This window comes from Camelus bactrianus, chromosome 14, assembly GCF_048773025.1.
Source record: "Camelus bactrianus isolate YW-2024 breed Bactrian camel chromosome 14, ASM4877302v1, whole genome shotgun sequence".
In the NCBI taxonomy this organism is placed as follows: domain Eukaryota; kingdom Metazoa; phylum Chordata; class Mammalia; order Artiodactyla; family Camelidae; genus Camelus; species Camelus bactrianus.
The window spans coordinates 28,684,290-28,972,647 of NC_133552.1; positions in this window are offsets into that span (position 1 = coordinate 28,684,290).

Genomic DNA, 288,358 nt, shown 5'->3' on the forward strand with positions numbered 1-288,358 from the left:
TAGACATCACAGCTGGACTTTGTTACTTGGGTTTCTCTAATACTGTTTTTTTTTTCTGTTCTCTAATTTATTGAATGTAAAAGTACAAATCTACAATGAATATGGGCATATGTCCATCTACAGTCCATTTACAGTAGCTGGCTACAAGCTAGCTCTAAAATTACATACGAACTATGTGAGTTGAGTTAGCAAAATTCTGCAGAGCAGAAGGTAGTTTTATAGAGAAATATTCAAGTAGCATTGCTGAAAGGGGAAAATGAATATTATTTCAAGGCTACAAATGCCAGACCCATACCTGAAATATGCTATAATATTTATTTTCCAGGCTTATATATTTTGTTTATTTTTGAAGCCTTACATTAATGAGGTATATTTATATATTAAGTGAATAGAATTTAAGTTTATCAACTATGGGATTATATGTAGATATATCTATCCTTGAAGCTTGCTTTTTTATTATTCATATATTTATGATCAAATTAATAATGTATTACATAACAAAGTTATCAATAAAATCCATTTATGGTATCTTATGATAGAGACATTTTGATCCTCATTGGATCAAAATAAAAAGACCAAAAAAAGATATAATTTGAAGTTTAAATAGCACTTGATGTTTCAACTACTTTTTACTATATTTAATTAGCTATCTTCCTAACACCAAAAACACAAATTTTTGGTCAAAACACACATTTGAAGATTAATTATAGAAAGTTTACTTTCTTTCTTAATACAACATTAAATATATTACAAAGAATTTGTATAACACAATAAGTTAATTTGTGTAAAGTGCTTTACAAAGGACTTTTTTTCTCATTAAGTATTTATAATTACCCTGAAGGGATGCAAATGGCATTTCTAAATGCAGATTTTGAAAAGCCACATTTAGGATGCTTTAGTAATGTGGCTGAAGAAATCAACTAAATAAAGCATGAGCCTCTGACTCAGCAGACCAATTGTTCCCAAAGAATTTCAAATATCAAGTTAAAAAAAAAACCCTAATTTCAGTTATAGAATAGCATAATAGAGAAGCACTGGGGATTATACCACAAACTTTACTTATAAAAATTCAGTGTCTATTTTGAGAACTTCATGATTTGTCTCAACTTTGAACCATTTTATTAAAAATACTTGATCAACTGTCACCTGGTATGTAAATAACACTATTTTACCAAAAACAAATTGCCATAATATTTTCCTCTAAACTATGAGTACATTTTTTAAATGTATCATAATTCATAATAAATAAATACTATTTTGGAGCAATCAAAGCATACATCTTTTTTCTTTGAATCAGAGAAGATGTTATGGGATAAAAAGGAATTTATTTATGTTGATGCTAGCTTCTTACTATAGCCCAGACTATGTGGCCTTTCTGAAGACTGAGAGCAGTCTGAAGAAGTGGTCAAATGCTCCTAAACACAGGAAAGCTACCATAGTCGGTTTGGAATTGGGTAAAATTATTTTCAATAAGAAAAATATATATTTCTTCCTGTGTGAGGACATTGGGTAGACTTTGGAGAAACAATAACACATTTATGAGTGTTTTGTTCCTTAGTAATTTTAAAGAAAACGGATAACAGCTTTCATCATCTCTCCACTTCTCATTGGGTCAGTTTCCTCTCTTCCATATTGTTTTCAATGAATTCTGGGCAAAATAGCCTCTCCACTAATATCTGGCAAAGACTTGAGGTGCCAGAGTTAGAGACAGAGAACTGAGTCACTCTTTATGCGAAGCGCCATGGGGCTAATCTCTAGTAGATAACGGATTCTTAGAGCTGAGTAGTAGGAGAAAGATGCCAGGAACTGCGGAGGTGCAAAATTAGGGCAAGAGAGCTGCTCCCAGGGCACACTCCCAAGTCTGACACAGAATAGCATCCTTCCCACTGCCCTCCTACCTCTCTCCCACAGAGATACGTAATAAAATACAGAATAACAGATGGAAATAAATATAGAAATTTTTTTCTCTCTGAATCCTTTGCAAAGAAATTTGAAAAAAAAAGTTGATTACAGAGATTTGTAAAACTTTGCTTTATTTAAAAGAAAAAGGAACTTTCAATATTGGGGTATTCTGCAATTGTAAAAAAATTCTATTTTGGATATGTCAACTGAAAAAATATACTCAGCCTAAAAGTTGAGAGTTATGTTTTATTTGGCAGACTTTCTGAAGACGTGAGTCTGGGAGGCAGCCTCTCAGATCATTCTAAGAGAATCCTCTGAAGAGGCAAGAGAGGAACCAGGATATATAGGTGTTTTTGCCTCAAAAACCAGGTAGTCTGGGCATCAAAAGAATATTGCTAATTGAAGAAAAACAGTTATCTCAAGTTAAGGTATTAAGCACTTTTTTCTGTATGGAAATGTGCAAAAGTCTGGGCTCATTGAAATCATTTCTTTGATATGCACCTAGCTATCTAGGGGCCTTATCCTGTTCTTTCACATCGTGAGTTCCGTTCAGGTGCACCATTGTGGGTGGCAGCAGAGGCCAGGCTGCCTGCTTGTTTTCATCCTCTGCCCACTGTTAGGGCGGCAGTAGTGACTGATTTGACTTGATGGCCACAGCATCCTTTGTTTATGGTATGGCAGGCAATACTTTTCATTCACAGAAACAAAATAGTAGTTTACATGACTACTAAGCTTTTTAAAATGTAGTTATACTATTTTAGTACCATAAAATGTAAAAATTGCCTACCCCAGCATCCTTTATCATTTTCAGCGTACCTAAAAGCTGGATGACAATGTAGTAATTCAGACAGTTCTCTGTAAAAGAAAGAAGACATGCTCTTCTTCCTCTCACTTCTCTGCTTAGAACTGGATGTGATGTTGAAGGAGTAGCTGTCATCTTGGATCACAAGAGAAAGGGCCAATCCTTAAGTGACAGGGTGGAGAGTTGAAAGTAGTCTGTGCCTCTAATGGATGTAGACCTGTCTTAAAAGGTGTAGACTACCCAACCTCCTTAAATATAATAGTGGGAGAACTTAAAAAAGTCTTTCTCTTGTTTAAGCCAATTATTTGAGGTTTTTTATCGTATGTAGCTGAACCTAAACTTAATTAATTACCTTATCTAAAAGCTGACAACTTTTTTAAAAAAAATATATGCCTGTGTAGAGGTCCTAAGTTTAATCACTAAGTGATTCTAAGTTTAATGAGTGTTAATAATGTATCTTTATTATCTTTCCAATTACATGTTTTTGAATGTCATTGAAACTTGAGAGTGTTTTAAAAAGGTTATTTTAATTTCATTTCATTGTAAGGGACAATTATTTCCACTGCTAACTCATTTACACTATAAATTATCTCTGTAAATAAAAGAGTAACTTAAACAGACATAAGTTACAAGACATGGGGCAAACCAACTGCTACCAAATCTAAATTAGCAAAAAATAAATATCATTAAGATTTTCTGAAATAATTATTTCTCTGCCCTTTTTCTAAAGTAATTTACTGTGGGAGGTAGAGTACACAGTTGTTTTCCTGTATCATTGAATGTGGTGAAATTTCACCATTACTGAAAATCTAATCAAGTGGGAGGACCTGAATTTGAATCAATGAGTTGTCACTGAAATTCTTTTGAGAAATGTGTATATATCTCATTTATAGTAATTATACCCTTTTGTTTCTGAAAAGATTGAACACATTGAATAAGAAGTTATGCTACTGTGGGGAGAACAGAATGGAATGTTTGGTAGTATACTTCAAGAAATATGGAAACATAAAGGTGGTTTTTCTTCAGAATTCTTCTGAATACCTGGTGCCTTTAAGATATTGATTTTTTTAAACATCATTACCTTATTTTCTTCACTTAAAAAGTCAAGCAAAACTTCTATCCATTCATCTTTCAGAAATAGCAATAGCATACAAAGTATATAGGTGATTCTAGTAATATCTAAATGTTAATCATTTAAAATCATTATCTGAAAAACTTGATAAAAAGTTCCTATTTTTCATATTTAATTATACAAACTCTAGATTAATACAAGCAGTAATACACCAAACTTCTATAAAAAGTTAATGACAAAAAAGTAATTTTGTACCTTATATGTGATATTGTATAGAAACAGGAACAGAAGGAATTTCTGAAAGTCAAGAAGATAAAATCAATAATACAACTCCATATTTAATATATTTGTTATAATAATTCATGTAGGAACAACATATTGAGGTAGTAAAGCTGTTCTCTTAGTTTTCAAGTTTGCACAGAGGAAGGAAATGGAAAGAAATAACACAAGTATATTGTCTTGTATAATGTGTACAAACTTCTTCAAATACATGAGGTATTACTCTGTGCAAAAAAGGACTGCTCATATGAAGCAGGATTTCAATTTTTTCCACTATTATTATCAAATCTGTGAATAATGTTCTTTTCTAATAAATATAAATAAGCTAATAACAAGTTTACAGGCATCCATCAATGACAATAGGTTATTCCTCATACAATTGTGACCACCGATGCAGAAAAATTATGAGTAAGCAAATGATTAACATAATTGTTCTTTCAATTATCCTCTGTATAATTCATAATAATATATTTTTATTGAATCCTGAACGCCATAGAATTCAGAGATTTATTTCTCTCATTTTCTTAAAATTTTAACAGCTCTTCAAAAGAAGGGATTGACGATTTCATCAATATATTGGTTTCTTTCATAAAAGAAGAATGTTCTTCAATTTTTATTTTCATGAAATAGAAAGTTAGACCTATAATATAAGCATGATACAATTTAAAAAAAAAAAACTGCCATACAATGCTACTCAATTGAAAATGGATGGTTATTTTGCAGGGTGTTGTGTCCAGGTGTGACACTGTAATTTAGAATAAAAAGTATGTATTTGGACTTTGCTCTTTTTTTGGCATAGAGCTTCTAAAACCCTTGGAATTTCCTAAATAATAAGATTCTTAAAGGTGTCTTTTCTCAAGTTAATTCTTTGACTTTTGGATCCCACCTAAGGATGGGAGCTGATTGCCATGGAAACCAATGTGTGATTGGTGGGTTAGAACTTTCATTCCCACCTCCCCCCACCCTTGCCTCATAGAAGACTAAGGAGGTTGAATCAATCCTAATGGCCAGTAATTTAGTCAATAACTGTTATGTAATGAACCCTCTTTAAAAAAAAAAAAAAAGACAAGGTTCTGAGTGCTTCCAGGTTGAAGAACATGTGTAGATTCCTGGAGATGGAAGCGCCTAGAGATGGCATGGAAGCTTCTTATCCTTTCCTCATACCTTGACCTATGCATTTCTTTTCTAGTTGTTCCTCAGTTATTTTCTTTTATAATAAAATAGGGTTTTCTGCATTCTATGAACTGCTTTAGCAAGTTAATTAACCCAAGGAAGGGTAATGGGAACCTTTGATTTATAGCCAGATGATCAGAAACACAATCTGGGCTTATGACTGGCATTCAAAATGTGTGTGAGGGGCATGGGGCAGTCATGTAAGGTTGAACACTTAACCTGTGGAATCTCACATTCTCTCTGGATAGGTAGTGTCAGAATTGAGTTGAGTTGTAGGAAACCCAGCTGGTGTCTGGAGAATTGCTCAGTGATCTGGGGGAAACCACCCTCCCCTACTGTGAAATTGGTACAGAGCCCCTTTACTGGGTTTTAGCTTTTATGAGTAAAACTAACACAGACATTCTTGTATTAGTCTTTGGTGGACATTAGCATTTATTTCTTTTGGGTATAAAACCAGATTGTTTTAAAACAAAATATATGACATAGGAAATATTATGTTTAAAAAAATTCCTTCTTCTGCATATACATCTATGTGTAATACTTTAGGAGAGGGTTACTACTTAAAGGTAAATAGGAAAGTATAAAATTTGAGTCTATTGATATAAAGAGAGAAAAACACTTGAAACTTTAGGTTAAAGTGCATTGTAAAGCCATGCTTAAAATTTTAACAACTTGTTTTAAAATGTAGGGATAGAAAATTGTACAATTATCATAGGCAGAAACCTACAACAATAGACAGAAACTAGAATTGGGAGCCTATAGGAGAGAAAAAGCCAGGCAGAATTTGCTCAGAACTTGTGCAGAATAATGAAGGCCAAAAAATTTACATGCATGAGAGGGGCCTGAGATACACTCACTTCATCAAATTAGGGACTGGGATGGAGCTTTATCACCTGTGAAATGAGACTGAATGAAGCCTTTACTGATAACTCTAAGGAGGCACAATTGCTGTAATGTTCCATATTGGCAGTTGTGTAAGGTTAGACAAAGCTGCCTTTCAGGATCTGGTTTAAGGCTCAGTGTATCCAAACTTTGGGGTGGGGGCCCAGAATGACCACTTTAAAAACAGTTTCTGAATGATCATTTTAGGAATCTAGGCAGAGTTTCCACAAGACCACTAGGAAAAATGAGGATGAATAGCAAGATAAAAACACAAAGACATCTTACCAAGGTGAATCTAAAATCCAATAAGTCAAAGAGCATCAAGAAAACTATTACAAAGAAAGATTTTTTAAGTTATGAGGAAATAAATATACTTCCAGTAAAACTAGCATAACCACAAAATGATACAATATGAAATATATATGTATATATATATTAAAACACTCAATATATTAAAAATGCTATATGTAAAAATAAGAATTTATGAAAAATGCATATGTGTAGCAAGAACATTTGGACATGAAAATTAATTCATTACAGATTGTATGTGTCTATGTTTTATAATAATTAATTTATAAAACTTAATGACAATATATGATGTATTTTCTATACTGAACAGAATAAATAAAATAATTGGTTAGTTAGAAGTTGATTTTGAATATTTAATGAAGAAAGTAGTGCATAAATAAACATATGAAGAATATTAAAATTAAGTTTTGAGACAATGAGTGGCCCCAAGCAGTTTAAAATATATTTCTAAAAATAAGAATTTAAAAATTGTGGATAATCATATATATATATATATACATTAAAAGATTTCTAATATTAAGAAAATGCAATATTTGTGGTGAAAGCTTACCAAGTGCCAAGCAGCATAAAACAAGTCTGCTCTTAGGAACAGCTAAATTAAACAATAGAATAATGCAAATGAGAAAAAAGACAAACAAAAGAAATTTTATTTGCTACTTATTGACCTGAACAAACACAGAAGAAGGAGAGAGGTAGTTTTTCTGCTTAAGCCTAAAGTGACGAGTGAATTTGTCATAATGAAAATGAATATGTTAACAGTACCACCATGGCAATCATTGTGGATTGCGTACCTAGGAAATGAAATAAACTCTTGTTATGTCCAAGGAATTTGTTGAAAAGGACACAGAACAAAGAATAGGAGGCATGGTGGTGACTTTAGAAGCATCTGAAGTTTGCACATTGGCCTGGCATTGGTAGGCCCTGGCATGGAGGTCATGGTGGCTTTGGAGGACTTGCAGGCAGAAGATTGCTGCCAATGTCACTGGAAGGACCATAGCAAAACCAAAAGCAAATGACTCGTCCCATTGCATTTGAGAGGATTCATTTTTTTTTTATGAATTAATAAACACTTTTATTTTTTATTTATTTTTTAACATTTTTTATTGATTAATAATCATTTTACAATGTTGTGTCAAATTCCAGTGTAGAGCACAATTTTTCAGTTATACGTGAACATATATATATATTCATTGTCACATTTTTTTCTCTGTGAGCTACCATAAGATCTTGTGTGTATTTCCCTGTGCTATACAGTATAATCTTGTTTATCTATTCTACAATTTTGAAATCCCGTTTATCCCTTCTCACCCTCCACCCCCTTGGCAGCCACAAGTTTGTATTCTATGTCTATGAGTCTATTTCTGTTTTGTATTTATGCTTTGGGTTTTTTTTGTTTTTGTTTTTGTTTTTTAGATTCCACATATGAGCGATCTCATATGGTATTTTTCTTTCTCTTTCTGGCTTACTTCACTTAGAATGACATTCTCCAGGAGCATCTATGTTGCTGAAAATGGCTTTATGCTGTCAGTTTTTATGACTGAATAGTATTCCATTATATAAATGTACCACCTCTTCTTTATCCAGTCACCTGTTGATGGACATTTAGGCTTTTTCCATGTCTTGACTATTGTAAATACTGCTGCTATGAACATTGGGGTGCAGGTGTTATCCTGAAGTAGGGTTCCTTCTGGATATAAGCCCAGGAGTGGGATACCTGGGTCATATGGTAAGTCTATTCCTAGTCTTTTGAGGAATCTCCATACTGTTTTCCATAGTGGCTGCACCAAAGTGCATTCCCACCAGCAATGTAGGAGGGTTCCCCTTTCTCCACAGCCTCTCCAGCTATTGTCATTTGTGGATATTTGAATGATGGCCATTCTGACTGGTGTGAGGTGATACCTCATTGTAGTTTTGATTTGCATTTCTCTGATAATTAGTGATATTGAGCGTTTTTTTCATGTGCCTATTGATCATTTGTATTTCTTCCTTGAAAAATTGCTTGTTTAGGTCTTTTGCCCATCTTTGGATTGGGTTATTTGCTTGTTTCTTATTAAGTCATATGAGCTGCTTATATATTCTGGAGATCAAGCCTTTGTTGGTTTCATTTGCAAAAACTTTCTCCCATTCCATAGGTTGGCTTTTTGTTTTACTTATGGTAAAAGTTCTTGCTGTGCAGAAGCCTGTAAGTTTCATTAGGTCCCATTTGTTTATTCTTGCTTTTATTTCTTCTAGGAGAGTTTTTGAGATATATGTCAGATAATGTTTTGCCTATATTTTCCTATAGGAGGTTTATTGTATCTTGTCTTATGTTTAAGTCTTTGATCCATTTTGAGTTTATTTTTGTGTATGGTGTAAGGGAGTGTTCTAGTTTCATTGTTTTACATGCTGCTGTCCAGTTTTCCCAGCACCATTTGCTGAGAGACTGTCTTTATTCCATTGTATATTCTTGCATCCTTTGTCAAAGATTAGTTGACCAAAGTTTGTGGGTTCATTTCTGGGCTCTCTATTCTTTTCCATTGGTCTATATGTCAGTTTTTGTACCAATACCATGCTGTCTTGATGACTGTAGCTCTATAGTATTGTCTGAAGTCTGTGAGAGTTATTCCTCCAGCCTCTTTCTTTCTCTTCAGTAATGCTTTGGCAATTCTACGTCTTTGATGGCTCCATATAAATTTTATTATGACTTGTTCTAGTTCTGTGAAATATGTCCTGGGTAATTTGATAGGGAGTGCATTAAATCTGTAGATTGCCTTGGGCAATGTGACCGTTTTAACAATATTGATTCCTCCAATCCAAGAGCATGGGATATCTTTCCATTTTTTAAAGTCTCCTTTAATTTCCTCATCAATGGCTTATAGTTTTCTGTGTATAATTCTTTCACCTCCTTGGTTAGGTTTATTCCTAGGTATTTTATTACTTTGGGTGCTATTCTAAAGGGGATTGTTTCTTTACTTTCTTTTTCTGTTGATTCATTGTTAGTCTAAAGAAATACCACTGATTTTTGAACGTTAATCTTGTAACCTGCTACCATGCTGAATTCTTCGTTCAGCTCTAGTAGTTTTTGGGTGGACCTTTTTAGGGTTTTCTATAAATAGTAACATGTCGTCAGCATATAGTGACAGTTTCACCAATTCCTTTCCAATTTGGATCCCTTTTACTTCTTTCTCTTGCCTGATTACTGTGGCTAGGACTTCCAAGACTATGTTGACTAGGAGTGGTGATAGTGGGCATCCTTGTCTTGTCCCAGATTTTAGTGGGAAGCTTTTGAGTTTTTCACCATTGAGTACTATTCTGGCTGTAGGTTTGTCATATAGAGCTTTTATGATGTTGAGATATGTCCCCTCTATACCCACTTTGGTGAGAGTTTTTATCATAAATGGGTGTTGAATTTTATCAAATGCTTTTTCTGCTTAGATTGAGGTGATCATGTGGTTTTTGTCCTTTCTGTTGCTGATGTTATGTATTACATTGATTGATTTGCATATGTTGAACCACCCTTGTGTCCCTGGTAGGAACCCCACTTGGTCATGATGTATAATCTTTTTTAAGTGTTGTTGGATTCTATTTGCTAATATTTTGGTGAGGATTTTGGCATCTGTGTTCATCAGTGATATTGGCCTATAATTCTCTTTTTTGGTAGTGTCTCTGCCTGGTTTTGGTATCAGGGTGATGGTGGCTTCACAGAATGAGTTTGGGAGTATTCCTTCCTTTTCAGTCTTCTGGAAGAGTTTGAGAAAGACTGATATGATTTTTTCTTTGTATGTTTTCTAGAATTCCCCAGTTCAGCCATCTGGTCCAGGACTTTTATTTATAGGGAGGTTTTTTATTGCTATTTTGATTTCATTTCTAGAGATCAGTTTGTTCAAGTGGTCAGTTTCTTCTTGATTCAGTCTTGGTGGACAGTATGTTTCCAGAAACTTGTCCATCTCCTCTAGGTTATCCAGCTTGGTTCCATATAGTTTTCCATAATATTCTCATATGATATTCTATATTTCTATTTTATTTGTTGTAATTTCTCCATTATCCTTTCTTATTTTGCCAATTTGTGCTCCCTATTTTTTCTTCTTTGTGAGTTTGGCCTGCGGTTTATCGATTTTATTTACTTTTTCAAAAAACCTGCTTTTGGTTTGATTGATTTTTTCTATGGTCTTTTTAATCTGTATTTTATTTATTTCCTCCCTAATCTTTATAATTTCCTTCCTTCCTTTTGGGGTTTTTTGCTCTTCTTTTTCTAGTTCTTTTAGTTGGTGGGTTGAATTGTTTATTTGAGATTGTTCTTCATTTTTGAGGAAGGCTTGTATCACTATAAACTTCCCTCTTAGCACTGCCTTTGCTGTGTCCCATAAACTTTGTGTGGTTGTGCTTTCATTTTCATTTGTCTCAAGGTATTTTTTTTAATTTCAGCTTTGATTTCCTCATTGACCTATTGGTTTTTTAATAACATATTGTTTAATCTCCATGCTTTCCTTTTGTTCTTTGTTTCTCTGTTGTTGATTTCTAGTTTCATGGCATTGTGTTCAGTAAAGATGCTTGAGATAATTTCTATCTTCTTGAAATTGCTGAGGTTTCTTTTGTGCCCATGTACATGATCAATCCTGGAAAATGTTTCATGAGCACTTGAAAAGAATGTATATTCTATTGAGAGGATTCATTTTTTAACATAATAAGATTCTATCTTGAAACCACCAGAACTAACTGTGGGGTGACTGATATCTGTCAACACCAAGTAAGGGTGGGGTAAAACTAAAAATGTGTTCTTTTTTTCTATTCTCAATTACTTCCTTTGAATTTCTCTTCTTTCCCAAGCTGTGTGGTCTAAGTGTGTATTAAACATTTTGGGTAATATTTGGTGAAATCAGATGAAATATGATGCTTTTCTCTGTTGATAGAGGAATGGAGAATATTTTTAATACTATAAACTTTTACTTAAAGTCCTCCTGTTATTATATATTACATGCATTTTTCTGAAAATAAATCTAAACAACTATATTATATTCTAACATAATATGATGCCATAATTTATTTTACTAATTACCTGTTTGGAGGCATTAGATTTGTTTAGTTTTGTTATCATTAAGAATGCTGGGTAAATTTTACTCTCATCACATAGTTGTTATAATTTAGTAATAATAAATTCACAGAGAAACAATGAATAATTTGTGAATGATTAAGTAGAAGTTAAGAAGAAAGTGAAAGTGAAATTAGAACATGATCATGATAATAAGTTACTTCAAGCTGAATAGTGAGACCAAACAATTATGTACTTAACATGGCTGAATATATACATCAGTGCATAATATAAATGACTAAAAAATAAGAAATATCAGTTTAAGTATATTATTTACAAATATGGAAATATATACCAGGTGTATAAAGGTGTATAAAGCTAAATTAATGGTAAAAATCTGCCTCTGAAAAGCAAGAATCAGAAATGGAAAGGGTTGGAACTGAGAAGTACTATTTCTCTTGGACATCTTTCAAGCAGTTGACTTTTTAACATTATTTGTTATTTAAATTAAATATGAGATAAATATTAAAATTAAATCAAAAAGTGGAAAAATGTGTCTGGAAGCCATGTATTCTAGAGTGTCCTGCTTTCCTAGAGCATATAGAAAATGTCTTAGAAATTGACATGATGTATGGTCTTGACATACCAGAAGGGCATGAAAGTAATGTCAGTATATTCATCTTCTATTTTCCATTAGATTCTTGGGTAAGACTGAAAAATTATATTCAACTTTTCATGCTTGGTTTTTGCTTTAGAGTTTACTGAAAATAAGTTAAAACTTCATTTTGTAAATATGATTATGAGAAATGTAATTCCTTTATTATATTTTAAACAAAAAATATAGGTTTACATATGTTTATCAAGTCTTCCTTTTCAATAGAATTTGTATCTATTTGCATTTCTCTCTCTCTCTCTCTCACACACAACTCTCATAAACATATATACATGCATACTAACCACCAGGTACCTATTAGCTTTGATATTTATGTATTATGGTGTAGTATAACACCTAAAGTATTCTACATTAAAAAGAATGTTGTTCTTAGAGCATCAATCAAATGACAAAATAGATCAACACTGGTATTATTTCTACTAATTTAAGATCATATAAAAAGTTTTAAATGTTCTTCCTTTTAAATATTTATGTGTATGTGTATTAGCAATCATGATAAAAAAGATTTTGAAATTTTAAAAACCTAACTGTTGCCTTGTAACCATCTGCCCTATGATACTCTTATATGCAAGACTTTGTGTTTCCTATCACTTCTTGTCCTGAAGTCCTACTTTTATATTTCAAAGAAACCAATAAGGTTTTTCTGTGCTGCTATAATATCTGACTATCATTCAACACATATAACTAAACAACTATGTTTTAAAATGTCCACTTAAATATATAAATATATTTTGAGTTGTTTATGTTTATGTGATTAATCCAATCTCTATCTTAAGTATCGAAATGACAACAATCTTCCAAAGTGCAAAACAGTTTCAGAAAAATTTTTATTATCATTCCACTATTCAGTTGAATTTTCACTTAAAGCTACTCAGCCATAAAAAAAGAGTGAAACAATGCTATTTGCAGCAACATGGATGGACCTGGAGATTGTCATACTAAGTGAAGTAAGCGATAAAGAGAAAAAAACCTTATGATATCATTTATATGTGGAATATTAAAAAAATGACACAAATGAACTTATTTACAGAACAGAAACAGACACTCAAGCTTATGGTTACCAGGGTGGGCGAGGGGCAGGAAGAAGGTGGGGAGGGATAAATTGGGAGTTCAGAATTTGTAGATACTAACCACTGCATATGAAGTAGATAAACAAATAGATCCTACTATATAACACAGGGAACTATATTCAATACCTTGAAATAGTCTATAATGAAAAAGAACATCAAAAAGAATATATGTGCATGCATACATACATATATATGTAATTGAATCACTATGCTTTATGTCAGAAACTAACACAACATTGTAAATTGCCTATACTTCAATAAAAAAGAATGTAGCATAAGTCTATGATTTATTCAAACATTTAAACACTTAAGTTGCATTCTACATCTGTAGCAATGTATAAATTACACTGAGGAACTAGCCAAAGAATTAAAGAAAAAAAAGTTAGCAGTGGATGATGGAAACACATTCTTTTCAGAAGTATAATTTTATTCATACTGCTAAGTATTTATCACTGTTATCAAGAAATCTTCAGAGAAGTTTTTCAAATATATTTTTGATACATATTTTTGAATATAAACAATGATTTATGTGGATTTGAAATCTCTCTATGTTTATCTTTTCTAGTAGGCATCTTAATGAGAGAAAGACTTTCATGATTATTTTATTGTCAACAAATATAACATGAGAGCTCTCTATGATCCCAATCCAGTGACCTCATTCCATTTACATCCTATCTTACATTCTACAGTAATTCATCCTTCTGACTACATATTTTGCTGGAAATGATCTACTCTGCTTATTTCCAGAAATTACTTTCTTCCATTTTATTCTAATTCTCTTGACCTTTATTTAATGGATATTCTAAAATTTTCTAATTTTGTACCTATAAAATTCCTGCATGCAAAAAATTGTATCATAAGCTATTTCTTACACAATGTTAATTCCATTGAGTGCTATCTCTGTTAGTACACAAAATTAAGGATCCAACGGTAAAATAAACTTAAAGAAAACAGATTTAAGTCAATTTACATGAGATTCCCCATTGCAGGGCTTTCAAAGACTTTGACATTTAAAATCATCAAAAAATGTACTTCTAATAAAACAATAAACTGAGAAAAGTTCAATATATCTGAGATAATAATATTGTTACACCATACATTCATCCTATAAAAGAAAAATATTAAAAATTATAGTAGAAAATGGTCAAAATGTACAAATTACCCAAATAAAATAGAATAATTTAAAATATTCCATTGGCCTAGTACAACATAATTATTAAACTGGTGCTATTAAATGTCATATTTTGTCTGTCAGATGAGGAAAAAATAAAGCAAAATCCATGATATTCATATTTGGAGAGGACAGAAATACTTAGATACAATTTTTATGCAGTTTCAGAGTCTAAATTAGTACCTCGCTTCAGGTGAGCAATTTTCAAGATATATTAAATCTTAAAACATGTGTTCAATTTGGATAAATTAACTTACTATTATTAAATTGTCACAGTTACATGGTAAAATTTAATTTTGAGGCTGTTTAGAATTCTTAATAACAATGGAAACTAAACAAAGCTAATGTTCAAAATGACTACTTCATTAAATAAAATATGACATTTTACAGTGTAATATATTTAGTTATAAATTATTTGTAGAAGAAATATTTATGATATTTATAGCATCAGAGAAGTACTTTATAAAGCAAAATTTTATCTTAATTTAGTAATATTTATATGTACATAAATATACATAGAACAAAAAGCCTGTGTACAAATATTCATTAACAATTATTTTCTCCAGGAGAAGGATTAATAAGTGGTTTGCACTTTATTCTCTGTGCTTATCTATATACCTTAAATTATCTATAATGAGCATGAATTAATTGATAATATGCTAAAATATATCTATAGATACTTAGCATTTGCATTCTCATGATTTCCTTCTCATATTCTCTCCAAAGGAAAATTTGAGAAGCATTTGATTACTGCATATGTACCAGGCACTATAGTAATTGCTGATAACAGAATAATGAATAAGATATAGTTCTTATATTTATGTACTATTACTATATGTTGGTAAGTGCTAAGAGAAAACTAATCACAAATAGTATTGAAACACTGATGAATGGTCTTAGTCTAACTCAAGGGCTCAGGAAATTATTTCTGCAGGAACCATATCTGAATTAAACTGTGAAGGTTTAATCAGAGTTCACAGGGTTGTAATATAGATAAATCATTCCAGGCTGAAGGAAGAGCACAAAGGCAGACACGAAGACCTGCAACAAAGGGCATATGTAGAAATAAAGGAGGTATCATTAAACACTGAAAACGGAAAGGTAGTGACTGATGGGGAATAAGATTGGAGAGATACTTAAAGTTGGGTAATGGTGACTTACTTGACTTAACGCAAAATTTTTGAAATGTAGTCTATCATGGAAAACAACATTTTAGAAAATAAATTCTCATTTTATTGCTTTCTCAGCATATGGTCCTTCTATCTATTGGATATTATTTTATAAGGAATAACTAAAATTTTAATCTACAAGTTATATTTTTCTCCTGAAATTTAGAACTGTATTCTCCAAATAGCTAAAATATTGACCCCATAATCCATCAAACAGGTAAATTTTAAGGAACAAATGTTAGTAATTTTCTGCCTTTCACCTCTTTCATGCTGATCTCCATCTCATTTAATGGCATTTCCAGTCACCTCGTCTTGAAGCAAAACATCTTAAATTCATTGTGTCTCAATGAATTTTGCTCCTTTTCTTAATCCCAATTTATGATTGGGATCCTCCTCTGATTTCCCATAACTGTAATCTATACTTTCAGCAATTTTTTTTATTTTTTTATGGAAGTATAGTTGATTTGAAACATTTTATTAGCTTCAGGTGTACAACATAGTGATTCAATATTTGATAGATTATATTCCATTTGAAATTATTTCAAAATAATGGGTATAATTCCCTATCCTGTACAATATATCCCTGTTGTTTTTTATTTTATACATAGTAGTTTGCATCTCTTTCTCACAGCTTCCCCTTCCCTCTCCCCAGTGCTAATTTGTTCTCTATATCTGTGAGTCTGTATCTGTTTTGTTACATATATTTGTTTGCTTTAATTTTTAGGTTCCACACAGCAGTGATAACATGGAGTTTTTGTCTTTCTTTCTTTAACTTATTTCATTAAACATAATATTCTCTAGATCTATTCACATTGCTGCAAATGACAGAATTTCATTCATTTCTGATTAATATTCCATTGTATACATATACTGCATCTTTAGTCATCTGTTGATGAGCACATCAGTTGCTTCAATATCTTGGTTATTATAAATAATGCTGCCATGAACATTGGAGTGGATGTATCTTTCTGAATTAGTGTTTTAGTTTTCTTTGGATATACCCTGCAGTGGAATTGCTGGATCATACGTTAGTTCAATTTCTAGTTTTTTGAGAAATTTCCATACTGTTTCCCATAGTGGCTGTACAAATGTACAGTCCCACCAACAGTGTACTAATGTTCCCTTTTCTCTATGTTCTCACTGACATTTGTTAATTGTAGACTTTTTGAAGACAGCTATTTTGACAGATGTGAGGTGATACTTACAATGTTTTTGATTTGCATTTCTCTGATGATTAGTGATGTTGAGTGTGGTTTGTTTTTTTGTTTTGTTTTGTTTTGTTTGTTTGTTTTTGTCATGTGCCTGTTTGCCAACTGTATATCTTCTTTGGAAATATGTCTATTCAGGTCTTCTGCTTATTTTTTTAATTGTTTTTTGTTTGTTTGTTTTTTGATGTTGAATTGTGTGAGCTGTTTATAAATTTTGGATATTCACCCCTTATTGGTCATATAATTTGCAAAAATTTTCTCCTTTTCAGTAGGTTGTCTTTTCATTTTGTCAGTGGTTTCCTTTGCTGTAAAAATCTTTAAAGTTTAATTAGATACCATTTGTTTATTTTTGCTTTTACTTCTTTTGCCTTAAAAATATTTCTATGATTTATGTCAAAGAGAATTCTTCCTATGCTCTTTTCTAGGAGTTTTATGGTTTTAGGTCTTTAAACTGTTTTTGGATTATTTTTGTGTGCTGTAAGGAAATGTTCTAAGCTCAAACATTTACCTGAAGCTGTGCAATATTCCCAGAATCACTTATTGAAGAGATTATTTTCTCTCCATTGTATATTCTTGCCTCTTTCTTTGTCATAGATTAATTGACCAAAGGTGTATGGATTTATTACTGGGCACTGTATTCTGTTCTGTTGATCTGTGTCTCTTGTTTTTATGCCAATACCAAACTGGTTTGATTACTGTAGTTTCGTAATACAGTCTATAGTTTGGAAGGGTGATATCTCCAAGTTTTTTCATTTTTTCTTTTTTTTTTTTTAAGATGGCTTTGACAATTTAGGGTCTTTTGTGATTCAATATGAATTTTAGGATTGTTTGTTCTAGTTCTGTAAAACATGCCATGGATTTTTTTTGATAAGGATTGTGTTAAATGTATAGATTGCTTTGACAAATATGGACATTTTAATAATAGTAATTTTTTGAGTCCAAGAACAGAATATCTTTCCATTTCTTTGTATCATTTTCAAATTCCTTCATTAAAATTTTATAGTTTTCAGAGTATAGGTCACTCATCTCTTTGATTAAATTTTTTCCTTAGTATTTTATTATTTTTTGATGTGATTTTAAACCAGATTGTTTTCTTGCTTTTTCTTTCTGATAGTTCACTTTTAATGTATAGAAAGACAACAGATTTCTGTATATTAATCTTGTATTCTGTGACTTTAATGACTGGATTCATTTATACTTCTAATAGTTTTCTGGTGTACACTTTATGGTTTTTCCTATATAGTATCAGGTCATCTGAAAATAGTGATATTTTTACTACTCCCCTTGCAATTTGGATGTGTTTTCTTTTTTCTTCTTTGTTTGCTGTGGCTAAAACTTTGATTACTATGGTAAATAGGATAATATGGTGAGAATGGACAACATTATTTCTTATTTTAGAGGAAAAACTTTCAGCTTTTCACCATTAAGTATGATGTTAGCTCTGGGCTAACATCAAGACATAGAGTGGCTAGTTATGTTGAGATATGTACCCTTATACTAATTTTGATGAGAGTTTTTATCATAAATGGATGTTAAATTTTGTCAAATGCTTCTGCTGTGTCTATTGAGATGATCATGTGACTTTGATCTTTTCTTTCACTAATGTGGTATATGACATTGATTTGCAAATACTGAAATGTCTTTGCATCCCTGGAATAAATTCCATTAGATAATGGTCTAAGATCCTTTTCATATATTCAAGAACTAATTATGCTAATATTTTGTTGAGAATATTCACATATATATTCCTCAGAGATATTATTCTCTAATTTTCTTTTTATGTAATGTCTTTGTCTGGTTTTGGTATAAAGGTAATGGTGGCTCCATATAATTAATTTGGGAGTGTTTCATCCTTTTCAATTTTATAAAATACTTTCAGAAGAACAGGTATTCAGTCTTTTTTAAATGTTTGGTAGTATTTGTCTGTGAGCCATTCAATCCTGGACTTTTGCTGCTGGGAATTTTTCTTTATCACAAATTCAATGTCACTACAAGCAATCAGTTTATTCAGATTGTCTTCTTCTTCCCGAAGGAGTCTTGGTAGGTTGTATGTTTTTAGAAATTTGTCTATTTCTTCTAGGCTATCCAATTTGTTGGTATGTAACTCTTTATAATATTCCCTTATGATTTTTTGTATCTCTGTGGTATCAGTTATTATTTCTCCTCTTTCATTTATTTTGTTTATTTGGATCCTCTTTTTTTCTTCTTCTTTGTCAGCCTGGTTAAAGGTTTGTCAATTTTGTTTATCTTCCACAGAACCACTAGCTTCAATCATCTTTTCTAGTTTTTTGTTCGTTTGTTTGTTTGTTTGTTTCCATTTAATTTGTTTACTCTCTGATCTTTATCATTTCCTTCCTTCTACTGACTTTGGACTTTGTGTATTCTTCTTATTCTAATTCTTTAGATGGAAGTTTTGGTTGTTTCTTTGATATTTTTTCTTATTTCTTGAGATAGGCTTATATTACTGTAAATTGCCCTATTAGGACTGCTTTTTCTGCATCCCATAGATCTTGAAAAGTTGTATTTCTATTTTTCATTTGTCTTGGGATATTTTCTGATTTCTCTTTGATTTCTTTAGTAGCATGTTGTTTAGTCTCCAGGTGTTTTTTCTTTTCTCATTTTCCTTACTGTAATTGATTTCTAGTTTCATAGCACTGTCATTGGAAAACTGCTTGTTACAATTTCCATCTTTTTAAATTCGTTGAGATTTGTTCTGTGGCCTAGCATGCAATCTATCCTGGAGAATGTCCCATGTGCACTTGAAAAGAATTTGTATTCTGCTGTTTTGGGATATAATGTCTTATAGTTACCTATTAAGTCCAACTGTCCCATCATGTCATTTAAGGCCATTCTTGCCTTATTGATTTCCTGTCTGGATGATCTATCCATTTATGTAAGTGGGGTGCTAAGGTCTCTCACTATTATTGTACTGTTCTCAACTTCTCCCTTTATGACTGTTAATAATTGCTTTATGTATCTAGGTATTCTTTTTTGAGTGCATATATGTTATAACATATAATATCCTCTTCTTGTATTGATTTCTTTATCACTATGTAGTGCCCTTCTTTGACTTTTTTCATAGACTTTGTTTTAAATTCTGATTAGGTCTCATATGGATATTGTTACCCCCTTGTCATTTCCATTTGCATGAAATAGCTTTTTCCATCCTCTCACTTTCAGTCTATGTGCGTAGTTGTATAGTGAGTCTCTAATAAGCAACATACAGAGAGGTCTTGTTCTTTTTTTTTTTTTATTCAACTAGCCACTCTATGTCTTGATTGGCATTTAGTCCATTGACATTTAAAGTAATTATTGATAAGTGTGTGCTTATTACCATTTTATTACTTGTTTTTTCATTGTCTCTGTAGGTCTTTCCTGTTTTTCTTTTTAAATTTCTTTCCTTGGAGTTTGATGGTTTTCTTTAGTGCTATTCTTATGTTCCTTTCTCCTTTGTTTTTGTATAGCTATTGTAGATTTTTGATTTGTGGTTATCATGGGGTTTATAAATGACCTATAATTCTATTACTACTTTTTAAACAAGTAGTCCTTTAATTTCAAAAACAATAAAAAAAGATCTATAGTTTTTACTCCCTTTCTCCACACTTTGTGCTTTTGATGTCATATTTTACATATTCATGTTTATCCCTTTACTGATTATTGTGCTCATACTCGATTTTACCGTTTTTGTCTTTTAATTTTTACACTAGTTTATGTAAGTGGTTGATCCTCAGCCTCTACTATATATGCACCTTTACTAGTGGGATTTTTTTCCTTTTCTATAAATACTTAGCCTTTTCCTTTTCATTTAAAGAATGCCCTTAAACATTTATTTTAGGGTTGTTTTAGTATTGGTGAATGCTTAGCTTTTGCTTGTCTGGGAAGCTCTTTATCTCTCCTTTAGTTCTGAGTGACAACCTTCCTGGGTAGATTATCTTAAGTTGTAGGGTTTTTTTTATAAATTTTTGTTTGTTTGTTTGTTTTTTCCTTTCAGTACTTTAAATGTATCATGCTACTCACTTCTGACCTGCAAAATTTCTCCAGAAAAATCAGCTGATAGCTTTACATGGTTCATTTGTACATTATTTTCTGTTCTTCTCTTTGTGTCTTTAGAATTCTCTCTTTATCTTTAATTTTTGCATTTTAATTATGATATATCTTGGTACAGGTCTATTTGGGTTCATCTTATTTGGAACTCTCTTTGTTTCCTGTAACTGGATATCGATTTCCTTCTTTAGGTTTGGGAAATTGTCAACTATAACTTTATTAAATGTATATTCAACCCCTCTTCTTCTCCTGGGACCTCTATAATGTTACTGTTGGTATGTTTGATGGTATCCCAAAGATCCCTTAAACTGTTATTTTTGAACTTGTCTTTATTTTGCTGTTTTAATAGGGTGGTTTCCATTATTCCAATTTTTGTATCATTTATGCCTTTTTCTGTATCACCTAGTCTGCTGTTCATTTCTTCTCATATGTTTTTCATTTCAGTTATTGTATTCTTCAGTTCTGATCAGTTTTTTTTTTATATTTTCTAGTTCCTTGTTAAAATTCTCACTGTATTCATCTATTCTTTCCCATAATTCATTTAGCAGTCTTATTACTAATGCTTTGAACACTTTGCCTTGTAAGTTGTTTATTTCTGTTTCATTTTTCCCCCAGGGGTTTTCTCTTCCTCTTTCAATTGAGACGAATTACTGTCTTCTCGTTTTGCTTATCTTTCTCTGACCCTAAGAAATTGGGTAAAATGAGTGTCTATTGCAATATTGAAGTTATGCACTTATGTGGGAGCTTCCATATGCAGTCTGCATGTGCCCAGTGCCTTTTGTGGAAGGACTAGATATGACATGAACAGAAATCACATCTTTCCTCAGGGTGTGCTGACAGCTATCACTTTGGTAGAAGGTGGGACTGGAGAAGGAGGGGCCAAGGCCAGCTGTGAAACAGGGCTTCCCCTTTGCTCAGTGGCCATCAAGCCTTATCAGGGGTAGAGTCAGGTTCCAAGTAGCTGGAACTAAAGCCCTGTGGGTTGAATCTGTCTTCCCTCAGTTCCCTTTAAGTGTGAGTACTTCTTCCTCCCAGCACCAGCACCCGCACCCATACCCAAAAAGGGAGCAGCACTGGAGCAAAATGGGCCGATGTGGGTATTCCTTGAGGGTACAGTATGGAATGTGACAATCTGGCCACTGTCAGAAATCTCATGTCCCTGGGATGGGTCACTTGTTTAACTATGAAAAACTATGGTGTCTCACTGCTGAGCTTTTTCCTTGGTCATGGCAGCCCTTGCTTCAGTGTGATGCTACAATGTGAGGCAAGTGGAGCTGGAGCTTTCACTCAGCTCAGGCAGGGACATACGCCAGGTAGGTCAGGAGAAACAAGTCAGTCTGCTGTATGGTTTCAAACTGACCTTTCAACCCTGATTTGTGAGCAAGCAAATATTCACATGCTTCCTATAACAGGGTCCAGGCTTACACAGCCCTCCTGTTTGTCCCACGAGCCCTCCATCCAGCTGAGGGGGCTCATCTTCCCTTTGCTGGACCCCAGGGATGGGGTACCCAATATGTAGCTCAAGCCACTCACTCCCCAGCGAGGATCTCCACCCATATAATCTCCCTTTTTCCTTTGCCTTCTCTTCTAGGGACACAGGTCTAACCTGATTCTTTCTCTTCCCTTCCTACTCAAATGCACTTTTATCTTTCTTATAGCCTTGCTTGTCTTTCTGCTAGTCTCCGGTTAGTTTTCCCTGAGAATGATTCCACATATAAATTTATTTTTGATATGTTTATTGGGGGAGGTGAGCTCCATATCCTCCTACTGAACCATCTTGATCCACTATACCTTCACTTCATTAATTCTTGCCTAGGTGCTACAAATGACACTTAACTGGTCTCCACAACTTGAATCTCTTCAATTTTATTTTATTATCCATATTGATGTTTCCTTACATCTACAGTTCCTAGCCTTACTGTCCTTAAATTTCTGTCCAGTTTTTTTTATTATTATTATATTATTATTATCATTATTATTATTATTTTGCTTCTTTTTTTCTGTTTCACCATAATATACTACCTTTACATTTCCTGATTAGTTTTGCTATTTTTATTAAAAGCATTTGTTCACATCTTGTTATGAGGTAATTTTTCATAAAACACTTACTGCTTTTTAAAATTAATTAGAGCAAAGAACATGTATTCTTTGTTTACCTTTGCTTTCTAAATGCATAAAATGGTGCCTAACACATAGTAGATGGTAATCGAATATTTGTTGCATGTATGAAATATTTTTTTTCTACATTATCATCCTTAAATGAATAGAAATGTCTCCAGTCTAAGTTGGTTTTATTTCAGAGGTAGAACTTGTGGATTGATCTTGGTACCATTTTTGTGTGGGCAACTTCTTATTCAGAAATAGAATATAGAGTAATTAGGTGGAAATTTTCTAGCTGATTCTCCATGTTTCACAGGCTTTAATTAATGCTAAACTTAATTTTTTTTCATAAAAGGAAATCTAGATTCCTAAACATCTGAAGATACACAGCATATAAGAAAATTAAAACCCAGTGTCTCTACCCCTCTAATAACGTGACCACTTTCCCTTTTGTATATTTGCTTTTGTGATTTTTGGGTGGGGGTTTAGTGTATAGGATGAGAAATACTTCTGAGAGTAAAGATAGAAGCAGGATAAAAGAATCCCATTTGTCTCAAAAATAAATAGAGACTAAAAACTAAAAAAATGAATAGGCAATGTTGCATTTTGTTTAAAAAAATCCATTTATTGACAAGTGAAGAGGAAGAGTATAGCTGGGAGAGGGAAAGTAATCATTCTAGCTAGCTTCAAGAAGGGAAAGTTAGGTCAGTTTTCATAGAACACTTTAATCATGAGTTTTTTTCCAGTTTCTATCAGCCTACAATTTAGTGAAAAATCCTTCTTAGATGCTGGCATAATAATAATTTTATCATTCATTTGTTCACTGAATACACACACACACACACACACACACACACACACACACACATAGAATGCACACAAGCCACTATATGAATGCAATCCATTGAGTAAGATGCTGTATTACAATGGTGAAAAAGACAGAGATCATGATGACACAAACAATAAATGGATAAACCAGGGGTGAGAGGTGTAAGTCTTTATTCAGATAAAGAGGCCGCAGAGGAGTGACAACAACAATTTCAGAAATAAAAGGGAGAGTAGAGGTTCTGTCATGGATTGTAACCTGCTCCTTTATATAGATACAGCTGCTGCTCTAGGAGAAATGCCAACCCAGTGGTATGAGATTTTCTGGGGTTTGAGTCTGGAATCAGGATTATTATTGGAAATTTCCTAACTTTAGAATATTGCCAGTAAATGTGATTTTAAAAAATAATAAATGCTGTGCTACCTAACATTGATAGTGGCCTAAGAAAACTCATGACTATATTGTCCCCAAAATCCACACCAAATCAAGATAAATGTCTTTGAATGGAGAAACAGAATTCAGTATCAAGTATACCAAATTAAAGGAGAGGGATTATAGAATTCCTCTTGAGAAGTTGACTATTAGAAATCTGAGACTCAAAATGAAAGAAAATAAAAGAGTCAAACATGTAAAGGAATAGGAAATCAGCTTCTTAAGCAGAGGTGAAAAGGGCTGGGGGATGAGAAAGAGCTTATTCGTGGGTAAAGGAGAGAATTTCATGAGATAAGAATCAAGCATAGAATGGGAACTAGATTTTAAATGACACTGCCAGTTTATTTGAAGTTGGGATTTATTTTCAGTGGAAAGTCACTAGAAGTCTATAAACTGAAAAATGTCTCCACTTGACTTTTAATTGTCTCTGTTAATGCATGCTTTAATCTTTATTTATGCATTATAAACATTTTAAAGGAATGGTGGGAGAGGCTACAAAAAGACTTTATAGCCAGATACATTTTAAATTGAAGCCTCTGAGAAGTTAAAACAAAATTTATTCTTCAAAGACAGATAAAATATCTAGAATTAAGAGTTGTGAGGTATCTTTTTGTGTTGCTCAAAATGTGTTTTCAGTCTATTTCTTTGTCTTTACAATATTTATGAAATTCTCTTCTCTCCAAGTAATGCACTGTCCTAAGGATTTTTTTCCCTCCACCTTTTAAAAGCCAATTAGAAATTCTGAGGAGAGTGGGATACTACTGAACCTTGGCAGAAAGAAATTATATGAACATTTGGAATTATTTCAACCGTGCTTTTGTATTTTTGTGTTGTCTTTGTGCATGGTAAGAGAATGCAACTTTTTTTTATGTTTAGTGGAAAAATGATAACATGTCTCATGAAAAATGCCTCTGTTTGTAAGTGGGGTGTGTTTTCTTTACATTTTTGTGGATGTGATAGAGTTAAACTGAAATTATCTAAAACTTGTTTAGATAAGTTCTTTTCAAGTATTAATAGCATATATCAGTTTGTGAGGCAGAATCAAGTAAAAATGTACTGAAAAGGAAAAATACCAGTGACACTTACGGAAGGAGATGTGTGTAAGCCCATTATACTAAAGTTTATTTATATTCTGCCTTTGACTCTGAATCTACTCTGTTTCCATTACTTCACCTATTTAGATAAATGTTCCAGATATTTAAAAAGTGCCTATTTTAAATGCCAGTATCTATGTTAGCATATTTCCACTCTACTTCTCAATGCAGTCTATATAGTCAATTATCTAATTTGATTTCTGAATACCTCATGCTTTCCATTAGCTTATACTTATGACTAGTTTTCTAATTTTAGATCATGGCTCCTAATTTAGCATTCTTTTTAAGTTTTCTGTGTATTTTATTTGAGTCAGTTTTTTAGTCCTCTTGATCATTTTCAAAGCTTTAAATATGTCACCAAAAACACAAGATGATTTTATTTACAAAAGCTTTCAATGATGCCTATTCAGAAATATTTACGCATCATAGTGAAAGAAATGTCCTGATTGAAGTGACAAATTGCATTTTTTGGAAACACTGTCTAAGTGAAAGCACAGCTGTGAAGTATTATATTACTGTCAAGAGAGTTTAATATTTTTAGCAATCCTCAAAAAGTTCTTGAAGATAAAATAAGCTTATGATTTGATAATCTGAATATCACTGATCCTCTGGAAGCAAATTTGATGTTATCTCTGTTACATATTTGTTTAAAATATGAGGGAGTAATATTAAATAGAGATATTTGCCATATGATAAATATTTCAATTGAGATGATAGTGTCATTGAAGAAAATTCTTTGATGGATCCAATGCCAACTACCCTGTCATTCTCTAATTCTGTACTCTCTCAATTTTAGATAGCTTCAGAAATTGCAGAGATACTAAATTTTTGCTTGAACTGCTCTGGGCATATGGTCTACTGTGACTTAAAAAAAAAACTTAGGCAGCACCTCAGGGAGTCCTTGCATGGGAGTGGTTTAGAGAGACACTTACCCAACTTCAGCCTGAGTAGAGTTTGGGCTTCCATGTTTTGAAGACAAGTTTCTCACAGCACATACAAAATAAAAAACACTGCCCTAGAAGGTTTTTTGCAATAAAGGAAATTTGGATGTCAAATAGTCATGTATAATAAGAGATCACACATTTGACTCCATCTTCTCTTCTTTTGTTTATGGGGGAATATTATCCTTTATAGACAATCTCTTTCAGTTAGAATTTTTCTTATTATAATTACAAAAAAATTTTGATAATATGGCATACACATATTAAGTGAACATGTGTCAAATATTTTATTAAACTCATATTTAATGAGGGAAATAGTAAGGTGTTAAAATCAATTCCAATGAAGATTTGGCCTTCAGATGTTGGTTTTCTCTACTGGAAAAACTTCATTTGCATTGCTACAGGTGAAAACATTTGCATTACAAGTAGTTTCTATAAATTAATTTCTATTCCTACAGAGTTGTAAAATGGACTAGTCAAAGTCAATCAAAAATACACACCAATCAAAGATTAGAAAATACCCAGAGAATGCACTGGATGATCTTTTAAGTGATATTGCAGTAAAAGATGCAATAATTTCTTTTGCTCATTTACAGTTCTTTGACATATATTTCTTATAGGGAGTATAAGTAAACCTCCCATCAATCATGTGATATAAATACCTAAACATATATTAGACTAATACCTTATTTTAAAAATTTTTATATAATACATTGATATATAATGCACAAAGTTGGTTTCCTTTATGTTTATTTATCCTTCTTTCTTAATATAAAGAAAAATAATATTTTCTTATTGTTTTAAGATTTTAGTTTATTTTTCTAACACATTTATATTATGTCATGTTAGTTGATCTTAAAAAAGGAATTAAGGAACTAAGAAAAACACTTTTTTTAAAGCCTTTGTATTTCTATAATTTACTGCTCCTGTAGTGAACATTCAAGCAGAGAGGAAGCAAACAAGAGGCAGAGAAGAAAGAGCCTGAGATGCAAGAGAGAGAAAAAGACAGGACTGTAAAATCATTCTTTTAATAAAGTATTCAATATTAAAATTTGGTTTGAGATTTTCAGATACTAACCACTATACATAAAATAAATAAAAAACAAGTTTATACTATACAGCACAGATAACTCTATTTAATATCTTGTAGCATCCTATAATAAAAAATATGAAAAATAATATATATGTATACATATGACTGAAAGATTATGCGGTACACTGGAAATTGACACACCATTGTAAACTGACTATACTTCAATTAAAAATAAATAAATAAGGGAACCAAAGGGAATAATATATATACAAGATTAATCAGTACAATAATAACATTATAGATATTTGCAAAATGAAGAATTTCATGGATTTTAATAATTTAAAAATAGGAAAAGCAAATTCAGAAGCTCATACAACAATTTCTTTTTTGAAATGAAACTATGGAATCATTTATTCTAGGCTATCCTCTGATATATTTTTTTCATTTAATGGAATAATGATTAACCACAGTAATATTGTAAAAATGAAATACTGAAACTGAGCCATTTAACTATTTAAGTGAGAGATGGAAATCAAAGGAGAAAAAATTATTAGACACAATTTTCCAAGAAATAACCTGAATATTTTAAGTAAAATGTTTATTCATGCAGAATGAATTAGTTCAGTCTACTATATGAAATGAAACCTCGAGGCCCTGAAATTTTATCCAGCATTCACATGGTAACTGAGAATAATTTACTTGCTACATAAGTTCTTGTTTTTACAACAATGTAAATTATTTTAATAGGAGTACACAAAGAATTAATGTATTTACACTATAAGAGAATTTATTTAAACAGGATTATTCACTCTTGTAATTTATAATTATGTACACTATGTTATTTCCATACATTATAAAGGTGTCCAAATTAAAAAAATACATTTTTCAATTGGTTGACATCATAAAATATTAACTCCTAGAAAACTGGTGAGATCCATTAGACTTACTCAACAGATTATCATTCCTCATCAAAAAGAGGTTCATGCATTCCTTATGAAGAATAGGTTAAAACAAATACAAGGAAATATTACTACATTTATTCTAGGAAATTATAAGGGATTAAAAATATAATTTGTCCTAACAATACAGTGACATTTTTTGAATATGGCAAAGAATTTAGTCTTGATACATAAATGAGAAAATCTAATATTGTCAAGAAATACCTAGTGTAAAGGGCAGTCAGCAACTCCCAAAAGGGAAGTTACTTTCTAAATGTTAATTTTAACAATTAATTCTTTTGAACATTGGGTTAATTTTCTCATAGAACCATTCCTAGACATAGCAGTGTAGTTCTCAGTTTAGTCAAGGAAAGCTGTGTATGCCAGAAACAGAACCCAAAATAGTTCAACTACCAGTAGTCAATGTATGCATCACTTTGCCTCATATTGTTGCTGGTAGATACAACCAGTGTTCCAGGTTCTTGTCCCATCCCCTAAAGAATTCAGAGACAAGATGTAGTGGTTAAAAAAGTAAAGTGAGAATTTATTAAAGGATGGATAGTATACTCTCAAGAGGATAGTGAGCAGGCTCAGGTGAGTGGCTGTCCTGTGTTTCTTTGGCAGGTTAGTTACATAGGGTGTAAAAATGATTGGGCTGAATATTCATTGGGGAGGGAAGTGTTTGTGGTCATGTTCCCTGATTATCATCCCACCTCCACCTTCCCAAAGGGAGGAGGGATTTTTGTCCTTATTTAGTCTGGATCATAAATGTCATGGCATCAGTGCCTGATGGGTACTTCTAACCTGCAAGGCTAATTTTATTGAAATGAGGGCATAACGAGCAAAAGTTTACATTGGACACTGGGAATTCCTGCCTTTTCTCACCTTTCTTTGTCAGTCTCCAGGCCACTTATCACCCCAAAAGGTGTGATCCCTTATCAGCCCAAAGGTTCCTGCTTTTCTTTCTCTGCCCAGGGACCCCTGCTGCTTACATGATGTATGTTTTCCTGCATTTGGCTTGTGACCCTCCTTGCTGCTCAATTCCTGCCATTTGGTCTGTGTCCCCTTTCTCTGCTCATATCTAGCTATCTGCCTGCTCTAACAATATGAAATAAAAATGCACTACCAATTAAAATTTAAATGCTAGCAATCCATTTCTCATCCTGGGTAAGATGGTCTCATGGTATCATTAAAGTACAAGCTTTCATTTTTAAATATTATGAATAGACTGTATTTTTAGAAGATTTTTAACTATATAGGAAAACTGAGAAGATTGTGTAGAATACACGTGTGTTCTCATATACCCAGCACTCACTGTTCCCCCATTATTAATGTCTTATACAAGTATGATACCTTTATTGCAATTAATGAGACAATACTGATACATGATTATTAAGTAAAGTCCACAGTTTATTTATATTTCCTTGTTTTCTAATTAATGTTTTATTTATTTGTTTTTTTTGTTTCTTTCCTGCTCCAGGATTCCATTCAGAATGTCACATTATATTTGTTGTCATGTTCCTTTAGGCTTCTCTTGGCTGTGATCATTTCTCAGACTTTTGTGTTTTGGATGATTGATCTTGAGAGTTTTGAGGAATACTGGTCAGATATCTTATAGTTATATAAGATATAACTTATATATAGCCCCTCAGTTAGGTTTTTTCAGATGTTTATGGTTTTTTTGAAGGAAGAACACAGGCATAAAGCACCATCATATCACATCACGCTATCACCATGATCTGTGACAACTGATGTTGACTTTAATCACTCGCCAGGGTTCTCCACTCTAAACTTACACATCCTCCCTCCTCACATTACATACTTTACTCTTTGGAAGGATGTCCAGACTTAAAGGTGGAGTATCTCTATACATTTATTTGGAATTCTCTAAATATATTTATTTTGTTAAACATTTATTTTATAATTTCAGTTATAATACTACTTTGCTATTTTCTTGCTCAGATCGTTCCAGCTTTGTTCTTGGATGCTCTCTCAGTGCCTCCTTTGTTCCTCTGACATTGATAGCATAACGATGAAGATTTACAATTTCTGTTTTTTTTTTTTTTTTAGTACTTTCTTACTTTTTGACACTGTAAGAATACAAGATGCTTCCAGCTCATCTTGTATATGTCCTCCCCCCAGTCTTAGAATCAGATATTTCTCCGAAGGAACTCTGGCTCCTTTTACAGGAGAATGATCTCAGAAACCAAGTTCAGAATGCCAGGTGTGCTTATTGCTACTGGATGTTGTTTCTTTTAGTGTATCTCAACTGATAGAATAAATACATGTATGTGTTTATATTAGTCCATGTACACATAAAATCATTCCTATGTATAACCACCTATGTCTATTTTAAGTTAATCGAGTACTGATGGCTTCAAGTGTATTCCATGGCCACACGAATCACTTTATCTTCCTCTCCTTGCTTATCTGTAAATTCTCACTCCAACTGTGAGAAGCCTGGTTCCCACTCTTCCCCATTCATTTAGCTAATCATTCAATCCTGGTATATATACTTAAAGCATAATCATTCAATCCTGGTATATATACTTAAAGCAGTGGCAGAATTGTTAACCCAGGCCCCTGTGGGCAACAACTTTAACAACAAGAATACCATGCATGTAAAGTTTCTTTTACTTATGTCAGCACCTTTCTCCCAGTAGGGACTCTTTTAAAGATAGTTGTTATTTCTGGTGTAGCAGTAAAGAAATAAGCAATTAGAACAAACATTTTTATGTTTCTGTTACTGAGCATTGAAAAAGCAAAATATATTGATACTAATTAGTTCAAATTTCATGAACACCATGAGAGTCAGAAAATACATTTGCTCCACAATTAAAATATATATATATATATATATATGGAAATCTACCTTCTACTGTGCACTAATTTCCAGGTCTTTTGTAAAAGTTTGTGAGATTTTTGAGATTTTGATGCCCAAATCATCCATTCTGTATTTCTACACAGTAAAAATCATCAGGAAACCCCGTCAATGATATTAGAGAGTCAGTCTAAGAAATTTTTGCATGTTAAAAATTTGAACACATTTCTTCATATAAATAAGATAATAATGAAGATATATTTTAAAGTAATGTTATAAAATTGTTCTTTTATCAGCATAGAAATAATCAAAATCGGAATATTAAAAAGGGCATTTCATTAGTCTAGTTTGAAGCAAATGAAGCACAAAGCACAAATAACTGTATAGGATACATAAACACACACCCACAGTTTGTACAAATTTTTAAAGCTAGCCTTTAAATTAAATTAAATCTATACTCTTAATATAATTCTATTTACAGTGTGTTGAAAAAGCCAATCAACTAACATGTAAATTAATTTTTGACCCAAAATCTTCTAATAAGATGTAGTGCCCTGTAGGTAGATGTTATGGGGGAAAAAAATAGTTAATTCCAACTAAATTTTCATTGTGGTAACTTTTTCAGTATCGAGAAAAGTAGCAATAACCAAAAATCTTGGTGATGGTATAATGGCCATTTGGTAAGAAATACACAGAAAGACTAATTTTTATCTACACTCTGGTTTTTGTTTCTCTAGATGAAGACTCCCCCTTTTCCCCTCTGTCTTTTCTGCCTAAATAGTATCAATCAAATGGGTAAACTCACTGATGTTCTAAAAAGAAAGAGACTGTTTTGACTAGTAATGAGCAGTGGTCACTCCAGGATTACTTAGGATTAAGGAGAAGAGATTTACAATGTGGATATCATTACTAACATGAAGTAACATCTTTTTTCCTTCCTAAATTTGTTTGGGGTATGCTATTATTGTTATCTCCGACTAAGAGATGTATCATGATTTATGTCCATGGACATTTTTAGAAATCAGAATACAAAGTTCATTAGAAACAGGGTTTACTGTCATTGCTGTTGCTTTAGAACACAGATTCAAAGTTAATTTTGGAAAAATTGCCTATTGTAATTATTATAAAATTCATTCCAGATTTATCAATAGTAAAATCCTCCTTACAGTTTTATGACCAAGTTTTTGCATAATAAATGTTTATTTCTCTGACACACCGTGGTGTTTTGAGACTGTGTCATTCAGGATAGACTGAGTTAGGCTGCTGTAACAAACAAATCCTAAATATCAGAGATTTATTAGAATATACTTTTGTTTCTCACCATGCTATATGTTCTATGGATATTGTCAGGTGGGCTCAGTTCCTTGTATCTTTCTGGGACCCAGACCAATGGAGACTTAATTTTGACACATGCTTCTGTGATTAGCATTACAGAGAGAAGGAAACTTGGCTAATTGTACATTGGCTCTTCCATGAAGAAGTTTACATGTTGGTTTGGCTGTTATTGCATGTCACTTCAAAGGTACAGGGGAGTACACTCTGCTATGTTCAGAACAGAACCAGAAAATATGTGGTTTATGACACCTACACTACTTGTAGTGATCAGATAGTTTACATCTTGGAGGAAAGAAAATGGTGGGGACCAAAAATGAGAACTCTATTCCCTTCTAATTTAATGAAGCTAAATTTTGAGTTCTCTAAAATTCATGACTCATCTTAGAAAAAACAGAAAATACATATAATCTGTATGATGAATTCCAAATCCTACATTTCCACTTTTAAAATTTTCCCCTTTCCTCTATCTCCCTATGGCACATTTACCCATTGTGAGTGATTCCTTTCCTCAAACTGGTTTTCATCTAATAAAGCTGATGAATTAATTCATGTTAACTGTAAAACAACTGCAAAGGCACTAATAATTTCTGTTAAGAGGCAGTATATTACTGTAAAGACCAGTGTGGTCTCTTGGGTTAGACTTCCTGACTTCTGTTCCCTGTCCTGCTACTTGCAGTGTGAATTTGCAGTGTGAATTTGAACACATTGCTAAACTTTTCTATGTTTCAGTATTTATTTTTCTGTGAAATGAGAAGACTTCCTGCAAGTTAAAACACATAAAGTACTTGAAACATTCACAGTATGCCTTCAATTAATGTCAGCCTTGGTGGTCTATTAAATTTCCTTATTTATAAAGAAGTCAGACTCCTATTTTTATATGATACACACTTTTATTAGATTAAAATATTTATATTAATTTCAATATTTATCTAGCAATGTAATGAATATTTCCCCAATTAACATATATAATGCAAAAAGACAGATTTTATATTTCTTTTGTAAACTATGAAAATCATAATTTTATAAACTTAAAACAGATCTTTTTATGACTTTTATAGGATCATGCATCCTCAATAATTGAATATGATATCGCTGAATTGAGTGAATAGGAATAAGAAACCACATTAAAAACAGTATATTTTATTAAGTAAGTATCTCATCTTATTTTATCTCATAAAATAAAAATATTTTATTTTTCATATAAAAGAAACTACTTTATTTCACTTTTTGAATTATAAGAATTCTAAATTATGCATGTGTAATATTTTAGTTAAAACATGACTATAATTATTAAATATAGGTGGATTAAAGGAGACAATAATTGATATTTTGTGACTTTTGACAATTACAGTATTTTAGAAATCTTAAGATTATTCCATCAACAGTACAACTTAATATGCATATCTTTCAAATTTTCAAAAAGGCTGCTTAAATCTGCCAAGAGTTAAAATTATATTGAGTATCAAAAACCAAATCCAAATACTTGTTCATCTATTGAGGATAAATAGCACTTCAGTAAACAGTTGGGGTGTAAGTTGTCCATAGAAAGAGAAGCCGCTGATGTTATTTATATATGAATGAATATGCATTTTATTGCATCATATCCATAAATCAAAGAGCTTTTGTATTTTCACTTGTGATCATCACTTGTTTTGTGAGCCGCAAATAGCTAAACTAAGTTTTCTGTGTTAAAAGATTAAACACTGTTTAATGGTTACTTAATTTGAAAATCAAAATAATAAGGCTTTTCATTCAAATATAAATTTAAATGCAGTAAATTTGGAGCATTGTTAAGAACGAGCCACATGTGGATATTTTAAAAATTACAAATAGTTATATTTACAAATGAAAGAAAGATCTGTTGAGTAACCAAAATTTTAAGTAGAAGAGATGCTGTTGTTTGGAAAGTGTCTTGAAGAGTGATGAAATTGGTTAACTTACAAAGTAAATGACAATATATCATATTCTTTCATAATTGGCACTGTGGGGTTTTCACAAATTTATTTTCATATATTGGCTGGTATAAAGAAGTATATTTAATGAAAATTATTTCTATCCACATTGATTTTCAATTATATATTATACTTCATTTCCTCTATTACTTATACTCATCATTATTCATATGCATAATTAAAATTGTTAGAAATAATGCAAGTTTCATTACTTTAAATAATATTAATCACATTAATTTAAAATAAAACACATTTTTAATGTTATTAAAGAATAATACTACATTTTGAAAATACCAGCAAGAATATTGTTTCTATAAATGTGTTGTAATTTACATGATTTGTAATATTTAGTTTTACTCAAGATGTAATGACATATGATCTTTAGATAATTAAGACTAGAAGAAGATAAAACTAAAAAACAAAAACAAAAAACCAAGAAAGAAATCAACCTACAACTTCTGAAAAATTTCATTACCAACAGAAAGGGAAATTATCTGCTTAGAAGGAATGAAAATTTATGTATTTTAACAATTTTTATTAATTTTTCATGAATATATGGTTTAGAGCACAAAACTCAGTCCCATACCCTATTTAATAATTTTAAATTATAATAGTTTACCAAATGTGTATGTACACAAATACATGTGTATAATGATATTGTAGAAATTTTTTTTGCTTTATTGTTGAGAATGATAGAGTGTTCCAGTAGTTCAGTCTAAATGTTCTCTTTTTTAAGGTTTATATTAAATTTGCTTCTGATAGACACCTTGCTCTATTCTATTTCTTGTGGTTTATAAGTTATTTTCTGTAGGCTTTAAATTTTTAAATTTTAATTGGTAAATTTTAATCTCTGAAAAATAGATGGGATTTCAAATACTTGTCTCAAAATTTAAGTGTGGATTTGCATTTCTAAAAAAAGAAATATAAAACCAAAAAGTACAACTTTTTAATCTTTCTATTTCTGCAGAGAACTGTATCATAACAAAGTAATTATACACTTCTAGTGGTTATGAAAAATATTTAGTATATGGATATACCAATTTGAAATTGGCCTTTCATTTGTTATTTTTTCCTTCATGTTTTTTAAAAGGAAAGAGAAAATTCACAACTTACAATTTTGGAGATAGGAATTTTTGCAGATGTGCCCTGGGAGCAGTAATTTGTCATTGTTAAATTACATATTACATAAAAGCAGAAGTGTATTTGTGCAAAATTAGCTGACTTGGTTACATGTTTATCTTGATTAATCTAATCATTATCTTTTGTCCTCTATCACTCAAAGGCATTCATGCTGGCTTCCAAATTTGGGGGAAAATATATAACCAAGATGTTTCTGTGCATTTTAAAGGTAGAAAATTGTTTTCCAACATGAAGTAAAATTAATGTTAGAATATAATTCTCTATCCTTTAGTAGCACTGCCCAATATAACCTTCTATGATGATGGAAAAGCATGTGTCTGTTGAATACTTGAAATATGGCTAATGCAACCAAAGAACTGATTTTTAAATTTTATTTGATTTTTAATTAGTTTCAGTTTTATATTTAAATAGTGACATGTGAAAAGTTCCTATCATATCAGACGATATACCTTTAGAGTGTTATTATTACTCTGGTTTTCATTGATTACACTTAACATTTACATTAAATTAGTATGGTCAAGAGCTTGCTTTATTTTTAATTTTTACACAATTTAATTTACCATACAGGAATGGTAAAGAGGTACAAGAAATGGAAAATTTCTAAGTGAGATATTTCAGTTTATTATTTTCTTGGTGTCTTCAGACTTTCATATCAATTAGCCACAAGTGCCAGTCATGGCTCTGTGTAAGGCATTAAAAGGTACTTCTTGTCTAGATCATTCCTTAACATAGGCCCAAGTCCAGAGAGAAACAATGTGGTGATCTCCTGTACAAGAATTCTCTGGGGAATTCTGAACTAGTTAGGAATTCTGGGGGACTGAAGTGTCATAATTTAGTATTTAGAGTATGAAAAATCCATCCTAGGGGCAGATGTGAAGGCAAGGGCAAGCTTTTATCCAAAAAATTTAAACAAGTTGAATAAGGGCAATCTTATAATCATGACTATTGGTCCTACTTGTATTTGAATTTAGTATAGAAGGAAATACGGTATATAAGAATATGTGATGACCTTGACTTTAGTTCTTTAGTATAGTTTGAATTAAAATATAGGTGTAGATACAATGAAGAAATAAGGTATAATTAAAGTATTGTAGTTTTGTAAATGCAGGGCAATGAAGAAATCAGACAGATTCTAGGGTATTAAGGAGCAGTGGCTCCAATAGAAATGAGACTATAAATTAAAAGTATATTGAATTGGGTGAGGCAAAACTGGAACATAAATAAAAGACTGAGGAATCAAAATTATCTTCAGTGTACTTCCTAATCAGGAGGGAAAATTAGTCTCAGAGCAGGATTTTCGGAAAAGTTTGACCTTAAAACTTGATCTTTTCAACCTCAAGTGGCTGCATGACACTAAGGGGAATAGAATAAAAAGCAATCACCCTTAGTGTGGAAAATATTTTTTAAAAATTCTTGTCAGATGTTTTTGATTTAAGTATAAATTTGGTGTATATGAAAATAGAAAAAAAAATAGGAAAGGAAAGTAGAATCATGTGGTTGAGGTGGCCATGTTTTGGAAACCAAGCCTAGGCAGATATATTTCAACTATACAGCATAGAATATGATATTTCATAGTACAATCATGATAAAGTTAATTTAAGTTAATTTAATTAATTTAAAATTTAAGAATAAATTTTAAAATAATTGAAAAAATTTAAAGGATAAATAGAAAAGTAAATTTGTATTTACCTTAGCATCATGGTTTTGAATTCCAAAATAGGCAGTTATAATGGAAGACTGAGTATGAAGGTAAAGAGTGAGTGGCAATTATTTAAAGTAAACCAAGGGCTCAGACTCCAAACATGGAGGATTTGTATTTTGAAATATAAGCAGAAAGATTTAGTAATAAAATAAAAGGGAGAAAAAAATTTGATACCATATCACTTTTGGCCAATTACATTCTTTACTAGCAGTTATGAAATATAATTAAGTTTCAAATTAAGTATTTGTTTGTTATTAAAACATTTCAAGAAGTCCCCAAGATTAGATTATCAGGTTAGAATAAAGTAAAAGTTGAATAATGCACAAAATTAATAAAACTGTGAGGAAACAGTTTCTTATATGCATCGCTCTTAAATATGCAAAGTAGTACATGGCAATTTTTTTCCCATTAATTCATTGCTTTTAAAAAAATATTTTTACCTTTTTTTATATATTATTAAAATATAACATGTTTTAAGTTTAATAAGTTTAAGGTGTACAAAGTGATTTGATACATGTATATATTGTGAAATGATTGTCACAATAAGTTAACCTCTAATCCTCACATAATTACCATTTTTTAAAATTTTATTTTATTGAATTACAGTCAGTTTACAGTGGTGTGTCAATTTCCAGTGTAGAGCACAATTTTTACTTATAAATGAACATACATATATTCACTGCCACATTCTTTTTCACCGTGAGCTACCACAAGATCTTGTATATAATTCCCTGTGCTATATAGTATAATCTTATTTATCTATTCTACATATGCCTGTCAGTATCTATAAATTTCAAACTCCCAGTCTGTCCCTTCCCACCCACTTCCCCCTGGCAACCACAAGTTTGTATGCTATGTCTATGAATCCGTTTCTGTTTTGTATTTATGTTTGTTTGTCTTTGTCTTTTTCTTTTTTTTAGATTCCACATATGAGTGATCTCATATGATATTTTTATATCACTTTCTGGCTTAATTCACTTAGAATGACATTTTCCAGAGACATCCATGTTGGTGCAAATGGCTTATGTTGTTATTTTTATGGCAGAATGGTATTCCATTGTATAAATATACCACTTCTTTATCCAATCATCTGTCGATGGACATTTAGGCTGTTTCCATGTCTTGGCTATTGTAAATAGTGCTGCTATGAACATTGGGATGCAGGTGTCTTTTTGAGGTAGGGTTCCTTCTGGATATATGCGCAGGAAAGGGATTACTGGGTCATATGGTAAGTCTATTCTTGGTCTTTTGAGGACTCTCCATATTGTTTTCCATAGTGGCTGCACCAAACTGCATTCCCACTAGCAGTGTAGGAGGGTTTCCTTTTCTCCACAGCCTCTTCAGCATTTATCATTTGTGGACTGAGTGATGGCCTTTCTCACTGGTGTGAGGTGATACCTCATTGTAGTTTTGATTTTCATTTCTCTGATAATTAGTGACATTGAGCATTTTTCATGTGCTTATTGATCCTCATATGTCTTCACTGGAGAATTGTTGTCTAGGTCTTCTGCCCATTTTTGGATTGGGCTGTTTGTTTTTTCTTATTAAGTTGTATGAACTGCTTATATATTCTGGAGACCAAGCCTTTGTCAGTTTCATATTTGGCAAAAATTTTCTACCATTCTAATAGGCTGTTGTTTTGTTTTGCTTATGCTTTCATTTGCTATGCAGAATCTTGTAAGTTTAATTAGGTCCCATTTGTTTATTCTTGCTTTTATTTCTATTGCTTGGGTAGACTGTCCTAGGAGAACATTTTTGAGATGTTATGTAAGATAATGTTTTGCCTACATTTTCTTCTAGGAGGTTTATTGTATCTTGTCTTATGTTTAAGTCTTTGATCCATTTTGGGTTTATTTTGTACTTGGTATAAGGGAGTGTTCTAGCTTCATTGATTTACATGTTGCTGTCCAGTTTTCCCAATACCATTTGCTGAAGAGACTGTCTTTATTCTATTGTATATTCTTGCCTCCTTTGTCAAAGATTAGTTGAGCAAAAGTTTGTGGGTTTATTTCAGGACTCTCTATTCTGTTCCATTGGTCTATATGTCTGTTTTTGTACCAATACCATGCAGTTTTAATTACAGTAGCTCCAGCCTCTTTCTTTTTCTTCAGTAATGCTTTGGTAATTCTAGGTCTTCTGTGATTCCATATAAATTTTATTACATTTTGTTCTAGTAGTTTTTGTGTGGACCTTTTAGGTTTTCTATATATAGAAAAATCTTGCTTGATTACTGTGGCTAGGACTTCCAAGACTATGTTGAATAGGAATGGTGAGAGTGGACAGCCTTGTCCCAGATTTTCCCAGATTTCAGTGGGAAAGTTTTGAGCTTTTCACCGTTGAGTACTATGCTGGCTGTAGGTTTTTCATATATAGCTTCTGTTATATTGAGACATGTTTCCTCTATACCAACTTTGGTGAGAGTTTTTATCATAAATGGGTGTTGAATTTTATCAAATGCTTTTTCTGCATCCATTGAGATGATCGTGTGGTTTCTGTCCTTTCTCTTGTTGATGTGATATATTACATTGATTGATTTGCATATGTTGAAGCACTCTTGTGTCCCTGGGAAGACCCCATCTTGGTCATGATGTATAATCTTTTTTATATGTTGTTGGATTTTATTTGCTAATATTTTGGTGAGGATTTTTGCATCTGTGTTCATCAGTGATATTTGTCTGTAATTCTTTTTTTGTTAGTGTCTTTCTCTGGTTTTGGTATCAGGGTGATGGTGGCTTCATAGAATGAGTTTGGGAGTATTCCCTCCTTTGCAATCATCTGGAAGAGTTTGAGAAGGACTGGTTTGAGTTCTTTGTATGTTTGATAGAATTCCCTAGTGAAGCCATCCGGTCCTGGACTTTTATTTGTAGGGAAGTTTTTTATTGCTATTTCGATTTCATTTCTAGTGATTGGTTTGTTCAAGTGTTCAGTTTCTGTTTGATTCAGTCTTGGTGGACTATATGTTTCCAGAAACTTGTCCATCTCCTCTAGGTTATCCATTTTGTTTCCATAATGTTGTTCATAATATTCTTGTATAATATTCTATATTTCTATGTTATTTGTTGTAATTGCTCCATTTTTCTTTCATATTTTGCTTATTTGTGATCTCTCTTTTCTCTTCTTTGTGAGTTTGGCCAGAGGTTTGTCGATATTATTTACTCTTTCAAAAAAAACCAGCTTTTGGTTTGATTGATTTTTTTCCTATTGTTTTTTAAATCTCTATTTTATATATTTCTTCCCTAATATTTATTATTTCCTTCCTTCTGCTGGCTTTGGTTTTTTTTGTTTTTGTTTTTGTTTTTGCTATTCTTTTTCTAATTCTTTTAGTTGGTAGGTTAGATTGTATATTTGAGATTTTTCTTCTTTTTTGAGGAGCACCTGTATCACTATAAACTTCCCTCTTAGCACGGCCTTTGCTACGTCCCATAAATTCTGTTGTGTTTTCATTGTCATTTGTCTCAAAGTATTTTTTTGCTTTTGACTTTGATTACTTCATTGACCCATTGGATTTTTTAGTAGCGTGTTGTTTAATCTCCTTGTTGTCATTGTTTTCTCCTTTGTTTTTCTGTAGTTGATTTCTAGTTTCATAGCATTGTGGTCAGAAAAGATGCTCGAGATAATTTCTATCTTCTTAAAATTGTGGTGGCTTCTTTTGTGCCCAAGTACATGATCAATCCTAGAAAATGTTCCATTTGCACTTGAGAACTTGTAATGTTCTGAAAATATCCACCAGGTTTAATTTTTCTATTGTATCATTCAATTTCTCTATTTTCTGTCTTGAAGATCTGTCCAGTGATGTTAATGCTGTGTGAAAGTCTCCAACAATGATTGTATTCCCATCAGTTTCCCCCTTTATTTCTGTTAGTTTTTGCTTTATGTACTTAGGTGCTTCTATACTGGGTGCATATATATTAATGAGTGTAATATCTTCATCTTATATTAGTCCTTTAATCATTACAAAATGTTTTTCTTTATCTTTATTTATAGCCTTTGTTTTAAAGTCTATTTTGTCTGAAATCATTACTGCTACTCCTGCTTTCTTCTCATTTCCATTTGCATGGAATATCCTTTCTATCCTCTCACTCTGAATCTATATGTGTCCTTCTCCCTAAAGTGGGTCTCTTGTATGCAGCATATTGAACGTTCTTGCTTTATTATCCAGTCTGACACTCTATGTCTTTTAATTGAAGTATTAGGTCCATTGACATTTACAGTAATTAATGATAAGTGTGTGTTTATTGCCATTTTGAACTTAGTTTTGCAGTTAGTTTTGATATTTCCTATTTGTTCCTTTCTTCTTCTTTTTGTTATTTGATAATTTTCCTTTGTACTATCTTGGATTTATTTAGTTTTTGTGACTCACTTGTAAGTTTTTAACTTGTGGTTACACTTCATTATAAGTATATTAACCTATTACTCTAACTGTTTATAGTAAACAGATAGTAATATAATCTCAAACCCATCCTACTGAGAACAAAAAATTTAAAAAAGAAGAAAAAAAAACTTTATGTTTTCTTGCCTCTCTCTCCCACTCTTAATGATTTAGATGTCTTCTTTTACCATTTCATGTTTATTCTATTTGTAATTCATGGTAGTTATCACCTTTCCAATTATGGTTTTCTCATTTCTGTAGCATCCATATTCTTTTCTGTTTAGAGTAGATTTTTCAATAATTATTTAACATGGGTTTAGTGTTACTAAAGTCTTCTAGCTTTTGTTTGTCTGTGAAGTTCTTTATCTCTCTGTCTATTCTAAAAGATAACCTTGCTGGATAAAGTATCCTAGGCTTTTTTTTTTTTTTTTTTTTTTTTTTTTTTCATTCAGGACTTTGAATATATCTTGTCACTCCCTTCTGGCCTGTAGGGTTTGTGTAGAGAAATCAGCTGAAAGCCTTATGCGGGTTCCCTTGTAACTCACTCTTTGTTTTTCTCTCACTGCCTTTAGGATCATTTCTTTATCCTTAACCCTGGCAATCCTGATAATTATATGTCTTGGTGTGGGTCTGTTTGGGTTCTTCTTGTTTGGGACCTTCTGAGCTTCCTGCACTTGGATATCTGATTCCTTCTTTAGGTTTGGGAACTTTTCAGTCATGTTTTCTTCAAATACCTTTTCAATTCTCTTTGCTCTTTCTCCCCCTTCTGGAACCCCTATTATGCATAGATTGGTATGCTTTATATTATCCCATATTATATTGTTTTTATTGTTTTTTATTTGTTTTTCTCTCAGCTGTTCTGATTGGGTGGATTCTGTTGTCCTGTCTTCTAGGCCACTTATTTATTCCTCTGCATTATCTAGTCTGCTTTGTACAGCCTTTAGATCAGCTCTCATCTCAGCCATGAGTTTTCCAATTTTAATTGGCTTCTCTTTATAGTTTCAATTTCCTTTTTGACATATTCTCTCTCTCTAAACACAATCTCTTTTAGTTCCTTCAGTACTTTGATCACTCCTTTTTTTGAAATATTGATTTAGTAGGCTATCAATGTCTATTTCATTGATTGTTCTTTCAGGGGATTTCTTTTTCTTTTGGGAGTGATTCCTCTACTTCTTCATCTTGCTTGTATCTCTCTGGCACTGGTGCTTATGGAGTATCAGTTATCTATTGTAGTCCTTAAGGAGTTTATTTATTTACCTATCTAAAGTGTATGCAGAAACAAAATTTTTAAAAAAGAGAGAATTTTAAAAGAAGAAAAAATGGTTTGAAAACAGAGTGTAATCAATAACAGAAGAACAAGTTGAGGCAAAATATAAATCAAGTTTATACGTATTTTAAAAACCTTAAAAGAGGAGAAAAGAGCAAAAAAAATTGAAAACTGAGTGTAATCAATAACAAGAGAACAAAACAAGATAAATAAAATGAAATTGAGGTGAATTTCAAATAATAATAGTAACACAAATATTTTAAAAGAGAAATTTAAAAGGGATTTAAAATAGAGACATATACAATTGTTTAAAAAGTAAAAATTTAAAAAGTAAAAAAATAATAGAACAGAGAAAAAGAGAAAAAAAAAAAGGAAAAGTAGAAAAAAATAGGTGGATGTGTTCCCCTGGAGACTGTGCACTCTTAATGACTGAAGTCTTCCTTAAGTATGGTTGGTTGTCATGTCTTACTTCACTTTCATTAGTGGTGTAGCCATTGACCTGATAGTCAAAGCCTGCCCTTGTTATTCAATGGGGTCTCTTTTTTTTGTTTTGTGGTTATCGCTGGTGCTGTCCTCGTGGACTGCTGTGGGAACTCAGCTCTCTGCTTCTAGAGCCCCTCCATTGATGCCCCTGGTCTGTGCTGCTCCCAGTGCAGGTTGGCAAGTAGATCGCTCCCCCTCCCAACACTGTGGTCAGGTGCTGTGCTCTTACAAGATGGGTTTGCAGGTCACACCCCCTCCCAATGTAGTGGTTAGATGCTGCGCTCCTGCACAGTAGGTGGGTGGGTCTGGGTGGGTCCTGCGGGTCCCACGCTCTCACAGTGCTGGTCACTCTCCTGCTCTGTGCACTGTCCACTCTGCCTTGGGTCCACGATCCATAGGTGAGCTCAGGGAAGATGGTGAAACAGCACTCACCCCTGCTCTGTGTTTGCACTCAGCTCCTTGTTTGTTTGTCTTGGAGGTGTGAGTTCTCAGAGGTACCAGGGTAGAATGATCCTATCTGCCTTGGGCTATAAACAAATCTCAGCCTCACCTATGAGGTTGCTAAGCCCCTAGGTACGAATTCAAGTTTAGATCCCCACCCTGCCTAGGTGCTAAGCACTGGAGGATATGGTGGCTGTAGCTGAGCCCTGCCTGTCTTCTGAGAACTGGTTAGGCAGGTTTTTAGGGGTAAGAACTGTGGCATCCTTCTCCCCAGGGCAAACCAGCCATGTTGCTTTTTTTTTTTTTTTTTTCATATTTTATGGAGGTCCCAGGTTGTTCTGCTCTGTATACACTCCCAGCCATGACACACAGCACCCTGCAGTCTCCCGGGGTTACCTCTGTTCAGCCAGCCCCAGTCCTTGGCCCTGCTTGGGCAGCCTGTCCATTCCCCACCTGCCACTTTGCCTCTAGGGCTGGGAGTTACAGAGACACTCTGTACCCATTTAACTTACTTCTGTCAATCAAGGGTTATTCATACAGATCCAAGCCTTGGAAGTTCCCCCTCCATCCCACTAACCTCTCCATTGGAGAGACCCAGCAAATAAGCACTATTCCTCCTTTGCTGCTCCCTCCCTACAGGACCTTTCCCACACTGTTTTTCCTTTTGTTCTTTCTTTATTCCTTTTCTCCTACCAGATTTGTGGCATCTTTGTCTTTTGAAGAAGGCAATGTTCTGTCAGACTTCAGCAGGTGCTCTGGTTGGCTGGGTGGGTCCCGTGGATGTGAGTCTTGGTGTATTTGTGGGAGAGGGTGAACTACGAGTGTCCTTCTACTCTGTCATCTTGGTTGGTCCCCTAATTACTTTTTTTTTGGTCATGATAATTTTAAGATCTACTATCTTAATTTTCAAGTACATAATGCAGTATTGTGAATTATAGTCACCATGCTATGCATTAGCTTCCCCCTAGTTTGTTCATCTTATAACTGAAAGTTTGTACCTTTGACCAACTTGTCTCCATTTTCTCCCTCACCCAGCCCCTGATGACCACCATTCTACTGTCTATTTCTTTGGGCTCACTGTTTTGGATTCCACATATGAGTGAGAACATAAAATATTTGTGTTTCTCTGACATGTTTCACTTAGCATAATATTCTCATGATTCATCCATGTTGCAAAAGGCAGGGTTTCATTCTTTTATGGCTGAATAATATTCCATTGTATACCACATCTTTATCCATTCATCCCTCAAGGGATAATTAGGTTGTTTCCATGTCTTGGCTATTGTAGATATGCTGCAGTGAGCACAGTGGAGGTGGTGCAGATATCTATTCGATATAGTGATTTCCTTTCCTTTGAAAAAGTGGAATATCTTGAGGGATCTCCATACTCTTTTTTGGCTGCAGCAATTTTTATTTATATTAATGTGCAAGTGTTATAGCAACTGGCAGGCACTGGGGTATAGCCAGGACTTCAGTTTGAGGATGCTCCCTGTGAACTTAATGTCTTGGAAGCTGTCTGCTGCAGGAGATGGTGAAGCCTCCAGAATTGCCTGGGGACTGGTGGAACCTAGCAGGGGGTTGACTGACAGGCCTGAATTTACAGGAGCCTGCCAGGAACCTGGTGTGGGAGGAGCCACCTGGTGTGATGGGAGCAGCCTTGAGGGTTGCAGGTATGCTGGGATCCTGATGCCACAGGATCTGCCAGAAGTGGCTGTGACTAGCAAGTCTTGGGGTGAGTCTGGGGCAAGAGGGTCCAGAAGCTTCCTAAAGCTGGTGGAGTAGGCAAGCACTGGGGTGCCAGGAGTCTGAGTTTTTGGGACTTTGCAGGGAGCTGGTGCCAAAGATGACTTGGTCCCTCTGGAGCTGGCAGGCACTGCACTAAGCTGGGAGACTGAGTTCCTGCAAGCCCACAGGAGACACCTAGGGCAAAGGCAATTAGGGTTCCATGTTGCAGTCAGTGCTAGGTGTCTGTTTCTCTCTAGAAGGGGCTGCCAGGGGCCTGGGTAGAGGTGAAGGGAGTGGTGTGAATCTATCTTTCCGTCATCCTCATAGCATCTTATCTTATTTCTGTGCTTTACCCACGTGCTGTAATTCTCACTTGTAATCTTTGGCTCTTGTGAAAGTATTTTCCTGTGCAGAGTGGTTCAAATTGATGTTGGAGGAGAGATGTGTGCAGTAAAAACTCCTGTGCCACCATTTCATTGACATCACGGGCAAAACCCAAGAAGTGTTAAATGTTGTTTTTAAAATTGTTCTAGTAAAGCTATGAAGATTTTCTGTTTTAATTTAAAGTTAATTTTTTGGAAATCAGGGTACTCAAAATCTTTTTTAAAGATTATTTAGCAACCTGTAAATCTGTGATAGAGATGAGTATAAACTCTTCAAACATATGAGCAGATTGTTTAAAGAACTACTTTTATAATAATTTGTGATGGTTTATGCATTTTTTCCAATGGGTCACAAAAATATTTTCTGTGATATGTTATGGTCTTAAATTCACCAGGTGGGAGATATGCTGTCAGTGAAATAGGAAAGGAATTGAGAACTATCTGTCTGTTTTTGTTTTGCTTTGCTTTGTTTTGTTTTTTTGTTTGCATAGCATTTTCACCTGACATCATTTTTCATGTTTTCTTTAAAAAACAACAACAATATCTCATTTATTCTTTGCTATCTTTTTTTGAACAGCCTTGGTTATGACTCTGTGTGCAAAAAAATGAATGATTAATTTAATCCATTTTTACAGAACTATTTTTGGTATTACATAAAAAAGTTTTTATATTTCCTATTGCATATTGGGCATTCCTTCTCAGGTATTAAATAGTGAGATCATACTTAACATATCTAACACAAAATTTATCTTTTATAATGATGACTTCTAATCTTGTCTGGTCTATTACAATTAATAACATTATCATCCTCCCAGTCATAAAAATTCTATATCTTATTGACTTTTTCTGTCTTTTTTTAAATTTTCTTTTTTCTTGGTAAATATATCCTTAGAACTATTCTACATAATCATATTTATTTACAGTAATAACTGTCTCTAAAAGAATGAAATAATGCCATTTGCAGAAACATGGATAGACCTAGAGATTATCATAATAAGTGAAGTAAGTCAAAGACAAATATAATATGATTATCACTTATACGTTGAATCTAAAAAAAGTAATACAAATGAACTTATTTACAAACCAAAAATAGACTCACAGACGTAGAAAACACAAACAAACCAGAGGTAAAGAGGGGGTATAAATTAGGAGTTTGGGATTAAAATATACATATTACTATATATAAAATATATAAACAAAGGACCTACTGCATGGCACAGGGAACTACATTCAACATCTTTTAATAACCTATAATGGAAAAGAATGAAAAATAATGCATACATGTACACATATGTATATAGATACCTGAATCACTTTGCTACACACCTGAAACTAACACAACTTTGTAAATCAACTATACTTCAATTAAAAAAAAAAAAAACTGTGTCTCTACATAAGACTATCCTTACCTTCCCACTCTTCTTGTTTCAATCAACCCTATGTCCCAGCACAAACTAATTTTCTAAGGCAAGACTTCGATCAAATTTTACAACAGTTGATTAATTTCTACTGACATTGGGCTTTAATCCCAATGTTTTCATTGTAAATTAAAATATTCTGTAATCTCACTTTAACCTACATTTTTTGACTTAGCAACTTCTCTACACATCAGAATTCTAGTCATTCTCCTGCCATGTTTTCAACTGAATTGTCCTCAACCCTTCTACTTACTTATCTTCTATTCTGTTTTTGAAAGTCTATGCCACATGGGTCTGATTACTTATATAAAACAGCAGTCACAAAAGGAAATATTTTCTAATTCAGACAGGTAATGTGGCCTGGATTAAGAGAATGGAAGGGTATTGCCCTTAGCAAGCATGAAAGAACAGGACCCTTCCTGAACTCCACCAAAGATGTTATAATTCAATAATAACAAACCCTACCCAACCAAAGTAGAACAAAAGTACTGCTTTGGCTAAACAAAACTCAATAGCAGGGATTGGTTTGGCTTGCAGAAGCCGTATAATGCTATTTCTTTCATATTTCTTCATGTTGAAGACCAGTTTTCATGGCATGCCCTTACTTGTCTTAAAATTGCACTGAGATTTGTATAGTGCCTGTCAAAGACATGTCTTGTCCTTAAGAACAGGAAAATGCACAAATTTTGGAAAGCAGTGTGTGACTTATGCTGTGTCTCTTACTTGGTTCTAGTAATGTCAGTGCACAGTGCAAACAATATGTGTATAAATAGAGAAACACAGTGATGCAGTTTTACAAATATTGTACTTTAAAGATACATTAGCTTGAAAATTATTTTTCATAAAACTGTATGGATGTTGTACATTTCTTCCCATACATACATGTACACATATAGATACACAAATTTTTTGAGTGAATTTTTTTATGTTCATGAATGTTTTGAATTAGTACATGGCCTGTTTTCTTTCCACTATATTTTGCATATATTAAAAGGTAAGCGTATAAATTTATATAGCAATCACTGTAATTTTAAACAGTTTATCTGTAGTAAAGATTAATATACTGATTTCATTATTTCTTGAGAATCTGAAGTTTTTGTGCCTTGGAAAGTGATTGAACTATACATTTTCCATCAAGTATAAACCAGTCTCAATGACTAGTTCCTAATATCTGGAACAGCATGAGTTACAAGTACTGAGTTCTCATCTTGGCTCTACCTTTTCATTTGCTAGTATTTGATTTTGGACCAATGACTGAGAACTTATATCAAATATTTTCCTCTTTCTATATTAAATAATACTAAAACAATTCTGCTCCCATGTTAAATAATACACAAAGCATCAAAACTTAGCTTCTTGGTCCAATAAATATTTGCTCCTGAAAAATATCTGTGAACCTATTACAGTAGCTTGTTCAACAAGAAATCATAAAGTGTGAGATTTGACTTTGCATAGAAAATCTAAAAAATAATTTGAAGTTCAGTCTTCTCTTAACTTACAAATAATTAATATAGTAGAAATATAGCTTAAAACACAAACAAATTAAGATATAATGGAAGGAGTGCATTTAACCAACTTATAAATATCAATAATTTTATCAAAAATGTGCTAGAATCTTTTAAAGAGTTCTGTTTATGGCAGGTTGTTTTGAGAGATGGAGAAAAAGAACAGATGCTAGTTTGTGTATTTCCTCAAGTTCTATTACTGTGATTTTTTTACCCTGAAAAGAAGGAAATCAGAAGTCAAATCAAGCATGTCTTAGTGAAGAATTTGTTATTATATATGAGAAATTAGACCTAATTATTTTCTGAAAATTGAGACCTGCACACAAAAAACATTTAGTTCTTTTTTTGTTTGTTTAACAGTTTCATTCTTAATCTTATATTTTTTTCTTTTTAAGTAAGATAAAGTTTTTAGTCAATATTAATGAAAAGTCCTTCATTCTGATAATTAGTTTTAAGTTTAAATAAGCTGATAGGAAGTGAACTGCATCTTAGACAAAAGCAGCGAGAAGGATCAAGCTCTTCCTTGACACAAACTAATGTGGTTGTCAACTATCTCTCTGAAAGCACCAAACCTTTGCCTGGGGATGGGGCTGCTTCTGTGCTCATTTTGCTTGTTCACATTTTGCCTTGAAATAAAACTCCACTCCATTACCTACCCCTTAAAAATAAAAGAAGTTGTAAAAGGAAGCAAGTTGGCAGTAAGCTGTGGCCCAGTTGAAGTACGTAGTATCAAGTCTACTGAGCTGTGTTTTCACCCAGGGAAAATAACCCCATGGCCTTGTGAAATACACTTAGAGAATGATTAGGCTACTTACAGTTAAGTAACTTCCCTTTAGTCTTCTGCATCCAGTTAAACTGGCTTGTCTTCATTTTTTCAATGCTGGATGCAAGTCAGAGTAGCTCAGCTTTTGATTAAACAATATGGATGGTTTAGGAAGGAGTGAAATAATTCTTCCCTTTCATTTGGATATCTCTTGCTACTCAGAGAAGTCATTTTTTAACATTTTTTATTGATTTATAATCATTTTACAATGTTGTGTCAAATTCCAGTGTTCAGCACAATTTTTCAGTCATTCATGGACATATACACACTCATTGTCACATTTTTTTCTCTGTGAGTTATCATAACATTTTGTGTATATTTCCCTGTGATATACAGTGTAATATTGTTTATCTATTCTACAATTTTGAAATCCCAGTCTATCCCTTCCCACCCTCCACCTCCCCGGCAACCACAAGTCTGTATTCTCTGTCTGCAAATTTATTTCTGTCCTGTATTTATGCTTTGTTTTTGTTTGTTTGTTTGTTTTTGTTTTTGTTTTTGTTTTTTAGATTCCACATATGAGCGATCTCATATGGTATTTTTCTTTCTCTTTCTGGCTTACTTCACTTAGAATGACATTCTCCAGGAGCATCCATGTTGCTGCAAATGGCATTATGTTGTCGGTTTTTATGGCTGAGTAGTATTCCATTGTATAAATATACCACCTCTTCTTTATCCAGTCACCTGTTGATGGACATTTAGGCTGTTTCCATGTTTTGGCTATTGTAAATAGTGCTGCTATGAACATTGGGGTGCAGGTGTCATCCTGAACTAGATTTCCTTCTGGATACAAGCCCAGGAGTGGGATTCCTGGGTCATATGGTAAGTCTATTCCTAGTCTTTTGAGGAATCTCCACACTGTTTTCCATAGTGGCTGCACCAAACTGCATTCCCACCAGCAGTGTAGGAGGGTTCCCCTTTCTCCACAGCCTCTCCAGCATTTGTCATTTAGGAGCACCTAAGTACATACAAGAATTACTAACAGAGATAAAGGGGGATATTGATGGGAATACAAGCATAGTTGGAGATTTTAACACTGCATTAACATCACTAGACAGCTCTTCCAGACAGAAAATAAACAAGGCAACAGAGAAATTAAATACTACAATAGAAAAACTAGATTTGGTAGATATTTTCAGAGCATTACACCCCCCAAAAATAGGATATACATTCTTTTCAAGTGCACATGGAACATTTTCCAGGATCGATCATGTACTTGGGCACCAAAGAAACCTCAACAATTTTAAGAAGATAGAAATTATCTCAAGCATCTTTACTGACCACAATGCCATGAAACTGGAAATCAACAACAGAGAAACAAAGGAGAAAAAAAGGAAAGCATGGAGATTAAACAATATGTTATTGAAAAAACAATGGGTCAATGAGGAAATCAAAGCTGAAATTAAAAAGTACCTTGAGACAAATGATAATGAAAGCACAACCACTCAAAACCTATGGGACACAGCAAAGGCAGTGCTAAGAGGGAAGTTTATAGCGATACAGGCCTTCCTCAAAAAAGAAGAGAAGTCATTTTAAGATGCTGCCACCTACTTACTAGCAAGTTACTAAATAAATCATGTTGACTATCCATATCCTTAATCATTAATTAATTCATTACCTTATTCATTCATATCTTTCTGATTTATTCAACTAAATTTACTAGATACCATCACTATGTCTTCACTAATCTAGGTTTTATGGTGTTACTCTCAGGGCATTTTTCTATAAAATGTTAATGTTATATTTAACCTGATTTGTGAATGTGGCTTGTTCTTGGATATTCCAGTACAGTTCTTTAGGAGACTGATTTTAAAGATCAATAGTTTGTACATTTAAAAATTCTTTTCTAAAGTCTAAATATCTAAATGGACAGTGAGCAAATTAACCCTTAAAGAAATGAATCCATTCCACAAACAAAAATGAGGCCTCCCTGTTAAGCATTGGTCTAACGTTAAGCTGGATTTCCTCCCTACTCCACATTCAGTCTGGAGTCATTTTGTGTGACAATAAGCTAAATGATGCATCAGTTATCCTATGGTATTTTTTGTGCTCTTCCTGCACAAATTACTCCCAAATCATGATGGTTCACAAAAAGGCTCCGAGGTACACATGGTATAGTGTTTCACCGACTATTTCTGGATTCGCTCCTGCAACAAAGATCAAAAATGAGAAAACAACACAAATTATGCTGCCTGACCTGACAGGAGCTCATTTTGGAATTCAAAACTTGATTTTGTTACACAAAGAGAAAAGTAGAGTTTGTGTAAGGATTATAATAATAATTTAAAAGATAGTGGAAGGCTTAGTAATGCAATGGAATAAATCTGACTGGTAGCAGTTATTATAAAACTTCTGGAAGGTTGGTTCTATAGTAAAACAAAAAAAAAAATCAAATGTATCATGCAAAGCAATATAAATCACAGTAGGGTGGTTTGATTCTATTTAGAAAATTAGACCACATATTTCATATACATTCTGGAAAAAACTTTAATGTATTGTTTTTAAAATTGGAAGTTCTTGGACCTTCCAACCTAGAAATTATCTTGGAAACTCAAATCTCCTAATATACAATCTTTCTATTGTAAGTCATGTATTGTCTTTCTCATTTTGTTATTATAAAAGTGAAGAGTAAATGTACAAAAAATACATTTTATAAGAACTGTCATTATATTCTTCTTTGTTTCAAATAAAGAAAAGAAAAAAGCTTTAATGCTTATTTATTTTATCTTGTATATTTTTCAGATATTAGAATAAATTGTAGAAAAAAGCAAAGTGGGTTTTTGAAGCATCTGGCACATTATCAACTCTGCTGTAGATACATTTCACATTATTCTAGTGGGTGTCATTCTGAAGATTTTATAGACTCACATAATCACAAAATAAAAGTCAACTCAGTCTGAGTATTGCCAATTTTGTCTATTTGAAACTGCATTTTTTAATCATTCAGTGATATTCTTTAAAACATCATTAATAGGTATTAAAACAAAATTCCAATTGGTAAAAATAATTTTATCTAGTAGAAATTTTCTTACCAGGTAAGAAACACATACATTATATGTCATTTCATATTAATGAACTTAGTTTTTTATGCAAAATTTAAACTATATGCCTTTAATAAACAAAATAAATAAAGCTTAGACTGTATTTAATAAATAATTCAATGAATTGATATATTGAGTTCAATTCGTAGTAGTCCATTTAGTAAATCATATTGTACCACTAATTAGCAGATACCTAAAGGCAAATAACATTCCCTTCTTACTGGAGAAGACCGAGATTATATTGAAACTTTCAATGTATATTATGTATTATGTATTGTGGCATCTACATATAAAGACTTGTTGTTTTTCAAACTCTTTAGAAGAGTCATAGAAATGACTAAAATTTCTGTTATGGAAATATGGAAATAAAATAAATGTATAGTTATTATATGTCATTTTATATAAGGAACTTGAGCACCTATAGATTTTGGTATCTCTGGGGTTTCTAGAGCCAGTACCCCCTGGATACTGAGGCATGACTATGTATCAAATTGGCAACCAAAATATAATTCATTGCATGTATAAAAATGTGTTATAGCATTATATATTCTATTTAGCATGTCTCCTTTTGCAATTGTTTTGCTCATGGGTTCACACTTTTGTGACTGCAGCCAACATTTTGGTAAAGGAGAGAGAGGATGAAGGAATCATGATGTTGAGAACACAACACCTAGAGAATATGAGTGAAAGTGTGAGGCTTTAGGCACTGTGTGGGCATAGTTATTAGGTGAGAGATAGGTACTGTCTAAGAGTCAGAGGTATATTTATTGTAAATGTTTTGTATTGTATTTGTATTGTATCTTTAAGCAGCTCTGATCTGGGACTGACCTGCATAGCATTTCACCCTTTAGAAAAAATGATCACCATACGAGTGCTCTCAGTCTTGTCTTGTTAAGACACTAATGTCTCCATAGGTAACAGGATCTTCTGGAGCTAAAACTTTGTCAAGGTGTGTTTGAATGTTGAGATCAAATGGAGGGAGTTTGTTAAGACAGTTATTTTTCTATATCCTGAGATTTTCTTGTGTTAGAGTAAAAACAACTATATATAAATAATCTTACAAGTTTAGAATATTCAAGCTATAAGTGCATATGTCTTATTCTTTCAACAGTTCAGTGTGGATGTTTTGGGTCAGCAGGTTGTCCTATGACATGGTTCATATCATGGGCTTCTTCTGTTTTTCAGTTTTGCCATCTCCTGTGATGTTCAAATCTTCTGCTTCTACCCAGCTGACAAGGCAGAAGGCATTGGAGAAGGACATCTGCTTTTTAGAAAATTGAACCTGGAAATGACACATCACTTCCATTCATGTTCCATTAGAGATAGTTATATGGTCCTATTGAGGTGATATAGAGACTAGGACACATAGTTTGAGGCAGTTCCCAACAACAAATGCCCACCATGGCACAGTCAGCAATTTGTTGAGGGCAGTTGTCTATATCCAAGATAGTACCATTTGCTGCTTCTATGTTTATGGGACTTTTACATGTAAATTTACTACTATGATCTAATTTCATCTGTTTTAATACATGGTCATGAAACCAGTATCAGGGTCCTGAGAAAAGCACTTGGTTTCCTTCTTAGCTGTGAAACTGATTGGTTTTGAATACACTGCACCAAGTCACAGTCCACGGTGGGAGCTCCCAAGGCTCTGAGAAATTCTGCCACAAGTACTTCTTGAACCTTATTTTCTGAATTTATCTACATGGAAATTGTATTTTATTTATTTAATTTTGCCTTCCCTGCAAACCCTAATATACTACTCAAGTGGAAATAGTTTATGAAAGAGATTTAAACTCAAATAAAAATTAGAATATTTAAGAGTTCTCTAAGATTTCCCTCATGTTTAGTGGCTCAGCACCCACGGTCTTAGTGGGCTGGTCACATAGGCATCCTCTCCCTCATCTTCAAAACTCCAGAATCCAAGAAGGAAAACAGATATTTACCATAAATCACATAGTTGTGCCAACAGTCTACACACAACAATTTACCTTTAATTAGTTAGGAAAAAGGTCAAGACAGCAGCCAAATGTCAACTTTGCAAGCTGGCCCTTCTAAAGATGGCAGCTTCATATCTGCCATGTTCACTCTTTTCTGTACACCCACCAAAATGTTAATATGTTTTATCTCATTAAAGCCCCATAGTGATCGTCTTCAACTGAGATAATTTGTGTAAAGAAAGGAACCTTGAGGTAAAGGGAGATGATGCATTTTGCATTCCAAATATATATTAGTCTTTACTAGATACTTTAAATATATTAACTCAAGGAAGTAAGAATTTTGCCTATGGTCACATGATTAATAACTGGGAAGCTGAAACTGAAAACCAGGATTGGATGATTTTTGGACTACAATTCTGAGCCTTTTTTTTTAAATACTTAGAAAAGGTCATGTGTCTGCACTGTTTGGTATAATAGCCAGAGGCCACATGTGACTCTTAAATACTTGAAGTATGGCTAGACTCAATGGAGATGTCCTGTAAGTGTATATACACACCAGACTTTGAAAACTAAGTATGGAAAAAAAGAATTTAATGTATTTCATTAATAATTTTAATAATTAAAATAATTTTAATATTGAATATACTTGGAAATATTATTTTGGCTACATTGCTTTGAATAAACTATATTATTAAATTAAGCTTATCCATTCTTACTTTTTTAATGTGGCTAGTATAAAATTTAAAATTATATGAGTGGCTCCCATTATATTTCTTTTGGATAGCACTGGTCTATACATATAAGACCTATCAGGATAGTAACCTGTGTTTGATCTTTAAGGCCTAACTATTGGCAATTATCAAGGCTATGCCTTGAGGTCCTCGTGGGGGAGCTGCTGTCCTCACACCAGATCTGATGCACAGCCAGTGCACTGCGGTCTTTGGAGGGTGTTGTACTCAAGGATTCAGCTTCTTCTTAACCCAGGGCTGGCCATGCTCTACTAGATACTTGCATTACTAGCCCAGATACCTCCATTTGGAAGTCTCTTTATTGGGGACAGGAGAGGGTGCTCTGCTGAAGCACTTTTCAAGCCTTTGAACCTAGACATTTTTATCTGGGGGCTCTGACCAACCTGAGTCAGTTCTTTCCCACTTCTCATCCTTACTCTCTCCCTCACCCGAATTTTCTGGTCCATAAAACTTCCAGAGCCTTTTGTCCAGGGTTCCCCAACACCAAGACAATTTCCCTTGTCTGCACTGAACATCACCTGATCCTCACTGATGCCAGTCTTCAGCAAGGATGTAATGGGGAGAACCAGGCAGGCATTCCACTCTTTTTGGGCCACTTGCCTAACTATTGCAGTTAGTGAATAAAGACTTGACCATTACTCACTGTCCTACTTGACCACCTAAACACCTGGCAGCTCCAATTGATCTCAATTCCTTGTAATAGCCTGTAATGAAAAGGAATATATGTACATATATACATATATATGAATCACTATGCTGTACACCAGAAATTAATATTGTAAACCGACTATACTTTAATAAAAATATTAAGTCCCCTTCCTTGTGAAAACTATAATTTTATATAAAAAATATTAGAATCAGAAAAGTTGAGTTGAAATACCTCTCTTCTGGACTTTCATGCCACAATTCTGAATAGCAACATCTAGATCATTTAACACTGTTCTATGTGTTGATTTCCTGCTCTGTCTCCAACATTGAAGCCACTTAAAGATAGCAGCTGTAACTGATTTGATTTTCTGTCTCAATACATAGCATATGCCTTTTACATAGGAAGGTCTCAAGTATTTGTCAATTTAATGAGGAAATGTACTCGTCTAAATACAGATGGTAAGTGGTAGACAAATGTCTCAAATGCTGGTTTTCTGATATCAGGTTCAGGGCTTTTGCTGCTATGTTGGTCATCTAAAATTTGTGGCATGTGAAGGTCCAGCAAAGAACAGGTAGGAATATACAATTCTGATTATAGAGTTTTTCAGTACCCGTATACATTTTCTATTATTTCTGGCTTTTAAAAGACATATGTATTATCTCAGAGCTCTCTAGGTCAGTCTAACATGAGTCTCAGTAGGCTAAACTCAAGGTGTCAGCAGGGCTGAGCTTCTTTCTGAGGCTCTATGTGAAAATCTGTTTATTTGTCTTTTTCAGTTTCTAGAGGCTGTCCATATTCCTTGGCCCATGGCACCCTTCTTTCCCTTTGCAAGTCAATATGGTTTCATCTCTCTGACCATTCTTTTGTAGTCACATCTCCTTCTCTCTACTACAGCTGGAAGACCCATGTGATTATATTGGATCCACCTTTATAACCTGGAGTTACCCTCCCTCCTCAAAATCCTTGAACTTAATCACATCTGAGCAATCTCTTCTGCCTTGTAATGTGACATATTCACAACTTCAGGAGATTAGGATGTGCACATTTTTTGGGGACTATTGTTCTGCCTACCACAATATTTAAATCAGTTGTTCTCAAAAGTAAGATTGTTAATGTATAAATTAATATTTATCAAAATCTGGTGTCCACACCAGCAGCATTTATTTTACATCACCTGGGAACCTATTGAATCAGGAACTCTGGAGATGAGTCCCAGCCAACTATGTTTACTGTCCTTCCAGATGTTCCTAATATACAATAAAGTTTGAGAGCATTCTAAACCATTCCTATACTTAGTAAGCATCCAGGAGGTAACTATATCTCAGTTTGAGGTAATCTAACAGTCCTTCAGTATGAAGCACCACAGCTCGGTAGCAATCCCAGGAATCAGAGAAGGTCAATGTGCAAGTGCTTATTAAAGCTGAATGTCTGCGTTATCCCTGTTACCATTCAATTTTCAAAGACAGTTGGAAATAAATGAAAAAGTTATCATCTCCAGTTGCAGCTTAGAGAGTTATTGAAGGTAAGCTTTCAAAGAGAAGGTAGATAAAAATAATATATTTCACAAATTGCATTTTAAGTTTATTTCTGAAGAAAATGATTTCCTGAAGCTGGTGACACCCAATATTATAAATTACAGTAGTCTGAAGAAGTCACTTCTCCTTTTACTCCATTTCCATTTTACATTTAATTATTAATTATTTAATCCGTTTCTGTGACCAGTCACTTTAGTGTTTATTGACATCCACACTAACACTATCAATGAGTAGGTGGTGTATAGTGGATAGAAAGGGGTATATGGCACATTTACTGCCCTTGAAAATACTGAATGGGAGATAAACTTAATACATAAAAAATCTAAAGATAATATTCTGCAACATAAAATTAATGTAGATGAATTATTCACTTAGTAACTTAATTAAAGTGGCTGTCACAACCTGAGGAAATCTCACAAGAAATTTCTAGAATTCAATAATAGCTTTGTGAGTTTCTTTGCTAGATAGGTGCTTTATTTAATAAGGTAAATGCTTCAAGAGAATCCAGCTGATGTGTTAGATTCCCCTCCCCAACTCAACTATCATCTCTACTTTCTATTCTACTTTTAAGATATTATAGATAAGTTTTGCACATCTACATTTCCATAGAAAAATGACCCCTAACAGCTGGGAGCTTGCCTGACACTATCAGTGTGGCTTTGGAGTTAGCAGGTGGCCCAGCCCTAGCTGCTAGGCTGTCACATTCTGTCAAACATCATTTTATGGAACACTACTATCACACAAGGCAACTCTGTGACTGACAGATCAAGACAGAACTCAGAAGAGCCTCATAAGCATATCTTAATAGAGAGAAAAGCAACAATTGTATCCACACCACAAAGTTGATTATCCATCTTCCTGTACTGTATAGCTATTTTGAGTGGTATAACTTAGTTATAAAATCTAGATTCTTTTCATTTAGGAAAAGGCAAGTCATTTTACCTTGAATAAATTTAAAATTTCCCCAATTAACATTCCCTAATCTATGGTGTCTTTTTGTCATAAAAATCCAAAATATCCCACTGGTTATTCTGAGCTTAAATAGACCTAGTCTAAAATGCCAGAGTCCACAACCAATCCATGTCACAGTCATTATTTTGTGGCACAACTCTTTAATCAACAGGGGAAATGGTCAGGCCAAAGTCCTTTTTCAACTCAACTGAAGTATGGCAGCTTGGACTGATTGTTAGATTCAACACAAGTTCTAACACATATCAGCATTTGTTACATTGCTAGAGTATAATAGTGACCTGTAGATTCAGATTAAAAACACATTTACTCATTTCTTTAGCAACCATTTACTAAACTATTGCAAATATAAATGCCATTTGATTTCCTTTTTTCCTTTAAAATGTTTTCTTTTTCTATCTATCTATCTGTCTGTCTATCTATCTACCTTGTCTGTATGTTCACACATGTGTTTAACGTCAGTTTACAAATCCTGTCTATTCTGTCTTTTGATATTGTGGGGAAATTTCCCAACTTAGTTTCCAAGATAATTTAATAATCTGGTGTAACAAAAACAGATGGCATTTAAAGTTTATAAGATTTCAAATTTGGATCATTTATTTTGCTTGGTGAATTTTCCTTAATTAATTGGATAAAACAGAGGTAACAAATGTTTACATCCTCTTTAAAGTGCTTTGCATCTTCTTCATATAAGATCATTTCCCTTGCTAAATTTAAATACAGCTACCTACATATATATGTATATCAATGTATGTATTTATACACCTATGCATAACATTTACAGTTCTGATATGTATCTTTCCATGAGCATAAATCATGTCTTCATTTGTTCAATATCATTTTCGTGATGTAGATAAAATGCTTAGACAAATGAATATTTGTCTTATCAGTAATGTATATTACTGATAATCAGTAATGTATATTATACAGTCTATCTAGTTTTTCTCTGTTACAGAGAAAAGAATATTGGGAAGAATATTCTTAATTCTGTGCCAATAACATTCTAAGAATGGGCTGTTTATTTTATTACCTTACTTGTTTGGCCCTGCTTATACTCTCCAGTGAAAAAAGTACAAATATGTTATTCTAACATATGCTGAGGACCATAGTAATGACCAAAATAGAGAAAGATAATCAGGGAGAATTAAGCCAACATACAGAGAAATAAAAACAAGCAGTGGAGACAAAATCCAAAATCCTGTGTTGGTGGTACAAATTATATTTCTCAGTATACTGAAGGTTAGGTTGTATACCTGTCCTTCCTATGGTTCACTTACAGGAAACAATATATTCTCCTCCATCCTTAGGCTGTGTTGAGCTGATTTTCCATCACGATTATTTTTGTAGAGAATTGATTATCATTTCAAAGTTATGTATAGTTTTGTGGGGATTTAAGTTAAAAAATATTAAGAAAATTCTTCTATATAGAGAGTACTCTTCTAGGTATAACAGCACATAATTTTTAAATGTAAGTTCATCAGTCATCCCTGTGTATGTATGTATGTGTATGTTTGAATGCATATATGCAAACATATTTTTAACAGTGCATAACAGGAACACACACAAATAGGAGAAAAGGTAAAATAAATTTAGGGCTAAAAGACAGATTTGAGGAAAAAGCTATGGGAATTGAAAGGAGTGGCTCATACTCAAAGAAGACACAGTAAGCCTGCTCACCATACTGGGGCAGGGAGGAAGCAGTGTGATCAGAATGTTCTGACCACAGAGGTCTTTGGCATTGACTAGCTGATTATGGTGTCCCAAGAACTGAAACACATGGGTGGACTGCTAAAATCGCACTTGATTTGTTTAACCTGGAAGTCTCTAGATCTGTTGAACAGAAATCTGACTCACCATGATAACAAGTTATAGTCTCACAAACAATTTCAGGCTAGAGCAAGTTCATAACCTAAGAGCACTTCAAGAAAAGGAATGATGGTACAGCCTAAGGCAGAATCCTGTTATATAGCCAGATGCTTTCTGCCAAATATCTCCTCAGCCTTCCACAAAGTTACATATGACCATTTACTAGGGTGACTATGCACTGGAGAAAGGGAAATAATCTGACATTTTGGATACTGCTGGATTTATTATTTTGAAATAGCAATTACAGGTGACCTAAAACACTACTGTCACAGTCACACTGGGGACTTTAGGAATGGAGTTTTGGCTTAAGCCCTTCACACAGTGGTCCCTGGAGGCCACAAGTCCTCTTTGTGATTATATCCCCAGTCCAGAATACCTAATAGGGTAGACATATTTAGTAACTTGCAGAATTCCCACATGTATCCTCTAACCTATGAAGTAAAAAACATGGTGTTAGAGTGAGTCAAATGGAGCCACCAGAACTCTGTCTCAACTACAAAAATATTGAAACAAAATAGACACACATTTCTTGGAGGGATTGCAGAGATTAATGCCACCATTAAAATCTTGAAAGATGCAAGGATAATGATTACTATCATATACCCATACAATTTACAGTTGAATTTTAGATACTAACAGTGAATTGTTATGAACTTAATTGGGTCATTCTTCTAATTGCAGTTAACTGTTTCAGATGTGATTTTATTGCTGAAACAAATCAACACATATGCTGGGATCTGGTAAGTGTCATTAATCTGGTGAATTTTTTTCTCTATACTTGTTAACGATCCTCCATAATCATTTTCTTCCAGCTGCTGGGGCCAGCAATATGACTTCTCTGTCCTCTTCAGGGCTATCTCACCTCTCCATCCTTGATTGCCTCTCTATTCTATAGGATTGCCTCTCTGTCATGCTCCTCCGTTACATTGATTATAGCACATTCTTTTGATTTTGTAGTAGAAAGTAGTAAATATTCTAGAATCCTTTATAAGATGCCTGTTTGCCAGAGTGTGTGAAATAAATTTCACAAAAGTTTAGGGTTCTGTCATCTAGGTGAAGTCACTTGGGATCTAGATGTTCAAGACATGGAAGTACATTTCTTTAATGGACACTTTTATGTTTGACAACTTGAACTACTACAAAGAGACACAATGCTTAGTGGATCTTTTTGGATGTTGAAGGCAACGTATACCCCCTATGGATGAGCATCTCTGACTCATGTACCAAGTAACCCTAAAAGTTACCAGTTTTGAACAGGACTTAGAGCAAAAGAAATCCCTGCAAAAGGTACAGTGTTCCATAAAAACAGTATTTTGTCACTTGAACCAAATAGCCTAGAAGATCCAGTTTTGCTTAAAATATCTTTGGTCAAATAGAGATGCAGTTTGGATCATTGGGCTTCTCCTTAGAAATCTGAAGTAATCCCTTACCCAAAAGATAATAATTTTCTTTTTGAGAAGCAGTTGTTAACTTTCTTCAGAGCCCTAGGAGAGACAGAACATTTGACCATACAACCTAAAATTACCATGTGACTTGAGCTGTACATCATTACTTGGGTGTTCTATGACATTTCAAACCTTAAAGGTATATGTGTACAGTAATACTCCATTATCGAACAGAAGTGGTATATACAAGATCAGGCTTCGGTAGGTCCCAGAGTCATAAGTAAGTTGCATGGCCTGTGGCCCAGATGTCCATGGCGCATTCTCCTACTATATTGCCTCTTTCCTGTCAGTCTATCCCTGTGACCTCAGTGGAGTTCAGTTGAATGTTGGGGGATAATTCTCCATGTCTCTCTTACATTTCTACATGTCTTTTAAGCAAAGGAACTGACTGGCTTTTTTCCACTCCATCTTTTGATGGTTGTTTGTAGAGCACAGAGCCTTGGAAGATAAAGATAGTACTTTCCTCTGAAACAAGTGGTGGTCTTAATTACAATCCAGTATATTACAATCTTGGGCATTCTATAAGTATAGCAAAGACAATGCCTTCCTCCAGGGCAAAGAACAGGCCAACCTACTGGCCATTATAAAAGCTTGGGTTTCCTAAACTTTGTTTTTGTTTTTGTTTTCCTACTGTAACTCAAGCTATAGTGTGTGCAGGCAATATCTAATCCCCTTTGAATCACTCTGTGGGAATTGGGGCTCAAGCACAAATACTGGTACTGGGGATACTACTATTTTTGTAGCTAATTACTCTTTTATCCTTGACTCAGTACACTCATGTTTCTCTCCAGTATGCATCAAACTGTGTCAGACTAACTTGTTAGCTTGCAAATAGAGTAAAATTTCAGATTTTTCATTGTTATTGAGAGTTTTGAAAATGAGGATGAAGTGCTGACAGAGATATGGCTTTCTGGAAGAGAAAGGATGCAAGTTTGTGAGCTGATGTAGGGAATAGGAAAATTCTCATTCAAAGATGTTACCAAATGTTCTTATGCAAGTGGTGAGTGAGTGGGAGTGGTGGTAAGAGTCCTCCACTTCTCTACCTGTTAATGAATGTTTAAAGGGTGAACAGTGAAATGAGGACTGGAAAAAGCTGCCAAAAAGATACTCATTCTCTTTCAGGCAGGAGGAAGGAAGTATGTTATCATGACAATGGGGAAGTGAGTTCTGCAGCCCTTGTTGAAGGACAAGGTGGCTATACCTGTGGAGTCAAGAAGCCCTCAAAGGTAAAATGCATGCAGTTAGGAATGATGAAGCAGAACTTTAGTGGATAGAAAATATTAGAGGTTTATTTGATTGAACTGTGTGGGCAGCTTCTCACAACAGAAATTCAATGCAATGCCTTACTTACTGGTATGAAGTGACTCTCCATACTCTCATCCTTTCTATTCATTCTACCCTGATGTCTACTATTTTGATGAGAAAGATGCTAAGGGGTGAAGTGGAAGTTTCTAATCAGAATGTTTTCAGTAATACTAGCTATAACAGTGTTATGTTATGTGGAATCAAGCTTTTGCTTTTGTCTTTATTAGGAAGTTGCATATGGATAGCTGTGTATGTACAGATGCCAATTTGGATTTGTTCTGTGTCAATATAGCTCAACTGGAACAAAATTTTCTTTCTCATATGTTGGTTGTCTAGAGCTGGTTACAAGAAAAATCCATACAATATTTAGCAAGTGAAAATTAAACAGCTGCCATTTTTACACTGGATAGTCAGAGTAAGTTTATGTATTATTGCAACTCATGCATGTAGTCATTAATCAACTGGCTCACACTGTTGGTACACCTTCCTCTAGGCCATTAATTTCTGCTTCTCTGACTCCTGGATCAGTTGAAGCAGTACCATTTTTTCCTGTATGTCACCCAGATCATTGAAGTTGGAAGCTTAGATACGGTGAGATTAACTTGGGTTTCAATTTATCTTTGTCAGTTCTAGCTTCTCTTCATGATTCCAAGTTATCCTCAGTCTTCTTTACCTCCCGTTCATCTTTCTTCCCTAACTGCTTGTACTGCTGATACAGATGCTACCTTGTGCTGCACCAGATTCCAAGTCAACAAAATTATAGGAACTATTTATTTAATTTCCACAATTATCTAATGTCAAATTCAAATAATAATCTCCTTATTTGAAATCACTTCTAGTGGCCTGCTTCTCTAATCAAATCCTGACTGATACAAAGGAAAAGAAAAAAAAATCATACTCTTAGTAAATGCCTTTTATTATTTGATAAATATAAGAAAAACATCTTGATAAACCACAAATAGTAAAGGAATATCTTAATTTATTAAAGTATACAGTTGATCCTTGAACAACATGGGAGTTAAAGGCACCAACCCTTTGAACAGTTGAAAATCTGAATATAACTTATAGTTGGTCCTCCATATCCACAGTTCTGCTTCCAGGGATTCAACCAGCCTCAGATCATGCAGTACTGTAGTGCTTACTTTTGAAAAATAATCAGTGCATATGTGAACCCTCATAGTTTGAACCCATATTGTTCAAGGGTCAATTGTATTTTTAAAATATCTCCACCAAACATCACACTTAAAAATGAAAAACTGAAAATGTTTAATCTTGAGATCAGTAATAAAACAAGGGTGCTTACTATTATCACTTATTTATCATATAACTAAAATCCTACCTTGTATAACAAAGCAAGAAAATATTAAACTATTATAATTGGTGAAAAAGAAGTGAAACTAATTATTTGGACATGATTTAAAGTATATGTAGAAAATCCAAGATAAAAGAAATAAACCATTACAGGTACAAAGATACATTTTCCAGGGAACTGTAAGAAATGTTCATTCAGTTGTACACTCATGATTTTTGTACTTTTTTGGTACTCATGTTGAAATGTATTTCACTAATTTTTTTAAGGAAAGGTAAAAATTAGGGAAAATCATTATTTTGGGAGCAATAAGTTCTATTCTCATTGGAATTCTGTTTTGAGTGATCCAATAGTAAAGTAAAATCTCTACATAAAAGCTTAAATATTGAGTGAATCAATTAAAAATGAATGAAATCAAACAACAACAATCATTTTGGTTGTGTCATCCTCTACTCTTCCATTTCAGATACTTCCCAATACATTTTTCTTATGTATGAATTTTCTTCCCTTGTTTACAACCTTGTTACAAAAAATGTTCATTGTCTCCAAACCTTACTACTACATTCTATTCCTCAAGAGATACTTTACTTCCCTACATTATGTCTTTTTAAAATTTGTTACTATTGAAAATGTTCTTTCTCCCCATCTGAGATGTTACAAAGTGTACCTAGTCATCAAAATTCTGATATATGGCTCCTTTCTCTCTAAAGCCTCTTCACATCATTTCAGCCAGAAGAAAACATTCACAGCTCTCTGTGACACTTACTGGATTTGTTTAATATATGAAGTGTTTTAAATGTGCCTAATATTTTTAATCATAGGCTATATAAAACTTATCCTGGGCACATAGTAATGTTTGAAAGAAAGAAAATAGTTTAGTAAGAGTCATTCCAATGAATTAGTTAAATTTTGAATATAAATTAACTTAGTTAAAATTGACATAGAAAACCTCCAAGGGAATAAGGCATAAAGAAGATAAATTTTAATGGAGAATTTCTATGTATTTTATTTTTTAAATATATGACAGCATTCTATGAAGGGTCTAGTAGACCCTAGAACTCTAAGAAGAATTCTCTAAAAGATAAAAATACAAAAGTAAGAAAATACTGAATATAACTTGGTCAGATAGACATACACTTATTTCTGGAAGATTTCTCTGTTTCTGATATTCAAATTTGGTACTTCTGAGTTTTTCACTTTGTATATGTACCAAAAATGGTCAAGTCAAATTTGTCTTTTGGTCTTTTAAGCCTATGTCAAGTTTATTTTATTAGAATTACCTATAGTAAAAGATGAAGTTAGTGAGGTTTTTGTAACGCTACTTTAATACAGAAAATTATTTAGTTCTACAAATTGTTTATGCTTATATATATAAAATCATTTTTTTTTTCAAATAGCACACCTACATTAAGTGAGTAAAGAGAATGTTTTTGTTTCCTCTCCTTACTAAGTAAGAAGAGACAGGATAATTCCTTAAAGATACGAGACTCAAACACATTTTAAAAACTATTTCAGAAGTTGCTTGAGAAAAAGCCTATGCACGTAATAAATATTTCCAAAATAAGAAAATTTCAAAACCTCTTTAGTACTTTGTGCTATATGGTTCTTATTGTGATGCATATTCTAGAAAGTAGTGCACTGTGATAGTGTATCTAAATGAGGGTCCCAACATTTTTTAAAATCTCATTAATCTACAGAATATTTCTAGGGTCATTTTCTCACCAAAGAAGTATTAACTATTTTTGAGGCTATTTGGAGTAGATGAAAAGCTTGTCTTTTTTTCTCATTTGTAGTTTCTCATAAAATTTACAAAATTCAAAACATTCTTATACTTACTATAATACGAGCTATCTATGAGCTCGGTTTTCCTCTCAATTGCTCATAATAATAATGCAATACTTAGATAGATGTATATTTTTTGGTTTAATAAATACAGATTCTGTATAACTGACTTGATCTTCATCAATAGAGTCATTAGTTACCTATGCTCATTTTATGTGTCTGGTTTAATAATGCTGGCTGCTTCTGTGCATATGGAGTCATGTATACAGCCATGTGTACAATAAAGCAAACAAAAACTCAGAATAATTTAATCCAAGTTGTGCAGACTTACAGAAATCAAATTTCTGTAATGTTAGAGAAAGCTTTTGAGAGAGATGTCAGAAGAAGAGCAGCTATATCTATGAAAGAAAATTTCATTTAAACTCCAATTTGAGAATGACTTAATCACTGCTTCACAAGTTCTGCACAATATTCACAAAGTAAAATATAGTTTGAATGAAAGAGATAAAGAAAGGCAGCATGTTCTCCATGGATTTCCCTCGCAAACATGCTTTAAGCTTTGATAAATAAATGGAAGATATTTTATAAGACTCTCTGGACTACAACTTGAAGGATTTACAAACAGGGACAATCAGGGGTAGAGAGGCTGGAAGAAAAAATGCAGTAGAGGAAGACTCTTTCTTTCTTCTCTCTCTGACTCAACTTCTTACTTAGGAGAGATGAGTCTTGGAGGCAAGACTATTTAGCAGATGCAGAGCAAAGGCGAATATCTGCAGAAAAATAAATATTGACCTAGAAACAAAAAGGAATATTAAAAAGTCCTGTGAATTGAGGGATTTATTTTAAACCTTACTTCTAATCAAAGTAACTTACCCAGAAGCAGTTACAAACTGGTATTTACACAGTAGATTTGGCATAAGGTGCAGAAATAAATTCACACAAACAAAAGTATTTCCAGGTTATAACTGGCCATATTCCCACTTCCTTCTATAATAACTTCAGGGAGTTGAGTTATAAAAAGAAAATAAATACTATTGAAGCCCTACCCTTTAAGAAAATTACAAGGGAATTAGTCAATTAAAGCCTGGGGAAAAAATGAGCAAGTGAATTCTACCCACATGGATTAAAATTTGTAGTAGGCCCAGAATTACCTGTAGTACAAAATTGACTCAGTGAGGTTTATGTATTAATATATATCACTACAGAAAATTGTCTAGTTCTATAAATTGATTATGTAAATATATAAAATAAATTGATTTGTCAAATAGAATACTTCTGTTAAACGCATAAAGAAAATGCTTGGTGATCTTGTTGCAGAAAGATCACTTATGAACCCTATTAAAAATACAGCTATATTACACTCACATTAGGGATCTAATTACAAAGTCAAAGTTTTAAAAATTCATATATTTTATTAAACTTTTTTTTAATTTTATGAGTTAAAAATATTTTAAGTATTAAAAACCAGGTAATTCTAAATCTGACACACAGCCAGGTGGCACAAATTGAATACTATTGTGATTGTGAAGGTGTTACCCTGTATGTGGTCATTAAACTGATTCACTGTGATGACAATCCCATAGCTTAAATTTTATACATGAATTACAATTACTTAAATCAGAGATTGTCCTAGTGAAACACAAGTGTAATCCCATTATCTCTGTCATGTGATCACCACTGTTCTGCTCTTTTTTCCTTACAGTCATCTTTGCTTCTTATCTACTTTCTCCTACCAATTATCCTCCTCTCTGCCATTTTTATTCTTCTGTATCCTTTGGTGAGTGGAAATTTTTTCTAATTTTCTCCACAATTCCCCAAAGAAATATGTGAAAATTAGAAGTGTAGTATCAAAAGTTTGAATATGAAATAATGCTAAATGTTTCTTCATGAGAAATAAAAAAGCTAAACAGATTTACTAAAGTGCTGTCTATAGGCCTGACAGAAACCTAGGAGAAGGGAATTAATTATTATTTTATAACAAATTAGTAATATCCTCCTCAGCGTCCCAGTTTCCCAAATTTTAGGTCATCAGTTGTAAATGCTATCTATTTCAAAATACATGCTCAACTTTTACACTTAAAAAGTCATGAAGAGAAGCTTCAAGATGATGGAGTAGAAAGACATTGAGCTCACCTTCTCCCACAAATACAGCAAAAATACACCTACATATAGAATAATTCCTACAGAAAATCTACTAAACTTTGGCAGAATGTCTCATACAACTAAAGCTACAAGGAAAAGCCTCACAAACCCAGGTAGGAATATAAAAAAAAAGGAAACTGGGGCAAGACTTGTCCCCTGGGAGGGAGTGGCAAAGGAGGAAAAGCACCCTTACTTAGGGAAGCCCCTTCTCCAGCAGGGAGGTCAGCTGGGATAGAAAGAGAGTCTCAGAGACTCAGAGGAGAAAGCAGCAGCCCCTTGGCAGATAGAACGGAGATAAATCAGCATATAAGAACTGTGTAAACCTTAGCCTGAGATGTGAGCCAGCAGGTACAGGCTGATACTGGGTGCTGGAGCTTGGTCTTCAGAGGATGGACCTGGGAGAAGATTAGATTGACTGCACAGAGGAGGACTCGAGGGGCTGGAGCGTGGTGCTGACTGAGATTGGCAGTATGTGCAGAACAGCCTGGGTCGACAATAGAAATTTCTACTGCTGGTGCATGCAGAAAAAGAGGTGCAAGGCAGCCCAGCCACAACAGCCTTCTCTGCTAGTCCAGGCTCAGAACCATTTTTGGAGCATGCTTTTGTGAACAGAGAGGCAGGATCTAGACATAGCAGTTTTTTCAGCTTGCTCTGGAAGGACACAATCACTGGTGTGTGGTTACCATGCCAAGGCAGCACTGACACCTGAATCTATTCCCAGGGATAAGATGACTTCACATTGGGGACTGAAATTTGAGTCCAGCCCTAGGTGATTGTGGCAGATTTGCTCCACTGGTGCCTTTGTGGAACTGGACATCTGGGACAACCAAGCAGAGTTCTGGTGCATGGGCATGGTGTTAGCAATGGGCATAGGGTCTGGGTTGACTCTGTAGCCCACTGTGGATCCCAGTGTGTGAATGCAGACACATGAGAGTGAGTCCTAGTGTCTGATGGTGGCAGATATGCATTGGCGGCTTTGTGCATGCAGAAACTCAGAGACACCAGGGTGGGTTGCTGACATTTCCACAGCTGAGGCAGTGCAAGTGTAACATCAACAGTGTAATTTGTATGCCTGCACAATGAGTGACAGGTGATACCACAGAGATCACTCTCCAGAGGACATCTGCAGAGGAATATTAAGCAAGTCCTCTTACAGCAAAAACACTCCAGTCCCCCTTACCACAGACCTCAGTTCAGAAACAGGTCTAGAAGCCTCTATTCCAACAACAAGGGAGCAGACACAGCCCCTGTCAGGGCTGCGACAACCACAGAGCAAAGAGGAGGCCCCACTCAGCAACTAGGGAAGACTCTAGTCAAAACAAAACTAGTCACACCATCAATCAAGGGGAGAACAGTCAGCATAAGTGGAGGAAAGACATGGAAACCATCCATACCAAAAATAGCCTTCATGTCAATGTTATTAGATGCATATAGTCTACACAGGAATGTTTCCACATTAAAAAAAAAAAATAAAACCTTCCAGACAACAGTAGATAACAGTTACTCCTAAATTCATAGAGTCAGGGAAATAGAAGTAAAATGAAGAAGCTGAGGAACCATTCCCAATTACATGAACAAGAGAGGTCCCATGAATGTATGAGCAATGAAATGACCTCTACAGTACCAGATCCTGAGTTCAAAAAGGAGATGATGAAAGTACTAAAGGAAATAACAGAGGCTATCAATAGAAATGCAGAATACTGTAAAAAAGAAATAAAACCTGTAAAGAGGATCAAATTAAAATCAGAAAACTCAACTGTCAAGGAAAAAGCTGAGCTAAAGGTAATCAATAGCAGACTAAATAATGTAGAAGAGCACATGAGGTATTTAGAAGATAGGATAATGGAAACCACACATAAAGCAAATAAAAAGAAATGAAAGCAATATAAGGAAAGTATGGAATAACAAATTGTGACAATCTATGCGTAACAAGGGTCCCAGAAGACGAAGAAAAAGAAAGGGGATCAAAAATGTTTTTTAAGAAATCATGATTGAAACCTTCCCAAATCTATTCAAGAAACAGTTATTATAATAAAGATTACCAAAGTTAAATAAAAAGAAAATATTCTAATGGCAACAAGAGAAAAACAAAGAGGTGGTTGCAAGGGAACCCCCAAAAGGCTATAAGCTGATTTCTCTACAGAAACTTTGGAGGCCAGAAGGGAGTGCCAAGATATATTCAAAGTTCTGAAAGAGAAAGCCTGCAACCAAGGATACTCTACCCATCAAGACAACCCTTTAGAATAGAAGAAATAAAGAATTTATCTGACAAGCAAAAACTGAAAGAATATAGCAATACTAAACCTATCCCAAAAGAAATATCAAAAGGTCTTCTTTAATTGGATAAAAAAGCAGAAATCCATAGAAAAGATAAAGACACAATTGGGAATGAGATAACTACAAAGAACAATAGAAGAATAAACATGAAGTTTTAGAAGAGGATACCAAAATCATAAAATGTGGGAGAAGGGAGCAAGAAAATGTAAGTTTTTTTCATCCTTTTTAGGATGTATTTGAACTATATGATTACCAATCTAAAGCAAATAGATATAGTGATGAGTTAATATACTTGAAAAACAGGGTAACCACAAATCAAAAGCATAAAAGAGTTACAAAACACAAAAAGAAAATAAATATAGCTAATACAAAAGAAAATTATCAAACCAAAAAGGAAAAACAAAAAGAAAAAGGAACAAAGAAGAAATACAAAAGCAACTGGAAAAACAAAGTTTAAAATGGCAATAAACACACATCTATCAATAATTACCATAAATGTCAACGGACAAAAGGCTCCAATCAAATGACACAGAGTGATAATAAAACAAGAACTTACAGTATGCTGCCTACAAGAGACCCACTTTAGGATGATGGACACACATAGGTTGAAAGTGAGAGGACAGAAAAATATATTCCAAGAAAGCAGCGGTAGTAATTCTCATACCTGACAAAATAGACTTTAAAACAAACGTCATAAAGAAAAATAAAGAAGGACACTATATTTGATAAAATGGGCAATACAAGAAGAGGCTATTATACTTGTTAACATATGTGCACCCAATATAGGAACACCTAAATATAAGAAAAAGTTACTAACAGACACAAAGGGAGAAACTGATGGGAATACAATAATAATAGGAGACTTTAACACCCCACTAACATCATTGGATGGATCTTCCAGACAGAAAATCAATAAGGCAATGGAGATACCCAATAACATAATATAACAGTTAGACTTAATTTATATTTTGAGGACATTACATTCCTCCAAATCAGAATACACATTCTTTTCAAGTGCACATTGAACATTCTCTAGGATAGACCACACAGTTGGATACAATACAAGCCTTAACAAATTTAAGAAGATAGAAATAATTTCAAGCATCTTTTCGGACCACAATGGCATGAAACTAGAAATCAACCACAGAAAAACAAATGAGAAAAAAATTACTGCATGGATACTAAAAAACATGTTACTAAAAAACCAATATGACAACTATGAAATCAAAGAGGAAATTTAAAAATACCTCGATACAAAAGATAATGAAAACACAATCACACAAAATCTATGAAATGCAGTAAAAGAAGTCCTAAGAGAGAAATTCATATCAATACAAGCTTTCCTCCAAAACCAAAAACAATCTCAAATAAACAACTTAACCTACCATCTAAAAAATTAGAAAAAGTGGAACAAACAAAACCTGAAGTTAGCAGAAGACAAGAATTAATAAAGATCAGGGAGTAAATAAATAAAATAGCAATTTAAAAACATAGAAAAATACATCAAATTGAGAGATGATTTTTTGAAAAAGTAAACAAAATTGGCAAACATTTGGCCAGGCTCACCAGGAAGAAAAGAGAGAGAACACAAATAAAGAAAATAAGAAATGAAAGGGGAGAAATTTCAACCAACACCACAGAAATATAAATAAATAAATAAATAAATAAATAAATAAATAAATAAATAAATAAATAAATAAATAAATAAATAAATAAATAAATAAAATAAGAGAATACAATTAGCAAGTCTATGGCAAAAAATTGGACAACCCAGATGAAATAAGCAAGTTTTTATAAGCATAGAGTCAAGAAGAAATAGATGATTTGAACAGACTGATCATTCAAGTGAAATAGAATCAATAATTAAAAAAAAAAAACAAACTTCCCTGCAAACAAAAGTCCAGGACCAGATGGCTTCACCAGAGAATTTTACCAAACATCCAAGAACTTTTATCAACTGATCCTCTCAAACTCTTCCAAATGATTGAAGAAGAAGGAGCACTCCCAAACTCATCCTCTGAAACCTCTGTCATCCTGATACCAAAACCTAAGACACCAGCAAAAAAAAAAAAAAAAAAAAAAAAAAAAAAAGAATTACAGGCTACTATCTCTGATGAATATAGATGCAAAAATATTAACATACAGAATCCAACAATACAAAGAAAACTATATACTATGATCAAGTTGGATTCATCCCAGGAACACAAGAATGGTTCAACATATGCAAATCAATGTGATATACCACATCAACAAAAGAAAGGACAAAAATTACATGATCATCCCAATAGATACAGGAAAAGCATTTGATAAAATTCAATATCCATTACGATAAAAATTCTTACCAAAGTGGATATGGAGGAAGCATATCTCAGCATAACAAAAGCTGTTTATGACAAACCCACCAACATAATACTTAATGGTGAAAAGTTTAAAGTTTTCTTACTAAAATAAGGAAAAAAAGAAGGATACACCCTTTGACCACTTCTATTCAACATAGTATTGGAAGTCCTAGCCATAGCAATCATAGCAAACAAATAATAAAAGGAATTCAAAGAGGTAAAATTGTCACTATACGTGGATGACATGATACTATATGTAGAAAACCCTAAAGGCTCCACATAAAAACTGTTAGAGCAGATGAAAGAATTCAGCAAGGTAGCAGGATACTTGGTTAACATACAGAAATCTGTTGCATTTCTTTACACTAATAAAGAAATATTACAAAAGGAAAGTTTTAAAAAAAACCCTTTTAAAATCATACCTTAAAATACTTAGGAATACACCTGACATAAGAAGTAGAAGATCAATATGGGGATAACTATAAAACATTGATTAAGGAAATTAAAGATGATTTGAAGAAATGGGAATACATCTTATGCTCTTGGATTGGGAGAATTAATACGTTTAAATGGCCATACTACACAAAGTATTCTCAGATTTAATGTGATCTCTATCAAATTACTGAGAGAATTTTCACAGAACTAGAATAAATAATCCTAAAATTGACATGGAACCACAAAAGACCTAGAATTGCCAATGTAATACTGAAGAAAAGGAAAGAATTTGGTGGAATAACCCTTCTAGATTTTAGATGATACTATGGAGCTACAGTAATCAAAACAGCACAGTATTGGCACAAAACAGACATAAAAGCTCAATGGAACAGAAGAGAGAGCCCAGAAATAAACCCACACACCAATGGTCAATTAATCTTCAATAAAGGAGGCAAGAATAGACAAGGGAGGAATACAGTCTCCTAAGCAAGGGGTATTGAAAAAGGTATTGTACAATCCCATGTACATCAATGGAGTTAGAACAAACCCTCACATTGTACACAAAATAAACTCAAAATAGCCTAAAAACTTAAACATAAGAAAAGACACTATAAAGACTCCTAGAAGAAAACATAAGCAAAAGATTTTCTGACATAATCCTAGCAATGTTCTCCTAGGACAATCTACCCAGGCAATAGAAAAAAATACAAAAATAAGCAAATGGGACCTAATTAAATGTATAAGCTTTTGCACAGAAAAGGAAACTATAAACAAAACAAAAAGTCAACCTAGGGAGTGGGATAAAATATTTTCAAATGATATGACTGACAAGGGCTTAATTTCCAGAATATACAAACAGCTTATAAAACTTAATAACAAAAAACCAAACAACCCAATCAAAAAAAGGGGCAGAAGACCTAAACAAGAAATTCTCTAATGAAGATACAAATGGTCAATAGGTACATGAAAAAAAGAAAAAGCTCAATGTCACTAATTATCAGGGAAATGCAAATCAAAACTACAATGAGGTATGACCTCCCACCAGTCAGAATGGTCATAATTAAAATTCCATAAATGATAAATGCTGGAGGGGGTTTGGGAAAAAGGAAACTCTCCTACACTATTGGTGGGAATGTCGTTTAGGGCAGCCATTATGGAAAACAGTTTGGATATTCCTTTAAAAATTAAAAATAGACTTACCCTATGATCCAGTAATTCCATTCCTGGGCATGTATCCAGAGGGGACCTTAATTCAAAAAGATACATGCAACTCAATTTTCATAGCAGCACTATTAACAATAGCCAAGACATGGAAGCAACCTAAATGTCCATCGACAGATGACTGGATAAAGAAGTTGTGGTATATATACATATATATAATGGAATACTACTCGACCATAAAAATAATAAAATAATGTAATTTGTATAAACATGGATGATCTGGAGATTGTGATACTAAATGAAGTAAGCCAGAAAGAAAAAGGAAAACATCATATGCTATCACTTATGTATGGATTCTAAAAATGACACAAATGAACTTATTTACAAAACAGAAACAGATAGTTTGATAGACATAGAAAACAAACTTATAGTTACCAGGGGAGAAAGGGAATGGGAAGGGATAAATTAGGAGTTCAAGATTTGCAGAAACTAACTACTGTATATAAAATAATTACACAGTAAGTTTCTACTCTTTATCTCAATATTTTGTAATATCCTATACTGAAAAAGAATATATGTATGAATATATATGATTGAAACATTATGCTGTATATCAGAAATTGGCACAATACTGTAAACCAACTATATTTCAATTAAAAAAAGTCATGCAATTAGTTAATTGGAAAATAACCAGTACACCCATTATGAAAATGTGTTTTTTTTATCCTGTGAGAGTTATCAGCAGAATAACTCTGTAAAGGCCCTCTAGTTTCTGTTATAGTCAGCCATCTTTAGGCAGTTACCTTGGTGAAAAATATATTATTTTAGGAATTTTGTGCAATTCTCATTGCAGGATGGTAATTATAGGAACAGAAGAAATTAATAATAATGTTTAAGACACTTCTTAATACTTCAGAAAGTTAAGTAACTGATGTTTGAAAAATTGTCAACTTTAAAATAAAAGATGTGGAATCTAAAGAAAAAAATCAGACTCAGATATAAAGAGCAGATTGGTGGTTGCTAGAGACGGGGAGGCCGGAGGGTGAGTGATATTGGTGAAGGTGCTAAAAGATACAATTTTTTAGTTTTAAAATAAATTATTTCTTGGGATGTAATGAATTGCATGATGATTATAGTTTAGAATGCTATTTGAAAGGTTCAAAGAGAGTAGCTCTTAAAAGTTCTCATCACAAGAAAAAATTTTGTAACTTATGTGTGGTGTTGAATGATCTTAAACTTACTATGATAATTGTTTTGCAATATATACATATATCAAATCATTATGCTGTACACTAAAACTAAAACAATATCATATATAAATTATATCTAAGTAAAAATAAATAAAAATGAAAATAAAATGACATGACCCCTATGTTTAAGTGATTGTATTGAATCCAAGAATAAAATAAGCATCACAAACAGTTGTTCCCAAGACTAGGTATAAAAATCAAAGATCAAAGTAGAATTTAAAAACTTTTTTAAAACTTAACTAAAAGCCTCCATCTTTCCCAAAATATCTAAATGTTTAATTTTTTATGTGTGTCATTCAGAAATTCCTTAGGAAAATTTTTCTCCAGAGTAATTTCAGATTTCTAGCTCTTAAATGGAAAAATATCTTTTTAAATGGAAAAATTGAAAATTTGAAAACTAAATAAAAATACAAACCTGACTAAGGAATTATAACTAACAGGGAAAATTATGACAAAAATACCCAGAAAATATTTATTATCTCTCTTCTTTTTTCGTTTTAACAGAAGAGGCTTTTTCATTTCTAGGTAAATGATATTTAGATATGAAAATATATCTTTCTCATAAAATGTTACTTGATAGCTTTTATGTTAATTGTCTACTTGTCGTGATTGAAATAAATTGAAGATTCATGTATGGATGTTAATTAGCTTACTATTTAATGAACAATAGTGAATAGGTACAAAGTTTAATGATATCTTAACACTAAAAGAATAATAGTATATTATGTGTTGTTGTGAAATTTTCCCTGTGCTATATATAAATAAATCATTAAAACATCTATAATTTGACAATTATCACAAATTATATGAAATTCTATTATACAATAATCACTCTTATTAAAAACTAAATTAAAACTGTAGCTAATAGGCAATTTCATTATTAAATTGCAATGTTTAAGTAATGAATAAGTATTTGGAATAGTTTAATAAACAATTACTGCATCCTAAACATTTAAAGGCATGGTATGTGCGGATCGGTATTTTCCTAATTACTATCAAATCATTATGTTGTACACTAAAACTAAAACAATATTATATCAATTATAATGAAATACCAGTCCTTCTCAAACTCTTCCAGAAGAATGAAAAAGAAGGAACACTCCCAAACTCATTCTATGAAGCCACCATCACCCTGATACCAAAACCAGGCAAAGACACTACCAAAAAAGAGAATTACAGACCAATATCACTGATGAACATAGATGCCAAAATCCTCACCAAATATTAGCAAATAGAAACCAACAGCACATAAAAAAGGTTACACATCATGATCAAGTGAGGTTCATCCCAGAGACACAAGGGTGGGTCAACATATGCAAATCAATCAATGTAATACATCACATCAACAAGAGAAAGGACAAAAAACCATATGATCATCTCAAAAGATGCAGAAAAAGCATTTGATAAAATTCAATACCCATTTATGATAAAAACTCTCACCAAAGTGGGTATAGAGGGAACATATCTCAACATCATAAAAGCTATATATGACAAACCTACAGCCAGCATAGTACTCAACAGTGAAAAACTCAAAAGCTTCCCACTAAAATCTGGGACAAGACAAGGCTGCCCACTCTCACCACTGCTATTCAACATAGTCTTGGAAGTCCTAGCCACAGCAATCAGGCAAGAGAGAGAAATAAAAGGAATCCAAATTGGAAAAGAAGAGGTAAAAGTGTCATTATATGGTGAGGACATGATACTATATAGATAAAATCCTAAAAGGAAGGTCCACAGAAAAACTACTATAACTAATCAAAGAATTCAGCAAGGTTACAAGATTAACATTCAAAAATCAGTTTCATTTCTTTACTCTAACAATGAATCAACAGGAAAAGAAAATAAACAATCCCTTTTAAAATAGCACCCAAAGTAATAAAATACCTAAGAATAAATCTAACAAAGGAGGTGAAAGAATTATACACAGAAAACTGTAAACCATTGATGAAGGAAATTAAAGAAGACTTTAAAAAATGAAAAGATATCCCATGCTCCTGAATTAGAAGTATCAATATTGTTAAAATGGTCACAATGCCCAAGGCAATCTACAGATTTAATGCAATCCTTATTAAGTTACCCAGGACATATTTCACAGAACTAGAACAAATCATAATAAAATTTATATGGAACCATTAAAGACCTAGAATTGCCAAAGCATTACTGAAGAAAAAGAAAGAGGCTGGAGGAATAACTCTCCCAGACTTCAGACAATACTATATAGCTACAGTCATCAAGACAGCATGGTATTGGTACAAAAACTGACATATAGACCAATGGAAAAGAATAGAGAGCCCAGAAATGAACACACAAACTTTTGGTCAACTAATCTTTGACAAAGGAGGCAAGAATATACAATGGAATAAAGACGGTCTCTTCAGCAAATGGTGTTGTGAAAACTGGACAGTAGCATGTAAATCAATGAAGATAGAACAGTCCCTTATACCATATGCAAAAATAAACTCAAAATGGATCAAAGACTTAAACATAAGACAAGATACAATAAACCTCCTATAGGAAAATATAGGCAAAACATTATCTCACATACCTCTCAAAAATGTTCTTCTAGGGCAGTCTACCCAAGCAATAGAAATAAAAGCAAGAATAAAAAAAACAAGGCCTAATGAAACTTACACGCTTCTGCACAGCAAAGGAAACCATAAATAAAACAAAATGACAACCTATGGAATGGGAGAAAGTTTTTGCAAACAATGAAACTGACAAAGGCTTGATCTCCAGAATATATAAGCAGCTCATACGACTTAATAAGAAAACAACCAAACAACCCAATCCAAAAATGGGCAAAAGACCTAAACAAACAATTCTCCAAGGAAGAAATATAAATAATCAATAGGCACATGAAAAAATGCTCAATGTCACAAATTATCAGAGAAATGCAAATCAAAACTGCAATGAGGTATCATCTCACACCAGTCAGAATGACCATCATTCAGAAGTCCACAAATGACAAATGCTGGAGAGGCTGTGGAGAAAAGGGAACCCTCCTACACTGCTAGTGGGAATGCAGTTTGGAGCAGCCACTGTGGAAAACAGTATGGAGATTCCTCAAAAGACTAGGAATAGACTTACCATATGACCCAGGAGTCCCACTCCTGGGCATATATCCAGAATAAACCCTATATGAAAGAGATACCTGTATCCCAATGTTCATAGCAGCACTATTGACAATAGCCAAAGCATGGAAACAGCCTAAATGTCCATCAACAGATGAATGGATAAAGAAAAGGTGGTATATTTATACAATGGGATACTATTCTGCCATAAAAATAACAACATAATGCCATTTGCAGCAACATGGATGTCCCTGGAGAATGTCATTCTAAGTGAAGTAAGCCAGAAAAAGAAAGAAAAATATGATATGAGATCGCTCATATGTGGAATCTTAAAAAAAAAAAAAAAAAAAAGAACATAAATACAAAACAGAAACAGACTCATAGGCATAGAATACAAACTTGTGGTTGCCAAGGGGGTGGGGGTTGGGAAGGGACAGACTGTGATTTCAAAATTTGTAGATACTGACAGGCATATGTAGAATACATAAACAATTTACAACATCTTGTGGTAGTTCATGGTAAAAAAGAATGTGACAATGAATATATATGTTCATGTATAAGTGAAAAATTGTGCTCTACACTGGAATTTTTTTAAACATCTTTTATTGATTTATAATCATTTTACAATGTTGTGTCAAATTCCAGTGTTCAGCACAATTTTTCAGTTATACATGAACATATATATATTCATTGTCACATTTTTTTTCTCTGTGAGCTACCATAAGATTTTGTGTATTTTTCCCTGTACTGTACAGTATAATCTTGTTTATCTATTCTACAATTTTGAAATCCCATCTACACTGGAATTTGACACAACATTGTAAAATGACTATAACCTCTATACAATATATTACAAATAAATAACTAAATACATACATACATACATTAAAGTAAATAAAAAAGAAAAGAAAATGACTTGACCCCTATGTTTAGGTGATTTTATTGAATCCAAGAAAAAATAAGCATCACAGTCAGTTGTTCCAAGACAATTGAGGTTTTTGAAATTGCTGAAACTTCTCAGGTTGCAATGTCATGTGTATTAGCAGTTCTATTTTATTTTATGTAAACTTAGCTGCATTGCAGTTTGAGAAGCACAATTAATCATCCTACTAATGGTATTTAAACAATGACTTGAAATCCTTGACTCTAATGCTACTTAGAAATCTTTCTCTTTGAGATGATAGCTATGTGCAGCAGCTTACCAAATGCTATGTTTACTTCTGTAAATCCATGGTAACAGATTACCTTCACTTTAATCAGGGTTTCTCACACAAAGTCCACTAAATTAAGGTTGAGCTATAGGTGATAACACAGAACCAAGCAAAATGTTTTATTTTAGGAAGTGAATTATAATTAAACAACATGCACTTTGCCTGGGGCCCAGGTAGAAATAAATATATATAACTTTAACAGAAAGGATTTAATAATGAATTAAATTGGTTCAGATCTGAATAAACCTAAATTAGAAATTTCAAGCTTTAATTTTATATAAATAACTATTTGTTGCCTAAATAGTAAATATTTATGTTTATTCAGTATATCTGAATGAGGTAGTGAAATTATTTTTCATAAGGGCTATATATAAAAAGAAAAAATCTAACAATATGATAAAATTTCTTTCTATTTAGAATTAAAATATAAGAAATGTTTCCATATGTAGACTTAACATGAACTTTTTAAAGTTGAGTTCAAAATTAATTCAAGTTTTTACAACAGTGGGAGTCAAAATCCATCTGTGAATTCAATTTTATATCAAGATAAAGCAGTATCAAGACTTCCTTATTTACACTTAATTTAATTTTGCTTTAACTTTTATTTTGTAATTACAGAGAGTTGAGGTAGTAATTTTAACTCCTGTATTTTTCATGTCATAAATGTAAGATAAAGTTGTTGTCTGTATTTGTTTTTAATCTATACATGCTATTTTATTATATACCTACATATAATTTGCTAAAGTATTTCTCTTTCTTTGGATATGTAGATTCTTTTATTCAGTATTTTTCATTTACTGACAAGATTGTGAAGGTTCTTGAAGCTTGTTATTATTTGTTACCATTGTTTTGTTATTCCAAGATATGGTATGTCAGGATCAACTAATTTGAACACTTAACATGTCATTCCAAAAGATGCTGCATTTTACATTTTCAGTGTTGAAAGGGCAAGATGTCTCACAAGTTAACAGCAAATAAGTTCACTGCAAAGTTTTTGTTCAATATGCTGAAGTCCAGTTGCTTTATCCATCTAGATGTTATACAGTGTGATGAAACAAGAAACAAATTAGATGAATTGGGCTATTACACTGCACAGGGTTTTCCTTGTGCTATCAGAATGCATACATGTATCTAACTTTGGCCATAGTTTTAGATAGTGAATGGTCTTCAAAAGGCAGAAAGCTAAGCTGGGTAGTACAATTTTAGAAAAATTAAGTCATAAATATAATAAAGCTGGAACTTCTATGACTCTTTCTAATTTTACTCTTGGCTAACCAGAAATAGATTTGAAGAACCACAGTCATTTTCCCGAGTGGACACTATTAGCATCAGAAAATGATATAAATAATGGTACTCTGAGACAATACCACCTGTGACATGAATTGGGATTTGATCTTTTACAAGCAATTGTCAGTTTTAGCCTTGTAGGGAAAAGTAATATTTAATAGCTTTAAAGAACTATATGTTATTATACCTTTTGCAGAGGGAAAAAAAGTTTGCTTTAATTTTTTTTTGAGATACTTTGGTATTACAGAGTAGTACAGAGAGATCCCATATACCCTTCATGACATCATCTAATGTTAGCACTTTACATAATCATGGTACATTTATTGAAACTAAGCTATTAACATTGGTACAATACTATTAAGGAAATTATAGACTTCACTCAAATTTTGCCAGCTTTTGCAATAATTCCCTTTTTGTACTGTAGTATCCAATCCATAATACTGTGTTGCATTTAGTTGTCATGATGCAATCTGCTACAATCTGTGATCATTTTTCAGGGTTTGAGTGTGTTTCATAACTTGAGCACTTTTTGTAAAGCACAGGTCAGATATGTTTTCAGATGTCTACAAATTTGTGTTTATTTCATGTTTTGCCATAATTAGTTGGGGGTTATATATGTTGGACAAGAACACCAAATAGCTTAAGCACTTTCTCTTTGCATCTTATCAAAGATATCAACATGATTTATTAACAATTATGTGTAACCCTGATCACTTGGTAAAGGGATCTTATTTTTAAAGATAATTTTGTTCCAATGGAACCATTTCACATTTTATAATGGAGTCATACAATTCTATGATATGAATAACGTTTTGACTAAAATCACAAAAAATCTCAGCTAGTGATAATTCTCTACTATTAATGTACTGTTACACTATAAACACTGAAAGAAAATTCAGAATTGTCTACTAAAGTTTGACAGATTTATATAACAACTTATGATATATTTTCCTGCCTTATAGTTCTATAAGTTAATGTCTCCATACCCTATTGAATAAAATATCTTCTGAAGGAAAGCACAATAGAAGTTTGTAGCTGATTAGCAGTAGCTAAATTACTAAATTAACTATTATTCTTCACAGTCTGCAAAACCTGCTGATTCCCAGAGCATGATATACACATATATGTGCTGGTGACAGTGCTGTACTATACCACACACTTCTACTTGTTGAGCTGATTGCTTACCAAGGATCTATCTTTGTTCCCAAGTGAGTTTATATAACTGAATTTGTTATAGTATGATATAAATTCATTAAATATTATGGACATCTAAGATTTGCAATGAAAGTGATCATTAGAATATAAGCAATTCGCCAAAAAATTATTTCAAATTCAATGTGGAATAAGATGATTGTAGAATAATTCTGTTATAAGAATGTTAAGAAAATGTATTCAAATTATAGATCTATCTTGAAGAAAAGAAACTGGGAACTCATAAGCAGAGTGAAAAAAAAGATATGGGATACAAATTGTTATCAACTAACAGGACTTAACCTCTATATCAAAAGATTGGCAAAGTATAAATACATTTGGGTAGTATAAGTTCAAATTTAAAAAAACTGTCAAAAATTCTTTCCCGGCTTAAACAAAAGTTAAATATTTAGACATGTTTTAAATACTGAATACTTTTATATTCTCTCATTTATTTGCCCACCTATTTTAAAAATAAGTATTACATATTATTTATTATGCCACACTGTGTTCAACATTACAAAAAAATTGTGTTAGTATGGCCAAAACATTCACATGAAACACATAGTTTAATTTACTAGAAAATATTAAATTATATAAAAATAAGCCAAAATTAAGGTTTTATAGAAATAATACAGGATTACAAGAAAGAATATAAATGGATGATGCAATTTACATTGATGGACAAAATGGTCTTTTGTAAGAAAGATCATTACACTTGAAACCAAAGAAAACTAGGAATTAGATAAAATAATGAAGGTAAGAAGCTAAGAAAAATAACAGAACATAAGGCCCTGAATGAGGAGACAATGTGGGTCATTTGTGGACAGGAAGAAGAGTTTTCTACACAAAGTGGTGCTTAGGTGAAGATTGGAAAAGTACTAGAGAAGGAATACTGTCTGTGAGGAAGAACAACAACAACAAAAACAAAAAACACTCCAGAGGACTACTGCTTGTAGTGAAAAATGGAGAAGCACTGTGGATGAAATAGTGACCAAGGAGAAAAAGAGAAGAGTGGTGGGAAAGGAGCAGAGCCTGTGATGAAGAATCCAAAAACACTAGGAATAGCAATGAAAGAAAGAGTCCTAAGGATGGAGCTCTGAACGTGGTGAAGAATGAAAGTGCACTGTGGCTGGAACAGTGCCAGTGATGAAGAATGGGAGATCATTGTAGACAGAGCTTGTGTTAATGAATGCATTAGCGAAAATGAGGTGTCTACAGAAAGAAATAGAAAATCACTATAGATGGATCGTTGCCTGTGATGAAGAATGGAAGAGTGATATGGATGGAGCAGAGCCTGTACAGAAGGATGGAAGAGTCCCAGATTTGATGCTTTGCCTTTGATGAGCACAGTGGACAAAGCACTACCTGTAGTAAGGAATCAATTATGCTAATTTTAGATCTTCTATTCAACAATATATAATTTATAAATAAAATGACTAGCCAAAAACTTAGAGTAAATATTTGCAGAATTTTCAAAAACTGAGTTTTAGTATTAGAAAAATACTTGTGGTTTCCATAATATGCTTAAAAATTATCAATCACTAATAAATACACACATAATCCAACAGAGAAGTGGGCAAGAATATATAGACATTACCAAGTAGGAAATACACATAGTCAAGAAACACATTAAAAGTCATTCAATATCATTAGTAATCAGGAAATGAAACCTCAATAGTACAAACAAAAATTACACCTATGTATAATACTAAATTATGTCAATGACGGTATGTTGAACACTGAGAAAGTGTGTTTTTAATACAGTGTGTCAGTAGGTAATAATAACTGGTCATTCTCACTCTGTATAATCTGGCTGTTGCAATTTTAGGATTATAACCTGGAGAAACTCTTGCTGTTATGCATGGAGAGACGTTTACAATAATATTCATAGAAGTATTTCTTGTCTTACAAAAACCCATCAATATTAGATTGGAGGAAAAAAAAAGATTTGTGATAGTCTCAAAATGGAATGAAGCATTTAATGAACACTTCATACCACATCTATCAGTGTAGGTGAATACAGTCATTGTTGAGGAAAGGAAGAAAGGCGTGAAACAAACCTTATATGCTAAAAGGCACTGTGAGGAGCTTCATGGGCTTTTTCCAGGGGAAAAAAACATAACTGATGAAAATTAAACAAACAAACAATTATCTAGATTCTCATACAGACCCATGGGCATACAACAAATGTAGAAACATTTATTCAAGAAAATCCCCTAAATCTCTGGAAAAACAATAACTGTGAGGCACTTCACAACTACTCTCGCTGGATCTGCTACCTCTCTGTCTTAGCACGATGGTAGTTCCACGTTGGATGGCTGTGGTAAAGAATACAGAGCTTCCTCTTCCCCAGTTCAGCATTGAGGCTGTTTCCCCAGGAGAAGCAGGTTGTCAGCATTTTTCATTTCTCCCTTCTTGCATCCTAAGAGTTCAGAGGTTTCCTTTATCCACCAAGCCTTCATGTGTAAGTTGGAAGTTTTAACCCAGGCATGGGAGACTCACAATACTGAGATCACAATCACCTTTGCCTAAGCTTGTTTGTGTGGTAGAGGCTCCACACCAGAAGAGGAAAGTTGAGAAAACCAGAGTCTACCATGTCTGCCTCCACCCAGCTCCATACTCTGAAAGCAGAGGTGTCACTCAAAGAGAAGCAGGTGACTGTCCCCATCCCCAACTCTAGGACAGTGGTGTATAAATTTAGTCCAGGGGCAAAGGCTGGCTAAAAGAAGGGGACCAATTTTATTTGTTAAGCAGTTAACAGGAAGCTGGTAGCTCCAAGAAAGCAATAAGCTAAACTTTAGGCCAGTTGATATACTGCAAAGAATCAGGGAAAGATACATCCAAGAAGGGCCCTCCTGTTGCCAGAACAAATTTCAAAGATTTACCTCAAAAAGCATCACCAAAAAGGATCCTTAATTTAATTAGGTCCTAAGGTGTACCGATTTATGCCCCAGGGCTTTGTCAAAAATTGTAGAGCAATGAATCAGCAATCAGTGGAACCTAACTGTGGGTGTGATACCAAGAAAGGCCTACAGCTTGACACAGATCAGGGAGAGGCAGCCCAAGATAGCCTGCTAAAACCTCTGTTGTCCTTGGATGTCTAACATATGCCCAAGGCTATACTTTGGCAGTGAGATGAGAGAGAGAAAAGAATTTTAAAAAATTGAAATCATAATGACTGAATATTTCCCAAATTTGAAGTAAAACCTTAATCTGCACATCCAAGAAACTCAGCCAACTCCAAGTAGGATAAAAGGAAATAAAACACACTCAGATACATCATAATAAAATTAATGAAATATAAAGATTTCAAGAATGTCTTGAAAGAAATAATTCCTTGTACTAATTATGTGCAAGGTAATTCCAATAAGGTAAACTGTCAGAAACAGGAGAAGCCAGAAGGCAGAGTTATGAAATATTCAAAGTGCTGAAAACAAACACACACACAAAGTCAATTGTGGCTCATATTTGGCAAAATTATCTTTCAAAAATGAATACGAAATACATTTTGAGATAAATAAGAACTGAGCAATTTCATAGCTAGCAGGCCAGACTTACAGGAAATACCAAAATAAATTCTTCAGTTAAAAGAAAATTACCCCAGATAGTAATTTAAACTCATGTTAGAAATTAAAACTAATTAAATTTTTTTAATTATAAAAATTTAACAGCTAGTAAAACTGCATGTTTCTTTTCTTGTCTTACCTGATTTAAAAAGCAATTGTGTAAAACAATATGGACATAATTGCATGATGGGGCTTATAATATTTAGAAATGGAATGTATTTGACAATAACAGGACCTAACATATAGGTGAGAGAAAAGCTATTGGAGTAAGGAATGACAACAGATAGTTATTCAAATTCACAGGATCCCAGAAATGGTAAATAAGAAAGATAATATAGCAAACTCTATAAATATACACTTTTTTCTCTCTCAGTTTCTTTAAAAGATATAGATAAGGCAATCTTTATAATAACGTACTGTTGGTTTTGTAACATATAGAATTAAACTATGTACAAAAATAATAGCACAAAGAAAGGAAAGAAAATAGTCCTAGATAGGACTGAACCTCACTAAAATTAAGCCAGTATAGACTGAAGTAGATTCTGGTAAGTTAAGATATATATATATAGTAAGCCCTAGAATAACACTAATAAATAAATAAACATATATATTTGAGAAAAAGTCATTAAAGGAATACTATCTTAGAAAATATTCACTTAAAAGAAAGTATAAAGGAAGGGTAGAGAAATGCACATCATAAAACACACAGAAAACAAAAAGTTAAATTGCAGATTAAATCTAACAGTAACAATAATAACATTAAATATAGATGAATTTATTAGGAACAATAATAAAAAAGCACAGATTGTCAGGCTGAATTAAAAAAAATAAGACCAACTGTATGCTATCTACAAGAAACACACTTTAGACTCAATGATGAAAATAGATTAAATGTTTTGGAAAAGATATACATCATGATAAAGCAGCTATAAGCTGGAGTGGCTATACTAATATCAGGGAAAAATTGATTTTAAAACAGAAAATGTGACTAGAGATGAAGAGGGCCATTGATTAAAACTTCAATCTATACAAAAGATATAACAATTATAAATATACATACACCTAACAATGTTGCCCCAAAGTATGTAAAGCAAAAATTACAGAATTGAAAGGGGATATAGACAATCCAACAATAATAGTTGGTACATCAACAACTCATTTTCACTAGTGGATAAAATGAGTAGGCAGAAGATTATTCAAGAAATAGAAGACTTCAACAACACTATAAACCAAGTAGACCTATTGGACATCTATATAGCACTCCACCCAACAAGAGCAGAATATGCATTCTCTTCACATGCATCTGAAACATTCTCTAAGATAAACAACATAATAAACCATAAACCAAGACTAAATAAACTTAAAGGGATTGAAATCATATAAATGATGACCTCTGACAATGAAGTAAAATTAAAAATCAATAACAGAAAGAAATTTGGAAAATTCAGATATATGTGGAAATTAAACATCACATTCCTATATAACCAGTGGGTTAAATATGAAATCACAAGACAAATTTTAAAATACCTTGAGATGAATGAAGATGAATATACAACAAATCAAAAGGTGTATGATCATATAATTCAATGGTGCTAGAATTATTTATAGCTTTAATGCTTACACTTTATTAAAAAATAAGAACTATTTCAATGCAGTAATATAATCTTCCACTTTGACAATGGAAAAAGAAGAGTAAAATAAATTTAAGTAGCAAAAAGAAAAATCATATAATAAAGACAGAAGTGTAAATTTATGAAGTTTAGAATAGAAAAACAATAGAATCAGCAAAACAAAATGTTCTTTTATAAAAAAATTAATGTTTTAATTAGACTAATCAAGAAAATGAGATAAGGCTTAAATCATTAAAATCAACTGCAAACAAGGCACATTTAAGATAAATTTTACAGAAATAAAAATGATGAGACTATTATTAACAATTGTATGACACAATTTAGATAACATTGTTGAAATGAAATAATTCCTGAAAAGCACAGATTATAGAAACTGACTCTAGAAGTAATAGAAAAGTTGAATTTAGAATGAGAACAGACTGAATTAACAATTTTTAAAGTGCCCATTAAATAAAGTTCAGGGTCACACAGATTCACTGATGGGTTCTCATAGAGCTGAAGCTAGAGTTGCCATGTGATCCAGCAGTTCCACTTTGATCATAGGTATCTAGCCAATATAAATGAAAATACATGTACAAACAAAACCTATTATTAATGTGCATAGCAGGATTATTCATAATAGCCAAAAAGTGGAATCAATCCCATGTCTATCAACAGATGAATGTTAAAACAAAATGTGGTATGTCTATTCAATGGAATATAATTTTCCATAAAAAATGAAATGTTGATATGCACTACAATACTATTGAACTTTTGAAACATCATGCTAAGTAAATTAAAGAAAGGAATAAAAACACAAATTATATGACATATTTTATATGAAATGTCCAGAATAGGCAGATTCATTGACACAAAAAAAATATTAATGGTTGCCAAGGTCTGTAGGAGGTGTACTGGAGGGAAATGGTGAATGACTATTAGTATGCATGGGTGTTTTCTTGGGAGGGTATGAAAGTCTCCTACAACTGTGGTAATGATTGCACTACTTTGTCAATATACTAAAAATAACTGAACTGTACCAATGAAATGAATGATTGTATCTCTTAAAATTTATATATTGAAGCCCTTAACTCCAGTTTGTTCCATTTGCAGATGGGTCCTCTGAAGAAGTAATTAAGCTAGGTAATTAGATTTGGTGGGGCCTTGATTCCATAGGATTAATGTCCTTGTAAGAAGAGATACTGTGGAGCTCACTCTTTCTCTCCCGACATACACACACACAAAATTCATTTGAGCCACAGGGAGACAGTGAACACTTACAAGACAAGAGGCTTCAAAATGAAACCTACTTTGCCAAGCACCTTGATCTTGGACTTCTCAGCCTGCAAAACTGTAAGAAATAAATTTTTGTTGTTAAGTCACCTAGTCTATGGTATTTTTTTATGACAACTCTTAGCAAACGAAAATACATGTGATATGCAGAATAAATACAGTTCTAAATTGGAGGGGGGTAGGGTATAGCTCACGCGGTAGACCACATGTTTAGAATGCATGAGGTCCTGGGTTCAATCCCCAGTATCTCCTCTAAGGATAAATAAATAAACCTAATTACCTCCACTCACCAAAAAGAGACTAGTAGCATCTATGGATAAAAACTGAAATCAGAAATAACATCATTGATAAATAAATATGACTTGGATTTAAAATACAGTTCTAAATTTTTTTAAGTGGGCAAAAAATTTTACATAGTCATTTTCCCAAAGAAGATATACCAGCAAACAACCAATTTGCACATGAAAAGACATTCAATATCATCAGTTATTAGGTAAATGCAAATGAAAACCGTGAGATGCAATGCACACATATTAGAAATTGTACATGATGTTCCCACAAAACTATACATGAATGCTCATAGCAGCATTGTTAATGGGAACCAAAAAGTAGAAACAGCCCAACTGTCTATCAACTAATGAATAGGTTAAAAATGTAGTGTCTCTATACAATGGCATATTACTTACTATAAAAAGAAATTGAATGCTAATGTATCTTACAACATGAATAATCTTGTTATACATTATACTAAGAGAAAGAAACCAGACCCAAAAAGACACATGTAGAATGCTCCTATTTATATGAAATGTTCAATATAGGAAAACTCATAGATATTGATAGTGGTTGCCAGGCCGGAGGGAAGGCAGGGATGGAGAATGATTGTTTATGCCTATGAGCATTCTTTTTAGAATGATAAAATATTTTAATATTCTGAAATTAGACAGAGTGGTTTCACAATTCAATGAATATACTAAAAAATACTGAGTTGTATACTTAAAACGGTGAATTTTATAAAGTTTAAATTATATTCCAATAAAGGTGTTATGAAAAACCAAACTAATAAAAGAAAATATAGAAAAATTTCCAGACTTATAAAACTAAAAATATAGGCAGCAGCGTATACATAGATGGTAAAAGTAAAAAGAAAGCAAATTAGCCGTAATGACTACTTTCAAGATGGAGGGAAGGGTATGTGATCAGGGAAGGGCACGAAGGAGGCTTCTGCAGCAGTGCTCTTGTCTAACACATCTGGATGATCATTTAAGATGCTATGCTACAGTTCTAATGAGAAATAATTTAGGCTATAAAAACAATAAGATCACATAATCGTTGCGGTCACAAAGTGACTCACCAGTTAAGGTTTTTCTCATTGCATAAGTCATTTATCTATCTATCTATCTATCTATCTATCTATCTATCTATCTATCTATCTATCTATGTTAATAAATCAGATCTTACTAGCATACTTTTAACTATTCTCTTTTCCTGTGCCCCTCTGCTCCAACTTATTTACCCTACTGTGTGTCCTGAGATTTTTTTTTTTTTTTATGGAATGCCTCCTTGGCATATTGGTTCCCAGTGCAGATTGACCAATTGGAGTTATCAACAAAAGATCACAGTGGGAAGAAAGAGGCCTTGGGATAATTAATGCTTTTGTTCCTTCCCTGTTGTCTTACAATTTTTGCAGAAATTCTGTGTATAACTTCTGTCAGGAAGCTCTTCTTCTAAGGTTCCAGCTCTGAACAAAATCCTAGTAACACCATTTCCTTTTTCTGCCCAAGGGCCCTAAATGTGATACTGTCTTCCTGCCATTGATAGTCAATGGTGCCTCAGTATTTCCTGTTGGTTCCCCCAATCCTGCTAACACTTCTGTAAACAATCTCTTTATTAAAAGTGTATTTTTTTAAATTTAAATACCAGCTGACTGTGTGATCTGATCTCTGCTTCATTCTTAATTGCTACAAGGTTAATAAGAACTTCCAAGCTGCTGTTCTAAATTTTGTTAAATTTTATAGCTATTTCTACACAATCAATCAGTGCATAAAGCTGAGAAATTATCCATGTATCCATGTAATGAAATCATACATTATAAATAATTCATATCTCCCAAGTGAAATATTGATGTTCTTTTTTTCTCCAAATTAACAATATAACTGTGTAAATCTCTGCATTTCTTTAGTTTTGAAGAAGTTTAATACTTAAATGACAGTCGTTATTTAGTAGGGATATTTTTTTGTTTATATAAATATTTTGATAAATTTTTCATCTCTAGTAATTTTTAAAACTATATTGCAGTATCTCTTGTTACACTTCTAGTTTTCAGTACATCCTTGCCATGAAAGAAAGAAGAAAGGTTAAATCTTTAAATCACATGCATTGGTTTTTCACAAAATCTGACCTGTGTTTAAACTCATTCCTTATGGCACTCTACCACAATATCAGAGTCTCTTACATTCTATGATAATTCTCAGTCCTGAATGAGCCTCTTAAAAATGTTAGTTACAGTTTAAGTAAAATTATTAGTAAGTCACAGATTTAAGAATCTATTATTTCCTCTTGGATGTTGTTACATTTGGGACAATAGACACATATTTACAATATAATATACTAAAAGCAGTCAAACGGCAAGGTAGGAAATGTTGTGTGGTACTCAGATATAAGAACTATAAAAATGGTCAACAAAATTATATGTTGTCATAGAAAATAAAATATAAATTATACACTTGTATTATAGAAAATTTCTTGGATTCCCAGGAAAATGTTTACAATCCCCATGGGCACAAAGATCATAATAGATCAATACAGACACAGAAGGAAAGATATGAGCACAAATAATCAAGTTTATGAATTTTGTGTTGTCATTTCAAGACTGCATTATTGTATTTTATACAGAATACAATATAATGTGTATACACTGATACAGTATTTGTGTTTCAATAGAATATAATTAAGTGAAATAATATTAAACACCATAGATGTCATATTCAATGCATATAATCCAACAACAAAATACTTCTTCAGATCTAATTATAAGGTGGATGGAAGAGTTGCTTTTTCTGGAGATCAGTATGTATTACTTTGGCAACTAAATAAATAAAAGATAAAGACTATTATTCTTACATTTCTGGCAACCCATCTGCTTTTTGTAAACAATCCAGTTAACTTATCTTTGGACTGTTAGGAAAGAGTTAACTAAGAAATAACATAAAAGCAGTGACATATAAAACTTTCAGATAATTGTATTTTTAAATAATGTATGTTCTAATACTTTAAGCATTCCACTTAGCTATAGTCATAGAGATCTTATAAATCTAAATGGAGTATGGAAATATTATAGTAAACACATAATTTTTTTGTTGTTGTTATTTCTAAATATGTATCAGAATTTGTCATGAATCTTAGGTCAGAAGTCCTATAATTTTGTTTTGTGCAATGTAGTGGATAATTGAGGCACTTAGAAAATAAAATATAAATTATAAACATGTATTATAGAAAATCTCTTGGATTTTCTCTTTGAGTCTGATTAGTGCAGACTCAAAGATCATGTTTTTATTATTGGTGTGTTAGATTAATATGATAAATTTGAGTTTAGTTATTAATATTTCCCTTACATACATTCCAGAAGAGATTTTATTTGTAAGTCATTTGATAGTCATAAAGACTTTTTTAAGATTCTAAAGCATATCTCTGTCAGTGTTTGATAATTAAATCTAAGCTTTCAATATTTACTATAATGTTAAGAAAAAATACTATCAGAATGTTAACTGTACCTTTTAAAGTTTAAAATGACAATTAATATTATAATTTTTTGTTTCAGTAACTTCTATCATTGGCTGGTCTTTTAGTTTGTTGTTGCACTGCTGCTACCTTGTGAACATACCCTAAAATAAATTTATGAAAGAATTTTAACAATATTTCTTACATGTCACATATAAAATGAACAGGATACTAGATATATTAAGAAAATTTAGAAGATATTTTATCAATTTTTTATAAGGACATGAACTTCATTATATACAGCTGTTATTTAATTAATTTATTTATTTAATAAACTTTCAGGTTCACAGCAGAATTGAGCAGAAAATACAGAGAGTTAGTACATAGACGTCCCCAAGCACACATATATACTACCTTACCCTCAACATCCCTCATCAGTGTGGCATATTTGGTGCAATCAATGAACCAACATGGACACATTATTATCAACCAAAGTTCATAGTTTACATTAGGGTTCACTCGATGTACATTCTGTGGGTTTTGACAAGTGCATAATGACATGAAGCCCCACTATAGTATCATACAGAATAATTTCATTGCCCTAAATCCCTTGTGCTTTGTATGTTCATTCCTCCCTCCCTTCCTCTCCCCAAACCCCTGGAAACCGTGATCTTTTTATTGTTTCTGTAGCTGTGCCTTTTCCAGAATGTCATTTCATTGGAATCATATAGTTGGTAGCCTTTTCAGACTGGCTTCTTTCATTTAGTAATATGTCTTTTAAGTTTCTTCTATGTATTTCATGGCTTGATAGCTCCTTTCTTTATTTTTTTTTAACTGCACGTATTTTTTTTTAACTTACTTATATGCACTGTTCATTGTTTCTAAGAATGTTTACAGCTTTAACTTTTTAAACTTACACAGTTATCAAAGGAATAAAGCCAACCACAAAGTAAGAATTAATGCAGAAAAATACATACACCCTGCTATTAACACCAACATTATTCACAATTGCCAAGATATGGAAGCATCCTAAGTGCACATCAGTAGTTAAATAGATAATGAAGATGCAACATACATATATACATATATATATATATATATATATATGTATATATGTGTAATGGAATACAACTCACCCAGAAAAAGAAGTGTATTTTGCCATTTGTGGCCCTTCATTCACTTCTTTTTTTCACTTCAAAAGCCAGAATTTTATAACCAGCATAAACATTTCCACTACATCAAAAACATCAAAATACCTAGAAAGAAACTTAACCAAGGTGGTTACCTATACTCCAAAACCCGAAGTGACACAAAGAAATGGAAATATTTCTTGTGCTCTTGGATTGGAAGAATCAACACTATCCAAATGGCCACACTATCCAAAGCAATCCTCAGATCCAACACAATCCCTGTCAAAATACTCAAGACATTCCTCACAGAACTAGAACAAACAATTTCTAAATTTATAAGGAACCACAAAATACCCTGAACAGCCAAAGCAATCTTTTGTAGGTCTCTTTTTTTTTTTATTCTCTTTCTTCTTTTTGATGTCTTTTCTTATGGTTTGATGACTAGAGAAGGTCCTTTAACATTTGTTGTAAAGCTGGTTTGGTGGTGCTGAAATCTTTTAGCTTTTGTTTATCTGTGAAGCTTTTGATTTCTCCATCAAGTCTGAATAAGAGCCTTGCTGGATAGAGTATTCTTGGTTGTAAGTTTTCCCCTTTCATCACTTTAAATATATCATGCCAATCCCTTCTGGCCTGTAGAGTTTCTCCTGAAAAATCAGCTGATAACCATATGGGAGTTCCCTTGTATTTTATTTGCTGCTTTTCTCTTAATAATTTTAATATTTTCTCTTTATCCTTAATTGTTGTCAATTTGATGACTATGTGTCTTGGTGTGTTCCTCTTTAGGTTGATTCTGTGTGGTACTCTCTGTGCTTCCTGGACTTGGGTGACTTCTTCTCTTTCTGGGACCCCTATAATGTGAATATTATTGCACTTCATGTTGTCCCAGAGTTTTCTTAATCGATCCTCATTTCTTTTCATCCTTTTTTTTTTTCTTTTTTCTGTTCTGCAGAAGTGATTTCCACTAGTCTGTCTTCTAGCTGATCTGTTCTTCTGCCTCATTTAGTCCATTCTTGGTTCCTTCTAATGTGTTATTCATTTCAATTATTTTATTCTTCAACCCTGGGTATCCTTTATATTTTCCAACTCTTTGCTAAAAACTTTGCTCTGTGCATCTATACTCTTGAGTCCTCTGAACATCTTCACTATAATTACTTTAAACTTTTTCTCAGATAAATTGCCTATTTCCTCATCACTTATTTCTTCTGGGATTTTAATCTTGTGCCTTGGCCTGGGACATATTCCTTTGCTGCCTCATAACAACTATCTTTCTATGTGTTTGTGGATTCCTTCCACAGGCTTTGGGATTATTGTTTTCTTATTTCTAGTATCTTCCCCTGGTGGATGAGGCTGGACTAGAGGCTTATGTAGGTTTCTTGGCAGGAGCCAGTGCCTGCCCACTGCTGGGTGAAGTTTTGTCCTGGGCCTCTGGTGGGTAGGACCATGTATAGAGGCCTCTGTGGCTTAGGAAGTCTGATGATGGATGTGGCTGTGTTCACACCTTGTATGTTGTTTGGCCTGAGGCTTCCCTACAGGCTGTTGGGTGGGGCTAATGTTCCAATTAAGATGTCAGCCTCCAGGAAATCTCATATAGATGAACACTCTTGGAAATTCCTACCATCACCTTTTATGCCCCCTGGGTGAGCTGCAGTTGTCCCCTACGTCCCCAGGAGACCCTCCAAATCCAGCAGGCAGACCTGGCCCAGGTTCCTATGAAATCACTGCCTCTGCCCTTGGACCTGGCACAGGCAAGTTTCCATGTATGCTTCCCAAGTAAATGGAGTCTCCATTTTCCCCAGTCCTGTGGGGATCATGGAGCCAAGCCCGACTGGCCTTCAAAACGAAATGTCCTGGGGTCTCCTCCTCCTCCCAAAGCTGGAACCCAGGCTAGGGAGCCTGATGTGGGGCTTAGAGCTCTCACTCTTGTGTGAGGGCCTCTGTGACTTAACTATTCTTCAACTTGTCAGTCTCCTACCTGAGGGGTATGGAGCCCAATTTTATCACAAGCATGCCCCTACTAACATCCTACTGTGGTTCCCTCTTTATGTTTCCAGCTGCAGAAGATCTTTTTTGCTAGATTCCATTCTTTTTTTAAATTTTTTTTTAGCATTCAGTTGTGGTTTTGTTGCAGTCATGAGGAGAGGCAAGCTTGTGGTCCTACCACTCTGCCATCTTGACCAGAAATCCTATATGGCTGTTATTTTAGACTCTTGAAAAATTTTTTCTTGAATTAGGTGATCCTGATGATTTTTAAGTTTTCTGATAGGGGACTTTATCTCATTTATTGATATATCTTCATTATTCTTAACAGTACCTGTCATAGAAGAGGTGCTTGAAATAGTTTTTGAATGAATTAATGCATAATACTTTTCACATTTGCTGTATAAATTTCTTAAAAGTACACTAAATTTGTTTCTGGATTTATGCAAGTAAAGCTGAAAAATGCAAAATGCCATAATAATAGATGCCATTTTATTTTTGTCCATTTCACTTCTCTCAGAGTATCAGGGAGAAGACTCAAATAGGTGTAGCAACTACCACCAGACAAATTTGCCCTCAAAATTTTTTCTATATACCTGTTGATCATCTGCATTTCCTCTTTGGAAACATGTCTATTCTGTTCTTCTGCCCATTTTTTAATGGGGTTGTTTGTTCTTTTTGGTATTGAGTTGTATGATCTGTTTATATACATTGGATATTAATCCCTGATTGGTCATACCATTTGCAAATATTTTCTTCCATACAGTAGTCTGTTTTTATTCCTTTTGCTGACAATTTCTTTTGCTGTGCAAAAGCATTTAAGTTTAATTAGGTCCCATTTGTTTATTTTTGCTTTTATTTCCTTTACTTTAGAAGATGGAACCAAAAAAAAATATTGCTGCATTTTATATCAAAGAGTGTTCTGCCTATGTTTTCTCAAGGAATTTTATAGTATCCAGTCTTATATTCAGTCTTATATTTAGGTCTTTAATCCACATGAAAATATGCTCAACATTCCTAGTCACCAGGGAAATGCAAATCAAAACCATGAAGAGATATCACCTCACACTTGTCAGAATGGTTACCATCAAAATGAACACAGATAACAAATATTGATGAGGATGTGGAGAAAAAGGAATGGTAAAATGGTGCAGTTGCTGTGAAAAACACTATGAAGTTTTATTAAAAAAACTAAAAATGGAAATACCTTATGACCCAGCAATTCCACTACCAGGTATATATTAAAATAAAAACAAAAAGCAAAACTACTAATTCAAAAAGATACATGCACCCCAATGTTCATAGTAGCATTATTTACAGTTGCCAAGATATTATGCAAACAATCTAAGTGTCTATCAACAGATGAATGAATAAAGAAGATGTGGTATGTATGTGTATATAAAATTTCATAGACAATGTCATGGAGTCTTTGTCTTGTGCTATTTATATTTCTAGAAAATGTTCACTTAAAGAATAATGAGGTGTATGAGCTAAACTGTCTGTGATTTATATATTTGTGTAATTGGGGATCAGGATTAGTTAATAATGATTTGGGGACAACCTAGTCAACATAAAGTGGAAAGAAATGACAAAAGAAAGCAAACAGTTATGGATGGTAGTAGCTTTAAATCAGCTTAACTGCTCAGTCCTATTCTCAACTTGTGATTAATAAACCATACACTATGGTTTGAATTCAAGAACCAAAGAATTGGACATGTCAGTAGAGGGAGTATTCATGAAGAAGCCAAAGGGTAAATGCAGCATGGATCATAAACCCTTTTAATTTGTTGCAGCAGACTAATCTAGCTTTTGTCATAGATATCTATTACTTGATCATTTGCTGGTGCCATATGCCTACCTAACTCTCCCTCCATTAGCTCTTCCCCTCTCTACTTGAGATAGGAGGGAAGGAGACAACACAAATGAATGTGGTGCATGAGAAGGGCCATGTCCCAGGTCTTGGTTGAGTTCTGGGGACATGCCTCACCAAGTGTAGGTCTTTGGCTTTGTGCAGGAAAGAATTCAAGAGTGAGCCAAAGTTGAGTAAATTAGATTTATTTAGAGAGATACATACTACACAGGCTGTAGGTTGTTTCAAAAAGCAAGAGAAAGGCCACAGGTGTGGGGGTTGGGTTCTCAGGTTAAAGTAAAAGTAGATACACACTCCATAGACAGAGTGTGAGCTGTCTCCAAAGATGAGGGAGCAAGAAATGTGGCCATGAGGCGTGGTATTGGCAGTTTTTATGGGCTTGGCATTTTCACACACCTACAAATGGGAGGACCATTCAAACTACCCTGGAAAAGGGTCTGGTATTCCCAGGAATTGGGCCACCACCCACTCTTTGACCTTTTGAGGTTAGCCTTGGAAGTGTCATGGTGCCTGTGGGAATGTTATTTATCATGCTAATATATTACAGTGAGTATATAATAAAGCTCAAAGTCTACTGGAAGTCAAATCTCCAGCCATCTTGAGCCTCAATGCCTACTGGGAGTTGAATCTTCCACCACTTTGGTGTTAATTGCTATGTCATTCATTGGCTATGCCCTGCCCTCTTCCTTCCTGTCTCATACTGTCTTCTGCTTTGTTTAAAAAATTTGCCCAGGGTTCCTCAGTTAATACATGAATAATGTTTCTTTGGTAATATAAGAAGAAAATACATTAATTAAAAATCAGGTAACAATAAACAACATCAAAATGTTCTATTATTCAAGTTATAGTTTATCAATTATTATTAGGTTTCGTTGGAAGAATCATAGAGTGGATAAGAGTGTTTGATGAAGTATTTTAGGAATTGGTAGGCTAGAAAATGTTAAAATACAGATTTTGGATATGTATCATTTTCTTTGCTTTTCACTCCTCCTTGCAAGTCGAAATTTCTGTTTGTGATCACTTTCATTCTGCTTAAATAAATCCTTTAGGAATGCCTTTTGTGATTGGTGTACTGATAATAAAATCTGCCACCTATCACAAAATGTTCTTTTTTCATCTCTTCACTGGGTATAGTATTTTAGTTTCTGTTTAAATGTTAACTAATCAGAGAGATTTTCCTGGACCCTACACTCACTCTCTATCCTGCCTATTTTCTTCATAAATCTCACCCACCCCTTTTATAAATGTTTAGGTGTTTCCTCTCCCATCAGGAGGGAAGGAACAGTATGTTTTGTTCACTCGTGATTTTCCAGGTACTAATACAGTCTCTTGGCTGTGATAAGCCCTTCATGAACATTTGTTTCAAGATTAAATCTTGAATTAGAAGTCTTTAGGACCCAAACATTATTCTGTAAACCAGAAACTGACACATTTTAAACTGACTATACTTCAATTAAAAGAATAAAGAAGGAAAAGAAATCTTTAACACCATAAAAGTGTTACATTTTCCAAAAATATAGAAAACTTTTCTGCCTAGTTACCTTGTATCCTCATTGTATGGACTATGTTTACAGATGACAAGTCTTTAATAAGTAATTGTACATTAATAAACAAATGAGTGAGCAAACCTCAGATATTTATTTTCTATAAATAAGGTCAAAGGAACCACAAAGAATATTGGATTTAATAAAGAATCATAAGATATTAGCCCCAGATTCTAACTTCTTACATTTTTATTCTCTAATAGTAAATATGACTAGTTTATCCAAACATTTTTGGACTCTGCCCAAAATGTAGCAGCATTAGTAAAAAGTTTCCATATAATCAACTTGCTTTTTAGAAACAAGACGTTCTGTCTTACATTTGTATCCAATCAGTTCATACCACAAGGAGATACATATCTATAGAGTAATCTACTAACAAAAAACCATGTTTTTGGTAAAAGGTAAATATGTGTAGATAAATTTTTGAGATTAATTTCATATTAAGTTGTGTGTGGTTTAGATCTTATAAATTTAATGAAATGAGGAATAATCAGCATATAATATATGGGACAAGGGAATAAAATAGTTTTAAAATTACGTAAAACATATAGACTCATCAATAACAATGACAGTCTTGAGATTTTGGATTCCAAAGTCAAGTAAAATTTTGTACACACTCTTATAAATCAGTAGGAGATAGAGAATTAGCTTAAACTTGTTTTGCCATAATAGTTATAAAAATATACCAAAGTATCACAATATTTTCATATAATAAAAATGTATAAAATTAAAAATATCAGAAAAAGAATAATATCAAAATTAAATATTCATTTAAATTGAATAAGTCTAGCCTATGGAAACTTCACTAATTTATTTTTCTCATTACCATTTTGTTTTTGTTGAGAAAAAACATCTACCACAGAATTTAGCAACCTACAGATATGTGAATATATCTGAAACCATAACAAGAATGTCCTGTGGAATGTTTTTATGAAAGAAACAAAAAAACCCCAACAATGGCATATAAATCATGAAGAGGTTATTGATGCTAAGGTTTTTATTAAAGTTCTTATATTATCTGGGAGATTGATATATGATGTATTTGAACATTTGATATTTTAACTCAACATGTTTATTATTTCTAAGATAACAACATATAAAATAAAATTGGACTTTAGAGCTTTCAAAATAGTACAGGAGAAAAAATGAGAAAAATAAAATGCTCAATCCAGGTGAGGTCAAAAATGAGAAGAAAAGAGAAGAGCACAATAACTGAGATAAATAAAAGCATAAAATAAGATGGTATAATGAAGCCATCAGTTAAGACAATAATTATAATTGGATTAAATGTTGAAATAAAACACCAAAATATTTCCACTTTATAGCCAAATTCAGCCATATACTCTTTACAAAGATCATTTTAATTAACTATACAAATAATAAGAATAAAAATTTAAAAAGGAAAATAACCAAAAGAAACACCTGTGTAATTATATATTATTAGACAAGGTAATCTCTAATGGGAAAAAGTATTATTGAAGATAAAGTATCACTGCATGATGATAAAAATTTCAGTTCATCCAGATTATATAACACTTATCTACTTATACACACTTCATAAAATAATTCCAAAAGCATATGAATCTTTGTAAAACCACAAAATGACATAGAAAATATACACCTACATTTGGTTATTTTACTTGACTATCTCAGTAACTGATTAATCAAGAAGTCAAACATCAGTAAGAATATTGGATATTTAAACATCACAGTCAATAATTAGATATAATGAGTATATTAAGACATTACACTGAATAGTACAGATTCAACATCTTTTTTCAAATGTATGTGGACATTTATGAAAATTCATTTTATCCTGAGCTGTAAAACAAGCCCCAATCAGTTTTTCGAGATAAGTATTGTACAGACAGCAATGTCTGGCAATAGTTCTGCTGTGTTTGAAATCTAGCAATAAACTAGATGAGCAGGAAACCTTCATAAGTTAAGAAATTTAAAAACATCATTCTGAGTAATTGGCAGATCAAAGCAAAAATCAAGATGGATATTAGAAAATAGGGTTGATTTTTAAAATTATTACTTATAAAAACTTGTGGAATGTAATAAAGCACAACTCAATTGGGAATATAGAGTCTTAAATTTTATATTAGGAAAAAAAGAGAAAGGCTTAAAAATAAATGTCTTAAATATCCAACTTTAAAAGTTAAAATAACAGAAGCTATAAAAATAAATGCAAAGAAAGTAGAAGGTAGGCCTTACAAAGAGGCATTGTGTCTGAAGCCAGACTGTCTATATGTGACTCTCTGCTTTCCCTCTTGCTAGTTTCTGGAACTTGGGCAGGAAACTTAAGCTCTCTGACTTCCTCATTTACAATGTATGGATGATAGTAATAGTACCTGCTCTGAAAGTGTGATAAGGATTGAATTAGTAAATATATAAAAGATACAGGACATCAGGACTTTGCTCAGTACTTTGTGGTTAAAAGGACAGAAAGTAATTAGGAAAAGCTAAAACACATCTTAAAGAAAGTCAAAGCTATTTGTTTTAACAGAATAATAAAGGGGGCATACGTCTTCCAATACTGACGGGGAAAACAGAGAAGGCCAAATTGACATCGTTCACAAAGAACAAACAGAATATGAGGAATGGGTGACCTACACAATTCTTTTGACAGCTTTACTGTGAAGGGTATCCTACAAAATGGGCAATATCTGATAGAGGCATGTTGGAGTCAAGTGGGGTTTTAAAACCAATTTTTATTTTTTAGGGTGGACTAAGTTAAGGCAAGGTTGTATGCAAGTGGCAAAGATCTGGCTGACCAAGAATGCATTGAATCCCTGAGGGATCGAGGGAAGCCAGGATTCACGGGAGAGTAGACAGAGGCCAGAAAAAATACATTATTTATGAGTGAGTCTAAGTTTCAATAAATAATGTTCTGTGGGAGTATTTCTTTTTTTAAAGAAAATGCTGCTTTTGCAAGAGAAAGCGGTGTTAATTTGGGAGCAGCTGATTAATGGTAGCCAAATCTCTGCCAGGGACCCTGCTAAGAGGAACACAATGATTAACAAGGTTGGTGTGACTGTGTTTGCTTTATTATTTATTTAGACTTTTGAGAGAAGGGAAAGGAAAACCTCAATGAGGAATGAGAGCCAGAAACACTACTGTAAATGAAACCATAATCCTTGAGCCCCACTACCCCAACACCTTTATATTTTGCCCTTCTACCTGAAATACTCAAATATGCCAACATTAGCCTGGCTCATTTTTCATGTAGTTCTCTTCTCAGATGTCACCTTCTTAGCAAAAGCCCTTCCCAACCACGTTATCTAAAGAGTACCCTCTTCATCCTCTATCTTAGTGCCCAGCACTTCCTAACATTGCATAATTTTTCTATTTTTAGTTATTATTGTTTCTATCTCCCATTGAAATGCAAGTTGTTTGAGGGCTGGGACTTTATTTTGTTCACTCTTGTATTCCAATGTCCTCGAAGAGTAGCTAGTATTCATATGGTCCTCAATAAATGCAATGGAAGGAAGGAAGATAGGAAGGAAGGAAGGAAGGAAGGAAGGAAGGAAGGAAGGAAGGAAGGAAGGAAGGAAGGAAATGAGCAAATACATTTGTATTGCCAGTAGTCTAGATATCAGTCTTACTTCTTACCTTTCACTCATCAACACCAAACCCTAATTCTGTCAATTGTACCTCTAAAGTATATTTTGATTTATTCTAATTCTCTGTATCTCCATTTCTACTAACCTCCAACACACTTTCATTTATTGTCTATGCTTAATAATAGTCCCTTAAATTATTGTCTCTACCCTATTTCTCTGATTCCACTTAACCTCTTCAAATGTATTTACTTACAAAGTCATCCAAGTCATCTTTTTAAAACAGAAATCAAATATTACTTCCCATAGCCAGTGAGTTCTCTCCCCTTAAAAACAAAAACAAGAAAACTAAAATACCAGATCGCTGGTCATGGAAGAGTGATGCAAGTCCCAGATGAGTGAAGGCTACAGTCATCTAAGCATGGATGGTGGCACACTCTCACACACCCCCAAGGATGTCTGGATGGGCATGCACCCTAAATATTTAGAAATGATGGAATTAAATATAGTAGGTGCCACCCAAGTTTATATAGCATTCTTGGTTTACCTGGGCTTCATGGAGAGTAAAAGTTGGCATGAAGTAAACTGTATGGGATTACCAGATCTCCAGCTCATCTGCCTTCTTCATACAGAGATTGAATGAGAAGAATTGCAGACCTACACACATCAATGCTTCCCTCAGTAACATGATAAGGAAAATCTTGAAGGAAGCTCAAAAGTTGCAAGGTGATCTAGATTTACCACTGTCTTTGACTTTGGTCATAGCGCAGTCTGATTCCACAACAGCCTATTATAAACTCACTGATGGATTTATGCTGCCAGATCCTCAGACTAGTTCCCTTAGAAGATGACAACTATATTTCTGGATGCTTACTTTATTCATATGAGATTGGATTGAGACCCATCAGCCTGGTTCATCTTCTATTTCAGACACAGTCAGAGGTGACTTAGCTGGTCCCATTCCATAAGTTTTCTTTTTGAAGAATAACACTTTCCCAGATAGAAGAATTTATTTTGTTCAAAAATATAGGGTAGTTGCTCTAGAACTCTCTTATCTGGAGATAGTTTAATTATAGTTGTATACAAGTTTATGCCTGGGATGTGTTCAGAAGGGCAGAGCATGTGTTTCTTCTGTCAATGCTGCCATTACTAGCTCATTGTTCGAATTGCCATCTCTTTCCCTTGCTCAACCCTTTCAGAGCCTTTTGGTCGCTACTGCTAGCCTGGAATGGCATTTCACATGCACCTTGAAATCCAGAAGATTTACTTCAGTCTGCTTTTTCATCCCCAATAGAAAGTAAAGAGTGTTCCTCTGATTGGTTTTCATGTTGCAATTACTGTTACTTCTTTGGTTGCCTTTAAATCAAAATGAAAAATGTGCTAATCCAGAGTGTAAAAAGTGCATGTCTAGATTAACAGTGACCAGGGAATTCCTACCTACAAGAGTATTGGACCTTTTATTTTTTCCATTCTTATTACAACCACCATTACTATATCATAGCTAAAATATTACAAGAGAGATAGTGGAGGACAGTGTGAACTTTAAAAACACCTTTATTAACTGGACCTAGTTAGTCCACTTTTGTTAATATCCTCCAATTGAGTTGCCAAAAGTATTAAAATTTATATGTACAAAAGATGTTTCAAGTGACATTTTAGGGCATATAATGTCCCAAATTATAAACCACTTAAAAGATTCAAGTTAAGGGTCAGCAAACTTTTTTTGGAAAGGGTCAGAAAATAAACATTAGCTTTTTCAGGCCATATAGGCTCTCTCACAACTTCTAAACTCCACTGTTTGTAGGAAAAAATAACCATAAACCGTATGTAAGTGAATGAGCATGGCTATCCTCCAATAAAACTTTATTTACAAATGCAGGGTCATAGTTTGTCAACCCCTGGTCTGGGGAAATAGTCAATAAACATACTAGCTAATGAATGATATATTATATACCCATTAAAAATTAGCAATGAATATAATGAAAAACATGAGAAAATGTTTAGTTAAAAAAAGCAAGCTACAAAAGGGTATGAGTGGGTTTGATCATGGCTGTAATAACATGCAAAATATATAACAAAAATGATAAATTACTAACTGTACTTATGATGGCAGGGTGGTAAATTGATGACTTTGTCTTTCTTCAATATTTCAGCTTTTTTATTTGCATTATTTTTATAAATTTTTAAATAAAAAAATAAAATTTCACTTAGAAAATCCAAATTAATTGCCATGTTCTTTAAGAGCTTATGGTATATTATGAACCCTACTCGTATCTCCTTCATAATTTTCAAAAAATTTCCCTTGCTCTGGCTTCATTCTAGCTATATTGATCTTCTGACACCCAACCTCATTTTCACTTTAGAACCTTTGGTTGTGATGTATTACGTACCTAGAACACTCCTCCCTCATACCTCTAGTTGAAGACTCTTCCTTATAATTTATGCCCCAGTTTAATATCACTTATTCAAATATATTTTTCACTCACTATCCCATCCTCTACATCTTCAGCTGATCTCTCCCATAGCTCCCTGTTGCCTTCTGCTATAACTTTTGTGTGGAACTGTAGCTGTAATGGTCTTTAGTATTTACATGGGTTTTTGTCTGTCTCCCTCTATAAAATACAGACTACATTAAGGTTGGGTATAATGTTCGCTCATTGTATTGATAGCACTGGAATCCAGGTGAACATATAATTATCAAGAACTGTAAATGTCGAAAACCTGCTTGAAAACCTACAAGTTGGTTTCTTCCATGTCACAGGTACTAGCAGAAGACATGAGGTTTATGAGTCAGAGACAAAGGGCTTTATAACACACAGTACAGCTGGCAGCATGTGTCACAGGCTTCCATCAGTTTTACCTGCTCCCCAAATCTCATGGGGGTGATCTGGACCAACTTAGGTGAACTGTGCACATATGGTAGGTCTATACAAAAGCTGAGGAACATTGATATTAGGAAACCACAATCCTCTAAAGGGCTTCAAGCAAACCTGCTCAACTTTGTCCAAGAGGGAAATATTTGCTTTATTATTCTGGACAGCAAACCAGTCTATTCTCTTCTCCTGGGTGAGACACTATCTCTACATATCAATGTTATTTGCTTTATAAACATCCTCAAAAAAATAATCCAGAACAAAAGCTGGTGATGCCTATTTTGGCCGTCAGAAGACCTGCAGAAATGTTAGGCACATGGGTAATTTTTTTTTCCCAGCAATAATAGGCATTCAATAATATTTCCCATTTGGCAGAAAGTCAGCCTAATTATGTAACTGTTTGGGGTAAAGGTGGTAGTAAAAGTTTAGATGAGCATCAAAATGATAAGTAGGGGAAGTCCAAATTGAAAGAATTTGTGGCTAATGTCCCTGGAAAAAGTAACCACACATGTGACGTTCCCAAGGTGATATTCCACAGGACAACAGTATGGTGCCAGTGAACAATATAGACAGGTATACCCAATGAAAATTGTTCTGCTTGTGATCTATTTCTCAGACTCCTTTTTTCCCTATACTACATTGCTCCCATACACACTTTTTGTCCATGCTAGTCTTTACCAAGCAGGTTATTTTATTATAACAGGGATAAACCCTAAATATTTAGAGGTCTCAATATTTTATTTCTCATATTTCAATCTTTGTTGCTGAATTTATTTTGCTCCCTATTTCTACTGCACATTGTTCAGAAACTAGAAGTTAATGAGATTTGGATTTCCTTCTACTTCTGTTCTGCTTATACTTACCCAGTTGCTAAGAAACTTGCCTTTCCTTGAAACCCTGGAAAAATAAATTTTGTGCATCACACAGGCCTAAAATGGACAGGAATGGTATTCAATCTAACCGCATAGTATCTATGCTACATTTTACATTATTCAACCAAAAGCTCTCCTTGTCCAGTGAAGTATGGAATTTTGTATTTAAGCCATTACACTTGGTGACACATGCTCCTCTTTCAGTCACCAAGGAGCATTTCTTATATGTCCCCTCTGTGACAGAAGCTCAGACAGGCACAAGGATAGAACAATAAATAAGTTATTGCTCCTATCCAAGTAGATGTCACAATCAGAGACAGATTTTAAAAATTTATTGCAATAAACTTATAGTTTTTTAACATTTTTTATTGAGTTATAGTCATTTTACAATGTTAAGTCAAATTCCAGGGTACAGCACAATTTTTCAGTTATACATGAACATACATATATTTATTGACACATTTTTTTTCACTGTGAGCTACCACAAGATCTTGTATATATTTCCCTGTGCTATACAGTGTAATCTCATTTATTCTGCATATGCCTGTCAGTGTCTACAAATTTTGAACTCCCAGTCTGTCCCTTCCCACCTCCTCCCCCCCTTGGCAAAGACAAGTTTGTATTCTATGTCTGAGTCTCTTTCTGTTTTGTATTTATGTTATTTTTTTTTTAGAGTGAAGCAAGCCAGAAAGAGAAAGAAAAATACCATATGGGATCGCTCATAAGTAGAATTTTAAAAATAAATAAATAAATAAATAAATAAATAAATAAATAAATAAATAGACTTACATGTTTTTATGTTAGAATTATGGGCTTATAGGTGCATGACAATGACAAATGTAATGGTAGCAATGAGTGGGAACAGGCATGGGAAAGACAAGGCTTCCCCCCAAAGTGACATTTTATTTGAATGTTGATGACAAAGAAGTCACCAGGCAGAGAAAAAACATAGGCAAAGGACAGAAGAAAATTGAGTCATTTGAGAACATGGATTCTGACTTATGCCATTAATGCACTCCCTGAATCACTGTCTCAATTTCCTTGTTTGTAGTATGAAGTTACTGAGATAGGTGATCTCTAAATTCTAGTTGCAGCTATTTCACTGTTATCAAGTCTAGACATGGTTATTTTGTGCTCTGAAATGGTCATGGCTTCATTCATTAATTATTATGACAGGAAAATAGCATTGATAGGACTCTGGCTTACTGAGAAGATTCCTTTCTTCGTATATAGGTCATGATCAATAAGAGCAGCTCTCTGACTAGAAAATCAATATGATTTCACCATATAGAAAGGTTTAATTCATCTTATTTTAATTTCCATTATGTCAAGGAGACAATGCACGTGGAATAAGTATATCATTGAAAAGGGAAGTTTAAGTTGTGACTAAGCAGAGACTCAGAGACAAACTGTTCAGTCGACATTTGTCCAGACCCTTTTTCTTACTGTGAATGCTCAATAAGAAAAAATGTATTTGCTCTCTGTTAGTTTATATACAGAACAGTTTAGAGTAATGAAATTATTGATACCTCAGGAACGCGTGAATTGCTCAGAATGGTTAGAAATAGAAATTTCTTTAGTCAGCTTATATTATTTTGATATTTTAGCAAAATAATTTTCCACTTTATCATCAATGTAATGTAGTATTAATTAAGGAAATTATAATGCAAAACACAGTGAAATCTATTGGTTCACAGATATTAGTAGTGACAATATTAAACACAAGATGGTGTGCTTTATAGTTCATTTCTGTCCTATGCATTTATTTCCCTTTTTATATCATCTTATTTCAGAAAATTTCTCATCCAAGCAGACACTTTAGAGGTAAAGAAAAATATGAGGTTGTCTAAATGTTTACTTAAGATCAGGCTTAAATAACGTTAATTTTAACAAAGTCTTATTGATTTTTCATTCCTTCTAAGCTTGTGATTCTTAGTTTCCTCATTCTGAAACAATTGATTAAAATCAACAAATTGCCTGAATATTTTGATAGGAGCATCACAGTCCCAAAGGACTTGCTTCATGAGACACCTATTTACCACTTCCCATTATGTGGACATAATTGTAACCTCACAATATTTTGATGGAAATTATTAATGGCCAGTTATCAAAAAGCAGGAAAATTAATTGAGTATGAAAACTAATGTCAAGATTAAGATGATTCAGTTCCCAGTCCCCCTTTACCTCCTACTCCCCACTCAGCTCAGGGAAGATAAATGTCATCATGGGTTTATCAAATCAAAGAATTAGACTTGCATTTTCCATCATCAAGGTAGTGAAAGTCAAAATTAAAGCAATGGCATCTAGGGAAGAAGAAATCTCAGTTACATTTAGTTTTTCCTGCCTCCTCTCTACGAAACCAAAGATAGTACTACACTGAAGTTTGGGGCAAAAACAGTACAAATTATGATCTCTTTCTCTGCCTTACCCACTAGGTGACAGATGACATGAAGCAAAGTGAGGAAGGAAGCCACCTGGTTATCTGGAGGACAAGTATTTCAGTTAGAAAAAGAACAAGAGCAAACACCTTGAGTCAGAAATCTACCTGGTCAATCTGAAGGTGATAAGAGGCCAGCCCCTGGAGCCCAGGGATCACAGGAAGGGGCTGGAGAAAAGCGTAGTTAGTGACTTGGGTCCCCTGGGGTCACACAGGCTGAGGAGCTTTACTTTATTCATCTTGATGCGCCCGCTCTAAATTCAGAATATACTGTTCACACCATTAAACTCTCTCTCCAGGCCCTCTTCACTTCTCTAAATGAGGATTTCCATCAAACCTTCTAAAACAAGACTCATGATTCAATCATTTTACTTCTTCACAAGGGTGATAGCTACTCAGATTGGCTAAACCTTGGTAAATAATTAATCCAAGTCTAAGTCTCCTTTCTTGATCTTTCACGGAGATGAGAAAAAGATCATTCTAAATTTACCTCATGTAAGCGATCACATTCTCAAATATTTGATGTGATACACTTTTCTTTATGTTATATTTATTACCTAGAAATTATCCTTCCTGGTTTGTTCCAAAATGTAAAGAATGTAATAATCAGTCAATGTTCCATCTATAATGAAAATAGAACAAATCATTATTACTTGAAGAGATATAATTTGAAGTCTATTATCTTGAATGTAATTTGTTTTCCTGAAAAAAATTGATTCCTCAAACACTATTTATTGTATAAGATTAATTTGTAGAAATATAGTACAAAACACTCAATAGGGGGGATATTAGGGATAGTTGATAAAGTTAATGAATAGTTTCTTTTTATGTTGTATATATATATTTTTTCCAAAACTTTTTGTTTTGGTTTGCAAACTTGGTAACTGATTTTATTTCAAAATCTGTTTTTTAGTAACTACTGTATTATTGACAGTGTGATAATTTTATTTACTAGTCCATTCTAAATTATAGCTCCATCTTTACTTGGAATGGAAATAAAAATATTCTAACTTAGTATGTTAAATCCATCATAAAAACATTCAGACATAAACTTCCAGATTTATCAAGTTAAAAAAAGTGTGTAATTGGGATACTGCTATTCATACTTTCATGCATTATTTTTCTTTAAATGAGCCCATATTAAAAATGCAAACCTTTATTCCAGTGTAATTATCTTATCTACAGGGACAAAACATAAATTTAAAGTATTCCATTCACAAGAGAGTCTAAAGAGAATGTATTGCTATGACTGCTTTGCTTGGTGTTATCCTATACCCTTTCAAACTTCTGTGTTTGCAAAATACTTTTTCCAGAATTTTAACATTTTTATCTTTCTTAACATACATTTTAACAAAGACAGTTTCTTTAGTTACAGTAACAGAATAATGTTACCCTGACTTTGCTCTTCATTAGAATATTGCTTAGTAGAAATGGTACATAATAATCAGATTTTCTAAATTACAGTTATAAGCCCATTTTATCCAATTTTCTTTGAAAATCTTATGCATGCTTTTTCTCTACCCATTTGTGTTCTTTCTCTCCATGAAGGCAAAGAAAAAGTCGAGGTTATTAAGTTTCACCTCTTTTAGCTGTCATTCTGGCTTCTTTTTCAACCAAACAATTTAGGTGACAGTGCCTTACTAAAATTAGATGAACAAATAAGCATCTTTATAATCCTGAGATTCCTCATGAAAGTTTTAAGTAAAAATCTTAGTGGGTTCAATACTTATAATAATCAATGGAAAGCATCTATAGAAAAATAGCACCAACCATAAATAGCTCATTAGGTAGAAAATGTATTCAGAAGGAACAGTACACTACTACTTCTCATTTCTAAAATCCAAATAATGATTTTAGTGAACACTACTCAATGTAATCTGTGTATAAATTAAGACTTTATATTTGATTGTATATTTTTCAGTTTCAGTTCATAAACTTTCAGTTGCTCATAAACAAAATGGAGATTTATTTCTTTGTAACTTTAGAGTTCCAACTGGCATGGTGGCTATTGTCTTTCTATCTTATGTATAGTTCCCCTTTGCGGAGAGTTTTTTGGTATACATGATCCTAAGAGTTCATATTCTAACAAGCCTGCAGAATGGAAGAGGAAAGAGGTCAAAGAACATTTACCCTCTGTTTAAGGGCCAGACTCAAAAATTGTTCTTGTCACATCCTTTCACATTTCTTTGGCTGCCATATATCCCCAAGGTTCTATGTAGCTAGAAGAAAGATCCTTTCTCTCTTTCCCTTTCTCCTCCTTCTTCAACTCCTCCTCCTCTTCCTATTCCTTCTACTCTTTTATTTTCAAAGATGATTGAATAAAAGTTAAAGCTTTTATTATAATGAAATATAACTGAAAATAAATAATAAAAGAACAATAAAGAAACTACTTAATTCACATCAAGTAGTCTCAGTGAAAAACACTGTATTAGTTGTTCTATTTTGAAAAGCAGTATATATTACATTTTAAGTAGTTTTAATTTCTCAGAATGAATGGATACTAACAAAAGTAAAAATATAAATTGAGACATATTAATTTTCCAATGTATATCTTTAACAGGAATCATGTACATCTTACTTTCTCAACATTTCTATCCAGTTATTTAGATGATTTTGTTATTTGAAGTGCCTACTTTATTGGATTCTTTTCTAAGAAGTATTTTCTTATCCCAAGACAATAAAAATACTATCTCATTCATTTTCCCTCTTAGATTTTTAGTTTTTACCTTTGGTATTTAGGTCCTAAATGCATCTACAATTCACTTTAGTGTATGGCATGAACTATGTAACTGACTTTATGTTTTCTACCTATATGGTGTAGCTTCCCCAGAGTCTTCTACTGATTTGTGCTTCAACCTCTTAACAGTCTTTTTTTCCTTCAACAAATGCCTAATAAGCACTGTTACAGGTTCTGGGCATATAGCGAGGATCAAAATCTCTGCCCTACTTAAACATATTTTTCAAGTAGTGAGATTAAGACAGTAATCAAATGAGAAAAAAAGATAATGAAAAGTGCAATAACAATATAAAAGAACTCTATATCTTTATAATTTGTCTATTCTTATATATATAATTATTGCTACATTTGTGCAGGGCAGAATGTAGCGTACTCTATCCTTGATTTTCTTCAAACTTGTCCTTGGTATTCATTGATTTATTCTTTTGTTTGAATTTTAGTATCAGTTTCAGGAAATTTGAAAATAAATCTTTGGAATTCTTATTTGAATTGCACTGAATTTATAGTTCAGTTTGAGGAAAATTAACATATTTTTAAAAATTAGTTTTTCCATCTATGAACTTGGCATATCTCCCTATTTATCCAGATTCTTTAAAATGTACATTTGGTAGTTTGGAAATCTTATGCAAAAAGTTCTCATATAGGGCTGGTCAATTTAGTTAGTTGCTACCTGAAATTATTTCTACATTTTCTAATTATTGTTGCAGATGCATCCAAACTATTTTATTTTATTTTCCAGAAAGAATCTCATATATGGCAAATTTTATAGCACCCTTGATAGTTTTGGTAATTTCTTAACTTAAATGGGGTTTTCTACCTATGTGAGCAATGTCCTATTGTGTTAGTGGATACTTTTGGTAATTAGCTGAGCAGTAAAAATGAGAGTGAATATGATGTTTGTATACCTTATTATGTCTCAGATGTTCTCTTATATTAGGTATTAGTATTCAGAATTTTCTAATGTTTCTTGTGTTCTTTGATAATTTGTGGTTTCAAGTTATTTGTCTACTTCACCTACTCTGTCAACTTTATAGCCAGAAATATTACCTCCATATTATCTTTTTTGATGGCTACCAGATCTTGAGGGATGGCCCCTCTTTTTGCTTGATTTTGCTATTTTGTCTTTACCTCCTTTTTAAGTTGATAAATAGAGTTAAGGGTTTGTCAACTTTATTAACTTTTTAAAATTTATCCATTCCTGTTTCATTTATTTTTCTGTATTGATTACCCACTTCCTATTTCTATGTGTCTGTGTCACATAGATTTGAAACATTTCCATCATCAATGAATGTTTTAATAGATTGCACTGCCTTAGAGAACCCATTAAAAAATAGAAAGATATAAGTAATAAACAAATATAAAATGACTATTAATAAACATTAATTCAAAAGATGGCAGGAAATGAGGAAAAATATCAAAGTAATGAGATAAAGGACAGTCTAGGCAGAAGAAAAAAACTAGAGCAAGAGCCTTTAGACAAGAGGGTGACTGGCTAGCTCAGAATGAGTGAAGAAACATTAGAAGAGGAAGTTTATTTAGAGCCCTGCAGGACTTTTTAAAACATTAGCTTTTATTCTGAGTGAAACAAGGGGCTCTTTAGACTTTTGAGCATCAGACTGACAAGAAATGACTGAAATTTTAAAAATAAATTTAAAAAAATGAACAGTTTAGGCCCAAAAATAGAAGAAGGATATCCTTAGGACAATAGATAATGGTAACTCAGACAAGGGTGATAGCAATATAGCAATAGACACAGTGAGAAATGATTACATGTTGATTGTAGACTTAAATTTTCTAGTAGATTTTATATGAGTATGGGAGAAAGAAGGAAGTGGAAGAATCGGCTATCCACCAACAGAGGTGAAATGCTAGAGAATGAGGAGTTTTGAGGGAATCAGATGTTAACTTTTAGATGTATTAAGCTTGAAAATGTCCATTGATATTTTAGAAAAGATATCAAGTAAGATGTTGATTCAAGTATTTGCAATTTGAGAGGGAGGTATGGTCTAACTGTAAATTTGAGTGTTGTCACCTTATGGATTTTATTTAAGCTCTGAGGTTGAATGAGTTGTCATGGAAATGAGCATAGATAGAAAAGAAAAAAAAACATCAAAGACTAATATCTGTGAGCACTAATGTTAAAAAGAAAAGTTGGTAACAGCAAAGGAATTTGAGGAGAAACCAGTGAGTAAGGAGTTTAACCATAAGCTACAGCTTGGTCAAATGCTGCTATTAGATCAGATAATATACATAGGTATGATTTAGATTTGCTATCAAAGAGAGTATTGTTGAGTTTGTGAAACTGATTAGAGCAATTTCAGAGAAGTGGTAAGGGTGAAACCTGGTTGGAATGGATTTAGGAGGAAATGAGAAGAAGGATGTTGTAGACTCTAAGTCATGTGAACTCCTTCTAGGACTTTTGCTGTAAAAGGGGAGAGAACTGAACTGGAAACTGGTGAAGAATATGATATTCCAATTTTTTTTAAGGTAGGAAAAATATCAGCATTTTGAATGCTTATCACAATGTTCCTACCAGGACCAAAAAAATAATGATGCAGGAAAAAGAAGAGTAATCGGAGATGTATCTTCAAGTAATTAAGCAGGAACATGATCTAATGCACAAGTGGTGTACTTTGGAAAAGGTCTAAATGCCCACACCTAGCTGCTGTTTTTAATTTGAGTTCAGTGTGTTGGTTGGGGTGGCACCTAAGAACAAAGACCTTTGAATGTTAGTAATCGCTCCCTGTTGACCTGACCTTACAAGGTATTCTTTCCACTTGGAGGAATTTTCTGGCCCTACTGATTTACAGTAGTCCTTTTTATATTTTATCATTATCTGGTTAACTAGTTAAGCTGTCTATTAGTATGAATGTGATGAGAGGACTAAGTAAAAGAATACCCCTTTTAGAGCAAAAGTCCTAGACCTTCTAACTAGACCTAGCTATTCCTCTCTGCCTGTCGCCCAGGCAAGGCTCTGGATGAAACTTGCATTATATTCACACTGTGGTTTTAGTGCTTTGTAACTTGTTCGTTTCTGATCTGCAATAGAGATAGGTTCATCTTATTCGGGACAATGTAGGGAAAAGAAAATGGGCACACTAAGAAAATTCTCCCCGTGCTCATTCTTGACCTACTAACCAGTTTTTCTTAGAATAAGTATAACTAAGTTGCAAGAAATTTACATGTCCTTATTCTAGTTGATTGGCTATTCAACATTCCTAAAAGTTCTGAGGTATCTCCAGTGCTGAGATATGGACAGATCACAGTGATTTGTGTTGTTTCATCATCTTGTTTGTATCATATACACAAAGATTTTAAACCCTGAGAGGGATCTTTAAATTCTTAGTCTTCACCCTGAGATATTAAAAATAATTTTTATTTTCCTTACTAAATATAAAATAAATAGATTAAGCAAAGTCTTGTTACATTTTTTATTTCATTTTATTTGAATGTATAATAATAAAGAATGTATAATAAAGAAGTATTGGTATACAATCATTTTACTCCATCTGATTTTATTCAAGCTTTTTATAAATTTTGTTCAGGTTCAGATAAACAGTAATAAACCTTTGGGAAGTACCCAGCCATATGTAAAATTTTTTTAATATTTGAGAAAGTGAAAATTTTTTATGAAAATGTTACATTTTTGCAGTACTGCTAATTCCATTCAACTTCCTATAAAAATCCCATATTTACTTGACAGTGCTTCTAGAGGATATGACTTTCAGATTATTTTCTTGAAACTTAAATTAGACTGGATAATAAGGAATTGAAAATTGTTGAGTGCTACTATTCAAACTAGGCTTTGGGGTTTACTGTGAGAGCAAACCAAACAAGCTGTGAAAGAATATGCCAGAGGTAAGGGGAAAGGGATGGAAGCAGCTCCACAATGCCTCGCTAACTCTGTACTCAGCACTTACAGAACAGCTACAGCAGCAGTCAAATGTTCTGGATTCCTTTTCTTATACTATGACAATCATTGCTGAAGGTGTTCCTTCACCATGGTAACTGTTACTGTGGAGGCTATCAACATCATCACCAGCTGTGCCAAACCTCATTCTGAGCCTTCACAGGGGAATTTGCTAGGTGATCATTGTAAACTGTTTTGTGGAACATTAAGTAGACTAGTACTAGGTGATCCTGGTACCTAAAATCTGGATTCACATATTTCTGTTATTCTGCATTGGTTTTTTTATTAGCAGTATTTTGGGGTTTGGTTGGTTGGTTTGTTTTGCAAATACATATGTCCAAGTTCCATACAAGAATTAGTAAATCTTGGTTTCTTGGTGTTCAGTTGAGGTTTGTTTTCATTTTTAAACAATCTATATGTTGTTCTGGAGTATGTCAAAGTATGAACAACTGAATGACACCCTTGGTTCCACTTAATAATCTTCTAGAGCTATGCTTCTTAAATTATCTCTGGTAAAGTGCCAGTTGTCCTCATTTATCACAAATCAAAATTTTTGTAAAGTACAGTAAAAAAGTATAATGTATTTATACACATATATAAATTACTTCTACAAAATACTCTAAAGTGTCTAAACACCTACTGTCAATGCATTATCAACATTTAGACTGTTAATCAACATTTCAGGGATGAAAACTGGTCCCCTGGGTTCATTTTGGGTAGTCCTGTTCTAAAATGTAGTTTACTTGTCCATCAAATAGATAAAATTTTACCTATCCCTCCCCTATTCAGATGGCTCAAGTAGATAATAAAGTAGAGAAAGACATAAAACTTTAAGATAAAATTAAAGATTCATCTTAGCATTTCTTTGGTAACTAGCACAATGCCATGCACATGGAATGAGACCAACATGTTTTTGAAAACTGAATTAAAAAATGTTCAGAAGGTGTACTGGTGCATTTTATGTGATTTTTCAGTGATTTTCACCAAACTGTCAGATATCACACTGGATTCTGCCATCAACATGTGACACTCAGCCAGCTTACAGTGACAATTCAAGATGTTAACTGCAAAGCAGCCCTGACAACCATAAAAATATTGACTTCATAGTATACTTTCTAAGAAGGACAAACAGAATTATCCTAAAGTTGCTTTGTTATATCATCCATAGTTCAGTGAAGGGAAAACAGAGAAATATATATTAAATGATTTTTCTAAAAAAAGAAAACTATAATTTATTTTTACAAAAGGTGTGAATAGAGCTTTGCTAAATGGAAAACTAATACAGGAAAATGCTAAATTCTATAATTCTGGATGAAAATTTACTTAAAAAGCTTTTAAAAATCAAGCAAACCTATAGAAAATTGAAATATAGGTAGTAATTTAATTTTTGATGTTCAAAGATGCTAACATAGAAATAATAAGGACAATTGTTTAAATAAATTTAAGTTTTTATCATTTAAAAAATTAACCTAAAAATTCAAAAGATTTCCTTCTTAGTTTGAAACTTATGGTTTTAAGAACATATGGTTGTAGTAAATCAGAATTACAAATCATAATATAGATATTTTGATGTGAAACTTAAGGTATTTTTCTAAATTAAATTAAAATAAAATTTAAACATTTATTGGTGAAATGTTTATGCAGAAATAATTTTTTAAGAAATTGAAAATTTTAAATTGATTAAACACCTGATATTTTTCATGAGAAACACATTTTGCAAACTCAATATGTGAATATTAATGAAGGAAAAGTAATCGGGATGAACGTTATACTGATTTCATTAGCATGGAATAAAGGGCAGTCACATTGCAGCAAATTTCTAATAATATATAAAATGCGGTATAAATAGACAGGATAAAGTTTTGGTAGTAATGAGAGTAAGAAAAAAATATAGAAATAAAACACAGTGAGACAAAAGAGAATATCATATAAATATGATACATATAATCCAACACTTGGGAAATTCCTTACTTCAGAATTTTATAAACCCAGCAAAAAGATTTCTAAAAAATTAACTGAGCCATTATCATGGAATTTTCATTATATCATTTTTTACCATAGAACAAACCTAAAATTAAGGTATACAGTGTAATCTTAAAGGATGTAGAGTGTGTTTCTGATATGATTTTATGTCTTCTGTCTTTAAAGAAACACTGAAAATATGCCCAACTGAAAGTATGTTTTATTTTGTGATCACTATTTTTCTTTTCCCTGTTTTGCTTAGCAGATATTTATTTTCCTTCATGTCTTTCGCACCTGTTTGGCAAAAAGATTTTGTTTTTATCAATAGCAAGTTCCACATTCTAGATTTCTGTTGACACATATGTTCATAGTTTATTTTTATCACTTTTTCTTATTGAGGTATAACTTAAAGGTCAGTTTACAATGTTCTGTCAATTTCTGGTGTACAGCAAAATGATTCAGCATAAGCTACTACAAGATATTGAATATATTTCCCAGTGCTATACAGTATAAATTTACTTATCTATTTTATATATACCTGTCAGTATCTGCAAATCTCAAACTCCCAGTTTATCTCTTCCCACCCTTCCACCCCCTGGCAACCATAAGTCTGTATTCTATGTCTATAAGTCTGTTTCTGTTTTATGTATAAGTTCATTTGTCTTTTTTTTTTTTTTTTTAGATTCCACATATGAGCGATCTCATATGGTATTTTTCTTTCTCTTTCTGGCTTACTTCACTTAGAATGACTTTCTACAGGACCATACATAGTGCTGCAAATGGCATTATTTTATCATTTTTATTTTTATCACTTTTAATACTAAATCAAGATTAATTTTCCTAACAAACCTGAGAAAATGCCACATATTTGGTCAGTGATAGAGAATGTTTTTCCCTTTGGTTCCTAGCTCTAAAGGTTTTTCCAAAAAGCTATTTTCTTCCACTAACAATGGGTTCGATTCACAGTGGAGATAATGTTAATAGTTCATTGTAGTTCATGGTTTGGTTTCATTGTCCTCATCATTACACACACAGCCACTGAAGTAAGATTGAGTCTCAAGTTCCATACTCCTAGGATTGAGGCAATAAAGCAGTTGCCCCAGTGTGTTTATTAGTTTAGTCATTTTTAGGATGCCCTACTGAGCCCTAGCACCTGTAGGTAGATGAAGCTTGGATTTTCCTATTTAAATTTTAAGTCAAGTACACTTAACTTCCTTTGCTTGTTGGCCGTTTACTTCCTGAGACATTGTCATAGAAGAAATAGCCTAAGTATCACTTTATCAAAATGAATATTGGACCCAGGAAAAGAAGTTTAATAGTTAGAATATACTTTGGCTAAGTCTTTTTAATCAATAATTATATTTTATTTATATTATGTATTAGAACAAAAGCATAAATCATTGAACATTTCAATATTAATATATTTGTTGTTTATATTTTATGTGAGAAACACATTTCAGTTTTTAGCAGTCACTTTTTTATACTTAAACTTCCAAATTGAGATAAACTTTAAGAACCTTTTCTAATACAAAATAAAGTAATGAAAAAACAATTGTTTAATACACAATAATTGTATCAAAAAAAAACTAGCAAAGATTTTCTCTCTGTTAGTCATAGGGTCAAGTCATTCTTTATTTCTAAAGATATCCCTATGCTACTGATATATGTATATATGTATGTGTTCATGTGTTTATTTTATGATAATGTACTTCAAATTTCTCTCCCAAGATCTTTATGTTTCCTTAATGATATGATTATATTTTAGATGTGAAATGCAGTTCACATTTTTATGTACATGTTTATTTATAATTATTTTCAAATGTACTCAAACCTCTGATGTCACAACCCTATGCCAATATCTTCAGAAAACAGAAATTGCACTCTATTACATGGATTCAGAAGCAGGAATCTTGAGTTTAAGTTTAAGGCTGATCAAGATGTCAATATCTCAGTGATATTTGCATCTTATCCCTTGAATGCCACAAAATCCCAATGACAACAATTCATTTTGGCTCAGTTAAATCTTACTTCAAAAGTAACAAAGCCAATGTGACAGAAAACTTTTACAATGTACTTTTATTTCTCTCAAAATTTTGATATAGTATCCCAATTTAAGAACTAAGAGTCAAACTTTGAGCTATTGGACATTTTTATAAATGGACACTCTATGAACACACAAGTATATTTTTTTCTAAGCTGTGATAAACTTTGTCTACCTAAAATCTTGAGTTTCTTTTATTTGGATGGCATTTACATGTATCTAAGGATTCTTTGGCCAAAGGAATGATTAAACTGACATTGTGAAGGATGAATATTTATTTTAGTGAAGGAAGGTGGAAAAGAATATTTTATAAAGAGACGATAGCTGTTTCAAAGAAGGTTAAAAAAAGATATAGTAGATTCAAAAAACACTTAAATACAATAAGTAAAGCTATATTGTTTAAAAAAAAAAAAGAATGGATAACTTGTAGCAAAATGAACCTGAAAATTTAGCAGAGACCAGAAAAAAATATTTTAAGCAAAGATATGGCAATTTTATTTTACTAGCCTAAGATCTATAATGATATGCTATGAAAGAATTCTGTTACATGTTAAAATGAAGTCTCAGAATGAGAGGGAAAAGTGGGCAAAGAGGAGTAAAATATTCTTAAAATAATGACAAATTTCTCTCAGATGAGATAAAAGCATTAATTACACATCTAAGAAGCTCAAGGAATCCAAGTAGGATAAACAAACACACAGAATCTATATTCTCTCTCTCTCTGTCTGTATACTGTGTGTGTGTGTGTGTGTGTGTGTGCGCGTGCATGTGTGTGTGTATGTATAACTGATGAAAGAAAAATATAAAGAGAAAGTCATGGAAGATATAGAAGAAAAGAGAAAAACAACACATCCCTTACTTAGAAACCATAGCATGATAAACATCTGAACTGTGACCAAAAAAAGAAAAAAATGGATTTAAGTTAAGAAGACAATTAAATGACAAATTGAAAGTGTTGGGAAAATGGAAAGTGAAACAAACAAAGCTGTTGTCCAAGATTTCTATATCCAGTGAAATTATCCTTCAGAAATAAAATAAAATGAACACATTTAAGATAAGTAAAAAGTTAAACAATTCAATTTCATCAGACTTGTAACAGAAAATTCTAAAGGAATACTTCAGTCTGAAGGAAAATTACAGCAGTTGATAACAATGATCTACGGGAAGACCAATGGAAGTCATAATCTGTCAGTAGAAACACACACACACATATAGACACATAAACATGTATATATTCATGTTTTTCTTTTCTTCCTTTCTTTAATTACTTTTAAAGACACATATCCATTTAAATAATGAAAATATAAAAATATTTTTGGATATACAAATAAATAAGTAAATATAATACATATGCCAAGAATGAAATTAAGGTGTTAAGGAAAAGGGAGCTATACTAGTGAAAAATTACTTTATCTATCAAAGTTCAAGCATGACTGACCTGAAATGGATTTTGATAAATTAAATTTTCATCATGTAATCCCTAGAGAAATCATTAAAACACACACAGCCACAGACTCTTAATGGTAAAAGAATACATAGAGTAGAATGATAAAGCATTTATAAATGTATGTGCACATAATTACAGTGTTCTGAAATATTCAAAGTAAATCTTTTTTTTTACATTTTTTATTGAGTTATAGTCATTTTACAATGTTGTGTCAATTTCCAGTGTAAAGCACAGTTTTTCAGTTGTACATGAACATACATATATTTATTGTTGCATTCTTTTTCACTGTGAGCTACCACAAGATCTTGTATATATTTCCCTGTGCTATACAGTATAGTCCTGTTTATCTATTCTACATATGCCTGTCAGTATCTACAAATTTTGAACTCCCAGTCTGACTCTTCCCAACCCCCACCTCCTTGGCAACCACAAGTTTGAATAATGTCTATGAATCTGTTTCTGTTTTGTATTTATGGTCTTTTTTTTTTTTTTTTTGGTTCCACATATGAGCGATCTCATATGGTATTTTTCTTTCTCTTTCTGGCTTACTTCACTTAGAATGACATTCTCCAGGGACATCTGTGTTGCTGCAAATGGTGTTTTGTTGTCGTTTTTATGGCTGAATAGTATTCCATTGTATAAATATGCCACCTCTGCTTTATCTAGTCATCTGTTGATGGACATTTAGGTTGTTTCCATGTCTTGGCTATTGTCAATAGTGCTGCTATGAACATTGGGGTGCAGGTGTGCTTTTGAAGTAGGGTTCCTTCTGGATAGATGCCCAGGAGTGGGATTTCTGGGTCATATGATAAGTGTATTCCTAGTCTTTTGAGGAATCTCCTTACTGTTTTCCACAGTAGCTGCACCAAATTGCATTCCCATCAGCAGTGTAGGAGGGTTCCCTTTTCTCCACAGCCTCTCTAGCATTTGTTATTTGTGGATTTTTGAATGACGGCCATTCTGACTAGTTTGAGGTATACCTCATTGTAATTTTGATTTGCATTTCTCTGACACTTAGTTAAATTGAGAATTTTTTCATGTGCCTATTGATCATTTGTATTTCTTCCTTGGAAAATTGCTTGTTTAGGTCTTCTTCCCATTTTTGGATTGGGTTATTTGAATTTTCCTTATTAAGTCATATGAGTTGCTTACATATTCTGGAGATCAAGCCTTTGTCAGTTTCATTGTTTGGAAAAATTTTCTCCACGTAAGTTATCATTCTGTTTTACTTTCCTTTTCTGTGCAGAAGCTTGTAAGTTTAATTAAGTCTCATTTGTTTATCCTTGCTTTTATTTCTGTTGCTTGGGTAGACCGTCCTAGGAGAATATTTTTGAGATGTATGTGAGATAATGTTTTGCCTTTGTTTTCTTCTAGGTTTATTGTATCTTGACTTATGTTTAAGTCATTGATCCATTTTGAGTTGATTTTTGTGTATGGTGTAAGGGAGTGTTCTACCTTCATTGATTTACATGCTGCTGTCCAGTTTTCCCAACACCACTTGCTGAAGAGACTGTCTTTATTCCATTGTATATTCTTGCCTCCTTTGTCGAAGATTAATTGACCAAAAGTTTGTGGGTTCATTTCTGGGCTCTCTAGTCTGTTTCATTGATCTGTATGTCTGTTTTTGTACCAATACTTTGCTGTCTTGATAACTGTAGCTCTAAAGTATTGTCTGAAGTCTGGGAGAGTTATTCCTCCAGCCTCTTTCTTTCTCTTCAGTAAGGCTTTGGCAATTCTAGGTCTTTTGTGGTTCCATATAAATTTTATTATGATTTGTTCTAGTTCTGTGAAATATGTCCTGGGTAATTTAATAGGGATTTCATTAAATCTGTAGATTGCCATGTGTAGTATGATCATTTTAACAATATTGATTCTTCCAATCCAGGAGTATGGGGTATCTTTCCATTTTTTTAAGTCTTCTTTAATTTCCTTCATCAATGGTTTATAGTTCTCCAAGTATAAGTCTTTCACCTCCTTGGTTAGATTTATTGCTAGGTATTCTATTACTTTGGGTGCTATTTTAAAGGGGATAGTTTCTTTACTTTCTTTTCTGTTGATTCATTGTTAGTGTAAAGAAATGCAACTGATTATTGTATGTTAATCTTGCAACATGCTACCTTGCTGCAATTCAATAAATTATAGTAGTTTTTGTGTGGACCTTTTAGGGTTTCTATATATAGTATCATGTCATCTGCATATAGTGACACTTTTACCTCTTCTTTTCCAATTTGGATCCATTTTGATTCTCTCTTGCCTGATTGCTGTGGCTAAGACTTCCAAGTCTTTGTTTAAACTCAATCAAACCAAAAACTGGTTTTTTGAAAGAGTAAATAAAATCAACAAACCTCTGGCCAAATTCACAAAGAAGAAAAAAGAGCACACATAAGCAAAATAAGTAAGGAAAATGGAGAAATTACAAGAAATAACATAGAAATACAGAGTATGATATGAAAATATTATGAACAACTATATGGAAACAAAGTGGATAACCTAGAGGAGATGGACAAGTTTCTGGAAAAATACAGTCCACCAAGACTGAATCAAGAAGAAACTGACTATTTGAACAAACTGATCACTAGAAATGAAATCCAATTAGCAATATAAAAACCTCCCTAAAAATAAAAATCCAGGACCAGATGGCTTCACTGGGGAATTCCACCAAACATTTAAAGAATAACTCATACCAGTCCTTCTCAAACTCTTCCAGCAGATTGAAAAGGAAGGAATATTCCCCAACTCATTCTATGAAGTCACCATCACCCTGATAACAAAACCAGGCAAAGACACTCACAAAAAGGAGGGTTACAGACCAATATCACTGATGAACATAGATATAAAAATTCTTACCAAAATATTAGCAAATAGAATCCAATAGCACATAAAAAAGATTATACATCATGATCAAGTGAGGTTTAACCCAAGGACACAAGGGTGGTTTCACAGACACAAATCAATCAATGTAATACATCACATCAACAAGAGAAAGGACAAAAACCACATGATCATCTCAATAGATGTAGAAAAAACACTTGATAAAATTCAACACCTATTTATGATAAAAAAAAAAACCTCTCACCACAGTGGATATAGAGGGAACATATTCATCATAATAAAACTATATATTACAAACCTACAGCCAGCATAGTACTCAATGGTGAAAAACTCAAAAGCTTCCCACTAAAATCTGGGACAAGACAAGGCTGCCCACTATCACTCAAAGCAAATTTTAAAGAAAAGAAAAGAGAAACAGTCAATTCAATAACAATATATGATATTTTAATAATTTTCTTCAGTAATTGAAAGACCAAGAAGATAAGTATCTCTAAGACAAATTAGAACAACATTGGCAACCAACTTTACCTAGTTAACATTTATAGAAAATTCTGTCCAACAGCTCTAGGATATATATTCATTCAAGTGCACTTGGGACATTAACAAGTATACACCACACAGTGAGTCATAAAATAAGTCACATTAAATTTAAAGCATTGAAGTTATATGATCTCTACCACAGTGAATTCAAATTACAAATTGCTAACAGAAAAAAAAGTTAAAAACCCACAGATAAGTAGAATTTAATACATTTTAAAATAAACCATAAGTTAAAGGGAAAAAATCACAGAAGAAACTAGAAAATACTTTAAATTAAATAATAAAATATATATCAAAATCTATGGGATGCAGCTAAAGCAATGTTTAAAGGGAAAATTATAGCATTTAATTAAATAACAGTGATTTAACGTCAGTGCTCTAAGTTCCACCATGAGAAGTTAGAAAAAGAAGAGCAAGTTAAACCTTAAGATAAACAAACAGAAGGAAGAAAATAAAAAAGATCAGAGTGCAAATCAATTAACTAGAGAGAGAAAAAGCAATATATAAAATCAACAACAACAACAACAATATAAAACCAAAGTTTCTTTTAGAAATATCATGAAATTGGATTAAAGTACCAATTTCAGGAATAAGAGCATGACCCTCAGTACATGATGTATAGGTATTAACATGATAATAAGGAAATATGGTAAACAACTTTGTGCTAAATATCATGCTAACTTAGATGAGATGGACACATTCCATGAAAAACTCAACTGCTTCAAGAAGAAAGAGAAAATATAAATCTGATGTCAGTTAAATAAATTTAATTATTAAATGAAATTACCTCTCAAAGTATATTTTAGTTCTAATATTTTTTAAACTTTAGGTAAAGTTTTACCAATTTTCCTCAATTTTTTTCAGGTAATAGTGGAGAAAGGAATGCTTTTCAACTTAAAGGGGAAATATTATCCTGATAATAAAGTCCAACAAGGGCACCACATAAAAAGAAAATAGGGTCCAGTATCCCTCATAAAGATACATAAATCTGAACAAAATATTAGCCTACTGAATTCATTCATGTATACAAAAGGAAAATGCATGACCGAGAGACACAAGGGAATATTTTGGGATGAAGGAAATGTTCCAAAAGTTAATTTGGTTTTGTTGTGTTACTGTAAAATTTTGCAAAATTCACCAAACTATTCCTTTAGAATGTGTAGCTTTTTAATATAAATTATTATTCAGTCAAGCTGTAATAAAAATCTTTATTAACTACATAGCCAGTAATTTAATTTAAAAATCTAAAGAATATCTAATTTTATTAAGAACTCTAGGAAATATGTAGGATTCTTAAAAACAAAGTCATAATTTTGCCCAATATTATATATTATATAACTTGATTAACATGGTAATATAAGCATGAAATAGGTACTTTAACTAAAATACATTATTTTAGGCTGGAGGGAAAACAGATATGCTGTTTATAAGAGAGATGCTTAAATATAAAGACAGAAATATTAAAAGTAAAAAAGGTGGGTAAATTATATTATTTTCCAGCAAATATTTATTCTCCTTTCCCCAAACTTTATGGGAATATTATACTTCTCACTTCAGTGATGCTGAGCTTGCAATATTACTTCCAGTGGACAATAAATTGTGCATGGATATGACTTTCGCTCCATTCAAGCAAAGGCCTTAAATATGTTTGATGGCTTTTCTTGACATTTTGCATTCCTTCCCATCACCATAAGAAGAGCACATCCCAGGCAGGTTCTGCTCCTTTAGCAAGGTCTCTGACATAAAAAGCAAGTGAAAGAGCCGTATTCCCAGCCTGGATGGAGCCTGGAGCAGTGCTAAAACAGCTGACTTACAGACTCAATAATGTATAAAATTAACTTGTGTACTAGGTCACTGAGACCTCTGGCAACCAAAGCAAATCTGATGTTATGGGTTGAATGGTGTCCCCTCAAAAATCATATGGTAAAGTCCTAAAGCCTCATACCTCACAGTACCCTTATTTGGAGATAAGATTATTTCAGATGTAAATAATTAAGATGAGGTCAAACTGGAATAGATTGGGCCACTAATCCAATGTGACTGATGTCTCTATAAAAGGGGAAATTTGGACACAGACATGTACACAGGGAGAACAACTCTTGAAGACAGACAAAAAGAAAGGACACTGCAAACTCATTTAATGACACTAGTAGAAACGTTACATCAAAACCTGACATAACCACTATAAGAAAGAGAAGATTACAGCATAATATCTCTCATGAATATAGGTTCAAAATAATCTGAACAAAATATTATTAATCAAATCCAGCCTCATATTAAAGTATAATGCATCATGATCAAGGTGGATTAATCCTTGAAGTGCAAGTTTAGTTTAAAATTTAAAAAACTATATAATTCATGCTATTATGAAAAAAAAGAGACAAATCATATGAGTATGTGGTGGCCAAAAATGTCACCCAGAAGATATCCACATAAAATCCATGGAACCAGTGAATGTTACTTGTATAATTATATGATACTTAATCATATAATTAGGATCTTGAGAGAAATTTATCCTTGATTATCTAGGTGGGCCGTAAATTCAATCACACACATTCTTATAAGATTCAGGGAAAGGGATATTCCTGAAAGATTCACAGAGGAGGAAGTCATGTGAAGATGGAGGCAGAGATTGGAGTTGTATAGCCATCTGTCAAGGAATGCCTGGAGCCACCAGGAGCTGCAAGGGGCAAGGAGTTGCAAGAGCCAAGGAGCCTTTGTACAGCTCTGTCAGTATCTTGATTTCGAAGAACTCACAGACTTCAGAACTGTCAGAGAATAAGTTTTTTATTTGTTTTAAGACACTGAGTTTGTGGGAATTTATTATGATAGCTCTAGGAAAATAATAGAGTGTCTTCATAGATGCAGAACCAACATCTAATAAAATTTAACACCTATTCATGACAGGGCTTAGAACACTAAGAAAAAAGTCAATCTCCATTTGATGAGTATCTACAAAAATTCTTCTGTGGGCAATGTATTTAATAATAAAATATTGAAAGATTTACTCCAAAATCAATACTGATTCAAATTACCTATTAAAATAATTTTTATTCAAGACTTTAACCAACATTAAAATGGTTGTTCCAGAAAGTAAAATAAAATAAGGGGGGAAGAGATAGAAGAAATAAATGATAAGAATCCACAGTCAACATAACTGTTCACAGAAAGTCTAAGATATTCAACAGATATTTGATTAAAATAGATACTTAGATTTAGCAAGGTCAATATAAAATTATCTATTATAATTTACTTAGCAGCAAATAATTCTGAGAACAAGTAACTTAAAAATAAAACTGATAAAATCAATTTGGAAAAATTTAATAGTATCCAATAAAGATGAACAAATACATAGAATCTATGGTTCAGCTATTCTACTTCTAGGTGTATAACAACAGAAATGTGTATATACATTTACCAAATGTTCAACAGTTTTATATAGAAGCACTATTTGCAGTGACCAATAACCAGAAATAAATCAAATATCCATGAACTATATAAAAATATTGTGATTAATTTATAAAATAGACTATCTGAAAGTAATCATATAGAATTATATATTACTACTTATAGTACCGTGTATAATATTGAAGAGTAGTCCCACACAGAACAGTACAAAGAAGGACATTTTTCACATGTCTTCTGCTTTTAAGAAAAAAAAGATCTCTCTCTTCCCCGTGACAATGAACTAACCATTGCTTGCAACCAGTAAGAAACTGCCACAGCCTCAAATTCTTGCTCTCTGGTGAACTTTTACTTTTTAAATAACTTTATTGTGGTGTAATTTCTGTATGATAAATTACAAATACTTCAGATGTACAATTTGATGAATTTTGATAGATGTATACACCTATGAAACCATCATCACAATCAAGATACCTAATATTTCCATCATTTCTCTATGTCTGTGAATCTGTTTCTGTTTTGTAAACAAGCAAGAAAGAGAAAGAAAAATGTCATAGATATCGCTTATATGTGGAATCTAAAAAAAAGTCACAAATAAACTTATTTCCAGTAAACTTTTATTCAAAATAACCCTCCCCATTTTCCTCCTAAAACCTACTAAAACCTGACCTTCTCTTTGTCTCTTCAGACTTGTCTATTTTTCACCATATTTATCTGTCCCAAATTGCAATTCTCTGCTATTCCCAAATAAATCTATTTTTGCTGGTAAAAATAACTGGCTATTTCATTTTTGAGGTTGACAGTACCAAAATCATTTCTGATTTCAAATCATTGAACTTCAGAACTAGTTGTCTACACTGTCTGCTATCAAATTGCATGGGGAATCAGTGTTTGGCTAGTTTATTATTTCCATTCCAGAATCTGGTTTGGAGCCTTGCATCAGACAGACAACCCAACTGATGTCTGCACCACATCTCATTAGGTCACTTGAGCTATTGAGTTTATCTGACGCTACTGACTGCACAGTCATCTGAGGCTGATGATAGCAACGGCCTACGCCTGTCTTTCTCCTCTGCCTAAGGACTTTCTCTTGCAGAGATGGGGCTTGCTGGGCTACATATAGGCACAACCAAAGGGCAAAAAATGACACAATGTTGAGGCAATCCTCACCCAGTGGGGTATGCAATCAGTACATAAATGATCGTCTTCCATTCCCGATTAGGCATATTTACCAATTATCTCGGAGTGTTGGTAATGAAATTGAGTCCCAGTTGCCTTTATTAGAAATCTGATTGCTGCCATACACTTTATGGTTTATTTCACTTTTCCAAATTCTTCACTTACATTTTTCGGCTCACTTCTCTATTAAAATACTTGGACTTAAGTCCTTGTCTCAGGATCTGTTGTGAGGAGGGATCCAACTAAGACAGTAGATACGATGGTACTCAAATAAGAAAGCTTTTTATTGCCATCATCCCATTTCTGTTGCTAGTGCTACCTTCAGGCTTCTGAAGCTAGAAGCTAACGTTTATCAGTTATGAATGGGACAGGTGGGGAGAGTGATGTGTAAAGTAACATAAAAGGGCTGCTTAACCAAGGCAGACGTTATACTTTGCCAATTATTCTGCTCAGGACTAAAGAAGATATAGTTCATAGTAAAAAAAAAACAAAAAAACAAAAAAAAACACGAAGATAAGAGAATGAATGGCAAAGAGGTTGCTCTTAAGTTCATTTTTAACAGATCTTAAAAAGTGTTTACCGATAGAATGTTTAACAATTTTCAAAAATTTTCCTTTTCTCTAAATGTTGTGTTTGGCTCTTCTTCCCCAAAGAATGAGAAAAGGAAAACAATCTGCACATTTTTGCAGTTTTCTGAATCAGTGCTTTATATTCCACTTGTAGCACCCAGTGTTAATTACATATTGAAGTTATTAGTTTTAACTTGGATAATTTTGATTGTAATATTGCCAAAGGTGACATATTAACTTAATCAGTATTGTTGGCATCCAAATATACATATTAATGTGAACATTAGCTATGATTATGATGACTTCTAACTGCTAACGAAAATTTGTTTTTTTCTTAAACCTGGCTGTGCAATCTGAAAATTGTTATTTGGGCACCTTGAAAAATTGATAAATAGTGAAGGGATTAATTTTACTACATCAGAAATTATTTTCCTTAAGAAGGCAGAAAATGTTAATGACTGTGTTATTTTATCTCGTGTTGACCAAGAGACTAGTTTTTAACGGACTTTTTTTTTTCTTTCTTTTTTTTTACCATTTAACTGGAAGACTGAAGGAAGCAAGGTACTCAAAATATTTCTTTTGAAAAATCATCAACATATTATACTTAAATCTGACATTTTTACTTGTTTCAAAATATGAACTTGCCAGCTGTTGTTTATCTCTCAGTGTAAAACAACAAAATTTTAATTATTGTTGCATTTGGATAAAATTAATTTAGTGCTTTAAATAATTGACTCAATAATTTAAAATTTGTTAATAAAATCTATCACAATTTATAATGAAATTTGTTTTAATTCAGGGATTAATTATCATTTCTTTGGTTATTACATCTCTCTTCTTCTTGCCATGGGACTGAAAGAAGATGTTGATGATTTATTTTAATCTTTGCTCTCTTGAGATTATAACTCAAATCCTTGTACATGCCACATAAAGAGTTTCTATGCCAGGCTTAGTCCTTGCTCTAACAAGTGGTTGACAGTTGAGATATTGTTTGGACTAGAGTAAAAAAAAAATAAATTGTAGAATATTTGACTCATTGACAGTGAGTAGAATTGAAGGCAAGAAGAGGGGCAAGTGTTGTAGAGTGTGGCCCTGGAGAACAGGCCCAAATGCTTTCTCCCTTCCTGACTTTATCTGTGGTCGCATCTTTTCCTTCGGTAAATCCATTATTATTTCTCAGCAGGAGCACTAAAACCACTTCAAAATTCATTTCACATAGTCAAGTCTCGAGCCTTTAACAGTACATTTTTCAGAATATTGTGGGAGGCTTTTTTATTTGTTTGTTTGTTTGTTTGTTTGTTTTAATTTAATTCTTGGTGTCTTCTTAAATGGGTCCTGGATTTAATTAATTAAATGTGTTCTTTGAAGCCATTAATACACTTTTCAGTGGCTATTTTTTCCCATTTTCCTGTGATATTTTCTGTTTCAAGTTCTGTTTTTCTTATCAAAGAACTTTTTACTTATGTTTCTTACAAAAAACCTAGATCAAGCATTTTTCTCCTTCCTTTTATTGCAGGAAAATTCATTTTATACTAATTAACAAATATATGAAGATAAGAATGTGGCAAGAGAAAAATTATGTTTATTTTATTTCTATTAAGGAAAACATTCTATAAGGTACTCACAGTTGGAAGATGCTTATGTTTCCATGTAATATAGAATTTACCTGGGCAATGATATTTCTCTGAATATTTTTCTCAGCTTTATAAATACATTAAAATACACATAATTCATATCTCCCAGGATGGAAGGACATTTTTCTCAGTTTCTAAAGGAATCATGAAATTTTTTCAACTGGAAGTAGTCAGCAAGTCTTTTTCTTATTGTGTCTGCCCAGATATCTTCAAGTTTTTCCAGGTCCTGAAGAACACATGAAATTATTTTGATTTTTCATTATTTTACAATACAATTTTACTATATATTTGTATATGGAATAGTGTTTTCTCTCTGTGTAACTTCACTTACATAAAGTTCTGGTCAATGAGACAAGAACAAAAACATAAAAAACATTAAATGAGGTATAGAAAATCTCACAGAGAAATTAAATAGTATATCATTATTCTGGAAAAATACAACAAATTTTTATTACCATATCTTTCCCACTCCACCTTATGTGTTGGGGAAATCAAATGTTGAGCTTCAATGGATGGAAGGGTATGGTTGTGTTAGGAATGATTAGAAGACTTAATGGTAGAAGAGAATTGATGCAAGGAGTTTGGATATGTCCAACTGATACTCAGCATTCACCCATGTGTTCTGTGTGTGGAAGTAAAAGAACAGCAAAACAATGTTTCTAGGCTGCTTGATAGCTAGAATTCTGGATGCCAATTAAATTGCACAAATTGATTTCTGTCATGTGATATTTGGGCAGTGAACATTAATCAGAACTCAATTTTCTGTTGCTACAGGTGATTTTTTTTTTTTCTGACAGTCAAAGTTATGATGATGTAAGATTTTCTTCAGAAATGTTTCAGTGTTTGGTCTCCAGTTTTGTGAGTGCTTTAGAGTACTAATTCTTGAACTGCTAATCATTAATTTGATGATTATGGAATCTTAACATTCATCTTTATTCATTTTATTTGGAAGGCTCACAGGATGTATTCTGGATTTTCTTATTAATCTCTTTATAATAAATAAATGCATTGATAACTTCATTGCCCTGGTTCTGATCTTTAGGATGGTACAATGAAAACCAGTGGAAATTTTTCCTACATGAGTATCCAGATATTCTACAAGTAAAAGGCAAAGAAATACAATTTTTCCCTGGTTACAGAGGGAAGGAGGACACTGTCCCACTCTTCTTCACCTGATTTAGGCCCAAGCCCTAACTCTAACTCTTCTGTATATAAATATAATTTGTCTATGTTTATGCCCTTCAGAGCTCTGGGGCTTCATTATTAGTGTCCTGGGGCTTAACCTATGGACCTAGTCTGAGTTGCATCCATTTGGACCTCTCAGAGAACTAAAATAATTTTTATTATCTTTTTAGGTCTAAACCATTAACCAAAAAAATAGCTACACATTGAATTCTTAGGGTATGTGAAGTATCTCAGGAGGCTAGAGCTTTTGAAAGGAACACTTAGACATGTCTCCACAATGGTTGATTTCATTATTTGTTTACTATTTTACTTACGATATTATGTTCACTTAATTCCAGCTTCCTTATTTTTTTTCTGTTTTTGTCAGCAGTGTTAGTTTCCTAGAATTTCATTTCTGTTGTGTTTTGGAAGTTATTTTGGAGTTCCTAATCTAGGGGCACTTTTTTCTAGCCTAAATTACAATGATATTATGATCATATAATTTCCTACACTAAATTCTGATTTAAAAAAACTTACCTAGAGAGCTTTCTGTTTTCACACTAATTTGGATAATTTGACTGGGAAGATTTTATGTCTTGAGGGCTTCCATATCTACATTTCTCTGTTTCTCTCTCTAACTCTCACTCTCATGGGGTGAGACATTTCTTTGGGGATTACATTTAAATCCAGAGAGTTGGAGGGTCCGGGTAAGGCTTAGAGGAGAGGAAACATTGAACTCACTTGCTATCAGTAGAATATTGGTTGGGAAAGCTTTAGGTTAAAAGGACAGAGAACAAGGAGAACTGAAGACCTGACTCTTTTTTCCTTAATTTTATTTATTTATTTATATTTATTTATTGAAGTATAGTTGGTTTACAATGTTGTGTTAATTTCTGATGTACAGCATAGTGATTCAGATATATATATATAAATTAATATATATATATATGATTCACATATGTATATAAATGCCTTTCCATGTTATTTTTTCACAAGTTCATTTGAGTCTTTTTTTTTTTTTTTTTTTTTTTTAGGTTTCACATATAAGTGATATCATATGGTATTTTTTTCTCTTCTAGCTTACCTCACTTAGAATGACAATCTCCAGGTCCATCCAAGTTGCTGCAAATGACATTATTTTATTCTTTTTTATGGCTGAGTAGCATTCCATTGTATATATAAAACAACTTCTTTATCCAGGCATCTTTTGATGGACATCTAGGCTGTTTCCAAGTCTTGGCTATTGTAAATAGTGCTGCTATGAATATTGAGATGTATGTATTTTTTCTAAAATTAATGTCCCCTTCAGATTTATGAACAGGAGTGGGATTGCTGGATCATATGGTAAGTTTATTTTTAGTTTTTTGAGGAATCTCCATAATGTTTTCCAAAATGGTTGCAATAAACTGCATTCCCACCAACAGTGTAACAGGGTACTTTTTTTCCCACACCTTCTTTCTCATGTCATTTTCTTCAAACATGTTTTATTATGGATAAAAAATATTGAGATTTCTGTAATGAACATTATCAATTTCATAGTTCTCACAGGGGAGAATATTTATCTTTTTCATAAAAACAGCACAGTGAATTTTATAGCACATAAAATTCTGATTTCATCTTTGCCATGTCCTTAGGTTAATTTTCCACCTTCAATTACCAGGTTAAAATGTACACATTTTAAAATATTTAATTTACATTGCTAAGTTTTCTTTAGAAATGTCATAATATTTTATACAAATATTTAACAAAAATAGTAGAGTATAAAAGCACACATTTGATAAAATTCTCCACAATAATGAGTACTATAATTGCTTTAAAATGTTGTAGTTTACTATGCAAAAATGCTTTTACATAGTTTGTTTGTTTGTTTCTTCTTTCTTTCTTTCTTTCTTTTTTTGGGGGTGTGTTGTGCACTTAAATTAATGGATATAAAGTTTCTCTCTAAGGTTTGAGTATTTAGACCATATACCCATTTTGTTGGTATCTTATACTTAATTCTTTTAAAATATGTAGTGCTCTTTGTCTAGTCAAGTTACTTAAGATGAGATTTTATTTTTTTTACATTTTTTATTCAGTAATAGTCATTTTACAATGCTGTGTCAAATTCCACTGTACAGCACAATTTTTCAGTTATACATGAACATACATATATTCATTGTCACTTTTTTTTTCGCCATGAGCTACCACAAGATCTTGTATATATTTCCCTGTGCTATACAGTACAATCTTGTTTATCTATTCTGCATTTTAAAATCCTAGTCTGTCCCTTTCCACCCCCACCCCCTTGGCAACCACAAGTTTGTATTCTATGTCTATGAATCTTTTTATGTTTTGTATTTATTTTTTATTTATTTATCTTTTTTTAGATTTCACATGTAAGTGATCTCATATGGTATTTTTCTTCCTCTTTCTGGCTTCACTTACAGTGACATTCTCCAGGAACATCCATGTTGCTGCAAATGGCATTATGTTGTCAGGTTTTGTGGCTGAATAGTATTCCATTGTATAAATATACCACTTCTTCTTTATCCAGTCATCTGTTGATGGACATTTAGGCTGTTTCCATGGCTTGGCTATTGTAAGTAGTGCTGCTATGAACACTGGGATGCAGGTGTACTTTTGACATAGGGTTCCTTCCGGATAAATGTCCAGGAGTGGGATTATTGGGTCCCATGGTAAGTCTATTCCTAGTCTTTTAAGGAATCTCCATACTGTTTTCCACAGTGGCTTTCCTTGCTTACCTCTCCCATTCTTAATGTTTAGATGCCTTCTTTTACAATTTTGTGTTTATTCTTTTTGTAATTCATGGCAGTTATCTCCTTTCCAGTTGTGAGTTTCTCATTTTTGTAGCATCCTGCTTCTTTTCTATTCAGAGTAGACCTTTCAATATTTCTTTTAGCATGGGTTTAGTGTTGCTAAACTCTTTTAGTTTTTGCTTGTCTGTGAAGTTCTTTATCTCTCCTTCTATTCTAAAGGATAGCCTTGCTGGATAGAGTATACTAGACTGCATCTTTTTTTCACTCAGGACTTTGAATATATCTTGCCACTCCCTTCTGGCCTGTAGAGTTTGTGTAGAGAAATCAGCAGAGAGCCTTGTAACTCACTCTTTGCTTTTCTCTTGCTGCCTTTAGGATCATTTCTTTATCCTTGGCTCTGGCCATCTTGATTATGATATGTCTTGGTGTGGGTATGTTTGGGTTCTTCCTGTTTGGGACCCTCTGAGCCTCCTGTACTTGGATATCTGATTCCTTCTTTAGTTTGGGAAGTTTTCAGTCATGATTTCTTCAAATACCTTTTCAATCCCCTTTAGTCTTTCTTCCCCTTCTGGAACTCCTATTATGTGTAGATTGGCACGCTTTATATTATCCCATAGGTCCCTTATATTGTTTTCATTGTTTTTTATTTGTTTTTCTCTTAGCTGTTCTGATTGGGTGCTTTCTATTCTCCTCTCTTCTAGGTCACTTATTCATTCCTCTGCATTATATAGCCTGCTTTGTACAGCTGTACAGATGAGGTCAGCACTTATCTCAGCAAATGAGCTTACTAATTCTACTTGGTTCTTCTTTATAGCTTTGATTTCATTTTTGACATATTTTATATCTCTAAACACTATTTCTTTTAGTTCCTTCAGTACTTTGATCAGTCCTTTTTTGAAATCTTGATCTAGTAGGACATCAATGTCTATTTCCTTGATTGTGCTTTCAGGGGATTTCTCTTGATCTCTTAATTGGGAGTGGTTCCTCTACTTCCTCATATTGCTCATATCTCTCTGGCACTATGGCTTAAGGAGTATCAATTATCTAGTTCTCCTGGAGACAGTGTGCTCTTAATGATTTTATTGAGAGTTCTTTGTGTCTTTGCCATGTTTTGTGAACTCAGCTTGTTGTTTCCAGACGCCCTCTGTTGGCGACCTCCTCTGTGCTGCTTCCAGTGGCTGTTGGCTAGCATATCGTGCCCCCTCCTAGCACCGTGGTCAGTTGCTGCTTTCCTGCCAGGAAGGTGGTTAGCTGCCTGCCCTCTCCTGGTGCTGGCCATTCTGCTGCTCTGTGCAGCTGCCCACTCCGCCTCAGGTTGTTGCTCTGAAGGTGGGCAATGGGAAGACCACAGAATGGCCCTGCCCCTGCTCTTTGCCAAATCTCAGCTCCTTGTTCATCTTGGTGGCACTAGTTCTCTGAGGTGCCAGGGCAGAAAGATCCTATCTGCCTCGGGCTGCAAACAAGCCTCAGTCCTGCCCAGGAGGTTGTGGAGCTCCCAGTGTGGATTCAGGTCTTGGCCCCGCCCCCACCCAGGCACTGCACACAGGAGGAAATGGTGGCTGTGGCTGCGCCCTGCCTCTCTTCTCAGGAGAAGCACCAGTAATGGTGGTGCAGGTTTGAGGAGACAAAGGCTACAGCGTCCCTCCCCCCAGGGGACACCAGCCATGTTGCTTTGCTTTTTTTCACAATTTATGGGGGACTGAGGTTGTTTTGCTCCATATCCCCTCCCAGCCATGGTACACAGCACCCTGCAGTCCCCCAGGGCTGCCTCAGTGAAGCCACCCCAGTCCTCTGCCTGGCTCGAGTGGCCTGTCCTGGCCTCCAGCTGCTGTCTTGCGTCTCTGGCTGGGTGTTGTGGGGACCCTTTGTGCCTGTTTAACTCAGTTCTGTTGGTCAAGGGGTGCTCGGGACAGATCTGAGCCTCGGAGCCCCTCCTCCATCCTTCTGGCCTCTCCATTGGAAAGGGGAGACCCAGCAAATGAGCGCCAGTCCTTCTTTGCTGCTCCCTCCATGCAGGATCAGTCCTGTACTCTTTTGCTTTTCTTCTTTCTTTTTTCCTTTTCTCCTACCAGATTTTTGGCATCTTTGTCTTTCAAAGAGTGTGATGTTCTGTCAGAGTTCGGCAGGTGCTCTTGTTGGCTGAGTAGGTCCGTAGATGTGAGTTTTGGTGTATTTATGGGAGAGGGTGATCTACAAGTGTCCTTCTACTCCACCATCTTGCTTCTGTCCCCCAAGATGAGATTTTAATGTGTGTGAAAATAGTTGTCCTGGCTCCCTCTTTAATTTTACTGCATATAATCATTGTTGACATACGAGTTATTTTAATTTTTATTGTATACAATCTAATAGTTTTTTATGGTTTCTAAAATTATCTTAATGTTAGCATTTTAAAATCTACTGTGCGATAAATATTTAATTATTCAACTATCACTTTTGAGATTTTAGTTTGTTTCTATATCCATTTGGAATTTATTTTGTTGTGTGTTGACAGGTAAAAGACTCTAACCATCATATTTTGAATTATTTTTTCCCTTGCTGAAGGTTTTAACATTTAAACTGTCTAAGATCTTTAAATACAAGGATATTAACATTCAGATTGGAATTATGTAAAAAATAAACCTAGAGAGAGAAAAAACATTTGCTAATAATATATCTGAAAAAGGATGAATATTAAAATATTTGAAGAACTCATATAACTCAATAGAAAAAAATCTGATTTAAAAATATGTAAAGAAATAGACATTTTTCCCGAGAAGAAGTGCAGATGGCAAATAGGCACATGAGGAAGGTGCTCAACATCACTTCTCATTAGATACATACACATTAAAGCCACAATGAGATATTATGATATAATGGCTATTATAAAAAGATAAGAAACAATAAATGGTGGTGAGGATGTTAAGGAAAGGAAGCACTTACACACAGTCAATAAGAATGTAAATCGGGTCAGCCACTATGGAAAATAGTATGACGGTCTCTCAAAAAATTAAAAATAGAACTTACATATGATCAAGCAATTCCTCTTGTGTTTATCTGAAGAAAACAAAAATGCTAACCCCCAAAAAATCTATGCCCCCATGTTCATTGCACAATTACTTATGAAAATTAAGACATGGAAACAACCTATGAGTTCACTAATGGGTTATTTAGCCATACTAAGAAGGAAATCCTGCCATTTGCAACAACATGGATGGACCTTGAAGACATTATGCCAAGTGAAATAAGTCAGACAGTAAAAGACAAATACTGTATGATCTCACAACATACAGTAGTGGAATCTAAAAAAAAAAAAACAAAACAAAACAGAAAAAGAAACACTTAAATATAGATAAAACAGATTGGTGGTTGTCAGAGGTAGGGTTCCAATGGTGGACAGCATGGGTAAAGGTGGTAAAAAAATACAAATTTCCAGTTATAAATAAACAAGTTGTGAGGATAAAATGTACAGTGTGTTGACTGTGGTTAACAATACTTTACTGTATATTTGAAATTTGTTAACACAGTATATCTCAAAGTTCTTATTATAAGAAAAAATATATCTCTATGTGATGATGGATGTTATCTAAATTTATTGTGGTAATCATTTCACAATATATACATATATCAGATCACAATGTTATGTATCTAAAACTAATACAATGTTATCTATCATTTTTATGTATCAATTTTAAATATCTCAATTCAAAACAATATATATCTCAATTAAAAATAAAATAAAGAACCAATCTCTGAAAGAGAAAATCAAATAGGCATCTCAATAAATTATAGCACTTCCTGATTGTTAATGCACTCTTTCCTTGTCTTCCTAGATTCAATTTTCTCCTTTCCTCTCCTTCCCCAAAAGCAGGTCCTCTAAATGTCAGACTTTCCAAGAATTCAGTCCTGGGCCTCACCTCAATTTACTCTCTCTTATTAAGTGGTCTCTCATCCACTCATATTTTAAACTAAAATATATGTGCAAAACTCCTAATGTTATATTTCTTCCCAAATCTCTCTACTGAACTATAAAATTATATGTAATGGCTTTAAAATATGTTCACAAATTATTTCATAGTTATTTTCTCAAGAGATAGAGCGTAAATCCCCTCCCCTTTAATGTAGGCTGGATTGGAGCTCACTTCTAACAAATAGAATATTGCAAAACTGATGGTGTGGAACTTCTGGGACTATGTAAAAACCATTGCAACTGTTCTTTGCATTCTTCAGTATCACGCATTCTGGGAAAATCCAGCCACCTTGTCATGAAGACACTCAAGCAAATCTGTGGAGAGAGTTATATAGCGAGGAAATACGACCTACCACAAACAGTCAGCAAGGAACTGAGGCCTTCTGCCAAAAGCCATGTGCATAACCCATCTTGGAATTAGATCTTCCAGCCTCAGTCAAGCCTTCAGATGAGTGAACCACCATGATCAACACTTTGCAACCTCATGAGAGACCCTGAAACAGAATCACCCAATAAGGCCACTCCCAAATTCCTTCCCAGGAAACTGCATGAGAAATATATATCTGTTTTTTTTTTAAGTTGATAAATGTTGAATTCATTTGTTATACAGTAATTGATTGCTAATATATATGTGCTGCTAAATTTTAGAGTAATTTTCTATGCAGCAGGAGATAAGTAACATAGCATGTGTCCAACCACCAACATGATATCCCTACCGAGATATCTCACAGACTCATTTCAACTTTAATACATCTAAAACTAAATTGTTGATCTTCTCTCAAATCTTTTCTGTCTCCAGTCTTTCCCAATTTGGTATACAGCATGTTTATTCACTCACTTGTTCATGCAAGGACCCTGAAGCCAATCCTTGGCATCCCCCCGTTTAATACCACAATCTATCACCAATTTCTGTTGGTCATAATTCCTAAATATACCTTGAATCCATCCACAACTCTTCATCTCCCAGTCATCCTTCAGTCAGAAAAGCTGTCTTATCTTGCTTGGAGTCTATTAACCTAAAGCCAATAACCTGAAACTGTCTTCTAATTTTTATTCTTGTTCCTTTCTAATGCACTCTCTAAATGATAGCCAGGTGACATGAACTGTAATAATTAAACTAATGTGGTTTACAAAGTCCTGAGTCATCTGACTGCTACATATGCCAAGCCTTATCTTACAGTATTCTTTCTTCTCAATATGTTCCGGCCACACTGGACTTTGTATTATTCATATGCACCCAGCCCAGGATATTCTTGCCCCAGGATATTTGTTCACGTTGTTATCTTCCTACAGAATTCTTCATTGCATTCTCAAATTGCTTAATTTCTATAGCTATTTTAAATTTAAGTTGAAAAATATTTTCTTCAGAGCAGACTTCTACACTTTCCCAATTTCCTAAAACATATAGTTTTCTCTCCCTAGTACTTTTCTCAATTTTATTACTTATTGATTTGTCTAAGTCAATTAGAGCAAGAAATATCTACTTTGATTGTCATAGTATATGCATCTCCCAATACATGATGTCAATTAAAAATTATTGAGTGAGTTTATTTAATGTGCTCATTGAGTTTAGAAAAATTAAGTTTGTGGTAATTTAGACCAGTGTGGTAGCAATGGAGTAAGAAGTCATCAGATTTTTAAAATATATTTTAAAGTTAGAGATGAGAAGTTATCATTGTAGATTGTTTTGGATATGAAAGAAAGAAGAGAATCATGGGTATATCTTTGTTCTGAAAAATTGGAACAATAGAGTTGCAACTAATATATATATATATTTGGTATTGGAGAAAGCTGAAAATAGAAATTTAGGAATTGCATGCATTGAATAATTGCATAAAGAGAGTAATTATAAAGAGAGAAAAGAATAGGAACAAGGATCAAAGGGCAGTCAAAAAGCATGAACAATATGTTAAACATTTAACTTTACTGTAAAAGGAAGAAGAGAAATGTTGCAGAAGCTATATGGGAAAATGAACCCAAGAAAGGGATTTTTAAAAAGGTGGATGTAATAACAGAATGTTTGAAAATAGAATGCCTTCTTTACCCACATGCAATGGAAAGTTTTCTTGGCTGCATTTAATTATACAATTGATTTTCAACAATTTTCTCCTCATGAATATATTTTTGGTATTGGTAGCAGAAATTTCATTTAGATTTTTTTTTCTCTTTGTGCTCATAGTCTCTTGTATGGATCACTTTAGTAATTTTCACACTGTATTGTGTGTGGCTATTCAGACTTTCAACATGTGCTATAAAGTTAAAAAGAAAAAATTTTTTACTTTTAATGAGAAGATATTTTAAAAATTGCATCAACAATGTCAAAGACTTACATGCTTTAAATTTATATGATATATATTTTCAATTTTATCAGTTTATTTGCAAGCTATTTACTTAATATTGATGGTGTCATTGCTTTAATAAAGGAAAAATACATGTTGTCATAGTAGCCATGGTAGCTGTTAATTTATGAAGAATGTTACACAGTTAATTTTCCATGTTCAATCTAAACTTTGTGGACATCTCTCTTTATATTTTACCCTTTAAAAAACACTAAACCAGAAAATTAACGTGTACATAGAACTATAATAAATGTAACAGATTTAAAAGTAGACTTATATGTGTTGTATTGGTGACTCAAATATCACTGGTGTTGTCAGTAATGAAGTTGTCTATAATAGTAACACTTTTTTTTATTTTGAATAAAGCAAAGTACAGTTCTCCCCTGGCTTACACTGAAGTTACATTTATAAAAAATTAAGTGGTATCAAAATAGTTTCCATATAATATCTAGTTTTCATATAGTATCCAGCATATTAAAACTATGCAAAAAAAAATACTGTAATATTATCCAACATATTGTAGTTTCTTAAAAGATGTGTTGAACAAATTACAAAATAACTAAGGGAATAAGGAAATAACAATTTAAATAACTGAGTCATTAAAAACAAAGCAAAAAGTTTCACCATTAAAAAGAAGATGGGGAAAGTCATTTCAGATACAAAGAAGATTACGTGTGTTATTCATGGACATATACTGAAAAATTGTGCTGAACACTGGAATTTGACACAACATTGTAAAATGATTATAAATCAATAAAAAATGTTAAAAAAAAAGATTACGTGTGAAGGCATATAAATCAAGACATTTTGACACAAACACAAATAATGCAATATAGCTGGAGTGCTAATGTAGAAATTTAGGGATTGAAAAGTTTACAAGATTCCTAAAAAGAATATTGATGACTTTCAATCAGGGGAATCATAGGATATTAGAAGTCAGAAGGATCACTATCGCTATAAATGAACTGAAACATGGAACGTCTAGATATAGAGAAAACGTTTATTTTTTCTGACGGACTAGCCTAAGAGAATAAATTAAGGCTGGGCTGGGACTAAAAACCTTCTACAGATCTGTGTTTGGGATGGTGTAGCTCTTAGGATGGTTATCTACAAGTTGAATTTTACTTTCAGTTCTCCTTTTATCTCTTATAAGAGACAGAAATGCTCATACTCCTTAGAAAAAGATTATATAAGAAAACCAAGTAATTCTGCATAGGGAATTATAAACTCGATTTTAGGTTTCATATTTGTATAAAAAGCTTCTAATAGGATCGTAACTGACACAAAAGAAAAGCAATCAAATTATCTTTCAACTCAAGCATATAAACTGGAAATGAAGGCTGTACCCCAGGATCTTGTTCCATGTAGCATATAAAAAGGTATTTAAGAGGAAATTAAATTGAAGTATATTCAGTATAAAGTTAATTGATACAGAAAACGTCAATTCAAGTTGCTCATAATAGTCAGAGATGAGGAAATGATTCAAAGTAATTTGGACTATGATGATATTGATCACTCAATTTTTTTTCACTCCAATTCACTTTGCACTATGTCCTTGGGAATGCAGTAAAATAATAATAATAAAAAAGTAATTTAAAACATACTTAATCAAGTCTTTATTTTAGGTGTTCTGAATTCCTTTTGATCTTACTAGAAAGAAATTTACTTATCATAACCTTTGAAAAGTTTATAGAGATACTACTATCAATTCTGCAAAAATGGATAATTATTTTTATACACTATTCTACACTTAATTTCTTTGTTAATTTCTTTGTGCTTTCTTTTGATGAAAATAATAACATGTAATGGAAAAATATAAATTAAAAAAGTATACATTATATAAGTATTCATTGTATATTAAATCAAATTATAGGCATCCAAATTTGTCTGAATGTTAATATATTCACTTAGTTCAATATTTCTTATCAAAGTCCAAAATACCATTCAAGGTGCTGGCATAAATAGACAAAACAACAAGAGCACAAAATATCTGAAAACAAGGATCTTTTTTATCAAGTTAAAGAGATAAACAATAATGATTAAACTGCCTTCCTTTTCAGTAAACTTACAACTGACTCATGATGGCAGCATTAAAATAAGTGAGAAAATTAAATTTGTTGTTAAAATTTGCATTGTTTGTTACTGCGGCACAGCTAACTAATACACCCAGTGAGAGGCTGTGTAGGAAGCAGAGATGTAGAAGAATAACAATTAGGGTAGATACAAAATAGTACAAGAGGTGCGTAGGACTATGGAGAATTTGCCTGAAGTGTTAAGATTCAAAATGATTACCTATTTTATAAAGTGTTTGAAGTAAGAAATATATTACACAAAGTTTCAAAGTAAGTAGTCAGATTTACATATGAAAATGCTACTTAAAAAATTTCTTAGAGGGAGGCCAAGCTTGATTCCAAAATGTCATTATAATAAGCTAGATGAGAGATAATGGAACCAAAGTGGAAAAGTAACAGTCAAAATAGAGAAAAAAAAATTGTAGATTCAAGAGAGTTTAGCATTTAGAAATAACATGATTTGGGATTTCAGTTGAAATGAATAAGAGAAGGAACTAATAAATGACTCCCAGATATTTTATTAGGTAGGTGATGCCATCTAATAAAAAATGGTGAGAAATTCAAGGCCAACATTGAGGACAGGAGAGCAAAAGTAATGAGTTCAGTTTTGGATGGGTAAGTTTTGTATCATATGTACATCTATAGAGAGGTAGGTAGGTAGGTAGGTAGATTAGGTAGGTAGATTAGGTAGGTAGATGATAGAGTTAGATAGATAAATAGATAGATAGATAGATAGATAGATAGATAGATAGATAGATAGATAGATAGACAGACAGATAAGATAGATAGATAGATAGATAGATTGATTTATCAGGTGTACAGCATTGTGGTTCAACATCTGTATAAACTGCACTGTGGACTAATCACCACAAGTCTAGTTACCATCCATCATCACACTGTTTACTCCTTCACCCATTTTTCCCACCTCCATCTCCCAACTCCTTTCCCTTCTGGCAACCACTAATCTGTTCTCTGTACCTAGGAGTTTGTTAGTGGGGATTTTTTTTTTTAAGGTTCCACATATAGGTGAAGTTGTACAGTATTTGTCTTTCTTAATCTGATTTATTTGACCTAGAATAATACCCTCAAGGTCCATCCGTGTTTTCTCAAATGTCAAGATTTCATTCTTTTTTATGACTGAGTGGTAATCCATTGTATATATAAACCACATCTTCTTTAGCCATTCACTCATTGATGGACACTTAGGTTGTTTCTATATGTTAACTATTGTAAACAATGCTGCAGTGAACATAGGGATACACGTATCTTTTCAAATTAATGTTTTATGTTCTTCAGATAAATGCCCAGAAGTAGAATAGCTTTGTCATGTTGTAGTTCTAGTCTTAATTTTTGAGGAGTTTTGATATTGTTTTCCATGGAAAACAGTGAATACACCAATTTATATTCCAACCAGCACTCCAGGAATGTTCCCTTTCCTCCTCCTTCTTGTCAGCAATTGTTATTTGTTTTATTTTTACAGTAACCATTCTGACAGGTATGGGTGGTTTTGATTTGCATTTCCCTGATAATTAGTGATGCTCAGCATCTTTTTATGTATCTGTTGGCTACCTGTATGTTTACTTTGGAAAAATGTCTATTAAGCCCCTCTGCCATTATACATTTTTTTTTTTTGCTGTTTTTGTTGAGTTGTATAAGTTCTTTATATATTTTGGATATTAATCCTTATCATATATATGATTTACAAATATATTATCCCATTCAGAAGGTTGCCTTTCCATTTTGATGATAGTTTTCTTAGTTGTGAATCTTTTAAGTTTGACACAGTCTAATTTGCTTATCTTTGTATTAGTTTCCCTTGTCTTTAGTCAGAATCACATAACATCACTAAGACAGATGTCAGTGAGGTTACCACTTATGTTTTCTTATAGGAATTTTATAATTTCTGGTCTTAATGTAAGTTTTTAATTCATTTTGAGTTAATTATTATTGCATATGGTGTAAGATAGTGGGTCCTGACCTCCTTATTCTGAGGATGTACTTTAGAAAACTTTAAATTATACATTCTTTCTATGTCCCTTCAAGGTGTAAATCTCAAAGCCACTTGCCAGTTTTAAAACCCAGGAGTATCTTTTTCATGACGTTGGGAGCCATTCCTTTAAAATGTAACCATCAAGAAAGAAATCATTCCTATCTCCCAGTCTCTATGAGAAAGTAAGAGGTTAACTTGCATTTCTTGCCATTTAGCAAACAGATTGCTCCAATCTCTTTTCCAACAGCCTCCAGTACTTTTCCACTAGCTCACCCCAGCACTTAAATACCCTACTGCTTTCTGTTTCAGTGAAGATAAGTTCAATCAATTCTTCTATTGCCAATAGTCTTGAATGAGTCTTCCATACCTATTTCCCACTCTCTGGTAATTGCTCAAGGTGGTGAGGTCATCTATATTTGTTGATTGATTGATGAAGTTATTGATGAAGTTAGACTCCTATCCTTCCACAGAGACTAGGAAATATGGGAACTATCTTGTTGATGAATATATTTTAAAAAGATGTCTCCAGGTCATTGAGAAAGACATTCCTGGGTTATAAAACTGGCAAGAGATTGGGAGAAGATTTACATCTCAAAAGAGCAGAGAAAGAATTTGCAATTAGAAGTTTTCTAAAGTAAAACCTCTGACAAAAATGAGGTAGGGGCCTGTCGTCAGGAAGAAAGCTGACTAAAGTTAAGTCAAACTGAGGAGAACATTAAGGCCCTCTTGGTTAGTATCTTAATAATTGTTTTCTAGGAGGATGGAAAAACAGAGCAAGGCTAAAACTGTAAATGATAAAGTAGCTGTCACTTGTGGTAACCTGGAAAGGGGACTTTTTTTTTTTTAACAGTTGTTGCTTGCACAGTGTTTGTTGTTTGTGCTCAGAGGTGATTACCGAGAGATTTTGTTTCTTTCTTTCTACCAAGATCATATAGTAATTTCATCTGATATGGTGAGTTTGTGAAATTATTTATGTTCAACAGAACACCATAGCCTAACAGTTAATGTGGTGTCAGCTATGAGTTGACAGCTGTCAGGGCTGTTTATTGCTATCTACCCCTTGATATTTTTGTGCTTACTTTTATATTGGGAGGGAGGAGTGGTGTGTTTTTGTAAATTGGTTAAAAGACTATTTTTTAAATGTTTCTATATTTTATATAGATTTTGTTTTACCTGAAGGTGTTTTGAATCTCCCCTATAATAACCAAATACAAGGTTTTATGACTCCCCCATAAAAATCATATGGTTTAAACAATTGACAACTTTTCTACTTTTTCTATTTTTATTTTTCTTAATATTTTCTCATTTGCTTATTTCTTTGAATAGCTTTGGTAATTTAGAAATATTATCAATGATGAACATTCTCCCAGAAAATAAAGTAAAACAATAATTGGGGGAAAAAGTTAAATGTACTTATAATTCTTTTTTAAATAATTATTTTAAGTAATGTGATAATATGTTTCCCTCTACTTTTTACTTAATTATGTTTGTCATGTATTCATTTTCTAATAAATAAACAAACCTATATAGTACATTTCTTAATATTTATATGATTCTATCACTTAGGGAATTGAGGAATACAACTCAGATATGTGACCAAATATGGTCATTTTCCTATAAAATATTGACAATATCATCTTTTAAGGAAAAAGAAGATATATACTGCATATATTTTAATTGATTTGAATAGCTGATGTATGTCAGAACTCTGGCAATCAACATATTTATACTCTTAAATCTAATAAACATTTCTGTCCTAACTAGGATTTCTGAAACTGTGATTAAAATTTTACACTTTATCACTTCCTTTAACAGAAATTATTAGTGTAAAATCAGGCCTCAACTCTCACTTCCTTAGATATGTCTACCCCTTTCATGGCTTTAAAAGCAATCTATTTAACTCCTAAATCTATGTCTGCAGCTTGTCCAGTCTCCTTAACACCAGAACATGCATGCACTAATTATTCAACATCTCTGCTTGGACATCTAATAGACATGACCAATTTAATATGCCCATTAATGTAATAAACTCCTGATTTTCATCAACCCCCAATCCTCAACTCTTCTAGATTTCCCTGTATAACTTAATAGCAATTCTAGTGTTCTAGTCACTTAGGCAAAGACTTGGATCATCCCTTACACCTTCTTTTAATCCCATTCTCTTCCTAATCAGTCATCACATCCAAGTGACTTTGTCTTTAAATTATACCAAGAAATTTACAAAATTGCACTGCAATTCGTGTTGTAGTCACCATCATCTTGTTCTCAGACCACAGGTAAAGCTTCCCAACAGTTCAACAGTTTAACAGTTCAACTAGTTCTACCTCCTCAGCACAGTGACAGTACAACAGCCAATGTGGGCTGCATTTCTGTTTAATCTCTCCAGTGGCTGCCAAGTTCTCTTGGTATAAAAGCCCAAATTGGAAGGCCTCACATGGTTTGGATAACATTACATTTCTGGTCTCATTTCCAATTCTGCTTTCTCTCACTTGCTCTGACTTGGACATGTTGTTTTCCTTGTTGTGATTATATTTCTGGCTCAGGATCTTTACCTGGATTCTCTCCATGATTACATTCTTTTCTCTAAGATACCTTCAAGTCTTGCTTTTCCACCTTATTTAAGTCTTTGCTAAAATGTTATCTTCTCAGGGACATCTTCCCTGAGAAATTTATTTTAAAAGTTCAATTGTCTCTTAACCACTGGACTCTCCATCAACATCCCTTGAATTATTTCTCATACAGTACTTATTGCCTTCTAATATTCTATGAAAATTAAATATTTGATTTAGTGTTCTCTTCTACTAAAATGTAAGTTCTATGAGAGGAGAGATTTTGACTTTTTTTCTTTTTAATGTCTTAATCATGATCTGAAGAAGAGAGCTGGGTGCATAATTGCTGGAGCATGTGGGTAAATCAAAGGGGTTATATATGATTCTTAAAATTCTCTATAGAATATTCCTTAGATAGAATTTTGTTAATTTGGATAAAAAGTTCTCTAGGTGGTATTTTATCATTCAGGAAAAGATAAATTGTGTGCCAGTAAAATCAATCCAAAAACTTCAGTGGTTTATAACTATAGTGGTTTGTTTCTAGTTCATGGACACAAATCCATAATGAGACAGTGTGGTTTGTTCACATCACCTTCATTCAGGGTGACAATCAGTCTTCTTTCAAGAATTTTGCCCTTCTTAGTGGAAAAAAAGAAAAAAAAAAAACCATAGCTAACTATGTGCTAACTCCTAAACTTTCTGCTTGAAAGTATCATTTTTGCTTATATTCAATAGTAAAGCAAGTCACATGATGAACCCTGAGGTCCTTAGGGCAAGGAATTATAATTCTCTCACAGAAAAAAATTAGAAATAAATATGAAACATAATAGTATGTCTTCCCAATATCATATTTAAGTCATAAAATAGGGAACACCTAAATATATTATTTGTTTCATTAAATTTACTTACTATATATTTTATTTTATATTTTCTAAATTTGGAGTGCTCTTTGTTATTTCCCTTTCTTCTACACTGTTTGGATATATGAAATATAATCTTTATGTTTTACTCTTCTCTACTGTTTTGAAAGTTAGAGACAATCTATAAATCTTTTCATAAGCATGCTTTACATTATTTTCTTCTAAATGATAAAGAAGATTCTATTCTGGGCACAATATTTTTCCCTTCCCACCCCCTCCCCCTTCGCAACCACAAGATTGTATTCTACGTCTATGTGTCTGTTTCTGTTTTCTATAAAAGTTTATTTGTCTTCTTCTTCTGCTTCTGCTTCTTCTTTTCTTAGATTCCACAAGTGAGAGATATCATATATTTTTCTTTCTCTTTCTGGCTTAATTCACTTAGAATGACATTCTCCAGGGACATCCATTTTCCTGCAAATGGCATTATGCTGTCATTTTTTATGTTTGAATAGTCTTCCATTGTATAAATATACCACCTCTTCTTTGTCCAATCATCTGTTGATGGACATTTGGTCTGTTTCCACGTCTTGGCTATTGTAAATAGTGCTGCTATGAACATTGTGGTGCAGGTATCATTTTGATATAGGGTTCCTTCTGGATATATGCCCAGGAGTGGGATTATTGGGTCCTATGGTAAGTCTATTCCTAGTCTTTTGAGGAATCTCCATACTGTTTTCCACAGTGGCTGCACCAAACTGCATTCCCACCAGCAGTGAAGGAGGGTTCCCTTTTCTCCACAGCCTCTCCAGCATTTATCATTTGTGAACTTTTAAATGATGGTCATTCTGGCTGGTGTGAGGTAATGTCTCACTGTAGTTTTGATTTGCATTTCTCTGATAATTAGTGATACTGAGCATTTTCTCATGTGCCTATTGATCATATATCTTCAATGGAGAATTGCTTGTTCAGGTCTTCTGCCCATTTTTTATTGAGCTCTTTGTATTTATTTCTAATTAAGTAATATGAGCTTATATATTCTGGAGATCAAGCCTTTGCAGTTGCAACTCTTGCAAATATTTTCTCACATTCCATAGGTTGTCTTTTTGTTTTGCTTATGGTTTCCTTTTCTGTGCAAAAGTTGGTAAGCTTAATTAGGTCCCATTTGTAGATTTTTGCTTTTATTTCTATTCCTTGGGTAGACTGCCCTAGGAGAATATTGCTGAGATGTATGTGAGATAATGTTTTGCCAATGTTTTCATCTAGGAGGTTTATTGTATCTTGTCTTATGTTTAAGTCTTGGACCCATTTTGAGTTTATTTCTGTGTATGGTATGAGGGGGTGTTCTAGCTTCATTGATTTACATGCTGGTGCTCAGTTTTCCCAACACCATTTGCTGAAGAGACTGTCTTTATTCCATTGTATATTCTTGCCTCCTTTGTCAAAGATTAAATGATGAAAACTTTGTGGGTTAATTTCTGGACTGTCTATTCTGTTCCATTGGTCCATTTGTCTGTTTTTGTACCAATACCATGCTGTTTTGATTACTGTAGCTCTGTATTATTGCCTGAAGTCTGAGAAGGTTATTCCTCCAGCCTCATTGTTTTTCTTTAGTAATGCTTTGGCAATTCTTGGTCTTCTGTGATTCCATATACATTTTATTATGGTTTATTTTAGTTCTGTGAAATATGTCCTGGGTGCTTGATAGGCATTGCATTAAATCTGTAGATTGCGTTAGGCTTTATGACCATTTCAATACTATTGATTCTTCCATTTCAGAAACATGGGATATCTTTCCATTTTTTAAAGTCTTTTTTAATTTCCTTAATCAATATTTTATAGTTTCCATGAACAAGTCTTTCACCTCCTTGGTTAGATTTATTCCTAGGAATTTTATTATTTTGGGTGCTATTTTAAAGGGGGTTGTTTCTTTAATTTCTTTTCCTGTTGATTATCATTATTGTAAAAAAATGCAACTGATTTTTGTATGTTAATATTGTAACCTGTTACCTTGCTGAATTCTTTGATTAGTTCTAGTTGTTTTTGTTTGGAAATTAGGGGTCTGTATATATAGTGTCATATCATCTGCATATAGTGAAAATTTTACCTCCTTTTTTCCAATTTGGATCCATTTTGATTCTCTCTTGACTGATTGCTGTGGCTAAGACTTCCAAGACTATGTTGAATAGGAGTGATGAGAGTGAACAGCTTTCTCTTGTCCCAGATTTCAGTGGGAAAGTTTTGAATTTTTCACCATTGAGTGCTATGCTGGCTGTAGGTTTGTCATATATAGCATTTATTATGTTGAGATATGTTCCATCAATACCCACTTTGGTGAGAGGTTTTTTTTTATCATAAATGGGTGTTGAATTTTATCAAATGTTTCTTCTACATCTATTGAAATGATCATGTGTTTTTTGTCCTTTCTCTTGTTGATGTGATATATTACATTGATTGATTTCCATGTGTTAAGCCATCTTTGTGTCCCTGGAATGAACCCAATTTAATCAAGATGTATAATCTTCTTTATGTGCTGTTGGATTCTGTTCACTAATATTTTTGTTGAGTATTTTTGCATCTATGTTCATCAATGATATTGTCTATAGTTCTCTTAGTTCATAGTGTCTTTGCCTGGTTTTTGTATCAGGGTGAAGGTGGCTTCATAGAATGAGCTTGGGAGCATTCCTTCCATTTCAGTCTTCTGGAAGAGTTTGAGGAGGATCAGTCTGAGTTTTTCTTTGTCTGTTTGGTAGAATTCCCTGGTGAAGCCATCCAGTCCAGGACTTTTATTTGTAGGGAGTTTTTTTTTTATCATTATTTTTATTTCTAGAGATTGGTTTATTCAAGTGGTCAATTTCTTCTTGATTCAGTCTTGGAGGACTGTATGTTTCCAGAAACTTTTCCATCTCCTCTAGATTATCCATTTTGTGTCCATGTATTTTTTCATATTATTCTTATATTCTGTTCTGTATTTCTATTTTTTGGTTGTAATTTTCCATTTTCTTTTCTTGTTTTGCTTATTTATGCTTTCTATTTTCTCCTCTTTGTGAGCTTGACAAGAGGTTTGTCAATTTTATTTACTCTTTCAGAAAAAACCAGTTCCCGGTTTGATTGATTTTTCTTTTTTTTTTTTTAATCTCTATTTCATTTATTTCCTCCCTGATCTTTATTATTTCTTTCCTTCTGCTGAGTTTTGAGGGTTTTTTGCTCTTTTCTAATTCTTTTAGCTGGTAGGTTAGAGTATGTATTTGACATTGTTCCTCTTTTTTGAGGAATGCCTGTATCACTATAAACTTCCCTCTTAGCACTGCCTTTGCTTCGTCCCATAAATTTTGTGTGGTTGTGTTTTCATTATCATTTGTCTCAAGGTATTTTTTAATTTAACTTTGATTTCATTATTGACCCATTAGTTTTTTATTAGTGTGTTGTTTAATCTCCATGATGTCATTCCCCCCCCCTTTTTTTTTTTTTTTTTTGTAGTTGATTTCTAGTTTCATGGCATTGTGGTCAGTAAAGATGCTTGTGATAATTTCTATCTTCTTAAAATTTTTGAGGCTTCTTTTGTTCCCAAGTACATGATCAATCCTATAAAGTGTTCTATGTACACTTGAAAAGAATGTAAATTCTATTTTTGAGGGGTATAATGTTCTAAAAATATCAACCAAGTCTAGTTGTTCTATTGTGTTATTTAATTTCTGTGTTGCCTGTCTGGAAGATCTGTCCAGTGATGTTCATGGGGTTTTAAAGTCTCTGATAATGATTGTATTCCCATCAATAGCCCCCTTTATCTCTGTTAATATTTGCTTTATGTACATAGGAGCTTCTATATTGGGTGCATATATATTAAGGAGTATAATACCCTCATCCTGTATTACTCTTTTAATCATAAAATGTCCTTCATTATATTTCTTTATGGCCTTTGTTTTAAAGTCTATTTTGTCTGAAATCAGTACTGCTACACCTGCTTTTTTTGGCTTTTCCATTTGCATGGAATATCCTTTTCCATTCTTTCACTCTCAATCTATATGTGTCCTTCTCCCTAAAGTGATTCTCTTGTATGCAGCATATTGAAGGCTTCTGTTTTATTATCCAGTCTATCACTCCATGTCTTTTGATTGGAGCATTTAGTCCATTGACATTTACAGTAATTAATGATAGATGTGTTTATTGCCATTTTGAACTTATTTTTGCAGTTGATTTGGTACATCCTCTTTGTTCCTTTTTCCTTTTGTGGTTTGATAATTTTCCTTTGTACTATCTTGGATTTTTTTTTTTTTAATTTTTGTAGTCCATCACATGTTTTTGTTTTGTGGTTACCCTTTGTTCTACATATATTTACCCATTACTATAACTGTTTTTTAAACAGATATTAATATTAGCTCAAACTGATCCTACCGAGAACAAAAAATTAAAAAAAAACAAACAACTCTATTTTGTTTTGCTTCCCTATCCCACTCTTAATGATTTAGATGTCTTCTTTTACAATTTCATGTTTATTCTATTTCAGTTCATGGTATTTATCACATTTTCTGTTATGATTTTCTCCTTTCTATAGAATAATAGACTTTACAATATTTCTTTTAGCATAGGTTTAGTGTTGCTAAACTCTTCTAGTTTTTGCTTGTCTGTGAAGTTCTTTTTCTCTCTATTCTAAAGGATAAACTTGCTGTATAAAATATCCTAGTCTGCATCTTTTTTTTTCATTCAGGACTTTGAATATATCTTGTCACTTCCTTCTGGCCTGTAGTGTTTGTGTAGAGAAATCAGCTGAAAGCTTTATGGGGGTTCCCTTGTAATTCATTCTTTATTTTTCTCTTGCTTCCTTTAGGATCATTCCTTTATCCTGGCCATCCTGCTTATAATATGTCTTGGTGTGGGTCTGTTTGGGTTCTTCCTATATAGGACCCTCTGAGCTTCCTGTACTAGGATATCTGATTCCTTCTTTAGGTTTGGGAATTTCTCAGTCATGATTTCTTCAAATACCTTTTCAATTCCCTTTGCTCTTCCTTCTCCTTCCGAGACCACTATTATACATAGATTGGCTTTATATTATCCCTTAGGTCCCTTATATTGCTTTCATTGGTTTTTATTTGTTTTTCTCTCAGCTGTTCTGATTCATTGATTTCTGTTGTCCTGTCTTCTAAGTCACTTATCCGTTCCTCTACATTATCTAGCCTACTTTTTATAGCGTTTAGGTCAGCTCTTATTTCAGCAAATGAGATTTCCAATTTTAATTGGCTCCTCTTTATAGCTTCAATTTCCTTTTTATGTATTCTCTGTCTTTAAACAGAATCTCTTTTAGTTCCTTCAGTGCTTTTATCACTCCTTTTTTTGAAAACATGATCTAATAGGCCATCAGTGCCTATTTCATTGATCGTTCTTTCAGGGGATTTCTCTTTTTCTTTAATTGGGAGTGGTTCCTCTACTTCTTCATTTTGCTCATATCTCTCTGGCACTATGGCTTATGGAGTAGCAGTTATCTACTGTAGTCCTTAAGTAGTTTATTTATCTATCTAAAGCAGATGCAGAAATAAAACTTAAAAAAATTTAAAAGAAGAGAAAAAAGTTTTGAAAACAGAGTATAGTTGATAACCAATGAACAAATTGAAGCAAAATAAAAATCGAGTTGAGACATATTTTAAAAACCTTAAAAGAGGAAAAAAAATTTGAAAAGTGAGCATAATCAATAAAAAGAGAATAAAACAAAGAGAAATAAAAATGAAATTGAAGTGAATTTGAAAAATAATAATAAAATATTTTAAAGAATATTTAAGAAAGATTAAAATAGACATACACAATTGTTTAAAAAATAAAAATTTTAAAAAGTAAAAGAAAATAGAACAGAGAAAAAAAAGTGATGTGTTCCTGTGTGACTGTGCACTCTTAGTAATTTTTCAAGAGTTCCTCCTTAGCCATTGGTGGTTGCCAAGTCTTACTTCAATTTGGTTAGTGGTGTAGCCAATGACCTGATAGTCAGAGACTGCCCTTGTTTTTTTCTGGGTGTTACCAATCCTGCCTTCACCCTGCTGGAAGAACTCAGCTCACTGGTTCCAGAGGCCCTCTGTTCATGCCCCTTGTCTCTGCTGCTCCCAGTGTTGGTTGGCAGGCAGGTCATGCCCCCTCCCAACATCGCACTTGGGTGCTGCATTCCTGTATGGTAAGCAGGTGGGTCATGCCCTCTCCTGGTGCCAAGGTCTCTCCCCTGCTCTGTGGTGCTCCCTGCTGTGTCTTGGGTCCATTCTCTATAGGCAGGATTGGGAAAAATGGAGGAACAGCACTCACCCTTGCTCTGTGCCAGAACTCTGTTCCTTGTTCATTTGTCTTAGAGGCATGAGTACACAGAGGCACCAGGGCAGAATGACCCTATCTGCCTCAGGCTGTACATAAGTCTCAGTCCCACCTCTGAGGTTGTTAAGCCCCTAGGTAAGGATTCAGGTTTCAACCCTGTTCAAGCCTGGGTGCTAAGAACCAGAAGATATGGTGGCTGTGGACGAGCCCTGACTCTCTTCTTTCAGAAGGCACCAGTACTAATTCCATGGGTTTTCAGAGACAAAGGTTATGGCACCTTTCCCCCCAGGGGTCACCAACTGTATTGCTTTTTTTTTTCCATCATATTTTATGGAAGACCCAGATTGTTCTGCTCTGTATACATACCCTCCAAGCCATGGAGCACAGCACACTGCAGTTCCCCAAGTTTACCTCTGTATAGCCTGCCTGAGTCCTCCACCTGGCTCAGGAACCTGTCCTGTCCACCACTTGCTGCTTTTCCTCTAGAGCTGGGGGTCACAGTGACCTTCTGTGCCTGTTCATCTTAGTTCTGTTGATCAGGGTCTATTCTATACAGATTTGAGCCTCTGAGGTTATCCCTCTGTCCTGCTGACCTCTCTGTTAGAGAGGAGAGACCCAGCAAGTGAGTGCTATTCCTCCTTTGCTGCTCCTTCTCTATGGGAGTGGTCCCACACTGTTTTTCTTTTTCTTCCTTCTTTTTTCCTTTTCTCCTACCAGACTCATGGTGTATTTTGTCTTTTGAAGAAGATTATGTTCTGTCAAAGTTCAGCCGGTACTCTGATTGGCTGGGTAGGTCCATGGATGTAAGTCTTGGTGTATTTGTGGGAGGGGGTGAGCTGTGAGCATCCTTCTACTCTGCCATCTTGGCTGCTGGGACACAAATTTTAACCATTATAATTCTTAATCTTTCCCTTGTGAATGAAAAAACAGTATATAATTGTCTGAGTCCATTTGGGCTGCTATTAAAAAATGCCATATACTAAGGTGGCGTATAAGTAACAAAAAACTTATTTCTCACCTTTCTAGATTCTAAGAAGCAGAAGATCAAGGTGCTGGCAGATTCAATACCTGGTTCCATAGATGGCTGCCTTTATGCTATATGGTCTCATGGCAGAAGTGGGGAGGGAGCTTTTTCATAAGAGCACTAATCCCATTCTTGAGGGCTCTACTCTTATAACTAATCAGTTCCCCAAAGCCCTGCCTCCTAATAAAATCACTGTGGGTGTTAGGATTTAAATATAGGAGTGAGAGAACACAATACAAAACATCCCATACCTAACCAACCCAAAATTGATATATTTCTCCCATGCAGAATACACTCATTCATATCAATAGCCACAAAAGTTTTAACTTATTCCAGAATCAATTTTAAAGTCTCAGTGCAAAGTGTCATTTAAAAGTTATCTGTGGTGATCAAAGGGAAAAGGGTGGGAGGGACAAATTATGGGTTGGGGATTAACAGACACACATTACTTTATATAAAATAGATAAACAACAAAGACCTACTGTATAGCACAAGGAACTATGTTCAATTTCTTATAATAACATATAATAGAAAATAATCTGAAAAGAATATATATATATATATATATATATGTATATAACTGAATCACCTTGCTGTACACATGAAACTAACATTGTAAATCAACTCCACTTCAATAAAAAATAAAAACAAAAAAATTATCTAAATTGCAAATGGGTGAAACTAAAGGTATGTTTCATTCTGAGGGAAACTGCTCTCCTTCAGCTGTGTATCTGTGAAATCAAATGTGCTATATGCTCCCAAAATACAATAATGGGAAAGGTATAGACTAGATATATGCTCCTTTTCCAGAACAGAGAACTAGGAAATGAAAGAGTAACAGATCCTGAGTAAGTCCAAAATGAATTGGCTCCACTTCATGACCTAATGTTTTCCAAAGGCCTTACTTCTAACATCATCACCTTGGTGGTTTAGTATTTCAACATATGAATTCTAGGGGGACAAAAATTCAGTATATAGTAGTAGTTATTAGAAATATTACTGCTATTCAAACAGTCTAGCTATGATTCACTTATTCCCAAGTAGATCATTGGTGCAATGGTAATAAAAAGGATATGATGGCCTTGAGATCCAAGAGGGAAAATATATGAGGCATAAATATTGACTAGATATTTTAGAAACAGGCAGGGAATTTGAGTATTATATTGAGATTCATGTCATGGAATTTTTGTGCACAAAAGAACTTCAATCAGGATTGAGGAAGTCCTTCTGGGATTCATAAACTGAGGAAATCTTGTTTCACAGCTCTCTGGATAATATTTTCTTTTCACTGTTTTCTTGAATTAAATAAAGCTACAGTCTTCTGCTATCATACACTTCTTTACATGGGAAGCAGAGCCACAAGGAAGACCATTTAAATGCACAAACTTTTAAGTCTTTCCATTTTGAACAAGTGGTTCAACACCTTCGAGTAATCCTAGATAAATTACTTAGCTTTTCTAAGATTCAGTTTTTTCTCTCTATAATTAGGAAATCATCAAAATCTATGTGGAAGTTTAATGAATTACTGTATGCAAAATGCCTCATATATTCAGTCCCTGGAATATAATAAGCTTTCCATAATTATTTCCTGTTCTTATTATCCAACCTAAACATTTTAAAACTTCATGTTGTTTTCCATTATTTGCTTTGCTGAACTTTCAGATCCAGAAATTGATAAAATTATTCATAATTGGTATAGAGGACAACCAATGTGAAAACTTACAAGGGAGCTAAATTCTGAGAGTATATATTGAGAAGAAAAGAAGTAACCTATCCAATAGATACTAAAACTGAAAGAGAAATATGAAATTTTAGAAATTAAGCTGGATTTAAATTATTTGGGAGGTATATTTTCTGTTTAATAAACTATGTAAATTTATGGGAAAATATATCTATTATCAAGACAGTGGTTAAAAAAAAAAAAAAAAAAGAATTCACAACTTACTGCCCAGAAGATAAAAGTTTCACTAACAAAATAATATAAATGCTACAAGCCAGTTTAGAGTCTTAGGGCTACTGAAAGAGTTCTGTTTCCTGAGAATTGAACAGTTTGTCACATTAAAAAAAAAATACAATTAACCACATGGGGAATATAAAAGGAATATGTGAATTTAGACATCATTGAAAATATGACTTTTTATGGAAATGTATATAAATATAGCAAACAACAGGAAATTGAATACTAGGTTACAAAGAAAAGTTATATTTTCAATATAAGATTGAGAGTTATTGAATAGATATGATACTTAAAGCTATGGAAATACTGAAGCCCACCACTAAAAAACTGAAAAAACGATCAAGGCAACATCTTAGGAGAATGCAATGACAATGACTCTCTAGAGTCACACTGAAAACCAAGAAGAGAGTCAAGAATGTGCACTATTGCTAAGAAAGGAAAGCTTCAAAAACTATGAAATGTGGAGAGATGATAAACAGGAATAAAGTTTAAAAGACTCAAACCTATTTGGATTTAATATTAGACTGTAAATGTTCTTTCAGGAGAACTACATTATAGTAGCTTAGCAAATAGAAAATGAGATTACAAAATCATATGATCAGAAAATAGAGGAATTAGAAAATAAAGACAGCAAATGTAGATTACTTTTGAAAATTTTGATAATAGAAGAGAATAGGAACCTTAATTTTCTGCTACTTCACAGAATGTTATTTAGACAAACATTCCACTGAAAATAATTAAAATTAGATAAATTTCATAAATAAAAATTATCAAGTATAGGGGACATTTTAATAAAAATCTATAAGAATTATATACAAAAGAGTATAAAATATAATTGTAAGATATTAAAAATATTTAAAATGGAGATACATATAGTTTTTTTCTGCTTTCTTATTCAACATTATATTTTTAACATTTTTTATTGATTTATAATCATTTTACAATGTTGTGTCAAATTCCAGTGTTCAGCACAATTTTTCAGTCATTCATGGACATATACACACTCATTGTCACATTTTTTTCTCTGTGAGTTATCATAACATTTTGTGTATATTTCCCTGTGCTATACAGTGTAATATTGTTTATCTATTCTACAATTTTGAAATCCCAGTCTATCCCTTCCCACCCTCCACCCCCCCGGCAACCACAAGTCTGTATTCTCTGTCTGCAAATTTATTTCTGTCCTGTATTTATGCTTTGTTTTTGTTTGTTTGTTTGTTTTTGTTTTTGTTTTTTAGATTCCACATATGAGCGATCTCATATGGTATTTTTCTTTCTCTTTCTGGCTTACTTCACTTAGAATGACATTCTCCAGGAGCATCTATGTTGCTGCAAATGGCATTATGTTGTCGGGTTTTATGGCTGAGTAGTATTCCATTGTATAAATATACCACCTCTTCTTTATCCAGTCACCTGTTGATGGACATTTAGGCTGTTTCCATGATTTGGCTATTGTAAATAGTGCTGCTATGAACATTGGGGTGCAGGTGTCATCCTGAACTAGATTTCCTTCTGGATACAAGCCCAGGAGTGGGATTCCTGGGTCATATGGTAAGTCTATTTCTAGTCTTTTGAGGAATCTCCATACTGTTTTCCATAGTGGCTGCACCAAACTGCATTCCCACCAGCAGTGTAGGAGGGTTCCCCTTTCTCCACAGTCTCTCCAGCATTTGTCATTTGTGGATTTTTGAATGACGGCCATTCTGACTGGTGTGAGGTGATACCTCATTGTACTTTTGACTTGCATTTCTCTGATAATTAGTGATATTGAGCATTTTTTCATGTGCTTTTTGATCATTTGTATGTCTACCTTGGAGAATTGCTTGTTTAGGTCTTCTGCCCATTTTTGGATTGGGTTGTTTATTTTTTTCTTATTGAGTCGTATGAGCTGCTTATATATTCTGCAGATCAAGCCTTTGTCGGTTTCACTTGCAAACATTTTCTCCCATTCCGGAGGTTTTCTTCTTGTTATATTTCTGGTTTCCGTTGCTGTGCAGAAGCTTGTAAGTTTCATTAGGTCCCATTTGTTTATTCTTGCTTTTATTTATTCTAGGAGAAAATTTTTGAAATGTATGTCAGATAATGTTTTGCCTATGTTTTCCTCTAGGAGGTTTATTGTATCTTGTCTTATGTTTAAGTCTTTAATCCATTTTGAGTTGATTTTTGTATATGGTGTAAGGGAGTGTTCTAGCTTCATTGTTTTACATGCTGCTGTCCAGTTTTCCCAACACCATTTGCTGAAGAGACTGTCTTTATTCCATTGTATATTCTTGCCTCCTTTGTCAAAGATGAGTTGACCAAAAGTTTGTGGGTTCATTTCTGGGCTCTCTATTCTGTTCCATTGGTCTATATGTCTGTTTTTGTACCAATACCATGCTGTCTTGATGACTGTAGCTCTATAGTATTGTCTGAAGTCTGGGAGAGTCATTCCTCCAGCCTCTTTCTTTCTCTTCAGTAGTGCTTTGTCAATTCTAGGTCTTTGATGGTTCCATATAAATTTTATTATGATTTCTTCTAGTTCTGTTAAATATGTCCTGGGTAATTGGATAGGGGTTGCATTAAATATGTAGATTGCCTTGGGCAGTGTGACCATTTTAACAATATTGATTCTTCCAGTCGAACAGCATGGAATATCTTTCCATTTTTAAAAGTCTTCTTTAATTTCCTTCATCAATGGTTTATAGTTTTCTGTGTATAATTCTTTCACCTCCTTGGTTAGATTTATTCCCAGATATTTTATTACTTTGGGTGCTATTTTAAAGGCAATTGTTTCTTTACTTTCTTCTTCTGTTGATTTATCGTTAGTGTAAAGAAATGCAACTGATTTTTGAATGTTAATTTTGTAGCCTGCTACCTTGCTGAATTCTTAAATCAGCTCTAGTAGCTTTTGTGTGGACATTTTAGGGTTTTCTATATATAGTAACATGTCATCAGCATATAATGACACTTCTACCTCTTCTTTTCCAATTTGGATCCCTTTTATTTCTTTCTCTTTCCTGACTGCTGTGGCTAGGACTTCCAGGACTATGTTGAATAGCCATGGTGAGAGTGGGCAGCCTTGTCTTGTCCCAGATTTTAGTGGGAAGCTTTTGAGTTTTTCACCATTGAGTACTATGCTGGCTGTAGGTTTTTCATATATAGATTTTATTATGTTGAGATATGTTCCTTCTATACCCACTTTGGCAACAGTTTTTATCATAAATAGGTTTTGAATTTTATCAAATGCTTTTTCTGCATCGATTGAGATGATCATGTGGTTTTTGTCTTTCTCTTGTTGATGTGATGTATTACACTGATTGATTTGCATATGTTGGACCAGCCTTGTGTCCCTGGGATGAACCCCACTTGGTCATGATGTATAATCTTTTTTATGTGTTGTTGGATTCTATTTGCTAAAATTTTGGTGAGGAATTTGGCGTCTATGTTCATCAGTGATATTGGCCTATAATTCTCTTTTTTTGTAGTGTCTTTGCCTGGTTTTGGTATCAGGGAGATGGTGGCTTCATAGAATGAGTTTGGGAGTATTCCCTCCTTTTCAATCGTCTGGAAGAGTTTCAGAAGGACTGGTATGAGTTCTTCTTTGTATGTTTGGTAGAATTCCCCGGTGAAGCCGTCCGGTCCTGGACCTTTATTTGTAGGGAGGTTTTTAATTGCTATTTCTATTTCCTTTCTAGTGATCGGATTGTTCAAGTGTTCAGATTCTTCTTGATTCAGTTTTGGTGGACAGTATGTTTCCAGAAACTTGTCCATCTCCTCTAGTTTATCCAGTTTGGTTTCATATAGTTTTTCATAATATTCTCGTATGATATTCTGTATTTCTATTTTGTTTGTTGTAATTTCTCCATTTTCCTTTCTTATTATGCTAATTTGTGCTCTCTCTTTCTTCTTCTTTGTGAGTTTGGCCAGAGGTTTGTCGATTTTATTTACTTTTTCAAAAAACCAGCTTTTGGTTTGGTTGATTTTTTCTGTGGTCTTGTTTATCTCTATTGTATTTAATTCCTCTCTGATCTTTATTATTTCCCTCCTTCTGCTGCTTTTTGGGGCTTTTTGTTCTTCTTTTTCTAATTCATTCAGGTGGTGGGTTAAATTGTTCATTTGAGATTGTTCTTCTTTTTTGAGGAAGGCCTGTATCACTATAAACTTCCCTCTTACCACTGCCTTTGCTGTGTCCCATAGGTTTTGAGTGGTTGTGCTTTCATTATCATTTGTCTCAAGGTATTTTTTAGTTTCAGCTTTGATTTCCTCATTGATCCATTGTTTTTTCAATAACATATTGTTTAATCTCCGTGCTTTCCTTTGTCTGTCCTTTGTTTCTCTGTTGTTGATTTCCAGTTTCATGGCATTGTGGTCAGTAAAGATGCTTGAGATAATTTCTATCTTCTTAAAATTGTTGAGGTTTCTTTTGTGCCCAAGTACATGATCGATCCTGGAAAATGTTCCATGTGCACTTGAAAAGAATGTATATCCTCTTTTTTGGAGGTGTAATGCTCTGAAAATATCCACCAAATCTTGTTTTTCTATTGTAGTATTTACTTTCTCTGTTGCCTTGTTTATTTTCTGTCTGGTAGATCTGTCTAGTGATGTTAATGCAGTGTTAAAATCTCCAACTATGATTGTATTCCCATCAATATCCCCCTTTATCTCTGTTAGTAATTTTTGTATGTACTTAGGTGCTCCTATATTGGGTGCATATATATTAATGAGCGTAATATCCTCATCTTGTATCACTCCTTTAATCATTATAAAATTTCCTTCTTTATCTTTCTTTATGGCCTTTGCTTTAAAGTCTATTTTGTCTGAGATCAGTAGTGCAACACCTGCTTTTTTGGCTTTTCCATTTGCATGGAATATCCTTTTCCATCCTTTCACTCTCAATCTATATGTGTCCTTGTCCCTAAAGTGGGTCTCTTGTATGCAGCATATTGAAGGTTCTTGCTTTATTATCCAGTCTGCCACTCTGTGTCTTTTGACTGGAGCATTTAGTCCATTAACCTTTACAGTAATTAATGATAGATGTGTGTTTATTACCATTTTGAACTTATCTTTGCAATTGAATGCGTGTATCCTTTTTGTTCCTTTCTTCTTCCTTTTGTGGTTTGGTAATTTTCCTTTGTATTATCATGGATTTTATTTAATTCTTGTGACTCCCTTGTAAATTTTTGGCTTGTGGTTGCCCTTTTTTGTAAATCTATCAACCCATTACTATAACTGATTTTATTAAACTGATAGTAACATGATCTCAAACCCATCCTACTGTTAAAAAAAAATTAAAAAAGAAAGAAAAAATATTCTATATTTCCCTGCCTCCCTCTCCCACTCTCAGTGATTTGTATGTCTTCTTTTATAATTTCATGTTTACTTTATTTGTAATTCATGAGTTATCACCTTTCCAGCTGTGTGTTTCTCATTTCTGTAGCATCCTGGTGCTTTTCTCTTTAGAATAGCCCTTCCAATATTTCTTTTAGCATGGGTTTAGTGTTGCTAAACTCCTGCAGCTTTTTTTTGTCTGTGAAAGTCTTTATTTCTCCTTCTATCCTCAAGGATAGCCTTGCTGGATAAAGGATCCTAGGTTGCATCTTTATTTCATTCAGGGCTTTGAGTATATCTTGCCACTCCCTTCTGGCCTGTAGTGTTTGTGTAGAGAAATCAGCTGAGAGCCTTATGGGGGTTCCCTTGTAACTTACTCTTTGCTTTTCTCTTGCTGCCTTTAGAATCATTTCTTTTACCTTGACTCTGGCCATCTTGATTATGATATGTATTGTTGTGGGTCTATTTGGGTTCTTCCTGTTTGGGACCCTCTGAGCTTCCTGTACTTGAACATCTGATTCCTTCTTTAAGTTTGGGAAGTTTTCAGTCATGATTTCTTCAAAAACCTTTTCAATCCCCTTTGATCTTTCTTCTTCTTCTGGGACCCCTTTATGTGAAGATTGGGACACTTTATATCATCCCATAGGTCCCTTATGCTATTTTCATTATTTTTTATTTGCTTATCTTGTAGTTCTCCTGAATGGGTGCTTTCTATTGCCCTGTCTTCTAGATCACTAATTCGTTCCTCTGCATTATCTAGTCAGCTTTGCACAGCTATTAGATCATTCCTCATCTCTGTCAATGGGTTTACCCGTTCTACTTGGCTCTTCTTTATAGCTTCAATTTTATTTTTGACATATTTTATATCTCTAAACACTATCTCTTTTAATTCCTTCAGCAATTCGATCAATCCTTTTTTGAAATCTTGATCTAGTAGGCTATCGATGTCTATTTCATTGATCTTTCTTTCAGGGGATTTCTCTTGTTCTTTTAATTGGGAAATGTTTTTCTGCTTCTTCATCTTGCTCATACCTCTTTGGCACTGTGGTTTATGGAGTATCAATTGTTTATTTTGGTCCTTAAGGATTTTATCTATCTAATGCCTATTTAGGAATAGAACTTAGGAAAAAAAGAAAAAAATAAGTGAGAGAGAGAAAAAATTTTAAAAGAAGGGAGAAAGAGGGTTTGAAAACAGTGTATAATGGATAATAGAAGAGCGAATTGAAGCAGAGTATTAATCGGGTTAATACATCCTTTTAAAACCTTTACAAAAAAAAGGGGGGGGAGATGAATTGATGTATTTGAAATCTGTGTCTAATCAATAACAGGACATCAAAACCCAAGAGAAATAGAAATGAATTAAAAGTAAAAATTAAGAGAGTAATAGAATATAGAACAGGTAAAAACATTTAAAAAAAAAAAGGGGGGTTTGTTGGTGTTCTCCTGGAGTCTGTGTGCTTTTAATGTAAAGTCTTTCTGTCTTCGTCCTCTTTTGGAAGCTCAGCGTGCTGCTTTCAGAGGCCCTCCATTGGCGCCCTCTTCTGTGCTTCTCCCAGCACCTGTGGGCATGCAGATCGCGCCTCCTCCCAACACTGGGTCAGGTGCAGCTCTCCTCTGCGGTGGGCGGGCGGGTCGCTGTCCATCTGGATGCCGCAGTCAGATGTTGCAGACTGGCCGGGTAGTCGGGCGGGTCGTGCCCCCTCCCAGCACCTCAGTCAGGGGCTGTGTTCCTGCCCGAAAAGCGGGGGCCGCTCTCGCTCTACCTGCGCTGCTGGTAGCTCCGGTGCTCTGTGCGGCTGCACACTCAGCCCTGGTTGGCGCTCCGCAGGTGGGCTCCGGGACGACAGAGGGACAGCCTTATCCCTGCTCCGAGCCAGAACCCAGCTCCTTGTTTGTCTTTGTGGAGCAAGTTGTCTGAGGGACCAGGATGGAAGGATCCTATGTGCCCCGGTCTGCAGGCCAGTCTCAATCTGGCTTTTGAGGCTACTGAGCCCTTCGGTGCGGATGCAGGTTTCGCCCCCGCCCCCGCCTGGGTGCTCAGCGCCGGTGGATATGGCGGCTGCGCCTGAGCCCCGCCTCTCTTCCCCCGAAAACTTTCCGCGGGCTTTCAGAGATGGGGGTGTGCACACTTCCCCCGAGAGCACATCAACCTTGCTGTTTTATGGAGGGCCCAGGTTGTTCTGCCCTGTGCACCCACAGCCAAGGCGCGCAGCTCCTTGCGTTCCCCCGGGGCTGCCTCCGTGCAGCCACTCCCGTCCTCCGCCCGGCTTGTGCAGCCTGGCCCTGCCCGCCGCTGCCGGCCGCGTCTCAGGCTTGGTGTCGGGGGGACGCTCTGTGCCCTTTTATCTTAGTTCTGTCAGTCAAGGGCTGCTCCGTATAGATCCGAGCCTCGGAGGCTCCCCCTCCGTCCCGCTGGCCTCTCAGTTGGAGAGGGGAGACCCAGCGAGCGAGCGCCAGTCCTCCTTTGCCGCTCCCTCTCCACGGGAACCGTCCCACGCTGCTTTGCCTTTTGTTATTTCTGTTTTCCTTTTCTCCTACCAGATTTTTGGCGTCTTTATCTTTTGAAGAGGGCGATGTTCTGTCGGAGTTCCGCAGGTGCTCTGGTTGGCTGAGTGGGTCTGTAGATGTGGGTCTTGGTGTATTTGTGGGAGAGGGTGACCTGCGAGCGTCCTACTCTGCCATCTTCTCCGTCCTCTACATATAGTTTTCAATGATTAGAAAACAAATATTTCAAAATATCAATTTTTATCACAAAATTTCAATTTAAATTATTATCACAACAGGTTATGAAAGGAAGATTAACCACTATTTTATTAATAAGCAAATTAAAATCACAAAGAAATACTATTATACAACATTAAGTATACCTTACACTGATAAGGATGTGAAATAAACTAAATTTAATCTACTGTGCTGCAACGTAACTTGTACTACACATTTTGATAAACAGCCTTCTGTAAGCTACAATTGCTTATCCTTTGAACAGCAAACAGTCTCTGACATGTGTATCCTAGATAAAATATTGAATATGTGTTCCACGACAAATTCAGCGAATTGGTCATAACAGCTGCATTGATAACTGAGTGTAAAGAAAACAAAATATTAATAAAAAAAAAAGACACAATTCATAAGTAAATCGATAGAATGAGGATTGTCTTGATGGATATTTGATCTCTGCTGTGGTATAGGACCTTAAAAAGTCTCTATGCTTGGCTCTGCTGTCACTATCTTTAAATTCTTAATACTTTCTGAACTAGGGGGCCACACATTTTCATTTTGAACTGGACCTCACAAATTATATTGTCAGCCCTGGATAGAACTAAAAAATAAATCCTCTGTTTACACAGTGGATTATCATTGCAATGAAAACAAATAAACCCCAGCAGTGTGCATCAATTTGGGTGTAGTCACACATTACCATAGCCCCTGTGACTCCATTTCAACAGATTTGAAAAGCAGAAAAAATTAAACTCATTTTGTTCAAGCATGCACAAGTAGATAAAGAGCCACATGTTTTTTAATGAGAGAAATTTTATTACATAAGACAATATGTTGATTATGTCTAAATATTAGCAAAGTGGTATAATATACACAGGGGCCTTCTATGACTTTGGAATTTTTTCTTTATAAACCAAGGTTATGATTAATTAAGTTCTTACTGATACACAACTTATACGGCCTTATCTGTGTATGATTTATTTAAAAATTTTGAAAAAAAAAGTGTGAACTGAAACTAAATGGCATCTATCCATGAATTTGAGCAGTAGCTCTAGAGCTCCTTCATGTTTGTGTGAAAGGGAAGTTGGAGGAAAAGGGGCTAAAAGTACAATGTAGAAGATGAAAGATTTAAGAGAGCTTATGTAAGTTTTATTCCAAGTGACCCTCTAAAGCTGGGTTCTTCGATTAGTATATTTTAAATAATGGGTTAGGAAATCATGGAGCCAATGTACATCCTTCAAAGTCCAATGACCCACATTCCTGGGCTCTCAGATGTCTGCCTGTGATCCCTCAACAGATAAAGCCTATTCTTTACTGAGCATGTTGGCCCTGACAAACTAATTGCCCTACATAATACTTAATCTCACAATAGCTCAGTGGGCTTGTTTCAGCCCACCTTAACCCCACTGCCCTTCATAGACCCTAAACTTCTTACCTCACCTACAACCTATCAGAGGCTTGTACACAAACCAGTCAGGTATCTTGTGACCCTGCCTCATAAAAGACCCCAACAATCAACCCTTGAGGCTCACACAGGCATGTCTTGTCTGTGTGACCCACTCTTGTCTGTGACAGCATAACCTAATAAACTCCTTTTATATTCTCCTTAATCTGTGATAAATTCTTTTACCAACTGGCATTACCAGCCCACTGCTGCATTGTGTCCCACAACAAAAAGTATTTATAACTGTGGTTTGGGAAGAAATAATTTTAAAGAATCTTTTTAGTTTTCTCTAGAATTTGAGGATGGAGAAATATCAGCAAATTTTAGGCAAAGGACAAGAAGCCATAATAAAGTCCATATGAAGTACACTTGTGAATAATGTTTGAGCTTGTGGTTTTAAACTTTAGTTTTCCTCGAAAACTTTGCTTTCTAGTTTTCTTCTGCTCCTAATGATGTTAAAATTGCCAAAGTTGTCTAACTAATGAAATGTTTGAAGACATTCCAGCAGAATGAGCTTGGAATAAGAGTAAAATACCATCGTCTATTGATAGCTATGTGGCCTATAAGATTTCCCCACAAACCTCAGATTCTCCCAAGATGGAGCTATTTGTCTGCAAACCATGTCCTGATAGCCAGGCATGTAATCATAATAAATGCAAGCCAGAAACTCCCAATGTGTCAGCTACTTCAGAAGAGGAAATTAAGCAGTTTAAAGCTGCATTCCATTTTTCATACTATAAGGGCACCATTTATTGTGCTAGTTAATTAAGTGTGAAAACTTTTGGGTTATATAAATAGGCACTGTGATGATTCAAACAGTTGCTTATCATTGTAGCTACAAGGCCTTTATGATGAGCAGCCTCAATAATTCTAACTTCCTGCAACTGACTATATGGTAGTTAAAAGACCCCATCATTAGCTCTCAAGCAACACTTTTTCCCACAGCAATGTTAGGGATAACTGTCCAAAAGTGTAAAGATCTTTGAAATGACCTGATTTTAAAAAGAATTATTCTACAAGTTTAATTCACTAGTGAAATTTCATTAATGGAAAATTTAGCTCCAAATCCTCCAGAGAGAAGCAGGAAACTAATTAAAAATAACATATTATAACTCCTCCTCCTAGAATACCCCAGTAGTAAATTGTGCTACTCTGGTGTTGGATAAATCATCGTTTTCCTCTAAAAACTGTCACACAATTTTCAAAATTATCCCTTACAAGTTACATTTGCATTCATCTGACAGTAGCATTTATAATATGTGAACACCTTAAGCACAGTTTTCTAGCAGCCAATTTAGTAATTTACCTTTGATAAAGTTAGTCTCACATCAGATAGTGCTCTAATACATTTTTCCATTCATTATAGCATCATGTCCAGAGATATATTCTTTTCTGAAGAGTGTCAAGCATTTCAGCAGTCTTATTTTACCCTGAACATACTACACCAAAATATTATAACATGATTTAGGAGATGTCAAGCCCACTTCTCCTCTAAATATCTGCCCCCCCTAACATAACCTGAAATGCTTATCTTTGAAGATTTCAACATGAAATTAAAAACAGAAGTAAGTTGGAAACAGAGCAGGACCCTGTGTGGTCCTCCTTGGTGCAGATGTTTTCCATGCTCCCCATGTCTTCTTTGTAGGAAATGGACTTCATTCAATCTCCTTGGCTTTCCCTGAGTTCCAAGGAGCAGATTCAAATAGTTGCTAATTAGGGAAGGGAGAGGATGCAGAGACAAGGGAGGAAAAGTCAAAAAACAATAGCACAACTTTGGAGCATTGTCCTGGTTTCTCTTCAAAGTATATACATAATAATATCTTTGAGTTCTTCTGCAGGAACTAAGGCCCCCACCCAGGTGGAGGATGGAAAATTCAGGTTGAACACAAGTTTCCTGGAACACTGTCATGTTACCTCACCACCAATCAATTATAAAAATGTCATACTCTGCAGCCCTCACCCCAAATTTTGCTTTAAAATTTTCTTTCTGAAAAACCATCAGGGAGTTTGGATTTTTTGAGCATGAGCCACCCATTCTCCTTATGTAACCCTGCAATAAACCTTTCTCTCTTCCAAACTATGACAATTTAGTTTGTGTGGCCTTACTCTGTGTTGGGGCCACACACTTTTATTTGATAATAAGTTAATTCTGGACGGTCATTCAATAAACAATTACTCTAAACAGCTGGAAATGGGTTTCTTTATGCCATTCTAAATGTTTCAACTGGAGTCTAACAGAGATAGTTATATTCAACCACTTACTAATTAGTGTTTAAAAATGGAATGGACTTTTTCTCAAGGTATTTGCCAGAAAACCAGTGTTCTACTGATGATGAGACAGGAAGTGGGCAGGGCACAGCCATTCAAGGAATGAAATGGCAATTAACATCAAACTGGTGGAAGATTCAACCCCTAGGAGGCCTTGATGGTGGGAGATTTGACTTCTAGCAGATTTTGAGCTTTATTATATGCTCATTGTAACATATTAGCATGGTGAATAACATGCTCACAGCCTCCATGACAGTCCCAAGTCTAGCCACAAGAGGTCAAAGAGTGGGAAATGACCAACTTCCTGGGAATCCCAGCCCCTTCCCCAAGCTAATTAGGCTGGTCCTTCCACTTATTAAGCTACCAAGCCCATAAAAACTGGCAATATGGTGACTTGCGGCCACCTCTCTCTCCCTTCTCTTCAGAGGTAGCCCAAACTCTGTCTATGGAGTGTGTACCTACTTTCACTCTAATCTGAGCACCCAACTCCCACATCTTCTGGCCTTTCTCTTGCCTTCTGAAACAGCCTATACTCTATGCAGCATGTATCTCTCCAAATAAATCTGCCTTTACTAAACTGTGGCTCACTCTTGAATTCTTTCCTATGCAAAGACAAGGACCCACACTTGGTGGAACACATCCCAGGGGATCAACTGAGGCCTAGGACATAGCCTTCCTCAGGCTCTGCACCCATTTTTCCTGTATAAATGAGACTAAGTTCTTATAAATGTGAAAGTGTAAGGGAGTGTGCAATACTGTGATGAGGATGCACATCTCTGAAGGATAATATAAAACAGAGCCAGTAAAAATGAATGACTTAGTCTTGTAGTTAACCAATACAACCAACTTCTAAAGTCTATAGCATTTAACCATTCTTCTGAAATTATTTCAAATAAGACATTAAGGTGACATTACATATACTGAATAAAATGTCAAACTTTAGAAATTTTATTATACAACATATTACTAACAAAATAATGAGAAACAACTATGGCTCTATCACATAAATAATTTTAAAACTCTAGAACAACTTTTGGCACTTCTTAAAATTTTAATTTGATATTTCTTAAAATTTTGTCAATGAAAAATAATTAATTGATCTTAGAAAGAAATGGAAAATTTTATTTGAGCCAAATTTGAGGATTATAACACAGGAAGAGCATCTCAGAAAGCTCTGAGAACTGTTCCATTGGTTAGAAAACAAGGAACAGTTTTTTAAGTTTTTTTGAGACAGAGGGCTATACACTAATGACATATTATTAACAGTTTACATAATCCAGATCTAAGCAGCATACTGGTAGTTCATGTGACTCCTTACAAGATCAAGAAGGAATGCTGTCTTTTAAGGAGTTCTTTCACTGATGCTAGGAGAATATTGCTCTTTTTGGTTAAGCAGGTCTTCCTACCAATGGGGGAGGTTTGGTCAATTCACAATGCAAATACACAATGCATAGTTGTGGGGAAAGAAAGCCAAAAGTCAGAGAATCATTTTCATGTTTAAATTTTCTTATCTTGCCATAAAATATGAATTTTATTTCACACCTATAATATACATTTTAATTGAAATATAATTGATTTGTAATATTGTGTTAGTTTTAGGTGGACAGCATAGTGATTCAACAATTTGCAGATTATACTCCATTGTAAGTTATTACAAGATAATTGGTATACTTTCCTGTGCTATATGTATATCCCTGTTGCATATCTATTTTTTATATAGAGGTTTGTATCTGTTAATCTCAAATTCCTAATTTGTTTCTCCCCTTTTTGTTCTCCCTTTGGTAACAATAAGTTTGTTTTCTATATCTATGAGTTTGTTTCTATTTTGCATATACATTTATTTTTATTATTTTTTAGATTAAACATAAGTGATATCATATAGTATTTGTTGTTCTCTGTCTGACTTATTTCAAAGCCTAATATTCTAGGCTTATTCATGCTGCTGTAAATACAGACTTTCATTCATTTTTTATGGTAATATTCATATATATAAAATCACATATCTTTTTAAGCCAGTTATCTGTTGGTGGGTGCTTGGGTTGCTGCCATATCTCAGCTATTGTAAACAATGGTGCTGTGAAAATTCAGGTGCATTTATCTTTTTGAAGTAGTGTTTGCAATTTTTTTTTTCCTGGATATACACCCAGGAGTGGAATTGCTGGATCATATGGAAGTTCTAGCCTTAGTTTTTTAAGCAACCTCTATACTGTTTTCTGTAGTAACTGCACTAATTTACATTCCCACCAACATTCAAAGGGGTGGATACAAGAAGGTTCTCTTTTATTCACCTTCTCTTCAACATTTGTTATTTGTAGTCTTTCAGATGATGGCCATTCTGACAGGTCTGAGGTAATACCCCATTGTGGTTTTGATTTACTTGTTTTTAATAATTGGTGATGTTGATTATCTATTCATGTACTTATTACTCATCTGCATGTCTTCTTTGGAAAAATGACTATTCAAGTCTTCTGTTCATTTTTTGATTGGGATCTTTTTTGGACATTGAGTTGTATGAGCTGGTTATATATTTTGGATATTAACACCTTATTGGTAATATCATTTGCAGATATTTCTCTTATTTGGTTGATGGTTACCATTGCTGTCCAAAGGCTTTGGAGTTTAATTGGTCTCATTTGTTTAATTTTGCTTCTATTTATCTTGCCTTAGGGGACTGACTCAAGAAAAAAAACACTAAGATTTAGGTCAAAGAGTCTTCCACATGTGTTGTCTTCTAGGAGGTTTATATTTCAATATTTCAGTATTACATTTAGGCATTTAAACCATTTTGAGTTTACTTTTGTGTATGATATGATGGAGTGTTCCAATCTCATTGTGTTACATCTGGTTTTCCAGCTTTTTCATCACCACTATCTTTTAGTTCCTCTGTCATTCTTGATGAAAAGTTTTGCCAGATATAGAATTATTGGTTGACAGTTATTTTTTTTTTAGCACTTTTGATATACATATCACTGTATTCTGGCCTCCTCGGTCTGATGATGTAAATGAAGAAAATAGAAATTGGATGGTGGCTGACATAGAATATGGGACCAAGAGAATAATATGAGATATGAGAAATAATACATTTTATCTTTATAAGAATGACCAAATGTAAAGAGATTTCTAAGATTTCCTTTGAATTGGCAGGTGGGGACAACTAATGTTAATGATTTTTTTCCATTTTGAAATAATGCACAAATTTAACTATTGAAAAGATTATCCTAGGATTTTGGATAAACAGCTTTGTTGGCTTCTTTCACCATTTTGCACTAAATGCAAACCTTAAACTGCTAATTGCTACATAGTATATCGTAGTAGGTTTTATTTTGTTTTGTTTTATTTTCTTCACTTTTTAATTTTTTTATCATTATTTTGACACAATCATGAGATTCACATAAAATATCAAATGGCTAATTTGGAAAATAGAATAACTGCTTTTATTCTAGGTTAACTGGTTATTCAAAAAAAGGCTGTAGAAGCTTTTGGAGAAGAAATTAGATATCATGATCATTAGCTGTTATACATCAAGACTGATCCTTAGCAAGAGTCTGAAGCAAACCATTCTCTAAGACATAACTGATGTGCTGTCTGAAATGTCGATGAATGGTTTACATTGAATATCCCTGAAAATGTTAAAATGCTTACACAAATCCATATATGAGCCTTTATTTATATACCTGTCAAACACTTACGTGTGTGCACACACACACACACACACAGCACAGATCTGGGAGTTTGAATGCTATGCAGATGACTTTTATGGGGAGCCTTGATTTGGATAGTTTTGGTTTGATACATATTTGGAACTTTGGAAAGCATAACATAATTACTGCTTGTAAATAAAGAGTTCTCAGTATATTAAAAGAATGAATAAATAATTGAGTATAAAGCAAGATATATAGACAACATAGGACTTGTGAAGTCTGTGTATCAATCAGAAGAAAATTTTGAGGATCTGACAATAGTGGAAGTTTGATGATTCAGAATCAATGGACTTAACCAATAAGTATCCTGGAAACACAGTAGGGGGAGACACTACCATGGGCATGTATTGTAAGTTTATTTATTCTAAATCTTACAATTTAGAGAAACTTCCTACCTGACACTGGGATTCATCAGAAAATCAGAAAACACTAACTCAGAGGCTGTCTTCCAGGATTTACTCACTTTTTCTTGGGCTTTTTTCAACTTGCTAATAACTATCAAAATAAGAATTAGAGCATCAAGAGGTCATTTTTCTCTCCTTTTACCTTAGGAAATAAATGTTTATAAACATGAAATGTATTTTCTTAAAATTAAAAATATATGCAAGAGCAAAGTTTAAAAAATAATTTGCAATAAATTGTGTTTAAGTTACTAGGCCTATAATTGTATTTAAGGCTAGTCATTTTGAGTATGTAGCATGATACTTGGATATTATACATTATTCGTATTTACATAAAAGGCTACTGATGAGTAATAGTAAATAACTGGCTTCTGAATTTTGTGTGAGTTATTAAAACAGAGATAGTTTGTACATTAAATGAGTGATTTAGTCATCTAAAAACTTTATGGCTCCACACAAAAATCTAATCTGTATATTATTTTAGTAGGGAATCACAGTTGTTAGCATAATTCCAAATATACCCTGGATATAATTTCCTTGCTTGTGATAATATATGAGCTTGACTGTCTACTTAATCAATTACAATTATACTTTATTTTGCATGTATTTTTCTCTCCAGGAGGTTTATGTTAACAACTATAAGAGATGCAAATTCTGTGACTTAACAAATAAAAATCTTTACAGGAATATATTGTAAATGATAGATAAATTTCCTTTTTTAACAAGCTAGTAAGATAACTTAAATAATGATTTCTATGTTTTAACTTTTTAAATTAATTATCTACCAATCTGAAAAAAAAATGAGTAAGAAAGAAAAATACTGAATTTTTTTTTTTTTTTACATTTTGCAATATCTCATGCATCTATGCCTATAATCTTTGATATTCTGGCAATTAACACAATATGATTTTTTTAAATAAATGCACTGCATTAACGTTTTTCTCTTTCTTTACTGAGTATAATAATGGCTAGCATCTATATTCTGCTAACTAAGTGTCAGTTACTGGTTCTAGCACTTTACCTCCTTTAACTTGCTTAACACTTATAACAATCCTTTGAACTACTTAGTATAGCCTGAACACATATCAGCAATCATTGTTACAAGAATATGAGGCCTCATGGGAAAAGAAATGAGGGGAACCATCAGAAAAGAATTGAAGCAGTGAGCCATGCCAATCATTACATGAATGAGCTTGGAAATGTCCTTTCCCAAAGTCGACTCTAAACGAGACCACAGCCCTGACCAACACTTACATTATAGACGTATTTTAGATTCTGAAGCAAAGGGCTCAGCTATGTCCAGATTTTTGACATATAGAAGTTCTAAGATAAAAATATGAATTGTCTTAAGCCACAAAATTTTGGGGTAATATTTTATGTAGCAATAGGTAAATAATATATAAGATGATCCTGATATTATGTGGGAGGAAATTGAAGGAGGATGTGAATAAAGGAGTAGGGATTCATTGGAGGGTCATCTTGAAGGCCAGCTGCCACAGTTTACCCTTCATTCCCTAATTATTACTGTCACTCCCACATGCAAAATAAACTCACTTTATCCCAAGGCCTCCAAAAGCCTCCAAGGCTTCCATTACTGCATCAGCTCAAAATCCAGAACCTGGTACAGATGGGAATATTTGAGTGCAGTTCCAAAAATTCAGCTCCACGAATATTCTCTCCTTACTTAATGAACTGTCCAATATTGCACATCCAATATACAAAGGAGGTACAGAGACAGGATAACTAATATAAAGATTTTTGTTTGTAAAAGGAAAAATGAGGTGCATGAAGGAGTCACTGGTCCATCACAGTTTTGAAATTCAGTGGAGTAAATGCTGTAATGTCCTTGATTAGGCCTTAAGCCCTATGAATAATTCTCTATGATTCTAGAATCTGCTTTCTTTTGGGCTCTTGGTTTCACTCTCTGATTCAAGCTTCCTTTTTTCTGACAAGCAGCATGTGTTTGCAGCTGAGGACTTTTCTCAGCAGCTTTTTGCCTATTGAATTTTGGGAGTCCAAATCCTGTTTTAATTTTGTACCATTTCTCTCCCTTTTAATCTAAGCTGATGATGTTTCTTTGGGAAAATATATATATTTAAGATTCTTTGAATCCTGTAATTTATTCCATTAGGCAGGGTTTTTTTTTAACTTCAGTACTACTGGTACATTGGTGTGGGGCTGGATATTTCTATGCTGTGTTTGTGGGGACAGTTACATACATTGGGAGGTATCTAGCAGCATACTAGACCTCTACTCATGAGATACCAGTAGTGCTTTCCCAAGTTATGAAAAGCCAAAATGTTTCTAGATTTCTAGACATTGCCAAAGATCCCTTATGGTAGACAGATGTAGGAGACAAAATTTCTCCTCTTTGAGAATCATTTGCATTAGAACAAAATTCTTCAAGGTAATCCCTTTTATACCTTGGGCTTTTCCTGGGATGGTTGAGACAATGTCCTTAAACTGCTTAAGACCTTTACTTTTGTCTCCTGGGAATCTGTGAGGTACACACTTATTCTGTTTAGTGGGCCTTTTATTTGACTGAATAGTACTTTAACTTTTTCTGAGATCTAACAAAAGATTTTAGAATCACACCCTTGAATCACATTTTGCTGACTTTGCCTTGGAAGTGATCTGTGTTTGGAAGCCATTTCTTAACTATAGCCTTATTTGCTGCTTGGAGAGGCCGAGAATCATCAAAAATGATCAAGATATGACTACTTTTCTTTATCAGCCTTTCCTTTACTTTATCTCTATCCTCTCACATTTTGTTATAAGCAGAAAAAAAAAAAGTGACACATTCAGCACTTCGGGAAACTTAGTAGTCAGATCATCCAATTCATTTGATGAATTGTCTAGTTTTCACATAATTTCAGAAGACACTGTTGCTAAACATAATTCTGTGGGCATAGCAAAACTCTTTCTTCCTCCCATCAACAATAATATTACCTACCTTTTACCTGAAACCTTCACTCTAGCCTTGTCAAATACCTTGAGTCTTCAAGTAGTAGTTTCTTCAAGGCACTTTAGTCTTTCATGATCACTCTTTGCAAAGCCCTCTTAGGCAATTCTATACTTTTGTTTTTTTGTTATAGCAGCATGCCACTACCAGGTACCCAATCTTTAATAATTATTGCTGTATAACAAATTACATCAATTTTAGCAGATCAAAACAACAAACATTTATTAATTTAAAGATTCCATATGTCAAGTTTCTAGAAAATGCTAGCTGAATGATTCTGGCTAATCTCATAGGATGCCTAAATTTAGGCTTCAGCTGTTGCTTCAGCCATTAGCTAAAGACTTCAGTGGGCCTGGAGAGTCCACTTCCGAGCTCACTTTCATATCTGTTGGCAAGAGAGTTCAGTTTATTGCCACATGGGCCTATGCATATGACAGCTAACATTATGTTTTTCAACAGAGCAAAGAACACAGTGGGTTCAGGACAGAAGCCACAGTGTATTATAACCATTTATAAAAGTAGCATATGATCAATTCTGTAGTACTCTATTGATCATGCAGAGCAATTACACAGGAGAACTATACAGAGAATTAATAACAGGAGACAGGAATCTCTGAGGGCTTGTTGGAGGTTGGTTACTCCATCAGTGGAGGGGAAAAATGAAATGGCAAAAATATTCAACTCCTAGAGCCTAGAATGCATCAGGCATTAAATAAATATTGGTTGAATAAATTTCAATGATAAAACAGCACTTGGGAATTTTGTTTTGTTTTAATTTTTTCTTAGCATTTTTAGATAAAGCAATGTTAAATGACATTTCCTAGTTTTTTTTCCCTGAATGACAACTTTATTCTTATTACACTCCAAGACAGTAATCAAAATATATTTGTGAAACATGATTTCTTTTGTAGATAATCTGCTGTTTATTTTATGAAGTTAGTTATTTTGGATGTTTTCATCTTTCCCAAAATCCTTTCTGTATTTGAATATAATCCCAAATAGTCAAACTCCTAACTATTTCTTCTTTCTATGATCTACTGAATTTATTTCCAATGGCTTAGATATTATCAAGTATAAATTATATACCTCATTTTCATTTATATGTTTTTATTTTATTTCTTCAAATATTTCAAATAACTTGAAGTCATGATAACTATTTATATGATTCTTTATCTATCCATATAAATGGAAAGAGTTTTAATCAGGATCTTGAAGAGATATCTGTACTCACATATTTACTTCAGCATTATTCACAATAGCCATAATATAAAAGCAACTTAAATGTCCAGTGACAGATGAATGGTTAAAGAAAATGTGGTGGATATAGATATAGACATAGATATGAACAATGGAGTATTATTTAGCCTTAAAAAGGGAAATTGTGCCATATATGACAACGTGGATGAAACTGGAGGACATGAGGCTAAGTGAAATAAGCCAGTCTCAGAAAGACAAATTCTGAATGATTCTATTTATATGAGATGTCTAAAATAGTAAAATCACAGAAACAGAGAATGGAATGTAGCTCTCAGGGATTAGCAGGTAGCGAAAATGGGGAGTTGCTGTTCAATAGGCATAAGTTTTAGTTATTTAAGATGAATAAGTTCTAAATATCTGTTGCACAACATTATGCATATAGTTAACAATCCTACTGTGCACTTAAAAATATGTCAGAAGTTTAGATCTCATGTTTAGCATTCTTATAACACACATACACACCCAGTGTGTGAACACAGAATAGATGAATGAGTTCTTGCTTTCTAGAATCTAGAAATTCAAAGTGTGGGGATTTTCCCTAGATTATCAACATAGCCTGAATTGTTTGGGAAGCTTACTCCATAAAGCGTTCGCATAAAGTGAGACTATTAAAGATACTTGCACAAAGAACTCCAGGATCCTTATTCAAGTATATTTGCATAAAATCAGGCAAATCTAGCTGAATAAATAACATTGGGAAGGATAGTATAATTTTTTTTACATTTTCCAAAAAAAAAAATCAAGAACATTTGCCATAAAAATTAGACTCTAGTTCTGATAAAAATATCACTGAACAGTCCTTAATAAAAATGAAGTTTAGTGAATTTTTTAAATGAAATTTCCAGATTTCCACCAGACTTACACATTTATACACTTGTAATAAAATTCTGACTTACACTTTTTGTCTTATCAACTGCTGCATTGATCATAAAATGTTGCTCACTTTTATTCAAAGATGGCTATACTAAACTCTAACTAGGATCAAATAAAAACCAGACAACCTTGAAGGTGGAGGGAACAGAATTCTCTGTAACACAGGACTATGAAAATTGGATTCAGCCTAATGGACCAAGAAAGCACTTACTAAAAGTAAAACGGTATTGAGATGCTGTCTCAAAGGGATTAGTGAAATTATTTAGAGAACTCTTTGTTTTGGGCTAGCAGCTACATTTTACCAGCTTCCTCTTGTTTATTTCTCAAATAAAATCTAGCTGTATTGTGAGTAGTTATTGCTTGTGCAGAACTTGGATAAAAATAATTTTCAAATTAAATTAAACTAACACAAAATATTGAACCCATATTTACTTATAATTTACGTATACAATTCAAAGAAAATTCACACATGCTCACACATAATATATAATTGTATCTTTAAAATGTTCCAGTTATTATGAATAAGAATATCACTTTTTATTGTTTACTGAGTGAGATGAATTCTACTTCCCCATATATCTTAAGGCACAGCATATCTGTGTCTTCTCCTATCAGTGCACTGAACCTTGAAGCCATGATTCAATAGAAAGGGGGATAAAAAAGAATCAATGGTGCAGGTATGTGCCAAGACAATATAACTACTAAGAAATGGAAGGAAAAAGTGAACTTTTTTTCTATTATTTGTAAATAAATAGCAGTTTATTACACATTTGATTTGATTATTTATTCTAGTAAAATATTTGGGGAATTTTTTTATTCAGAAAAAAACATTTTTGACATATTTTGTATTTTCCATAGAGATTTTCCTACGGAGTATTATTTAAACAATTCATAAGGCATAAAAGGAATGGCTCATGGAAAAGATGAAATGTGTTTTTGTTCTTTAAGGTCAAACCTGTTTGAATAGTATCATGTTAATTAATCCTCTCTCTTTTTACATAGTAAATTCAAACGTAAGTTATTAAATAGATCTATCACATAATTAACTGTGCTGTGTAAGATAGTAATTAAATAAGTAAAGAGCATCATTTGGCACTGTTCATGGACAATTTATAGTGCAAAACACATGTAGCGATAGTTCTACCCACCCCCTTAATAACATCAGCAACCCATAAATGCTGCTTTAACAGCTCTGCTCATGAGGAGCAAGAGTAATGTACTAACAAGAACTTGCTCTTTTAAATGGCAATGCCTGTGACTATATCATGATGATTAGCTTAAGTGACTATAATGAAACATGTAGTGAATCCTTTAATATCCATTTCAGAGGAAATAGGTTTATCCTGGTCCACTTTGATCTCCCTGTGTTCAAAGTGTGTTCTGATAAAACTATGTGTGATTTCAGAGATCAAAATAATCCAGCATCATGTGGAACAAAAATGAAAAGTGTAAGATAAATGTTTGCTGGCATATTCATTAAGGTTTCCAAGGTTGAGAGTTTTGTTTCGTTTTTTTTATTTTTACTCTCCAGCAGTTCTTCCCCATATTTCGTCTTATAGAATCATTTTTCTTGTCCAAAGGCACATATATACACCTGAAGTTAAAGGACACAGAACATCTTCCCTCTTTATTTCAGCTGTTAACAACGGCTGGCACCTAACATTGTGTGGCTGATTTGGCCCTGGTAGTCAGGAACCATGGTGAAGATTTTAAAAGAACAGATTGGCACCAGGACTGCAATCTAATTCACATGCTCTGAAAAGATGTTGCTTGAATATCATATTGACTGTGCAAAAAATATACACCATTTCTGAGGTTTATGTTGTGATTAAATATAAAATGTGGCAAACATTTTGAATTATGCATGGATGCACAGGTTTAATGCCTAATAAACTTCAGGGTAAATGTTATAACATTCAGAGTATATGAAATAATGAAAGTTTTTCTTTCATTCCTATTCTTTCATTTTCTGTAGCGGTATCAACTGCTAGAGTGCAGATTTTCATGGCCTCAGACTTGGCCATATTTTTCATGAGATGGCAAATTAAGTCCTGCTGTTTCTAACTCCATCAACAGAAATTATGTTAGAAAAGCCTTGATTATCTTTTACTTCTCCTTTCTCAACTTGAATATAAACTTTTACTGAATTTTAATCATTGTTTCTGAAAATAAGACCAAGAATAAAAACCCAACCCTAGTTCTAGATTGGGATTTTAAATCTAGGAGGCTAGGGTGGGTGAGTGTGGCTGTGTGTATGGTTTGTTTGGCCAATACAATGTTTAAAAATATCATTGAATACATTAAGGGAGGACACACATACTCCAATTTCATCTACGGTTAAGGGAGGACACACATATTCCAATTTCATCTCCATACTTGCATTTAATTTGATCCTAAAATCTAATGTATGTAACGTGTGCTGAAACTTTGCCATATTTTCAACAATGACAGTATCAAAGTCATTAAGTATTCTATTCAAATTTTACTCTTAACTACTGCCAAGGAGTATGTGAGGCTAATACCTATAACCAAGTCATTCTTTACTTAAAATAAGTATGAAATCAATATTGGAATAAAAGTTAGGCTTAATTTCATTTTCTCCTATTTTGAGAACAAATTTTGTGGTTGTACAACTCGATCCTTTTGTAAAAAATCAGTTACAAAACAATACATATACATTGAAGAATATAAAACAATACAAAAAGGTTAGAGTAAAAATTTGCCTTCCTTACACACTAAAACCCTATTTTATAGTCTATCAATACAGAAATATACATATAAACATATATGTATTGTACACATACTATTGTAAAAATCAGACATTTTATATTATGCCCATTTGTCTGCACCTTACTTTATCTTTATGTCCTGGAGATTATTCCTTAAAAGTACAAATAGGTCTAACTCATTTACATTATACTGTTTAAAAGCAGTCCATTATGTGGCTGTGCCTTGAAATAGCTCTTTCCTGATTCTGTGGGATTCTGCTTACTCTTTCAGCATCAGAATCTTCTTCATCCTCCTCATTGCCCTCATCCTTTTCTTCTTGTTCTTCTTTTCAAGTGGGTTAATCACAATCTCACAAATCCATTACTTAATCATGATAATAAGTGAAAAATAAGTTACTTTTATTCTAAACTTTATAAAACCAATACATAGGTTATGTTGAATTAAATATATTTTGCCTAAGGAAATGAATATACGATATTTTACTTAAAGTGTATTTTTGTGTGTACACACACACACACACACACACATACAATAAAGAGAGAGGGAGAGCTTGTAAGTACAACACAATGGGGTGTTTTAATTTTTTTCCCAGAACAAGGTGGTTATGCTTTGGTAATCCTGACCAAATGAAGGGAGGCAGGCAGCTATTACCATCAAGGTTACACAGCACTGCTCACAGTTCACAAAGGATAAACCATGTTGTATGTGGTGCCTGAATGATGTGGACAATGGAGAGAAGATACAAGATCTTGACAGAGTTGTTGGTATCTTATGGAGTCTGTAACAACTCTCAGTAGTCATCCATGCTGGGAAAGCACCAGCTTTTTAGTAAGAAGAGTGATGACCCACAAAAGAGGTAATTCTGGAGACAGCGAACATAGGTAAGGCAGGGATTTTACAAATTACTACTCTAACCAAAAATTAAAAAGTTGCATTAAAGCATATTTTTATCCTGAAAAAAAATTTGGATGGCTCATTTTTGTTATTCAAACTGAAGAGTAAGAAAAAAAATCTTACTAGAAGGGAAAAATAAAGAATGATTTGTGATATATCCACAGAGTTTGGGGGACAAAATGATTCAATTTGAAATCTTTGCTTATCCCAGTGTCATGATGGTTTCCTATATGTTCTTCTAGAAGTTTTATAGTTTAAGCTTTCAGTATAAACTATGATCAATTTTGAATTGATTTTTTTTGCATAGTGTGTGACAATGATCAGCACAAGTCTTATGCCTTGAGAGGCAGGCTATGACATCCAGTGAAGAAAGCTAGTAGTGGTCCATAGGTAAGTAGGAGGATCTATGTGTTCTCATTTCCCTGTAACAGTCTTGATTTATGCCTTCTATTTACACAAATTTACTAATAATGTTTACTCTTACTCTCTAATGTACCCCAATTTGATGCTAAGAGGTCACCACTACCCACAGGCTCCTTTACACAGAAAGACATGTAAGCTGTTAAATGACATTTAGATTAAGTAATAGGGTGGGTTCAACAAAAATCATCTGAAACACAAAGAGATTTCTTCTTTTTTGATTCTATAAAAGTGTTCTGCTCTCATTTACATGTACTCCTTACCATCTGTCAAATCACATTTTTAATGAGATTTAAATGGTGACACTAGAATCAGGTTATCATAACACTGTCAACATCAAAATAAAGTGCTTAAAAACTATCAAGTTGGTAGAATGAGATTTTGTTATTGGTTGCAATTTTTGCTTATATATTTATTCATTAACAAAAAGAAACTTTTTCTCTACCCCGCATATAAATATTGCCAATTAAAAATAAATAACAGATTAGTGAAATAGACTTTATTCCTGATATATCAAGTAATATTATAAATTATAGTCAATTATGGATAGAAAGTTTGAATCAAATATTAGATAAAGTACTTAAAAAAATTTCATTATAGATATACTCACTCCTGGGTTAAGAGTGATAAAACTATAACCTAAGAATGTCTATATAACTTTAATAAAGATCCTCAATCAATTTAACTTTTTGTGCAATAGAGTCAAAAAATAGCATGTAATTTATAAATGCTTCTAATAATTGTGATTATTAGTAAATGTAAAGTGTTTACCAGTATGTGATTAAAGTGTTTATTTCATTTACATTTGAAGAAATTAATGATATAATAGAATTTACCTCTACAGTTTTGATCTTTGCTTTATATATGACCTACACCATTTTTTATGTGTCAAATATTACCTTCTCTAAGTTGAATAGATATTTTCTTCTATACTTATATTTTTTCTTTTATTTTTTACCTATATTTTAGAATTATTATCTTACTGGTTGCCCTGGGTATTAAAATTAATAACTTAAATCAATCTAGTTTAGATACATACCAACTTAATTTCAGTAGTATACAAAAAAGTTGCTGCAATATATCTCCATTCCCTCTCCACTCCTTTGTTCTATTTTTAACATACGAATTACATATTTATATATTATAAGCCCATGAATGCTGTTTTATAAATATTGCTTACAGGAGTTTTCTTTAAAACAGATAAAATAATTACAAGGGTGCATTTATATTACTTTTTATATTTTCCTATGTAGTTACTGTTACCTCTGCACTGTATCTGTGCAAATTTGAGTTACTATCTATTATATTTACAGTTCAATTTGTTTGTTGTAAGACAAGTTTGCTAACAATAGATTCCTTTAGTTTAGTTTATCTGAGAATATCTTTGTTCTGTCTTCATTTTTGAAAAATAGTTTTGCTTTATCTAAGACTCTTGGTTGCTTTTTTTTTCTTTCAGCAATTTAAATATGTCATCTCTGATGGTTAACATTATGTGTTAATTTGGAATATGCTTTTGTTTATTTTTTTTAATGTCCAATACTACTCAGCCATAAAAAAGAATAAAATAATGCCATTTGCAGCAACATGGATGGACCTGGAGAATGTCATTCTAAGTGAAATAATAGAAGAATAAAGAAAAATACCATATGATGTCACTTATGTGTGGAATAATAAAAAAAGACGAACAAATTTATTTACAAAACAGACTCACAGACATAGAAAAAATTTGTGGTTACCAGAGGGGGAAGAGGGAGGAAGGGATAAGCTGGGAGTTTGAGATTTGCAGATACTAACTAATATACATATAAAATAGATAAACAACAAGTTTATACTGTATAGCACAGGGAACTATATTCAATATCTTGTAGTAACTTATGGTGAAAAAGAATATGAAAATGAATATATGTATGTTCCTATATGACTAAAGTACTGTGCTGTACACCAGAAATTTATGCAACATTGTAAACTGACTGTACTTCAATTAAAAAAAAAAAAAAGACAGATGGAATATGCTTTTGAATGAGAATAACCTTTAAATTGGTGAACTTTGACTAAAGCACATTGCTTTGGTTGCTTTCCATAATGTAGATGGACTTCAAACAGTTGAAGGCCTGAATAGGGCAAAACTACAAGCCTTCTCAAGCAAGAGAAAAATTCTCCAGCAGACGGCCTTCAAACTTTATCTACACTATCAACTTTCCTGGGTCTCCACCTGCTGGCTTTTAGGCTGGAACTGCACCATCAACTCTCAATTCTTGAAACTGCCAAGCTCACGTTGCAGATTTTGGACTTCCTAGCCTCCATAATCTTATGAGCCAATTTTTATCATCAATCTCTCCACATATATGTGTAAGATAACCACACACACCCCAAACACATCCTATTTTTTCTATTTCTTTGGAAAATTCTAAAACAGATTTTGGTATCTAGAGTAATTTGAGAGGAACAAGATCTTGAGGATGAATTTTCTGAATTAGTTATGGAGTTTCTGGAATTGGCTGTCTAATATGATTAGGTTTAACACTGAGCATCTAAATTCTGATGAGTCTTTGCCAATAGAAGCAGCTTCTCCACCTCTGGTACAAGTAGCTTCTCCACCCCTCTGTGAGGAGATGAACCCCACATTTCCTGGGAAACTGTAATTGCCTCCCATGAGGTAATAGCCATAAAAGACAAAGCTGATTCTCCTAAGGAACCACCTATACCATCTCTCTCTGCTTTTAGATCTATAAATGGACTCAATTACCAGCAGATCACCAAAGGAGAGGTACAAAATGTGACCCAGTAGATGAACTACACTCCAAAATAACCACTTAGAATTTTCCAATATATATAGACAGAAATTTGGGGAGTCCTATGTATGAGAATGGATATCAAGGGTGTGGCATAATCACAGAAGGAACATCAAGTAGGATCAGGCCAAATTTATTGATAAGTGACAACTAAACAGAGATTTTAAATTCAGTACAATTTGTTGAGAAATTAGAAAGGGCTGTGGCAGTTTGCTTGGTTTAAGCAAGGACTGAAAGGTGGCCTGAAAGGAATGAGCAAGAAATGCCAGACCTGTCAGGTTACTGTGGAGGAAGTGATTTAAAGTATATTAGTATATTAGTGGATTTAAGATCTACTCACCCACAATGAAGGGTCCAGAAGACACCTTTCACCATGACTGTGATCAATTTGTGAGGGGAGCCCCAGCATCCTTGAAAAGTTCTGTGATTGCTTGCTCCTGAAGGCCAGACCTTAGAATGTAAACTGTTTTCACTGCATTGGGAAGCCCAAATACAGCAATAGCAATTGGATCCTGGGGTGATAGGAGCCAAATGGTGGTATTCAACTGCCAAATGCAGGGTGTGTGTGGTTACCATAATGTACAGCAGGTAAAAGCAGCAATGAAGTCTGACTCATGCAGACCTAGAGGATTGACTAGTGCTCCTAGAAATGAATTAGTTAGAAGCTTACTATAAATTCTTACCTATATAAACAGAAAAGTTCTAGGCTAAGCGAATGAAAGTCTACCTTAAGTCATAAAGAAATGCAACTGTGGCCCATCAATTAATCCCCAGACTTCAGCCAATTTACAGACACAAACCCCTTGAATGAAGGGGATGCCAAGTTCCCTTAAGAAAGGACCGTAGTACACTGACAAAATTTATACTGTTAATTGTTCTCCCAGTCTTCCCAGAAAAAACTAAGGCCTTATACAAGGTTAAATTGTAAACTGGGGAAAGAAAATAATGAAATCTTTGGGAAACTATTGGACACAGACTCTGAACTGACACTAATTCCAGGAGACACAAAACATCACTGTCATTTACCTCAGAAGAGGGTTTGAAAGAAGTCAGGTGATTGATGGAGTTTTAGTTTAGATCCACCTCACAGTGAGTGCCTGGGTCCCTGATCCCATCCTGTGGTTATCTGGCCAGTTCTAGAATGCATAGGTACATATATAGCGCTGGCAGAACCCCCAAATTGATTCCATGATCTGTGAAATAGGGGCAATGTGGTAGAAAAAGCACAGTGGAATCTCCTAGAACAGCCTCTATCCTAGAAAAATAGTAGACCGAAAGCAATATCATATTCATGGAGGTATTGCAAAGATCAGTGTCACCGCTTGAAGTATGGAGGGTTGGTGATTCCCACCATATCTTCATTCAACTTGCCTATCTGTCCCATGCAGAAGACAGATGGATCTTGGAGAATAACAGTGGATCATGGTAAATTTAATCTTGTGGCAATTTCAATTGCAATGCTGTACCAGATGCAGTTTTATTGCTTGAGCACATTCATACATCCTCTCATACTTGGTGTGCAGCTACTAATTTGGCAAATGCTTTTTTTCTAGTCCCTGTTAATAAAGACCATAAGAAGCATTGAGCTTTCAGCTTGACAGACCTGCAATACCTCTTCATCGTCCTACCTCAGGAGTATATCAACTCTCTAGACTGTTTCATAATTTAGTTTGCAGAGATCCCTATCACCTTTCTATTGCACACTTGTCTATTACATTGATGATATTATGCTGATAGAACCTAATGAGGAAGAACTAGCAATTATTCTAGATGTAGTGATAAGATGTTTATATGCCAAGAGGTGGGAAATAAATCTGACAAAAATTCAGGAGATTTCTACCTCAGTGAGGTTTCTAGGGATCCAGGAGTATAAGGCATGTTGAGATATACCTTTTAAAGTAAAAGATAAGTTGTTGAAGATGGCCCCTTTTACAATGAAAAAAGAGACACAATGTTTGTTGGGCCTCTTTGGAGTTTGGAAGCAATGTATTCTTCATGTGAATATGTTACTTTGGACCATTTACTTGGTGTCTTGAAATGGGGCCCAGAACAAAAAATCGGCAACAGGTTCAGGCTGCCATGCTCTTGCCACTTAAGCCATATGATCTATCAGATCCAATGGTCCTTGAAGCCTTAATGGCAGATAAGGGTGCTGTTTGGAGCCTTTGGTGGTTCCCTATAGGTGAATTTCAGGTATTTAGTATATTAGAGAAATGCCTTGCTGTCATTCACAGATAACTAATCTCCATTTGAGAAATAGTTTCTACCTTGCTTCTAGGCTTTAGTAGAGACTGAATGCTTAGTCATGGGCTACTAATTTACTATACAACCTAAGCCTGTTGTGAACTGGGTGTTACCTGATCTACAAAGTCATAAAAAGTTGGGCATGGAGAACAGGAATCCATCATCAAGTGGAAGTCATATTTATAACATTAGGCCTGAGAAGGCCCTGTGGGCACAAATAAGTTACATGAATAATTGGCCCAAATGCACATGGTCCTGGTCCCTGCTTCACTACCTTCTCTCTCCCAGCCTGCACCCATGGCCTCATGGGGAATTCCTTATAATCAGCTCTGATAGAGAAAGAGAACACTCAGGCCTGGTTTAAAATAATTCTAAATAATATGCTGGTATCATCTGAAAGTGGGCAGCTGCAGCTGTATGTTCTCTTTCTGGAATATCTCTGAAAGATAGTAGTGATGAGAAACTGTCCCAGTGGGCAAAACTTTTAGCAGTACATCTGTTTTGTTTTGTTTTGTTTTGTTTTGTTTTGTTTTGTTTTTGCTTTAAAGGATAAATGGCAAGATGTGTGATTCATGATCTGTAACTAATGATTTGGGTGTAATATCAGGGACGTAGAAGAAAAACAATGGGGAAATGGGTGATAAGGAAGTCTGGGGAAGAGGAATGTACATAGACCTCTCTGAATGGGCAAAAATCATGAAGATATTTGTGCCTCATTTCAATGCTCACCAAAGAGTGATGTCAGCAGAGAATTGTGATAAGTGAATAAAGTGACTTCTTCCATGAATATCAGTCAACCCACCTTCTTCAGCTATTCCTGTTGTTACTCAATGGGCTCATGAACAAGGTGGCCCTGGAGTCAAAGATGGAGGATACACATCGGCTTACATTAACCAAGGCTGACATGACTACAGCCACTACTGGTGCCCAACCTGCCAACAGTGACCAACACTGAGTCCCCAGTATGGTATTATTTCCCAAAGTGATCAGTCAGGTACCTGGTGGCAGGTTAGCAACACTGGACCACTTATATCATTGAAATGACAGCATTTTGTTCATACTGGAATAGAAACTTACTATAGATACAGATATGTCCTCATTGCACACAATGTTTCTCCCCAAATGCCATTCATAGACTTATGGAACACCTAATTCATTGTCATGATATTCCATGTAGCATTGCTTCTGATCAAGCAACTAATTTCATAGCAAGTAAAGTGTGACAGTGGGCTCATACTCATGGAATTCTCTGATCTTACCATATTCCTTACCTTCATGAAGCAGTTGGCTTGTTAGGTGATGTGTTTGGAAGACTTAATTACAACACAAACTAGGTGACAATATCTTGCAGGGTTGAGGCAAGATTCTTTAGGAGTTCCTGAATCAGTGTCTAAAATATAGTGCTGTTTCTCCAATAGCCAGGATTTGTGGGTCCAGGATTCAAGAGGTGGACGTGGTAGTGGCATTTCACTATTACCCTCTTGTCCAACTAACACAATTTCTTCTCCCTTTCCCCAGAACTTTATATCTGCTTGCCTAGAGGTCTTAGATCTAAAGGAAAGAATTGAACTGCAAGTAAATACTGCCAGTCAGCCATTTTGAATTCATCATGCTTCTGAATTAACAGATAAAGAGGGAGTTACTATGTTGGCTGGGGTTATTTTTCCTGATTACCCAGGGGAAATTGGACTGCTATTTCCTAATGGAGAAAAAGAAGAGTATATCTGAAATACAGGCATACTAGAATATCTTATGATGCTCCGTGGTTAAGGTCAATGAAAAACTACAACTCAATTTAGACAGGACTATTGATGGAACAGACCCCTCAAGACTGAAAGTTTGGGTCATATACCAGATAAAAAACTATGACCAGCTAAGATGCTTACTTAAGGAAAAGGGAATTGGAATGGATAGTGGGAAAAAAATGCCAGGTAGGACCACATAACCAGTTATAGAATCAAATACTGTAATTATCCTGAGTATTTCCTCTTTATTTTATTATAAATATGTTAAAACATATATATTTCTTTTCTTCTCACTCTTATCCTCTTATGTAACAGAAGATGTAATGACTTTAAATCACAGTATTAAAGTATTGTTAACTTTATATCATAGCATTTCAGTTATAGGATATCAAGATGAGTGACATCATCCAAGTACTTTTCTTCCTCAGGAAAAGGATGATGAGATTTTGGTTGTATGCAAAGTAGTCTGGCCATGTAAAAATCAATATTTTATTTTTTATGTTTGTTTTGTCTTTTTTTGTTTTTCCTTCCAATCATTTTTATTTAGTTTTTTTAATTGAAGTATACAATGCATCAGTTACTTCTGTTGTACAGCATAATGTTTCAGTCATACAGATAAATACATATTTGTTTTCATATTCTTTTTTATTATAGGTTACTACAAGATATTGAATATACTTCCCTGTGCTATACAGAAGAAACACTGTTCATCTATTTTATATGTAGTAATTTATATTTGTAAATATAGAGCTACCAATTTATCCATTTCCACACCTTTTCCCCCTGTTAACCATTAGATTGTTTACTGTATATATGAGTCTGTATTCTGTTTTGTAGATAAGTACATTAGTGTTTTCTTTTTCTTTTTTTAGATTCCACATTTGAGTGATTTCATATGGTATTTTTCTTTCTCTTTCTGGCTTACTTCACTTAAAATGACGATCCCCAGGTCCATCCAAGTTGTTACAAATGACATTATTCTATTATTATTTTATGGCTGAGTAGTATCCATTATATAAATATACCAGAACTTCTTTATCCAGTAATCTGTCACTAGACATTTAGGATTTCTATATCTTGGCTATCGTGCTGCTAGGAACATTGGAGTACATATACTTTATTGAATTAAATTTCCCTCTGTATATATACCCAGGAGTGAGATTGCTGTATCATGTTGTAAGTCTATTTTAGTTTTTGGAGGAATCTCCATACTGTTTTCCATAATAGCTGCACCGAACTACATTCCCATGAACAGTGTAGGAGGGTTCCCTTTTCTCCACACCCTTTCCAGCATTTATCATTTGTGGACTTACGAATGATGGCCATTCTGACTGGTGTTGACATGATACCTCATTGTAGTTTTAATTTGCATTTCTCTGATAATTTGTGATATTGAGCACTTTTCATGTGTCTATTGATCATTTATATGTCTTTATTGGAGAATTGCTGTTTAGGTCTTCTGCCCCTTTTGTGGGCTTTTGTTGTTGTTGTTGTTGTTGTTGTTGTTGTTGTTGTTGTTGTTGTTATTAAGTTGTGTGAGCTGTTTATATATCCCAGAAAGTAAACCTTTATTAGTCACATCATTTGCAAAAATTTTCTCCCACTCTATAGATTGTATTTTGTCTTCTTTATAGTTCCTCTTGCTGGACAAAAGCTTATAAGTTTAATTAGGTCCCATTTGTTTATTTTTGCTTTTATTTCTATTGCCTGTGTAGACTGCCCTAGGAAAACATTGCTAAGATTTTTATCAGAAAATATTTTGCCTATTTTTTCCTTCTAGGAGGTTTATAGTGTCTTGTCTTATATTTAAATCTGTAAGCCATTTTGAGTTTATTTTAGAGTTTGGTGTGAGAGAGTGTTCTAACTTCACTGACTTACTTAAAGCTGTCATTTTCACCACTTCCTGAAGAGACTGTCTTTCTCCATTGTATATTCTTGTCTCCTTTGTCAAAGATTAATTGACCGTAAGTCTGTGGTTTTACTTTTGTGCTCTCTAATCTGTTCCATTGAGCCTTAAGTCTGTTTTTGTGGAAATATCACACCATTTTGATTATTGTACCTCTGTAGTATTGTCTGAATTCTGGGAGAGTTATTCCTCCATCTTCATACTTTTTCATTAGTATTGCTTTGACAATTTTGGGTATTTTGTAATTTCATATAAATTTTAGGTTTGTTCTCTTCTGTGAAAAAATGTCATGAGTAATTTGAAAGGGATCACATTAAATGTATAGATTGCTTTGGGTGGTAAGGCTGTTTTAATAATAGTAATTCTTCCAATCCAAGAGTATGGGATATCTTTCCATTTCTTTAAGTCATCTTTAATTTCTTAAATCAATATTTTGTAGTTTTCTGCATACGAGAGTTTCACTTCCTTAGTCAGATATATTCCTCAGTATTTTATTACTTTGGATGTGATTTTAAAAGGGATTATTTTTTACATTTCTTTTCTAATATTTCATTGTTAGTTTATAGAAATGCAACTGAATTCTATATATTAACTTTGTGTCCTGCTACTTCGCCAAATTCTTTTTTTCAGCTCCAGTAGTTTTTGTGTGGATCCTTTCACATTTTCTATGCATAGTATCATGTCATTCACATAGAGTGACTATTTTAACTCTTCTCTTCCAGTTTGAATCTTTTTAATTTCTTTTTCTTGCCTAATTAGTATGACTAAAACTTCCAATACTATGATGAATAGAAGTGGTGAGAATTAGCATCCTTGTCTTCTTCCAGGTTTTAGTAGAAAGGCTTTCAAATTTTCACCATAGAGCATTATGTTGGCTGTGGGTTTGTCATAAGTAGCTTTTATTATGTTGAGATATGTTCCCTCTATATCCACTTTGATAAGTGTTTTTATCATAAATGGGTGTTGAACTTTATCAAATGCTTTTTCTGCATCTATTGAGAGGATCATGTGATTTTTATCCTTTCTCTTATTGATGTGATAGGCCACACTGATTGATTTGTGTATGTTAAACCATCCTTCTGTCCCTTGGATGAAGCCAACTTGATCATACTGTATGATATTTTTATGTGTTGTTGGATTCTTTGCTAATATTTTGTTGAGAATTTTTGCATCTATGTTTATCAACAGTATTGGCCTGTATTTTTTTTTTTTTTTTGGTAGTGTCTTTTTCTGGTTTTGGTGTCAGGTATGCTTGGTAGAATTCCCCAGTGAAGCCATTTGGTCCTGAACTTTTGTTTGCAGGGAGATTTTTATTGCTGATTTTATTTCACTTCTAGTGATTGTTCTGTTCAAATGATTTATTTCTTCTTGATTCAGTTTTGGTGGACAGTGTGTTTCTAGAAACTTGTCCTCTTCTAGTTTGTTCAAACTGTTGTCATATCATTCTTCATAGTAGTCTCTGAGTGTGTGTGTGTGTGTGTGTGTGTGTGTGTGTGTGTGTGTTTGTTTCTGTGGTACTGGTTGTAATTTCTCCATTTTCCTTTCTTATTTTATTTATTTGTGTCCTCTCTCTTTTCTTCTTGTGAGCCTCATGAAAGGTTTGTTGATTTTGTTTACTCTTTCAAAAAACCACCACTTGGTTTGATTGATTTTTTCTATTTTTTAAATCTCTGTTTTACTTATTTCCTCCCTGATCTTTATTATTTCTTTCCTTCTGCTGACTTTAGGATTTGTTTGTTCTTCTTTTTCTGATTCTTTTAGGTGATAGGTTAGGTTGTTTATTTGTGATTGCTCTTCTTTTTTGAGGAAGGCCTGTATACTTTCCTCTGGACTGCATTGCTGTATCCCATTGATTTTAAGTTTTCATTGTCATTTATCTCAAGGAGTTTTTAATTTTTTTCTTTGATTTTATCATTGACCCATTTGTTTTTTAGTAGTTGTTTAGTCTCCATGTAGTCATTTTTTTCTCATTTGTTTTTCTGTGGTTGATTTCTAGTTTCATGCCTTGTGGTCAGAAGAGATGCTTGGACTTATTTCTGTCTTCTTAAATGTCTTCAGTTCATTTTTTGTCCAAGCATGTGGTCTATCCTAGAGAATGTTCCATGCACACTTGAAAAGAATGTATATTCTAATTTGGGTGGATGTAATGTCCTAAAAATATCAACCAAATCCAAATATTCTATTGTGTCATTTAGTATCTCCATTGTCTTATTGATTTTCTGTCTAGAAGATTTGTCCAATGATGTTAGTCAGTTGTTAAAGTCTCCTATTATATTGTGTTCCCATCAATTTCTCCATTTATGTCTGTTAATATGTGTTCTATATATTTAGGCACTCCTATATGGGGTTCATATATGTTAATAAGTGTAATGTCCTCTTATTGTATTGATCCTTTGATCTTGAACCTTCTTTGCCTTTCTTTAAGCCTTTGTTTTGAGTTTATTTTGTCTGATATGAGTATTGTTACTCTTGCTTTCTTGTCACTTCCATTTGCATGAAATATCTTTTTGCATCTTCTCACTTTCAATCTGTTTCTGAGCTGTGTTTGTGGTGTGTGGGGTTGGAGTGCTTCAGCTAGAAGAGGACTCCTTGAGTATTCCTCCACAGGAGATGTCCACTGACAAGCGTCCTCTGTAGTGTCATCTGTCACTTGTTAATGCAGGTTTACAATGTACACTTTGTTGCTGCTACCCTTGTCCCCAACTAACTCACAGGAATGTTGGCAATATGCTCTAGTGTCCCCGGGTTCTGTGCTCACAGGGCCACCAGTGTAGTTCTGTCAACATCCAGCAGTAGGACTATAGTTAGTGAGCATGTAGAAACACACCTGGATTTGTGGTGCACCACAGGGTCAATGCAGACTGCAGACTTACATCCATGTATGGTATACAGGCCTGCCGTTAATGCCAAACCTGCCACTGCTGTGTGCAGAAGTCTGCTGGTTCATCTAAGGGGTACAGGGCCACAAAGGCACCAGCAGAGCAAATGTGTCACTGCTGCCTGGGGCTGGAATCAAATCTCAGCCTTGCCTATGAAGTTATGGAGCCCCTGGGTACCAGTTCAGGTTTCAGCCCTGCCTCTCCTGGGGAGCTGCACACCAGTGAATGTGCCCTTTTGGAGCAAACTGAGGGGATGGCTATGATTCAACCCTGCCAACACATACCAAAAGTGGTGCCAAGCAACACCATCTTGGCTAGCAGAGATGACTGCTATGGCCCAGTTGTACTGTGCCCCTCCTCTTTCATGCACCAGTAGTGGTACTTTTTTATGGGGGTCCCAGGCTGTTCTGTTCCGGACACATTCCCAGCCACAGCCTACACCATGCTGCAGCCTCCTGAGGCTGCCTCTGCATAGTCAGCCCCAGTCCTTTGCTCAGGCTTGTTCACAAAATACAGAGCTCCAGCAGGTATTCCTGACCCACCCTGCCATCTCATGTCTCAGTCTAAGGATAACAGGGACTCTTTGTTCTGGTTTCTCTCTGTACTTTCTGCCAAGCAGCTGCTACTTTCTTTTCTGAGCCTCAGAAGCTCCCCTTCTGTTCCCATTGATCTCCTTCCTGGAAAGGGAGCAACCCAGAGTGAGGACACATTTTTTCCTTTGCTGCTCCCTCCCTATGGGGCAAGTCATGCTCTGATTTCCATTTTCTTTCTTTTCTTTTCTTCCTTCTACCTGTTTTTGTGAGAAATCTTCTTATATTACTGAAGCAAGAAAAATTCTGCAAAAGCTCTGTGGGTATTCTGTGCAAACTGATCAGTCCATAGTTGTAATTCTTGGGGTATTCATGGGAGAGGATGAGCTATGCATCCTTCTACTCTGCCATCTTGGCACCCCCAAAATCAACATTTTAACCAACAATAATGTGATAATTCTGGAAGTAAAATCCCCCGCCAGCCTCCTCAAGGCTTGATGTTGTTGTTATTGTTTGGTTTTTTGTTTGTTTAGTGACCTTCTTGAACTAATTTTGTAAAATGTGTATTTGTGTGTGTGTGTGTGTGTGTGTGTGTGTGTGTGTGTGTGTGTATAGCCACTAAAATGTATACTTGATTAGCTTAGTGATTGGCTAATGACTGGACAAAGATTGCTTTTAAATACCTTGAACCTGTATATCTCCTAGCTCTTGTTGACAGGCTCTGTGTGTTTGGGGATATACTTTCCATTCTCCAAGAGGCAGTTTAAAACTCTGCCTTGCTACTCACTTGCTTCCTGCACAGGGACTGTAGGTCAGCCAGAATTGAGAGATTAACACTTCTTGAGTCATTCCTGGCATGAACAAAGCCCAGGACATGCTTTTGGAGTTATAGATTCATAGAAAAATGTTGGAGGCTTGTAAAGCTCCTCAAGGACGTTTCATATCCTAGTTTCTCTCTTTCAGGATTTGGTCAGCTTGGCAATTAGTAATGGCTGTTAAGGTAGCTACAATGTTAAACATTTGCCCCTGACTGTATTTCTCAAGCATTCTGGTGATAGGGTTATTCAAATAGAACAAGCCCTGAGTCAGGTAAAACAAGCCCTGAGAAAGAAGATTTGTAATAAGGAAGAACAAATATTAATAATTCTCTGGGAACTTAGGTTTTGGGAGAATTCTAGACCCTTTTACCTCCTCCAGTGGTTACTTGGCTACAAATTTTCAGTTACACCAGTTACTAGGCTGAAGGTATTTAAGTTTACAGTGGAGCTGGGAAGAGGGGGATGAGATTAAAGTGAATTAACATGCTATCAAGCTTGTTGTTTTTATCTAAATTCAGTTATTTTTCCTGAATAAATGCTCTTCATACAGTTGAGATTCTTTAATTGATTTCAAGAATTCTGAAAAAAGTTGATTTTCATCATTTTGTCAGTGTTCTTATTACTTTTAATGAGAAATGAATTTTCAGAGGTGGTTTTTCCTCCTCTGTCAATCTTTAGTTCCTGTAAATATTTACCCTAGAAATATAGTTATTCATTAAGTTCTTCATTCCTTACATGATATGTAACTACTAACTTTCATTTTATTCACATTATCACTATTTGAATGCCAGTTGTCTTGCACACTAATTTATCTACATATTTTATATAACTTTGTTTCCTAATATATTGATCTCTTTTTGTATTTCCTCACTGCAAATATACAAATATTTCCTTTTATTTAAGGATAAAACATAAAACAAAGTTTAGCCTGAAATTGAAGACTATCATATTTTGACACTACTCATCTCTCAGTGCATTTACATACACCTAACCGTCTTAGCACTAATAAATTAGAATGTGAACTGGACTTCTGATTTTGAAATGAATAAAATAACACAGTTAGTCTGGATTAACCATGCTCTGTCAGTTGTGACATAATAAATTTACCAAGTAGGCAGACATTCAAACATTTGGCAAACATTTTGAATTCTCTGATCTTATTTTCTGAACATCAGTGTATGTAGTAATATTGCTGTGAAGACCAAGAATCAAATAAGATTAGCTGTGAAACAATTCAAATGTCTGTTGTTGCTGTTTGCTACGTGTTATATATTCTAGAGAATATTTATAAACAAAATTTTGTTGGAAACTCATTATTTCCCAAATTAATTAAGACAGCCAAGAGCATTATTACAGTTTAATGGAAGAATCTCATACTGTGCCCTAAGGAAAGGGTAACTGGGTTATAAGTGATGTAAAATTGCAACACTTGAATTCCTTTTTTGCTATGCTCTCAAATAGTACAGTGGAAATGTTGAATTTACCCCTGAAAATGGATAGGGAATGGGCAAATATTAATCAATATTTATATAGCCATTTTCTAAGAAAGAATGATAATGTTTCTGTCTGCTAAATATGAATATTCTGAGCCTAATTTTATTGTAAGCCAGTTTATCAAACTTATTCATGGTTTAAATTAAATATCCCTTCAAAAATCTGATAGCATTCACCTAATATCCAGTCTGGCATTCTCTCTTATAGTAATTGAAATGTTGCTATTCAGATGAGCATATGGCCAGATAGAATGTAGAATAAAATCTAACTTACTTTTCTTAATCTCTTTCTCTGAATGTGTGAATCTCTTTTTAATAATATTTTGACTATTATTTTATTTTCAAAGTATCAAGATGCTTGGGAAGAATTATATGATTTCTTGAAAACAGAGGATTTCCAGAAATAGCGTTTATATTACTACAGCCTTTACAGGTAATTGTGTCTTTCTTAAGATCACCAGAGAACAAAAATAAATCAAAGTAAAAACCTATTCAACAACACTTGAATAGTTAGAAGATATGTTAGATGGCATAAAACAGATACATAAACCAATGGAATGGAAAGAGCCCCAAAATAAACCCATGCATATATAGTCAACTAATATTGGACAAGAGAGTGAAGAATTCTCACTGGAGAAAATAGATTAGACTTGAAACCATATAACCTCTAAAAGAAAACATAAGGAAAAGCTCCTTTACATTGATTTTGGTAATGATTTTATGAATATGACATCAAAAGTGCAAAACACACAAACACACACAAGCAAATGGGACTACAGCAAACTGAAAAGCTTATGCACATTAAAGGAAACTGTCAACAAAGTAAAGAGACAACCCTGTGGATTGAGAAAAATATTTGCAAACAGCATATCTGATAAGGAGTTAAATATGAAAGGAACAGATACAACTCAATAGCAAAAAAAAAAAAAAAATCCAATTAAAACTAAGCATAGGATCTGAACAGACATTTTCCCAAAATAGATACTCAAAGTGCCAATAAGTATAGGAAAGGTGCTCAAAATCACTAATCATCAGGGAAATGCACATCAAAACCACAAATGAATATCACCTCAAACCTGTTAGAATAGCTATTATTGAAAAGACAAAAGATAAGTGTAGGAAAAGTTGTGGGTAAAAGGGAATCCTTGTGCACTGTAGATGGAGATGTAAATTGTTACAGCCATTATGAAAAGCAGTACTGAGATTCCTCAAAAAATTAGGCATAGAAGTATCATAAGATTCAGCAATCTCAAATCTAGGTACATGTATCTAAAAGAAATGAAATCACTCTTTCAAAGAGATATCTGCATTCCCATGTTCACCACAGTATTTTTTACAATAACCATAATATGGAAATAAAAACATAAATGTTGATCAAGGAATAAATTAATAAAGAAAATATGTTGAATATATACAGAATGACATTTTATTCAGCCATAAAAATAAGGAAACCCTGCCATATGTTACAACATGGATCAATCTTGTAGACATTATGCTAATTGTAATAATTCAGTGTGAGCTAGCCTTGAGACAAGTTAAGGCCATGGGACCCAAGGCCATGGCCAGAGCCTTGAGATAAGTTAAGGCTGTGGGACCCAAGGCCACGACTACAGAGCATGTTTGTAGTATGCAGTAAATAATTGCTCACACATGCGTCAATTATATAAGATATAGAACAAAGAAAATAGAAGTACGCATGTGCTAGAGATATTCTGTAAGCCTAATGAACAAAGAAACTCAGACTGCACATGTGTTGACAGAAAACAGATAAAAGCAGGACACGTACATCATAGATGCGCACCTCCCTGTGACAATAAAGTGTTGTTAACCCCATGGTGTCTCCAGCTGAAGTCTGTCCGGTAGTATGACAACTCCTCATGCATTTTTTCATTTGGGCTGCTCACCTCCTAGAACCCCACATCAGCCTCCCTTGGCTGACAGTCAGAAAAAAAGAGATGTATGAAGTCACTTCTATGTGGAATCTATACAAACAAAAAACCTCATAGAAACAGACAGCAGATTAACAGTTACCAGAGGTGGAGAGAATTAATTGTAGGGGAAATGGGTAAATGCAGTCAAAGGGTATAAACTTCCATTTGTAAGATGAGTTATTTCTGGAGATGCAATGTACAGCATGGTAACTATAGTTTGCAAGTTGCATGTTTGAAAGCTGCTAAGAAAGTAGATCTTAAAAATTTTTTCTGATAATCGGGAGAAGGCCAAGATGGCGGAGTAGTAGGATGCACATAGCTCACCCTCTCACACAGATACACCAAGACTCATATCTACGGACCCACTCAGCCAACCAGAGCACCTGCGGAATTCTGACAGAACATCAACCTCTTCAAAAGTCGAAGATGCCAAAAATGTGGTAGGAGAAAGAAAAAAAAAAGAAAAAAGGAAGACGAAAAGGCAAAACAGTGTGGGATCAGTCCCGCAGGGAGAGAGCGGGCAAAAGAGGATTGGCGCTAGTTCGCTGGGTCTACCCCTCTCCAACGGAGAGGCCAGAGACACAGAGGGGGAGCCTCTGAGGCTCGGATCTGTACAAAGCAGCCCTTGACCAACAGAACTGGGTTGAACGGGCACAGAGGGTCCCTGCGACACCCAGCCTGAAACCCAAGCCAGGATCTGGAGGCCAGGACAAGCTGCCCAAGCCAGGTAGAGGACAGGGATGGCTGCACTGAGGCAGCCCCAAGGGACTGCAGGGTGCTGCACAACATGGATGAGTGGGTGCACAGGGCAGAACAACCTGGGCCCTCCGTGAAACAGCACGGCTGATGTGCCCTGATACTCCCATCTCTGAAAACCCACAGAAGGTTTTTGGGGAGGAGAGGTGGGGGCTCAAGCACAGCCGCCATATCCTTCAGCTCTTGGCACCCAGTTGGGGGCAAGGGTGAAACCTGAGTCCGCGCCTGGGGGCTCAGCAGCCTCTGAGGCCAGACAGTGACTTGTTTGCAGCCCGAATTAGATAGGCTCCTTCAGCCCTCGTGCCTCGCAAAGTTCGCACCGCCAGAACAAACAAGGAGCTGAGTTTGGACCTGGAGAAGGGGCGAGGCTGTTCCGAGGTCTTCCTGGGGCACGCCTGTGGAGCGCTGACCCAGGGTGGAGCGTGGGACAGCTCGAAGCCTCGGAGCGACCTGCGCCAGGAGATGGTGGGTGGCCCCTAGCCTTCCCGGCAGGAACTCTGTGCTGGAAGGGGGCGTGATCTGCTTGCAGACAGGCACTGGGAGCAGCACAGACGAGGGCGCCAATGGAGGGCCTCGGGAAACAACAAGCCAAGCTCAAGAAACAGGGCGAAGACAGAAAGACTTTCTCATTAAGAGCACACAGTCTCCAGGAGAACACTCCCTTCCTTTTTTTTTTTTTTTTTTTTTAATCTGTTTTTGCCTGTTATATTTTCTGTTACCTTTTTGATTTTTGCTTTTTAAACAGTTGTATATCCTTCCAGTTTTGGTCCCTTTTGAATTTTTCTTTTAAAATGGTATTGTTATTTTGAAAGATCCACGTCGTGTCATTTTTCACTCTCTTGGTTTTGATCGCCTATTGTTGATTGTACACAGGTTTCAAATGTGTTTTTTCCCTCTTTTCTCCTATTTTGGAGCTTTTTGGGAGACGTCTCAACCCGATTGCTGTTCTGCTTCAGCTTACTCTTCAGTTGTTCATTGTACGCTGTTTTCAGGCCTTTTTTTTTCCCCTCCCCTTCTTCGGAATTCTCTCTTTATCATATCTTTTTTGGTCTGTTCCACTTTTTATTACCTTTTTGATTTCTACTTTCTGGACGTTTGTATATGCTTCTAGTTTTGGTTCCTTTTTGAATTTTTCTTTCTAGACAATTGTATGTGTTTCTAGTTTTGATCCCCTTGGGTTTTTCTCTTAAAGTAGTTATATTGTTTTTTAAAGAGAATCCACTTGATTGCATTATCACTTCTTTTGGGTTTCATCTCCTGTTGTTGATTGTAAATGGGTTTCAGGTGTCATTTTTTTATTTTTTTTCCTTTTTTTTTTCAGGGTTTTTAAAAAGATGTCAACTTGAATGCTAGTCTAATTCAAATACCTCTTCAATAACTGACTATACACTATTTTCAGGCCTTTTTTTCCTCCCTTCTCTTAAAATTCTCTCTTTATTTTATCTTTTTTTAATCTGTTCTATTTTCTATTACCTTGTTAATTTCAACTTTCTAAACAATTGTATATGCTTCTAGTTTTAATTCCTTTATAAATTTTTTCTTTTAAAGTAGTTATATTATTATTATTATTTTTAAAAATCCACCTGATTTCATTTTCATTTCTTTTGGTTTTGATCTCCTGTTACTGATTATACACAGGTTTCAATACCATTTTTGGGTCTTATTTCCTTTTTTTTTTTAAGGGTTAAAAAAAAAAAGACATCTCAACTCAAAAGCTAGTCTGATTCAAATTGCGCTCCTATAACTGATTATACACTGTTTTCAAACCTTTTTTTCTCCCTTCTATTAAAATTATCTTTCTTTCTCCTTTTTTTTTTTAAATTTTATTCCTACATAGGCATTCGATAGATAAATAAATAAACTCCTTTAAGGACCACAATAGATAACTGATACTCCATAAGCCACAGTACCAGAGACATATGAGCAAGATGAAGAAGCACAGAAACCATTCCCAATTAAAAGAACAAGAGAAATCCCCTGAAAGAACAATCAATGAAATAGACATCAATAGTCTACTAGATCAAGATTTCAAAAAAGGAGTGATCAAATTATTGAAGGAACTAAAAGAGACAGTATTTAGATATAAAATATGTCAAAATGAAATCAAAGCTATAAAGAAGAGCCAAGTAGAGTTGATAAACACATTGGCTGTGATGAGAATGGATCTAAAGGCTGTGCAAAGCAGACTAGATAATGCAGAGGAATGAATTAGTGACCTAGAAGACAGAACAACAGAAAGCACCCAATCAGAACAACTGCAAGATAAACAAATAAAAACACATGAAAGCAACATAAGGGACATATGGGATAATAAAAAGTGTGCCAATCTTCGCATAATAGGGGTCCCAGAAGGGGAAGAAAGATAAAAGGAGATTGAAAAGGTTTTTGAAGAAATCATGACTGAAAACTTCCCAAGCCTAAAGAAAGAATCAGATATCCAAATACAGGAAGTTCAAAGGGTCCCAAACAGGAAGAACCCAAACAGACCCACACCAAGACATATCATAATCAAGATGGCCAGAGTCAAGGATAAAGAAATGATCCTAAAGGCAATAAGAGAAAAGCAAAGAGTGAGTTACAAGGGAACCCTCATAAGGCGCTCAGCAGATTTCTCTACACAAACACTACAGGCCAGAAAGGAGTGACAAGATATATTCAAAGTCCTGAATGAAAAAAAGATGCAGCCTACGATACTTTATCCAGCAAGGCTATCCTTTAGGATAGAAGGAGAGATAAAGAATTTCACTGACAAGCAAAAACTAAGTGTTTAGCAACACTAAACCCTAAAAAGAAATATTGAAAGGTCTACTCTAAATAGAAAAGAAGCAGGATGCTACAGAAATGAGAAACATAACTGAAAAGGTGATAACTACCATGAATTCCAAATATAATAAACATGAAATTGTAAAGAAGACATTAAATCATTAAGAATGGGAGAGGGAAGCAAGAAAATATAGATTATTTTTTTTTCTTTCTTTTTTAACCTTTTTGTTTTTGGTAGGATAGGTTCCAGATATAGTAATGGGCTAATATACTTACAGAAAAGGGTAACCACAAGCCAAAAACTTACAAGGGAGTCACAATAAATAAATAAAATCCATGATAATACAAAGGAAGATTACCAAACCACAAAAGGAAGAAGAAAGGAACAAAGAGGAAATATCAAATCAACTGCAAAGATAAGTTCAAAATGTCAATAAACATACATCTATCATTAATTACTGTAAATGTTATTCGAGTAATTGCTCCAGTCAAAAGACATAGAGTGGCAGACTGGATAATAAAGCAAGAACCTTCAATATGCTGCATACAAGAGACCCACTTTAGGGAGAAGGACACATATAGATTAAGAGTGAATGGATACAAAAGGATATTCCATGCAAATGGAAATGCCAAAAAAACAGTTGTTGCAGTACTGATTTCAGACAAAATAGACTTTAAAACAAAGGCCATAAAGAAGGACATTTTATAATGATTAAAGGAGTGATACAAGATGAGGATATTACACTCGTTAATATATACTCACCCAATATAGGAGCACCTAAATACATAAAACAATTAATAACAGAGATAAAGGGGGATATTAATGGGAATACAATCATAGTTGGAGATTTTAACAACATATTAACATCACTAGACAGATCTTCCAAACAGAAAGTGAATAAGGCAACAGAGAAACTAAATAATACAATAGAAAAATTAGATTGGGTGGATGTTTTCAGAGCATTACACCCCCCCCAAAATAGGATATACATTCTTTTCAAGTGCACATGGAACGTTTTCTAGGATTGATCATGTACTTGGGCATAAAAGAAACCTCAACAATTTTAAGGAGATAGAAATTATCTCAATCATCTTAACTGACCACAGTGCCATGAAACTAGAAATCAACAACAGAGAAACAAAGGAGAAAAAAAGGAAAGCATAGAGATTAAAGAATATGTTACTAAAAAACCAATGGGCCAATGAGGAAATCAAAGCTGAAATTAAAAATTATCTTGAGACAAATGAAAATGAAAGCACAACTACACCAAATTTATGGGACAGAGCAAAGGCAGTGCTAAGAGAAAAGTTTATAGCAATACAGACCTTCCTCAAAAAAGAAGAACAATCTCAAATAAACAATTTAACCCCAACTAAAAGAACTAGAAGAAGAAAAACAAAAATCCCCAAAATGCAGTAGAATGAAGGAAATTATAAAGATCAGGGAGGAAATAAATAAAACACAGATTTAATAAAAAACATAGAAAAAATCAATCAAACTAAATGCTGGTTTTTTGAAAAAGTAAATAAAATCGACAAACCTCTGGCCAAACTCAAAAAGAAGAAGAAAGAGAGAGCACAAATTAGCAAAATAAGAAAGGAAAATGGAGAAATTACAACAAAATAGAAATACAGAATATCATATGACAATATTATTAAAAACTATATGGAACCAAACTGGATAACCTAGAGGAGATGGATAAGTTTCCAGAAATATACAGTCCATCAAGATTGAATGAATAAGAAACTGACCACTTGAACAAACCAATCAGTAGAAATGAAATCAGATTAGCAATAACAAAAAACCTCCTTATAAATAAAAATCCAGGACCGGACGGCTTCACTGAAGAATTCTACCAAACATAAAAAGAAGAACTCATACCAGTCCTTCTAAAACTCTTCCAGAATATTGAAAAGGAAGAAATACTCCCAAACTCATTCTATGAAGTCACCATCACCCTGATACCAAAATCAGGCAAAGACACTACCAAAAAAAGAATTATAGGGCAATATCATTGATGAACATAGATGCCAAAATCCTCACCAAAATATTAGCAAATAAAATCCAACTACACATAAAAAATATTACACATCATGACCAAGTGAGGTTCATCCCAGGGACACAAGGATGGTTCAACATACGCAAATCAATCAATGTAATGCATCATATCAATAAGAGAAAGGACAAAAACCACATGATCATCTCAATAGATACAGAAAAAGCATTTGATAAAATTCAACACCCATTTATGATAAAAACTCTCACCAAATTGGGTATAGAGGGAACATATCTCAACATCATAAAAGCTATATATGACAAACCTACAGCCAGCACAGTACTCAACAGTGAAAAACTCAAAAGCTTCCCACTAAAATCTGGGACAAGACAAGGCTGCCCACGCTCACCACTCCTATTCAACATAGTCTTGGAAGTCCTAACCACAGCAATCAGACAAAAGAGAGAAATAAAAGAGATCCAAATTGGAAAGAAGAGGTAAAAGTGTCACTATATGCTGATGACATGTTACTATATATAGAAAACCCTAAAAGGGCCACACAAAAATTACTATAGCTGATCGAAGAATTCAGCAAGGTAGCAGGTTACGAGATTAATGTTCAAAAATCAGTGTCATTTCTTTACACTAACGATGAATCAACAGAAGAAGAAAGTAAAGAAACAATCCCCTTTAAAATAGCACGCAAAGTAATAGAATACCTACGAATAAATCTAACCAAGGAGGTGAAAGAATTATATACAGAAAACTATAAACCATTGATGAAGGAAATTAAAGAAGACTTTTAAAAATGGAAAGATATCCCATGCTCTTGGATTGGAAGAATCAATATTGTTAAAATGGTCACATTGCCCAAGGCAATCTACAGATTTAATTCAACCCCTATCAAATTACCCGGGACATATTTCACAGAACTAGAAGAAATCATAATAAAATATATATGGAACCATCAAAGACCTAGAATTGACAAAGCACTACTGAAGAGAAAGAAAGAGGCTGGAGGAATAACTCTCCCAGACTTCAGTCAATACTATAGAGTTACAGTCATCAAGACAGCATGGTACTGGTACAGAAACAGACATGTAGACCAATGGAACAGACTAGAGAGCCCACAAATGAACCCACAAACTTTTGGTCAACTAATCTTCAACAAAGGAGGCAAGAATATACAATGGAATAAAGACAGTCTCTTCAGCAAATGGTGTTGGGAAAACTGGACAGCAGCATGTAAAACAATGAAGCTAGAACACTCCCTTATACCATATACAAAAATCAACTCAAAATGGATCAAAGAATTAAACATAAGACAAGATACAATAAACCTCCTAGAGGAAAATATAGGCAAAACAGTATCTGACATACATCTCAAAAATATTCTCCTAGAGGAAATAAAAGCAAGTATAAACAAATGGGACCTAATGAAACTTACAAGTTTCTGCACAGCAAAGGAGACCATAAATAAAGCAAAAAGACAACCTATGGAATGGGAGAAAATTTTTGCAAGTGAAACCGACAAAGGCTTGATCTGCAGAATATGTAAGCAGCTCATACGATTTAATAAGAAAAAAATAAACAACCCAATCCAAAAATGGGCAGAAGACCTAAACAAGCAAATCTCCAAGGAAGACATAGAAATAAATAATAAACACATGAAAAAATGCTCGATATCACTAATTATCAGAGAAATGCAAATCAAAACTACAATGAGGTATCACCTCACACCAGTCAGAGTGGCCGTCATTCAAAAATCCACAAATGACAAATGCTGGAGAGGCTGGGGAGAAAAGGGAACCCTCCTACACTGCTGGTGGGAATGCAGTTTGGTGCAGCCACTGTGGAAAACAGTACAGAGATTCCTCAGAAGACTAGGAACAGACTTACCATGTGACCCAGGAATCCCACTCTTGGGTATATATCCAGAAGGAACCCTACTTCAGGATGACACCTGCACCCCAATGTTCATAGCAGCATTATTTACAATAGCCAAGACATGGAAACAGCCTAAATGTCCATCAACAGATGACTGAATAAAGAAGAGATGGTGTATTTATACAATGGAATACTATTCAGCCATAAAAATGACAACATAACACCATTTACAGCAACATGGATGCTCCTGGAGAATGTCATTCTAAGTGAAGTAAGCCAGAAAGAGAAAGCAAAATACCATATGAGATAGCTCATATGTGGAATCTAAAAACAAACAAACAAAGCATAAATACATAACAGCAATAGACTCACAGACATAGAATACAAACTTGTAGTTGCCAAGGGTGCGGGGGGTGGGAAGAGATAGCCTGGGATTTCAAAATTGTAGAATAGATAAATTAGATTATATATATAGCACAGGGAAATATACACAAGTTCTTATGGTAGCTCACAGAGAAAAAAATGTGACAATGAATATATATATGTTCATGTATGACTGAAAAATTGTGCTCTACACTGGAATTTGACACAACATTGTAAAATGATTATCATTAATTAATAAAAGTTTTTACCACATGCACACACAGAATTGTAACTATGTAACTATGTGAGGTGATAAATGTGTTAATTAACATGATTGTGGTAATCTTTTTACAATATACACATATTTTGAATAATTTTGTTGTATACCTCAAACTTACACAATGCTATATGGCAATTATATCATAATAAAGGTGGAAAAATTATAAAAGACATGTAGAGTTGAAAAGAGATACATATAATTAGTTTTCATGAGCAAGCCTAACTGGATCCAAAACCTTGGGGTCTTTACATATGTTATTTCCTAGGCTTCGACTTCTATTCATCTCTTTTTTCAAAGCTCTGTGAACTTGTTATTTCTTCAAGGAAGCCCTCCCTGAAATAGAATATTTTATTATGTGACCTTATAACAACTGTACCATGTACAATCCCTCTCTGATATTTTCAAAAATGTTAATAATATTTTCCAGCACATTTGATTAACATATACCCGTCTGATTAGATTATGCAAACTAAAGCAGCAGAGATTCCTTCTTTTATTTATTTATTTATATTGGTCTTTTTTAACTGCTGAATGTCTAAAGAGAAAAAAAGTGATTCAAAGATCACACTTATACCATTTTGCCTAGCATGGAAAATTTTTTCAATTTTTATTTGCCCTTAGTGATTATCCAAATTCTCACAAGACAGGCAGGACTTCCAACAGCAAATAAGACTCCCTTAATCACATATGTAATAAACACTATAGATTGGTTTCTTAATATCCAAAGTATCCTTCTTTTACTTACTAAATTTAAACATCTAAAATTATATATTTTAATCTATACAATAAGGGTCCTTAAATAAACTGTTTTTCTCTCTTAAGATACTCACATGTGAGTTTTGGAATGCAAAGTTGAGGTTACAGCCATTAGTTTGATGTTATCAAGTAAGGACACAAACGTATGAGTGTTGAACAGCATTTTCAGTGGCCAGACTCCACATTTTTATATCTACTTATTAGCTCATGATTATGTAATATAACCATAGCAGAATCAGTAGTAAGATGTTTCTGACCTTCAGATTAGATATTTCATGATGTTTCCCTGAATACTGTAGTCATGCAGTGATCATAGACTTCAGCCCTTTCAACAAATCTGTAAGTATCTAAATTCCCATTGTTGCATACATTTCTGCTTAACATACATTGAGTGATTTCTCCTCCCTTTCATAAACCTTAAGTGACTCATACTCAGATTTCTCCATTTCTGCATACGTACAGTTACTAATAATCTTTTGAGATAAACAATCAGTTTATATTGTATAGCACAGGGAACTATATTCAATATCTTATAGTAACTTATGGTGAAAAAGAATATGAAAATGAATATATGTATGTTTCTATGTGACTGAAGCATTATGCTGTACACCAGAAACTGAGACGACATTATAAACTGATTATAATTCAATAAAAATATATTAAAAGTTAATAATAATCTTTTATTTGCAGACAAAGATAACCAAACTGAATTTTGAATAGACTAAAGCTGGAAACTGAACTGGTTTCAATACAACCAGCATCACATTACATTACACATCTATGCATGTGTTTCATTGTTTTGTTTTGGTTTTTGTTTTCTCCCTCATTGCAGAACTTCATTTTCTGATTCTGTCTTAAAGAAAAAAAATTATATGTATCTCAATGTGGTATACCCTGTGTTTAAACATTAATCAGACATGGGATTTTTTTAGTTCCAATTCCAAAATCATAGTTAATAAATTGATTCCCTGTTGAAGTGCAAACTTAGCCAATGGGATAAGGTACAAGGAAGAAAATAACTGCTAGTGGCCCAACATTAACCATATGTATCTAAGTAAAGATCTATTGCTAGAAAACCAAAAAAATTTATGAGTTTGATAGTTTCTCCAGATATGGTTGGTTTACCATGACTGATAGATACAACAAACCTCCGTTTCCCCAATCCACCGCTCCTTTCACTGATCCAATCTCTGGACACGTGGAGCCTGCAGCAAGCAACAACTTCTGCCTTCTGCAAAACCCACCAATCAGCAGTTGCCTTGCCTCATAAAAACTTCTCCCCTTCTCCCACCCATGAAGACTACTGGAGGAAAATTTATCCCAGCCCCTCTGTCTTTCAGACACAACTCTTTCACTATCTCCACCAATCTAAACTTACCTCTCAGTACACCTCATTTGCATAAGAACCCACCAATCAGCTCCCACCCATGGGGATAAATGACCAAGCCTGTAAGCAGAAAAACGGGCTCCAGTCCGCCTGGAGAACTTCCTTTGCAGGTCTTTCTCAAAGACTGTAGGCAGAGGGCATGCTTCAGTCTAACTAGAGATCCCCTCTGCAGGTTTTCCAAAAATAGATTTGAATCTGCCACTGAGCTGTCTCTCTCCTTTCTCTCCAGCTCTGACAATGACTGCAAATATAGTTTATTTTAATGTATTTTCTCAATTCTAAATTGCATGTTCAACAATAGCAATACTTATGAAATTGGAATATCTCAGAATTAGTGCCAAGAAAACGTAGCTGAAATAGTTTTCCAGTATGGTAGTACCATTTTGCATTCCCACCTGCTATGTTTTTGAGTTTCAATTGATCCATATACTCATCAACATGTCTTTTTTTCTCTCTTTCCTTTAAACCATTTGTTGGATATGTCGTGGTATCATCTTATGTTAACTTACAGTTCTCTGACAACTGTTAATGTGGGATACCTTTTCATATGCTTTTTGACCATTTGATTAACTTGAATTTAAGTCCATGTCTAATTATTTCTTAAAATGTCTTTATAAGATTAACTGATGCAGCATTAAAAAAATAGAGATATTGTTCATCTATTAGCCTGTCTACAAATATCTGATGAAGCAATTAAAGGTGGTAGAAATTGTCAAAGTCTTATAAATGTAGAACACAGAATTTTCAAAGCTAAGACTGGTAGATCATACTGATCATGCATGATAGAGAACTTCTTAAGTCCAACTCAGAAATTTTCTCCTATAAGTTAGGTGGATTAGTTTAAGTTTATGATCACAAAACGTGAGTTGTCAAATTATACTACCTGTCACTCTCATATACTTTTCCAATAAAATCCTCTCCTCTCTTGAGAAAGCTATCTTATGCCTTTCTTCTTAACCCAGATCTCCTTCTGTCCTCTCCCACTATTTACTTTTAGCTGATGACTACTCTTCTTACTCAATGAAAAAATCAGAAAAAAAGTAAAATTATCACTGTTAACTGCAAAGTAGATGAGTGACTAAAAGATCTACCATTTATAGACCTATGTTCTATATTGGTACATTTCCCTCCCAACAGAAAAAAAGGACCTTGAAAACCTCCAATATTTATCCCTCAGCTTGTGGTTAGGAGTATGTCCCTGTGTCCTAGCTTAATGACTATGCTTTTTAGTTGTCTTCCTCTTTCCTGTATGGTTATTCTCTTTACTATAGTGTTACAAAAAACTTTGTACAAAAAGTACATAGAAATGTGTAATCCATCCATCATTTAAAAACAGGCCTATATTCTTTAAAACCCTCCACCCAGGTGAATTTGCTCTGGTTAACAATGACCTTCATTTGCCTTTTACCTGGATACTACTGTATCTTCATTTTACTCAACTATTCACTATATTTCACACAGTAGATTTCCTTTTTGATGCACTTTCCTTTTTTGGTTTCCATGACGCCTCATATTTTTTGTTTGTCTGTTTGTGTACAATTGCGCTAAATGTTTGCCCCCACATATTCTTACTCTTGGGACTTTTTTCTCTATTTGTATTTTGCCATAAGTTTTTTTCTGTCATTTCAATGAACTTAATACCACTTACATAAGATTGACTTTTTAATTTGTCTTCTTGGCCCTGACCTCCTTTTCTGGACTTCTATATTTAATTGCCTAAATTACACCATTGAGTGAATATTTAACTATTATCTCAATTTGATGTTGTCTAAAACAGAAATGTTGGGTTCATATGCTTCCTCTCCTAAAGGTTTTTCATGAAATCTTCTTCATTTAGAAATTAAGCCCATAGTCCATCTACTTTTTCAGACCAGAAGAATCACAGGATTCATCCTTTATTCCTCCTTTTCACTTAAACCATATACATCACCATATGTTTTCAATCTTAGTTCTAAAATGTACCTTGAGTCTTTTTTTACTTCATGGCTTCCTGCAGTGACTCTAGTCCATATCACTATTTTTACTGCCTTTGGGCTATTGGAATTTTCTCTTGTTTTTCCTCTCAATTTTTTTCCATTTGTAATCAATATTCTAACATGCAAGTAATTCCTTTAAAATTTAAACCCTATTATTTCACTCACCAGCATAAAAAAAAAAACAGCATATTACATCACTCACCAGCATTATATCACTCACCAGCATATTTTACATTGCCATTAGAATAAAATTATAAATTTATATTTCTGATATGTTGTAACAAGAAATAACAAGAATGATAGAGAACTGGATGGCTATACTATTATAAGAATTGCTAGGAAGTGCCAGATCTGTTAGTAATGTTTTTATATTTAAAAAAATCTAATTGTATGCATTTTCAGCTATGACCAGATATTTTATATATCAAAATACTTGCTTTCATGAAAAAAATAATAGTTTATTCATTAAATAAGTGTATGTCCCTAGTGATTATAAGGTAAAGTTTGGAATGGAGTACCAGAAACATAAAATTCTATTAAGCTGGGCTTTTCTCAAGCTCTGTAGAATTTCAACAACCACAGAAATGCCATCTGCAAAATTGTTCAACTGCAACTGATACATGATAAATGATGCTAATTTGTTATTTTCTGATGTACAAGATTCAACTGTTGCTAAACTTGTGCAAAATATAATTCTACTTATCTTAGCAATCATAAAAAAGATGATTGACATCAAAACCTGTGTGTGGATAATGTGGCTTATGCATAGAGTTCTTGCATTTTTAATGAAATCTCATTTTTAGCAGTATCATCAGGCATTGTTATCATCAGTGCAACTGATAAAAGACCAAAAGGAATTAAATTTTACCTACAAAATATCTCTTTTAAAAAATAGTCAGTGTGTATTCAGCTCTTAAAAAGCAAAATATTACTGGCTCTGCAGTTTTCACCAAATATTCCAGAAATTCTCATTTTACTATTGGAAATATAAATGTCTCAATACAGTAAAATATGAATTTTATTCATTTTCTTGATCTTTTTAGTGGCATATAATAACATTTTATTGATTTCTTTAAGTATAAGAAAAATATAGCTAAGTATTATCCAATGCAATAATCTTGGTTTCTATAAACAAGAAATCTAGTTTAAAAATTTGAAATAAACATTATATATATATATATTATATTATATATTATATATATATAAATGAAATGCATTGAAATATTACTTAAAGGTTAATGATTAGCCCAAGGAAACCATTATATATATATATATTTGTGAAAGTTAGTTTAAAAATACCAAGACTGTAACTCACAACTAGAAGTTGAGACTTGTGACACTAAAAGTCCTTTAACAAGTAAAAGGAACAAAAATAACTCCCCTTTTCCCTTTGTCTGCATGTGTGGTGTGATATATAAACACCCAATGTGCATATACATGTATAGTTGAATTAATGGCTAAAGTGATTACAGGATAGCAATAATCCAAAATATTGAATCATGTTCATGCAATTATAATCTCATCTATATACTGGTCCATGAGAGATAGCAAAACAATGTTATTAGGTTAACTAAGTTAAAAATTACTTTGTGTAATCTTTCCATTGAGTTAAAATGACAGTGACATCCCTCTATGTGTATTCTTTTTTGAGACAGTGTTCTAAGGGATTGTTTGGTAATGTTTATAGAAAATCCTTTTATGTTATGAAAGACTTGGATCTGGACATAGGCCTATGAATAGTTCTTTTCCAGAGACTTTCAGTTACATTTCTATATGGATGAATGGATATTTTTTTATCATCAGATACTGCAATATCCAAAAACTTTTTTCAGAAGCAGTTGTCATGGATTTACTAGATGACATATGTTCACTGAGACTTCTCCTCTTGCTCAGAAATAAGCTACCAGGACTCAAGTTGTGAAAAAAGGTATGCTCTGAAGGGTAAGTTTAGTGACTTTACCCAACCCCTTATAAGAAGTTTACATTTTTCCTTTTCTAAGGATCAGTGAGTAAGTGATTTTCAAGTACACTTACTCATAAACATGATTACTTTCAAGAAAGAAGAAGACTTTTCTACAACTCCCCATGCTAAGCTATATCATTATTAGTCATGATCTGAATAAAATTGAAAGCAGAGTCAAACATGTACCTACTATATTTACCCTCAAGAAAGTTGTCTCCATATAATACAGGGAGTCCCAAGGTCAGCTCTTTTGTTAGACTCGCCTGCAACCAATAATGCACAAGCATTGAGTGTACGACAAAAACTGCATCCTTCAACCTACAATTCAATTATTTCTTCTACTTAGGAAGAGAAGGCATAGATTAAGGGGTTGCCCAGGCAATCAGTTGAGATTTTCTACTCTAAGAATAGGCTTTGGGACAAAGATAACTGACAAGGATTGGCAGAGAGGCAGCCATCCATATTAGAGAGGTCCTTAAAAGCAGAGGGTCCATGAGAATAGAAACCTTATGAGGATTTTTTTGAGAATTAAATAAAATGTCTTATGAAGAATACTTACTCATTGTTGGTGTTTCACAAATATTGCTTATTAGCTCCTCTATACTTCTCCATGTGGATTCTGTTGTCAATATAACTCTGCCTTATTACTTACATAGTTTATTAAAAGTTCATTGTAAACTGAGATAGATAGTGAATTTCCTGAATAGGCATTTATTCTGCCATTAGAACATCAGATTTAATTGAGAGTTACATTTGAAGGATGCTTTAATTATAAATAGCATCTGCAAGATAATATTAAAGATCATTTTATAAATAATGTAATGTTTATAAAATATTTGATAACCCAGCACTACACAACTTTACCATATGCACAGGCTACCCATATTCTTGTTTCAACTTGTTAAATTTGCATATCTAAATAATGAGTGTTGATTATGATAGTGAATATTCTGACTTCAAAAGACTTTAGAAAATGTTCTTTTATTAAATAAAGCTGGGCCAGTGGGCAGTGTATTAGTAAAACTGCCCTTACAAAGAGATCCAATAATAATGAGGTTAAATAAGATAGAATTTTATTTCTCCCTCATGTAAGATTCCAGAAGTAAGCAAGGGGTCAAGGATGGATTTATAACTTTGATCCACGTGGTCATTCAGACATCCAGGCTAGCAGAGTGTCCTTCATCTTCATCATATGGCTTCCATATCTGAACTTAAGGTGGCTACTCCAATTATTACCACTTCCTGTAGCAGGAAAGAGGAAAAAGTAAAATATAATCTATTTTCTCATAAAAAATATGAACTTAAATTTGTACACATTATTTCTATTCCCATTCCACTGTTCAAAACGTATCCACAAGGATGTAGCTAATGAAAGAGAAGCTGGAAAATGTATACTCTAAGTGGACTGGACGATCAAGTATCCAACTAACACTCAAAGGCAGGAGGTTTTTTATTACCAAATGAAAGAGAGGATAAATGAATTCTATGGGACAGCTTGCTCTCCCCTCCACATAAAATGCCCTTCATATCCCAATATTTGGTTTCAGTTGTGTTGTGTTCACATCATTAACTTTAGGTCCTTCCATTTCTGCTTAGGTAGCATCAGGTGTGGGCTTGTAACTATTTTTTGATTCTGTAAATTGTCTGACAAGCTATCCAAATTTGGATTAAAAAGCTTTACAAGAATATGAGAGGAAATACATTGTTGCTTTTAAACCGGGAAGATTTATTTTCATTTTTATCTATTCTGTGCAAAAGTGGTTGTGTGTGTGTGTGACAGAGATAGAGACAGAGAGCAGGAGAGAGAGATTGTTGCTGAGGTATATGGATGAGACAGTTCAAGCCTCAGAGTTCAGTTTCCATAATCAAACTCACATACATGATTTTGTCACATGGCTACTGTGAGGATGAAAATGATAAAATTAGTGCATAGAAAGGTGCCTGTAAATTGTGAAGTAACATTTTGATTTACTATATTAATTTGTAATAAATTATGAAATCAAGCATAAACAAATAGTTCAGTAGGAGGTGTATGGTGTATGTTAACTCAAGATGATTCTGTGAAATATTACCAAATTTAAAACTTTGAGTTAGGGCTTGAGTCTATGGCTTTAAAAAATAGCCATTGTCATTATTGCATTTTTTTGGTATATGCTAATGGGACATATTTGCTCTCTTTAATTTGTGTCTCAAGCAATTTTGTGTATTATCATACAGACTAGATTTGGAAACTTTGTTTTTAATCAAAATTGTTTATGGTTGTTTATAGTTGCTGAATTAGAAGTGACAAACATTCATAATGAATTTTTTTAATTTAAAGTAAGTCCATAATGTAATCAGTTGCACGGCAGGAGAAGCTATTTACTTGTGTCTATATTATGTCTATGGAAAATATTTCTGTTGAAGTCCAAGTATACTACTTCTAATTTTGCAGAACATAGAAACTAAGCTATCATGGGATATGGCTGTAATTTGATCATCTGCCTGTGTTTAATTCCTTTAGGGATTTATATTTCATTATTGCATGCTTTAAATGTTGCATTGGTAAGAGAAATATTTCCTTCATTCATACCAAAGACTATAAACTCCCTCTTTAAATTTTTATTTGTTTCAGCTAAAGAATACACATCAAACTATCAATTCATGTGGATTCACGTAGAAAGAAGCAGGCCTACATGTGTTGCATGGTTTTTCTTTTATTCCTCATAGAATACAACGGTTCAGTAATTAACTTAATATAACAACTATAATTAGTTTCAGGCAAGAATCCCACACTTTTTAATGAGTCATGGTGTTGTCTTGGAGATCTATATAAAACAATAAGGCATTTCCTAAGACAGTTAGGGAAGATAGCCACATGTGTCTTCAAAGTCAAAAAGTCTTCTTATTTAGCAATTAGGCAAGAATGGGCATGAATCTACCACTTCTCAGAGCCTTATTCAGGAGTGACATGTATTGCTCTGCACTCACTTCACAGAAGAAGGTGGACTGTAAACCTGGTAAGTGTTCTCTTGCTGCAGATAGCACATCAGGCCTGTAGCCTGCACATATCACATTGATACACTGATAGAAGTGCTTATTTCAAAATTAAGTATTCTGTATCACTTTAATATGAATGTGCTATGTCACAAACAACATCTTGACACTAATTAGAGGTTGATGCCCAAAAACAAAATGTTCTATGTCTATGGCCACGCTATTTTATTTTTTTAATGATAACTTTACCAAAGTCAATAATTACAAAAGCACATGTACTTCAAGTGTCCACAGTATTTGGATCATAAACAACAGTACATATTTTTTAACAAGAACTTTTTCTTTTCTTCACTGATAGAGTCTGCACACTGGAAACTTGATAAGGTTGCATATTCCTTACTTTTTCTTAAAAGAAAAACTCATCTGTAGTTATAATACTATTTAGTGCATAAATGTGCATTTAATGTAGAGAACTGCTTTTATCGGGAAAGGGCAAAAGACTGGCTCTAAGAAAAGTTTTAGCTGAAGAATTCTTTATACATCTGAGACTGCACAGGCAACAATTCCCACAAGGGAAATTTGATTTCCCTCTGGCGACTCTCCCAGAATCAGCTGCCTCATCCTGAAGCCATATTCTTCATTCTGAAGCATCAGGTAGATAGCCGCAAAATAAGTCCACCTGTGCAGGGACTCTACAAATAGGAAAAATCTTTACAGAGCATTGTCAGTGGTGCTCCACTATTTCCCTGTAGGATGGGATGTTTCAGATCTTGGTTTTCCATTAATATCCCCCTTTTCTTGAATCTCTGGTCAGTGTCATATTCCTTGTATTTTTGCATGATGCTAACACATAAGCAAAATGCGGTTGAAAGAGATTATGTACTTTACTAATTTTATACATATTGAATATTCTTCTTATGTCTTGTGCTTCAAAAGTTACGTAGTCTTTAAAACAATAAATAACTGACATGAATATCCTTGGTTACTAACAAAGACTGTATACCAACATTGTTTTTGATGTTTTCTGATGATTGTTGTTCTTGGAGTTTTAGTAATATGGTTATATTAATTATCCCTTACCATTTAAAACTTTAATTGAAATATTATTCCTCTAAATGTTGAGTGCTTGTTCAGAGAGATTCCTTCAATAACTAGACACTGGGAAGGTTAATATAGAAATTTGTCTTTCATTCTTGGCCAGTATGTTGGTTCATCCAGATATCAGTTAATTTGTTTATTGTTGCCTCTAAGTCTCTTTTTTAGCCTATGAACAACATTTGGAGGTTTTTGCTTTGTTTTGTTTTATTTTGGTTTGGTTTTGTTTAGAAAGCTATAAACCAGAAAATATGCCTTGATTTAATTCTTAAGCCTATTTATAATTTCTTCTGACTATGAATTATGTTTTTAAAGGCTAGGATTCTGGAGGATTTGGTTTCTGATGGTCCTGGGTGCTTTGAAGCTGGCATCTAAGCATTAGCTTTGAGCTTTGTAAAAAATTTGATTAAGGATTAGTGTGTCCTTACTCATGATCCTGCATTCTTTAGTCCATGTTACCTAAATGCAAACACTGCCATGTAATATATGCACACTGCCTTTTCTAAACACACACGCATACACAAGCTCACAGACTGCTAGCTCTGGAAGTAAAATGTTCATAAAAAAGTTATTAAAATGTTACTAAATCACAATAAAATAGAATGGCATTATCAGATTCCATATAATCATCTGCAAATATTATAAATAAATGATATTCATATTTCAATAAGCTATGAAATTAGTTTAAAAATAGATCTAATTGAAGGTGATGTACCTGAAGCAAAAAAGTCAGGAGCCTGAAAAACTGCGAGCAAAACAAATTCAATTTTAAATGCTATATACATATTCTAGGGTTAATAGCGGTTCTCTAAACTCAGTGTTTTTTCAGTACTACTTATATTAAGTTTGCCTAAAATGAGGTTCACGTGTAAAAGTAATGAAATTAAATCAATTCTTTGTAAATGTTTCTATTTGTTAACCTTTGGCAAAGCAATAATTTTGCTGAGGCTTGATTTTTTTCCAGCTTGCAAAAACAATATTTGGATTTGATGTCAAAGTATGCTTTAGCTAAAATAAATAAACAGAAATCTGTATTACTTTAAGTATATGAAAATATTAACTCTAAATAACAAACTCTTTTTTATACTTGAAGAGTAATTAAAACAAGAGAAGGGTAACCAAGCTTTCATCTCTGGCATAAAAAAAGTCTAATCTATTTGAATCTCAGATTTTGAACCTCATATTTAATTGAATATTTTGTTTTAAAACTGAAAGTTTTAAGAATGAGAGAATTGTGAATTAATAGAAAAGGAAAAATTATGTACCAATATTAATTTAAAAAGTTCACATTGATCATAGTACCAAATATTGGGATATTTTATGGTTCCAATATTAATTTCAAGTATCTAATGTTATAGTCACACATATAAACACCTCACACACAGATACCATACATACAATTAAAAATGCAAAATTAAAGTATATCAGTCAATATAAAAATCTTCCCCAATTAATTATTTGCATCTTAAATAAATAAATTAGACAAATTTATAAATGGAAGCATCAATCAGAACTTTGTTAGACATACAATTTATGAATTTGAGGATATAGTTTTCCTACCTAGTCTTAAATCAGGTATCAGAGGGGGAAAAAAAAAAAACCTAAAAACTGAAAACATGTAAAAATAAGAAAAATAGCATCTGCTTATCTTAAACATGTCAATGTTTTAAAACTATCATTTTAAAACTGTCATAGTGAGAGGACAAAACTGAATCAGGAAACTTAATCAATTACTCTTAGGATAAGAAAAGAATACCCTACAAAAGAATGATTAGTATTGTTCTTGTGTACGAGTAAACACATTTATGAAGGAAAGCAGAACACAGTGTTTTGTCTTTAATTGCTACCAAACAAAAGTCCATTTATGAGTACTTATCTTTGGTGTAAATATACAGGGAAAACATGAGTTGTATTTTGTAAATCTCAAAATGTTTAGGTGAAATAAAAATAGAATTTTCACATCATTGGAGACTGAAAAAAATGCCACAATGATGAAGGATTCTCAGGATTTCTCTTAATTTCTTTGCAAAGAAAATCCACAAATGTTAAAAATGGCACTTTACATTATAATTTCACATTGCAAATTACATCTATCATATAACTTTATTCATGCAAGAGTTTCATATTTTATTTTTGGGAATGCACAGATAAATACTCTATAGACAATCATTTATAAGCACTGATCATTGTTAAGAATAGCACCACTATAAAATTGTACAGTAGTACATATATTTTGGTAATTGAGATATTTTCACATTTTAAAGTAAATAATATTTGAGGTTTAAGTTTCTTGAAATTCCTACCACGTCAAAAGTTACAAACAACTATGTTATTTAAAATTTTATTTTTAATTGTGTTAATCATTACATTCTTAAGTAACATACAAGGATGGTGATTTTTTTATTTACAGAAAAACAATTAATTCTCATATGCCAAACACAAGTCAGTGAACAGCTGCCTGAGAATGCTGACTCAGAAGTGGGATTTCTCATTCCAATCATAGTCTATCAGCTTCAGATCTTCTGGAACATCATTTATAATGAAAAGCATGTTGTCTTTCACTTCTTTAGAGACATATTTCAGCCAGGAATCCTGAAAGTTGTTGGAATCAAAAGTCTAGGTAATTAGTAAGGAAATTAAAAATACTCTATTTTTAATAGAAACTATTGGGTGTAAAATATGCTTAAGGATATCTTATACAATATGGAGGATAAAGCCAATATTTTGTAATAATTATAAGTGGAAGGTAACTTTTAAAAATGTATAATTAAAAAAATAAAAAAATTATCTAGTCTAGCAATCCCACTTTTGTGACATATGGCTCATAATAATAAAGGCACTATTAAGGATAGATGTATAGCATTGATTTTCTATTGACGTCATAGAAAATTACCACAAGTTGTGTAGATTAAAACAGCACAGATTTATCATTTTACAGTTCTGTAGCTCAGAATCCTGAAAGAGGTCTCACTGGATTAAAATTAAAGTATTTGGGTAGGACTGCATTTCCTTCTGGAGGCTCGAAGGAAGAATCTATTCCTCTATTTTGGCAGCTCCTACTGGGCTCCCTCATTCCTTGGCTCATAGACCCCTAACTCCTTCCTCAAAGATGGTAATATTACATCTCTGCTTTCTTCCCTAATCACACCTCTCTCTCACTCTTCTGTCTCTCCCACTTTTAAAGACCCTATGATTACACTGGGTTAATCTGGAAAATTGAAGATAATCTCTCTATTTTAAGGTCAGCTGATTAGCAGCTTTACTTCCATCTTCAAAATCCTTTTTGCCAGGTAAGGAAACATATTCACAGATACCAGATTATTATAGTCATTTTAGACACAGAATGGGGAAACAGGTGGTGAGGTGTGGGAGGGCATTATTTCTGCTTACCTCATGTACATAGAAGCAGTTTGCTCTAGCAACATGAGTTTTGTCATCAGAAAATAATGCCTTCCCTGTATCCCTATCCCCCAGAGCAGATGCCAAACTTTTGATTTACAGAGTAGAACATGGACTATATTTCACCTTTTCCAGAGAGCAACCTACAAACCAAGTATGAGAGTCCTATGTAAAGCATGTTTAGTGTAATGTTTACCATTTGTAGTGATAAAAATATACAGAAACACAATTGGAAAACTTAGAGTGAAGCCAGTGTTCAACATAAGATTATGCTTAAATAAATTATGGTATATCCACAATGTGGAATATTATGTAGCTTTTAAAATAATTAATTATATATATGTCAGAAAATGGATGGATTTCCACCAAGTATTCTTGAGTAAAATGAAGATAAAACATAGAGAAGTATGCATAAACTGCTATTAAATTTATATATATATGTGTGTGTGTATGTGTGTAGTGTGTGTGTGAGTCTACACATGCACGTGAAAAACATATATACACAGATGTGTATATGTGCAATGAACATGTATAGTTTTAGGCTGGTGGCCACTTTGAATAATAACATACAGTGAAAGTGTTCATTCTGGGTGTTGCCTGTTTGATTACTGGAACTTCTTCCTTAATCTTTTTTGGAAAGTAGCTACCAGGTCAGAAGTGTGACTTCCCTAAGGCCACCATGTAGCAAGAAACCCAGAAAACTCTAAAGATTCCAAAAAACTATAAGGAAGGAATTTAGCCAAGTTGCAGGATATAAAATCAACATACAAAAATCAATTGTGCATCTATACTCTGACAACAAACTATCTGAGAGAAATTTAGAAAGCAATAACAATAAACTAATATAAATTTATAATATATACATTATATTACTATATGTATATATATAAAATAATGTAATAGTAATACAATAGCATCAAAAAGAATAAAATGCTTAGGATTAAATGTAACTAAGGAGGTGAAACTATAAAACACTGATGAAAGAAATTAAAGCAGACACAGATAAATGGAGAGACATCCCATGTTTAAGGATTGTAAGAATTGTTATTGTTAAAATATCTATACTACCCAAAGGGATCTGTAGATTCAGTGAATCCTCTATCAAAATCCCAATGGCATTTTTTACTGAAATAGAAAAAGCAATCTTAAAATTCATATAAATTACAAAAGACCCCAAATAGCCAATACTATCTTGAGAGAGAAGAAAAAGGATAAGGGAATCACACTTCCTGATTTCAAAATATATTATAAAGCTACAGTAATCAAAAAGTATGGTACTTGCATAGACAGATCTGTAGAGCAATGGAATGGGGTAGAGAGCCCAGAAATAAACCTACACATAATCAGTCAACTGATCTTCAATGAATATGCCAAGAATACACAATGGGGAAAGGATAGTTTCTGAAGTAAATGTTTTTAGGGTAACTGGATATTCACATGCAAATGAATGAACACTTATATAATTGAACCCATTATATCATTATTTTCTATATTCAATATATTTCAAAATATTTCAAAAATATTTTATATCTTGCTTATCTTAAAGGAAAGTAGAGTAATTTTTAACCACATATTTATGCCAACTACTACTTACATTTTCTACAGATTTTCACAACCAACTACTCAAAATAGAATCAATAGTCCCTGAAATTTTTCTTTATACAAACAACTATTCAACCCATCTGATATGATTTTCTATCTCATTCTATGGAACACTACTTTTTCTAATTATCAGTGACTTTTTTAAATCTCATGCCATACTTTTCTTTTTATCTCACTTGAACTCTCAGAAACATTTGACAATGTTAATATCCTTCTCCTTTCTGAAGCATGTATTCTCTTTGATTTTCATGACTCCACTCTCTACTGGGTTTTCTCCCATCTCTTTGGTAAACCTATTTTAGTCTCACCTTTTATTCTGTCATTAAACACTGGGTGATTCTCAACAGCAAGTCTCAGGTCCTCTCCTGTAGGGTATAGAAACAGAGGGGAATAGAGTCCTATTTCCTCATTTATGTACACAGTCCCACATATTATACATGTGCCAATAACTTCCAGATTCTCATTACCAATTTTCAACTTAAAATTCTGAATAAGCCTAACCCACCACTTGAAAATTTTACCTAAATGTCCCAAATAAAACAGCAAATCCAGTATGTCCCAAGCCACCTCTAATTTTCTCTGTCAATAGAATTTTTCCTGTTATCTGTCTCATCAAATGTCACTCCTGCATATCCAGTTATTTAAAAAAGAAATATCATGAAGAAATTATCATGAAAGAAATTATCATGAAGAATTCCTTGAACTTGCATATTCAATATATCAGAAAGTCATATCCATTTACTTTCAAGTACCTATAAAACTCAAGTACTTTTTTCTAATTTCACCATTACTATGTTAGTACAACTGAACATCACCTCACCTCAAATACTTCAATTCCTTCCTACAAGTTTTTCATTTCTCTAACCAGCTCCTTTCAATATAGTATCAAATCACAAACAAAAGCAGACATTCTAAAATTTCAGCATAATTTTGCCAAAATAATTCTGATTTGACTACTTCCATTTTGTTTAAGATGAATACCAATATCCCTAACAAACATTAAAATGTCCTGTGATTTTACATCCTGCTTATAAATCTCAAACCTCATCCCCAGGCACATTCTCACCACTTCAGTGCAATGGTCTTTTTGCAGTTTCTTAAAGGAATTAAGCTTTCTCCTGCCAGCAAGTTTTGCACACTTTGTTCCCTCTGTATGAAATTATTTTCTCCCTTTTTGTATCTACACAGTTCTTTCTCATCTTTCCAATGCCAGCTTAATATTTTATTTCTTCAAAGAAGCTTTACCCTGAACCCTAAACTAGGAACAATTCAATATTATATACTTTCACAACACTATATATATTTTCTTCATAGGGGTTTTTATATATTTATTATTATAATAACTTTATCAAATGATTTAATTCAGGACCTTATCTTTTGTGCATAACATTTTAAGCCAAGTGCCTGCTGTAGTCCTTTGAGTTATAGAATAGATACTTTTCAAATAACTTAACTTTGTAGTAAAACATAAGTATCTAAGTTTCTGATTTATTGGGCCAATAGCCATAATACATAAGATAAATTGATGAGCATGCTTTAAAATTACAATAATTTTCAGCATAGAAGATGAATGAAATGACTTCCATTGCATCTAGAACATCCCAGCTCAATCTGATTAAAATCTATTATTCCACCTCTGAATTATTCCAAATAATAATTAGAAGAGACAAACACAATAAGTACAGAATTACAATGAACTGATGGAAGGAACTAGCAAAATGCTTAAATAATTATTCTGTGCCTTGTTATCTACTGTGTCACACTGATAGAATTAAATATTTCACTGGTTTCCTCTTGCTGCATAACAAATTATAAAAAAAGTCTGCAACTTAAAACAAACTTTTTTTTTAAATCTCACAGTTTCTTAGGTCTAAAACAGAGTTGGGTTTGACTGGTTTCTCCACCAAGGGTCTCACCAGGATGAAAACAATGTGTCAGCAAAGCAGGGTTCGTGTCTGGAGGCTCTGGAAAAAAATCCACTTCCAAGAATCCTCTTCATTCAGGCTTTCTATAAAATCCAGTTTCTTTCAGTTGTAGGACCCACCATCTAAAAAAACAGCAACAGCATATTAAATCTTTTCCATGTTTGAATTTATTTGTAAAAGGCTCATGTAATTACATTAGGCCCTCAAATATATAATCTCTGAAATGAATAACCAAACAGTAACCTTAATTATAGTGGCAAAACTCCTTCACAAGAGTATCTAGATTAGCGTTTGAATAACCAGGGGCCAGGAATCTTAGGTGACCTTTTTAGAATTCTGCCAACCACAGATAACATACATTTTTCTTTCACCATGTAACCTAGTGGTTACAATTAAGCAGAGAGAGAAGCAATTTTGAATTGATCAGAATGTGAAGGTGGACATAGGTATTCATATATATGTAAACCTAAAACAGTTTTGATGACATTCTTCATTGAATTCTCAGTGAAATTAGAAGTTTGGATGATAGAATTGCTTATGCTTTGAAAGTATTCTAATTAAATACATTAATAGCATTAAAAACCATGAATCTTAGGAAATAAAGTGAACATTTATTTATAAGTAAAGATATTAAACTTGTGCATAGTGAAACTCAAAGGATGAATTCTTTTCACTTCCCTAAAACTAAATTATATCCTTGTGAAGAAAAGGAGACTATTAAATAATAATTTTGGCAAAATTTCAGAATTTCTGATTTAATACTGACAAAATTTTTTGGACACATCATTGTTCTTGAGTTCATGGTACTATTCAATACAACTTGTGAACTTTGGGTTTCACCAAGAAAGTTACATAAGAATTCATGAAAATTATGAAATAATAACTTATGGAAACTATTTCTTATATATTACATGTGTCAAGGATAATGAAAATATCTAAGCTTTTCAAATGGCTCATTTGAACATGTTTTGCATATAAGAATTTAAGAAAAATGTAATCCCTATACTTTTAAGAAAGCTACCAGACCTGACCTTTTTAAGAAAGGAAGTACATCTATCCAGAGTGACAGCTCTAAAATGACCTTTAAAAAATGACATTTTGGAACTCGTATTTATAGGCATGAGAATGGAGTGACATTCTATTGGCAACAAAGTGTCGTAGGAAAAGAACATAAGTAAGAATTCTGCTATACATTTAATTAGTAGATGGAGTTGAGGTGAAAGTAATGAATGCAGACACACACAAATGCTTGACAGGATTTCTGTTTACTGTGGTTAAATATTTGAGCTTTGGAGTCTTGTTGTTAGAGGGGCAGAATCATAAAATGATGAAAATGTATTTACCTGGGATTGCATTTATGTATTTTTATCTAAGTACACCTATTTAAAGATGTATTACTTCCATAAGTAAAAACAACCAAAAGGAAGGAAGTATGGCTCACTGTTATGGAATTAAATGTGAAATGTGTTTGTTTCAACTTTCAGATTTTGATCAAGCAGAAAGTTGGAAGATAAATGGCTCTCAGGAATTATAACACATGTGTTCAACTATGAATTCTACCACTTACAAACCATGTAAATCTGAGGGAAAAGAATTAACAACTTTTATTTTTTCATTTGATAGATACTATATGAGTTGGTGCATGTGTTAATAAAAATGCTTATAATAGTGCCTGATATAGGATAGGCACTAAAAATAAATACGGGGAATATCACTATTAACCTAGTCTACTGTTACTCATTGGCAACAGAAAAATCATTACAGTCTTTCTGAAAAACACTTTACTTTTTTTAGATTTAAAACTTGGCCTAATAGCACATTATGTACTTCTGGTTGGAATATATAAATTTATGAGAAAAATTAAGAAAAACAAAGAAAACATGAACATCTCACCCTCTCCATAATAAAGGAAAAAAAAGAATTAAAATAATCAAATCTTTAAAGTTCAACAAAGAACAGAAATTGCAAAGCCACCTGAATAAAACTCTAGGACTTAAGAGACCTACAGCTGCTATCTTAACAGGCAAAGCAGGAAAATCTGCTACAGATGGAAATAAGGAAAAAAAGAGCTTAACATCTAACAAACATTTAGTGGCTTCATATCACAATGGATTAGAATCCAAAACAGCGTACTCATAGAGACAGTGTGCAACTACTTGCCAAGTCCTTCTTGTGGGTATTTTTCAAGTACATAGGAGTAGTAATCCCTGACAGGATTACTGTAGCTTTATAGTAATTCTTAAGGGTAAGTAGTAAGTGTTCTCTAATTTTGTTCTTTTTCAAAACTGTTTTGGCTATGACATTTATTTCACCTTTCCCTGGAAATTTCGGACTCAGCTTATGAAAATGTATCAAAAATACTGCAAGTTATATCCCTGGAATTTAATTAGGTATATTTTAATTAGTTTCATTATTGTTTTTCAGTTTTCAACATACATATTTTGCACATATTTTTAGATATTTAACTATATGTTTTATGTTTTGATGCTATTGTAAATGGTACCTTTAAACCTTCACTTTCCAGTTACTTCTTTATAGTATATAGAAATATAATTTATTATTATTTTTATTGACCTTGTATCTTGCAACTTTATTAAATTAACTTATTAGTTCAAGAACTTTTAAAGCACTCTTAAGATTCCTTTAGATTTTTTTCTATAGATATCTACATCATTTGAGGATAGAGACACTTATTTCTTCCAAGCTCTGTGCCCTTTATATATTTATTTATTTCCTTATTCTACTACCTGGTACATTCACTACATCATTAAATGGAAGTGGTGGGAGTGGACAATCTTGTGTGTTCTTGATCTTAGGGAGAAAACTTTCAGTTTTTCACTAGTATGTATGATGTGAGCAGTAGGATTTTGTAGATTTTTTTTTATAAGGTTATATAGATGCAATGTTATTCCCAGTTTGATGGGAATGTTTATCCTGCATAGTTGTTGAATTTTGTGAAATACTTTTTCGTATTTTATTGAGATGATCATATGACTTTTACTTTTTAGAGTCTTCTTATTGTCATTTCTTAGATTGATTTTCTAATGTTGAACCATCTTGGCATTCCTGGGACAACCTTATTTTACTATTAGTATCATTTATACATTTTGCTGGATTTAATTTGGTAATGCTTTGTAAAGAATGTTTGTGTCTATGTTTATGAGACATGTTGATCTTTAGTTAACAATTCCTGTAATATCTTTGATATTCATGGCTGTTATTCTGACTTCATAAGTTTGGATATGCTTATCTTTTTTTGTTTTCTGGAAGCAGTTTTGTGAATTTCATATTATTTCTTCCTGAAAACTTTGGGAAAATTCCTAATGAAGCAATTTTGGGTACTTTAGTTTCTTCTTTGGAAGGATTTAATTATAAGCTTAGTATTATTAATTGACCTAGAGCCATTTATGTCATCTATTTAATTTTTAGTTAACTTTGGTAGTTTGTTTATTTCAAGGAATTGTTCCAATTTAAGTTTTCAAAATCGTAGGTTTAATTTTTTTCCAAAGTATTTCTTTTTGTTATTTTAATGACTCTTGGATCTGTAATGGTGCCTTAGTTTTCTTTCCTGATTCTGACAATATCTTTTTTCTTAGCAAATTTACCTGGAGGATTATAAATTTTATTGTTTTTTTGAAGAACCACATTTTTTCTTATTGTTTTTACTTTATTTCTCTTTTGAATTTCATCAAATTCTGATCTCATCTTTATTTCCTTTTTCGTATCCCAAGCCCCCTTTTTTTTTTCCATTGTGATGTTGACATTCTTCCACCAAAAGTAGGATATAATCTTGAATCTTGGTGGACTTTTGTAACTAAAACCAATAGAATGATGCTGCTTAATTTCTAAGGCTAGATTATAAAAGATAATCTGGCTTCCAAACAGCACTTTTTTTCTCTCTCTCTTTCATTTTATTTCAGGTAGCGTACTCCTAAAACAGTCAAAATGTTGTGAGAAAAATTGAGTTACGTACAGAGGCCACATCTGGGTGTTTTGCCTGACAGACTTAGCTAGACTCCCAGCTGATAGTCAACATCATCTATCAGACATGTGAGTGAATTAGACTATTCCAGACCAAGCTTTTATATATTATAATTGAGCCACAGACTTTGTCAAGCAAATATAAGCCATACCCATATCCTTTATAATTTATTTGAATCGTGGTCTACAGAAACTAGAGATAATCAATGTTTGTTGCTATTTCAAAACACTAATTTTGGGTTTCTTTGTGTTAAGAAATGAATACCTAATGAATATGGAGTGAAGTTTATGAAGTATATTTATTTTTCTTCTTTGTATCACACTCAATAAATGTTGCTGGTTGATGAACAGTTCCTCTTATGTCTTGAAGGGTTCTTTATCCTCACATTTGGCACTTTTTTAATATATGGGAGGATGCAAGGGTTTGGGCTCACTGAAATCATTCCTTTGATGTGCATCTAGCTATCTAGAGTCAGTACCCTGTTCTTTCCCATCCCGAGTCCATTCTGGATGCGTCATTGCAAGGCGCTACACTGGCTGAGGTTTTGACAACAGGCAGCTCAGTTTATCTCCATCCTGAGTTCCCTAAAGGCTCACTGTATAGGGCAACTGTAGTGGACTGATGGCTGCGACAGCCTTTGTTTACTGATATGCTAAGCAATATTTTTCATTCATAATACAAAGACAGACATGGAAGCCCAAAGGTTGGGCCTTATCTAGCAGAGAGCTCAAAGAAGCCTAACTAAAGTTTGGTCAAGGAGAAAATCTCTGTCAATACCTTTTTTTTTGTTTGTTTGTTTGTTTGTTTTTTGTTTTTTGGTATTTTAGGGTATTGTTCTGAGAATTACTTCTTATCCTTAGGCTACAAATATATTCTACAATATTTCCCTTCATTAGTTTATAATTTTACTTTCCACTTTTAGAAATCCATTTGGACCAAAAGGTAGGAATAAAATTCTTCATTTGATGGATTTTCTAAAAACAAATTTAAAAATGTAGAAAACAAAACCAAACCAAAAACACAATGATTAAACAGTTCTTTTATCATTATAATCTTGCTGTACAATTTTTAACACATGTCAAGTTCCTTTCTATGCAAAACTTTCCCTGGGCTCTCTGTTCTCTTCCATTGGACTATTTGTCTATTTCTATTAAATTTTCATATTTTTAAAAATTGTAATGTATTTTTAGTGTGTCATATTTGATAATCAAGACTATACTCTTTAAATTTGTTTAAGATAGACTTTATTCTATTTATTGTAGTTATTCTACATACATTTTTATAAAACATAAAAACATAATTCTGCACAAATCATAAGGGTAGAGTACAGTTGACTTTTACAAACTAAAAATTGATCCATATAACCAGCTATGAGATCTAGTGATATTATCTTGAATCAAAAAACCCTCTTTAATCCCGTGTCAGTCACTACATGATCTCCATTTCCAAATATAATGAGTATCCTGGCCTCTAAAATAATAATTTTGCTTGTTATTGAAGTTTATATAATTTGACTCATATAGCATATAGTCTTCTGTGCCTATTTTTTCACTCCAAATACTGTTTTTGAGATTCATCCAGTGTCAAAATTTCTTCATTTGCATCATTGTGTAATATTTTATTATGAGACTATATCAATTTTCATTTATTTTATTGATGTGTATTTAGGTAGTTTCTGTTTTGACTATTATATAAATAACACTGCTGCCATGAATCTTTTAATGTATGTGCTTTTTTGTAAATATATGTATACACTTTTGTTGGATAAATATCTAGACATGAAAATGTTGGTTACAGTGTGTGCATATTTTTACTATAGGAGATACTCTTGAACTGTTTTATACCAATGTATAGATCCACCAGAAGAATAAGAGACTTCCATTTTTCTAATTGTTCGTAACCTCTGGTACTTTCTGCCTGGATAGTGCATTTGGTATCTCACAGTGGTTTTAACTGATAATTCTTTGAAAACTTATAATATTGAGAACATTTTCATAGGCTTAATTACCCTGAATATCCTCTTTTTTGAAGTGTCTTTTCCAAAATTTTGTTCAATCTGGGAATTCTGTCTTCTGTTATTGAGTGCTTTGCTGGGTGTACATACTATAAATATCTTTTCCCACTTGGTAGTTTTCTTTTAAGTCTCTTAATAGTATCTTCTGATGAATGGACATTCTTAACTTTGATTTGGTCAATTTTGATGTGGAAAAGGAATGGAACTAGAGCATTCATAAAACAGTATATTTATTAGCATTTAATTATGACTAATAATGATGATAAAATGTTTGTGGATTTTGTACAATTAATACATCAAGTGATAAATTAATTATTTACTGCTGTTTTAGTAATAAATGCATCAAAATACATAAAGATTTAGTAAATTGTTGAAGTTAGACCTCTAATAAGTAAGTGAGAAAAAAAAGTCATCAGTATATTTTTCTAAAATATATTTATTTATAATTTTAGAAAGCTCAGATTTGAGTTTATTCTATACATTTTTTTTTCCCTTATACAATTGGGATTTCAGTTTGAGCCTAAGCTGAATTTACATTTGATTCATGCACGTCTTGACATGCCTCAAATGAGTTCCAAATGAGTTTTATACCTGAAATAGCCTTACATGTTTCTTTACCAGGGAACAAGTAATCACCATTGGGTAATTGAGGTTAATAAATATCCCTAGAGGCTTCTAGATATTGCTGTTGGATGACACTGGCTTTTCTTTCTTTCTTTCTTTTTTTATGTGCATGTTTTGTGATATGTTTTAAGGGAAATTCACATTTCTAAAATGGGATTTATATAATTCATTATCTTCTCTTTGGAAAAATTTATTTTTTACTACTTTAGTTTTAACACAAACTGCCTTCAGATCCTAGTGGGATGTAAGGTAAATGAAAATACTGAAGATATTTGTATGGTCATGAATTCAAGTTATGCTCCTTTGAGTATTTTCAGCCTAATAATCACACTCATCCTTTCCTACAGAACATATTTACTTTATATGCCTTGTAAATTTTGGCAGATGAGTAGAAATTTTATATTGTGTTATATAGTTATATGACCTCCATATTAAAAAACCATGGTTTATAGCATTCATAAAATTAGAAAAGAAACCAAAATAATGTTTAAAATACATCTGATAAATAAATGCTGCATAAGTGATATAAGAGCCAGGAAACATGAATTATTGGGCTATAATTCAATATTTTTGTCATAGTGAGTATATAAAATTAAATTTTTTTAAATCTTTTATGATATTACTAGGATTTCATGATAGATACATAGTTCTGTAACTCTCAGTAACATGTTACTTAGTCTATGTTTAATTTTGTTGTATATATAGAGGCATTATAGTAAGAAGTGCTCTCAAATTCAGACATGAAAAAGCAGTGTATCATCATCCATATATCATGATTTATACTTCAATTAAAAGAGAATATACTTTAGTAGATTAATCACTAAATCAAACAATGAGAAGAATCATACAATACAGCCCCTTACTTTATGGATAACAAAACTAGGATTCAGATTTTTCTTACATAATTTTTTTCTCATATTAAAAACTAAAATCACACACAAAAAAGACTACTAAAAGTGAACCTCTGTCTCATTCCTCCTGATGGACTTGCAAGAGGTGAGGGTAAGGTTATAAATTACTTCAAAAGGAAGGGATATTTTGAAGTGTTAATACATACATATACATAATATATACAAGTGAAATATTTATGACAGGTACAGAAGTTAACTCTCCAACAGCAGAGAAAAAATTGCTGATTCAGTCTTTTACAGAAAATATTTTTTTGAAAACCTACATTGTTATTAGATAAAAGAAAGGCAAATATATTTTACCAGTCGAATTGACAAAGCTACACCAACTGGCTAAAATTTACCAGCAGTTGAAAATTAGCAGATTGCTACTGATTTTATTGAGTTTTAATCTAATGGTTTACTTAATAAATGATCATTGACTTTATTAAAAATGAAACATAAAGTCTGAGTTTATCATTTATTCTTGAAATTTTGACTGAAATATTTTTAAAAGACAGATAAGCAAAGATATAATATAAAAACACAACATTGTTTCATTTTAATCTACTAACTTGATGGCCTGGCATACTCCTCCACATTAATAAGAGCTATTTAAAGTCGGTATGGGTTAAAACTAAATACTCCTTTAATTTACATTAAAAATGTTTGATCAACAAAAGATAAGAGTAACTCTTGCTTTTGCTATGGATCTAGTTTTAAATATTATAAAATAATACAGATTAAAATTGAAGATATTATAACTAAGTCTTGCAATAACACAGGGGGAAAATGTCATTTTTCTGAAATGTGTCTTAAAACAGTTAAGATTAAAATAATAAGCTAAAACACAGTATTTACTAGTATATATACTAGTATGATTTATAAGGAAAAAAGCTATATTTTAATTTGCTTTAATAATGGATTGATCTGTAGTGAAAAATTGGTATAGAGTTACGAAGTAGGTTACCCCAGAAGGGGAAGGGAGAAGACTGCAGTTCTTGTCTTATCTGAAAGGTAAGAATTCAGATGGGAGATGAATGCACTGTGTAGCAAAATATTTTAAAATTTTTATTAGCAAAAGGAAAGTACAACTCCAATAACAGGAGGTGGGCTGATCCGAGGAAGGATAACAATGGTCTTTGTCCCTTCTCTTATACCCTCCCTTAGAGGTGGTCTCTTGATTGATTGATGGCTCTTGTCCCTGGAGTGCTTAGTCATATTTGTCCCCTTTTGCATATGTCATTACCCATGATGCACACAGAAAAACCCATGGTGGAATCTAAACCACAATGATAATAATATTACAATGAACACTGAGTCATGTCTGATTAGGTCCTTGTCACTCTCAGGTAGTTGTGGCTGTCAGGTTCTAACCAGTTTCTTGCTAGCACTCATTTAGAGGAAGTAAAGCCCCTTTATGCTGGAGGCGGGTGTACCACCATCTTCCAGACCATTCTCTGTCTCTTCCACCTTATCTTCCTGAAGTGCTCATTTATCTAATTACCTAACAGTTCCAAGAGAAAACTATGAATTTCCTAGATTATGAGGCCGTTTACACCTAGTCTAATAATGAGAATATACTTGCTTCTTTAGTAGTGTGTATTACACATTTGCAAATCAAAATTATCAGAGCAAAACTTGCTGTTCAATTCTCTTTATCACAGAACAAGGCAAAATTTAATATGTGGTGTGCTAATTTAGCTCCTCTGGTCACTTAAATAATCCTTTCCTGAAGATCAATTCGCATTCCTCCCACCATTGCTTTTAGTGATTTTTTTTTTAAATTTATTACACGGTTCTTGTAAATTTTGCTAGTAATTCATTCAATGGACATTATATTTTCCTCTCTCTCCCATCACCCCATCTGTCTCTTTCTCTCTCTACTTATTTATCTGTCAGTTTAAAATTTTATAGTCAACACTAGAGATAAAAGTCAATCTCTAGGAGGGGATATTGATGATGGTTTTAGATTCCCATGCTCTAAGTTGTTCTCTACTACATGGAATGTAAAACTGGAACAAAATGATAAGAAAAATTCTACCACATGTTTTGCAATTTTCTATTCTTTCTCTTTCGGTCAGTTAGAAGTGAGCTATAATGTGTCAACTATATGACTTACAAAAAGATATTCTCTGAAAACATATTCCTCATGAACTTATAAAAAGAATTCTTAACTAATTTGATTAAAAACATCATGAATTAAAATACAAAGTAAAAACACTAATCCCTGCTGACCCTGGAAATATAGTTTTAATATTTTATATTTCAGGAAAAATATTTTTAGTTATATATTTTTCAGAAGTATTTGAAAAGAAAGGCAAAAATGATTCATTTTTATTCTCCAAATCACTGTGAAAAAAATCTAAATTGGAAAAAAGTGAAAAAAATTTCTGAAATGCCTAAGCATTAGTCCTAGTAATTAGGCAAATGGTTCATTGTCTTCAGAAGTAGGAGGAGACATAATTCCTTTATAACCTATTTTGCATGCACAAATGTATTTAGTATTTTGGCCTTTGGAAAGTAAAAGCTTTGGTATCAGTGAAAGTCTGAGATGTCTCACTTTTATAATTTCAATTAACTGTATATAAAGTTAAGTTGGCAAATATTATGAAAGATGAGGAAAAATGCACATTGAAATTTTTCTGTGTTTCTATTAGAGGAACTGTTGAAAATATGATTTTGTTGTCAAAAATATTGAGTTCTAAAACTAATTTTTCTATAGTATATATAAACCATCATATTTATTTAAAAAAGAATGTATCTATGAATGTAGATTTAATTGGAAAAAAATCAAATAATCTTAGAGACAGTATTAGAGTTTTCTTTAAATTTGTCCTAAAATGACCTTAATACCAGATTCATTGACAAGAGTAATCAACTATTTGGTCTAAGGCTAACATGGTGATCATTTATAAGATTTGCTAGGGCTACAATGATGTCAACATGAAGTAAAGATTGGAAAGGAGAAAGGTAGAAAGTGAGGGCTTTTTCTAACAGTAGCTAAAATTCATAGAACCCTTAGAAAATGACTAAATGGCAGTTATTCTTGTCTATTTCTTTCCCTGTTGCTTTTAATAAAAAAGGACACTCCTGCTTTGAAATGTATTTATAGCAGGGATCAGTTCATGAAAAGTTTGTTTTACTTTATTCTACATTTTGTTAACATCTCAGTGTATGTTACTTTAAAGTGCTGTGCCAACTGCTGTCATTCTTCTTGTTTTTACATTTTTGGCACCCTTCACTGATTTGTGTAGATATAAATATATATCTGGTATCATTGTCTTTCTGGGTGAAAAAACTTTCTATAACATTTCTTGCCATGCAAATCTAATAGTGGTACATTTCCTCTTTTTAAGCTTGTGGCTTAAAATTCTTTATTTTTTACCTTTGAAAGTTTTACTAGACCTATAATTCTAAGTAGATAGCTATTGGAAGAGGTCATAGAGAGGGCCAGTTGACCTGTGAGCTAGACGCAGGCAATTGGAGGTTCCTCCTCCCTTCTCCTGTCCTTTAAATCTATATTCTGCCCACCATTCTCATGCTGAGAGCTCTTTCAAGGATGCAGCCTTGAGAGAGCAGTGTGTTGTTGAGACCATCTGGACAGTATACCTGTCTGAACTCACTTGAGGCCTCAATATAAACTTTTAAGATTTGGTGGGAGGGCGTGGAGATCCAGTCTTCTTGCAGGTAAAATTCTTACATAAGTTCTCTTGCTTATTAAACCTGCCAGTTATCAATTTGGAGCAGCCTGCTTCTCTCTTGGGTCTCTCCTTGCCTTCTAGGTATGCAGGCTGGTTTCAGATTTCACATGGGAGAACTCTGGAGGTTGTCAACCAACATCATTTTGATTTGCTTTTTTCATTTCTGTACATTTGTCTGTTGGTTTACACAAATGTAGACAAGATTGAGAAAATCTTTAACAATGTTGTTCAGTACAAAATATGTTCTATTTACTTTTAAAACTTTATCACTTATTTTCAGCAATTTGAGAATGGTCTGCCTTGGTTGGTTTTCTTAAGTATTTGTCTTTGGGGTTTTTAGTATCTCGGATTTGTGGCTTTAGATTGTTTTTGACAAATTTAGAAAATATTGGTCATTTTTTTCTTCAAATAATTTTCTATTTCCTCTACCAACCAAACTCTAGGGATTGCTTGATATTGTCCTCTAAATCTCTGATGATCTGTTCGTTCTTTTCAGTCTTTTTTTTTTTTTTCTCTTTGTGTTTCATTTTGAATAGTTAGTATTGCTATGCCATCAGGTGCATTTTTTTTTTTTTTTGCAGTTTCTTATCTGTTTTTAGTCTCATCTGGTGTATTTTAACTAAAGATAGTACTTTGTTATTTTTAGAGATTTTTTTTAAGTAGCATCTGTTATGTTCATGTTTTGCTTCATATAATTAAGTAATATATAATATTGAGAGTAGCTGGGTTAAATACTGTCTGCTAACTTTATTATTTTTGGTCTACTTATATTGACACTTTTTTCTCTTGTTTATGAGACTCACTTTACTGCTTTTTTGCAGGTCTAGAATATTAGAAGAAATGTGAATTTTTACCTTGTTAGCTGGATTTGGTTGATATATTTTATAAAGTGATGGTCATTACCTCTGGCAGATAATTTATTTGTGGATCTAACCACTATTTACTGAACAATTGTTATGTGCAAGACAGTAGAGTTAAAAACATGGAAGATACATTCTTTGCCTTCAAATACCTAGGGAGAAAATAATTGTGAAAATACATAATTAAATACAATGTAATTATGACTCTAATGGAGATTTAGCAGAATATGGTAAATGTATCTGAAATATGTTTCTTATTGAAAAACAGGAAGGAACATATAGGAACTAATACAGGAAATAACCCCTGAAAATTAAATGTGAATTCTCCAAGGAGAAAAAGCAAAAAAACAAACAAAAAAACAAAAACAAAAAAACCCATGTATTTAAAGGCTCAAATGTATGAGAAAAAAATTGTGTGCTGCAATAACTACAAAGTGAAAGCGGGAAGAGGAGAAAATATAGAGAACAGTGGCCTGTGTTAGAAAATCTAAATAGATATTAATTATATTAAGAAAAAGTTATGTATTGCATGTTGATTAATTATATAAAAATATTGTGTAAAATTAAAAATAACAGATAGAAGGAAGTGAATGGAATTAATATTGTCAAAAAACTTTAGAAAAATTTCTGATATACATTAGACCTTAATAAAATACTGATATTTGTTGCAATTTCAGGGTACCCAGTAAAAGAACTGAAATTATAGGAAAATACTAAAACTGTTTACTTTAAAAGATTGAAAGAATATGTACATAATATGAGTAAAGGAAATTTTATTGACTGCAGTGCTCTATAAAAATAAATTTTCACCCTTATCTCTTTTTCTGTCATAAATCAATTCTTGGCAGATTGAGACTATAAATAATCAAATAAAACCATAAATTATATGTATTTTTTGCACATAAGTTATAAATTGCATAATTATATATTAATATACAATATTTTCATTATCTTGTTTAAGTATATCTTAAAAAGGAAACAAAAAACCTTATGCAAAGAAACAATAAATATTATTATATTAATATTATAGATGCTTGTTCATTAAGTAATTTATTAAATAAGTTAAAGGCAAGTGACAGAGTGTGAGATGTCATATGTAATACTTAGGCTGACTGAAAGGAAAATATACAACATGAGTTCTAAGTTTAGTGTTATTCAGGGTCTAACTGAGGACTAAGCCTGGAAGATAGCCTCTCAGATAGCTCTGAGGACCTGATCTGAAGAGGTTGGGGAGAAGTCAGTATATACATGAATTTTTTGACTGGGAAATACATGTAGTCAAGCATAAAAAGATTACTGCTAATCACAAAAAAACACACATCTCAAGTTAGTGATTTTAGTGCTTTTTTTATGTATTGGAAGATGCAAGAATCTGGGGTCATGAAATTCTTCCTTAGACATTTATCTTAACTATCTTGGGGCCCATATATCCAAACCAGAGAATGCTTCTTGTTTTTTCCATCTTGAATTCCTCTCAGGCTATAATTTTGGTGGGTGACTGCCATGGTTTATAGCTCGATTCTTATATAACTGTAATGTTGAAAAACATTTTTTACACTTATAATAACCAAAGGACTTATATATGGAACATATAAAGTAAGGCTATCAGTAATTAAGAAATAAAAAGACTAAGAACACCATTATGCATATCCCTTTGCTCTTATACAAGGGACAGCATTGCTCAAAGTACAGTGTATAAACAGTAGAATTATAATCTTTAAAGGGTAATGTTGAATGAACTCTTTTAAGGTGTTTACACCAATTCACACTCTTATCAGCAAACTGTAAATCATGGTTTGCAACCATTTCTTTAACATTTTATAATATTGGATTTAACACTTCTTTCTTTGCTAATAAAATAGATCTAGTATTTTATTTTGTTGTGCTCTTTTCATTTTCCTGACCATCAATGATATTAAATCTTTCTTTATATTTTGTTTGACCATTTATATTTCTTCTCTGAAATACCTGTTCAAGTCTCTTATTCATTTTACTTTTGGATTCTTTCTCTTCTTTAGAGATGGAACTTAATTACACCCTAAACTCACCTATGACTGCCTGGAAAAAACAAAGTTAAACCAGCAAATCATTACTTAACCTCTTTAATACATAAAAGGCCTATGTATGTGAAGATTATTTCCTAGGTTGGAATCTTTGGCCCCTTATATCAGGTGGCATTAGCCCCACCTTCCACACAGTGCTGCAGTGAACATCCTGAAGTCTGAACCTTTCAAGGCTGAACTTATACCTTACTGACCGTGTGTAAGGTTGTATAAGGTTGCCCCAGCCTCTATAAAAAAATCCACTTCTATGCCAGGCCTACCTACATTTGCTAAATCTCATGTAGCTCTCCTGTTTTAAACTTTCTTAATCTTGTTTAGACTTCCCTAAGGCCATCAAGATTTATTTACAGACAGCCATTCTGATGTGATTAAAACCACTGTAGGGTTCCATGACCCACTGGGAAAAAAATTCCCATATCCTGAGTGAAATAAGACTTAAAGAACTCACATAAAGATGACAGCAAACTGTATAATTATAAAAAACTATTTTCAAAAACTAGCTTCTTCTGGGAGCAGCACAGACCAGGGGAGCCAATGGAGGGCCTCTGTAAGCAGCAAACTGAGTTCACAGAGCAGGGTGAGGACAGAAAGAGCTCTTGATAAAAAAAATTAAGAACATATAGTCTCCATGAGAATACACCCATTTTTTTTTCTTTTTTCTTTATTTTATCTGTTCTATTTTTTATTTTTTTTTTAATTTTTACTTTTTAAACCATTGTGTATGTCTCCAATTTTAATCCCTTTAAAATTTTCTTTTAAAATATTTTTATTATTACTATTTTTTAAAATACACCACAATTTAATTTTTATTTTTCTTGGTTTTGATTTCCTGTTATTGCCTATACTCAGGTTTCAATTGTTTTGGTCCTTTTCTCTATTTTTAAGGTTTTTAAAAGACATCTCAACTCGATTGTTATTCTCTTTCAACATGTTCTGTTATTGATTATACACTGTTTTCAAACCTTTTTTTTCTCCCTTTTTAAAAAATTCTCTCTTTCCTTTTTTTTAAAGTTTTATTCCTGCATAGGCTTTAGATAAATAAACTCCTGAAGGACCACAATAAATAACTGATACTCCATAAGCCAAGTGCCAGAGAGATACAAACAAGATGAAGAAGCAGAGGAACTACTTCCAATTAAAGGAAAAAGAGAAATCCCCTGAAAGAATGGTCAATGAAATAGAAATTGATGGCCTACTAGATCAAGATTTCAAAAAAAGCAGTGATCAAAGTACTGAAGGAACTAAAAGAAAGTGTTTAGAGATATAAAATATGTCAAAAATGAAATTGAAGCTATAAAGAAGAGTCAAGTAAAATTGGAAAGCTCATTTGCTGAGATGACAGCTTATCTAAAGGTTGGGCGGAGCAGACTAGGTAATGCAGAGGAATGAATAAGTGACCTAGAAGACAAAAGAATAGAAAGCACACAATCAGAACAGCTGAGAGAAAAAAACAAATAAAAAAAAAAAAAAAACACTGAAAACAATATAAGGGACCTATGGGAAAATATAAAGCTTGCCAATCTACACATAATAAGGGTTCCATAAGGGAAAGAAAGATCAAAGGGGATTGAAAACGTATTGGAAGAAATCATGACTGAAAACTTCCCAAACTTAAAGAAGGAATCAGATATCCAAGTACAGGAAGTTAAGAGGGTCCCAAACAAGAAGTACCCAAACAGACCCACACCGAGACATACTATAATCAAGACAGCCAGAGTCAAGGATAAAGAAATGATCCTAAAGGCAGCAAGAGGAAAACAAAGAGTGATTTATAAGGGAAACCCTATAAGGCTCTCAGCTGATTTCCCTACACAAACACTACAAACCAGAAGGGAGTGGCAAGGTATACTCAAAATCTTGAATGAAGAAAAGATGCAGCCTAGGATGCTCTATTCAGCAAGTAATTATTTAGAATAGAAGGAGAGATAAAGAACTTCACAGACAAGCAAAAACTAGAAGAGTTTAGCAACACTAAACCCACATAAATGCAATATTGAATGGTATACTGTAAATAGAAAAGAAAGAAGCAGGATGCTACAGGAATGAGAAATTCATAACTGGAAAGGTGATAACTACCATAAATTACAAATAGAATTAACATGAAATTGTAAAAGAAGACATCTAAATCATTAAGAGTGGAAGAGGGAAGTAAGAAAATATAGTTGTTTTTTTTTTAAATTTTGTTCTCAGTGGGATGGGTTTGAGCTTATATCACTATCTGTTTAATGCAAACAGTTATAGCAATGGATTAATAGACTTAAGAAACAAAGGCAACCACAAGCCAAAAACTTACAAGGGAGTCACAAAAAAATAAATAAATAAAATCCAAGATAATACAAAGGAAAATTATCACACCTCAAAAGGAAGAAGAAAGGAACAAAGAGGAAATACCAAATCAACTGCAAAAAATAAGTTCAAAATGGCAATAAACACACATCTGTCATTAATTACTGTAAATGTTAATGGACTAAATGCTCCAATGAAAAGACATAGAGTGACAGACTGGATCATAAAGCAAGAACTGTCAATATGCTGCATACAAGTGACCCACTTTAGGGAAAAGGACACATATAGATTGAGAGTGAAAGGATGGAAAAGGATATTCCATGCAAATGGAAAAGCCAAGAAAGCAGGTGTAGCAATACTGATTTCAGAAAAAATAGACTTTGAAACAAAGGCCATAGGAGAGGAGGCCAAGATGGCAGAGTATAAGGATGCTCATAGCTCACCCTCTCCCACAAATGCACCAAGACTCACATCCACAGACCCACTCAGCCAACAAGAGCACCTGCGGAACTCTGACAGAACATCGTCCTCTTCAAAAGATACAGACGCCAAAAATCTGGTAGGAGAAAAGGAAAAAATAAAGAAGAAAAGGCAAGACAGAGTGGGACAGGTCCCGTGGGGAGGGAGCGGCAAAGGAGGACTGGCGCTCGTTCTCTGGGTCTCCCTTCTCCAACCGAGAGGCCAGTAGGTCAGAGGGGGAACCTCTGAGGCTCAGATCTGTACAGAGCAGCCCTTGACTGACAGAACTAAGTTAAACAGGCACAGAGGGTCCCCTTTAAAATAGCACCCAAAGTAATAAAATACCTAGGAATAAATCTAACAAAGGAGGTGAAAGAATTATACACAGAAAACTATAAACCATTGATGAAGGAAATTAAAGAAGACTTTAAAAAATAGAAAGATATCCCATGCTGTTGGATTGGAAGAATCAATATTGTTAAAATGGTCACACTGCCCAAGGCAATCTATAGATTTAATGCAATCCCTATCAAATTACCCAGGACATATTTCACAGAACTGGAACAAATCATAATAAAATTTATATGGAATTATCAAAGACCTTCAATTGCCAAAGCATTACTGAGAAAGAAAGAAGCTGGAGGAATAACTCTCCCAGACTTCAGGCAATACTATAGAGCTACAATCATCAAGACAGAATGGTATTGGTACAAAAACTGACATATAGACCAATGGAACAGAATAGAGAGCCCAGAAATGAACCCACAAACTTTTGGTCAACTCATCTTCGACAAAGGAGGCAAGAATATACAATGGAATAAAAACAGTCTCTTCAGCAAATAGTGTTGGGAAAACTGGACAGCAGCATGTAAATCAATGAAGCTATAACACTCCTTTGAGGCTGCTAAGTCCTTAGGTGTGGATGCAGGTTTTCCCTCCGCCCCCGCCTGAGTGCTAAGTGTCAGAGGATATGGCGGCTGTGCCTGAGCCCGCCTCTCTTCACCCATAAACTTTCCGTGGGTTTTCAGAGATGTGGGTATGCACCCTTCCCCCCAGGGCACATTAGCCATGTTATTTTTTGGAAGGCCCAGGTTGTTCTGCCCTGTGCACCCACAGCCACAGCACACAGCCCCCTGCAGTCCCCAGGGGGCTGCCTCAGTGCAGCCGTCCCCACCCTCTGCCCGTCTCTGGCAGCCTGGCCCAGCCCCCAGCTGCTGGCCCGCGTCTTGGGCTGGGTTTTGTGGGAACCCTCTGTGCCTGTTTAACTTAGTTCTGTCAGTCAAGGGCTGCTCTGTACAGATCTGAGCCTCAGAGGTTCCCCTCCGACCTGCTGGCCTCTCGGTTGGAGAGGGGAGACACAGCGACTGAGCGCCAGTCCTCCTTTGCCGCTCCTCCCCACAGGACCCGTCCTGCTCTGTTTTGCCTTTTCCTCTTTATTTTTTCCTTTTCTCCTACCAGATTTTTGGCGTCTGTATCTTTTGAAGAGGACGATGTTCTGTCAGAGTTCCGCAGGTGCTCTTGTTGGCTGAGTGGGTCTGTGGATGTGAGTCTTGTTGCATTTGTGGGAGAGGGTGAGCTACGAGCGTCCTTCCACTCCACCATCTTGGCCTCCATCCCAGTCGAACTTCTGGAAAGTATCGAGAATGTCATTCTAAGTGAAATAAGCCAGAAGGAGAAAGAAAAATACCATATGAGATCGCTCATATGTGGAATCAAAAAAAAAAAGAACAACAACAAAAAAAACTTACATACAAAATAGAAACAGACTCATAGACATAGAATACAAACTTGTGGTTGCTGGGGTTGGGGCTTGGAAGGGACAGACTGGGAGTCTGAAATTTGTAGATACTGCCAGACATATGTAGAATAGATAAACAAGATTATGCTGTATAGTTCAGGGAAATATATAGAAGATCTTGTGGTATCTCACAGAGAAAAAGAATGCAACAATGAACATATGTATGCTAATGTATAACTGAAAAATTGTGCTCTACACTGGAAATTGACACAACATTGTAAACTGACTATAACTCAATAAAAAATAATAAAATAAAAAAACTAGCTGCATTTTGCAATTACAGAATGCTGAAAATTACGAGTAACCTAGGTCCTCCCTGAAATCTAACTATACATTAGTTTTTCTTTTTCCACTGTTACTTATACTTTTATTTGTTTCTCAATGACTGTTAACCATGAACGAGATTCCAATATTCCCCAAATTTAACTCCTCCATGGATTAGTGTCTACTATAAGATTTATGTTGAGGAAGAGAAAAGAGTAGAGTGATAAATGCTACATATAAAAGAAAATATAGACAAAGAATGAAGGAAGAGGGTGCAATAATGGAGCAACCTCAAATAGGTTAGATGTTTTCAGCAATGAGAAGCCACTGAATTATGTGCATGATCATACTTCCATGTAAAGAAAAATCATGCTGTCTTTAGGAATTAAATAGCATGTAAACCATTAACTATTAAAATAAACATATAATAAACAAGTAAAAGAGAAGAATTTGACGGATGACAGTTTTTCTTGATTGAAAACTGGAGGAATCTCTAATAGATAAAATGCTAAAGAGCTAAAGTCCTTAATGTCTGAAAATTGTTTTTTTTTTAAAGAGAGCTGCCTGTTTGGAGATGAGGCAGAGGAATCATCCTCCCAATAACTTCTAGTTGACAGTTTAAGGTTGTAAAATAAGGACAGTTTAAAAGACTATAGATGGACACGCACATGACCCTTCTCTATTTGCCTTATTTGTGCAAAAAACACAACAATAATCTGGGGAGGCATTGGAATATACTTCTGCTAAATGGCTCACTAACTAGAAAATCTGATTTGTCAAAGAGCCACTGGATCTTGAATATCTGTGGACATATGCAGAAAAGCAAAACAAACAAAATACTTTTTATTACATTACTACACAGTGCTATTTCCTCACCAGACTGGTAGAACTCTGCAATTATAATCTAGTTTCTCTTTTTTATTTACTTTTTGCTTTGCTTTTTGCTTGCTTTTATTGCCACTCTCCCACCTCCTGACTATTTTCCTCATTATCATATATCTCTGTGAAAGATTTGGGCACACACATTCACAGAAACCACAGATAAAACTTAGAAATCACTTTTAGAAAATTCTGTGTCAGTTTCATGCAAATGAAGTTTTCTCTTGCAGTGGTTAGCAGAAAAATAAACATTAAGTCATGTATGGAAATAATTTGTGGTAGAAAATGAGAGGACTAACATTTTCTGAATAGCCAAAGCATAGTTTCTCTCAAATTTACTGACTAATAAATGATAACATTTTAGGACACCTATTCACCTTTTAAAAATTGCAAGCCTTCATTATATCTGTGAAAGTACCAAAGCCTTTATTACCAAAGTTAAAATAAATCATAAAAAACCTTTGGGTTTAAAAATATAATTATTGCCTTAAAACTAATATATTTAGGAATATCAATAGCTATGGGAAATAAACACAACTGAATCATGGAATGAGGAGAAAAGCTAAAATAATCTCCAATAAACATAAATGAAAATGATAAAAAGACAAAATACAAAAAATTTTAAGGTAAATGGAAATGAGTTCTATACATAGTAAGTTTCTATGTTGAGAAGAGATTAGAAGGCATATAAAGATACAATAAATTTTTGTTTTTAAAAAAGCCTACTCCTACTAATGAGAATTTATATTACTCTCAAATTTAATGAAAAAAGATCCATATTTAGACAAACGATTTTTAATTTTCAAAGCTCACACATAAAATATTTTAAAAATAAGAATATTAAAAATATGAGGTTACTTTAGGAGGACAATAAAAGTGGTTTTCTTCATTCTTTTCTGTACTGAAATAAAAGACAGATGGTAATGAAGCAAAGTCTACAATGATTTGAAAGAAAAGTGTTGTGACATAGCCATATTAAATTTATGTTATCAATAATACGTGTTAAAACATAAAGCTGTTTTCAGATAATTTAACAACTCAGAAAATATGTGTTCAAGGTACCTTTATGTAACTTAGTCCATTAGGGATATGCTGGAACAGAATACCACAGATAGAGTTGCTTATAAACAACAGAAATTTATTTTTCACAGTTATAAAGAATGGGAAGTCCAAAATCAAGACTCTAGCGTGGTCATGTTCTGGTGAGAGCTAGCACCTTCTCTGATGTGTCCTCATGTGGTGGAAGGGGTTAGGGAGCTCTCTGGAATCTCTTTCATAAGGCACTGATTCCACCCATGAGGGCTCCACCCTCATGGCTTAAGCATCACCCAAAGGCCTCATCTCCTAATACCATCATCTTTGGAGATTAAGTTTTCAACATATACATTATTTTGGTGAAGAGGGGACACAGACATTCAAATCATAGCATATGGTTAACTAGTAGTACTGCAAAATAGGTTAAAACAAATGGAAATAAATAAATTATCCACATTGGGCCCCACTGGGAGGAATCTTTCCTGAACTGAAAACTATTGATCCATTAATGCAAATTGCAAAGGCTGGACATTTTCTAGTATTTTTTTTTAAATTAAAAAATAGCTAAGCAAATAAAATACTCTAAGTATTTTGTCAAATTATATGTCTTAGGTTATTTTATTCAGTTGAAAATAGGAAGCAACTACTCTGTGACAGGAAATGTTCTAAAGTTGGTAATCCAATGGTAAACAAAACAAGTGCATTTCAAACTGTGATGAAGGTTGCCTTCTAAGGATTAAACAACCACAGAAACAAACAAATTGATAAATAGTGATAAATATTGTGAAGAAAATTGAATCCTGTAATGTGAAAGTATGATATATTTAATGTTAAGTAAAAGAGGCAAACCCAGGATAAAAACAGAGAAAGAGAAAGCATTAAAGTAGGTATATTATTGAGGATAGTTCAGGGTGTATTTCTGTAATGGACAACTCTATCAGTGTTCAACATCTAAAAGCTCATTTCTCACGTGTGCTTTCTGTCCCACCTAGAGCATCAGGTGATGGCCATAAAGTCACACAGAGACCTCACTGAAGGATGCTAAAGCATCTTATAGATGCACAATTTAGAATATCTGTTTTCTTTAAATAAAAAAGTGACTGGAGAGTCATATATGGACTTTTCACTGTCTAAATATGAAAGTGACTCACATATTTGGAAGTTCCCACAAATTTTATTGGCTACGTGTTACAAGTTACATGTTCCACATTGAAAGAGCATCAGGAATGCAGTGGAGCAAAAAGAAAATTTGGTAAGCTTTACTGCAACTTTTCCATCAGGAAGACGAGTCACAGGTACAAACAAAAGAAAAATTTGAAAGAACATGGAATCATTGTTGCAAGCTGCTACTGACTTATGGTCAAAAATAAACTCCATATGACAACATAGATGTCATTGGTAGAATGACATATTATAACTTATTGTCCAACTAGGTAACTGTGAAAGTAAGAAGGGATATTATTAACCATTAGCTAGAGCAGCAGGTGTAAAAACAAGAGTGCCCTGTGAAAATTGGGAAATATGTTAACCCAGTCATTGGTGACCTGAAACACAAAAGTTTCAACAAAATGGACAAGACCAAGACCTTTTTACAGTAGATTCAGTAGGAACTGAAAGAATGAGAATGAGACAGGGAAAGATACGAATTTAGGGAGTCCTTTTGAAAAACTATTTTGTAAAGGAATCAGAAAAGCAGGAAGTAGATGTGGAGTCATAGTCGATTTGTTTTTCCTTTTTCATTGGTTGAGATTCTAAAAAAAAATTTGTTGTTATATAAATGTTGTATTTCTGAGTAGAATAATTGACCTAAGAAAGAAAAACTGTCTGTGTTCTCTTGTTCTTCACTTGTATGTTAGCTTGGACTTTTATAAAATTTTTCACAAATTTCCAGAATTTCTCAAAACTTCTGGGAAATGCAGGTATGATTGCATATGCTCATGAATTAGACTTGTTGATCATTCACACCTCAATCAGCAGAGCCAGAACTGTACATGTAGTTCTAGGTCATATGTGTCCACAGAGGTGAATTTCAAGACTGACATTATGCTCCACTACCATTTTTATAACAGCCTCAGAGGTGGAAGTGAAATGAGGATGATGATCCTTGGTAGCAGAGGTTCTTTTTTTGTGATCTTTGAAGTGAATCCAATCCTCCTTCTGTGTTTTGCTGAGGGCAGAGAGTCTTGGCAAGTATTACCTGCTACAAAGTTTCTTTAACCCTAAAATGTTAAGGTATCTAATGGTTTACTCTTTAACAGTAACACACAGTTCCTTTCTCACAGGTACTTATGTAATGCCAAGTTTTCTGGAACAGGATGGATTTAGGCATTAACTGGTGCACACACTGTACACCCAATCAATATTTCCCTAAATTTTATACATCAAAAATAAAAGGATGGGAGATGAAATGTTGCCACTTTATTTTTTCATGTAAGTCTATTAAAATATCACCATCCAATCTAACCTACTTTTATGTGTTGACCTAAAATAATAGACTGCCATATATTTCTCCAGCAAAAAAAATGGTTTTATTTTAGATCAGTAGAGAATTGCAATTTGGGGTCTGCAACCATGGGAAGCCATGTGCAAGTCCCCACATGACAGGGAGGAAAATGCTTTTTTAGAGAGAGAGAAAGGAAGTTGGGAGGGCTGCAGTTAACAGAGTCATGGTTTTTCATTGGCTGAGTCCTTGCTAGGAAGAAGAGGCATCTTTCCCATTGGGCTCTGCCATCCTTCCAGGGTGTGAGAGCTCCCCTGTATGGTGTCCAACTCTATTTAACTGAGGTTTCTATTTAAAATTTTTACACATGAAATAAAGGGCATTTTAACACAAAATTGTAAAACATAATTTAATGATAAAACTCGTATCTCTAGATTCAATCTTTAGTTATTGAAAACTCACCACATTTTCTTCTGTTTTGGTAACCAGCTCTAATACACACTGTTTTCAATAGTATGATACTCTCGATTTTGGTGTTCTGTGTAGCATATCATTGTACTGTTTCATGTACTAACATTTTATAAATGTTTGCCTAGCTCTCACACCAGAATAGAAGGCCTTCCAACATTTAGAGTTTTATATCCCATTGCCAAATTTCTGTGCCATATAACAGACACTCATAAAGTATTTGTTGAAAAATACATGGCTATATAAATTAAAATCAAAGTTTTCATTAGTTATTGAAATGGCTCTAATTTGCCTGCTCCTTTTCCTTAAGAGAAGCAAAATGTATGATAGATTTATACACAGGTCAAATATTTTCTTGTTTCAATATGCTGGCTATAAGATTCATATGCTTCCCTCTGTTACCTTCTGTTATTTGAAGACAAGGTTTTTAATTTTTGGCTCATGTTCCTCAGACTTCATTAATAGAATTATGCAGTTGAACCCAGCATATTTTGCATTAATAATCGATAACACAGTTGTGGTCACTTTTTTCTCAGTCTAGCAAGTCACTGCTTAAATACATTTTGACATTTTATAAGGCTAATTTCCACATTTCTCCTGGTGAGAGAAAACTCTTTTTTAAGAGAGTAGACTACTGAATTTATTACCTAATAGATGGATGAATTCTTACCATGTTATCTGTCCATGGTAAATGACTTACAGAGACAATCTTTTTCTTCAGTAATCTTGGGTTGAAAACTGACAGCTATAACTTCCTAACTTTATGCTTTTGTATAAACTTCTGCATGAATCATAATAGAAAGCAATTCAATGACTGAATTTCACAGATTTAAGGCAATGCCCAGTATAATTTTATTTGATACAAGAAAATAGGCCAATTTGACACTTTTGCACAAAAAAGTCCATGGAGTAAAATTTATAAATGTTATTTGGATTTATTACTATATGTTTATTTATTTGTGCTTCTTGCTGATTTTGTCATTTATTCCTGACCTTTGTTATATATGCCTTATATTTTTCTATCTTAAGACTGAGGCCAAAAAAGGAGTGCAGGTTAGTGGCTTTTAGTTTCTCATTACCATGCTGGTGTGTCCCATGCCCAAGTTCACATGGTCCCAGAAAGGTCAGGCTCAGTTCTAGTTAGTCTAGCTCAGGGACAGGAATCTACCAAGTCTTTCTTGCCTGGGCTCAATGCACAGCTATTCTCTCTGAATTGCTAACACTACCCAGAGCACAGCCAATTAGCAAAATATGAATCCCCATACCAGGCCTTAAGACATTTCAATATATATATTAGGGAAAGTTTAGTATAAGATATAGAATAAAGGTACTTTTGAAATCAATCCTGTTAGTGTTAACTTGGGGAAAGGGGGCATCTTAAAGGAGTAAAAAATTTCAGCATAGGCATCTTATGTGTTTTATAGTCTTACATTCTCTTATGCATTTTAGATTTTATACTCAATAGTCTCATCCTGATAATTCTGTTAGGAAAAATTATACAAAATTATACTCTTCTACAAAGATACCAGAAAAGAACTAAGAGAGTACTGCATTTTGAATATTTTTGACAGTTTTTAGCACTCTTTCAAATATACGTATCATAAATTAGATGTAGATAAAGATAATTGTCCATTGCCTTACTTGTAAATTGTATCACTTAGATATTCTAGGATACAGTTAATTCTCAAGGTCTTTAATTCTAAAATATTTTTCAGGTTTTATTTTTCAAATGTCATTTTTTTAACGTATATGATTAGTAGATCTAGTCCTTGGAAATATTTCATAAAATAAAATTAGATAATTTTTAATGAAATGCTGTTGAGTTATTACATAATAACACCATGTTCTTCATATTGGTATTGCCATGAAATTAGAAATATAATTATCAAACAGAAAAATTAAATTAAATTTTGATCTTCATTATGCCATATTTTCTACATTGAGCCTTTCAAAGAGTGTCTGTATTTTAGTGTAGTTTATTTGCCTTACTTGTTTCATAAAAGCATCTAGCAATTTCAAAACATGCTAAGTGAAATAAGCCAGGCACACAAGACCACACGTTGTATAATTTGTATGATTTCATATACACGAAATGTTTGGAAAAGTTAGATCTGTAGAGATAAAAAGTAGATTTGTGGCTGCCTAGGGCTGAGAGTGGCTACAGGAGTGACTACAAATGGACATGAGGTTTCTTTTGGGATATGAAGTTTCTTTTGGGGGTGATAAAATTCATTTTAAGTTAAATTGCATGTATTTTGTAAATATATTTAAACATCATTAAATTATACACCTTGATGAGTGTGTTTCATGGTATATAAATTATATCTCAACAATTATTAAAAATACCAAGGAACTCATCAAAGACTCACATACATACATACATACATACAAGGAAATTTGAGATGTTTTTGCAAAATGAAAAACCTTTTCAAAAGTTCAAACCTCTCTACTTTTTGCAATGGCTACCAGATATCTCTGAAAATTGCTACAAGTTTGCAAAAGTAAGGGAAACACATCAGTACAGTGCCAATATATTTAATATGTTACAGTTTTATTTATATAATAATCACTTACAATACTGAAGACAGACTCTGGTCTCCTCATAATTTTTCCCCCTCTAATAAAGCATGAAACATTCTGGTATGGGGAATGTTAGAGGGACTTTCCACACTGATGAATATATATTATAGGTTCTGAAATCATGACACTTGACAGTGGGCCTCTCAAGATCTCCATTGTTACTAGGAATCCATGGAACTGGAAGGGGGACCTGTAGGGTCCTCTGTTTAAGTAAAGGCAGCAGCAAGATGATAGGGCAATGGAGCTTCTCTCCAGGGGATGAAAAAAGCAATAAGCAGATGAGAATGTTTGTCACATCAGGCAAATACTAATCAGACACACACACACAAGTTTTGTGCCATATATTGCAAACATAGGGCTCATATGTTATATATGTAAATAGATTAGTGAAATTATTTGAGAAGTAAAAATAAATGGTTAAAAAAAGAGGCAACAGTTTTCCTGTTTTAGATTGCTTGCCTGGTATGGTTACCCAGATCTTTGTTCAGTGAGATTCTGAGTCCCTATTTCCTCATTCTTATCTGGCTACATTTGCTATACTTTTCCATTCCAGTCATTGTATGAGCACAAACATGCACCCTAGTTGATCCTGTGAGTTTCAAACCTACTCATCCCTGCCCTTGTTATTTAGTGTCAGTCCTGCCTTTTCATGATATTCAGGGTTGAGTATCCTCACTAAAAAAGTGATTTATTTTTTTTTTTTTGCCTGCAGGTACATTAGAGTCCAAAGTGACACTGTGACATCATTGCTTTAGGATCAGTGCAACTTGGCTATATCCATAGGTGAAAACATTCCATCTTTTGAACCCCACTCTTGTAATTCTGCCAAGTCTAAAATTTTTAAAGCAGTAAAGCACAAAACCAAAGTGTATCATAGAGAGCAATGGTAACACAGGTCACTGCTAATTCTATATCTGTTTCATTGATCCAATTTTTTATGATATTGAAGACATAGTACTATACAATGACTATTGTTTTATATACTGATCCTGAATAATGATGCCCTAACCCTAGAATGTCATCCTTAATGTGGCATTATCTGACCCTTGAAGAGGCTATTTCAAGGTGCTACCAGGCCAGAAATTTCCAAGTGATGTAGTATACAGTACATCCAGTAGATTTTGTGATCACGTGCTAATTTTCACATTTAAAACTGGGTCTTTTTGGTCTGCGGTGAGGTTATGTGAGATCTTACATTGTTAAATCAGATATTTGTGATGGTGATGGTGTTGCTGGTATAGATTGTGTGGAAAGGTTAAAAAAATCCACTAACAAAGCATGAATCAATCTAGAAATTGCTATGTTTTTCAGGAAGGAAGAACTCCAATGTAATCAACTTGCCAGTAAGAAACTAGTTGATGTCTTTGAGAACTATATCCAGGGACTCAGTGTCAGTCTTTACTGCATGCAGCTGCAGGTGGTAGATCAATCTTAAACACTGGAAATTCATGCTGTTGGGTCCATGTTTAGCTTCCATCCTTGATATCATGACTATGATGTCCATGTGCTATTGTGAACATACCTGGGATGGAAGAAGGCATCCACTGGAGAGATATTCTTTCTTCCTGCTTGTTGATTACCTCCACTGCAACATACAACATATGCGCTCTAGTGAGGACTGAACTTTCTTAGGTTTTTCCATATTCTTTTACCACAGAGTGTTCTCTTTTTGGTTGAACCTGTTCTGCTCTTCCCACATCTCTGAACCATCAGACTAAATGATTCATTCACCAAGTTAATAGCAAGATGTGTCCATGTCCAGTGGAGAAATTTCATCTTAGTCTGTCTTTCAGGTAATTCCTACAAGGATCTGTCCATCTTCTGTTCACAGTAACATATTGAGTTTTCTATAATTAGGCCTGCATTTTTTCTTTCTTCATAGTCCATTAAAGAAAAGTACAACTGAGTTTATACATGTGAGTTTATGAAGAGACATTATCATAACTGAGGTTAGTGGGAGTCTTGATCACCCAGTTATGTACCCTCAGATCTGCTTGGACTTGATCTGATCTGTGCTATTTCCACTGTATCATGGACTACTTTTCATCTGCTTGACTTACTGATATGGTGCTTTAGAAAACCCAACTCATAAAACTCATAATGAGCACTCTGGGCACAAAATCTTTTGATGCCTTTGATACCATTCTTAGTTTCTACCTAGGCCCTTTGATATACCAGGAGTTGATTTTTGTTTTTAAATTAAACCTTTTAATTTAGAGATGATTATAAATCATATATATGTTTGTAAGAAATAATGCAGAATGATCTTCTGTATCCTTTACAAAGTTTTGCTCAATAATAACGTCTTGCAAACTGTAATACACTACTAAAAGTAAAATATGGACATTGATGCAATCTGCCAGTATTACTCAGATTTTAATAGTATACTCATTACTTTAATGAAGGAAACATAATCATCTGGTGGGTTCTGTAGTCTCACCTAATAAATCCATTATATTATGGTTTACTGTAATAAAACTTCTCTGAGTTTTCTAAAAGACTTCTTTTTATTCTCTTAGGATGCAGTTATGGCATTTTTACCTCAATTGCTATAGACCATTGTTTATTCCAAGCTTCAAGGAACAATTTTATAAATGTATTTGGACCAACTATTTGCCAGAATCACTGATAGCATTTGATGCAGCATCCCAGACTTTTTCTCTCATTCATCCCTCAGGAAGAAGATAAACATAATTTTAAAGTAAAGAAAAGTACTAACATATAAGCATGAATGCTAGGAATAATATATAATATATGAATGAGAGCTATGGGGTTTCTATTTGTGTCTGTAAGTATATTTTTGTACATCTATAGAAATAAGTTGTATATACGTGATGTTTTCTACCTCTAGAGGATATTGCCAAAACCTGTAATAGATTTCTAAAAGAGCTAAGGGTTTTTTGTTTGTTTGTTTTGTTTTGTTTTATTTTGTTTCATATTTTATCAAGCTAATAGAAGTAATAAGGATGAAAGGAAATGACTATATGTTATAAGTGGAAAGTAGATAAGGGAAATAGGATGTATGTTTTTGTTTGCTTGCTTGTTTTAAGGAGGAGGACAAGGAAAGATATGAAGGGTGTAGCAGTTCTGTGTGCATTTGTGTTTTTTGGTTTTGGTGAGAAAAAAGTAATTTTATTCTAAAGTAAATAATTGTTTCAGAATGAAAAAAAAAGAAAGGACAAAAGCTGAATGCATATAGAAAATTGTGGAAGGTTTGTAATGTAGAGAAGGAATATTGAGAAAGGAATTTTATGTGTGTCAAGCTAAAATTAGAATAGGTTTATTTAAGTTAAAAAGAAAAAAAGGAGAGTTATTATATCAAAAGTACTCTGGTGAAAAAATAGAATTTAGTTTTCTCTCTGTTAAAAGAACACAGTTTTCTTAGATTATTGGCCTGTTCTTAATAAAACATTGAAAACATAGGGTTTTTACTTACTTTTAATGTTACCTGCCTAGAAAAAAAAAAAGATTCTGTGTTTTGTCTTTATCAGGTCTTTGATTATTCAAATAAACAAACAAACAAACTTAGTCTTCTCTATTGAAAGAGCTAAGTTTTCAAAACTGTATCTTTTTGCGTATGTTAAATTTCATGGGAAACATTGTCAAATAAGAAATGATACTAAACTTTCTTTAGGTTATATTTGTATGAAATTTCTAAAAATCTACTATGTCCTGGCATAATGTTACCAGTTATAATTTTAAAACATATGTGGCAGAAATGACTGAGTTCCCTTGCCAAATGCATCATAATCAGCTCTCATCAGGTCTTTCACCATGGACATTTTTAACACTTTGTCATATGCAGACCATTGTTGCTTTACTCAGATGCTTTGGCAAAACATGCTCTTGCAATACTCTTTCATCTTCAAGGAAATTCACAGAAAAGAATTTGACAGGTATAAACTTTGATAACTAAAATCAATTTGCCTTCATGTAGGAGGGACAATAATAAACCTTTCAAATGCTTCTCCACAGCTGCATAGCCTCACAATATGTTGTGGGACAGAGGTTTATCCCTATTCTTCTTCCCTACATTAGTGAAAATGGGCCCATTGCATTGATGACATAATATTAACATGTGAAGATTTGCCTCTGCTATAGGACTCTATGCAGACTCTGCTGGAACACTTGCCAGAGAGAAGATGAGCAGAAAACCCACAGAAAATTCAAGGCCAGGCAGCTCTTTAAAGTTTTTGGGAGTCATTTGGTTGGGTGAGATGCTCATTATCACAGAACATCTGATTGATAAAGTGCAAGACTGTCCAACTCTTAAGAACATGAAAGAGTTGCAACCCTTTGTAGGGATGTGGGGGGGGGGGTTGGAGAACTTTTATTCTATATCTGACCCAATGTCTGTTCATTATACTGTCTGGTAGAAAGAGGGCATATGTGAGACTGGGGATCTGAGCAGCAACTGCCTTTGAGAAGACAAAAATACTAGTAAAGCAGATTAAAGCTCTGGGCAACACCTTGAGTTAGATGTATCTGTGAATTCCAGAAAGTATGGGTCTGGCACTGTGGCAGAGACAACAGAAGGAGAGAGTATCCTTAGGATTTTGGTCCCAGCTTTGGAAGGGGGAAGAAACACAATAAACCCTCATAGAGCAATAGCTCTTAGCAATGTACACAGGGCTCTTCCCAGTTTGCTTTAAGGAGGGAATGAATGACAGCAGCCAGTAGGTTTAGCTCATGGTCACTCATAAGCCCTGGTTATTAACCCTTTGCACTGACAATTGGGCTGCTCTAAAGACATTAACCCTCTGGCTTGGACAATGGGAAGCCAAGGGGTGGACAATTCAAGAGTAGGGGCTTGTAGGGTCAGGATGTGTAGAGGGACATGTGGGTTTGCATGCAAAAGACTAAGGCAGTCTTCACTGTTTTCCATGTCCCAGCTCATAAATCACTGACACTCCCTGCCAGTCAGGAAGCTGATGCCCTAGATCAGGTATGAGTGCTGGCAAAGACCCCTCGGTAGATATAGCAGATAGGGTGCATAGAAGGAGTGCAGTACAGTGCTTGGGTGAAACAGCATGTTGCCACGATACCAGATTGCCCTTGAAATACAGTGACTTTGTTTATGCAGTACTCCTGCAGACTGCCCTGTGGGCAGAGCCGTGTTCCAGTGCTAATAAGCTAGAGGCAGGACTCTAAAATCCAGCCTTCTAGCACTAATGTGTTCATGGTAAAATGAGCTCCCCAAAGAGCTGTCACCATTGTGTCCCTAGGGTGATTCTCAATTGCCTCCTTCCTTACTGGGAGGCTCTTCAAATTCAACAAGTGGGTTTGACCTGGGCTCTTCTCAAATTACTGTTCTGTCCTAGGTCTCAGAGCATGTGAGAATCTGTATGGACCTTTAAGACTGGAGTTTCTTGCTTCCTACAGTCCCCTGGCTCGCCTGAATACCAGCCTCTATAGCCTTCAAAGTCAGATGTTTCAGAAGTTCATCTTCCTGGTGAATGATCCCTAGGCTACAGATGTGGAGTTTGGATCCCTTTCCCTGAGGAGAATCTGTGCAGTTGTGATTATTCTCCCATATGTGGTCACCTACCCAGGTATGTGACATTGACTATACTACAATTCTGTCCCTCCTACCCCTCATTGTTGTTCCTTTTTTATATCTTTAGTTATAGAAGATTTTTTCTGCTGCTCTTCAGGTCATTCTCATCGATAATTTCTCTGTGAATAATTGTAATTTCGGTGTGTTCATGGGAGGAGGTGAGCTCAAGGTATTCCTACTCCTCTGTCTTGGCCCAAGTCCTTCAGGTTGAATATATTTACATATGCTTGTATCCCCTTCTTAGAAAATGTCATTTCTATAATTAGACTATTTTAAAAATTATTTATGATTGAATCTGTATATATTACAATTTATCACTTTTAAGAATTTTTATTTGATTTTGTTGGAAATGTGTACTCAGTCTCTGTCTCTGTGGTTGGCAATTTAACTGTTCATATTGTCATTCTATATAACAGATTTTAGTTATAAGTAATAAAATGCAATAAACTTATAGTTTTATTCTCAGATTTTTAATTTTAAGTCACCTTATATCATATCTGTATATGGAGTTATATATATAATAATTTTGTCTTATTTAATTTATTTGGAAAGATAAGTTCTATATCCTATTTATAGAATAGTCCATTTTTTTCTCACTAATATGGAAAACAATGTTATTAAGTTCCCACATGTGTTTGGTTACCTTTCTGCATTCCTAGTTTCCTCCTTTTATTTAGTCATCTATTTACTCTTTCGTTATTATGCCAGTTTTCAGTGTTTTAATTGGTATGGCTTGATAAAACGCTTTTGGATCTCATAGGCCATTTCTTCTTTTCCAGAACTGTCTCAAGTTTTCAGGTGATCCTAGCCTTTGACTTTTCTTTATTTCTTCCTTTTTTTTTTTTTTTTTTGTTCTTATCACAGCTTTTTCTACTTTATGGCACTAACCACCCTTGCTTTTTCTGTATCAGTTGGCTGTTTCATTGTGAACAGTAGCAGCAACGAAAATAACATGGATAATAGGTAAAAGCCAATTTACTTAAAGCATGTCAGAGGCTTATACATTTCATAAAAGCATAAATGTGATGCTGAGTAATAAATAATATCGAAGAATCTCTAGAATGTCAACAAGTCTGCAGCAAGAAGCATAACTGGGACAGCTTGGAGAGCAAGCTGTTGGAGAGCAAGCTGCAGAGACCATGCGTCTGCCATTCTCACCATGCCCAGTGAAGGGTGCTCCTCCACAGCCTAATTTCCCTGCCGTGTGCTTACAATTTGGTCTCAGGGAATAGCATGTTCTTGGAAGATTTTTGGCTTCATTCGCTCCTTCTGGTTTTAAAATTGCTGATGGAGAAAGAATCAAGCATCTTTGGCTTCTGTAGTATCCTCTGTAGGAGACTTAAGGACAAGGAAAAGCTCAACTGGAACACTGTACAGCTTTTGTCGTAGCACTTCATCTCCCTTCATACACCTTCTGTTTTCTGAAATTCAGCATCCTGTTCCAGGTTCTCTTCATATAGTCAGGAATGCATTTTATATCTTTGGAGTCATAACCTGGACTTCAGACCATAACCTATTTATTTCCACCTTCTAAATACACATTCACAAGCACTTCATAAATATCCCTACTTATCAATCTCTTCCATAGCCAGTACTACCAATTTACCACCCGTCATCTTCATTCGTGTGGACATTTAATAGCCTCCAAACTGATCTTTGTGCTGCTGTTTCCTTTTATTCTGAAACAGATTTACCACACAGCTTCTGAAATTACCTTTTAAAAATACAAAGTATATCACTCTCCAAAGTTAAATATTCCTGTCTTCCAATTTCACTCCAGATAAAACACCAACTTTTCTGTGATACATGTGATCTAGCCTGTTTCTCCTCTTTAAGATTATGCTCTGGATGTCTTGCTCTTGCTCATTGTCAGTCTAGTCAGGGAACTTGATGAATCTGTTTTCCTCTCAGTGCCTTTGCTCTTCCTCTGCCCTCTGTGTGGATCTCTTTTTCTCCCCATCTTTGCCTTGTTTAGATCCTTCATTTAGGCTCTGGTTCAAACATTATCTTCTCAGAGAGGCCTTCCCAACCTATCTGATTGTTCCCATCCCCTCACCCTACTTACCCTCCATCATTTTATCCTTAATGATTTAGTTAAGTCATTTACCATGCCATGAAATAATCTGTGTTCTGTACTCGTAGTCTGCATCTCTCTCACCCACTAGACTTTAAACCCATGATAATGTCTAATGTCTAGAATACTTGCTATTACTAATAAAGCACTCAGTAAAAATGTTATATGAAATAAATACATGAATAAATGAATGGATGTGTGGAGCCTAGTGCCTATAATTTTCAGGAGCAACCTTGTGTATATTCACATTGACTGTTTGTCATGACCCTTTTCAGAAGATAGTTCCATTAATAGATCTCACCAGAACCCAGGACAAGAATCATAAGGGAGAAAGAGGCATGACTTTCCATATTTCCTTACCTGGCCCTATTTCTACATTGTTCAAAATTGTGAGGAATTTCTGACAATTCTGAATGTTTCTCTATTTACCTCCCTTTCTCTCACTCAATATTCCATCTTTTTTTCAGAAGTAGGGTTAGGAGCCTTGCCAGTCTATGCCAAAAATACTTTTTTTTTTTACCTTTTATTTCCTTCTTCTGTTTTAGATTCCACAGCATACAGTTTTGTTCCTGTTTATTTGGCTGTTTCATAATTTTTTTCTTTTGTTTTTTTGAATGCATTTTAACAACTATTGGGGGAGGAAACCTGTAATCTGCTTCACTCTACCATCTGTTGACAGAATCTCAAACTTTGCTCCTAAGTTTAGAAAAATTACAAAACTGAAGATATTTCATTATATTTCTATGAATATAAGAATAGTGTGATGCGGAGAGTTTTATACATATGGAAGTAATCCTAAGATTACATAGCCCAAAATATATATTAGTAGATGTTATTTTTTCCCCTGAATATAAGGTCATTTTAATTTCTGATGACTAAAAATGTTATTTAACTTTCCTTCTTGAACAATCTATTTAATACAGTTTACACATTTTAAATAAATTAGAAATATTTAAAATATTAGAAAAGTTCACTGAATTTTATTTAAATATTTAAAATGCCAAAAAAATCCTTAATTTACTACTTGAACACATTTATAGGAAAAAAGATACACCTTTAATATATTTTGGAATGGGTAATTAGGTTTATTCATTTATTTAATTTAATGGAGGTACTGGGGTTTGAACCCAGGGCCATCACACACAGCACTCTACCACTTAGCTGTATCCTCCCCCACATTTAATACCTTAATTTAAGCATTTAAGCATGCAAGATTTCTAGCAATACCTTATTACAAAATAAATTTTTAAACATCTAGTGTTAGACTATGATAATAATTTCAAAATTCTGAGAGCTTGGGGAAAAACATACTGTCTGAAACATCTACATAGTAGATTTAAAATGTAAAATAGCTCTGATTTTGTTTTTGAGATGAATTATCCATAAATAAATTGTGTATAATAGATATTATACTGGTCAAATTTCTTGAAGATAAATATAATTTATAATAATCCAGAAATTATGAAAGCTTTCTGAAAAAAAGGAGGAACAGGGCTCAATCACTGGGTCTCCCACTCTCCAACAGAGAGGTCAGAGGGTCTGAGGGGGAACCGCTGAGGCTCAGCTCTGTATGGAATAGCCCTTGACAGACAGAACTAAGATAAACAGGCACAAAAGGTCTCTGTGACCCCCGACCCTAGAGGAAAAGCAGCAGGTGGGGGATGGGACAGGCTGCCCGAGCCAGGCAGAGGACTTTGGCAGGCTGTACAAAGGAAATTTCGGAGGACTGCAATGTGCTGTGCACCATGACTTGGAGGGTATACAAAGCAGAACAACCAGGGTCCCCCATAAAATATGAAAAAAAAAATGCAACACAGCTGCTGTGCCCTGGGGGAAGAGGTGCCATAGCCTTTGTCTCAGAAAACATGTGGAATCATTACTGGTGGGTTCTCAGGAGAAGAGAGGTGGGGCTTAGCCACAGCCACCATATCCTCCAGTGCTTAGAGCCCAGTTGGGCACAGGGTCAAAACCTGAATCCATACCTAGGGACTTAGCAACCTCATAGACAGGACTGAGACTTGTTTACAACCAGAGGCAGATAGGATCATTTTGCCCTGGTACCTCTGTGAACTCATGCCTCTAAGACAAACAACCAAGGAGCTGAGTTCTGGAACAGAGCAGGGGTGAGGGCTGTTCTGCCATTTTCCCTGAGCCCACATACGGTGGACCCAAGGCAGAGTGGGAAGTTGCACAGAGCAGGGGAGCGACCCACTGACATACCCTGCAGGAACAAAGCACCTGACCACAGCGTTGGGAAGGGGAATGACCTGCCTTTCAGACCAGCAAACTGAGTTCAAACAACAGGGCGAGGGCAGAAGCAGCGAAAACCACAAAACAAAAAGGATGCCCTATTCAGTAATGAGGACAGGCTCTGACTATAGGGTCAATGGCCACACCCCTAACCAAAGGGCAGTAAGACTGGTAACTACCCATACCTGAGAAGGACCTCTCTACAAAATCATTATGAGTGCAAAGTCTCCATGGAAACACATCAACATTTTTTCTCTCTGTTCTATATTCTTTTACTTTAAATTTTTTTACTTTTAAAACAAATTTTATGTCTCTACTTTTAAAATTTTATTTTAAAATATTTTTATTATTTTCAAAATTTGCCTCAATTTCATTTTTATTTCTCTTTCTTTTGTTCTTTTGTTACTGATCATACTCAGTTTTTAATTTTTTCCCTCTTTTTAGGTTTTTAAAATACATCTCAACTCAAATTGTATTTTGCTTCAATTTGTTCTTATGGTATAGATTATACTCTGTTTTCAAACTTTTTTCCTTCTTTTAAATTTAAATTTCTTTTTTTCTTACTTTTATTTCTGCATCTGCTATAGACAGATAAATAAATAAACTCTTTAAGGACCACAGTAGATAACTGGTCCTCCATAAGCCATAGTGCCAGAGAGATATAAATAAAATGAAGAAACAGAGGAACGACTGCCAATTAAAAGAACAAGAGAAATCCCCTGAAAGAATGATCAATGAAGTAGACATTGATAGCCTACTAAATCATGATGTCAAAAAAGTAGTGATCAAAGCACTGAAGAAACTGAAAGAAATAGTGTTTAGAGAGATGAAATATGTCAAAAATGAAATTGAAGCTATAAAGAGGAGCCAATTAAAATTGGAAAGCTCATTTGCTGAGATGAGAGCTGATCTAAAGGCTATACAAAGCAGGCCAGAAAATGCAGAGGAAAGAATAAGTGACCTAGAAGGCAGGACAGGAGAAATTGCCCAATCAGAACAGCTGAGACAAAAACAAATAAAAAACAATGAAAACAATATAAGGGACCTATGAGATAATATAAAGTGTGCCAATCTACACATAATAGGGGTCACAGAAGAAGAAGAAAAAGCAAAGGGGATTGAAAAGGTATTTAAAGATATCATGACTGAAAACATCCCAAACCTAAAGAAGGGATCAGATATCTAACTACAAGAATCACAGAGAGTCCCAAACAGGAAGAAACCAAATAGACCCACACCAAGAAATACTATAATCTGAATAGCCAGGGATAAGGTTAAAAAAAAAATGATCCTAAAGTCAGCAAGAGAAAAAAAAAAAAGAGTGAGTTACAAGGGAACCCCCATAAGGCTCTCAGCTGATTTCTCTACACAAACACTACAGGCCAGAAGTGAGTGGCAAGATATATTCAAAGTCCTGAATGAAGAAGAAATGAGCCTAGGATACTTTATCCAGCAAGGTTATCTTTTAGAATAGAAGCAGAGATAACAATTTCACAGACAAGCAAAAACTAAAAGAAATTAGTAGCACTAAACCCATGCTAAAAGAAATAGTGAAAGATCTACTCTAAATAGAAAAGAAGCAGGATGCTACAGAAAGGAGAAAATCATAACTGGAAAGGTGATAACTACATGAATTACAGTAGAATAAATATGACATTGTAAAAGAAGACATCCAAATCATTAAGATTGGAAGAGGAGAGCAAGGAAATATAGAGGTTTTTTTTTAAATTTTTTGTTCTCAGTAGGATCAGCTTGAGCTTATATTACTATTTGTTTAATACAAACAGTTATAGTAATGGGTTAATATACATACAAAAAAGGGTAACCACAAGCGAAAAGCTTACAGCAGAGTCACACACGCATACACACACACACACACACACAGAAAACCCAACAACAACAACAACCAAAAACCAACAAGATAATACAATGGACAATTAACAAACACCAAAAAGGGAAAAGAAAGGAAAAAAGAGAAAATACCAAATCAACTGCAAAACTAAGCTCAAAATGGCAATAAGCACATATCTATCATTAATTACTGCAAATGCCAATGGACTAAAGGCTCGAATCAAATAACATAGAGTGGCAGACTGGATAATAAAACAAGAACCTCAAAACACTGTATGGAAGAGACCCACATTAAGAAGAAGAAAACACGTAGATTGAGGGTGAGAAAATGAAAAAAGGTATTCCATGCAAATGGAAATGACAAGAAAGCAGGAGTAGAAGAAGAAGAAGAGGAAGAAGAAGGAGAAGGAGAAGGAGGGGAAGGGGAAGAATATGAACTTAAATATAAAACAGGAACAGGCTCATAGACATAGAATACAAACTTGTGGTTCCCAGGTGGGAAGAGGGTGGGAAGAAACAGACTGGGAGTTTTAAACATTTACATACTGACAGGTATATATGAAATAGATAAATACATTTATACTGTATAGCACAGGGAATTATATACAAGATCTTGTTTTAGCTCATGATGAAATAGTATGTGAAAATGACTCTATGTATATCCATTTATGACTGAAAAATTGTACTCTACACCAGAAATTGTCACAACATTTTAAACAGACTATAACTCAATAACATTTTAAAAAATAAAAAAAAATTTAAATAAAATTAAAAATAAAAGAAAACAGAAAAAGTGAATTTGAAAAAAATAGAGAGTAGAAAAATGATTGCCAATCGCTGGAGGGTGGGGAAATAATGAGAGGTTTGTAAAAGTTTTGGCACTTTCAGCCATGAGAATAAGCTTTGAGCATCTAATGTTAAATATGGTGACTATAGTTGACCACACGTATTGCATAATTGATATTTTTGAAAAGAATAGAAACTATGTATTCAAACCAAAAAAAAAAAAAAAGATGATAAATATTTGAGGTGATGTGTGTTAATTAATTGCACGGGGAGAATCCTTTTACTGTATGTATATCAAACCACCGTGACATATAGTTTAAGTTTTCTACCCGTGAATGTAAATTACGCCTTAATAATGCTGACTTTTTAAATATAAAAATAAAATTCAAAGAATGAGAGAGAAAAATGCTCTCTTGACAAAGCTTTAAGATCTTGGCTAAAGGCTAATTTCTCCTTCTTGAACATTAGGAATTTATACTCCAATCACTTTCATTATCAGGTGCTCACACTCAGGTGTCATTAAACACACACCCTAATTGCCCCAGGTACCAAGCACCAGCTAACATGAGAGATAGTTGCTATGCTCTGGAGCAGGATAATTTATTTAAATTAGCCAGTCTAGAAAGCCCTAGAAAACCTATCTAAAGCCGTTGTGATTACGGATTACCAAGTATAATCCACCCCCGCCCTCAGCCGCCACAGCTCTAATTTGTTGTTGCCCTATTCCTGTTGCAATCACATGTGTGGCCCCACCTGGCAGTCTTTTCACTTTTGGAGCTGTAAATAACCACAGGTTGTGTCTTTCATTTATCCAGAGTGTCAGTGATTTGTGCATCACCATAAAAAATTTTTTTTAACTCTTATGAAACATTTTATTTCACATTTTTTAATGAGGAGTATGATTATATTGTATGAACATAACCACAATTTGTCATTTATATATAATTCAATAATTTATATATATATAGAATTCAATATATTGAATATTGTTCCCTGCACTACACAGTATGAAATTATAATCTACTTTATATACATTAGTTAGCATGTCATTCATCTTTTGATGAACTTTTAATTTTTTTCCAGTTTATTAAAATGAAAGACAGAAGGAAAGAAAGTAAGAAAAAGAAAGAAAGAAAAATTTATGTAAGCATAGGTTTTATTTCTTCTTGGATTTAGACCTAGAAGTGGAATGGCTAAGTCATATGACAGGTGTATTTTTAACTTTTAAGTAGCTACCAACATCTTTAATAATTTATTTTAGATTTTTATAATTCAAACAGCAGTGTATAAGAGTTTTAGTCAGTCTACATTCTTTGCAACACTTGATGTTTTTGACACTCTTTTAAATTTGTAGTGATATCTCATTGAGGTTTTAATTTTCTTTTTCCTAATGACTAATTATATTGAACATTTATTCATGCACTTATTTGTCACCTATGGATTTACTTTGGTGAATTTCATGTTCATTTAAATATTATTTTTATTGAGCTATTTGCTTTAGTTTTTATATTAAGTTGAAGAAAAAAACAAAATTTAAGTTGCTTTTATATATTGTGGCAGTACAGTTCTATCAGATAAGTGATTTTCAAATATTTCCTCTTTGTCTGTGATTGTTTCAATCATGTACTATTTTGTTAAAAGGTGATATAGTTTTTAATTTTGATGAAGTCCAATTTTTAATTTTTTTAAAGCTATCATTTGTTTCTTTGCATCTAAGAACTATTTTTTCACCTTAAAGTCACAAAAATTGTTTCTGATATTTTCTTTTAGATATTTTATAATATCTAAAATTTAAGTTTAGATCTATAATACATTTAGAGTTAATTTTGTTTCAAAGTATGGGAATATTTTTTGCATATTCAGAAGATGGCAGAGTAGAAGGATGCTCTAGCTCACCCACTCCCATGAATACACCAAGAGAGATATTTATGGACCTGCCCATTTACTTAGAACACCTGTTGAACTTTGACAGAACATTGCCTTTTTCAAAAGACAAAATTCATCACAAACCTGGTATAAAAAAAAAAGAAGAAAAAGAAAATTAGTGTGGGACCTGTCCCACAGGGAGAGAGCAGCAAAAGAGGAATAGTGCTCTTACATTTGGACTTTTCCTTTCCAATGGAGAGGTCAGTGGGGAAGGAGGGGGGAACCTGAGGCTTGAATCTGTGCACAGCAGCCCTAGGCCAATAGAACTAAGTGAAACAGTCACAAATGGTCCCTGTGATCCCCAGCCCTAGATGCCAGCTGGTGGAGGTGGGACAGGACTGGCTGTCTAAGCCAGGTGAAGAGCTTGGGCCAACTGCAGAGAGGCAGCTTCAGGAGACTGGACTGGCTGGGAGTTTATATAGAACAGAATAGCTTAGATCTGCCATAAAAAAAGAAGAGAAAGGAAGAAAGAAAGGGAACAAGCAAGCAGGCAACACTGTTGCTGTATGTTGAGGGAAGAGGTGCAACATGGCTGGGCTATAAACTTTGTCTCCACAGAACCATGGCACCAGCACTGCTAATTTCTTGGGAGAAGAGTGTCAGACCTCAGCCACAGCCACCATATTCACTATTGCAGGGCTCCCAGGCAGAGGTGGGGTTGAAACATGAATCTGTACCCAGGGGTTCTGCAAATTCGTAAGTGGTACTGAGATTTGTTTATATCCCCAGATAGAGGGGACTGTTTTGCTTTGCAGGTGACTTTGTGGACCTGCACCTCTAAGATAAACCATCAAGGAGTGGAGTTCTGGCATACAACAGGGTGAGGGCTGGTGAGGCCATTTTCTGCAAGCCCACCTACTGTGCATGGTAGTAGTGCTGGTGATGGAACTGACCTGGTGGCGTGACCCTAGGGTCTCTGGAATGAGCAAGCATAGTGCATGCAGAGGGGTGAGTGCAGGGGTGGCGTTTGGTGCTGGGGGTGGCACTGAACAGTAGCACAAACTAGTATTCTCTGATGGCTGGGGGCCCTACCAGCTCAGGCTACTAAGACTAGCAAGTGCAGGAGCAGTGTTTGGTTCTGGGAACTGCACTGACTTGACAGTGTGCCATGATCCAGGTTTGTGACCCAGAAGTCAGCAGAAGTGCACTACTAGCTCTGAGGACAGAGAACCCGGGGACACCAGAGCAGCATACTGACATTCCCATGGCCAAAGGAGGGACAAGGGCAGAGTCAACAAACTTAAAGTGCTCCAACCCCACCTACTATGCATCACAGCTCAGAAAAGGGTCTGGAAACCTCCATTCCAACAAAAGGGGAACAGACTAGGCCCCTGTCAGGGATGTGATAACCACAGAACAAAAAGGAGGCCTTGCTCAACAACCAGAGCAGGCTCTGATCACAACACTGGCCACACCCCCAATCAAAGGGGTAACATGACATACATGGAAGAAAGACATTGCAACCATCCATACTAATAATGATCTTATGACAAAATTATTAGGGGGGCACAGTCTACACAGGAATGCATCCTCTTTAAAAAAAAAAAATCAACCCTTCAAGACCACAGTAGATAACTGAAACTCCATAATCCATAGTGCCTGAAATAATTAAAATGAAGAAGCAGAAGAACTAATCCTAATTAAAACAAGAAGATTAAATCCCCTAAAAGAACAATCAATGAAATAGACCTTGAAAGTCTACTAGATCATGACTTCAAAAAGGAAGTGATCAGAGAACTGAAGGAACTAAAAGAGACTATGAATAGGACAGAGAATACTATAAAAAGAAAATTGAAACTATAAGGAGGAGCCAATATAAAACAGAAAACTCAATGGCAGAGACAAGACCTGATCTAAATTCAGTCAAAAGCAGAGTAGACAATGCAGAGGAACAAGTGACTAAGAACCAGGATAACAGATGTCAACCCATCAGAACAGCAGGCAGAAAAGCAAGTGAAAATCAATGAAAACAATATAAGGGATCTATGGGATAATATAAAATATGCCAACCTACACATAATAGAAGTCCCAGAAGGAGAAGAAAGAGCAAAGGGGATTGAAAAGGTATTTGAAGAAATCATAACTGAAAACTTCCCAAACCTAAAGAATGAAACAGATATCCAAGTACACGAAGCACAGAGTGTCCCCAGCAAGAAGAACCCAAATAGACTTATACTAAGACATATTGTAATTAAGATGACCAAGGTTAAAGATAAGGAAATGATTCTAAATGCAGAAAGAAAACAAACAAAGTTACTTTCAAGGGAACCCCTATAAGGCTTTAAGCTGATTTCTCTACACAAACTCTGCAGGCCAGAAGGCAAGATATATTCAAAGTTATGAATGAGAAAAAGCTGCAACCTACAATACTTTATCCAGCAAGGCTATCTTTTTCTTTTTATAATAAAAAGAAAGATAAAGAATTTCACAGACAAGCAAAAAATAAAAGAATTCTGCAATACTAAACTTATGCTAAAAGAAATACTGAATGGTCTACTCTAAGTAGAAAAGAAGAAGGAAAGCCATAGAAAGGAGGAAATGATAATTGGAAAGGTGATAACTACAATGAGTTGCAACAGAATAAACGTGAAGACGTAAAAAAGTTCGTCAAAATCATTAAAGTTGGGAGAGGGGAGCAAGAAAATATAGACTTAGACTTTTTTTCATTTTTTTTGTTGTTCTTTTTAGGATGTGTTGGAGCTTATATGATTATCAGTTTTTTTAAAAAGCGGGTTAATATACATGAAAAACAGAGTAACTACAAGCCAAAAGTATACAAAAGAATCAATAAATCAAAAAGAAACCAAGATAATGCAAAAGAAAATAATAAAAAAAAGAAAAAACATAAAGAAATGAACAATGGGGAAATACCAAACCAATGGAAAACAAATTTCAAAATGGCAATAAACACACATCTATCAATAATTGCCATAAATGTCAGTGGACTACATGCTCAAATCAAAAGACATAGAGTGACAGATTGTATAATAAAACAAGAACCTACAAAATGCTGCATACAAGAGACCCACTTTAGGGAGAAGGAGACACATATATTGAAAGTAAGAAGATGGAAAAAAGATACTTCATTCAATTGGAAGCAACAAGAATTCAGGAGTAGCAATACTGATTTCAGACAAAATGGACCTGAAAACAAAAGACCATAAAGAAAGATACAGAAGGACACTATATAATGATTAAAGGGGCAATAAAGATGAGGATATTACACCAGTTAACAAATATGCACCCAATAGAGGAGCACCTAAATACATAAAGAAAATGCTAATAGACATAAAGGGAAAAATTGATGAGGACATGATCATTGTAGAAGACTTTAACACCCCATTAACATCACTGGACTGATCTTCCAGACAGAAAATCAGTAAGACAACAGAGAAACTAAATGACACAATAGAATGTTGGACTTGCTTGATATATTTTAGGATAGTACATCCCCAAAAAACAGAATATACATCCTTTTCAAGTGCTCATGGAACATCCTCTAGGATAGATCATGTACTCGGGCACAAAAGAAGCCTCAATAAATTTAAAAGGATAGAAATTATCTCAAGCATCTCTTCTGACCACATTGGTATGAAATTAGACATCAACTACAGAAAAATAAAGGAGAAAAAAATGACATGGAAATTAAACAACATGCTACTAAAAAAAGCAATGAGTAAATGATGAAATCAGAGAAGAAATTAAAAAAAAAAAATAGAGACAAATGACAATGGAAACAAAGCCACACAAAATCTATGGGATGCAGCAAAAGCAGTCCTAAGAAGTTCATAGCAGTACAGGCCTTCCTCAAAAAAGAACAATCTCAAGTAAATAACCTAACCTACCAGCTAAAAGAATTAGAAAAAGAAAAGCAAACAAAACCAAAAGTCAGCAGAGGGGAGGGAATAATAAAGATCAGGGAGAAAATAAATAAAATATAAATTGAAAAATAAAAAGAAATCGATCAAGCAAATAGCTTTTTATTTTTAAAGTGTAAACAAAATTGACAAATTTTTGAACTGGATCACCAGGAAGAAAATAGAGAGCACACAAAGAAACAAAATAAGACAGGAAAATAGAGAAATTACAAACAATACTACAGAAATACAAACAAACTATAAGAGAATACTATGAACCACAGTATGGAAATAAATTGGACAACCTAGAAGAAATGGACAAGTTCCTGGAAACATGCAGTTGACCAAGGCTGAATCAAGAAGAATTAGACCACTTGAAGGGACTAATCACTAGAAATGGAATAAAATTAGCAATAAAAACTTTCCTGCAAACAAAAGTCCAGGAACAGATAGCTTCAATGGGAAATTCAACCAAACATACAAATAATAACTCATATCAATCCTTCTCAGACTCTTCCGTAAAACTGAAAAGAAGGGAGTATTCCTAAACTTATGCTATGAAGCCACCATCACTCTGATACCAAAACCAAACAAAGACACTACCATAAAAGAAAATTACAGGCCAATATCACTGATGAACATAGATGCAAAACTCAACAAAATATTAGCAGACAGAATAGAACAACACATAAAAAAGATTACATATATGATTAATTTAGATTCTACCCAAGGACACAAGTATGGTTCAACATAAGCAAATCAATAAATGTGATACACCACCTCCACAAAAGAAAGGACAAAAACTACATGATCATCTCAATAGGTGCAGAAAAGAACATTTGATAAAATTCAACATTCATTCATGATAAACACTCTTATCAAAGTGGGTAAAAAGGGAACATATCTCAATGTAATAAAAAATATTTATTTCAAACCTACAGCCAGCATAATGCACAATGGTGAAAAACTGAAATTCTTCCCAATAAAATATGGAACAAGACAAGGTTGCTCACTCTCACCACTCCTATTCAACATAGTCTTAGAAGTCTTCACCACAGCAATCAGAGAAGAAAAAGAAATAAAAGGGATCCAAATTGGAAGAGAAAAGATAAAATTTTCACTATATGCAAATGACATGATACTATATAGAGAAACTCTAAAAACTCTACACAAAAACTACTAAAGCTGGTTAAATTATTTAGCAAGGTAGCAGGATACAAGATTAGCATACAAAAATCAGTTACATTTCTTTACACTAACAAAGAATAAGCAGTAAAGAAATTAAAGAAACAATCCCTTTTAAAATTGCATCCAAAACAATAAAATATTTAGGAATAAATCTTACCAAGAAGGTGAAAGACTTATACATGGAGAACTATAAAACACTGATTAAAGAAATTAAAGATGATTTAAAGAATTGGAAAGATATCCCATGCTCCTAGATTGGAAGAATCAATATTGTTAAAATGGCCATACTGCCCAAGGCAATCTACAGATTTAATGTGATCTCTATCAAAATACCTATAATATTTTTTACAGAACTAGAACAAATAATCCTAAAATTTATATAGAATCACAAAAGACCTAGAAATGCCAAAGAAATACAGAAGAAAAGAATGAAGCTGGAGGAATAACCTTCCTAGACTTCAGATAATATACTATAGAACTTACAGTAATTAAAAAAAAATGCGGTATTGGCACAAAAACAGACATATGGATCAATGGAACAGGATAGAGAGCCCAGAAATACATGCAGAGACTTATGGTTAATTAATCTTTGACAAAGGAGGCAAGAATATACAATGGAGAAATGATAGTCTCTTCAGCAAGAGGTTTTGGGAAAGCAGGACAGCTGTATGTAAACCAGTGAAGATAGAATATTCCCTCACATCATACACAAAAATCAACTCAAAATGGCTTAAAGACATAAACATAAGACAAGACAGTATAAACCTCTGAGAAAAGAAAAACAACATAGGTGAAACATTACCTGACATAAAACTCAGCAATGTTCTCCTAGGGTAGTCTACTCAAGCAATAGAAATAAAAGCAAAAATTAACAAACAGGACCTAATTAAACTTACAAGCTTCTTCACAGCAAAGGAAACTATAAGCAAAGCAAAAAGACAACCTACACAATGGAATAAATATTTGCAAATGATGCAACTGATAAAAGCTTAATTTCCAGAATGTATAAACAGCTCATACAACTTAATAACAAAAATATGAACAACCCAGTCCAAAAATGGGCAGAAGACCTAAACAGCAATTATCCCATGAAGGCATACAAATGGACAATAAGCAAATGAGAAAATGCTCAATGTCACTAATTATCAGAGAAATCCAAATCAAAACTACCATGAGTTATAACATCACACCAGTCAGAATGGCCATCATCAAAAGTCCAAGAACCATAAATGCTGAAGAAGGCGTGGAGAAAAGGGGACTCCTCTACCCTGCTGGTGGGAATGTAGTTTGGTGCAGCCATTATGGAAAACAGTAAGAAGATACCTTAAAAAATAAAAATTAAAAAAAATAGACTTACCATATGATCCAGCAATCCTACTTCTGGGTATATATCCAGAGGGATCTCTAATTTTAAAAGAACCCCAATATTCATAACAGCTCTATATACAGTAGCCAAGACATGGAAGCAACCTAAATGTCCATCAACAGATGACTGGATAAAGAAGCTGTGGTATACTTATACAATGGAATACTACTCAGCCATAAAAAAGAATAAACTGCAACATGGATGGACCTAGAGATCATCATTCTAAGTGAAGTAAGCCAGAAAGAGAAAGAAAAATACCATATGATATCACTTATATGTGAATTATTTCAAAAAAAAGGACACTGTGAACTCATCTACAAAATAGAAACAGACTTACAGACTTAGTAAACAATCTTATGGTTACATGGGAAGGGGATGCAAAGGGATAAATTTGGGAGTTTGAGATTTACAAATGTTAGCCACTATACAAAAAATAGATTAAATTTAAAAAAATTGTTCTATATAGCACAGGAAACTATGTTCAATATCTTATAATAACCTTAGATTAAAAGGAGTATGAAAATGAATATATGTATATATATGCATCACTGGGGCATTGTTCTGTACACCAGATATTGACACATTGCATTTGATATTGTGTTTTATTTGGATATAAAGATTTAATTTTTGATACTACCTATGGAAATATTATTGTTTCTCCAATGAATTCCTTGTGCACCAGTGTCAAAAAACCAAATCACCATAAGTATGGGAATGAATTAGCCTGTTCTGAATTCTTTTATTTCTATAACAATTTTGGAATAAGCTTGCCAAATTTAACAAAAAAGCCAACAATATTTTGCCTGGAATTATGTTGAATCTATAGATCAATTTGGGGAGAACTGATACAATAAGAACATGATGTCTTCTAATACGTGAACACAGTACATCTCTATTTTTTTTAGATCTCCATTATTTTTCCCAGCAATACCTGTAATTTTCAGCATAGAGGTTTTGCACATATTTTGTCAAATTTATTTCTAACTATATCACATTCGTTCCTATTATAAATGGAATTTTTAAAAATTCAATTTCCAAATGTTAATTACTGGCAAATAAAATTATAGTTAAATTTGATATTGAATGTTAATTTTAAAAATTCACTAAACTTACAAGTTTTAGTATGTATTTTGTAGATCTCATAGGATTTTCTACCTAAAATTATGCCATTTTTAATTAAATATAGTGTTACTTCTTCTTTTACAGGATGCATTTCATTTCACTTTCTTACCTTATTATAATGACTACAATTTTAAATGCAGAAAAGAAAGTGGAGTGATAGGACACCATTTCTCTGTGCATTGGAAAAAAATATAGATTCTGTTGTTGTTTTTCACATGGTTCTATCAATTATTTAGAGAATTTAGAATTGTATCTTCCAAGGAATTGGTCTATTTCACCTAAGTTATTAAATTTATGGACATAAAGGTGTTATAATATTCTTTTATTATCCATTTAATATCCATCGAAACCTCAGTAATGTCCACTCTTTCATTTCTGATATTAGAAATTTATTTCCTTTCTCTTTTGATCTTAGCCTGGCCATAGGTTTATTGATTTTATTATCTCTTCAAAGAACTAATTTTTGGTTACACTGATTTTTCTTTATTGATTTCTTGTTGCAATTTTATTGATTTCCACCCCAATTCTTATTATTTTCTTCTGCTTACTTTGACTTTAATTTGGTCTTTTTTTTCTAATTTCAGAAGGTACAAACTTAGATTCGATTTTAAATCATCTTTTCTGTTATATGCACTCTACTCTACAAATTTCTCTTTAAGCACTGATTTTGCTGCATTCCACAAATTTTAATGTTGTGTTTTCATTTTCATTTGGTTCAAATTATTTAAAAAATTTATTAAGATTTGTTTTTTGATCTGTGTTTTACTTAATCTCTACATATTTTTTTGTTGTTGGGCAACATAGTCTATAGATATCAATTATATTCAGTTTGATTGATAGTATTGTTGAGTCAATGATATCCATATTGATTTTCTGCCTGCTGGATCTGTTCATTTCTGAGAGATAGGTACTGAAATCTTCAAATATGATAGTGGATTCAACTGTTTCTCTTTACAGTTTTATTTGTTTTTGCCTCACATAGTTTGACACTCTGTTGTTATGTTCATATATGTTAAGAGTCACATTTTCTTGGAGAACTGACCTTTTTATCATTATGCAATGCCTTTCTTTATCCCTGATAGTTTTCCTTACTTTGAAGTCTGCTCAACTAAAATTAAAATAGCTACTCTGCTTTAAGTATTTTTAGCATGGTATATTTTTTCTCTATCTGTTCACTTTTAATCTGTATGTGTCTTTAAATTTAAAGTATATTTCTTGTAGACAACATGTAGTTAAGTAGTTAAGTCTTGTGTCTGAGCCAAACTGATAATCTCTGTCTTTTAAATTCTGCACTTAGAACACTGACATTCAAAGTGATTACTGATATATTTGGATTATATCTACAATATTTGTTACTGTCTTCTATTTTCTGTCCTTATTCTTTGTTCCTATTTTTCTTCTACTTTTTTTTTTCTGTATTGCTTGGTTTTAATGGAGTATTTTATATAATTTTATTTCTATCTTTTGTTAGAATATATATATATTTTTATTTTTCTAAGTAGTTGCCTTAGACTTTGCAAAATTTACAGCTAATCCAATTTCATTTTTGAATACTACTTCATGGGTAACACGAGTACCTTATAATAACAAAAATTCCTAATTCCTCTTGACCCGTGTATCATTGCTGTCATTCATATGTGTGTGTGTGTATATATATATATATGTGTATATATGTATATGTATATATATATGGATTCACATAATTGAATACATTTTATGATATTATTTTAAACAAATTATTATCTGTTAGATCGATTAAGAATAAGACAAGAAACAATTTTACTCTAATTTTTCTTATTCCTTCTCTGATGTTCTTTCTTACTTTATGTAGATCCAAGTTTCTTACCAATATAATTTTCCATCTCTCTAAAGCTCTTTTAACATTTCTTGCAAGACAGATCTGCTTACAACAAATTCTTTCAATTTTTTGTTTTCTGAGAAAGTCTTTATTTCTTCCTCACTTTTGAAGGATGATCTCTATGCTACAGAAAAGTCTGATGTATTTTCTCTCTCAACAGCTTATATATTTAATTCCATTCTCTTCTTGATTGCATGATTTCTGAAGAGAAGTCTCATGTAACTCCTATCTGTCTTTCTGAATATATAAATTCTCTGTCCTCTTTGAGGATTTTTTTTCATCTTTCATTTTTTATAGTTTGAAATTTACATAGTTTGAAATATAGTTTTTGTTTATTTTTTTGCATTTATTTTACTTGGTGTTCTTCTAGATTGCTGGATATGTGGTTTGTTATCTGACATTAATTTGAGGGCATTATTATTTCAAATATTTCTTCTGTTACTTTTTGTCTTTTTTTTTTCCTTTTGGTATTCTCATTACACATATGTTACACCTTTGGTTATTTCTCCAGAGTCCTCAGATAGTCTGTTCTGTCTTTCTCAGACTTTGTTCTCTTTGCTTTTCAATTTTCAAGGGTTCTATTAATATATCCTCTAGCTTAGAGATTCTTTCCTCCACTGTGTCTTGTCTACTAATGAGACCATCAAAGGCATTCTTTATTTCTGTTACATTTTTTTTATTACCTCTAGCATTTCTTTTGGTTCTTTCTTAAGATTTCCATCTCTTTGCTTATATTGCCCACCTGCTCTTGCATGCCATCTTTATCCATTAGAGCCTATTAGAGCACGTTAATCATAGTTTTTTTAAAATACCTGACCTAATAATTACAACATTTCTGCCATGTGTGGTTCTTATAGTTTCTCTCTTTAAATTGTTCTTTTTTGTCTTTTAATATGTTTTAATGTTTTCTTGATATTGGAATATAATATATTGGGTAAAAGGAAATTCTGTAAATAGGTCTTTAGTAATCTGGTTGTGAGATGAAGAGGGAGGAACAGCATTCTATAGTCCTAAGTTTGGGTCTCAGCCTTTTAGTGAGTCTATGCCTTTGGACTGTGAACTCGAGAAGTGGTTTCTCTGCTTCTTTCTCCCCATTATGTGTGTCAGGATGACTAGAGTGGGCTAGAGTTGGGTATTTCCCTTCCCTAAGCTCAGTTAGTCTCTGATAATACCCCAGTAGTTCAGGCATTGTTAACTGGTTTCACCCGAGGGAAGGTCTTAAGCAAAACAGAATACTATGAAGCATCTCAAAATGGTTTCTTTCCTCTTCCCTACTGAAACTGGAAAGGATTTTTCTCCTATATTTACCGTGGAAACCTGGTGGAGCTCCAGAAGGTAAATCTCACAATATTGTTGACTGGGTCCCCCAGGAGTTTTGAACTCACTGACTTGTCCACACTGAGTCTCTAAAATCTGTCAGTTTGGGATTTTCAACCCTGGCACTGGTTCCTGATGCTGTTTCCGCTCATGTGTCTCTGCTCCAATGAGCCATGATTTCCTGTACGTCTCTCAGATCTTGGGGTGGGGGGCAATGATTTGCCTCTCTCTTACAAATCCAGGAAGAGTTGTTGATTTTTCAGTCTGTTCAGCTTTTTACTTGTTAGGAAGAGTGGCAACTTCCAAGCTTCTAACATGCAGAACTAGAAACCTAAAGACCCAGTATTTGATTTTGATGCTATTAAAAATACATTATTTTTAAAATATTTATTTTCTATTCTTTGTTATTGATATACAGAGAAATGACTGTGCATATTTTTATTTTCCAGGAGGCCTTGAAGATTTACTTATTGATTCTAATAGTTTATTTGCATGTTATTTTGGACTTTACATCATTTGCATATTAGGATATTTTTAGATTTCCTTTTAAAATTTTATATATTTATTTACTTCATTTCCTCTTATTTCACTCTTTATTGATTTTATCCCCTGTACAATTCTTAATAGAAGTGGTAGTGGCAAGCATTTTTGTCACATTTTGATTTCAAAGAGTGGATAAAATTTCAATATTTATCCATTAAATTTAATAAAAACTTTTAAGATTGTTTCTAGCTTTTTAAAAAAGTTTTTATTTGTCAAAATAGATATTAATTTTATCAAGTACTTTAAATCTATTGAAATAAGTACATATTTTTCACTCTAATTTGAAGAAGTAGAACAGTACATAGATTTTTAAAGGTTATATTAGTCTTGAATTTTTAGAATATATCCAATTTGGACTTTTAAAATTATATTATGTACATTTTGCTCAATTATTTTTCTGTAAATATTTTAAAAAGAATTTTGCATCTCTTAAAGAACTGTATTTACCTGTAATTTTTAAGAATATTATTTTCAGGTTTTGCTATTGATGTTATTCTAGACTTTTATATCTTTTTCTATTGATTTTGTTTGTGGAATATAAACAAACTTTCTTCTTTCAAGTGTTTGGAAGAAGTACTCTTGAAAACTATGGATTTGACATTTCTCAATAGGAATTTTTCAATTACAATTAGAGTTTCTTAGAATACAGACATACCGTGGAGATATTACGAGTTTGGATCCAGATCACTGTAACAAAAAGTGAATATCACAGTAAAGCAAATCACACATTTTTTGTTGTTGTTGGTTCCCAGGGCATGTAAAAGTTATATTTAAAATATTGCAGTCTATTAAGAGTGAAATAACATTCATCTAAAAAATGTATATACCTTATTTAAAAAATAATGCTGTTAGAAAATTGATGCCAATAGATTTGCTCTGTGCAGAGTTGCCACAAACCTTCAATTTATGAAAAATGCAAAGTGTAAAGTGAAATAAGGTGGAATACAATAAAATGAGGTATGCCTGTATTCACATTGTATTGCTATTTATGTCAATATTACACAATGTGGTTTGCAGGGAATTGTAGAATATATTTAAAGTTAAAATTTACTGGAGTAGTTTTAAATATATACTCTTACGAATTTATTAATGCCTGTAGGTTGTGTAGTGAATGTCCTTTTCATTTTTGATGTCTGACTAGGGGATTCATCAGTTTGCATTAGTCTTTTCCATAGAAATAATTTTTGGCTTTGTTTCTTTTCTTAACTGTATATTTGTTTCTCTTTCATTTATAAATACTTTTATCTTTACCTTGTCTTTCCTTTCTTCTTAAAAACGTGTTTGCTGTTCTTTCACTTGTTCATTGAAATAAATTTTTAGCTTATAGACTTGGAGACTTTCTCTCTTATTTACAGTGATAGATTTTCTTCTAAGTAAGTTCTACATGTGATGAAGATTTGTTTGTTTTTACAGTTTTAAAATCTGTTTTATTAGGGGGAGAGGGAATAGCTCAAATGGTAGAGACATGCTTAACATGCATGAGGTCCTGGGGTCAATCCCCAGTATTCCTCTAAATAAATAAATAAGTAAACTTAATTACCTCCCCCCAAAGTTTAAAAATAAAGTCTATTAAAAAAATACTGACTGTACTGCAATAAAAACATATTTTAAAAAATAATATAAAATCTGTTTTATTGAGGAATAATTTATATGCAAGAAAATTTATCAGTATAAGAATCCTGTTTGAGAGTACTTAAAAATGCATATAGTCATATAATCACTCCACCAAAAACACGATAAGAATATTTCCATTTTCCAAAAGTTCCCCCATACATTTTCAGTCAATCCCTTTCTTTACTCCCTGGTTTCTGTCAACCACTAATCTTTCTTCTACTGCTATAGATTAACTTACTTGAGAAGTACATTGTATGGAATCCTCATGCAGTATGTAGTTTTTTTTGTCTGGGTTCCTTCCCTTGACAAAGCCTACTGAAGTTCAACCACTAGGTACAGTTTTTGATTGTGTAAGGATTGCATTCTTTTTTTTTTTTATTGTTTAGTTATATTGCATTGTGTGAATATACCATGGGTATTTTTATGCATTCACATTTGGGTCATTTTCAGTTTTTGGTTATTATTAATAAAGTTGCCATTCTTTTCATAAACATGAGTTTTTGTATCTTTTTTGGTAAATATATAAAATGCAACTTGCCAGGTTTCATGGTGAGTTCATGTTTAGCTTTTTAAGATACTGATATACTACTTCTTAAACTGGTTGTGGTGTTTTGTATTCAACAAGCAATACAATAGTGTTCCAGTTGTTCCACACTTGGTTCCACACTCTGCTTTTTTCTTAAGTTTTAGTTTATATTATTTTGTTTTTATTTTTCATTTGTGTACAATTTTAGAGATTATTTTCCATTTACAGTTATTACAAAATATATTCCACAATAAATCACTGAACCTATTTAAACTCAATAATTTGTATCTTCCACTCCCCCACTCCTATATTTCCCCATCCCCCTCCCCACTGGTAACCGCTAATTTGTGCTCTGTATCTGCATCTGCTTCTTTTTAAATTATATTCACTGGTTTGTTGTATTTTTTAAGTTCCACATATAAGTGATATTATATTGTATTTGTCTTTCTCTGTCTGACATATTTCACTTAGCATAATGCCATCCAAGTCCATCCATGTTACTGCAAATGGCATAATTTTGCTCTTTTCATGGCTGAGTAGTATTCCATGATATATATTATATATTATTTGATTAATAGTTATACCCACTTTTATTCTTCTCTTGTGGTTACTATATAGAATACAACATGAATGGTAGAGTCGAAAGTTACTTGTAAGTTTTGTCCATATTCCCAGACAATACTAGGAATTAACTTTACCCCTCTTCCAGAATTAAAAACTATTGCTAAATTGTATGTTTAAATCCATTAATTATTCCTATTATTGCCTTATTTAGTCAATAATCACTTAGTTTGCCTGCAATTTACCCTGGCTCCTCATTAATTTTCCCAGCTTAAGTATGTCTGTGCTTTTTAATGGTCATGGACTTAAATTTAGAGTTTATTTTCTTTCATCACTTCAATCCATTATTATATTGTTTTTGATTGTCATTGTTCTATTGAGAAGTTGGTACTCAAGTCCATTTTGGCAACTTTGAAAGTAATGTGCTTTGTACTCTGCTTTCAAGGTTTGTCTTTCACTTCAAGAATTTTAGTATAATATGTGTAGATAAAGTACTTATTTTGCTTAGGGCTCACTGAATATGTGACTTGATGTTTTCTACTGTTAAAATACATTTATTATCTTTGGTCTCTTCAATATTTTTTCTTCACTTTCTTCTCTTCTCATTATTTATGAATTTCAATTATATATTTGACAGACTTTATCATGTTATATCTGTAGAGTATTATTCTGTGTTTATATTTTTCACTTTGTCTCTATATGCTTAATTTTTGATACATTTCTTCTTCTTTTGATATTAGTTCTTCTTCTATTATCCAGTTCACTCTGACTCTTCCAAACTGTATCTTTTCTCCTGTTGCATACTTCATTTTACTTATTTTTTGTTTCTAGATTTCATTTGGATTTTTTATATTTTATAATTCTATGCTAACATTTTAAGTCATTTATTTAATTTCCTTGAATACATTGTGTATACTTATTTTAAATTTAGGGTTTGAGAACTGCAGTGTCTCAATCCTTTGTTGATGTATTTTTACCTTCTTTTGTATCACATGGGTTAAACCTCATTGCCGTTTTTTCACGTGTGCCCCATTATTATTTTCATTGAGTGGTAGTGTTGTATATAAACAGTTATAGAAATAATTTAAAGTCTGAATGAAATTATCTCCTTCAGAGAAGATAGATATTTCCTTCTGCCAGTGACTAGTGGCATTAATAATTCCACTTTTTTTCTCAATTTAATATTGGGAAATAAAATAGTTAAAACCTAGGCTTCAATCCTTTTGAGGAATTAACTGCTTTTAGGGTGTCCAACACTAAATATAGGTGGTCTATCAACTTGTCCCCTTGATATCAAGCTTTGGGTACTAGGTTTGCCTCCCTTTCCTCATGAGGCTTTTGAAAGTACTACCCAGCTTCCTAATGTCTCATTACCTTTTACAAAACTTCCAGGGAAACTGGCAATTTAGGGAAAAAATGTATCTCAAATGCCTAGCTTAATTTACTAGGTTTCGTTCTTTTGGATTTTTTCATGGAAATTTTTATTTTCTTATTATCTCTCAAATGTTTGCAATCAGACTTAAAAGAAAGTACCTTCCTTTATTTTTTTTTTCAGTTGATTCAAACTTTCTAGTTCACCAGTGCAAGGATTATCCCACCAGTTTTTTTTAAGTGCTTCTTTAATTTAAAACACTAGATCTATGTATTCAGGTTGCTCTCCATGTACTATATAATTCAGGAGTTCCAAGTGAAAAGAATGATAGAAAAATGAGTAGAAAATATCAGAGAAAAGGAGGTGATAGAAGGGCAAAAACAGTACAATAAACACATTAATATGTAATTATATTATACTATACTGATAATTATACTTATAGAGGATTAATATGGGAAGGAATAGAGAACATGAAAAGTAGTTATGTGATAACTAATGGGAAATGACCATTTAAGAAATTAACAGTTATGTTTAAAATTATAAACAAAATAAATTCCAAATTGAGCAAGGATAAAACATTGTATTTCCTGAGAATCACAATTTTAAAATCTTTGTAATTATTACACAATTTTCTTCATGATTTTACCAAAACACTTTTCATTAGAATGAAATTTTCATTAGAATGTCAGGTCCTGTGTTCATCTCCCACAAATTAAGATGACACATCAATTCATATTACATTAATGTAATAAATGAATAAAGATAAATGAGGCAGTACCTTTCTGTCCAATTAACTAGAAAAACTTTAAATGTAATAATACATATTGAACTGTACTGAGAAAGGTAACATTTTAAATTTTCATCTGTTCTTTTCCCTTTTTGTGCTTGTCAGATGTATTCATTAGCCCATTCACCAAATATTTATTGTGCACATGAATTGTTCTAAAATGCTCCAGGAATTGTCCTAAAATCTAGAGACACAATAGTAGAAAAAATAGATTTATTTCCTGTCAGAGTAACACATAGAGTATAGAGGATAACAATAATTACATGTTCAGGATTTAATATGTGCCAAATAATTTGCATTAAATATTTCATTTAATTCTCAACATTTCACACTGAAAAAATTATTATCTTGTTTGTTTCAAAACAGGAAAAAAATTAAAATGTTTTGAAATTATTAAAGTCTTCAAATCAACATAGTAATGTAAGAGACAATTTTGTAATCCAGGTCTTTGTAAATCTAAAGCCAGTGTGATGTTAGTTTATTATTTACTCTTTTTACCCCAGTTTAACATCTAATTAGCTTCTACTATTGTCTTATTTCACTTTTCTATTAAAGAATGCCTTTTCCCAGATCCTGTAATTGTCCCTTACCCAACTCAAGAGATTGAATCTGGAGTAATACATTTGAAAATATTTTATTTATTATTGTAGTCCAGTTCTTTATTACTTAGAGGGATGGAAAATTTCCCTCTCTGATACACAGGATTTATGTAGCCTGAATTTTTTTATGAGAAGTTTCAAGGCATTGCAGAATGACTCATTATTGAGTAAAAGATTCTTCTGATTATTTGAAACATTTACAGATTAATTAGTATTAAAGTAGTTCAAAAGATGGCAAAATCCTACAAAGAGCTGATACTCAGATGGCACTGCCCCACAAAACACACACACACACAAACACTTTGATTTGAAAATAAAGATTAAATTTAAAGTTCATTCTTCTTATATATTCTGACGTGATCAAATTGCCTACTTTGGAATTCATTAGGAGGAAGCTGAACTGGACAGAAATTAAACCTTAAGAAAGAAGTTCTTATCTGTCTATAAATCTTTGCAACTACTTACAATTTTGAGTTATGTTTCAAAATTAATTTGTTTGTTTTCATGATGCTTGAAGGCATTGTGAACTGAACTCAGAGACCGATATGTCTCTTTTCAATGGCATGCCAGAAAAATGAGGGAGCTTGGGTTTCCCTGAAAATGGTAACATGAGTGCTGATTTTAAAAAGATAATGTTAAATAATAAAAATGTTATCAGTGAATAATAGGGAATTGATTCACTAAACTTGAGGTAATTATATTAAAAAATATTACTAGCCACTTACCAGTATTTAAAATCAATTTGTATTTCAAATATATGGTAAGTGCTAGGTGTTTGTATGCATAATTTATTCAAATTTAGAAAACAGTATACCTTCCTTACCATTAGGAAGAAGAAATCGTATCTGAAAACAGGAAATGATTTTCAAAAAGCCATTTAAAATAAGCATGTTAAAAATATTCTTCATGAATAATAAAATCTTAAAACATTATCAGATCAAATTAACATTTCCAACAGAGAGAAGAAAAGCTTAAAATACATACTATATATAAATTGCATATACCTATTCTTCTTAGCTACTTTCCTCACAATTTTCATTTTTCAGAGATTATCAGAAGATGTCTTCATAATTTCTTCTTTTTTTTCTGACTCTGACATTATTTTTCAAATATTGATATACTAGGCTATGAGTAAAATGATTACTAAATTTTTTCTTAACCTAAATAATTCCTGTCAATATTTATATGAAATTATTTTTATCTTGCTTCAGTTTAAAATTTCATTAGCATCATTTATATGGAAATTTCTAACCCTTCCCTTCTATAAAATGATCCATGAAGGAAGGAAAAATGGAGTATTAGTCTGGGACAAAAATATGAAATTCAAATCTTATTATTTAAGTCATATACTCATTAAGCATTGAGGATCCAGATTTAAATCAGGGGATGAAGTACATCGGTGATCAGTTAGCTCAAAAGTATGTCTCTACAGGTCACAAAATAGTTGATAGATAACTAAATATCTGGCCCACTTCTTTGCTGTAGTCATTAAAAATTCTAACTTTACTTTCCATATCTGTCATGTTACATAATTTCATTGTTTAATCATTTTTCAAGCAATGACAAATATCTTTTCAGTTTAAATCTCACAAATTTTATCTAGACTTACTTCGAAGAAACCACTCTGAATTATTCATCCAAGTGTATGATAAAATCAGGCAATGAAGAGAGTGGTAGACTGGATAATAAAGCAAGAACCTTCAATATGCTGCATACAAGAGACCCACTTTAGGGAGAAGGACACATATAGATTGAGAGTGAAAGGATGGAAAAGGATATTCCATGCAAATGGAAAAGCCAAAAAAGCAGGTGTTGCAGTACTGATCTCAGACAAAATAGACTTTAAAACAAAGGCCATAAAGAAAGATAAAGGAGGACATTTTATAATGATTAAAGGAGTGATACAAGATGAGGATATTACACTTGTTAATATATATGCACCCAATATAGGAGCAACTAAGTACATACAAGAATTACTAACAGAGATAAAGGGGGATATTGATGGGAATACAATCATAGTTGGAGATTTTAACACTGCATTAACATCACTAGACAGATCTTCCAGACACAAAATAAACAAGGCAACAGAGAAATTAAATACTACAATAGAAAAACTAGATTTGGTGGATATTTTCAGAGCATTACACCCCCAGAAAAGAGGATATACATTCTTTTCAAGTGCACATGGAATATTTTCCAGGATCGATCATGTACTTGGGCACAAAAGAAACCTCAACAACTTTAAGAAGATAGAAATTATCTCAAGCATCTTTACTGACCACAATGCCATGAAACTGGAAATCAACAACAGAGAAACAAAAGAGAGAAAAAGGAAAGCATGGAGATTAAACAATATGTTATTGAAAAAACAATGGATCAATGAGGAAATCAAAGCTGAAACTAAAAAATACCTTGAGACAAATGATAATGAAAACACAACCACTCAAAACCTATGGGACACAGCAAAGGCAGTGCTAAGAGGGAAGTTTATAGCGATACAGGCCTTCCTCAAAAAAGAAGAACAATCTCAAATAAACAATTTAACCCACCACCTGAATGAATTAGAAAAAGAACAAAAAGCCCCAAAAAGCAGCAGAAGGAAGGAAATAATAAAGATCAGAGAGGAATTAAATACAATAGAGATTCACAAGACCATAGAAAAAATCAACCAAACCAAAAGCTGGTTTTTTGAAAAAGTAAATAAAATCGACAAACCTCTGGCCAAACTCACAAAGAAGAAGAAAGAGAGAGCACAAAAAGAAAGGAAAATGGAGAAATTACAACAAACAAAATAGAAATACAGAATATCATACGAGAATATTATGAAAAACTATATGGAACCAAACTGGATAACCTAGAAGAGATGGACAAGTTTCTGGAAACATACTGTCCATCAAAACTGAATCAAGAAGAATCTGAACACTTGAACAATCCAATCACTAGAAAGGAAATAGAAATAGCAATTAAAAACCTCCCTACAAATAAAAGTCCAGGACCGGACGGCTTCACCGGGGAATTCTACCAAACATACAGAGAAGAACTCATACCAGTCCTTCTCAAACTCTTCCAGACGATTGAAAAGGAGGGAATACTCCCAAACTCATTCTATGAAGCCACCATCACCCTGATACCAAAACCAGGCAAAGACACTACAAAAAAAGAGAATTATAGGCCAATATCACTGATGAACATAGACGCCAAAATCCTCACCAAAATTTTAGCAAATAGAATCCAACAACACATAAAAAAGATTATACATCATGACCAAGTAGGGTTCATCCCAGGGACACAAGGCTGATTAAATATACGCAAAACAATCAATGCAATACACCACATCAAGAAGGGAAAAGACAAAAACCACATGATCATCTCAATCAATGCAGAAAAAGCATTTGATAAAATTCAACACCCATTTATGATAAAAACTCTCACCAAAGTGGGTATAGAGGGAACATATCTCAACATAATAAAAGCTATATATGACAAACCTACAGCCAGCATACTACTCAACGGTGAAAAACTCAAAAGCTTCCCACTAAAATCTGGGACAAGACAAGGATGCCCACTATCACCACTCCTATTCAACATAGTCCTGGAAGTCCTAGCCACAGCAGTCAGGCAAGAGAAAGAAATAAAAGGGATCCAAATTGGAAAAGAAGAGGTAAAAGTGCCATTATATGCTGATGACATGTTACTATATATAGAAAACCCTAAAAGGTCCACACAAAAGCTACTAGAGCTGATTGAAGAATTCAGCAAGGTAGCAGGTTACAAAATTAACGTTCAAAAATCAGTTGCATTTCTTTACACTAATGATAAATCAACAGAAAAAGAAAGTAAAGAAACAATTGCCTTTAAAATAGCACCCAAAGTAATAAAATATCTGGGAATAAATCTAACCAAGGAGGTGAAAGAATTATACACAGAAAACTATAAACCATTGATGAAGGAAATTAAAGAAGTCTTTAAAAAATGGAAAGATATTCCATGCTCTTGGATTGGAAGAATCAATATTGTTAAAATGGTCACACTGCCCAAGGCAATCTACAGATTTAATGCAATCCCTATCCAATTACCCAGGACATATTTCACAGAACTAGAAGAAATCATAATAAAATTCATATGGAACCATCAAAGACCTAGAATTGCCAAAGCATTACTGAAGAGAAAGAAAGGGGCTGGAGGAATAACTCTCCCAGACTTCAGACAGTTCTATAGAGCTTCAGTCATCAAGACAGCATGGTATTGGTACCAAAACAGACATCTAGACCAATGGAACAGAATAGAGAGCCCAGAAATGAACCCAGAAACTTTTGGTCAACTCATCTTTGACAAAGGAGGCAAGAATATAAAATGGAATAAAGACAGTCTCTTCAGCAAATGGTGTTGGGAAAACTGGACAGCAGCATGTAGAACAATGAAGCTAGAACACTCCCTTACACCATATACAAAAATCAACTCAAAATGGATTAAAGACTTAAACATAAGACAAGATACAATAAACCTCCTAGAGGAAAACATAGGCAAAACATTATCTGACATACATCTCAAAAATTTTCTCCTAGAAGAAATAAAAGCAAGAATAAATAAATGGGACCTAATGAAACTTACAAGCTTCTGCACAGCAAAGGAAACCAGAAGTAAAACAAGAAGAAAACCTACAGAATGGGAGAAAATTTTTGCAAGTGAAACGACAAAGGCTTGATCTCCAGAATATATAAGCAGCTCATACGACTCAATAAGAAAAAAAAGCAACCCAATCCAAAAATGGGCAGGAGACCTAAACAAGCAATTCTCCAAGGAATACATACAAATGATCAAAAAGCACATGAAGAAATGCTCAATATCACTAATTATCAGAGAAATGCAAGTCAAAACTACAATGAGGTATCACCTCACACCAGTCAGAATGGCCGTCATTCAAAAATCCACAAATGACAAATGCTGGAGAGACTGTGGAGAAAGGGGAACCCTCCTACACTGCTGGTGGGAATGCAGTTTGGTGCAGCCACTATGGAAAACAGTATGGAGATTCCTCAAAGGCTAGGAATAGACTTACCATATGACCCAGGAATTCCACTCCTGGGCTTGTATCCAGAAGGAAATCTAGTTCAAGATGACACCTGCACCCCAATGTTCATAGCAGCACTATTTACAATAGCCAGAACATGGAAACAGCCTAAATGTCCATCAACAGGTGACTGGATAAAGAAGAGGTGGTATATTTATACAATGGAATACTAGTCAGCCATAAAAACTGACAACATAATGCCATTTGCAGCAACATGGATGCTCCTGGAGAATGTCATTCTAAGTGAAGTAAGCCAGAAAGAGAAAGAAAAATACCATATGAGATCACTCATATGTTGAATCTAAAAAACAAAAATAAAAACAAACAAACAAACAAAAACAAATCGTAAATACAGGACAGAAATAGACTCACAGACAGAGAATACAGACTTGTGGTTACCGGGGGGTGGAGGGTGGGAAGGGATAGACTGGGATTTCAAAATTGTAGAATAGACTGCACTGTATAGCACAGGGAAATATACACAAAAATTGTTATGATAACTCACAGAGAAAAAAATGTGACAATGAGTGTGTATATGTCGATAAATAACTGAAAAATTGTGCTGAACACTGGAATTTGACACAACATTGTAAAATGATTATAAATCAATAAAAAATGTTAAAAAAATCAGGCAATGAAGAGTTATTTGCTAAAATAAAACCATATCAACGATTTTTTTAATTGTAAACTGATTTAATTAATAGCCTCAATTATTTACCTCTCTCTCTAATCATATACTTTGCTGTAGGACTTTGGAAATCCTCACCCTGAAGAGTTGGTGTCTTGTTCCTTATACCTTATACTTGTGCTGAACTTGTGTCTTGCTTCATCCCATAGATTTTGGCAGGGATATTGTTATGCCACTTATGAGTCTATAGCTGAAGAAGTTTTGCATATTTTCTTTGTTTCTAAGCTTCTGCTATTCTCATGTGTGATGATTAATTTTATGCACCAATGTGTCTGTGGCATGGGGCACCCAGATATTTTGTCAAATATTACTCAAGATCTTTTTGTAAGTGTATTTTGGGATGGGGTTAACATTTAGATTGGTGGACTTTCAATAAAACAGATTATCCTCCATAACGTGAGTAGGCTTCATACAATCAGTTAAAACCTGACTAGAACAAAGAAGACAGCTCTTCCAATTAAGAGAGATTTTTACAGCAGACCACTTTAAAACTTCATTTGCAACATTGACTCTTCTTGCTTCTACAGTCAACTGTCTTTGGACTTGAATTGGAACATATTTTCTCTT